The sequence below is a fragment of the Falco biarmicus genome, chromosome 16, assembly GCF_023638135.1.
Source record: "Falco biarmicus isolate bFalBia1 chromosome 16, bFalBia1.pri, whole genome shotgun sequence".
Taxonomy (NCBI): Eukaryota; Metazoa; Chordata; class Aves; order Falconiformes; family Falconidae; genus Falco; species Falco biarmicus.
The window spans coordinates 7239495-7521170 of record NC_079303.1 but is presented as its reverse complement, the minus strand read 5'-3'; the positions used below and the strand labels follow the sequence as shown (position 1 = coordinate 7521170).

Here is a 281676-nt window from a genome sequence, read left to right as displayed (position 1 = left end):
GGTTAAAATTTTAAGACCAGATTTGCCCATGCACAATTTTTTTTAATTACCTCTTGTCCAAATCAAGTCATATGTTGTCACATTATGTTGTCAGTAGGCTTTCTTTCTGCATGTTTTTCCACGTTCAAACAACTGAGCACTATTCTGCGACTGAATTGGAAAGCTGACAGTTCCAGACATCCTAAGGCTCCTACTCTACACAGTCAATCTCCTCCATGTTTGACCTCAGCAACTGGAGGGACTCATATTTTTATGAGGAGCTCAGGAAAGTACTGTTTATGTCTCTTACCTTCTACAGAAGTTTTTGCTCTAGTTCCTTCGTTCTGTCAATATCACCTCCTAGATGCACATGCAACCCAGCCATTTTGTTCAGTCTAATACTTATCATCCACTGTTCTGTTACTCTTCCTCACTTCTTTTTCTTTCCATATTCTATGCCTTCTCTGATGCCAATTTCAGCTGTTTTTCTAAGAAAGCTCATGTTGCTGACTGCAGACAGCAGCAGGCCACACACACACCACCACAGAAAGCCCAAAAGAAACTGTGGCATTAAGCAGCTGTTGTAGTTTAACCCCAGCTGGTAATTAGGTACCACGAAGCAGCTGCTCGCTCACTCCCCCTTCACCCAGAAGGATGGAGAGGAGAGTTGGAAAGGAGCATAAAACTCAAGGGTTGAGATAAGAACAATTTAATAGTTGAAGTAGAGTAGAAATGAAAGAACAATAATAACAATAACAGTTACAATGAAAAGGGCAAGGGAAAGAATAACATCCAGAGGGAAAGAAAGAAAGGAACACATGATGCACAATGCAGCTGCTCCCCACCCACTGACCCATGCCCAGCCACTCCCTCAGCAACAAACTGCCTGCCTCGGCCAACCCCCCAGGTATATATGCCAGGCATGACATCCCATAGTATGGAATCTCCTTGGCTGGTTCGGGTCAGCTGGCCTGGTTGTGTCCTCTCCCAATTCCTTGTGTCTCTCCAGCCTTTTTGCTAGTAAGGCCTGAGGAACTGAAAAGTCTCACATCAAAGCCAAAACACAGAACCATACTAGCTGCTAAGAAGATAATTAACTCCATCCCAGCTGAAACCAGGACAGCAGCTTAAGTACTAAACTAAAGGATTGTCTTGGAAACAATCTAATTTAAGCTAAAGGACAAAATCATTAGCCCAATTCAGTGCCCTAGAATTCCACTAAACTTTAATTTGTATTCTCTATTCCACCCAGAAACACTAAGGAAGGCGGAAATTCACCACAAACTCCAAGTCATGTTATTTGCTTTTTTAAAAAAAATTAATATATATATATTTGCAAAACCTCCATTCAGCAGAAGGAAGGGAATTTCTTCTTATTCCAGACATAGAAAGCTCCCCCTAGAGAGGTAAGCACTATTCGGTCTTAAAAGATAAGCTCCCTTTTCTACAGAGATGGAATGAGCTGTGCAGTAATATAATAATGCAAGAAAACAATACAATAATGCAAGAACATAGTGAGCATTAACCAGTACCTTACACATTGGGATGAGTTAGGGAACATACTTTTATCTTTGCCCATGGCAGGGGGGGTGGAACTTGACCTTTAAGGTCCCTTCCAACCCAAACTACTCTATAATTCCATATTCTATGATTCCTGACACCTGTGGCTGCATATTCTGTAATCAAGTTTGCCAAAGATACAGCCTACATATCTCTGATGGCTGGTTCCTAGCTGACTGTCATAATCATATTCAGCTCTACAGTTTAGAAATTAATCAGTTCAAGTGTGATACAAGTATGTTTGTCACAGACTTCTGGAATAAGAAATCTTATAGCTTAAATTTTACACAATTACAGAGCAAAATAGTTAAGGAAAAATATATAGTGAAGTGTCTTGTGAAGTTACAATAATTATTTTTCTGTCTGATGGCTCTGGTGGTTACATTAAATGTCTCATGGTAAAAATAAGTTGTTGGTTTTAAAAAGAGACAAAACTTTCCTCTTTGCTTACCCAATTCTCTGTCTGAAGGTTTATTAAGCCTTAGGACCATACCTATTTACAATTCCCATTCACATTAACATTTTTTTTTAAGCACTGCTTTTAATAAAGTGCAGGGATTCTTATGCCACAGACCAACCAAACTACAGCAGTGTGGGTCTACCCTGGCCTTACGGTAACTCCTAGCATCCAAAAAGTTAAGGAAGTAGACAGCCAGGTTCTCCTGTACATGGCACCATAACCCTTCATGAAGTTACTACAATTTGACACTTTTTATTACCTATAGGCTTGAAATTGTGATTACAACCAGAAACCAACCCTGCAAGGTGCTTCAAAGAGGAGCTTTATAAAAACTAATAAAAAATGGAGGATTCAGGTGCTCAGGGTTTCTACTGGTGTGCTCTTATGACATGGGTATACAGGATATACATGGAAAGCAACATGCCTGTAGTAAAAAGGAGGTATGTGTCCCTGTCCACACTATTCCACTCAGGTTTTTGCACTAACCTTATTAACAATTTCCAGGCATAACCCAACAGCACCTGCCACAAGACATTCTTCCTCTTTCCTTGTCCATGGGAAAATGATGGAGGTATTCTCATTTCACTCTGTGCCTAGCTTGCTACTGGAGTCAGATCAAAAGAGCACACCTTGCATTTGAATGGAATGCAAAAAGATCTGAGCTGGTTCACAAATCTTGTGAGGGCTTGTCCAACAGCCTTCAGCCAGCTATTATCAAAGCTTTGTCCTCTGCGCACAGTTTTTCCTTCCTATAAGAAATGTCATGCATGCATTGTCAGACACGTCCTACCTCAAGCCACTGTGAACAGGATAAAATCCCACTATGACTTGATATGCATAACGAAACAAGTACAAAAAGTGATAGGTCAGCAATACAACTGTTGTTTTTTAAAGTAGCTTTTCCCAACTTCAAATTATCTAACTTAATTAAGGTAAAACAGCAGCCAACTAATTAAAAGCTGCCATACAATTCATCTGGCTCCCAGTATGGCTCTTGCACCCCTCTCTGATCAGAAAGCTGCATTTTTGTACATTTGTATGATGCTCAGCTTATCTGGAAGCCCATGCAGCTGGGAACTGAAAAAATGAAACTGCAGTTTGCTTGGCTCTGAGTTCCTCTCCCTAAGGAGCACATCCTTCAGCCAGAGGAGTCAAGCTGAGCATGCATGAGTGGATGTGGAAACATTTAAGGAACTGGGTGCAAGAAAGCAACCAGGGCAAATGCAGCTGGAGACAGGAATTGGGACCAGAAGCAGATGTCTAAATGAGAGGAAAAATGGAATAACTAAGGGCAGGGAGAATCAGGAATTAAAATACTCCACACAAGAAAGATTTGTAGAGGCACAATGGGAGGGAGCAGGTCAGAAGGACTGAGGAGTGGCCGAAGCAGGAGCCAGCCCCGCAGGAGGGACAGTGGGCTGCAGCAGGAGGCAGCAGCTGCACAGTCGCACCGAGCTGGTGGCGAGCCCAGAACCTTCCAGGACTGGCCAGCAGCATGAGCCTGGCACACACTAGCAGCCCTTGCTACCCCCACCACGGCCACTAGCCCACGGGCCACCCACCACTGCTCACCTGCTGCCACGAGGGGACAAGGGGGACCAGGCCAGGCCAGGAACACGTGGCCCACCCGCTCCTACAGGCCAAGTCTGACCTGGCGCAGGGGCTGCCAGTGCACAGGGAGTTTCACAGCGTGGGGGCCTGCCCGCCCGTGGGGGCCTGCCTGCCCGTGGGGGCTGTAAGAGTCGGTCTAAAGAGAACAGTATTGTCTCAACATTGCCAACAGAGACCTGGAGATGGAATGTGGTCCTCGTGGGCACCAAGACACAAAGACCCTAGGAAGGAGAACTGCACGGTACGAGGAGTACTATGCCGTTCCCTGCCACCTGGGATTGAAAGGAACAACTACAATAAGGCCGTGTAACAGCTGTCCAGAAGATGGATCACAACCGTGGTCATAACAACAAACCAGAAAACATAAACTTTAGGTGAACTTTCTTCATTATAATATCATTATAATACAAAAACACACCTCCTGGTCTGAAGCTACCTGCCTCTAAGGCAAACCACGCCTTGGGCACTCCTCTTTGGACATGTGTGATAAACTGGCTCGAGAAGGCGGAGACTGGCGCAGTCCATGGACCAGAGGAGGAGCAAGGTGTGTTGCTTGGCATAAAAGATGCCTTCTTAGCAACTGAACTTTGGAGATCTTCCTCATCAAGGATCACGACGATCAGAAGGACCGGCAGGACGCCTTGGACCCATGGTGGTAGCTATAATCCTCTTTCCTTTTCTTTTTACTTTATCTTCTCTTCACTTTCTGTCTTTCTACCTATCGCAAGCTGCTTTATGGGCAAACAATAATATTGTGCTGTTTGATTGAAGCATAACCCCTTGGCGTGGTCGCCTTGATTTTTGTGCTTCGAGATCATAGTTAACGAATGATCATGAGTCCACTGAGTGGACCGTGACAGGGGCCCACCTGCTGCTGGCAGCTGCCTGTCTGAAAGCAGCCAACGGCTGCAGCTGCCTTCAGCATCACACACACAGGAGCTGAACAGAACCATCACCTAAAGCAACAAACCCTTCGGACTGCCCAAGAGCCGGGCTCGACTTGTGAGGGTGGTGTAGAGCTGCTGCAGCACTTCTGTTCTGGGGCTCCACCATACTGGTGGGGTGCAGAGCTTCCAGTGAGGGCCCCTGCAAAACCTGAAAGGAGCTGAGCAGTGTGTGGTGCTTGTGACAGCAGGGGACTGTCACCTGGTGGAGGAGGAGGATGAAGTAGTTCCAGCTCTGAAGAACAAATGAAATTACCTAGGGAGAAGTGTAAGGGAAAAAAAGGGGGTACAGGACTTGAAGAGTCACAAAAGACTGCTCCAGAGGATGCCAAAATGGTGGCGGCAGAAGCAGAACAATCCAGGTATTAAGATGTGAAAGAGGACAGGATATTGCAGCAGGGAAGGATGAGGACAAGAGGTTGCTTAAGAGACAGCAGACAGAGATGGAAGAAGGATCACTAGATTGGCCAGTATTTCCTCTACATCTGGGTGAGCGCAATTAGCAAAAAGTAGATGTTCCACAAAGGAGTCCATGTCCTTCATAGGAAATCTGACTCACTAGGAGGCCTGTAAATTGCCCAGAAACTCAATTGTAGCTTGTCGCTTCATTTCACCAACAACTGTGAGTGAAGGTGCAGTGAACTGGAGTTCCGTTGTGTCTGCTGTCAGGGCATAGGGAGAATTGTTTGAAACTTAGCCAGTCAAATACAGCCTGCTTTGGAGACAGCTGCCAATTCTCAAGCAAAGTTTGTTTTACACATAGATTACAATCATCTGCTGGAAATGAATTTTCAGTTGTACTGTGCAGCAACATCTGGAGTCAGCCGCCCGCTAACAATGGGTCCTACAAACAAGCTGAGAGAAAATAAATGCCCTGCCCTGGGGCCAAGCTCCAGAACTACAGCCTCAAAATGGTGGGGTGCAGATGCAAATGCTAGGGAGGCCTTAATCTCAGAGAGACGTAAATTTTCTTTCTATACCTCCTAGGTAAATAAAACTCCTTTTTATTAAAGCCCAATTCATGGAATTTTATTATAACATTTTTTTTGTTTTGGTGAACAAGGCAAACTTCGGGTTACAGAAAAAAACTAGAAAATTTGATCAGCATAAACACTAAATATTCAAAAGGTATTTTTAACAGGGCCACATGTATAAATCATGATCTGATTCATTAGTTCAGAACACTTCGGCCAGGGGTTGTCCCTCAATTAGACGGAGAGTTTCTAAGCTCAAATACCTTGTCTTTGTTGCATGTTTCCAAAGAACAACGACTATTTTGATCAATCAAAAGCTCAAAACCTTAGTCAAACTTCCAGGAGTGTTTTCCACAATGGGAACAGATCATTATTTTTAAATTTTTTTAACCAAACCTCTGAAATTCTGAAGTGTGTTACTAAGTATTGGGGTCTACTGGCAGGCCTGTACTACCTTTCTGGTCTTCAGGTTTTATTACGGATACTTTATAGAAAGGCTGTCAAATGCTGTTTGTTCCATTTCCACATAAGCAATCTTTTTAGGCCATCACACTATACTTGGGGAGGGGACAGAACTGGAGTGAGAGCAATCCAGTGGGAGCTGATTCCAAATTGCAGCTCAACTCTTTGGACATTAGCTCTATTTGAGACTAGATTTTCTTTTAAACTCCCAAAAGATCCCACAAGTCTGTGGTTGATCCATGCAGAAAGACAAAACACTACTGCAATCAATCAGCAATCTTTAGATTGTTTCCTCCTAATTACTCACATTACCCTTAAGTGAAATTTACACCTGGGAATTTGTACCTACTCCCCCACAGTAGGCTGTTGGGGAAAATCATCAATTATTCTACCAAACTGATACCAATAAATCCTACTAATTCCCATGTTCAATTCTGTCCACTGCTGCTCTTGAGTAAACATTCTACTATTCTGACCTTTACCTACTCTGGAAGAAACAGCTCAACTGCCCTCTAGTGTAGTTTCAGAATATCTAGTCCAAGCTTCTCCCACTCTCGTGGGACTAAATGAGATGGGTTTCATTTGGTTTGAAACACTGTTATAGAGGCATAGAATTTTACAACATAAACCACTGTGAAAAATACATTGACCGAAAATTTGATGGTGACTGCAGGGTTGGTTTTTTGGTAAAATTGCTGAATAATAGTTATAGCTAGCTTCACAGGCATATTACCTGTTGTATCCCCAAAATGTAAAATTCATTAAATGTGTCTGAATTTTTCACGACCATTATATCTGCTTATGAAGTGATGCTGTTGTTGGGTTCTTTTTCTTCATATAAGTGGGTTTAGAGCATCAACATTCTGGAAAAAAATGTATGGTCCTTCTACTTACTTTTCCAGTTTCTTGTATTTCCAATCTTCTAATATATATTTATCAAAGTAAATTTTATTTTTCTTTCTCCTACTTTGAGCAGCTTTTTGGCCAAAACATAAGTTTTCTTAAATGATCAAGTGATTCTTACTTTTCTATTTGAATTACTTTCCCAGCTGAAGCAAACCCAAGAAATTTGGCCCCTTTAAAGCTATTCACAGTCTGAATAATGAACATGTTTAGATCATCTCAGAGCATATGTTTCTGGAAGCTTTCCTGGCTGTGGTGCACAGTCTTTGAAAGAAGCTTCCTGTTTAAGCTAATAAATACACTTACTTAGCTTCAATAGTGTGCACACCATGAAAGCTAATAGACACAGGCACCAAACGGGCTTGTTTTTTCCAAACTGAAGGTAGAAATGGGAAGAGTACAGGTTGTGGACTAATATAGTTGTTTCAGACATCTTGCAGAGTAGTGCAATTCTCAGAACTGACTTGAAAGAAATGCCAGATATAGAAATATATGTTCTGGTCATACCAACGGTCCATCTACTTTTGTCAGTAGCTGCCAGTAAATGCTAAAGGAAACAGCTTGAGAATGTAAGTGTAAGAATAGGGGAAATACCTTCCCAATATTAGCTTTCTGGAATCCAGTAATGTTTGTTTAAAAAAGAAGAACAGGAAAAGAAAATTTAGAGTGAGAATAATGGAAATAAAGGGCAGCCCAAACTATCCAGCTGTGGAATGCTTTCAAAGGAAGGGTCCTGTCATTTGGCTCATCTTTTTACACAAACATATTTAAACACTAGAAATGGATCTCTCAAATTCTCCTCTACAGTTCACAGACAGTAATGAAACTCCAATACCTTTTTCCCCATTTTCCCTAACCACTTCATCCTATTCTATTCCTAATGGCCTTTTCTATTATTTCTAAGACCTGGGAAAATGTAGAAGTCTATTTAAAACACTGGCAACTTTCCATTAGCAGCAGCAGCTGTGGCCCCTGACAAAAACTTTCTCTTGTTGCACACATACAGTATCACAATATGATTGCATCAATCTATTTCCTTCAAATTCTGTTTCATGTCTTTTGATCCTTAGCCTTATGTACCTTCTTTCCCCTGAACTCCTGCATATGTGTCTGTATGGCCCTTACAGTAGTATTTTCCCCTCACATCATGGTGTATCTCTCTCTTTATGCACACAGTTTTACCCATGCTGTAGCATCTTTGAGCTCAGAAATAGGTGAATTCCCACACCATGGGAATTTTAGCCATCTTCAAAAGTCAGCTAGTAACTAGTTCTGAAGGAAACCAGGAGTCTTCTGAGGAACAGCCCAGCTACCCTACAGCTGTTGGTGAGATGCCAATATTACTGATAAATAATTTAGTACTTTCAATATAACAGGATGGATTTTTTCCCTTGCCTGTTTGGGTTTTCTTAAAGCATTTACTTCATCAAAATTCCCTTTTTTAAGAATTCTGAGTAAGTCAGGTATAAGACTAAAGTTACCCTTTGGTTTTCTAGCTTTATGCCTGCGAGCAGGAGTTCCCATGACATGCCTTGTTCTTGTCATTTTTGTAACTATTCAACTCTATTTTTTTCCTGTGTTCAGTGGTAAGCCCTTGCATCCGTTTGATTATATGACTGTTACACATAATGGCTTTCTCTTCACTCTTCTGACATGCCTGAAATTGGTGTGAATTGTGAAATTTTCAAGCCAGAAGCAGAAAAGCAGTGCTCAGGGAGCCATGTGAATGGAAGAGCAAATTGGATTCTATCGTGATTGGAATAAGGATCCATATGAAATAGAACCAACCTAGTAAAAGTATGTCATAGTACTTCTGTGATTTTCCTTTTCCACACTGCAAATATTTTAACAGTCCCAATGAGTGCTTCTCACAGGGGTTAGTAGGAATTGGGAAAGTGGAGGAGGGTTATAAAACTCAGTGAAGTTTTGTATACTTAAGTGTACAATAAATAGCTTTTATAGACATGGGCAAATTTGACTTAGCCTGAAAAAGGAAATTTTGGTCTTAGTGGCGTGTTCTTAAGAAAAACATCAGTCACTATTAGCACCTGATTTCAGTCTTAAAATCGAAAGTATTTGACTTCTCTACCCAGATACAGTTGAACACCTTTATGAGTTGTCAGGTATTTCTGAATTTGTATGAGTATGTATGAATTTGTATGAGTATTTGCTGTGGAAGGACACTTAGTACATCTCTAATGTGCTAGCAGTTGTAACACATGCAACAACTTTGTACAAACAGAATAAAAATAGCTTTGGAGACATCATTTTTAAGAGTCCCTTCTCTTCTTAATGCATCTGCTTCCCAGCAAATTTCCATGAAAGTTGCATGCAAAACTCAGCACCATTTAATTTTATTTGAGAAGCAAGCATTCACATGACAGAATGAAGCTCATATTGGACCTTTCCCTTCAATTTTGTCCTTGGAAAGGAGTAACTCAGGGTAAAATTCAGATAACCTATTTAGACTCCTTGGTCAGTGGCTGAGACTGTTCCTCAGCAACAGCTCATCCTGCAGGAATAATTAAATTTCATTGGTGCTTAAACCCTGGACTACAAAGTTCCACCAACATTCATAGTGCATGTAAAGAAGCTGCTAAGTCAGAGAATTGGCATCTTATCTCTGGTGCACTCCTGTTATCAGCCTTTCACATGACTTGAGTCACACTATGGGAAATGGAGCCATTACCATTGGGTAGCCTGTAGAACAGATTAAATAGCAGAGAAATCTTCCGAAAAATTAATAAAATAATTTACCGTAAACTTGCTGGATTGAGGATTCCTTGCAACAGAAACAAAAACTTCTCTTAGACAGCTGAATTCTCTGTCCAAATATTCTTCTGCTAAAACACAGGCAGTTTTCCTGTGCCAAGAGAAAAATCACATTTTGTAGTAAGGGTATAGCAGGCACCATGGTGGTCTCCCAGATAAAACACTAACCAAATGCTACTAGCGGTGTAGCTTTTGAACACCAAAATATTGCTTGTCTGTTTGCTCTAAAAGCTAGCTTTCTTGATTGAAAGTCATCAAGCACTCAGTGAAACAGGAGAAAAAGAAAGGAGTTACTAGAGTTTCCCTTATTTTCTTCTATGTAACCAACAAAAAGAACGTATTTACATTCTTTAAGACAATAAACAATACACGTTTATCAACATGTTTTAGTGAGTATTTCTGTGATGCTGAGCACCTGCAGTTCATACATTGTCTGCTGCTGCTGTCATTATATAGTGAACTCTGAAAAATGCCTAAACCTCCATCAATTCCTAGCTTAAAGTAGTTCTGTGGAAGCAGACACTTCTGTTTAAGGACTTTTAATGTCTGCTGGGCTGCCCTATCCACCATCATAATGACATGCAAACCCTGCAAGTGCTACTCAATCCCTGCTACTTATGGTCTTCGTCTTACACTGCTGGAATGATTATGCCAGCTAGAGGTAGATCTGAGCTGATGCCAGAATCTGTTGGTGGGAGCATGCCAGACAATACATTGCTCATTCATTCGCCATCTGACCCAGCTTAGAGCACTCACTGGTGAAACTGTTATTTCTCATCATGTTACAAATCACTACTGTCCTTCATGTCAATAAAGTGAAATGCAGAAAATATGTGGCAGTTTTCACCACGAGGTTCTCTTATTTCACATTCCAGCCTTGATGCATTTTTTAAGGACCACAGAAATGTGTAGTTTAAAACCCGTCTAGTAAACTTCCTTGATCCTGAGGCATACGCTTTGAATTTAAGTAACTTTCTTTTTTCCATTGCCCTTTGGAACAGTTTCCTTTTCTTACTTGGCTCAAAACAATTTTCAAATCAAGACAGCAGCAACAGCACATTCCATCCTGTGATGCAGATTGTGAGTCAGGGCCTTTGGGAACTCCATGCTGACTGGATGACATTACATGTACCCCTGGGCAATTGCCCCAGGGGTATTCCTGGAATGGCTGGCAACGCTTGCAGTACCGTACAGTACCCTGAATTTCTGCTGTTGAGACACAGTACATGACCTCTGTTACTTCCCAGGCAAAGAGCAGAACTGCACACACTCCCCTGTATGTCACGTCATACAGCACAGAGATTAGCAGAGCTTTTGATAGGCTTTCTTTAATAAACAGTCCCAGACCACTATGAAATAAATTGCTCAGATCCTTTTTTATGTATTAGGTTTTAATTCCCTAAAGAGAAGAACAGATTTACATGGGACTAAACCACAAGGCTGAGTAGGACAAGCTCTCAAGAACTTACAGTTCTGGGATCACTCCAGTAGCCTGGTCTCTGCAGAAAATCTCCACTTTCATGCTGGGCCTCATGACGGTTGTGATACATGCCTTGTAGACTGGTGAAAGCATCCTGAAGCCAGAATAAATGAATATACAAAAGGCACAAGCTCTGGAAAATCCACCTTTTCATGTGTCACTGGGCATTACAACCAGGGATCACCGGCAGTACCTCAAGGCATTCAAGCTGTAAGAGTGAAGATTATGTCAGTCCTTCATACTGATAAGTCTGTAAATATAGCAGAAAAGTACATGTGCAGGTATGCATCCACTTCTTGATATACGCAGTCCAAGAAGAATTTGCAAAGTCTGTAAAAGACACTGTTGATATATGCAGTCCAAGAAGAATTTGCGAAGTCTGTAAAAGACACTGTTGAATCCTGTGCTGTTCTTCCCTACTACACTCTTTTATTTTCACTTATGTCATGTTCTCCACCATGGCCAGGACACCATATTTGAAGTAAAAAATGAATTTTTAAGGCTTGATGCTTGGGCCATATTCTTTGCATTGCCTGAATATTATCTGACTTTGACATTACAAGAATGTATTTTAGGATGTTATAGTTTTCGAGCATTAAGATCTTACTCTATAAATGAGATGTACAGGTAAGGACCTTTATGCTTTTTCCAGCAATGCATACAGCAAGGTTTCTATGCTGTGGTGGTTTTAGTTTCAAAGTGAAAAGCAGCACACTGATTTTGGAGGGACGGGGTTCAGGTTGAACAGGACACTCTTATTAGTGGTGGCAGGAATGCTAAGGCACAATTCACGTATAGGTGAACATACCACAAAATCAAACAAAACATGTAGTTGGGCCCTCTCCTTCTAGGTCATGGAAAAGTGTTTACTACTTCAAACAAGCACGTTCTCTGTTGCAAGCAGTATGGTGAAGATGAAGATGCCTCCTCTTGGAATAATTACCATGAAGAAATCTGCCTCAGCTCCAGAACAGTTTCAGTTATGATGTGAAAGAGCACACAGTCTCAAAAGAAATCAGAGAGAGGGAGTCTAAGGATCGCATATCAAAGAGGAAGTAAAAGAACAGGTAGGCAGTGCCAGGATGTGTTCTACTTCATGGAGAGCATCTCATCTCTTTAAATTGAGGCCCATTAAAGACTCATTCTACTGATGTCCTTTTCAAAACATTTTTTATTTTGTGTTTAAAGCTTGTGTTGCAATATGGCATATGTCCTAGAAATTGTTAGTTTATAAGGCAGAAAGGCCACGTGAAGAAACAGTATCTCACACTCCATTATTGCAGGCATGTTTTTTAAGCTATATAAGGGGGGGGTGTTTTAAAGCATGGTAGGAAAGATATGTATATTCAATAACATGAAATCAGGCTGTGTATAGGCAAATGCCATTCACTTCTGTCGTCTAAGCACTCGTATTCAGTAGTTGGTCACACTGCAACCGACAGCGGAGACTCTTAGGCCTAGGCCAAGTAAGTTTATCCCTGTACAGCTGTTCTGGACCCACTATGACTCATCACAGAAGCAGTCCCGTACCTCATTTTCCATGCTGACCCAACAAGCTAGATTGGCTCAAAATTATCTTAGCCATCATACATAGCAGAAGAATTCCTTCTAATTAAATCTTGAGCAACAGTTTTGATAACCTGTTTTTCCTTAGTATTTTTCAGTGTGACAGATCATGTTATCACCCTCTAGCCCAGGTTTCCTGGGAAACAAAGCATCTCTTTACTCTTCTAATCCTTCCAGGGAAATGAAGCCAAATTACAACATTTCATGGGCATTTGTTACATTTTATCATAGATAGTTCATGGACCTATCAACGTCAACTGACCAGAACGGGCAGTTAGAAACTGCAGTAGTAGCAGAAACAACTAAACTTGCTTTTTGTAACAATCACTTCTTGTCCAGGGGCAACATTAACCAGGGACAAAGGGACAAAGCTTCCTTTCTGGGCAGTTTCATCCCAAATCAAGGAAACACTCCACCTCTAAAAACTGGATGTCGCTATGGCAAAAGTGAGCGAAAGGGGCTCTTCAACTCCAGCTTCTATTACATGTTTGTCTCCTTTGTTTTTCTTGAGGGGAACACGTTCTTCTAAGTTAGAGATGACAGCAGATTGTTGAGCTCTGATACAGAACCTTATTTCTTCCTTTGGCCAGGCAAAATTTAGTGGAAATGTTTCTTCCTAACACATGCAATCACATCTAAGAGGCTGTGCATGGTGTGACTGTTTACATAAGCCTGCAAACTAAGTCACCATCAGTCTTTCTGCAGATATGTCCTGTTCACTAAACTCACTCACAGGACGGACATTTGCCTAAGTATTTAGAACCGCTCATCTGCACCTTGTGGAGGTACTCACCTTAGTAAGAAGAGCTGCTGAATCAAAGTGGAAGTAACTCATGTAACTGGAAATCTACCTGAGTAGAGGGAAATTAGGCCCAAAGAGCAGAAGGAATCCACAAAGAGAAAAATTAACTGGTAATTGGATGAATGCCTGTCATTTGTTTAGCAGAGAGCTGGAAGAGGACTCAGAAAGACAAACTGGGACTGTGAGCTGCTTACTGGGAGAGAACAGAAAAGAAAATGAGATATTCTTCTATCCTCTTTTCTATTTTGGCCATTAAGGGGAGATAGTTGAAATAACATCTGGGTCATGCTTTGCTTGTTGTGGAAATTAAGTAGTTTAGAGGCTTCTGTGATTTTACAGACTTGCAATGCCTTTTCTGAAAAGCAGCTTTCAGAGATAGGCCAGGATTTGAAGCACAGCAAATTCTGGACACTCTTTAAAAGAGAAAATCAGGCCAGTGCAATTGTCAGGGGATCCAATCATAGTTCTCAACAGCTTCATATAAGCTTTGCAGACTGACCTGTAACGCAAGCTCCTGATGCAAAACAAGTAATTATATTTTAAAAAATTTAAAAAGTGTGGAAGGAAACAAAGGAGCAGACTATTTGCTCAGACAGTTGGAGAAGCACAGTCCCTTCTGACCTATTTTGTAGTCCAGGGAGCAATTCCTGAGCTGCATTCTGAGACAGAGGCAGTGTTGTCAGGCCTAGCATGCCAACAGTTACTCAGTGGAAATGGAAACAGCAATACAAATGCCAACAGTATGATGCAAGTTTCATTGTCCCTCTCAGAACAGGAGTCCATTATGGTTTCTGGGCTGTTTGCTTGGAATTCAAGGTCAGTTGTAGTTCCGTGTAAATAACACATTTAAAGCCAGGAAATCACATTATTTTTGTAAGGGAGCTCCTCCTCATTCCCTAGTCTGTGCTTCTCTGAAAGGCTATTTTGGACCTTAAACAGGGAATTTGAGCTCAGCATGCATAGAAAGATCTGAGAAATAGGAAACAGATAGCACAAGGGGGGAATGGCTTTAAACTGAAAGAGGGGAGATTTAGATTAGATATAGGGAAGAAATTCTTCACTGTGAGGGCGGCGAGGCACTGGCACAGGGTGCCCAGAGCAGCTGTGGGTGCCCCATCCCTGGAAGGGTTCAGGACCAGGCCGGATGGGGCTGAGAGTAACCTGATCTAGTGGAAGGTGTCCCTGCCCATGGCAGAGGGGTTGGAGCTAGATGGTCTTTAAGGTCCCTTCCAACCCAAACCACTCTGTGATTCTATTCTATGATTCTAGGAAACCAGAACAATACTCTGCAGAGCTAAGAAGAATGCATATGAAAGTTTTGCTGTTCATAAAGCATAAAACTGCAATAACTGTAGGTCCATGCTTGTAAAACATTTAGGAAACAGCTGAACACCAGAGAGAAATAACAATATCATGCCCTCCTAATCTCTCAAAGCTCAATCATTTAGCAAGAGAACAATTTGGAAGAACAGACAAAGAGTAGGTCAGACCTGGAAGGAGAATAGTATAATTCAGGCCTGTAGGGATACATTTTAAATGTTTTAATTCTGAAGTCAGCTTAGGGGTGATCTTTATAGGATTGAAACCTCAGGCTTTCTTGTAATAATTTAAATTAAACAGCACTTGCCCAGGCAAGGATGGTTTCTCATCCATCTGTCATTACAAATAAAAGTAACACCACATGTTCACCAGTATCTAAATATCTCATGCTACCATTGGATAACACTTCTTTCAAAAGTTTGCCAGCATGCTCTGCAATGAGAAAGTAACCAAAACCAAATGGTCTTTGTGCCAGGATCTGCATAACTGTAAATCTAACCACAAAGAAACATCCAGATTAGAAAGCTGTTACAAACATCTACATGCTTGTTTCATGCAAGATAGGCTATGCAAGGGCCTGTGAGGGACACTTTGACAATAGGAGGCTTTTTAAAACATAAAGCCATACGGTCCATGAAATTGGAAGCTAGATGTGTTCAAGATGGAAATGTCAGTCTTCAGAGCAAATCGGACTGAGCTAGCGTGGCTCAGGCAGTAACACTGCCTACCAACTGCTTACTTCAATCTGATAACCCTATTGACAAAATTACTATGTGTCCCTTCTTTCTTTAATTACATTGATTTGCTCCAAATAGCTTATAGACCTTAACGGACAGAAAACCTGGAAATCACAAACATCATGGTAACACGCCATGGCTGCGCAGCCACCAGCTACAGATGGCATACAGGGTGTGGAAGAACGGTTGGTACTTTGAGCACCGTAAATCCACTGGATTTGAGGCAGAAATTATGTATCTGAGGCGACGCAGCTGTCCAAGCCCACTGCCACCGAGCCCACTCCCACCAGAGGCACGGAGAGGCACAAGCGCTTCACACTGCGGGGCTTCCCCTCCCCTCCCCGTGCCCGGCCCGGCCCCGCGAGCAGAGCGGCGCCGGCCGCGGCCAGCAGAGGGCGCTGCCGCACGCGTAGCGCGGGGACGGGACTGGCGGCAGCGCCGCGGGGCTCAGCCAGCCGTCGGGCCGGGGAGCTAGCAAGCCAGGGGGTCACCGAGCCACTGGGCCACTAAGCAAGGGAGCTCACCAAGCCACCAACCCAATGAGCCACAAACAGGCCAGGCCAGCAATGCCACAGGAGCTCACTGAGCCAGCAAGCCACGAAGCCATGGCCAGGACAGGCTGGCAACACTGCAGGAGCTCACCGAGCCACTGATCCGGGAAGCCAGCGAGCCAGGGAGCAGGGCTGGAGTGTGGGGTGCTCCCGCCAAGCCAGGGCATTGACTCCTGCTTTGTCATCAGCATCAGCTCCAGCAAGGACGCTGATGAGGGGTCACAGGTTCCCAGCCGTCTGGGGACTGGGGACCAGTCACTGTGCCACATCCGAGGCTCAGACCCTGGGAGGACAGAGGGGGTCTGAGGCTGAGCTGGCAGCAATAAAGGGCGGGGGAAAGCTAGTCCTGTAACTTGGACTTTCGCAGAGATCTCCTGAGGTCCTGTGATACTGCTGGCTGTCAGCACTGCTTGACCTCAGTGGGTCATGGGGTCATTCATGGGGGCACAGCAGGAGGAAGCTGTGGAGCAGCAGGTAGGCAGTGACCTTCCTGAAGGCAGAAGGGTCAACACGGAAGGCTGGGGAAAAGTGCAAGATATGGACCCCACACATTCCCTGTCACTAACTCTAAATAATTTGTCTTGCCTTCATTTGTACCTTCTGTAGAGTAACTGTGCAATCACTTATTATATCTGCTCTCCTGCCTAAATCGGTTTTCTGTGGTGATTAAGGCAGCACCGATAGACTCTAGTCAGGAAACAGCTCTCCCCTCCAAAGTAAAGGGGTCCTGTCACGCAGCTCCTCCCCATATATTCACTCAGGTTCTCCCTTGGCCCTCCCGGATCTGTTTTACTATCTATCATCAGCCAACAATGAGCTCCAGTTAAAAAAATAAATAAATAAATAAAAGTACTTTTCTGAAAGAACGTATTTAATTCTAATCCTGGTTAGCTCTACCCAATTACCACCAATAAGAACCAAGACCTTCCTCCTCTTGGCTGCACATACATTAACTACTCCTGCCATGAAGAACATACACTCTGAGTAAGATGAAACAAATCAGAGCTCCCTGCTTAAGCCAGCTGCCCTGGATCATGCAGGGAGATACACGGCAGAGCTCAGCACAGATAGTGTGACCCTCCCACAACCTAGTTCATTATCCACCCAGGAAAGCTGAGGATACTAATTTAGGCATAGATGCCTCCTGTCTGTTGCTTACTTCTCTTGTCTCCTAGATTAAACATTTGGTTTTTATTGGGTTTTATTGACAGCTAAATTAAAACCCAAATGTAAATTTCATTTGGAACCTGGCTTGCAATTTGTAATCACAGAAATTTGCAAACACTGCTTATTCATATCCATTTTTTTGGTTTTAAATTGGAAAAAAAAAAGGGGGGGGGGGGGAGGGGGGATTTTCTTCATAGCTCCCCATTATTGAAAACTGTCTGTAACATCTAGGAACAGAGTTTGGTAGATCCAGATATGAAGGAGTCTAAAAATTCTGCCCAGAGCTCTGTGAGAAATTATGGAACTCTAAAGGACAGGTTTTGAAAGATGGTCTTTTGATTTGCTTTGAGGAAGAAGAGACATTCTGTGCTACAGAAGCTCTACAAGAACTTGTGCTCAAGAGGCTTAGTGACAGGGGTGGGACCCATAGTGAAGTTCGCCAGCTAACATTTTGTGCATGGATTTTTTGCTGGTCCCCTTGCCATAACCCTGGGAACACAGTTTAGAGAAAGAACAATGCAGAAGCAGCTAAATTACCATTTCTGAAATGCTTTTGAGAAAAAACAATCACAAAAAGATTGAATCAAGTCCACATTGAGTGATTCACACTTCCTGAGTACAGTCAAAGAGCCAGAGAAGAAAACATGCTTTTGTCACTGTAAATTATTTTCTTCCAGAAGCAATGGAGTATTAACACAAACGTATCTGCAACAACAACCAACCAGAAAAGCCCAGCCACACAGAGCAGAACAGCAAACAGATTCAGGACATCAGTTGAAACTGCTAGCTGGAAAGAGCAAAACCTTCCTGATAATTCTTGCAGTGAGTGAAATCCCCCTGAACTGCTGCTAAATTTATGTAGCAAGGAGACCTACTATTTCTCAAGGCAAAATGCTCCATTCCTAAACTTTTAGGGAAAATTAGCATGAAAACGCCTAGAGAAGTGGAGAAGCATGATAAAAGACTTTTTGAAAAACTTGTCATCATAAGCCAATGCAAAACTACTCCCTCTTTTAGATGTTTTATTGCTTCATATGTATTAGGAGATAACAAAGTATTTTCCTATTGTTTGGTACATCTCACTGGCATAAAGTTATTTTGTCTGTTCAAATGGATTTATGTTTTTGCTGTTTTAGAAGGAATACATTGACTGGTAGAGTGATACTGCTTAGCACAGCGTCGCTCGGAAGCAAAAAAGGGGAAATGCAGGGGTTTGCTTTAAGTCATAGGTAGGTTGAATGTTTCTTTTTAAAAAAAAAAAAACTAATAAAGTGTATTTCATTGCAAATGGAACAAGAGATTCTTAATAAAACTCTGCTATTGCAAGTCAAATAAACTATTTGGGATGATTTTCCTGAAATGCTGCCAGGCTGAAAACAAACCACTGAGTGACTGAAAAGAGAAACCACCTCCAACATCCTTCGGTACGGCCAGATCATTAGGTGAGTGTAACTGCATTTGAAATAAGACTCAAGCATCTTTTCTTATGTCTTTTTGCATGGTTTCCACATACACCTTGGGAAAAATTGATTCTAAACATGAAAACAATCCAGAGAGGTAAAACCGTACAGTTACTTTAATGCAGCACAGAACAGGAAATAACTTTTATTCGTTAAACACTGAGAGGAAGTGTCTTAACATAGAAACCCCATTTCTCAAGAGACTCTACCTTACCTTGTGCTCCCTTGTCAAAGCCCCACAGGCAGCTTCAGGCTCAGACTTTCTGAAGACTGAGAAACAAAACAGCAGCTGAAAAAAGTTGTAAGAGAAGAAAGATCTGAGACTTTGGCAACAGAGTCAGCATTTTTGGTAAAATCTTGAGAACAAAAGTGGAAATATTACTGGTTGGAAAATTAATTTTAGGGGCTCTTAGTTTATGAGTGTTAGCAAAAGCCGCTGTAAGGAAAACGGCCCTTTTCCTGCTACCCTCGAACTTCCCACATCCAGTCCTCGAACTTGCTCACGATTCCACGGGTGCACATCCTAGCCTCTGCAAATCTGTGTCTTGTTTAAAGCCCTGGCCCGAGGCTCAGCCACGCCCAGGGCCGCCGGGGGGGTTGACTGCGTCCACGCGGAAAAAAGGGTGACAGGGGCTGCCACGTGCCCCCGACGGCCGCTGCTGCGGCGCCGACGGCACCGGCAGAGCCGAGCCGAGCCGAGCTGCCGCTGCTGCTGCTGCTCACACGGCAGAGCCCAGGCCGCGCCCACCCTGCTCCCGCTGTCGCCCGAGCCCCGCCCGGGTGGGACGGCCAGGCCCCGCCGGAGGGCGGCCGCCTGCGGGCAGCGGGCCCGGCCCCCCGCGGGCGCCCTCCCCGCCGCGGAGCTGCCCCATACCCGCCGCCCGCCGGGGCGGGCCCAGGTCGTCGGGGCTGCCCCGGCCCGCCCCTCGCCGCGCCCAGCCCCGCACCTGCCCCCCGGCGCCGCCCCGCTGCTCGCCCCGCCGAGCCGCCGGCGCGTCGGGCCGAGGGTGGGGAGCTGCTGCCGGAGCCGGCGGCCGCCATGGGCACGGGGCGCGGGGGGATGCGCTGCATCAAGATCCTGCTATGCATCTTCAACCTGACCTTCTGGGTGAGCGCCGGGCCGGGGGGGGGACCGGGCGGGGCCGGGGGGCCGGGCCACCTGCGGGGGCCCCGGGGACGAGGGCGGGCGGCCGGGCGATCAGCGGCCCCGCAGCCCGCTGCCTCAGCCCCGGTGGCGAGTGCTCTCGGCGCTTCTCGCTTCTGTAAAGACGCGGCTCTCCCTGGGAGACGCCGTGCCTGCTGCGGCAGGCCACTGCTGGCGAAAGGCAGCTGCCGCAAGCGCCGGGCTGAAGCAGCGCCCACCTCGCCACCGCGCCTGGCATCGCAGCCGGGCGGGGAGGGGTTCCCCCGGCGGTGTCCTCTGACAGAGCCTTCTCAAACCGGGAGCCAACAGGTGCTGCTTTTGCAAATTCATCCTAAGAGAAAGTCCTCGCATCATACTGCACTTTGCTGAAGCTGCCCTAATGACCAGTGTCTCGTGCAGAACCCTCAGGAGATGTGAAGAATGCTGTGTCCATTCTCCCCTTGTTGCACCTTTCTAATAGTCTTACAGTTCCGTAGCACAAATTAATTCAAGCTTTCCTTTTTTCTTTCACTTTCCCTCATGCTGTGTTCTCCCTTCCAGTAGCTTCCCAGCTTTTCACACCAGAAAACAATTAGCAACGTCATCTCCTTAAATGTCTTTTTCTTTCTTTCTCATCTACTAGTGTTTTTTTTTGAAAAGAAGTCACAAAATAATCCTGTTCAGCCTCTCTGGAGCAAGCATGCCTGAAAACACAGTTAAACCAAATGCTTTTCCCTCTTGGTGACAGCACTGCAATCTCCGGGTACACAGTGCCGCTGTGCTCGAGCCCCAAGAGCAGAGTGATGATGCCCAGCTGCAGCTGCAAGGCTGCAGAAGGACAAAGCTTTGTGTTATGTTGTTTCACAAAAGTGACAGTTACTGTGTTCTGCCTTTTCGCTGAGATGGAAGAAACCATCTCCCCAGCTGGACTGGGGGGCATTCATTTCAAACACATCCCAACTACTCGAGGTGCTCAGGAGGCTGGGCTGATGGTGGGGTCTCCTCGTGCTCTGGTGGTCCAAAGGCTGAGCTCATGCCTGCAAGCAGGGAGGTTCAAATATTATGGCCAGAGTGGCAGGGGACCCTCTGTGCTGTGACCCTTCTGTGAGGAAAGCCGCGATCCCAAGCTCTTCTGCCATGTGCTTGCCTGCTTGCTTTGCTTGCTGTAGCTATGCCAGATGAATCAACTGCCAGGCAATGGAGGCCAGCTAAAAAAGCACCACACCAGGCTGCCAAGGATATGTTAAGCCGCAGGTGTTTTGTGAATCTCGTTCAGGTTGCGCAGTTGCTACAGGCCTAGGCTCTGGGCTGCCATCAGAACAGTAGCAGAGCATTGTGCCTGGTCCTGTAGGATGCTGAAGCTCTCTGCCAGGACACACACCGTTGTCTGGTAGGCTTATAAATATGTTAGGCATGCGGTGGGTCTGAGACCACTGTCTATAGATCTTTCCCCTCAAACAACATGCCATAACACTCCTAGTCTTGTTTGCATTAAAGAGATTTTTTCCTTGCATTTGACAGAACCCAACACTTGCTTGTTAGTCATTTCTCTAGTCCAAGATACTGTACACTGTAATAATACTTTTACCTCCTAGTTCTGATAGGGGATGCCATGATGATTTACAGAAAAATGCCCTGTCATAGCTGACCCAAGCAAAACTTCAGCACATCCCCAAGAACAATACAAACCTCTCATTCTGGCAGGCCTCCAAACGGAACGCTTCTTACGACCAAGCAGCACCAGGAGCAATTCCGAAATGGCAAATGGTCTCCTGCAGTTTGGTGTGATGATTCAGGGGTCCAGCTGGTCTCTCTACAGCATCATATATCCTGTGACACTGCAGCTGGACCTGTAATACATACCGGGGAAGGGGGCACCTCTCAGTCCAAAAAGCCCTAAAACAGCTAGGAGGGTTGGAAAAAAAGTCAATTAAGTTCCTCCTGTCCTAAAAGTTTGGTGTGTATCAAGCTAACGGGGCTTAATTCTGGATCACACAGCACTTCATCATAAGATGCTTTTCCTACAGTAACAGCACCCAGACCCAGGCTCTGAGTGGCCTCCTGCATTACCACACACAGTCCTGAGGGTTAAGGAAGGAGGGCAGAGTGTTCCTCATGGGTTTTGCAGCCTGTCCTCATTGGCACTCGCTTTTCCCCCACAACACCCCCCCCGCCCCGCTCCCATTCCCCATAGCAATTCAGGCCAAGTTTTGATAACTAAATGAGCTTATTTACAAGGTTTGAAAGTCACTAGTATGTTCAGAAGCACCGCTATGCTGAAGGGCTAAAAGACAGACAGAAGGACATTGCACTTCATTGTTACCAAACACTGGCAAGTGCATCCTGAATTTTCTGACAGTGCAATCCTGAGCTGTGGGATTTCAAGAAAGCATAAGGTGCCAATGACACCTCTTTGATGCTCTCCAGCCAGTTGTTACCAAAGTATTGACTGGTCTTGCTTATCTTCCAGCTGGCAGGATTGGCTGTCATTGCCTTTGGTCTATGGCTGCGGTTTGGTGGGGTTATGGCAGACTTTGCTTCAGAGAAAAAGTCTCCAGAGTATTTCTTCATGGGTAAGTTAAAGTGCCTGTGATAACAGTAGCCTTTTGCCTTGGTTTCATCCTGGGGCATGTGACATATGTTATGCATTGAATTACCTGAAGGCCAACAACTCCTGGGGCAAACTACACAAAACTGGATGTTCTGGTGCAGTGCGTCATGTGCATGATGGCTTTTGTCCTTTCTCTGCTTGGCATCAACTTCCTTAGGCCTAACTGAACTCTGCTCTCTGATTTGATCCAGTCCTCACATATCCTCAGTGAATTGTGCTAATACTGTCAGAACAGAAGCCGCGATGGGAACATGGGGCTCAGCAGTACATCCTCCCAGAGTTTTCTGTGCAGCTGCTAGCCAACAAAATAACAGTGTCATTTCTGAATGTTTCTAACACCAGTGCAGCAGTAACACTTTTGCTCACCAGTTCTCTCTGTGTCTCCACACAGAGACCCTCAGTGTGACTTCTGAGTAACATCAGAGCAAATCCTTCCAGGACTGAAAAGTAAAAGTACACCATGTTCAGTTATCTCAAGAACTGTTTGTCCAGCCTAGGCAAGAACCAACCAGTTCCCCAAGCCCACAGAACTGGTATTGGTTATATCTAATTTTAGGCATGTAACAATTTTTTTTTTTCTCCCTAGGACTTCCAGTTGGGTTTTCTGGAAACACCACCTGTGTTACATACCTATAGTCATCCTTAAATAGCTGCTGTCTAGGACTGCCAGCAATTGCATTTCTTTATCCATCGGCAACTGTAACATGTCTTTACACCAGAAAAGGCAGGGTTTTTTCTGTTTCAATATTTCACCTCTGGAGATCGACTCACTCAATAAATCCAGCTGGTGCAAAGATTTTTGCCATCTACAAATGCCAAGTGTGAATGAGTACCCAGTCCTGCCTTGTCCATCAAGCCACTCTGACAGGGTGGCCAGGAATGGAGGTTGACTCAGTATGTCCTGTAGCAGTCAGTTATCCATTACAGGAATAGGAATATTGCCTGGGCTGTGCAGTTACTCTTAATACCCCAAATCGCTTAGTGAAGACCTTGGCTCTGATACACCAAAGTCCTGACCCCAAGCTTGTTTAATATATGCAACCAGACTAGAGACACAGAGTTGACTATATTGTATTGTGGGAATAGATAGGCAGAATCTTATGTCCAGCAAAGTTTCTGTGGGAGTTTATGAGGCTGAATAAAACCATTCAGATGAAAATTTGATTGGGACCTGAGGGTTACTGTAAAATACCCTGTAGGACCTCCAGTGACACAGGAAGTAGGATTTACTTTTCCTCTTACATCTGAGCTGCTATGTCAGCAGCATATTAGACCACCAGCTTCATTTCCAGATCCAGTTTATACCTGCCGAATTTCCTGTGCTGTTTCTTGGGACTCTTCCCTGCCTTATCCGCTTATATTTGACCGAGGAGATTAAGCAAGACAGAAGGATGTTCTGGCCTTCAAAATCAAGTACTGTTGGTGTGTTAGAAACTAGAAAGTAATACATCCTGTGATGTGAATAGGCACCACAGTAATTTCACAGCTTTGCGGTACACACTGTAACACTGTGTAAACAAGATATTCTTTGGTGCCTGGGTATTTAAGTCTCAAAAAGATTTAATCTGCCTCAGTCCTGAACAGGAACTACAAAAGCTGTGGAATTGTTAATTTTGGGAAGTCCTGAGGAATGTTCTTGTAAGTTTTGTCATATACCATGACATTTAATTATTGAGCTGTGACATGTATTTATAGAGCTGTATGCTGTAATATGTAACTGCTAGCAGAGGAAGTGCTAAGGAATAGGACATAAATATGTCAGGAATTCTTTTAAACTTGCACTTTTGATTGAATTCAAAAGCAAAGTTTTGGCCCTTTTTTGTACTAAGCACTGTGCTCTGTACGAAGCATTCCTGTTAAAGAAGAAAAAAAAATTTCTGTGGCTATCCCTCATTACAAATCATGTTAAATGTTGTTGTGACTTGCGCAGCCATTCAGAAGTCTGAGGCCGTTAACAATCTGTGACTCAGGCGGTGGTAAAAGAATGGTGATAAGTTTAGCAAGGTTTGTTTTTTACAGCAGACAAGGCTGCCCTTGACAGTCACACTCTAGAGCTTTTACCTCACTAGGAGATTTCATTTCTGAGTCCCCCTTGACAGCTGTGTATTGGGCCCTTCTCCTGGAGAGTCTAGGAGTGATGTTTACTTGCCTTTGTGTGTTTGCTCTGTAACATGCATTCTGGGCGACAGCCAGAATTTTGCATAGGAATTCTTAATATGGAGCACTGTTCAACCCACAAGGAGCAGCTGCCCAGAGGGCTGAAAGAGAAAGCAGATCATCAGTATGACTTGGAGATATAAACATATGGCCATATATCTAAAAATAATTTCTTCAGCTCTGTTCCACTGACCACTTTTGTGGCTGCCTTGTGATAACCCAAGCCCCTGTGATCAGATCAGCTTTGTGTCAGTGCTTGGAACAACACTGCAGCTGCATTCAGAGTTTGTTTTGCATATGGAAGTACTGTCCAGAATCACCATCTTGTGGAAACCAGCTAATTTTCTTGCTTCTAAAGAGCAGCACATTCTGCTGTTTTTGTACCTGGATTGAACTGCCAGCTGAATCTAACCAGCTTCTCCCTTGTGCTTCCCTATGATGTTTTTTTTCCTGGATCTGAAATGTTGTTTTAGTTTAAAATAATTGATAATTATATCCTTACATTTTCCATTAGGCCAGGATGAGTCTCCTTAAATAGCCTTGTTCTTTACCAGCAGTCCAGCTGTCTTTTCTGCCCCCTGGAATAGTTTAGGCCATGACTTGGCAACCAGGCCTGTTCATCTTTTCCAGCCACTGAAATGTTTTTGTTGGTTTGAGAACTTACAGGCAGCAGTGCTGAGGTCAAGCACATATGTGTTCTTTGTTTTCTGTTGCTTCTGGTTTTGTATTCAGTGATCCATATTCCCCACTGCAGCTTGCAGTTTTTTAGCCTACAACAGAAAAGACTGGAACTCTTTGACCCATGCAGTTTTCATCTACTTTACCAGATGTATCATACACTGGAGTGGCCTCCTAAAATTGGACACCATCTCCGTACAGCTCCCCAACTTTTGGAGTTCCCAGTGTAGTGGCAGGCATGACAATATTTTTATGTTACTCCATCTCATAGTACATTTCTTGTGCCTGTGCTTCAAGTGGTGAGGCAAAACTGTAGCTTTCCTGCTCTATTGCAGTTCAGCTCTGGTAGATTGCATGTATTCCTCTCTTAGCTGTACTTCAGAGGAAAAAAAAAAAAGAAGAAAGAAAAAACCCCATAATTTCAGCAAAGGTCAATAGCTGGGCTCTTACCTTTTTTATCAAAGTTGTCTATTACACTGTACTGACCAAATGGAGAAAAGATCTGTTGAATAAAGGGAATACCCTCAGATTGCTCATCCTTCTCGAGACTCCTGTACCAAGACTCTGGAGAGTTTTTTACTGGACAGGAAAGTCTGCAACAATCGGAAGGAAAAGAGAGATGTGTGAACCCAAGATGTCAGTATTGCTGTCTCACAGTTAATTGGTCCTTATTTGATTCTTTGTAATAGTACTGTTCTTAAATTTAAAAATACCTAAAGCACAGAAGTGCAGACAAAGTGCCTGCTGAGCGCAAATTGAGCATTTGTGAAGTAAAAACTAACACAGGAACTTCTAAAGGGTCAGTTCAAGACATCTGTTCTCCCCCCTCTGCTTTTGGTGGATGAAGAGGAAAGTCTGTTCCGGTTCCTTGGGCAACACAGAGGAAAAACTCTCTGTATGCCTAATAAGAGAAGTGCAGAGGGTCATACCACTGCCAGTAGCAATAAAAATGAAGTGTACATACCCAACAAGCCTCATCAGGAATGGTAACAAAAACTGATGAATGTGAATGCATCAATTTGGATGACTTTCTCATAACTGGTAGCACTGAACCACTGCTTCTCCTGCACCGCCAGAGCTCACAAACTTTCTGCTATGTTACATTCTCTTTGTTCCAGTTCCGTGAGCCAATCCATGGTCCAGGCATTCATCAGGGCCAAACAGTTGTGGACAGAAGTTTCAGGGTGGCTCTGGTTTTTTCTTGGGGTCTGTGAGACCATGAGTGATGATGCTGGCTTTGAAAGGTACAGTTAGATGGCACATGCCTTAGGTATGAAGTCATGTCTGGAGTTGAAGGATATTAGTAGGTTTTCTCCATAGTAGTGGGTGCCCATACAAACAGGGGTTGGCCAGCAGTTAAATCCATGTAAACTGAAATTCTCTGCTGCTGTGCCTCATTTTGTTGTAGTTCTATTCATGTATTTTGGAGTCAAGCACTATACCCTTAGTCAACAGTATTTTCTCTCCAAATTCCATAGCCTCTCAAACTATCAGCCTTTCAAATGAGAGCTGTTGGCAAAGTAGTGTCTGTGTGGAGATGCAATACCACAAGAGAAGCATCAGATGGTCATACCATCAAGTGTATTGGAGAGGCTTTTAGTTGTACTTAAGAAATGAGCTTTTCTTTCTTCCTATCATCTTGTCTCTAGGTCTTCTCTTCTGCAGCTGAGGAAAAGTGGTTTAGAAAAGGCTGATAGTAGCCCTGAGTGGAAAATGAAAGTTGCTGCACTGGAAATCAGCTTAAAAAATAGGCCACCACCACTACTATCCCCAAAAAGAAAGCTTACTCAAAATGAGAGAGTTGTTCGAAAGTCCTCAGTCTCTGTGGTGGATCATAAAACCTAGCAATTAGTTCCTAAGAGTCAGTATCCCACCTAGCAGAGTAAAGCGACCACAGTTAGAATTCTGACAGAACAAGTTAATTAAGCCTAATGGAATAATGTATCCACCTGCCTCAGGCTGATTGTTTTATATTTGCAAAAGGCTGAGATCCAGGAGGCTTTTTTTCTTCTTTTTTTTTTTATTAATCATTTAAGCATAATAATGCACTTTATGCTTTTTGCCTGTTAAACTGTCCTCCTGAGTAAAGCTTTCTCCCACCCTACTCTATGTGTAGCTATTTAAAAGCTAGCCATTTCCACATAGAAACAACAGTTGAACTGACAGTTACGCCATTTCCTTCTTTGACGCACCCTCTTCTTCCTCTAGGCAGCTGCAAGTCACGCTGGTGCCTGCACACTGGTCACATTGCTGCGAACACTGAACTCTTGCGAATACTGCTCACTGCATATGTGGGGGCTCCCTCAGCCTGCTTCAGTGAGCAACCAAGCAGTTGTATCTGGTTCTGCTCAGCCCGCCCATGCTCAGGCCAGAGCCCAGCACCACAGCCTCAACACTTCTGCTTTTCCAGAAACAGCCACCTGCAGCAAGGGAGCTAGGTGACGGGGATAAACCTGTCACTGGTCTTGCATGAAGTAAAAAGACATCAAGATGTTTCTTGCTGTAGCAGCACACTAAACTCCAGGAACGCTCAGGCTTTTTTGGTTACATGCTTTGTCCTTCATGCATACTCTCTTTAAAAGGACTAACTGCTCTAGATGCCACTCTCTAACGTAGCCTCAAGAAAAAGAATCAATATAACCAGTTCTATCTGAAGTGAAACGTCCCGTGTTGTGGTTTCATTCTGACAGAGCTGGAAATACAGTGGGGCTGTCCACTATGAAGCCATTAAGAGGAAAGCATTTTGTCTGCTGGAAAAAGATAAAACAACAAAAAAGCCCTTAGCTCCTTTTTGGGGTGCGTCAGTTGAAAAGCATCTACAGAGAGGGTTTTGACTGAGTTGGCTTGTTTTGTTCCAGCACTGACTTCATCTGCACTTGGATGGGTAAAGACAGTTATCTGCTGGGTCCTGACTGCTGCTGCTGTGGGAGCTGCAGATCTCTGTGAATGCATTACAGCCAGACTCTGCCCTTTTGGGTGGCTTGGAGCCTCTGTGTTTAAGCATTAGAAGCGTATAATTGTTGTTGATACCTGCATGGAAATGTATGCATACACACAGGATTATCCAGGGTGTCTTAATCTAAAGAGGATTGCAGAGAATTGTGAGAGGATTTCAGAATATCGAAATACTTGAGTATTAGAAAGGCAGATTGAAATAGAGTATCAATAATGCAAAGTGACACAAATGGTAACAGATAATCTAAACAGCGTAAACACTGGCACACTTCAAATTAGCTGTAACCACACAGGAACGTGATCTTAAGAGTGTCAGTTGTTCTTGACAAAAGTGCCTTGCTCACCTGCAGTCAAAAAGGCATATAAATGTCAGGAATTGTTAGGAAAAGAGAATCCGACTGAAAAATTTCAATGTTGTGTAAATTTCCAGTGCTCTCAGTGTCTTGAATGCTGTATGTGGTTCTGGTCAAAAAGAATGCAATAAAACTAGAAAAAGTATGAAGAAGTTTGACAAGATTATTATACTATGCACTATGAACAACTTCCCTGTTGGGAAGTTTTTCACACTATTCATTAAATTGTAGAATCCATTGCCACAGGATTCTGTGAAGTGCAGCTGCCATAGCACAGACCCACCTAATACAGGTATGTTGATTACATCTGATTTTGGTGAAGTTTGGTATAGGGTGAAGTAGATATTGACAGAGCCACTGGAGACTACAGAGAAGGTAATAGCTGACGTACTTTGGCTTACGTGAATATGGGACATTAATTATTTAGGGTTGTGAGATGCATGGGAACAAGATACGTAACAAGTGCTGGTATTCTGCGGAAAATGGGGAGGGCTACATTATGGTGAGACTGCTTTTAAATTCAAATTTGTGCATTATCAGAAGCCTAGAAACTGGCTGGTATCTGTAATGCTTTTGTGGTTCCTGCATGATTAACCACAAAATACCTGTTGAATTCACACAAGATGTGATTATGTCTATGCATTATGCTCAAATTAAGGGTGTGTTCCAATCCTCCAGAAATTCATCTTCCTTCACAGTACTCTGCCTCTCCTCTCCAGTGCTGTAAATATATTTTATAGATAAATATACTAAAAATCTATTGACACGAACATGGTAATCTCTAGTAATAAGCCTGTTTCAGAAACTGACTTTGCTACTATGTGCAGCATACACGCGTCCCTGTCTGGCCTGTTATTTCCAACTCCTACATGCGTTTCTCATTTTTTCCAATAGTGCATTTAGACTGCAGGTTCCTTGGTGCTATAGTGAGGGCTTGAGAGCCTCACAGCACATCTGCCTCCCAGACAGTAATGCACATACAGCCTCAGGAAAATCTCTTCAAGTCTGTGTTCTAGGACCGCTCTCATCACTGCCTCTCTATCCCTTATACCAAGAACTGAGTGAGCTGCTTGTTTTCTCAGTGGAATATGAACAGTTTGTGGTTTGTTCAGTGGTAGTTGCCCAGCCCAAAAAAGAAAAAGTAGAATTATTTCAAATGGAAAGTGATCATAGCAGCCAGGTAAACAAGAAACCCATGTGAAATAAAGCCAGACAGAGGGCCAGTGTCTGTTCCTGCTCTTTGCAGTAGGCTCTAGATGGGGATTTGTATCTGAAAACTATCAGTAAGATTTTGGAAAAAAAAAAACCAACAACAACAACAAAAAATATCAAAAAACAACTCTGGGAGTGAGTTCTATTCCAGACTGTGAAATCAGATCTCTACCAGCCTAGGTGGCCAGCAGAGTGTATCCAGTGGCGGTGGTGATGGTTCATGCATTGTCTGAAATTAGAAAGGCTTTAACCTTCACATTAGTGGGTTGCTACCTGTCTGGTTTATGTTGTAATGTCTCCTTTCTGTTCATAAACATTAGTACACGCTTCTGCCTGTCACGTGATTCTTGGCAATGGGAGCACAGAAGGACTCCCGTTCTAAGGACAGTTGTTACTTTGTCCAAGTGCCATATGACAGACTAAAGAACTGGTGACATTTCCTTTCAGCTTCGTAACGCATAATTTGCATTTACCTTGACAGCAGTTTTTAATTGCTCTAAGGAACAAAGAACAGATGTCTTGCAGATTTCACTCGTGATTTTTCTAAAAATGGGGCTGATCCCTGATCCACATAAAAACATTTTGCAGTTAGCAGCTATAAAATTCCATCCTTCTCTTCTACCTAGTCTAAAATGATGAAATTCTGTATTCGCTGCAAATCACAAAGGTTTTGTTCATCCAGAAATGACACAGAATTCCCTTTATCCTTCCTGAGGGTCGCCTTCACACTTGCAAATCCAAGTGCAGCCCCAATACGGTGTATGTGCTCATACCCAGAGGAAACAGCATCTTAGGGAATACCTCTGTGCCGTGAACATAGGTGCCAGTCTAGAGCTCTTGACTGAGTTGTGGATTTGCCATTCTTCACTACTGGGAGCCACAGGCAGCTCTGAGATTGCCAGGTAACTTTTTCATCCCCCTTGTAATTGCAAAGCAAGAGTCTGCTAGAAAATAGGATCCCTCCTCTTTGCATTTTCTCAGGGAATACACCCCTTTGATATTTTCCTTTCAGGAAATAATGATTTTCCTCACGGGATGAATCAAAAATCAAGTACATAGAAAAGCTGCTGCTTTACTGCTTTCCAAATTTGTTTGTTCAAAATGAAACAATGGCTGAAGTATGGGCTTCCCCCACTCTTACACTCTCTATTTTTTAGTCAGAAGGGAAATCAATTTGTTATTAGGTGTTCTCTCACCTGACTTACTGCAAAAAGCAGAAGTGTTAAGTTTCTTTTCACAGCTTATAAAAATCTGCGTATTTGTATGGGGAGAGGATGTTTTAGCACAGCTAAAACAAAACAAGGAAAAAAAAAACCCAAAAAAACCACCACCCCAAACCCTATTTCCTTCAAAAAAGGTCAAAAGAACAGGCTTTCTCCAAAAAAAAACCCACTCCGATGACACTTCATTATTCATCCTCTTGGGTTTACAAAGAAACCTGTATTTACTTCAGCACACCTCAGTGATCGGTGTCCTGGCTGCATCTGCTCAGATCAGCCAGTTTTCTGTTGCATTTTGCACGTGGCTTTTAATTCTGTGGAACGTGCCTCTTCATCCCTTTGCATTCAGGGGCTAAGAGTGACTTGGTTTGTGGACCCTGCATGCAGGTGCAATTAATATTCCCAAGTTGTGGGCAGTCACATAGATGGCAGGTTTCTGCCGTTAGGTCCAGTATCTGTCCTTAATGCCACAGCAGTGTGCCTCTTCTTAGTAGTCTCTTCTGTTGTCTGCTCTTGTATAGGCTGTGTGCTGCCAGTGAACTCGGAGACTAGTTAGTTGTCAGCCCCTCTCTCCTCTTCATTAGCAGACATAGATCAAAGTAACAAAACTAGGAATCAGCAAATGCACAGAGGCAAAAAGAGGTAAAAGGAAACATTTCACACAGACTACAAACACTTGTTTCCTTTCTACCTTGTACTTTTTTACTTCTGCTTCACAAAAAGCTGCAGCTAGTCTTCTCAAAATTTTCCATTCACCGAAACAAGCTCTCTGCCTTGACCTGACTTGCAGACATCTTTTTGCCATGCTGAGCTTTGTGGTGAACTTTTTTGTGTCAGTTTCTAGGTATCAAATGTATTCCATTTTGTGACTATAAACTAAGTGTCTTTTTTGTTTCTCTGCTGTGCTGTAGATGCCAAATTGGAGGCCATGCCAAGGCTTTGTATTTTACAATGGAAGTGCTTATGAATAGAAGCTGATCAAGGCTGTGCTTTCCATCCTGCTTTTTTGAAAGGAACAGGCTTTAGTGAAGCTTAGTGTTGTGGTTTAACCCCAGCTGGCAACTGAGTACCACACAGCCACTCACCACACACCCCACAGCGTGATGGGGAGGAGAATTGGGAAAAAGGTAAAGCTCATGAGTTAAGATAAGAAAAATTTAATAATTGAAATAAAATAAATAACAAAAACAACAATTGCAATTAAAAGGAGAGAGAAGGAGAGAGGGATAAAACCCAAAGGGAAAAAAAACCCGAGTGATGCACAATACAGTTGGCCCAACCCTGCTAACCGATGCCCGGCCAGTCCCCCAGCAGCAATCAGCAGCCCCCAGCAAACCCCCCCAGTTTATACACTCAGTGTGACATTCTATGGTATGGACTATCCCTTTGGCTAGTTCAGGGCAGCTGTCCTGGCTGTGTTCCCTCCCAAGTTCTGGTGCTCCTTCAGCCTTCTCACTGGCAGGGCCTGAGAAACTGAAAAGTCCTTGATTTAGTGTAAACATAACTTAGCACTAAAACCACCAGTGTGTATCACCATTGTTCTCATAATAAATCCAAAACACAGCATCATACCAGCTACGGAGAAGAAAATTAACTCTATCCCAGCTGAAACCAGGACACTTAATTACTTCTGACACATGATACTAATGCATAGTGATGTATGACATTACCACCACCAAACTGCTGGATTTGTCTGCTTTGCTGACCCTAACTGGGCTAATTTTGATGGCTATCCGTGCATGATATTTCTAGGTAAGACTGTGATTCTAAGGGGTGACATACATTGTCACCCTTTTCTTTTTCTTTAGAGTGTCTTGCTTTTCAGTTTAGGTCTATTCCTATTAACGATTTGAAGTGATCACGCCTACACTGCTGCATATGGCCCACTAAGAAAAGAAATACTAGCTAAAATGCTTCTGGTTTTGTGGAGTATTTTTAAGTGTCATTATTTTCTGTCCAGAAATAGCTTTCTGAGTATCAGCAACTGCTAGTCCCAGGCTGAGAAAGGACAAAGTCTGGACTGAACTCTCCTGAGCAAAGATGGAAGAAGGTGGATTTAACCGCCCGGCTGTGGGGCCAGATGCACAGCAAGCCCAGCTCTGCAGCGAGTGGCATGAGTTCTTCCTGTAACTTGCCTTAAAAGGGAAGCTCTGACTGAGGTAGCGGTTCAGCTGTGAGTCATGGAAGTGAAATGTTAAGTCTGTTTCTCAGACAAAAGCAACTCCAAATTCCTGAAAGTGGTCTCACCCCTGAGCCTCAGAGAGCTTTGTCTTTGCTACCTGGAAACAACAAGAAGAAATGGGAAGACTTCTTTCCAGTCTTCTTAATCAAAAAGTGTCTCTGTTAAGTTCCCTAATAAGTAATAACAGAGACTGGAGTAGGGAATGACATGCAGAAAAGGGTCCAGAAAACATCTTAGTAATTACACTGTTACCACGGAGATCTCAGGAAATGGCAGGTTTGCTGTTTTGCAGTTGAACAGCAGGTTCTGCACCTGCAAGAATTTGTTTGTATTTTCCGATTCGTCTTCCACAAGGGGCTGACCTTTCTCTTCTGAGTCACATATGTCTTTTAAATCCCTCCCTCAGTAAAAAACACTGTGTTGTGAATATGTGTACAAGTATTAGCCTGAAGAATGCTCAGTCCTAGTAAGTCACAAGATGCCAAAACCTAAAAATCTAGCAAATACAGAGTATGAACAACCAGCACAGTCAGCAAGCAGCAAATCCCACGTATCTGGCTTCACAGACCTGACAAAGCTGTATTAATTATAATTGTTTTATTTCTGTTTAGCAGAATGTATTCCTCAGCAGTAGTCCCTGGCACAAGAAAGGTACCAGGGCAAGAAGGATGGAGGGGAGGAGAAGGATCACAATAGCTGGGATAGATATTGGGCTGATATATAGTGGTGGACAGGAATGTGCCAATGAATGGACAGCAGGCAAGAGTTCGCTTCCTCCAAGCAGCCTGCGTCTGTGTGGCAGAGTAGCTAGATGCTCTGCACTAATAGATTGATTAATTGTTTTTTCATTTTCCTAGGAAGCATTGCAAACTGTTATTTGTAGGGCTTTCTAGTCTAGGTTATACAAGGCCTGCTAACAGTAAATGCCAGTAGCCCTGATAACCCTAAAGATTTGGGTCAGATTTTAAAATAATGTTTAAATTGGTAATTAAGAATACTAAACATTCCCATTAAAAATTTGTGTAGTCAAAGCTGGGAGCAAGGCTCACTGTGCCCTCTAGCGTACAGTCTGCAGCTCATTTCCAGCCCCGAATGTCACAGAATAAGCCCTCTAGCAACACTGGATTTTTTTTGCCTTTTGTTCCTCGCTGAAGAGTTGTAAGGCAGTTCTGGATGGTGTGATACATGTTCTTCAAGGACTGAGCTGCCCTTGAGACAAAAACTTGGGAGGTGGAAGTTTTCTTATTCGTCTTCCTGAGATCCTCCAAGAACTCTGAAGAAATCATTGGTCTCCTTTTGTGGCAAGAGAAACTTTGCTGTGTAGTAGGTGTTCTTTGTGAGACCCAGAGACCATTGTTACTTATAAATGTGTGGTTTTGACAAAATAGGTAGCAGACTTTGGGAAGAGAAACCTTAAATTCTTGTCTGATTCTGATTTTTCACAGGACTCTATGTATTGGTGGGAGCAGGGGCTCTCATGACCACAGTTGGATTTTTTGGGTGCTGTGGAGCAGCGCGGGAGTCTCAGTGCTTACTTGGAGCAGTAAGTAAAAGGTTTCAAGGGCCTGGGATGCACAGGAAAATCATTCAAAAGCATATGCATTATGTCACTAACAGAAAGATCTTTATTGTCCAAGACCTGAAATGTCTTATGTCCTTTTACTGGCTAATCTAACAGCTCTAGCCACTGTGATACTGCAGAACTTCCATACATGAAGTTCCATTGCTTGTCTCATGTGATGTATTTCCTGGAATGACCTTCTGTCTTTTCTGAAGCTACCATCTGAGCCACATCTTTGCTGTTTCCACCTTTCTTTCCGTATTACAAGCAGTCTGACTTGACACCCTTGTTAAGGACCCTGCTTAGCAGCTTCCTTTCAGTTACTGTGTGGGCTGTTGAGGCCTGGGCAAGAATGAGGGGACTGACTGGCAGTCCATATGAAGCAGAATTGCGCAAGGTATATTAATATAAGATTCTCTTCTTCCTCTGCAGTTCTTTGCTTGCTTGTTGGTGATATTTGCAGCTGAGGTCACTGCTGGAGTATTTGCCTTTATAGGCAAGAAAGTGGTAAGTAGCATGAACTTCTAATGTAGTAACAGGGCAGTTACGGATTCCAAAGCCAACTGACCTACAGTCTGGCTCTTGCATAGGAAAACTTTCCGGGAGAGTTTTCCCAGGAATACTCTCTGACATGCTTATCTGGAGTCAATGAGAGCTTGTGTTATCACCAGTCCAGAATGGGGTGCAGTTTTTGCCCCCCTGTAGTAAAGAAAATCTGTAGGTGTGGTTCAACCTTACATCCATAAGGAACATCAAGTGGAACAGTATGATAAGAGGGTATTGCTTGGGAGAAGGGCAAACAAATTCAGGCACGGAACTTCTCCAACTAACAGTGTTTAACCAAACACAGAATACAGCATATGCACATTCTGACCCATGCAGAGTTCCTCTGAACGCCATTACGCCACAAAACCTTGTATATTTCCAGTCATGGTACTGCAGTTTACCAGGTGTCATTTTCTGCTCTGGAGGTTGATGACACAAGCTGGAAGTCTGCACTGGATTGGGAGTAAGACTTACTTGCCACTCACTTGGAAGGTCTGATTTCTACAGGCAATACAGGAAGCCCAGAAAATCTATGAAGACATTTATGATGACTATATGAAAAATCCAGGGGGGGAGGTCAACAGGACTATCTTTCGCTACCACTTGGCTGTGAGTAGTCCTCCTGAACTTTAGTACCTTGCACTAGTACTCTGCTGTCACATTACCTTTTAAAATTCAAAATGTCTCCCACTGAGGTATGAAAGTATAGAACTGAGTATTACTTAAAATGGAGCCAGAGGCTCACATCCCAGTTTCCCAATGGCTCTGTCAAAATTCTGGTTTCAGATCACAAGTGAACCCTACCTTTGAAAGTGAAAATGGTCAGGCTTTAATTAAATTTCAGGCTGATGCTTCTTGTCTTTGTTGTGCAGAAGATACAACTATTATGGCCTTTTTGAATATTAAAATCCAAATATAAATACTCACAAATGCAGAGAGGTAGAAAGGTCTGAATCTGTCTGCATTTGTCAGAGAAAAAACTGTGACCTGTGTCCCAGGACATACAATGTGGCAAATCCTGCCACTGAACTAAGTAGGTAAAGAACCAAAAGCACATGTGACTCAGTTCAGGCCACCCAAAAAGCATCTGAATCAGAATTAGAACCTGTGACTTCCTGAATCCTATTTGTGTCCATCCTGTATGTACACTGCCTCCCACAGAGATCAAGCCCAAGCTTTGTTGCTCCTTACAGCATTCCCACATTCTTTAGAACAAACATTTCACAACCTCAGACCCTTTTGTCCTGCTCCCATAGCTGTTATTTCTGACCCAAAGAGGAATTCCAAGCATTCTGTGGGAGACAGGCAAACAGGAAAAACAAACCCTCTGAAACACTCTGATTTATTACTGTCTCCAAACCCAGAACTACATTTTGTCAGAAATAAAGATGCTAGCATTCTCTGTTGTAGCTTTTGTGCATTGCCCTTAATTCTGTACGCACTATTTGACCTTTCTACTTTCTCCCTTTAACTCCCATTTCCTTGTATGCCAGGGATCTGCTTTTCCAAAACCCAATTGTTGGCTTTGTTATGAGATACTGTGATAAAAATCCTTTCTGGAAGTTGTTGTTAATACAAATTTGTCTGTTTGCTATGGCTTCAGACAAACTGATTTTTGAGAAATCTGACCCACACAGCTGGAACTCCACGAGAGGTAGCAGTTAACGTAGGGCATAAATTTATTACTTGATCTATATTGTTTCCTTTTTTTAGTTATTTGTTGTCTCACTTTCAGTATGAAACAAGCCTACAGTTTGCCCTTCTTTGATCCTTCATCTCTCTCCCACTCCCTCTCTCTCTCTCATTTAGCTCCAATGCTGTGGTAAAGATAATATGGAACAACAAATGGGATTACCCTGTCCAGAGAATATCCAGATGCCAAAGGCAAGTGTGCTCTGTTCTGGTTGTTCTAATCACCTTTTCATGTCAATTGTTTCGTAAAATTGGAAAGAATCTGTAAGAAAGGAAGAACTTCCTTTTTACCTCTGAAATTCCACATGAAATGGAACAGAGTGGAAGCAGAAATAAGTTGGACATCATATGGAACATGCCCACCCCTCAATTTCTGAAGCCTGCTTGTAGCATCCCATGGTAGCTGAGAAAATATTACATCATCTGAAAAGTGGGAAGGACATAGCAGAACAGGGGTTCTAAATTAAGAGCCCTATGAATGCTGAATTTTGGCAAGTGTCTGCCTTAATCACTCATGGAGACTCCTGACTAGAAACTCTGTTGGTGTTAAGGAGGACACTGTTGTTTCTGTCTTCTGTGGAATCTGCTTGTGAGTACAATGTCAATCTGAAGGGCCAAACTTCTTGATTTAGCACAGCCTATCTTATAAAGGGTTTTAAATCTAGGGAAGAATGATAGTAAGAAAACTATTTGTATGTGTCAGCCTGTACAGGCAAGCGGTACAGAAGTCTCACTAGAAAAGGGAATATGCTGTGAAAATCATCCAACAAAACACAAGGCATAGATGCAAGAAATAGGACAGTGATTGCAATAATATTCTTCACGTTCATCTGTTGTCTAGTGAGAACAGCTGATGGAGTTGGTTGGAATATATTTTTGTAGGAGTAAAACTCTTTCCATTTTGTTTTTAATAGAACTGCCTGATTGAAATCCAGAATGTAATTGATGCTAATCTGCATTTAATTGGAATTGTTGGAATTGCAATTGCTGGCATCACAGTGAGTAAATCCACGTTCTCACTCTCAAATCTATATTTGAGCTCAGTACCCTGTCCCTTACTCAAAGCTTTACAGAAGGTGTTTTGCAGCAGCTGATGAGATTCCTCCGAGGTGTAGCTGTTCTTGTCACTTTCAGTGTGTCCTCTCTCTGGAAACTGCCCACATGGGCGCAAGCAGACTTGTGTGACTTCATTTTATCAGTTTCTTTTGTGTCTTTAGACAGGATCTGAAGTACCTAATGGTAACCTTATTTTGTTTTAATAGCAGGAAAGCAGAATGCACATGAACCAAACTGAAAAGCAAAAGGCCATAGCAGCATTTCATCTATTCCAAAACAACTGCAGACTGATGCTTTAGGCCCTTTGAGGATCGATTCCTTAGATTGCAAAAGGAATAGAGAGTACCTACCGTTTGTATAGAAATAGCTTTCCAGGAAAATGCTGGCTGTAGCATTGGTTCGATATGAAGGATAGTTTAGAAACAGACTTTCTAGGCCACAGATCTTTTGTTAAAGGAACAGGATTTAAACTGCCGAGTTTTCCAAACAGCATTTCCTTCCTAAAGGCGCAGGACCTAGTTACAGGTAGCCGTTTCATCGATTTGTGTCATCAAAGCACTGACACCTTTCCTTACAGCCCACCTTCTCCCTCAAGTGTGTATGGTATTCCCGTGGTCTGCTCCTTCACGACAGAGCTGTGACCAATAGATGTCACCCTGCTGCCAGGATGTGCAGGAACGGGCAGTCTGTGTCCAGTGCAGGAAGCATTTCCCAGCAGGCGTCCACCACGACTTCCTTCAGACTCAGAAACCAACAGCAGTCTGAAGCAGCATGAGGAGCTAGAATATTATTAAAGCTGCCCCGAAGAGCAGGAGGTTTATGTGGACACTTTAAAGCAGATGAAGGTTTTATGGGTGTAATAGGAACCGTGGAATGGGTAAAGGGGATTAAACAATCCTGTGATTAGTATAAAACGTGAAGGTGTACTCAAAAATACAGCAAAGCAACATCGGTGGTAAAGAGTTCCAATAACCTCATTGCTCTACAAGGGTACACTAGAAATAGGAACATCTCTTCTATGGCTTCCCACCTCACCTATGGCAGAAGTTATGAAATGATAACCTCTTCAGCAGCAGAAACATGTCTGTACATTTTTCTGTGCTTATTTCTGACACTTCATGGAGTGTGACTGGTCAGCTGTCTCCTCCTTCCTTAGGGAGGTGTGTAGGGAAGGGATTTAGTGGTTTTAACTAATAGTTAACTCAGTGGTTTAACTGCCTGATAGTACCGCTCATCTCCCATCATTAGCAATGAAGCCTCAGGAGGTAGCTGCTACCTGCTTTGGAGAGTCAGCCTGTGGCAAAAAAAGAAATTTCTGGAGGCTCTGGCAACACCCACTGTTTTTGATTTAACATTCCCTCTAGTTAATTAGTTCCCTAACACAAACAGAGTTTTATATTTAACATATAGTCCTGGTCTTGAGTAGTAACTGTTAAGAGCTTGGCTTTCTCTGTAAAATCACAATCCTCAGCACCAGTTCCAGAGACCTGGGTCCTCTGGAATCGTCCTCTGTCTTACTCAAACATGTGTACAATATTCCATGTAGAAGCATTCTGAAACTCAGAACCTTTTGGTGCAATACTAAGCATAATACCAACACTCACAGTTATCAATGTCAGTGAAATTAATGTTAATACTACTAATGTTTGGGGCTGTTATGCTGGCCTTGACATTTAGAACAAAGAATAGCTAAACTACTCTGAGCAGATAAAATCTTGGCTTTAAATAACAGTGAAATTTCTATGTTAATTGTCTGATGTCTTGGGGTTTGTAGATGGAAGCAGCCACTTGCTACTCTGCCATAAAGAACCTTCAGATTGTTCTGATATGCAGACAATTTTATAACTGTTTTGTAAGTGGATCCCTAAATCGCATCCCTTCTCTTCTAGATCTTTGGCATGATATTCAGCATGGTTCTGTGCTGTGTGATCCGTAACACAAGAGACATGATCTAAAACTTTCACTGCACAACTATGTCCCAGGAGTTCCAGACTAAGCTTTACAAGAAGTGCTCTTCTACCCCATTTAATAATTGTAATGCATTTTAATTAGTGTTTTAACATACTGAGAGGAAAATATCCCAGTAGGTGAGCAGGTGAATTGTATTAGTTACAGTAAAACTGAAGTGAACAAAAAATTTAAAATGTCCTTTTTAATGGAAAAAAAGCAAAGGTGCATCTAAGACTAATACGATTTTTAATGTTTGTATATGTGCAATTAAGAGTTTACACATTTATAGACATTGTGTAAGCACATGCATATTTCTTCTTACAAATATATATGCACATGAGTAGGTACCTGTATATGCAGTACCTTGTTTAGGTAAGTATGTGCAAATGGAATATGTTGTGTGTGCACGTTTGCATGCATATTCTTCCAGAGTCTCACTGTGTAAGAGTGTGCACACACCCGTAGGTATACAGTGCTTGAAACCTTTTCACACTAAGCCCCTGGTTGCCAAGTATCAGCAGAGGAACAAACGCCATTTTAAAAAGTAAGACCTATGATCCATTTTGTAACTGTTCTTTCCAAAGCCTAAACAGAGTAGAATTAATAAAACTGGACTTTATTAAAAAAAAAATAATGGCTAAGGGCCTGTTCCCACAAACTAAATCATGTGAGTAGACCCACCGACTTCACTGTCATGCAGAGACTGGATTTATTTATTTTTTTTAGGACTGGACCCTTCATGCAAATACAGAAAGCTCTGGGGGAGGAAACATGTCCAACGAGATCCAGGCTAAAGGAAGAGAGGGAAAGAGGTGGGAAGCTGGCAAGATAATGCAGTCATTTGGGAGCAATTGCAGTGCAAAGTGTGCTTAAGCTTCCCAAGCTAGCCTGAGACACGCACACACACCGCTCTACACATCTTTGAGTTAAAGGGGCCACTAAAATCTTTATTTAGAAGTCCCTTTATCCTGCAAGACTCTATATGGTATATATGCTGGTGCAGGAGTGGAGCCTATATCCAGAAAAGCAGCAGTTTTGTCATACTCTGTAGAATCTGACCGGCCTGTGGAAGCCAACTGAAGTGTGCAAATGGACGGGGAAAGACTCACAGCACTTTAATATCCTCTGTTTCTGCTTCTGTGACTATCACAGCTTCCATGGGGCTCTTACCTCAACCTCTCACCATTTCTTGCGGGTGTAAGGCAGGAAAGAAAGATGGGACCTTTTTACAGAGCCATAAATACTGGTACCTTTAGATTGCATGTCAGGTATAAAAGTTACACTGTGTGCTTGAAATACCTCAGGGCTTGAGTTTACATAAGTTTGTTTCTATATTTTTATTTTTCTATTTGCAATATTTATTCATAAGAGAATGTTCCTTTTAAAAGAGCCTAGAAGGGAGAAAGGTTCTCCCCAGTAGGGGAAAATAAATTACATCAGAGGCTCAGAATCTATTAATTTTTGGCTTACTGGAGATAATTCATCATTGCAGAGAACAGCTTTTTGCTAACAATATCCATGTAGCAGCTCTGTCTCTCTGATGACAACTAGTTCAGATTTCTGATGCAGTTGTTCCATACGTGATGGGGAAAAGTTCAGATAAACTATGTATCTCATTGAAATGGTCCATGATGTCTAACAGGACTTGGCATTTACAAATTGTGGGGTCTTTATTCCACTGAAACACAATGGAAAGGAATGAGATTACAGAAAATGTGTCCATTCTACTGAGCATGTTTGTGTGGAATATATATCCCTGGTGATATTTCTCTCATTTTCCTAAGAAACTCAACCAACCATCACTTTTCTGTTACTTCACGATTGGAAACAGTATGGCTGTTCTATGTATCTGATTTAATTGACGCATCTTGCCGTGTTACACAGATCTCTCTTTTCAAATTGTTAAACCACAAACTGCCACCAAGACAGCTGCGCACGAAATGCTCGGTAATGCAGCAGGCCCTGCCAACGGAGCAGTCTGTGCCCAGCTTCAGGTACCCAGCTGACAGGGATACATACTGTACACCACAGAAGAGTTAGGCTTGTATCCCTCTGTTCACAGCTGACTAGCTATGGATGCCACGTAAGAGTAGAGCCTGGGACCTCATTCTACAAGCATCAGACCAGGAAACAGGGCCCCCAAACTGCTGTCTGCTCCTAAGAAAGGCTCAGTTGGGAGAATGACACTGGCAGTAAATGCATGAGGGTCTCAAGCTGAAACTACGAACGCTAAGTTTCTCACAGCAGGCAACTGACATAGCCAAAGCAACTTCCTGGATCCCAGGTACACTTGAAAGTGTCCCTACGACTGGTTCTGCTCCAAATAGCTAACGGAATAGTATACAGCTATTTTCTCCCAAGGTAATACTGACAGAAAGAAGAAACCTGTGTATAGTGTCATTTTTGCCATTCAGAGCAAGAGTTTTCCAGGAAAAACAGCACAAGGAAGCCACTGGTTCAGGTTCCAAGGGATTGCCCTACAGGGATAGAAATTAATTGCAAATAAAGCTATTTCCTTCTGTTACACTCCCCCTTGTAAAGACAGTATCTTATTTATTTTAAACACATCTACATATAATTGGATTTAGTTTCTCTGATTTGTAGCACCAGAATGTAATTTTAGAACCAGTTTACTTCTAGAGTATACTTCTTTGTTTACTGTTTCTTGAGTAAGTCGGAAGATGCCCACTCCTGCTTTAGAGATGCACTGAATAAAAAGGCAGCTTGCAGAAGCCTCTGTTGCTTCCCCAGCTCCCCCGCTTCCCCAGAAATACAAAAACATCCAAGTGCCTTATGAAAACAGGCAAGAGTGGTACAAAGAAACCTTCTACAAATTCAGACTTGAACAGCCTAACTTTCTGCTGAAGTGTTTTGGGTTTGTGGGCTGGTTGTGGGGTTTTTTTTCCTTGCTCTGAACAGTGCATTTGTTTTTCTGAGCATAATTACTGCTTATACTGTAGGGTTTGTTGCTATTTAGGTATATGGGATACTTGCACTGCATATCAAGAACAGAGTAATACCAATTACTGGTTTAATTCTGTAAGTTATTGGTATAATTTAAGCTGGAAATCAACATATTATCTATCTACTAGTGGCTTTAACAGAATCCAGAGATACAGCCCCTCTTGTTTCCTGCTGTTGTGAGGTGCATAATGTATTTGCAGTTTTCTCTGCATTTTAGTAACAAACTTTTTTTTTTTAACTCATTCAGGGACAGAAAATACAACTGTTCTTTCCCTGTCAAAGCTGTAAGAATCCTTTCCTGTCGCTTTTAGATCATAGTTAACAACTCCAATTTCCATTAACTAGCTTGAGCAGCCCTTCTTAAATGCTCAGATGTCACAGGCCGGGTTATGGCTATCAAAACTGGATACATAGTGCCCACAGTTTATTGTGCTGCTGCTCTTTCATTTCAGCTTTTGGAAGTGCAAAATCGTTGATCATTGGCAGTACAAAATAATTTCCAAGCAGCTACACCGAATGTCTTCAATAAGAAACCTTTTCAAAAGTAACTAAATCCAAACCAGTACCTAAACTTCCTCAACACAGTTCACGGTCCAGAGTTGCGTGCCAGGATTTCATTAACAGACTCCCAGTGCTGGTATGCGCCAGACCCATAGTAACTGCCATAAAAATCAGCAGGAGTACCTGTCGGGTCCTGTCCCTTGCACCCTTTTGGAGGAAAGTGACAAAAGATCAAATCCCTCCAGGTGATAACTCTGAAAACACATCACACATGTTTCTGTCTTCTTCTGCCAAACAGTTTGTTCTAAAGCATAAAGATGTAAATTGTCGATGCCATTATTGGTGATTGCCTCTCTAAACATCATTATTCACGTTTCCCTTGTCTAATTTTTCTAACTGACTTCAGTGGGAGCTTCACTTGTTACAGGAAAACCTCAGCCAGTTTTGATACCCTGCAGAGATTGCACAGAAGCTGACAAAGCACAGCCCTGTACAATCCCTATGCTGAACGTTCATACTTCACTTCTGTTCATACTGAAAGTGACAGATTTTATAGCAAAATATATTTCGTATGTATTGAAAAATAGATTGATTTATCTTAAACCTTCAAATGCTATATTTTACAGCCTTTGGAGGCTACTGATTAACAGTATCAGATACTGTTCACAGAAAATGTACATAAATAAAGCTTTTCAATCTTATTTTTTCCTCTCTATTGGTGCTCCAGCCGCTGGGTTCTCCAAAACACAAGCCCCTTCCAATGTAACATATAAGTTTCCATAGCACAAATTCTAATACTGGACAGAACTGGCGCATCAGCTGACGCTGCAAAGTCTGTAGCAGAATTACCTCGACGGCAGCTTTCTTTGAGGGAACCCACACACACACCTGACTCGCGGAAATCGGCTTCCGCTTCCTGTAGCGTCTCACGCGTTCTGAAGTGGCGTTTTATCCGCTGTTCTGTCTTGAATTTGAAACAACTTTCCAATAAAAATAACCTGAGATAAACGGCTACCAGAGAGAGTTCGCCTCTGTGCCCTCCGCGCGCTGCCACGGTCGGTCCCCGCGGAGCCCCGCGGTCGCGCAGGGAGGTCCCGGCGCAGAGCCGGCTCGGCTCGGCGCTCCGCCACCCCCCGCCGCAGCCCCCGCCTCACCTTCGCATCCCGGCGCTGGGGGCAGCCGGCGCGCCGTGGCCGGGCGGTCACTTGGCGGCAGCAGCGCGGAGCCGCGGGTCGCCGGGCGAAGAATTCCCCAGGCGGGGCCGCGAGCCAGGCCGCAGCTCGCCCGCCCCCCTCGGCGGCGCGATTACCTCGGCGCCGCGTTGCAAGCAACGGAGCGGGCCCGGGCCGGCGGGGAGCCGCGCTGCACCGCGCCGGCGAGCGAGACCAACCCCGACCCAGCGCAGCAGCCGCCGCACCGCCAGGGCCCGCCTCAGGAGCCCGCGCGGCCGAGCGGGACCGCCCACAGGGGCGGGGCCGCGGGCGGAACTGGCTCCGCATTGGCTGCCCGGTGCGGGTGCTCCCCCCGCCCTGCCGGGCCCCCGTCCGCGGGAGCCGCTGGGAGCGAGCGGCCAGCTGTTGGGCCCGGCGCCGTTAACGGTGCCCGGCGCCGACCAGGCGGGAGGCGGCTCCGCGCCCCGCCACACAGCGGGCGAGGCCCGGCGGGCGGCGGCGCCCCCTGGCGGCGGGGCGGCACGAGGTGGCCGGGGGCAGCATTCGCATCCCCCGGTTTCAGCCATATTAGTCCGTCTGGGATCGCACTTCCCAAAGGCAGCCCCGGCGCGGCTGTGCCCTGTGCCCAGCTCCCCGCCCGGGGCGGCCGCGCCAGGCCCGGGCGCTTGGCTCCGAGCTGGACAGCAGTGGAGGTGCCGCGTGGCCTGGCTTTGCAGCCTCTCCTGGGCGGGAGAGGCCTAACGCTTGTGATAGCAGCACCGAAGGGGAGGGCGAGGATGTTCAAAGGAGGAATTTGCCTCAGCGTGAATCAGGCCATCTGAGCCACCACGAGCACCCTGGGCATCGTGTGCCCGATGCCTTTCTGTGACCTTCACGCTGGGCGCAGGGTGCTAGGGGTGGAGGATATGTAAGGGTTGTCTGCAAACATGGCTTAGTTCTGTGAAAAGGCATCTTAAGAGAAATCAAATGAAGCAAACACCTGACCGTAAGGAACTGCCACCTCAAGAGGTTGTTGCCACTAGACCTGAGGGTTTTAAAAGTTGAACACAGGCACTGCTGTAAGGCCAGCGGGACAAACTGCTCCAACGGCCTGTAAATGCATATTAAAATAGATGTGTTCACACACCCGATACATGTTAAATTGTTTTTTTCTTAAGTGTAGAAGAAGTCTTGCTAGTTTTTTTCTTCTCGGTGATGTTGCGCAGGTGCTAACCACAAAAATAGGCTGTTGGGTTTTGCGTACATATGTTCATAGGGAAGGCAGGTCAGTCAGTCCCAGATGTAAGGGAGGATTGTGATAATTTTGCAGCATTGCTTATTACTGTAAGTAGGCCTAGTTCCCTTTTTTTTGTTTTGCTAAGTGCAAGTGCTGTTTAATAGTACGCTGACTTAAGTTCTGCAGTGCTAAATACCCTTTTTAAAGGCTCAAGCAGCTTGAGAATGCTCTGTCTGGTCTTAAAGCTGAAGATTTTGTTTCTTTGCCATTTACTAGGTAATAAATTGCTGCTTTGTTGGGTAAATAGCCACTTCCCAATTTTTCCCTGTCATTCTCTATACTCTTCATAAACCAGAGACCAGCAATTCATGTTGCAGCTATTGGCTGAGAACCTGGGAGCCCACAGCAGTTTTGCATGCTGTCACGATGGAGTTTTTACAGTTGTGTCAGGGGCTGGGGAATACCAGACTTTCTCACCACCAGAAAGCCTTTTTGTAACTTAATTGAAACTAATCTCTGTTAGGCTTGTAGTAGTCTTGTATATATCTAGCCGTGACTGGATTGTTTAAACCATAGGTGTGGGGGACACATCTTACAGCAGCAGGGATCCTACTGTTGCTGCAAAATGCTCTGGATTTTCAGTTAATTTTAAATGGTGCTTTGGGAGAACTTCAGTTTTCAAACCTTGCCTGCAAAGGCATTTCTTTATCACCAAATTACACATATGACAAATACAGTTCATGCCTTGTGTAGAATCCATGAGAAGCATACAAATGCTGTCAGCTTATTATTGCAGTTGCCCTGGCCAAAGCTTTTGCTATTATCATGGACTGGTTGAGGTTGGAAGGAACCTCACCTGGTCCAACCCCCCCCACTCAAGTTGGACCATCTAGCAGATTCCCTTAGTCTTTTCACGGAGGCTCTACTGCAGCTGCCATAAAATGAAGTATCAGATTCCAGGAACATTCATGAAAACTGCAAAATTGAAAGCAAGATTTTTCTAACATTACATTTCATATTTGTATCCTGTGAATTCTGGCCGGTTCCTTTATTTACTATTTCAAGCAAAGTGTGAAGGGACTACGTCATTTCTTGGGAGCCACAATTATATTTCTAAAAAATAAATTTGCATAAACAGAAAAAATCTACCTTGCATCTCTGCGGTATTTTTAGGTATTGCTGTTAATTTAACCCTGGTAACTCATGAGAATGCAGTCAGGCAGACAGGAGATTACTATTTCAGACCCAGCTTTGTCAAGGATGGGAACATTTCTAATATTCTAGGTAATTAATATTTTGTATATGTCAGAGGTTTGATTTTTCAGCTCTTTAAATTGTTTTAAGTACTTTAGATTCACCTTAATGGCCTTTCTGAATGTAACATTTAATTTTAAAATGGAAGTTAGTAGAATTTTATAAACATGAGCAGCAATGAGTTTACAGCAGAGTATGTAGTATTAATTAGGAATCTGATAGTTTGCCACATACTGACCATTTCTTTGTCTGTCAGTATATGCTTTGCATTTCAATTGGAGTAAACTTTGGTAATCAGGTTAAAAACTCATCTTGTTGGTCAGAAAATATGTTTCCAGACTGATTTGTTTCTCTCTCATGCTTTGAATACAGTTTGGATTAATTAACCTGTTTAATAGATGATAGTGGCACAAACAGGTGCTGCGAAGGTTGTAACTGATGCAATACAGTGTAGGATAAGAGCTGGGTAGTGAATATGTCAGTAGGCTGAAATTACTGTTTAGGCTTGGCTCCTGTACCTGGGAATAAGGTTACATGTGACAAGCACGGCAAACTAAAATATTTTGTCTTTATGATTCCTGCTGCAAAGAAGAATAATATTACTATTTCGTAATCTTTTCTCCCTCTGTGCTAGAAAAGGCATATCATATGTAAAGAGATGGTGGTAGGACATCGGTGCTGAAACGTGCCAGGTCGTTATCACCTTTCCCATGGAGATGCTGAAAATTCAGTTACAGGATGCTAGAAGAGTGGACAATTGAATCATCTTCACAGAGTGCTGTTTGGTTCAGGTATCTAGTTCTAAATATGAATTATTTGGTGTTTCTGTGTAGAGGAATGAAGCTGGGTTAATTAGCACTGATAATATACAACTGTGGGCTGGCTTGGGCGGGGGGCAGGTTGGCTGATGTAGACAAGGTGTAGATGTGGCTGGTTCTGTTAAGAGGTTGGGCAGCCAATGAAGAGAGAGGGAGAAAGGGAGAGAATTCTTGAGATGAGAAGGGGGCAGAGAGCTGGTCATTGATGTCTTCAGTGCTAGTACCCCATCTCTGTGAGGTATAGGTTAGTAACTGCTACTTTTCATAAGAGATTGCATAAGTGAATGGAGATACTGCTATGGCTGGTGGCGGAAACTTAAAATATTTCAGTTTCATCCTTAATAAGGGATGAGGAAGAGCAAGAACTGGATTTTCAGAAGAAAATGTAAGGAAATAAGTTACTTTCCGCTTTGTTTCAGCATCATAATGCCTTGTGAGTAAGATCTGCTGTGTAGTATTTGGTTGAAAGTTTGTAGATACTAACCCACTGCTGGCTAAAGTGTGTAATGTCAAACCTGCTGTGCTCAGAAGAGTGGTGCACTCAGCAACTGGGTTTGTGCACATTGAGGCCGTTAAAGTACTTTACAAGAGTCTTAGATCCATCTTGGAAAGATAGGACATTTCTTATTTTCTTTTTGATACTCCTCATCTACTAAGTATGGAATGCAGTGTAAACTTAGCATATGCTTCTCTTAGGACTGTTCCTTTTTCTGTCATGTACTTTCCCTTGTTTACACACTGAGTAGTATAGGAGACTAAAATTTTGGAGGAAGGAAGAAAAAAAAAAAAAACACATCCAAAAACCCCCACGGCCTGCCCTGTTGATTTTCCCTAACCTGTTATGTACTTGTCTATGGATGCTGTTAACAGTCAGCCCCTCAAATGAGCTCTTCAGTAGTTCCCTGCTTGACTCTGGGCTTAGCTATATGGAACAGCACCTTGTGCTGCTCCATGAAAAGCAATCAAGTGAAACTCTTAGGAAGGTCGATTAACAGTTTGAAGGTCTAACTGGTGCTTATCAGCACCATGAGGCTTTTCCCAAGAAGAAATACCAATGTTTACAGTAACACACAAGAGAATTTTAAAAAGTCAAAGAATGCATAGCAGATGTATGCAACTTCCCTCCCACACAAACAAAACTGAAGCTTTACGTTAATCCCAACAAAGCAGGAGTATGTTAGTAGGCGAGTCATTGGTTTTTGCCACCTTTTGGTTTTGCCAGAAGCAAAAATAAACAGAAAGACAGACGAATAAGAGAACTATGCTAACAGATGGATGTACAGTGGCTCTGAGGACTATCAGAAGGTTAATTCTCCGTGGGGCCATGGCAGTCTGAGCACAGCTGCCAGTTCAAGCTGGGCATAACAAGCCGGTGTTCATCTTCCTGGCTCTGGGGTTTGGTTGGGTCTGTTACTTGCCAAAAAAACCCAAATCCTCTGTCTGGATAATTCAAAAAGCATGAATGCTGTTTTCATGGTGTGAACCTTGGGATAAATCTGTTCCATTTAATACTCCACTTTAACAGTGAAAATTGTTTTTCATAAGGACACATTTGCAATCACTGAACAACCAAGAGAGCCACCACTGTGAAGTAACCCACTCTACAAGGCAAAACACATGGCTGGGAAGGGGTGAAAAAGCCTAAGCGTTTGGTGGTGAATTGACATGTTAGTGGCGTCTATTACCTGAAAATTGCACTTAATGCGGTTTTGAACCTTCAGTGCATCTGCACAGAGCTGCAAATTCTTAGCTCTGAAATAGGGGGTTTTTTTATAGTTACATCTTGTTAAAAATCCTTTTACTATCATTTAAGGTATTTATGCACTTAATTTTTTTTCTACCTACATTTGCAAAGACGTGCAGAATGGTAGTGCTGTTCCTTAGTCACAGAAGCATGGAGAATTTAACTTTTTGTCAGCCCTGTACTGTAGCCTTCACTGTAGCCTTGCTGTGCTGTCTACATTACTCCTGCATCATCAGAGAGGTTTACTCCACCACTGCAGAGACCTGAAAAGTATGCCTAATGCACACGGGTCTGGGCACACCGGTGATGACATAGATCTGTAGTGTAGATAAGCAAACTGTATGTGCTTAGTCCCAGTTGGCTACACTGAAGGGTCCTCAACAACCCTAATATTATGTATATGGAAAAATACCGTTGCTAATATGAAGGCTGTAAGCATATGTCAAAATCGAAATCTAATTAAAATGTTCAATACTAGAAGTATGCGTTGCCTTATTTTAACTCTGAAGTATACAAAATGTTTTGTCTCCCGGCATCTGTTCACAAAACACCTGGGATTTACAAGCAAAGGCTTATACAAACACATAGTCATCTCTCCTTCTTCCCCAAAGTAAATCACAGGTCAATTCTAAACACAAACCTTCAGTCCTGTGATTCTGTGTTTGTGCATGTCACAGAACATCCAGTTAATTGAAGTAACTAGTGATAAAACTTTAGAAAAAAACTTTGTGCACACCAGTTTGCAAACCTGTTATGAAATACACTTTTATTTATGATCAGCTGTGAGCAAAGAGGTACATTTCAACCACATTCTGTTGGAAGCTTACATGTTACGAAGCTTCTGTGGTTTAGTGCAATAGTTTGTCCTAACCTTCTCATGAACACAGTCACTATAATCAGTGTTACATTTACCACACTTGCAGCTCACAGCCACAGGGTAGGAATAATAAGGGATGGTGTGATGAGGACAGCCAGGAATCAGTGCTGTTTGATACAGCATCTCTTTATATGTGCACACGTTCTGGGACAGAGCACTTTTGAGTAGCAGCTTCTTGCCATTGCTGTCCTACAAAGAAAACAGAAATGCATTGTTTCACTGAAGCATACCTGAGTGCCAGAAGACTTCCTCTGATGTTTTCTCATACGCGTGGAAAGCAAACCTCTTTATGCTTAGACTAGCTCTGATATTTTCAGTGTACTTCTCTTCAGATCTGTAATTTTGCATGTGGTTGGGGCACTCTACCCCTGTGGATATGTTCCCCTCGCTTATATGTTTTTAACTACTCCGCTTGGCTCAGAGTGCGAACAGAGCTTTGTAACCTGTATTGGCAACCTGCTGACCAAGGTTGAACTTAAAATGCTACATTGAACAGTGAAGCTCAAGCCTAGTGTTTGGCGTGTCTACTGGCGAGATATTCTTCACAGATAGCTGCCATAACAATAGTAGAAGTTACCCAAGTCATTTACATTAAATAAGAGTGGCTAAGTACAATCTGCTTCTCACCTGTTCCATCCAGACCCCACAAACCGACTACAGAGGCCCTGCACTGGCAGCAGCAGTCGGTCCTATGCTATGCCACTGACGTTATAAACTTCACAGTTCCAGAGGCTTGGCATTTCTCATCCATACCTTTGCAAAAAGCTAACTTGAAAACATGATGATAGTGTGATTTTTCTGTCTGTGACAAACACTGTCAGAACTGGATCATTCACAAACAACTTTCCAGTGAGATTAGGCACTTGCAGTGATGTCCATTATAGAAACAACTGCCTAAAACAGAGTAATGCCTTGTACCCGAGTCATGCAAAATCCAGCGCAGATGGTGGTGTTGATGGCCAGGCAGTAAGCACATTCCCTTTTCTCCACATGGATTATATACTCAGAAGGAGCACAGAGTGACGCTGTTTGACCGACAGTCAGGCCAAAGAGGAGAGACATCACAAAGAAGGGACTCATGCTAGATGGGGGCGGGGGAGGAAACAAATAAAGCAAACCCTAAGTAAAATTAGATTTACCTTGCACTCCTTTTCTCAGAATTTGACAATAACAGTTATGATAGACACAGACTAGAAGTAATCTTAACTTTTTCAGCTCCAGCCTGACAAGTTCTTTCCCATTTCAGACCTTTAATTGAAATAATACTAACCACTAAACAGAAAAGAAGGGTAAACAGGCCATTAACAACATGTTACAAATTCACTTTTTCCCCACTAAAATATATTACATGGAACTTTTCACTACTGAGTGATAAAATGCTGACACAGAAAAATAACAGGAGCTAAAGGACTTGAAAATGTGACATATGTAAAGGAACATGAGCTCCAGAATTAACAGAGATGGTGAGGAAAAGAAAAATCTCACCGGTTTAAAAATAATCTTCTCAAGAAAACATCTTATAAAACGTTCGAGAAAAAGAATGCATATCAGGCATACCACTGTACTTTTTACTTTGCAGTTGGCTTAGAAGCATGATGAAATGGGAACACTGCCAAGAATTAAATAATAGATTCAAGCAAATTACAATAAAGAACATCAGCAAAGAGTTCAAATAAATGAATCCCCACTTTAGCTGCCTGTTGTGCTGACCTCATTTCTCAGACCTGCCGGGGGATCCCAAGAACAAAGCTCTGATTAGCTCCAAGACAATTCCAGGGTCTACTCTATAGCCTCTAAAGTACAAACTTTAAATGACAGTGTCTACAAACACATGGACATCACCCTATACTCTCCTTCCAGCTGCCAGTTTCCCCCAGCAAAAGCCATTCATTACAGTCTGGTTTACCCTGTAGCTGCAACAATGCAAGTCTGGAAAGACCAACCTCTTGTCAGCTGAATTCTTCCCTATCACAGGAACCTGATTCTGCCTTGAGCTGGGAGAGGCAGTGACCCAGCACAAGCTCTGTGTGTGCTTTATACTCTCCAGGCTAATTCCAGGCTGATCTTACTGTTTATATAATTGCATCTGAATTGCTGCTTTCTTATCACAAAGTCATCTATTGAAAATTCATACTGAACCACAAAGCAAATGTGATAGGAACAAACGTGTCCATAATATCCTAAACTGGAAACTGGAGCTGGAAATCTAATTATTTTAACAGTCATCCTCCCCTCAGGATTTTAAACTAACCACAGCTTTAAAAAAGTTATCATTGATTAATTTAATCGTTACATAGGACAGCAACATCACGACAGGAAGGCTAGCATAGAAATCACATATGACTAATTCTACACATATGTTTTGTGAAAGTTTAATGAATTCTGGTTCACTCCATTTGCTCATTACTAGGCAGGCACAGCCAGGAGATGCAGTGCTGCACACATGAAGTGAGAGATCTCAGATCAAAGCAGTTGCTCTGCAGTGTGGATAGGTACAGCCTGACTTACCTGCTCAAACAAAACACACGGAGAAATTATCTCGCCTTGAACCTACTCAGCAAATATTGAAGTAACAAGCAAATTCACTCTGAAATACTGTGATAGGGGGAAAACTTGAAAAACTTACGAAACCACTCCTTGTAGCACAATGAGAAGCAAAATACTGCACCAACACCAGTGAAACAGATGCCCACAGATGAGGGAAAACCACTCACATTTAAGGCTTTGTGGAACACCTGCAAGGAGCAAAAGCAAGAAAGGGTCAATAAAGCTGCTGTCCTTCACTGCTTCATCAGCATCCTCACTATGCTGATTCACTGAAGCTCTGTTAACACCTACCCTTTCGCTTAATCACGGAACTGCCTTTTGGACTTTGATCTATGTCTTTTGCAGGTCAACCACATTCTTGGTTTTAGTAGCCATAAGAAATATGATAAAGTTGAGTTTGAGCTGGTAAACATGGTCACTTTGTGCTGTTGGAGGAGTGTTCCAGTCATTCCAGACTGATGTTTAGCTAATTCCTGAATAATATTGTCTTCTTTTCCTGTGGTGGCAAGCTGCTGCACACAGCTTTGTGTCCTGGACTAATTCTCCAAGGGGTTTTTTTGATATCATGACAGAGTTCTTGTTCTGTTAAGACTAGCCAAATGCCTTCTGTTTTCATGGAGTCTTTTAATTCTGGGTTAATTTCCACCATATAACTTCTCAGGAATTATATATAACTCTTTCTGGCTTACAAACATGAGCAGAGTATTAATTGTACTCTCAGTAACATCTGTCCATCTACACTTAGCAACAGAAGTATAACACTGCTATTTTGCTACTACTGCAATACATTATTTAACTCTTTTTCTGACGTATTTTAAATGCAGTTGAACACACAGGCTATAAGAGTATACATATACATAGACCCATATGTAGATAATGTGTATATATATATATATACACACACATGATATATACACGTGTTTGGTTGTTTAAAACTTTAATCACAGAAAATAATGTTGTTCTTGGAAAATCTTAGGAGTTTTTTAAAGGAGACACTGATCCTGAAAGGAAAAGGAAGCAATTCATAAAACCAAATCATGGAGAGGACAAAAGTGCCCAAAATAAAAGTAAAAAACAGCATTCCTAAAGCAAGAATATCACATGCAACCCTTGCATGTACAGCTGATTCTTTTCTCTAAAGATTTCATAGTGAATTAAAAGCATAGCTGTAGGCAATTGGAGCCATATTTGTATACACTGGTCTGGACAGGAAGACCCCCACATCCAGGTTTGAGGTGTCCTCAACATATCCTACAAGAATATAGGCAGAGGACAGATCAGGGTATGAAGGCATATATCCTCTGCTGCTTCAAAGTGCTAATTTCACTGATTTGAGAAGAAAAAAAAAAGAGGGGAGGGGATTCAGATTAGGATAAAAAAGGCTTAAGAATTTGCTTTAACAAGATTTAGGGAAATGTCTGCAAACATCAACTGTGAAGAAAAAAATTATAACAATGCTTGAAATGCTATCATAATAAAAATTAAAAAGAATGCAACAATAAAAACAATAGCAACGGAAAAAAGGAAAACAACAATCACTGTTGGAAGTGAGAAAAGGTAGAAAAGTTGCATGGGGAGCTGGAGACTAGGAAATAAACTTCTGTCAGGACAGAGGCCAACAGTAATGTCAAGGGACATTACTAGATGAAGACAAGCTGTTGATGCAGTTAAGTGCAAAGTCTTCAGTAAGTACACACGCATTTGAAAATGCAGTGGCTGAACAACCAACATACACATTTGCAACAAAAATTATTAAATAAATTGTGTAAGGAATAAATGTTTTAAAATCACATCATTAGCTACCTAATGCTAATTTCAACAGTCTTGGAATACTGATGAATTTTCAAAACATTAAGAAAAGTGCTAATATTATGCCAACATTTAAAGAGAGAATGTTGAGCCAGCTAACTCTCAGCCAGCTAGCCTGACATCTATCCCTGATAAGCCAGGTAAAATAACAGAAAGTTGATACAGGATTTGAGCAATAAAGAATTAACGGATGAGAACATAATTAATGCTTGTCAAGATGGTGTTACATAAAGTAGGTCATGCCACCTGATTTCATTCTTTGAGGCAATACCAATTTGGTTGTTAAGGCAACTAGACAGATGCAATGTCCTTAGTTCCATCTGTCCAGAGCCCTACTGTCACCAAGATTTAGAGCTATTAGGTAGAATCCAGTCTGGTATACACTGAATGTCCAGAATTATTAATCACATGAGCAGGTAGTATAATTTCATCAGTGCATTTAATCACTGCAACTTTTTTACTCAGTCTCTGAATGCACTGCAGTGCATTACAGAAATACTTGCCCAAGTATTAATAATGAAAATTCTTTTATCTGGAAGCACAATAAATTAGTCTGAGTGGACCTTGAGGCCAATGTGACTCCTGCTCCTCATAGTCAGGTGAGCTCCACAGTGGTACAGACACAGAACCTCTTGGCTACTACCTCCTCTTTGCTGGCACCACGTTAGCCTGCCCATCTGTCAGAGATGCACTGAGCATCACCAGAGTGATACACACCCATTCACATCTCTTCTGTAATTTACACAAACTATTAAGACTCTTAAGCTGGTAGAAATACTTTTCCTTCAATTGTCCTTCTGGATATGACCACAGAGTTCATTCACTACTGACTTCTCTGGACACTTGATGGGAGTGAGGTCCCGCTACCTACTGGGAGCAGCAAGACAAAAGGTTGTGGCAGGACAATAAAGCCCGTTGTGGCAATCTGAGCACCCAAGGCTTCTTTCATAGAGTTTCCTAAAATCCATGGTTAAAAGTCTGACGCTTACCGATCCATTTCTTTGGTTGCCCCCCTGCTGACCTGCAGAATATTCAGCAATAGAAATTTTTAATGTGCTGGTATAGCCATTAACTTTGTAGCCCTGTTCTGGAACAGCCAGTTACACTGTTAATTATTTATCTTTAACCTTTCTGATAACTAAATCAATCCATTGCCTGACATCAGTTATTTTACACTTTCATTAAGTGAAAGGCAGTATGCTCATGTTCTACAAGAAGTGTTTTAAGTGATGTCTGTAAACGGAATTTAGTAAACATAAAATTCTTGGGTTCATGACCCAGGAATCTCTGTAATGAGCTAGAGAAACTTAGTGCATACCAGCCCTTTATATGTAAAAGTAATTTAATAGGATTGTCACTGACCAGCACCTAAGGTAAAAGTAGTAACAACGAGGAGAAGTTAGCACACATTGTTCCTACTCTTCCCCTATTAGTAGTACAACACAATGAAAACTTCGTGATCTTACAAGCAGGTTAAATTATAGAGCAGAGTAACTCTTGTTTCCACTGCATATAGTACTGTGAATGTTAAAATAAAAACATGTCCCTGCTTGCAAGCAACAGAGAATTAGCAGCTATGCTGATGAAAAACAGACAAAGCCAATCAGGTTTCTGAAAGATTAGTATTCTGGCAGAGGAATTATTTCCAACCCTATCCTGTTGCAGACCTCCACTGATAAAAGGAAATAAAATCCTAATATGCTGCCATAGAAACAAGTGTTTTTGCCAGGTTTTGCATTTAAACACACAGTGGCTGCTGAATTTTCAAGGCTAATGTGTATACTGCAAGCCTCTGTAACAGCCTGAAACATTGCTCTTATCTCTTAAAATTTATAGATTCACAGATGACCGCTGTTCTCCTTTCCTAGGATTAGCTGCAGCATTTCCTATCAACCATCGATGAAAGCAGCAATTCTCTTTGCTGCGTATCATATGCCAACGATCTCCATTTATGATCTGAAAATACTTCATAATCTGTTTGCTGTTTGGCTCATATGATAGACCACTTTGTGCTAGATATTTCTGTTATTCTGAGACACACAATCACTACATTGAGGATGAAACTGAAACAATAAAAACAAAGACAAGGCAGAAGCCTCCTGCAATACTCCTGAGGGTGAATCACTGACTACACCGACCCAGTATCACAGCAGTGCTAAGGGGTAAAGTCACAGGCACTCCCCAGTTTCGGAGGGTTGTAGTGTTTTGATCTGGCTGGCAGTCTGATAGGCAGTCAGAAGCAATCAGACAAGACCTTGACTGATGAAGATCTGGTACGGAGACTCGACACTATGCATGTACAATTGACTTTTTTAGATCAGATTTTAAACTAATTATATATGCTCAGTACATACTCGGGGGTACGTTTCTCTCGCCCAGCATGCCTGCCTCTCTCAGGCAATCTCACATCCCCACCTGAAAAAGAAGCGGCCACCAGAGCCATGGCAGCTGCGAAGCCTGCCAAAGCAAATGCCTCGCAGTGAGGAAGCCATTCTCAGATTCCAAGCAAAAAGCAAAATGGCTGTATGGAAGGAAAAGGGAAGACTGCTCTTCCTCATGAAGCCTCCCCACCAAGATACTTCTGGTAGAAGCAAGGGAAACTGAATTAAATACATGGGTATCTCGGGGCAGAACAGGTTGTACCAATAACACTGTTACTTGTACTGTTTGGGGTGGTGGGTTTTGTGTTTGCTTCTTTGTTTTTCTTTTCTTTTTAGAGACATCTAACTCCTGTGGCAATTTTTTAAAGAATCCTTTTAGTGTAGAAATTTAAAGGAATATTATTTTTACTGGTTCAGAAATACTTGTCCTTCATAATAACTATCAGGAATACTTGAGGATTTTTTTAATGTATCTTTTTAATTGCAATTTTAGTATCTTCCTTACACATGCTTGGGGAAAACTGTTTAAAGCAATTCTTCCAGTATGGAAAAAGCCACTTTTGAAAGACACTGTGAAGTAAGATCAGCAACTGCCAACACATAGCATTCCCCTTCCTCTCACATTACCCAGTCAGTTTGGATGAGGTGATGTCAGCATTGGCTAATCCCTAACCCCAGCGCAGTTTCCCTGGTTTCCAGAGAGATGTTCCACCCAGCCCCTCAGGGAGGGCACTGGCGTCCCAACCAACCGGCACATGCTGAGACACCAGATCACTTACTCGGTATAACCTGCAAGTCCATATACTCCTGCATTTGTTAGCTTGGGTGAGTCCTAAAAGTGTGATTTTCTTAAGATTTGTTCTTGGTTCCTGCATTCTGTTTTGCTCTCTCTGCTCTTGCAGCTTTTACACAAAATAAATTTTTAAGTACCATTTGGAAATAACTGTCAGCACTGTCGAGTGACAGTTACAGTGCACCTGTAAGTGCCTGCATATGCCCAGCCTGCACTGTAGTTTAAATTCAGGCAGTGGCTACCTGAATTCAGTATTCTGCAAACATGAAATATCTTTCCAGCAAGAAAAATGATTCTAACTTTTCAGAAAATTTGCTGGTGTAACAGATTCCACTTCCAAATATGGTGAAAAAAACCTAGTATATCCTTTCATATCTTTGGAGAATATTATTTGTCAGTTACCTGCAATAAAAAATCTTTATTAATATCACTGCTCAACAGATCAGGCATAAGGAACCTACACGACTAGCCTATACCTAAAATTGATACACAAAAAGAATGAAATACATATGTTTTGCCACCCACTTCAGATGAATCCAGGATTTTGATTTTTCATATTTTAAGATGTACCTGTAGTTTTCTTGTTATCACTAGGCTCTGAAGCAGGTTGTTCTTGTTGTGAAATTAAGAATAATCAAGAATTAATGCAGAAATATATGTTATTCTAAACTATTCTTATGCTTATGCAGCAGAAACTGTAAGTCCTTAGGAAGGCCTACCTGCTGATTTATATCTATGTTCTAATACATAAAGCCACAATTCATGTGTCAGACGAACAATTTAATGACATCTTAACATTGTTTTTACAGTCTCAAAATGTGTGCATATTTTATTCCCTGTGAAGCTGAAATATTTTTAAACTGAAGTAATTCTATTAAAAATTCAATTTTAAATTTTCAAAACTTTTAACATACTGAAATAGCATCAACTGAAAACAGTCTAAAAAGAAAGTTCTAACAACATTTAAAACATTTAACATTTGAAAAAACAAGATGACTTGAGATAAAAGTGCATGCATTTTAACAGCTTCAGTATTTCTTTCACTAAATAATACCCTTCCGTGAATTATGTATTAAGAGAGTACATTTATAAGAACAAAACTGAATTTCTTTAAAACCAGTATTTCTAATGACAGCCTTTTTTTGTTTTCAAACAGCTTTCTGAGTAGTTATACTTATTTCAAAATTCTAAATTGGGATCATTTGTCTCCCAACTTTTTATAGCATAGGGGATGAAATGTAGAAAATGTTCTGCAGGTGGACGTAGTTATGTATCTATAAAGTTTATGTGTACAAAGGAAATTAATGTAGTATTAAACGTATCTAGTATGAAAAAAAATGCAACAATGTACTAACCCTGAAAGAATAATACTGTGGTTATACTAATCAGATAATGTTAGGGCACTAGTCATTTTTTCATTTTAAGTGAAAAGCCTTTCAGCATCTTTAATTTTTCTTTTCCTGTCCATTTTAGAAACTGCAGTCCAACCAGCCTCACGCATTTTTCTCATGGTTGTAAGTTTCAGTACGGAGCCTGGAGTTTTCCCATTTGATGTAGCTGGTTTCTAAGAAGGAAAATAAAGCCATCCATTAATTTCTATAATCGATTTGATTAACTGTTTGTTTTGATCTGAAGAAAAGCTACAGTACCTTTTTTGGTGTCATGGCATATAATTGTGAAGCTTGAGGATAATCTTTGTACAATTTTTTAAACATTTCTTCCTCCGAGACTATGCTCTTAAATTAAAAATAAACAAGTTAATCACACTATATTAAAAGATGTATTTTCTTTCCCCCTAGGAATACTGAAGTATGAAAAAAAAAAAGTTAGTATGTTACTATGAAGCCTCAACAGTTCAATAAAAACAACATAAAAAATCAATGTAAAAGTTAATATATATACATATATTTTTATAGTGGTACTCTGTTTGTCATATAGTTACTAATTATGTACAATTCCAGAAAGAACCATAGAAATAAAAATAAACCCATTAATATTGTCTTGGATACAGAACCCCACATGCTTTATATACATTCTTGGATATAGCAGTGTGCATAAAAATCGGTTAAGTACACTGTTTGTTCTCTGATTTTTACCAGGAGGTCACTGTGTTCAGAGCTATCTGACTGAACATCCAGCTGTAGAAGCACTTTTTGCTTTTTCCTCATGCACTGTTCTGAAGGCAGATTTGTCCTTTCACTTTGCGGTTTATGTATTGGAGGAGTCTTTATCATATATGTCTGGGAAAGAAAAAGATGACATTTCAAACTGTATTTTCAGTAGCAATTACAGAATCTAAACCCAAACTCATAACCCAGTTTACAGATTGAGTATCCAGGAGGACACTAGAGAGATGCTGTGGAACAATTATCTTTCCATCCAAAATGTGAAGCAAAGACCCAAACAAAGGGGAGGGGGTAGAAAGGGGAAAAACCCAAAAAAACAAATCCTTTTTTTGTTGCCAAACAAGAGGAATGTACAGGAAGCTGTGGGAAAACTGAGTTTTATGGCACACTATATCTAACTTCTTCAGGCTTATCTGCAGAAATTCAGGTTATTCTGCACTGTAGTCACTACATGCAGACTATAATCAGCATTTAAAAATTGCAAACAAACAAAACTGCAGGAAAAAGCTTTCAGCAAGACACAGTGGTATCAAGAACATGACTGTTTTTACTTAACTAGTTATTTCACTAGAAGTTAAACTTCTCAGAAGCATTGCAATGGAACAAACAATGCAGTCCTTTTTTAGCAAGGATAACATAAAAATGGTAGTTGTTTCTGTTGTTAAGATATACATCCCATGTAAGCTTCTGACAGGGTAGAAGTGTAACGTTTTACAGTTATGATGAAGCAGTCAGGAATACTTTGATAATTTTTACAGCTACACAAGCTATTTTCTGTTCCATAGAGAAGAATGTGCCTTTACAAACAGACATCACTTTTCTTTTAAGACTACATAAAAGAATTCTAGAGTCTTTATTAAATTCACAGTCCCTCTAGGACAGGAATTATTACTGATCAATGATAACAGACAAATTAAATAACTGAGCAAGAAAATTACACCCAGTGGGAGCCCTTACACAAACTGCTTTCTGTTATCACTGTGGAATACTTTTGTGTGTGTGTGTGGCTATCACCTTTTAAATCCCTGCTTATCACAACAAAAAATAAACATGCACCTACAGAGAAGTAAGAAATACAGTCAGAAAAATAAAACAAGAAAAATTCACTCCCATGGGTTACAAACCTTTAATGATGGACTATCCAAGGGACTTTTAGCAGATACTGAAGGCAGTTTTTTCTTTTCCATCATGTTGACTTTTACAGGAATATCATTTGGAGACTTTTTATTTTTTAAATTAATAGATTCATAGTCCAGATCAAAGTGAGGTTTAGGAGTCTCAGAAAAATGAGTTTGTACTTTCTAAAATTAAAGAAGGTTTAAGTTAAATGCATTCCAATGTCTTTTGTTAAGTGTACGTACTTTGTCATGGAACTTCAATTCAAATGCATACATATAAATATTACCAAATTCTAAAATTAATTAATGATAAGGTTAAAGCTACCTTGTACTTTTCATTTTCAGGAACCATATTTTGGGGATGTTCTTTTGCAAGATTCTCCTAAAAAGAGTTATGTGATAGGAAGTAAATATTTTGTTTGAATTCAGTTGTTGAAAATCTTGGTATAATTACAGAACACAGTCCTCAATCATACTCTGTTACAAAATTCACACAAATATATTACCCAGATTTAGTCGAACTGCAGCATTCAAAAGATATTACTTTTCTATTCAGTTTCATTTCGTATACAACTTCTCCCATCTCTGCTAAGGAACCTACATAACATCTCTTTTAATACAATTTTTCTCACAGCTGTATTTAAAAAAAGAAAGAGCTCTATTTTCTAGTTATTGCCTCATGCAATGAACTGGAAGCATTCTTGTTTGTTCAAGCAAATGTCCCTTTGCTGTCTTTTTAATTCTATCTTGCATTTCTTTTGCCAACTGAAGAATACTATGTTGCAATCACAAAATCACAGAATTGTTAAGGCTGCAATGGACGTCTGGTGATCATCTACTCTTAACACCTCTGTTCACAGCAGAGTGAACTAGAGTAGGTTCATCATGACTGTGTATTAATACAGTGCATAAGACCAGGCCAAGCATGTCACCCATACTGCTACATTTAATAAAGTAAAATTTAAAACAAACCAGAAAAACAACCTTCTCTTCAATTGCTGCTTTAAGTTGTTCCTTAAGGGATGACAGTTCATTTCTCAAACATGACAGCTCACTTTCCTAAAAACAATTAGATAAAGGATAGGGTTAACTATGCTTAACCTGGAAAAACAAAAACAGTCCAAAATGAGACTGTAATTAATATGGGTATTCATTATAAACAAAAGAAAAATATGTTTGTTCCAATACAGCTAACTTATCCATAAAGTGAGCATGCTGAGAGGTATCTACAGTTCATTTTCAGAATTATTCAATCACTAGAATAACAGATGATCAAAGAAGCGGTTACCAAATTAAAAAAAACCAACATGTAGACTGAAGTCACACCTTCTATTAAAAAAATCTAACTCTTTTAAAAGCTCTGCAAAGAAATATTCTGTGAAGGGAAATGTCAGAAAAATACTGCATTTTAAGTATATGCTGTAGAAGTACATTTCTGTGAAAATCTTGAGGGGATGTTGTCTCTCAGAATACTTCTCAAAACTAACCTTCCCAGAAAGGGGGGTGGGGGAGAAGGCGACAGGGAGGCAGCCTAACTCTAGACTTGAAGTTTTGTTTTAGTTCATTTTAGAAAGAGCTGAAGTACTACTAAGAAACAGGTATTTGACCAAAATTGTTCAAGGTAAGAACTTCAAACACTTGCAAGAACAGAGGGCTGGGGGGCAGAAACCAACTATTTAATACAAAGGTCAGAGGTTAGAACATGACACACTATCAGGAAAAGTAGACAGAAAAACACAGCTATGCTAATTTATTTTTAGAAACATCTGGATTTTTTTAATGCACATAATAAAACCTGTAAGAAAATAACTGTAAACAGAAATGAATGCATCGATCCCATCAGGGTTCAGTCCTACTAAAGCAGCCACTTACACACACCCACCCCCTGCCAAGTGTGATACTTATAATCATATTACACTTTAAGGACAGCACCCCTTCCATTTAGTTATTTAATGCTGAAGAGTATGCCTTACCAATGATCTTTTTGATGATAACTGCTCTTGTTCTTTTATTTTATAAAGTTTTAACTCTGTATCTTTTTCTTCAACCATTTTATCGTATTCATGCTGTATTAAAAAAACACCAAAAAAACAGACTCAAAATATTTGACTAAATGTTACAAGTACATATCTACCCAGTCTTAAAACATTACTAATTTTTTCAAATAAGACACTTCTGAAGATTCAGAAGGTACTATGAACAAATATTGATGCTTCAGCAGAAACTGCAAAACAGAAAATGCACAAGCAGCATTATTTTGTGGGCTGACAGAGAATGCTTTATCTCTAGGCAGTGGTACGGGTTCCAGCACATGAAAACTAGCCATGTTATTTTTATTAACAGTACCTGCTAAATATACTGCAAACCAGAGTAATATGGAATGTTTAAAATATGTTAAGTTAAACTGCTGAAGGTCACTAAGTAATCTCCTCATAAACGAAGGCTCAAACTGACACTCAGAACACTGCATTAAAATGGTATCAAAGGAAACCTGAGAACAAAAAAATTCCTAAAAATTTAGATAAATGTAATTCATCTGCCAGTAGACCTGTTTTCAAAATCTGAAGATGGATTTATTTTTAGGTGATAAAAATTAAAGTATGTGTTCAACTTCATTTTCCTAGAAAGTGAATCTTCATAATAAAGACCTGAGTCTAATTTCTATTATTCTAGTTTTGAAAGGTGTTTACTTAACATAGTATCAACACATTACAATTACTGAAATCAGTAATATCTCTTACCTTGTGTTTTTCCATAAGTGCCATCATTTCAGTTATCTTGTGTTGACATTTTATATCAGTTTCTCTCTGTGTTATCGTTGCTTCATCAGCAAGCAACCTCATCTTTTCTACCTAAGTTTAGTAGAAAAACTTAAGCTTAATTTAATTCATGAACAACTGACATATTTAAAAAAAATAATCTTAATTTCATTTCTTCTTACCCCTGTGGGTACAATGTATATATAGTTTCATTTGGTGTAGTCTTCACTTCCTTTCAGGATGCTTTTCAAATCCTGTATCTTTTATACATATTGGTAAAATGGATGAATAAACCTAGATTAAAAGTACACCCATTCTTCCGTGGCAGATAAGTGTCATTTCAAACCACAAGCCACTTTAAGCACTCTACCCTAACATTTTTTTATATTACCATCAAAAAAACTGTGGGCAGGAAAATACTAACATGGGAAAAGTTGTAATCTAATTTGCTTACCCTGTATTTATACCAAGAATAGAATTTCTGTGAACAGTATCTTGAAACAAGAAATTTTAACTGGGTTCTTATTTTTAAAGGCATATACAAATACTTCAGCTTCAGGATCTAATGCACTAAAGCATTGGTCACATGCATACACATTCTATTTATGTTGATGAGACTGCTACATAAGAGCAAGGACTCTGGCTGATACAGCTTCAGAAAAAAATCATGCATCAAAAAATAATTAAAAGTTACAGTAAAAATTAACAACTCTCACCTCTTCAAGAAGTTTATTTTCATTTACTTTTTTTGTTTCAATGTCTTTTTGATAGATGTCAACTGCTTCCTTATGTTGCTTGTTCATATTTTCCACTTCTAACTGTAATTTATTCACCTTTTGAGAATGCAGAAGTAAAAAAAAAATAAATAAAACAACACCTTTGAACTTTGTCCTGAAGTGAGTTAGAAAAAACTGGTAGAAACAATGGCAACACCACAATGGGAAAGGCAGCCCATACCAGTTTTGTGCACCCCCGTCAATAAACCAGTCCTAAAGCTAGAGGCTAGTCAGTCATAAAGAATCATTCCAATGTATGGGAAACATCCATTAGCAATCTCACACTATTCTGCCTTTTGTACAAAAGACTCTTCAGTACTGCAGCTATGGAATGCAAAGTAGGAAAATTAAGCATAACTGATAGTCTCCTAAGACTTAGGAATACGACTCTATGACTGTATTATGTTTACAGTCAAATCTTTTTTATCAATTAAGAAGAAACAGTTTCTCTAGAAACAGTTTATTTTCATAATTACATTTAGTTCTGAAAAAGATTAATTCCTTTTAGCTGCTAATATTAATGAGAATTTGGTATGAAACAAATAGGAAGAGTCTATTCCTAAGCAATCACCCTAAATGCTGTGAATTCTTCTAAAAAAAGATACAGATGGAGATTTTATTCCCTCCCTTATAAATCTGTTTAAGATTTTAACTGTTTTTTGCTATGTTTTCCTCCCAAGTGTGCATTTTGATTGTATTTTTGCCTTTTAAGTTTCTCCTAAGAATACCCTCAAAACAGTCCACACTTTTCTTAAAGTGCCGTACCCAAAAACTGGACACAATATTCTAATCAGGGACTTATCATTGCAGAACACATGAAAAGAACTGCTTAAGGGGAATAATATTAATATATGCATTTCCTTTAATTGCTTCTCTGTTTCAATTGGTTGGCATATCTGAGTGATGACCAGCACCCTATTAAGCAAAAAAGAAAGGGACTGATCAAGAACATAATTCCTTGAGATGTGATGCCCATCTCTTACAAATGTCTGATTGCCCAGTCAGTGCCCAATGATTAAAAAAATGGAAGGATCTTCCAAAATGTATGAGCTCATCCCTGCAAAATCTGTATCCCAGATCCATGAAACAGTTCAGAATGTGCTTAACATGTATTATCTTACACTGGGACTTAACAATGTTTAGTCTTTGTGCTTTATCCTCATGTTGTACGTGAAGTTATTTAAACCTACCTTCCCTTCATAAATACTTGTTTTCTTGCTTTCTGCAGTAATTTTCTTTTTCAGCACCTTGTTCTGTTAAAATAAAGAAAAACAAACGCTGTATTTTAAGAAGTTAATAGAATTATGTAATGATTTAACTGCATCAAGCAGGTTGGAATCGTCAAAATTTCAGCTTTCAGCAAGTGAATAACTCTCTTTTTGTTGTGCAGTTCAGGTTCCAGATCAATTCTCGAAACAAGAGTGCTCAGCTACTTACTTTAATAATACTGTTACTTCATGACCTTATAACAGACTCCTCATGGGCAACATCAGAGAAAAGCAAATGAGGGTGCAGAATGGGAAGAAAAACTAAGATGCTGCTGACAGAAAATGTGCAGATATCATGATCAAAAATACATGTTATATATTTTTACAGTACAGTTATTAACTATTTTTCCTAATCACAACTTTTTTATACTATTGGTAACTGGGAGAGGTCATTATTTCAAGTATATCAATGATACCATGTACTAAATGAAAACAGTAAAAGTTTATTAAAGTTATTATTTCTGTAATTGTACTTTTCAAAAGTAAGAATAAATTTACAAATCAAGTAATTCCAAAGGTGACTCCTTAATTGCTCAGAGTTAGGATAAGAAAGGAAATGTTATAAATTACATAGGTATATCTAAGATACCACACCAGACAAACACTGTTGAAAAGTAAGGTACCACAAAATACCTTGGTTTAGGTATTAGTGACTTTTAAAAACTGTACATACCTCCTGTTGCAACTCTTCGATGCATTTGGTTTTATTTTCCACCTGTTTCTTCAAATTATTCAACTATAAGAAATATTCCAATTATTAATTATCAAACATAAAATCAACTCCTAAAAAATTACTCATTGTGTTAGAGATTACTGTCAACATACTTAAACATGCATTTGCACAAGTCTGATTACTTCCAATGGGACTGAAACATGCTAACGTGTTACAACGATTGGAGTTTTAACCATAAAGTACTACAAGAATTTTGCTAGCCCAGTATCATCAACATTAATAGCAGTGAACCAGTTCCTCAGTGGTTGTAGAGTTCAGAAAGAAGAAAATTTCAAAAAGTTACTTCACAATTTAAAAAGTAATCTTGTATGAAGTTCTCCACAGTCCTTGAAAAAAAAAATGCATACCTTATTTTCTAGAATCTTCAACTGCTTTTCCTTTCTTGAAATATCATTTTCAATACTCTTAGCCTGGAAATATAATTGTAAATCATTGACTTATACAATACAATTTTGAATCCATTATGATGTTAAAAAAAAAAAAAGAGGTATGCTTTGAAACTACAGTAAGAAAATAAAAATAACTGACCATATTTAAACTAAAACTCTTGTTACGTTTTGAAAGGTAATCCATACCTCATCCATCACTAAGTGGGTATGCAGAAATGAAAAAAAAGGGGGTTCTCTGTTTGCCTGAAAACTAACAAATCTGGACTTTTACACCTCCATGTAAGACTAAACATCCCAGTGAAGGTCCTTGCCTTTTAAAATAAAAGGGCTCAGCATGGTAGCAGCACTGAAAGAAGAAAGCCTTTTTAAGACATTATATCCCTAGGCAGAGCTTTGCAGGAAAAAAAGGTGTTACATTTAGATTTTGTCCTACAGGTTATGTTATACATTTTCATGATAAAGCACATGATATGGCATACATTTTCTTCTCTTTCATCCAGTTTACTTTTAAACTCTTCACCTTTCTTTGCCATCTGCTTCTTCAAAGACTCCAGTTCATTTCTAAATGCCAAATTAACATGCATTAGTAAATATTTACTTAATAAATTGTTTTCACTACTGCTAAATAAACCCATACTTTATTTTCTAAAAAGAACTGCTAATATTGATGAGAACTTCATAAGCTGTTCAATCAAAATGTTCTTAAAATTATGCAAAGTGACTGCAAGTTTATGTCTGACCTGTACATAATTTTTTTAAATATGGAAGGATGTTCCCCTTACCTAAGTAAATACATTCTAATCTGTAATATCATAATGTGTCTATGAAGCATGGAAGGCTGCCTGTCTATTGGGTTAGTGGTACAAATACTGCTTCAGAGAATAACATTTAACCAGTTTCACCTTTTCACATTTAGTCCATAACCTTTAACTTCTATTTTCATTTCCTTCACACCTAAGATGTTAATGCAGAATAGGATAGCTCTCTATATGCAATACAAAGTTATGGCAAAAAAATTCTTCCTGTAGCAGCAGTTATTATTAGTTTGTAGAAACTTCTACATGGCCTACATCAATACTAAAGTTTCTATTTAGCTATATAACCCAAAAAAAAGTATTAATCTAAAAATCACAGAAAGCAGTACATGAAAACAACATTTAGACTAACTGTGAAGGAATCAAGTCTCCTTCCTTCAATACTATTGTACATTAATATTTGTTTTTTACTTGCCTTAGCTGGCCATTTGCTTCTTCCAGGTTTTCAAGTAATTGCTTTGTATTTTCTTCTTTTTTTCTACTATCCTAAATAAAGACCCACATAAGTAAAATGAATAAAATTCAAAGTGACATTTTAAAAAATTCAGTGACATCTTAAGCAGTATCTTGATCTGCTCTATCCACAAGGGTAACTGCACTTCCTTTGCATTTTAAACATAAAAAATGGTTCAGATATTCTACAGAGCCATGTCAAGTTGCAGTTTACCACATTATCTGTATTTTGAATTGTACATCATCCTTTAAAAACAGCTGGATGTTTACAACTTGCCTCATTATTTTCTCCCAGTTTCTTGATTTCTGTAGCCATACCACTTTTCTCTTGTGCTAGTTGTTCTTTTTCTAATAAAAGCTTATTGATATACACTGTTAGTTGATCATTCTTTTGCCTAGTTTAAAACAAATGGTCAAGAGAAATAAGAACATGTATTTCAAATTTTCCTTTCAAGTTAAATTTATCTGTTACAGAATTGTTACTTCACACGGAAAAAAGTCCAGGCCTGTAGCTATGAATTTAAGCTTTGCAGCAAAGTTATAGTGATGCAAAAAGGCAGTGGAAGGAAGAAAATGAGAGTAAACTTTTATATAAATATAATGGTTGTTGAAGATGATGTAGTTCAATATCCAGCTTAAAGCAGGGTTAACAATGAATTCAGAAACTTTCTCTTCATGTTAACCCAACTAAATCACAGAGATATGGAACAATTGCATACATACAAATACAGAAAATGTAATTTATAAATGTAAGTATATAACAGATGTCATACTGTGTGCATAGGTTCAAATTTTTCATTAGAAAATCATAAATCATTGTATACTAAAGTAATTTTCATAACACAAAAAAATAATATTGTATTTTCAAAAATTATCATACGCCTCTTGTTCAAGATCTGTATTCAGTGTCATAAGTTGTTTTAAATAATTTTGTTCCTTTTCAGCTGTACTGGTCAGTTGTACTTTCAAATCGTGGATTTCTTTCTGCAGAATAAAAAGGAAGTGTTTTGAGTAAAAGTCATGAAATCTATCAGAAATGAACTGACAACACAAAGCTTTAAGATTAAACAAAACAGCATGCATGCCATAAATTAACCAGACTGTATCTTTACATCTCTCTGGTGTGATGTGGAAGTAGTGTGAGATATTGAACTCTGATATGAGTGCTAAATGTGTCCCATACTGTAACTAACTAGTCTGCAAAATTACTGACAACATTGGATTCCCTTGAACATTATTTTAAATGAAGACATTTGCTTCAGGTATCACAAGCTTTCGTATTCACCTAATTAAAAAAAATTAAAATACTTCAAAAAAACCCCAACCACAGAATTCCAGTACTATGTGATAGGATAGGCACATATTTTGGATGCATTCCAAGCCACAAAGCAAAACTCTTCTCTCAGGAATTTCCTGCCATTACAAGATAAGCAAGCCTTATAATGCACAAATGCTTTGAATACTGTTTTCTCCAAGTAACTGGTGATACACTGATACCACAGGCACAGGCACTTGCAGGCAGGTGGGGAGTCGAGGGCGACATGGAGGAAGAGAGAGTGTGATTCTTTAAGCACAGCATATAATGAACTTCTGGAATTTCTTACCACAGGCAGCTATGGAGCCAAACAGCACGAGGGGGTTCAAACCCAGATGAGACAAGTGAACATGAACAAGTCCATAAATGATAGCAAAGGCAGCTGACAGGCATGTACGTGTCCTCTAACATCCTTAATGCAGCTACTGCAGCATCATGAGGAAAATGGACCATAGCAAACAGCCAGGTTCCTCTATTACATAGTATCTTCTGCTGTCATTGTCAGGAGCAGAGCAGTGCATTGGGTAGAGCACTGGTATGACTATGACATTTCTTATGTTCTTATATACAAGTTATAACGTTTAACAATTATTTATAAAAGCATGTTACTATCACCCTTTATTCAGACCTCTCTGATCTGGAGAGTATTTTCCATTTCTTTTTCCCTTTCCTGCAAATTTTCTACAGTAGCCTCAAGATCCTTCTTCTTCACTAGAAGTCCTTCAACTTTTCCCTGTTTAAGAACATTGGTGAAACTCAGTTCAGAAAATTCAGTGCACAGTATATAAGGAACAAATGTTCCTTATATGGTACATGGTAAAATGCAAACTTGGTTTCACACTATCTTATTTTGGCTGATGCAGTTTCTTGCTAGACTTGTAAATACAAGATCATAACTAAAATAATCCTGTATTAAAAGTGTACTTCATATAGCTTAGACTTCTGTAACAGAAAATGGGCCTGTGTCACAGTTCCATAGGGTTCACAGAGACCATAGCTAATTCCCTCAGGAAGCATCTCTATAGGCAAGAAAAGAACAGCCAGTATAATAATGGGAGTGCATGGAACGGGGTGTTATAACCCAAAAGACCTTTCTTCAGGCTCTTAAGTGTTTTCTCTGAATAGGGACATGAATCAACACAATATACAATGCTTTCTGGATACTACAGTAGGGAGGACACCTCACCATAACTAACACACCACAAACAGCAAAATAATCAACAGATTTGTGAAGTAAGAAACCTATGAAATGGCTTATTTGTGTCCTTATTTTGTCATAATAACCTTTTCACAAATTTCACTGCCTTTTCTGAGTGGTGTCAGAAGCTTGGTTATCCTTTAAACACCAAAATTAGGTCAGCCTTCTTAAGGCTTAATTTTTAGAAGATTATTATGAAGAAAGCTAGTCACTCAAGGAATTTACTTTCAAAAACTGGTTGATCCTTCAGCCTTAAATTTCAGATGTGTGGTACTTACAAGGTTTGAGCTGATGTTCATCACCAAAAAATTAAAAAAAAAAAAGTATTTTTCAGAAAGGTTCAGAACAAGGAAAGAGTGAGTACTAGGCATAACTAAAAATGCAAAATCTTTATGTCCAGAGGAAGTGGCATTTAAATAGGTGTGAATGAAGAAGAAAATGACCAGAAATCTTGACAAGGAAAACCAAAGCAAAGCAGAACAAACCAACAAAAATCAGTGGAGAGTATCAATTCCTTCAAAGAAAGCACTGAAATTGTCTAAAAGACAGGTAAGAAAGTTTAGTAGCAACATTAAGGCAGATCAGACAGTGTTTATATATGGCATTTAAGATACGAAGGAAGAGAGACTTCATATGAAAAGTAAATGCTGGGAGACTAATAAAATGAACATTTACCAGTGTTTCTGACAGCTCTTCAAGTTTCATTTCTTTGTCACATTTTAGTTTAGTCATCTCTTCTACAGCACATGTAAAATTAATTGAACAGAAATAATTTTATATATTTAGCAGGCAGTATAAAACATTTATCCCTTTGCAGTGCCTAATTTTCAAAATTTGTGGGATTAAATTCAGAAGTTTTTAAAACTAAATTACGACTTAATCTAAATGTAGTTGAAAAAATTATTCAGAAAGACATTAGGAAATACACATCTGGACAGAAGCTAGTAATTAATCTTAAATAAAATTCAGTCTATTATGTTTTCCACAATCATGGCTTCAAAGAAACCACGGACTGTAAAAATGGAGTAATGTTCAAATATTGATGCATATGCATCTTTTCAGAAAAAAACCCTGAACTGCTGAAGATATTCACATGGATATGCTAAAAAAGGAAACCACTTGTTAGTAACTTCACAATGTTTCCTATGTGCACATTCACATTACTGATATTTTTTGCAAGTACTGGACACCAAACTCATTTTTGCTCTGGAATCCTCACAGGTCACATCTCACCTTGTTCTAGACAAGCATTAGAAGTTAACTTTTCAACACTTAATCTTTAGATGCCTTCAATACATACAAGGACATCACACTGTATTTCTCATCTATCATATCAGGACTGGAGGCATATGCTGCACACTGGGAAATCAGTGCTAAAGATAGACCTCTTACTCTGGGGGCTAAGAAGCATGTATCTAGAAATCACAGGATATCAAAGCAATATTTAAAGCTAACCACTGTCAGTGTGACTCTGCATCAGACATGGGGAGAGTGGTCTGCAGGAAGGCTTAATGCAAGTGTTTTGTCTCTGCTACAAGCTACAGAAATAATTCCTGGAATCTACTGTTCAGCAGTCTAATGCTACCTCTCAAAGAGGTCTTCAGTGCGATCAGTCTTAACTGGAAGAGTGTAGAGAAACCAAAATGACTTCCAGAAGAATCTATGCATGTATGGTCTTACTATTGGAGGTCTGCACAGCACTGCTGACTGACTGTTGCCAAAGGGAGTCAGATGAGTAAAAAGAAATGTAAGCATTCCTGACAGGTACAGGGTACTGTAAAACTATTTTTCCTAGCAACAGGGACAATCCATTTTCAGAAAACAGCATAAAGCATTTTTATTACTACTTAGCTCATTTTCTTTCTACAAACCTCACCCAGTTCAGCAGACTTATTTCTGAGCTCCAAGGTAAGTAGCTTTGACTCATCTTCATATTTCTCCAATCTAATAAAATGGTAATTAAAAAAAAAAGTATAGTACAAAGCACTGCATTTGAAACTCAAGGGACAATAAGAAGAGGTCTATCACAAGCATTTTAAGAACATTTGCCTTTCAACAGGCAGATGATATATCTGCCTGCAACATGTATTGAATTTCACTTTTACAACTTCAGAACAGCAGACATAAAAGTAAACAAATATACACATACATAGATCTGTATTTCTTAAAAATATCACTATGACAGTCAGGGGGAGAGGGAAGCAAAAATTTACTTTTTTATAGACCAGTATCAACCAGCAAAACTGAAAAAAAATGCATTAAATTATCTGCATTTAGACCACTGTGTCAGAAAAACTAATTTCATATCCCTTCTTTCTTCCTGGATTTGTCATAAACTGCAACTACTTAGGAGACACCTTAATGCCACAAACCCAAAATCACTGCTTTTTTAAAACTCATCTGTGATATTTTAAAATACATCTTTACTGCTCTGTTCTCACTTCTAGAAAGGTTGGCTTTAGTTGCTATGAGGTTTTTTGATGAATACAGTTTTTAAAACTAAAAAAACCCTGAAATACATTAATAATAGGCACTGGTATTAAGCATTACTATTATCACATACGGAAGAGCATCTTCCTCACTAAAGGTTCCATTAATAAGGAACTGTCAAGTACTAAATGAGATTACTACTTCCTTAGTTAACAGCTGCATCTACACAAAACCAAACAGTGTAACTGTCTTCAAGTGCTAATAATTTCAAATAACGAAATAGGTGAAGGACTTTAAAAATAGTTATTAGTGATTACAAAAAAAATGCAGTTACATTTAGGTTTTATTCCAAGCATCTTGGTAGTCTAGTATTTTACCTATAAAATTCTTTGAATTTAAACTGTTTAATTTACCTATTTTGCTCTTTTTGCAGCAAGCTTTTCATATTGGAAATAGAAGTCTCATATTCCTCTATCAGGGATGCATGCAAAGCCTTAGCTTTTTTACATTCTTCCACCTGTGCTTCTTTTTCTCCAGTGACCTGAATTAACGCATTCACTGCAGTCTGCAATTCGATTTCTAAGCTCTTTTGAGTAACCTTCAAAAAAATTGTATAGTTTCTAAACATTTTTTGCAACAAAGAACTACAATTGTTTCATATCTAAAGTATCAGTAATTATTTATGCAATGGCTCATCTAATCTATTTATACTGGAAAATTATAAGCAAGCTGTACCTCTGTTTTTTGCAATGAAACTTTGGCCTCTTCCAGTTCTGCCCTCAAATGTTCTTGATTCATCTGGGTTTCCCTTAACAGTTCTCCTTCATGTCCTAAGGAAAACAATACATGCTTACATTTAAGAAAAACAGGGTATTTACTAAAAAATACTTGCATTTCTATTTTACAGATAAATACATTCCTAGAACTTAACCAAGTTACATAATATATTCATGTCATTGTTAAGGAAGAAGCCTCCAAGATGATTATTCAACCTACTAAGTAACAGTATCCAAAAAGAAAATGACATGTATTTATAGAATTTAACAAAATGCAGCCACTTACATGTATCTGGCATAAAAACTATGCTAAAACCTTCCCCCCACACTCCCCAGGGAAGGGGAGACTGAAAATTGCCTCACTTCTAAAGTACTTGCACCCTATACTGTAAATATTTTGTAATATAAATGGCTTAAAAATACTGAAAATCAAGTTCTGAAAAGTAAGTTTCCTCAGTGGGACCTGAGTATAAGTTTTCAAACTCAAGCAATGTTTTTTCCCCTTGCAATCTTCAAACACTGTCACTGCTTGACTCACCCTTAAAAAAGAACCCTTCAAAAACAGTTAAAACTTCAAATGCCAGTCAATCATTTCCCTATTCGCAAATAAGATTCTGTTTAAAAGCTGTAATATTTTGGGGTGCTATTTAGCAAAGATGTCAAAATATGTGTTGTTGAACACAGAACAAGGCTACTATTTATGGACTTCTGAACAAATATTATACTTTGAAGACCCTTCACTAACTTGGTTTGAAACAGATCAACCCAGTAACCAGGAAAAACACTTTAATATTATTGTGCCATGTCTTCTGTACAAGTCCAACAGGAATGGAAAAACCTCTATAATACGGGCAGGGTTATAGTGTCCTGGTAAAACTTCTGTTACAGAAAAGGAATGACAGGGTACATGGCACCTTTGTAAGTAGTACAGCATGTTCACGCTAGAGTTTATTGAAGACCAAGAGAAAAATCCCTCACAATGAAGCTGTCATGTCAATAAAAAACCAGGGTGTAGTCTAAGCCTAAAGGGAAAACCTTGGTTATGAAATACAGGCATAGATTTTATACTTACATGGATTACACTACCCGTCCTGATCCCAAATCAGCAGCTTCTGTTCTAAATGAAAACATGGCCTGCAAGGCCCTAAAGTTCTGCTGCTGACTAGTAACAGGGTAAAATTACCATGATCCGGTTTCCTACACATCTATAACCAATTACATTTTAACATAGCAGAGAGAACTCTTACTTTTTGCTTCTACAAAGTCAGCAATCTTATTTTTTGCTTCCTGCAGCTGAGTCTTGATGTCTCTTATTATATCATCTTTTTCATCACTCTGTATGGTAAGAGCTGAAATCTAGCAAAATTAAAATAATACCATAATGAAGTCTAGAAAAAAGGACAGATTCTCATTTTCATTTGTGCACCCTGTATGATTAGCATATATACTGCTGTCATCCATGTTACATAAGATAGTCAGTCTTAGCCAAATATTGATCATGTCATATTACTCTGGATGAAAAAGCTCTTCAGTTCAAAACCAAAATATGAATTCCAGTAGACTAAAGATACTGGAACATCGCCAAGATAGCAGAATCTGACTTAAATGTAGCTCCTGATGATGCCCAGGAACACTCCTTCCCCTATTGCAATGTCACATCTATCCTCAGAAAAACAAACTTTTGACCTTCCCAGATACAGATGGATGCTCAGCTTCTCAGAGTCCTGCTTACAAACTAAAAACTATTATGACAACTAATTTCTTCAACTTAATCAGTCTTCCATCACAGCTACCTCATCACCACTACAAAAAAACTACTCTCATCTCAGATTCTTAAACTCTTTTACCAGCCTGTGGTCCAATACGCATTACAATCCTTTTTCCCACCTTCCTTATTACCAGATATGAACTATACCTTTCTTACCTATGACGAGTGATGACTGCTTTCCTAATTCTATGCATCTGCACAAGCCACTTTATAAAGGCATACGCACAGAAAACAGAAAGAGTACTCATTGTTTACATGGTCCTTTTAAATCTTATCACCAAGATCTCCCTTTGTCACAATACACTAGCCTAATTCACATTTTACTCCAAAGTAGTAACACGGAAGGAACACCCCATCAAAAGGTCATTTGCAATATCAATTTCCATCCTTCCAAAATACAAATATTTCACAAACAACCAAGTGTTTTTAAACTAATTATTTTCATTCATCAGTGAGCCATGACAGCAAAGTTCAAACATTAAAGAAACTAAAAGATTTGTTTCAAAAATAAAGGTGTACATAGTAGATTGTAAAACTGAGCAAACCTGCTTTTCCTTCATACTGACTTCCAGTTTGCATTCTTTTTCAAACTTAGCCACTTTTTCTGCTTCTTCTTTCACTTTGGAGATACAATAATATCCAAAGTTAATATACTAGCTAAAACATACTTCAGGTTAAATACAATGTCCAGTTCAAGATTGCTTATAATTATACAGCTGAACAATTTGTTTCCTAAAGAGTAATTTATGAGGTCACGTTAGAAACTATTTTCTAATCAGACAAAATAAAATTTTTTACATCAGCTTTCCACAGAATTAGTCCGCTATTCCATGTATCACTTAATAGTTTGTTATAAGAAACTAACAGAAATGCACATGTAAAAATTAAACAGGCACGTAGTAGTGTAAATAAAGCTGATAATTAAAATTTCTGTAGCTATACACTAGTGCATTACCATTTAAATAAACAAACTACATAAGTAGTGATCTCTAGACTGTACTTCACAGTCAAAACTTATTTGAGTGACTTTGAAAAATAAAGCTCCAAATCTGATCCAGTGGAAAACCAAAGGGCTCAGGCATTTAATAGCTGGCAGCATGAATAAAAGGGGGTCTAACAACTGTCACAGCGTTCACCACTCTAGCAATTTGTATCTTTCTGGCCTGAAACTGCATGCAATAAATCTATGATTAAGCCTGCAGCATAAACGCAACAGAATTCTCACATTTGAAACACATTTCCAATCTAGTGTTCTCTGCTTGTACACGAAGCTCTTCAAATGCCATTATCATTCTCTAAAAATAAAATTCAATACATATGTTCATACAAAACTAAGTACTTTCAGTAATGAACAATTATGTTTATGATTTGCAAACAAACAGTATTACAAGCTCATTTATATTTGTAGAAGAAATGTTGTTAAAAACAAAATTCAGAGCACAAACATATTTTGAGTTAATGTTATAATTATACAGAGCTGGTAGTTTAAGAATTTCTGTACTCAAGATCTAAACAATTTCAAGGATGAAATACTTTTACTGGTCCATGTTTCTACATCCCTAACACAATGGGGGAGTTGTTGTGCCTTTCTTAGTTGCTACAACAACGTATAGTTAATATTTAACCATTACACCTTGTACTCTCTGACTCTGCTTATCTGTTTTATCACTACCTAACAACAATGCCTTACATTTCTCTGTTATAAATATACCAAACTCTTATCTTCCACACTGGAATAATTAGTAACAAAAATATGATGAACTAATTTATTTGGCAAGACTGCACTTCTTTAACAAAAAAAATGCAAACCCCCTCTTTAAGTTAAGGCATATTCACACCTTATGCTTTCTATTCCACACAAAATCACCAGTTTCAGTACTGAGCTTTCTTGTTCTGTGTCACACTCAAAACTGAAATTAATTTTGTTTGTTCATCTTTATTTTATATTGCACTTTACATTAAATAAAGCTATCTAATAGAATAACCCTAATATACCTGACCCCAAAACCTGACTGAACACAGCCCTATGCAACCTGCTATAGTTGGTCCTGCTTTTAGCAGGGGAAGTTCACCAGATGTTCTCCAGAGGATGCTTCCAACATCAGCCGTTCTGTGAAATCACCAGATTGGTGAAACAGAGTACAAAAACAAGACAGAAGTTATGGCTGCCACCTGACACTAAGCAGGTCATACATATCACACAGATCCCATGGATCTACATCCCAAACACTGTTGCATTTTATCTAATTAATGCTCTATACAATACAAAAATAAAGGGACTGAAAACCTGACTTCCTGTGTCACACATGACGGTTCTAATTGTTTTATCAGAGAATGTTCTTCATACAACCAGTATCTCAACATATACACATAACTCAGATAGCTCAACATATCCATGTAACTGGGATCACATCTGAGCCTTTCACAAGCTACAGCACTTACTTCAATGTTGTTATTAAGTTCCACATATACTTGTCTTGTTTCTTCTCTTTCATGTTCATCTATCAAAGTAAGAATGTATCATAAAGTTTTCCTTTTGAAAAAGAATGTCAGTTGTCCAAGCCATTATGCTTAAACAGCATAATGAACTGAAAAAGGAATTATAGGCCTTTTCTTATTTAAAAAAAATCATTATGAAGCAGGATGCCAAAAGTTACATCATCTGAAGAAAATGTATATTCCATTGGAACATCAAGCAAGCTCAGCTTTTCAAATTTTCTCCCAAACCTTACTTTTTCTGTGAATAGTACGATTCTACATCAACTTATGTACCTATATTAATTTTGACATTATTAATATTGTTGAATACTATAGTACTTCAAAAACTGTAACAGGTTTAGCACCGAATTTCTTCCCATAATCAGAGATACCCAAGACCACAGAGCTGTCATTACAGAATTGTAACAATACTCTTATCTCATTCTTTTTCTTTTTTTTTTTTAATTGATATTATTTTCCCCTAAGAAAACAGTAAGAAACACAGCTATCAAATAAGTACAGTACATCTATACACAGGTGTTTGTAGAAGCAAGGTTAAAAAGAAACAGACATTCTTAAGTATCTGGGATCAATTCTGCAAAATTTTAAAGATTGTAATAACAACTCTGAATTTCATACAATAAAATCCAAAGGCAAAAACGCATTTTAAAATCTCAAGAATTTAAACTTTGTTAAGTTATGCAGCTATCTTGGCTTGGTCAATTTAGTGAGAAGAATGCTAGTTACTCATGGTGTCTTGGGATTTGGACCTTTTTCCTCCATGAATCCATAACTGCTCTAAATAGGATAACAACAACTCTGGAAATTTGTTATAGTGCTAGGAAAGGTCACTAGAGTAGATGCTACTGCCTAAACACAGACATGAACTGCCACCTTCTATGTCATAATATACTCAAGGTATCTGGATGGGACTGAAAAACATCAATGGACTGACAAGACTTCCTGAGACCTACACTCGCTCTGGAGTGGCTGCTAGTGGCTAATCGGGGTTGCTTACACTACCTTAAACTTCAATCAGTGTTTAGACATCTAAATAGCTCCCAAGGTTTGTAATTTTCCAGCAAACTATCCACTGACTTCAGAAACCCTCTAGATTTAGCTTTTCAAAACAGACAACTATTAGACTTATGGCTTCACATCTAATTTCACTCTGATGCAGAGACACATACAGTTTATCTCAACCAGAGAACATACTTGGAACACAATGATAGCTTTTCCTTCGTGAATTTAGAGAAATCTAGAAGTACATTTACTCTCATAAATCAATTTAAATAGCGTTTACATTTGGTGGACTTCTCTGTGAAGTGAGTACAGGTTTCCTTGAGCAGATTACACAGATGCCTTGAAGCGTTGTTTCTAAAAGAGGAAACAATACCGTAATAGGTGGTCACAGGAATGCATGGTACTTTGCATACCTAAGTAGTAACAATGTAAATGGCCTGATGACCTTTACAATTTAACAGCTGTATCTAACTTCCCATACTAATACAGTTCTCAGCACAAAACGTAATTATTTTCACAAAATATTTGACTGTATTACTTACTCTTTTAAGAGATCTTTATTTTCATTTATCTCATCTTCCAGTTTTAAACTTAGTTTTTCATTTTCAAACTAGTTTAATAGGGAACAAATACGAAAACACATTGTTATTGAAAAACACACTAGAAATACAGTTTCACTTCTCAAATCTCACTTGAGAAAGTAATTTTCTGCATCAGAAGACAGAAATCCATTTTACCTGCTATTATATGCCATCTTTTGTTACAGTTTGCACGAAAGACATAATAATAAACAATAATTATCAGCAACCAAAATGCTTACAGCACTTGTTGTACACACAGTGTTGTACACATAATCGCATACTACAGGTGTGCACCCCTTCTCAGAATAACCATCTTCTCAAGGCAAAAGTCAAAACATTCAAAGATGACTCAGGTTACAAAAGCCAACACAAACAACAAACAGCACCAAAAAAAGACCGATACATTTTTAAAAATATGTGTTTCAGCCACAAAGCTGTCCATCACTATCAGCGAGATAAGAAACTGGGAAAACAGAGTGCACTACTTCCACTATGTGTTGAATACAGAAATATGCATGAGCATACTTTACACATACCAGGAGGATGAAAACTTACTCAGTCTTAAACAGGTTTCTGCAAACCCACAGTATGATGTCACGTAAATAATGCAAAGATAGAAGTGCATTGTTAAAAAGAGGAAAACCATTCTTAGAAAACAAAATGTTACTTTTTCCTTTAAAAGCAGTAGAGCCATAGGTCATTGGTATCTAGCCAAATGGCTTCTTTGAAGTCATCACATTAATAGCTCAAAATTTCTTTAACCTCTGCAACATTCTTTAATATTTAGTTGTATGAATAATATTCTCATACTAAATCAGGAAGAACTTCCTCTTTACATATTCATTGTATATTGTACAATACTGGCCTGCAACTCCTGAATGGCTTTACGCTGTGCTTCAATAATCTTTCTGTTTTCTTGCAGTTTTCTTTCTTTCTGCTTCAGTTCTGATTCTACAGTTTGTTTCCACTGCTTGATCTTCTCAGCCTCTTTGTAGAGTTTTGAATACAATTCATTCATTGTTGCTATATTCTATTAAAACAGGTTCCACAATTTAATCTCAAATGCTATTTAATTAGTAGTGTTGTAGATACATATTTATCTCTTAGACGTATCACAAGAGTAATTTTTTTTCCACAGATGGTGACACAAGCTTATATACAATCAGGAATCAAAGTTTAAATCTTCATGCATTCGCTGTGTATGTATTACAGAACAAGTAAGAGACACAAACATGAGTGAAAAATACCCCACTACCTTCAGATATAGGGACATCACTAAACAGATAATCTTAAAGATATGGCTAACTGCACTCCACCAGAAGTCAATACAAGGTTCTTCACACCACTGCCCTCCTTACTCTGACAGATACTGCTGAGTTAAGTAAAACCAGCTTCAGAGATCTTGTCCAAGACTACCTGCGATAGTTCTTGCAGTTGTCTTACACAAAGGAGGAAGAAAAACCAACTAACCTTGTGCTCCTAGAAGACCTTTAAAGCACTGTACAAGCAGCGCTTGATCAGTGGTTTAGGCAAGTAAGAGTAGGACAGTAGGCCACAGGGCAGTTCTGCAGTTTGTTTTAGGTATGATGTCACCTAATGCTATCCTTGTTTTGGCTGCATCATATTATTACAATCCTGCCTGTACTTTAGTATCTGCCAGGCCTAAAAGAAGTTTAACCCTCAGGGATACGAAAATCAAGAAATATGTTCCATTTGTTGCAGCAAACAGCATTTCACATCTGGGAAGCACAGGAAGCTACCACAAAAAAAAAAAAAAATTAGCTTTACCGAGTTCTACTAAAGCAGAAAAATGTTGGTAAAAACACCATGAGAAGAATCAAATGCTTGAGGAAATCACTGTACCAAATTCATTGTTTTATAGATACAATAAAGCCAGACAAGGCAAAGAATGCTCTGACTTCAATCCTTCTGCCTTGCAACAGACTATTCAGAACCAATCCCACAAAGATATTTTAAGTTCCTAAATCTTATTCTGAGTAAAACTCCCAGACTTCCCAGGTACTTTAAAAAAATAAACAAAAAACAACACAACAAAACAACAGCTTGGAAATCGCCTTAATATTGAAAGGCATGTTCACTGAGTAACAAATACCTCTTCTAAATGATTCAGCTTTAAAACAGGACAGAAAATTATCATTCCCCTTTGACTACTTCCTTTGGCCCTGAAGTATCTACTGAGTAGTGCTTTAGGCACTGTTTTGGGAACAAATTAAGAGGCCCTAAAAAAATTAAGATATGCAGAGTTTATACTTAGCTGACCTCTTCATCTGCCTCAGAGCAAAGTTTGACTTGCTGTGAAATCGCATCTGAAATATGAAGAGATTTTGATCAATGCCTTTCTAAAAAATAACAGTGGAACTGTATTTAACAGTGTTACAACTACAAAACTGTTAAGCTACTCATGAAAAATGTCAACAACACTAAAAAAAATGTAAAGAATATGCAAGGTAAATGCTTATTTCAGTCTTACCTGAATTAGTGATCTCACCCCGGTTTGGTATGCTCGTTGTTACAAATGGCAAATTAAAATCATCATCTGGGCATTTGTTAAAACCCTGCACAAATTTAAAAATTAGTTTCCTATTTGTAAGTAAGGAATAGAAAACCCAGAAAAAAAATGTACATCTAATGTGAAAATAAATTTTTCCATTAATAAATCAACTACCTACAATTTTCAAAGCCCAGGGTATTGGTAATGGCTTTGGAATTTCCTTGCTTCTTACTTCACAGTGGCTTTGCAAACTGCTGGTCTTCTGTATTTTGATTTATAGACTACACTGTGGCCAAAGTGGAAGCTTTTGATGACAAGAACTTACTAGCTATTGCATGCCTGTACACAGCTGCATAGTTAAAGATTCATTAAGCAAAATGATTTCTTTCAAGTCCAGTACTTGATATTTATTTTTTGCTTTACTCCCAAGAGTACTTCTAAAACATATCTGATTATGTTTCAGTGTGAAAATTTCATTTTACAAGGTGTTTTAGAATTCACAGGGATTTGTCTTGTACAAGTGTACTTCCTCTCCTATCAGAATATCACATCTGAATCCAAACATATTTTGTAAGGAGCCTCAACATGAAAAATATCTTGTTGAATTCACATAACTCAGCGCATAGCGACACAGTATTTTCACTGCACACTTCATCTGGTGGGACCAACAAATCAATGCCAATGAGGTGTCCGAGTGGCATGTTTCCCACAGACAGTTCTGAGTTACCCATACCCAACATGTATTCATCATCGGTGGCGTACAGTTAAAATATATAGCAAATGCTCAAAAAGATGATTCTCTTCGGTTTTGACAGAAAAACAAGTAAAAGTCTTTGCAATTAAAGGCGTATGTGTGTTGTCCCCCCCACAACCCAGCACCAATCTGTACAGTTTGCCGCAGCCAGGAGCTCGGTGCACTGGCACGCAGGTGCTTTCCCGGACAGAGGCTGGGGACTTTGCCCGGGGAACCCCCGGGGTCGCTCCCCACCGGAACCCCCGGACGGGCCCTTGCGCTCTTCCAGCGCCCTCGCCAGCCGTGGTAACACTGCGCAAGGCGGGCAGCAGCACCGCTTTACCTGACAGAGCCCCGTCGCCCGAGTACTAGTCTGGGGTTTGACTGCAGACACCTGACCACCGCTCGGGCGCGGCGGCACGAACAATTTAAACGGTTTTTCTTTTTCCATGGCCTCGGAGCAAACGGCAAGCCTCCGACCCAGCACCTCACGACGGGCACGCTAACGCCCCGAGCCGGGCAGCTGCTGAGGGAGGACAAAAAGGCGGGAAGAGAAAGCGCGCGATCCGAGCGGGAGGGGCGGCGGAGCCGGGGCGGGGCGGGGCCCGGCGGTGTAGAGGGGAGCGCGGCGGCGGCGGCGGCGCCTAGTGCAGGTCCCACATCTCGCAGAGCAGCGAGGTGAGCCGGGGGTCTTTCGTCCGCCATGTCACCAGCACCTCCGCGTGCGTGTGGTTGAGGGTGCGCAGCTCCGTGAGGCGCCCGATAAGGCGGGCGAAGTGCTGGGGGTCCTCAGGGTGATGGATCTTCGAGTACTTGTAGAGGATGCCCAGGAGCGGCTCCTGCAGCTCCTCGACGTGCCGCTTGTTCCTCAGGAGCGGGCGGTCTGCGGGAGAGCGCGGTTAGCGGGGCGGGGGTGCGGCGGGCGCGGCCGCAGCGGACGGCTCGGTGGCGCGGGCGCGGGGCTGGCTGACGCGCCCCACGGCGGGTCGCCGCCCAGGTTACCTGAAAAAAACACGGTTGTTGCTACAAGCAGGGCGTATTCGGTCTCTGTCACTTTCAGTTCCCCCATGCTTCTGTAGAAGTAAAACAGTGCGGTAATAAACTCCTCGGTTATACCTTAAAAATGAAATAAAATAAGCAGAATGTTACTTCGCTGCAGAAACGGGTACCGCGGTTAGAAATAATCTTTGTACTAATCTTTTAAGGCTTCAGGCCATTCCAGTCCGTGAAATAGTTAGCAAACTTGTGTAATCTAATTTCTAAAGTAGTAACAACTGTTTTATTGCAGTTGTACCGTGGAGTTTTTGGTACATAAACTCAAGGCTTTGTGCTGGGGTGTCGGCAAACGAACAGCACCCCTTGCTTCCCTGGGGCTGTCACGGCGCCTAACAAAGCGGGAGGGGGAGAGAATGAGCAGCAGCCACGCCGGCAGTCTTGCTCAGTGTGATCAAGAACAGGGCCAGCAAAGCAAAAGATTCCCAACAGTTTTGGTTCTGAGACCTCCGTTACCTGTGGTGGTAGTGGAAGTTGGACTCTCTTCATTGTGAGACATTTCCATGGAATAAATGTTTTTATCAAGGTTTTGAACATGACAGCATGTCCTATGATCAGAAAGTCTTACATGACCTGGAACAATACAGATGACAGTTCTCAGCCAAGCTTAATGTGACTTAAAATATTTGTCTGCATCTGGTTTGCAGATACATACCTGAAAATCTGTGAATTTTCTATGTAGGTAGAAAAAATTGTTCTTTTTGATATCCAGCACCAAGTTGACTGGTTGCATGATTGTTGGTCAAAGTCTCTTGTGTTAAACTTGACACAGTATTTAATATGTCATTAATATAGCTGATACTATCCATCCACCCCACAATTTGTAGAAACACTTAAAAAGGTTGCTCTTTTTTTGGAAATAATGGGAGGAAAAGAGAGATCAAATTCTTTCTAATTTTGGTCTTTACTATTCTAAGTACCACTGTGGTTGGATAGGAAATTATTTGAGATTAAGTGAATTAAAATAAATGGAGGTCATTTCAAAATGTCAGAACCTGAGACTGGTGTTGATAGAAAGCTTGTTAGTCAAACTTACTTTCACTTGTTGATGGTTGGCATTCACTAATTCTTTGGTTATATATTTGGGCTGAATGCAAAAACATTGCCTCAACTGTTGATCCTTTTAGCAGCGCGATCTGATCTTCGCTAGCTAAACTTTCAAATCCTGCAGAGAAAGATACATGTTAAGAATCAAGGAAGGCTGTAGCTACATTTAAGCCCCTAACATGTGTTGATAAAATGAGTTTTTTAAGAAATGCCTTTACTGGAAAGGAGAAGCCATAGTTAATGGCTGTATGTACCAAAGGCTATTGGGATCTTTCTTGCTAGTTTGCAGGTTGTAGGGGACACGGGACAGACACAACAGTTGTCAGTGTCCAGTGTTAGAAGATTCACAGGAAGATACAAGTAAAAATTTTGGGACTAAGCAAGACTTTATTGAAAAATACTTCCTAATACTTGAATTATATCACATAGCCTAATACCTTATAAATTTGCTACATTGCTTAGTGACTGTGAGCATATTCCTTATTAATCGATACCTGATCTTTTTAAAAATTGTGTTCATCTTTTGACAAACTCATTATCTACACTTATAATTCAAGAGCAAAAGAACTTCATTAATTATTTTCTTAATCCTGATCAAAGCAGGATATGTAACATAATGGGAACAAACAGTTCATCCATTCTTTCAGATCTGTTCCACAGTAGTGCTCAATTACATCCCATATCAGCTTTAGACATGTTGATTGACTTTTGTCAATACATTTTACAATTTAATGAAAAAAATATCACCCTCTCTGTCAAATGTTATTTTATCAGCTTTACATTGAAATGCAGTGAATTTAATTGCATGTTCCTTTGTTTTTTATTAAAGGAAAATATGAATAGGAGCACCTGGTTAGTCCCTTCTGTGCTGCCTTTTCCTTTGAAGGAACATCTGGGTTTTTTTCTCTGACGATGACAATAAATCGCAAACTGAACTGGTTTTCAGAGAATGTGTTGAAATAGTAATCCACTCAAGATGGTATTTTGAAGTCCATGTACTTTCAGAAAAAGTCTCCACTCCATGTCAGAAATGGAAAAGAAATGTAATCATAGCAAGCTTTTGAAGTGAATGCTTCTAACTTGTCCTCATGGCAAGTAAATGGTAACCCTGATTGTTAGAGTTGGGAGAAAAAATAGTTGAATGGGAGTTTTCTTAAAGCCTGTATTTTTCTCGGACTCATGCCATCAGTATGGTTTCTGCCTTGGACGGAGGGGAGGTCACACTATTCTGTAATACTTCCCAAAGGAAGAAACTTACCTGGCAGTCTTTTTGTGAAATCCACTAACACTTGTACATGGACAACTGCTGTCTCAGAGAGACGGAGAAAACTTTCCTCAGGACTTACAGTTTCTTGTAGCTGCATGAAAGAGCGTTTAGACATCTGATATAACCAAGATACAGTACTTAGGACAATAATAACTTAGCAATGCAGGCTGGTTGTTCTGTATACGTACAAACTTCTTTGCTTCCTCAAGGGGAATGGTGTATTTTTGGTGTGCTGCTACAATGTGGTCAAGAAGCTGATGTTCCCCTGGAGTAAGTTCCATCTTCTCTGGGATCTATTAAAAAGATAAACCAATCAAGTGACAATGACTTGGGGCAAAATGAAATTATAAAAAGAGATATATTAAATAGAAAAATATCCCACTTTTCCAGATCTTGTTGTAGATGATACATGCTTACTATTCAGTCCCTCATCTTCCAGTTTTATGTCACAAAGAAAACTGCTCTTCTGTTTGAAATTCTTCCTGAGTCGCTTTGACTTGCACTGTACTTCAGTCAGCAAACCTGTGAGGCATGGAAGTGTGTATCAATATGTACATTTTCAAATAATTACAATTTAAAACCATAATTTTTACTGTTATTGATAACACGAGTCTTGCACCACAGGAGCTGTCACCTGTAAGGAACTATGCTTCCTTGAGGATATGGCAATGTGTTATTCATTAGCGAGTTAGGTTCAGTATCTGCCAAAGACCTGAGTGTTTGCGGTTCTCTTACGTTATCTCTTGCTTGTGGCTCTGTGACATACAAGCACGAGAATTTTTCATGAAAGACTATTGTGCAAAATCCACCCCCCACCTGCCCAACAAAAAAGCGTGTGATATGCTTGCTGCTGTCCTGTCAAGGTTCAAGATGTTTAGCAGTCTCATGATAGTACTTCCTTTTTTTTCTTGTGAAGTCTTTGAACAGCAGTCCTCTTAACTTCAGGAAATACTTCCCAAGCATTGGTCATTTCTGCAGATGAAGACGCTACAGGTGCTATGGACTCCAAAGCTAAATTTTCCTACAGCTAAATGAAGTTTAGACCAATACCATTTAGCTCTAATGAGGAGAAGGGATTGACTTTGGAAGAGGTTTTATCCAAGTTGATCAGCAAAGTAGCCAGCATGGAAGGAGCACTTACATTCTGCTAGCATTCCCACAGCTTTACACTTCTTCAGGCGACATTCCTGACACTTCCTCCGCATGTACATGTCCATTTCACAGTGACCACCATTCTTGCATCGATACACTGCATTTTTGGTTATGCTACGTCGGAAGAAGCCTGTAGACAAGGATCAGGTTATGACTGAAGAAATCTAAGGCACTGTATCTCATAACAATTTGAAGAATCAGAGTGTCTTTTGGGTTTTTTTGTTAGACTGGGGTTTTTTTTACAATGGAAATACTACCTTGATTTTAAATTTGATTATTAACAGCATAGTTACGGCTTGTCCTTTCTGACTAATATTAATCACTGTTTTCCTTACCTGACCAAGACAGCTGCCATATAGCAAGTCAAAATGTGAATAGAAATTATTACTTGTGTTTATTTAATTTTAATAAGTATAATTAAAAACACTGAAGTACATCTATAATAAATGTGCATGAGAAAATCAGCACCTGCTTAAACAGACACTATCCTAGTGGATAATCAACGCAGAAATGAGACGCATGAAATGCTCATATTAAATACACAATGTGAAAGTATTTCTTCAAAAAATGTTATAAAAATGTGAATCTGGAGTAAGCATGTTAGATAAAGGGTTCCAAAATCCTCTGTAGCAATGTCAGCTTAAAAAATCATGACATCTGCTTAAACCGCTGACATGGAACATTTTGTTGAGCACTGTGGGGCACTGTGGGTAAGACCCAGATCAGCCTGTTCTCTTACCTTTACAGCCTTCACAGGTAAGCGCGTTGTAGTGATAGCCTGACGCCTTGTCACCACACACAACACACAGCTCCTCCTGTCCCTTCAGTCTCAGAGAAGAGTGGTTTAATCTGGGCCGCTTTAACCCTTGGTATCCACCATCATCATTGTGGGGAGCCACAAAGGAGGGTTTGCTTAATTCACAGCTGCTGGTGGTGCACTGCCCGTCGCTGTAGGGAGAGTCCAGGCCGTACGTGCTGTACTGGGGCTGGGAGGGCTGTGGCTGTAACACTGGAGGAGGGATCTGAACAGCTGAGTACTGGCAGTAAGGCGCAGTCTGGTAATCGGTGTCTTGCAGCTGATAGTTGATGTGCTCCGGTAAAACATCTAGGTACAGAAGAAATTGAAATAACAACCTGAAGAATATCTCGACATCGGGTACTTGAAAGTTTTAACATGTTTTAGAGATTAAATATTTAATCACAAATATTAGAGGAATGCATTTTCAGAAGGGCAGCCTGACACATTCTTCTTACATGTAATGTAATGTTTTCAGGTTAAAAACCTGTAATGTTTTTAAGTAAAATCTTAGGTGTAAAAAAAAATGTCTTGTGACAGTTTGGGCAATGTCATGTGGGTGCCACTTGATTCTTGTTTGCATGTAATTGTCTGTCACTTGCCAACTGATGATGACACCTTTAGATTTTGCACTCAAAGGTAATTTTTATTAGTTGTCCACATAACAGAAGACTATTTTCCTGTAAGTGAATTTGTTGATGAGTGAGGTTTTTGTTATTGGTACATATTTCAGGCATAGTTTTGAAAATACTGCACAGCAAAAGTCTGAAAAAGATGGTGCAGAAATTATATATGGAGTGGTAAAATTACTGTGACAGTTATTCAGTAGAACAAAAAGCAGAGGCTTGCTTTATTTAGTATTTTTCCACATTGATCCTTTATGAAATTTTATTTTAGCAAAATGTAGGTACAGAATTAATGAAGAGAGCTTGTTCATGCCTTTCTGTCTGTAGAGTTTTAATTTTATCCAGCCCCCCTTATATGTACACACAGCTGTACTGAAGAAAGCTTGTGCAACATGCATCGTGTTTCATTCTTCCTTTGGGATTGTTCAAATCTCTGTAAAAACAAATTTTGGGTTTTTAAGCAGTTTGGAGGTCTTTTGCTCTTTAATGGAATTTGGGTCCTGCTTTTACTCTTCCAGAATCAGATTAGTTATTGCAATTACAGGTACATAAGATACAGAATAACCATTATCTATTTATAACATATCTGGAATACTGTAATAAAACCTGTGTCTTCTTCATGCAAGTCAAAGGGAGACAGCACCATTAATGTTTGTATGAAACGATCAGTCAGTGTAATCACATCGTTTACAAAATCTGCATGAGCACATTCTAATATATTTCAATACACTTTCCATATTGGCTTGATAGTCAAATGTGTAGCTTCTAAAAGCTTGTGAAGATAAGCTAAAATGAAGAAAATAATGGGAATTCCCACAGGTGTTCATTTTACTATACTGCTTTTTCATAATATGAAAAATTCACTTTACTCACCGTAATACTGTATGGGGTCAGGAAGACAATACCCATCAGGTACAGTGACAAATGTATTTGCCATGTTCTGCTCCCAATTGCACCGTTTCATGCAGTTTGCTCTGTGATAGACTTTCAAGAAGGCAACCTAGAGAAATGGAGCAGTATGAAAAGCATCATATGAGAAAGAATTGCTGGCTAGATTTAGCTACAGAGCTAAAACCAGAAGACTTCAGAATACGGAACAGTCTGCAGATCTGAATAAAATCAGAGGTATGTGCAAAGTCACATAGTACTCTCAGTGAGGTTGCAAAACATTTGATTGTCCTAGTAGTACAGATTCAGGATAGAGTTCATTCCTAAATTTTCAGCTTATATTTAAAACTGTTTTGCTCTGGATTTTACACAAAACCATGTGGGGGAATGAAACTAATTGTTGGTAAATTCTGTAATTCAGGAAGCAATTAAATGGAGCTTCACTGGATAGAAAAAAAACTTGCTTTCAGAATGAGTTAGGGCATTTGCACTAAGCTAGATGTGGCAGATGTTCTGTTTCAGCACAAAAATGGTCTTTTAGTGAATTTGCTTCATTCACTTTTTATGCAATTTTGAATCAAGTAAATATAGGAAAATAACCTGGAAAGGCCAGTATAGAATATTTCTTCTTCTCCATGTACTCTTTTATGCAGTAATAGTCAGCTTTGCCTCTCTTAAGTATAGCCCAATTTACATTTAAGAGCTTGCATTCCTTTAAGAGTACAAAGCATCCTGTGAAGACCAAAAAAATCAATCTCATATAGGATGTATTACCCTCTGGAGAGTTACCCTGTCCTTGATTATTGAAGGAACCTGGGCTTCTGGCTGGATGCTTTGATGTTCACCGTAATAAAGTGTACTGAGAGCTCACAGTGGCAGAGTAGGTGCAGAGTAGCTATTGTGCTTTGAGTTCAAAACTTGCCTTATTTTTCAGTAATTTGACTTTATGGAGAGGTTCTGGAAAAGTGTGTTCTAAAAATTCCTAAAAGAGTTTTATAAAAAAAAAAAAAGCATGTCTATATGGACACTAGCATGAGCCGGGTTTGAGTTTAGGTATGTGTATAGACAATCTCTGGTGTGGCTTAGCAATTGAGAGGTAATGGAGCAGCCATTAGAGAAGTAAGTAGGAAATACTTTCCTTGCCCCTTTGTCCCTCTGCATGCGTGGAATGCCACTGGTTAAAAGTATGTTGTATCTGATGCCCATTGAGTAAGGTCTTTACAAGACAATTCGCCAGTGAACAACTATTCATAGGCTTTCCTGAGCAGAAGGGAAGGACAGAAAAGATGAAAAAGGCAAGTAAGTATTTGGAAAGTATAGCAAATCAGCAATGTGTGTAACAGGATTCTCTGTATGTGCCTCTTGCAGAAATCACAGCAAATTAGATTTACAGATCTTCCTTGAAAGACCCTCATGTTGGGTTTTGTGCAATACCTATACCTAGCTACAGCTGAGAAAATGAATATATAATTTCAGGGAATCTGAACTAAAGTAATGTCTTGAAAGACATACATCCTTTCCTCGCTAACTGGACGTGTCTTTGAAACCAAACACTTTCTCTTCATGTTGTCAGCAGAAGGTGAAAAGATGCAGTGAGGCTGGAATGCTCGGGTTTTTTTGTTATCTCTGCTAGTAAATATTTGTTTGAGAGAGAAATGACTCATGAGGTCCTTATCAGCTAGATCAATTTGGCCTGGGCAAAGTCTACATTTTTCCTTAAAAATGTGGTTTTGCTGAAGAAATGTGTTTCTGGATTCCAGCAGTTTCTTCAAATAAAAATAATAAAAGAATAGTAGCTAAAATAAAATTGCACTGATCCAGTCTGATAAAAATATTATATTGGGAGTATGAAGCACGTATTACCAAATGCAAGGTGGTCGGTTGATTAAACATTCTACATCTTGGAAGCAGACTTTCATTTGGCAAAGTTTCCTCAACTTCGGTATTGTATGAGAATAGATTTGAGGATTTAGCCCTTCTTACTGATTTCTACGGCAAATAAAAGTTATCAGTTGCAACCACAGAATTCCCAGTTTAGAATGAGACTTTGCAAATTGAAACTCTTAAGTTAAGAGAATGTTATAACAGTATGAATAGTAAATCCAGTGTTTATTTGAGAAATGCTGTAGTGTCTTGAAATGAGACTTAACGGTCATACCTGTGCATGAATGTTAACAGTTTCATTTTCTAACAATTGAGAATTTAGCATTAACAAGCTTGTTCTGATATAAAATAGAACTGGGCTTTTAAAAAAAAATTACAAAGAACAGAATAAAATATGTAAGGAACTTAATTTTTCTAGGACAGGAAGGTTTTGGTTATTGATAAGATTGACTGCCTCACCCTTTAGATATGGGTCAGTCAGCAGCAGGGAAGCCTACTCCAGACTTTAGGAGTCATTGAAATTTCATGCTGGTCTCTCAAAAGTTCAGTAGCCATGCCTGATCTCTCACACCTCATGAGAGTGAACCATGACATTTCTTCAGCCCATACCTACATCCATTAACCCTTTGCCGTGCAGGCAAGTGCATTCTGCATGCACACAAAGTTTAGCTACACACTGTAAAGCTGTGGAATCCTTACAGAATGTAGCATTCACGCCCAATCATAATTTTCAAAACATTATAACTTGGACAAAGTTGAAATAAGATTGGAGTAAGAGCTTTGGGTGTTTGGGATAGTTGTAGTCATGCCATTTCCAAACCAAAATACTCTGTGCCTGTGTTTTTCTCTTCTCTGTGTACTAAAAATATACCCTTACATTTTGTGTATGTGTGCTTTAAAATGGAAGCAAAAGAAAGAAATACAGTCCCAGAGATGATGGATAAAGGTCTTTAGCCTAAAAAGTCAAAATAACTGAAAAGGAAAATCATTTTTTAGTAACTTGTTTCATAGAATCACAAACTGTAACACAGTTAGGATGAAAGTCTTCAGTCCTTAGACAGACAAACTGACCTGAAAGAAGATGTCATCTGCGCAAAGGCACATGCTGTTCCCTGCTTCTCCTTCTTGGTTACTTCAGAGGTGCTAATTCTGCTGGCTGTTTTCACGTGTGAAATCCTAATCATTGCAGGGGAGGGGAGTGTTTGTTGGTTTTTAATTTTAAAAGCCCCTACAAGCAGGAGGTTTTGATTTTATTTTTTTTTCCCCCCAGAAGAAGATGTGACCTAGACTGGAGGCTGCTTAAGCGCGTTGGAAAATGTTGCACTTTTACAGGCTTGGTTTTACAGTAATCAGTCTTTTGAACTAATAACGTTCAATATAAACTGAAATGTATGTTGATTCAAGGGGTTGGTTATCCATCTAATACAGAAATTCATCAATCTTAAGTTATTAGTCCTAACTGAAACACTTCCCAGTTTATCAAAGATGTAAGCTATTAACGGGGAAAAAAAGTGCCATTAACTGATAAAAGTAAAGTACAGTCACAAACCAGTCACTTAAGAGAATATATGTATTCAGACTAGAGCACTGTACATCTATTTATTGTTATTTATGGTGAAATATGTTGGTTTTATCATTTTTATTGCTATAAAAATATAAAGTAACATATCATCAACTTATCAAATTTATTAAGATGCAAAACATACTTCTTGTAGAAGAGGCTTCAGGGAGCTCTTTAAGAGGTATGTATTGGCAGTACTTTAACTGCTATCGTAAATATTTTGACAGTTGAGTCATAGGGAAATTTCTTGTTTACAGGGAATTTTAGGAACTCAATCTGAAGGTCTTCAAGTTTTTTTCACCTTGTGGCATATTAATGATCACGCAGTGGAACGAGATGGCACATTTCAATCTCAGCATTAATTGCTGTACTTCTTTTGCTTCTGGGAAACATAGCTTAATTTTTTAATTTGTGGCATTTAAACCAAAAACTGAAAAAAAAAATGTAACAGAACACAGTTGGTGGCAACTATGTGCAATGCTAGGTGATACATTGAGTTTCACTCAAGCAATTCAGTAACCACTGATACTGTAATTAAAGAATGATTTTGCAGGGGGAGTTGTAGGATTGCTTGATTGATCCTATGCACATTGTTAAGGTTTTACCTGTTTCTCAGTTTTAATGTGCCAAGAAGCTCCACCAAAGCTGCTGTTTGAAGAAATACCACTTTTGTTCTCATTACGTGCATTCCTTCCTTGTCATATAATAACCATAAAAAGAATTGGCTTATTTCACGAATGGACTGTGTTGCAATTATCTTGAATTGTTACCCCATAAATTATTAATTCAAAGGTATAATTTTTATACATTGTAAAATAAGGGGTTAGAGATTGCTCAAAACGTACAGGTTTCCAGGTACTTCGGGGAAGGGAAACAAATAATTGAATTTTAAAATCATTTTACTTCACTCTGTATGTCAAATGAAGTACTGTTGGAACAAATTCTTGGCAGTAGGATAGCAAATTTAAAAGTGCATGTTTTCTATTTTCATTTAGACAGCCATTTAAAGAGAAAGAAAAAAAAAAAGGAAAAAGAAGAAAAAAGCCCAATGCCTAAAATATTTTCACATGGCAAATTGATTTATGGCTAGAGCAACAATTTATAATTCCAGAGCATTAAGAGAAGTAAAACACTTACGGTAGTTCCAGAGAGTTTCTTGCTTCCAGAGTTGAGTCTGCTGGGCTGTAGCGCTGATCCTAGCTCTCAGTCCAGCTGGAGCAAACTGGGCCTTTTCCCTATTTATCAGTTTCTGTGCATACACTAGGCTCCAGACACTCAGCAGAGCAATGCTACAGCTCTGAGACACAAACTTCCCACACAGCCTTTTCTGGGGTCGAAGCAAGGGCAGCTGCAAGTCCACATAAATCAAATAATAACTGGGTCATCAGGGACAGAGGCCATGGGGACCCTCACGTCACTGTTTCCCAGAGTTCTCCCTGTCCGATTACTAAATATTCTGCTTTCTTGGTAGAATTTAAAATTCTCCTATTTTGGTTGCTTTACATTGACATGTCTGAGTGTTAATGGATAATGTTCATTTCCTGGGTGGAGAAAATATTGCAGTAGTATTATTTGGACACAAGAATTGAATTTGGAAGCACTTCATTAGGCCACTGTCTCCAAACACAAAACACTTACCTTGTTCTCCCCATTCTGACTTACCTGTGCTGATGCAGCGTATGTAGGGCCATGTGTGCCCCCAAAACAGACAATTATTGTTAGCCACTTTTGTTGCTGCTAATTTTGCAACATTTCATTGTTAAAACGCCAAGTATTTTCATTATTAATAATGTCATTAAAAATTGAAGTTTAAATAATTTCCTAGATAAAAGATGCAATGGTTTGGACAGGGCATTTTCTTGCTAGCTATCGTGTCATTACACTTGCTTCCTAACATGATGCGCAGCAGGTTGCAAACACACTACCTCCAGGAGGAGATCACTTTTCTTCTGTGTAAGAGCAATTTACTTCAGGAAAAAACTGGTTCTGTTGTGTACTTCGCGGAATTAGATTGCAAAAGGAAAAAACAATTTCCTGTTGCTTATCTTACTGCAAAGTCACTTAAAATAGTCTTTAGGGACAATAGGTTTTCAGGGATCTGTGGCACAATACGCAGCAAACTGACATGACCCTTCAAAGGAGAGTCATATTTGTGTTCCATAGACTCCAGACAAGAGCATGCTACTTATTTCCATGTAATCTGGCACCATTTAGGAATCTGTTAGTCTTTGGAGGTGGAATGGTTGAGTCTGGCTTTCAAGAACAAAAAAGATTAACTCAGATGTTTTTTGAGCATCTTATGGGACCTTTTGAGCTTTCAAATGTTCTGCATTGATAATGTGTGGTGACAGAGGGCTGAAATACATAGATTATGCAGTAGAGACAAAGGTAATGATCTTGTAAATTTAATTATGTTCAGCATTTGTTTTTCTGGTAAAGCAGCCTTATACAGCAACTTACTAAGATGTCAAAAAAACTTGAGTGGTAAAAATGAAGAATTTACAGTTCTTGGAACTAAGATTTGTTTTCATAGCAGTATCTCTTTCTCACATACCTTTGGCTTTTTCATCCGGCTTTGCAGCCTTTCTCATGAAAGATGGAAAAAACAGCAGAGGTTTGTGAAATACTGTCTTTAGCTTTTACATAGTACTGACTTTTTTTAGTACTCTTTCTGATAGAAGATACTGTACTGGTAAGCTGTTCAGACATACCTATGGGATGTGGGTATTTAAAGCCTATTTTCGGGAAACTTAAGTCTGAGGCCCAGGTTTTTAGAAGATATCTAATCCCCATTCTGTTAAGTGTTATAAAACTTACTGGTTTCAGAGCAAATTCAATTTCTAAAGTAAGTGTAGAAGAACCTAAAACTTAGTTGTAGAAATTAACTGCAGTGCCACGTTAAGTATTATTAGCCCATGGTCATTAACTTCAACCTACATGCTACTTTCATAGCTGTGGTAATAAAACTGTTTTACATAGTCATCCAGTGATTCAGACCAAGTGTCTAGTCCATGTTAAATATATGTATTTACATTATTTTAACAGATCACTTCTATTCAAAGCTTAAGGTGACAATAAAAATGGGAGACCTGAGAGCCCACTAAATCACAAGTGCTGCAAAGAAGAGGAAAATAAACCGTGCTTGTAAAGAACTCAGAAATAAAGAGCTTATTTAGGAGTAAGGAAGATTTAAATTAGGTACTAAAGAAAGCAATTACAGTGGTAAAAATAGCACTAGAATAAGTTGCCCATACAATCTTCATCACTGGATGTTTTGAAGATCAGTTGGGCAACCTATAGAACTTACAAATTGTTCTCTCTGAGTTATTTTCATGGTATGAAGGAGGAGAAAGGAATTTTGAGATCTCTTCCAGCTCTGTTTTCTGTTATTTTTCCTTACATATGTCAATTTTGTAGAACACTGTTAGTGTCTGATCAGTAACATGCCTAGTGCCATTTTAATGGGCAAAAGAAATAATCATATACTTCAAGCATGGTTTACTAGAGGTTAGTAAACACAGCATTACTCATAGACACAGCCTGAAAATATTAGCTGAACAAGCTCATGTCGTGAGCCAAAATCTAGAAGTGCCACTGAAGTGGACAATGAGGGGCATGCATGTTCTCTATAGAAAATGATCAGATCTGATGATGTCCGTCTGACCTGAACACCTTGTGTTGCAGAGGTTTTGCAGCCTCATTTTAATCATTCGTGTAAACTGTGAGCTTCCCTGCAATTTGAGCTACACAGAATGTCTGCCTTTACGCAGTTAGGTCTAAGAATCTGATGAGTGATGAAACTGCAGATAAAGAAAGCTTTCCTAGGTCGATACTGGTTAAGAGAATTCATTTTCGAGCTAGTAGAATTCTTTATTCATCTGAACTAGAAATTCTAGATCTCTGTAACTTGCTTGGTGTCTGAATAGTTAAAGGAAATCCTATATACTCCAGCTGGATCTTCTCTACATAACTGACCCTTTGGCTTGATCTGGTATTGGATTGTTTACGTAACTTTGGTAATTAACCACTATCAGCCTCATTAATGAAACATAAACCACCTCTTCTGCTCATTTATAAAGCATTTGTCAAACAAAACTTAAACAAAGGGCAGAATCTCAGTGAAGTAACAGTCCTTCAAAAGCTACTGAGACTCTGACTACAAGTCATTTGTTGTTGTTTTTCAGTAAAAACGAAGCAGAAGTGATGGCATTGTCTATTGCTTTTGGCTAACTTTTCACAACAACATCTGAGATCTGTCACATGAGGGCAATGATGCCTGGACAACTATTTCAGCCATTTCAGTACAAAATACTGATGTTCCAGCTCATTACTGTAAATCACTAAATGATGAAAGCAAGAGTCAAATACTAAACAACTGGGAACCTTTGGAAAACTAGTTGCTAATTACAGTAATCAGTGTTATATGTAAGTTAAAGGTTATACTGAAATACAGATTATTTCATTGTTGTATTAAGTCTCTCCTGTTAGTAAACTGTTCTGAACAACATTAAAGTTGAGTATTAACAATACAGTTTATGTATTAAAATTAATTAACTTACTCTTTACGTGTTTTTGGTTTAAAGAAATAAAATGTTTTATAGGCATAAAATGCACGGGCAGACAAATACATCCCAAAAATTTACCATTTGTTAAGGCACTAATGAAAAAAAGGCAATCTTTCTGTTCACCCTCTCTGGATTTATTAATCTTCAAAAAGTGCAGTGGTTCTGGCACTGTTTGGATTTTCTGCATGGCGTGGGTGAATCTAAGCCCCAGGTGAGAAATGGCACAAAGCCTCGTGACTAATATTTTTGTATGTTGGTGTTATCTTGCACTCGTGGCTGTCAACAGAGAAAGATTTAATTTGAATAGAATGCAAATCTGTTGCACAGGGTGGTTTCCATTGTTGGATCACAGGTTCCAAGACAGCATGGGGTCCAGAAGCTACAGCAGTATAGGGAGTTGTCTCTTGTTTTATTCAGCACATTCACCAATAATTTGGATGTAAAACTTGAGGACAGGCAAAGGAAGCTTGTGTGGGAATGGTACCAAACTGTCTGTAGGCATCAGTTAGAGGAGGGTTGCAATGAACAGAAGTGGCATGGGATTGCCTGTCAAAGGTAACTTGGCTTACTTTATGTTCACCTAAAAGGTAATTAATCTAGAATTTTGAGAAATGTGCTTGTTTTGATGTCATTGTTTGCCTATTTTGCCTGCAGCAGAGAGAGAAACTTGGCTGGTTCACTTGAAACTTAAGAATGTGAGTGTAGTAGGTCAGAGACTGTCTTCTTCTGTGTACATATATGGCCTCTGCTGAATAGGGCCCCTGCCAGACTGAGGTACTTAAAATCCGATGTAATACTACCACCAATAAAACAAAACATTAAAAAGATGCTATTTTGTACTACAAGTTCATGCAGTACTTCCCCCCTTCTGTAGGTTTTAAGCATGTTACTCAGTTTTGTAGCTTCAGGCCACAAGGTTTGTGTGTCATTTTCTTTGAGCACTGGTTTGCAAAACTTTTATCTTCCCTACATGTAGCTTTTTAGAGCAGTACAGTTATTTGCAGAAATTAAAGAGAAATAGTCTTTACAGAGCAAAACTGTACGTTTCAGCAGAGGAATGAGAGTGAGATGAGTCAGCGAAATTTCATTGGGCAGCACTTTTCAACCTGAATTTATGGAGTGTTCAAATATGAAATTATTCAACTCTTCCCCCAAAAGGGGTGACAGGGGATCTATACAGGGAACAGCCCCCATTTAGCATTGCAGAGCATCTGTTCATTCAGCTGGTTTAGTGTTAGAGCTAATGAATACTCTCCTGTTTTGCATCAGATCTATCAGACATCATCATAGTCAAATTAGAAGAGTAGTAACTCAGGAGAAGATGACAGTTCTCATTTAAGTTCTTAAATGCTTTCATGGGGTGAAATAATGGGAGATCGTATCAGACCAGAGAGGGAAACCCAATTTTGGTCTTTTAAAGACTTACTTTTTTTCTTAATCATGAAGTTGTTGGTTAGTTTCACTATGCATTTTCTTACAGGCTTTTCACAAATCTTGAAGAGCTAAACACTTATGTTCAATTTTAATGCAAGAGCCAAACTGCTTTAAGCTTACTTGAAAATCTCAAGACAGCCTACAAAATGTTCCCATTTCTTCCATGCATTCTCTTGAGGTTGGTATGCAGAGCAATCCCACTACCTTAAGGCAGAATAGGTATGAATAAGCCCATCCATTCAACCTTGACAAAATATATGGTATCCTTACATATCCATCCTTCAATAACCTGTGCCAAATGTATGTGTTTCTCCTTGGCAGGACGACCAAGATTTGTCGATAAAATGCTCCAGTGCATCAGAAGGCACAATGTGGAAGAAAGTAAAGACGCCAACAAAAATCTCCTGCAACGATCTCAGAATTGGTAATTCATAGAGATACTTGTAAATGTAACTTCAAGCATTGAGATTCTCAAATGACTTCTTGGTAGGTACAGCAAAGAGAAGCCAAGTCCTGGGTCTGATTTCCATAAAGCAGAATATCTGGACACTCTGAATTAAGTGTTACAAATTAATTATTGTGGAATCCCTTGGTCAGCATTTTATCGACAGTGAAGTCTTGCTGCTGAGAGACTGAAATCTGGATTTATCCATTTATCAGTGATAATGTTTTCCCTTTTTTCCAGCCTGGATTCCATCTTAAGGACATTTGTTTTAATAGTAAAAAGAATATTAGAGTCATAAATGTGAGTGCTGTGGTGCAGCGGGTGACTCTTCAAGATTTATCAAAGCAGGGTAATTAAGGTGAACAATAAGACTGAGTACCTTAGTAATAACTTTTGTCACAGAACAACTCTGTTTTATGCAATAGTAATCCACCTTGAAGTATAGGCTAGGAAACGCGGTAAGAGGATTCCCTTGGCCTCCTGGTCTGTGAGTCTCTGTGCTACAGATTTTGTTGAGGGCAATACCAGTAAAACTGTGACAGTAGCTGATGATTGTGTTAACACCATTACTTAACTCTAAAAGCAAGCAGTCAAAAAGTGTCAGTTGGGGGGTGTGAGAGAGGTCTGGTTTGTTTTTTAAGCAAGCTGTAGCTGCTGAAATATTTGGCTGTTAGACACCAGGTTTTTCAGTGAAGAACTGTAGTGGAAAAGAGAAATGGTCACATTCAGCTTTTGAAAAGCTGGTGTCTGCTGCATTACTATGTGGGGCTTGTGCTTTCAGAGATGAGACTGGGCCAAAATTTTTCAAACTGTGCTGACCACACTTAGGATTAACATTATTTTACTTGCAACCCAAGAACTACCCTAGAAACTTACCCTTTATTCTTTCATCTACTTCCAGCATTTAGATGCCACTCAGCCTGTCACAGATGTTGCCTTTTTCCACCGGTCAATTCCTCTGTGCATTATTACCTGTTCACTGCCAGTTTCTGGGTAAGTTACGGGCACTGCCTGGTGCACATTGTTTCAACATGCTCAGTACTGATACCTGAAGTCACCCCAGGTTTACAAGTACTGTGTTGTGGTCAGGATTCTGTGCTGTGTCTGTTACCAGTCTCTGCAATTACTTTTTCTGTGCTTTTGGTCTAAGTTTCTTTTCTTTTTGATTTTCCTACTATGAGCAAGAACCTCCTCAGCTATACTAGAAATGCTGTTTATTTATTTATTCCATCATATATGTATTATATATAAATTCCATTATTTATGTATTTATTCCATCACAGAAATACTATTTATGATTTTTCAAAGATGGCCAAGAAAAGGTTTTGGTTTCATAGCAGCTCTGCTGTTTTGGAGAGCCTCAGTATGCTTCTATCGTATACTTTTCCTGCTACAACAAATCTGTGTTCTGTTTGACAAAATACAGCCATGTGGTTAAGAGTTATTAAAAGCATTAAAGCATTAACCTCTTGTAACCTCATTTTTCACTTTGTACACATACATAAGTGTTTAATTGAATTGAAGTTAAACACTAAAAAGTTTGAGAGGCCGAATTTATACATTCTCTTTAGTTTATACAGAATTGATGTGATAAGCCAAAGGAATTATAAGACACCACTACTCAGAAAATGCTCATCCGTTGATTTGTTTAAGCTCTCTTGCTACACACTAGAAGTTTTGGTGACAAGCATTCCCGGCATTTAAATGGAGGAGCTTTGTCCTACTGAGATCCGATCTGTGTTCTGGTGCCACACTAGCTTATTCTACTGTCCTTTGGAAGCTGAACAAATGATTCTGTGTCAAAAGATCTGCTGGAGAGGGGGGACCCACATCCTTGAGTGAGAACACAAGGCTGAGCGCAGTGTGGTGGTGGTATCATAGACTCCCGTCATCTTCTCATTCTGCAATTTTATTTCAAGCAGCCAGCATCCCACAGAGGGACTGCACCGATCCTGAAAGTCTGATAGAGCAGTGTTGGCCCTCATCTCTCTTGCTTGTCTGTACTTGGCATGAAAGGCCAGGATGTCACCTCTGAAGCCAGGGAAAAGTGAATATAAATGCACGGAACAGAACAGGCCAGAGGTTCAGACAACAATCCAGGTGCAGCTTCTGATGAAGTGTAGTGGTCCTTCACGCCGCACAGACGGGTTGCTCCTTCAGCCAGCTTCCTGGTAGAGGTGAACTGGGAGCTTCCAGCGCTTCGTTTCTACATGGCTCATCGAGTGTCTCCCCGCTGTAAAGCTGAATCGAGTGGAGCCTTAGAGATTGCATGTTTCACCTCACAGAACTTGCTTATGTTGAATAAGGTGAAAAAGGGGAAGATACCTGTATCATTCTCTGTAGCTGCAGCAGGCCTGCTCCTGCGGGGCTGCTCAAAGGCTCTGTGGGAAGGTGCTGGCAGAAGCATTAAGGGCAGCTACGGAATTGGGAGCATGAGCAGAGAGAGGCGACAGTGGGTGCAGAATGCCACAGGTGGGGTCATTTGAGGATATAATAGTGGGGACAGAGTGTGACAGGGGAAACAAGCACAGGCTGCCACTTCAGGATGGCATGTCTATCTTATTACAGGGCAACCTTTTGCCAACTGGTTCCATAACCAGAATAGTAAACTTTGTCAGTTTTCCAGATGTTCATTTGGACATCATTCACCCGTTATAAAAAAGGAATTGTCATAACGAGTTGTCTTAACTTTTTGGTGTGCTCTAATAAGAAAAACAAGGAAGGACCGGAAGGTAAAATGTGCTATAGAGCATGAGCTAGATGTTTAGTGCCACACAAGTTACTATAAACCAGCATTACATTTCCCAAATGTGCAAAATGTATCTTACTCTACTAATTGATGTGATTCTGATTAAATAGTCTAGATGCAGCTGCTTACCCTATTCTCTTCCGGATCGTGTGAATGTTTTGAAATTGTTGCTTGTATAAAATCATCATATCGGCACTTATGCACTGTGATTGATTATCTCTGGGATCGTAAACTTTATCTGATAAGCATCCTCGGTTTTTCCTATGTGTCCTCTCTGAACAGGGAGTTAAACTGGAAAGATGAGTTAAGTCAAAGGGAGTCCTGTTAAAACATTATTGTTGGTAGTATGAACTGAGGAAGCTCCGGGGCACAATGTTAAGCAAAGCATCAAGGACGTGACAGAACACTGACAGTAGCTTCAGTGAGCAGATAAAAGTTTCAAGGCAGCGAGTGCGCGCTGCGGAGCGCCAGCAGGGGATGTTTGCTGCCCAGGGGCCACGCGGGAGCACCAGATAAGGCGGCAGCTCCACGGGTCGCAGCCCCGCGTTATCGCACACCGTGTGAGGGAGGGTCTGAAACGATAACCGGCCCCCGGGTCAGGGACGCGCCCGCCGCACACAGCCGCGCCGGGCCGGGCCGGGCCCCCCGGGCACTGCGGGCGGGAGCGCGGGCCCGCGGCTGGGGGCGGCGGGGGCCGGGGGCGGTGGCGCTCCCGCGCCGCCAGGGGGGCCCAGCCCACGACGCGGCGCTTGAGCCACGGACCGCGCCTGCGCGGCCGGAAGCGGCGGGGGCGCGCGGGGAGGGGCCGGCGAGCATGGCGCCGCTGCGGGGGTGAGGCGATGTGGGGGTGAGGCGGTACGCCGTCCGGCTCGGCGCCCGCCATGAGCTGCACCATCGAGAAGATCCTGACGGACGCGAAGACGCTGCTGGAGCGGCTGAAGGAGCACGACACCGCGGCCGACTCGCTCATCGACCAGTCCGCCGTGCTGCACCAGCGTGTGGCCGCCATGAGGGAGGCGGGCGCGGCGTGGGCCGAGAAGGTGGGAGCGGGCGGGGGGCAGCGGGACCCACAGCCGTGTCTCGGCAGGGCGCGGGCGGGGGCGGCGCGGCGGGACCCACAGCCGTGTCTCGGCAGGTCCCCGGCGGCGCGGCGGAGCGGCCCGACCCGGCCCGGCTGCGGCCTCACGTGCTGCTGTCCCAGGAGAACACGCAGATCCGCGACCTGCAGCAGGAGAACCGGGGTGAGCCGCCGCCCGGGGTTGCTGTGGGCAGCCGGGGGGGCGCGGGGCCGGGCGGGGGGGGGCGCGCCGCCGGAGGGGCCCAGGCGGGCGGGGGGCGCGCCCGCCCGGCCTCTGGCAGGGCCGCTGGAAGTGGCAGTCGGCGCCCGGAGGGCGGCCCGGGCCAGGGGAGGGGACCTTCGCCACCCCGCCCCCTGCCGGCCCCAGGCTGAGCTGCCCCGGTGCGAAGCGGGGCAGCCGCCGGCACCGAGCGCCTCTGGGCAGCCGCTGCGGACCGGAGGTTGTGGCAATGCCGCGCCGTGTCTTGCAGAGCTGTGGGTCTCGCTGGAGGAGCATCAGGATGCGTTAGAGCTTATCATGAGCAAATACAGAAAACAGATGTTGCAGCTTTTGCAAGGGAGAAAGGGCGAAGGTGCAGAACCAGTCTTGAAAGTTCATCGGTCAAATTCTCTGGTAAGGTGGGATGGGGATGCAGGAGGGCTCGAAACCCTTGTTCCCTGTCTTTTGCTTGCTTTCGTACAGCCTTTGTTTCCATTCATGGAACGTCTCTGCTTCAAAATGGATTTCCTGAAACCCTTGTCTCCCTTTGCTGGTATTTTTCTCTCTATTCCTTTCACAGCACACAGGTTGTAATAGCTATCACTGAGGACGCTGCAAAGCATAGCCCTTTGATGGCCCAGGTGAAGGCTTGTTCTTTATGCTAGTGCATAGTGGTGGTGAATTCCCTGGGTTAAGCTTAATGTGCATGATTCTCTGCAGTAAAATCAAAGGCATCACGGTTGTTGTTGTTGTTGCTCCTGTGTGGTAATTGTAAGAAAGGGAGAAGAACCTCCTAAATCTGTGTGCTGCAGTATTGTCTAATCCTTAAGAGATCATCGCTCCCAGAGGTTTTTAAATTTGGATACTCTGTGCAGTGGCTGAAGTGTGTCCCTTTGTCCATGTTGCGCGCAGTGACTTCAGAACACTTAAGTTATGGCTACTGATTATAATACAATAATATTAAATCTCTATTTAAGGCTTGTGAATTAAGTTAAGCATTTGTTAAAATGTGTTTTTATGGGATTGGAGCCAGCCTAGCTCTTTGCATATATATCTTTGTACTGTTATGTGGCAACTCGTTTGTTTTGGGTTGCTTAGGTCCTCTGAAGTTAAGTAGTGTAGCAATGTCTTGCTTCCAGTGCTTGCTTAAGTCTTGATAAACAGAGCAATTAATGCACTTAATATTATTCTCTGGCAGTGCTTTTGCTCTGCTTTGATGGCATGGAAACACAAAGCTGAAAAGCCTCTGGGGGAACCTTTGGTGGAATGTAACCAGCCTATCTCAGTATCTAGGCAAAATCTTCTGTACTCCAGATTAAGTCTATGAGTTTTTTCCTACGAACTACCTGGAGAATAGTAACAACCTGATAATATCTTTTAAAAAGCTATATTCTTACTATAAGCATCTTTCTGTTTAGAAAAAAAAAATATTTATTTGCAGTTGAAGTTATCTAAGTCTTACATGGTCTAGCTCTCTTCTAGATGCTCTGATTTTTGCCCATATTTTCTGAATAATGGAATTCAAAGCTGAATTCCCTGCTCAGGTGACACATTTATCTTCCAGAGGCAGTGAAATAACTAGTGATACTTAAGAGAAAAGAAACTTCACCCTATAATGTTATCTGATATTCCTCAAAGTGCTTTGTGATAACCTTGTGGTTTTATGTTATGTTAAAAGACTTCAAAAGCTTCCAAATTCTTATCTTTCCACTACTTGCCAGTTAGTGACATTTCTGTGTTTGCACGTTTGAGTTCCTCTCCAAATACTGTATCTTGAAACGGAATGCTCTTCAAACAGGAAGTGTTGCTACATTACATGTTGGAATTTTTCAGCATTGATTATATGTGCATTTGTGAGCTTCAGCAAAATGCATCTTCCAAAGGATTAGAGCGGTATCCAGACAGACTCTGTAATAACTGCTTCACAGGGTTCTGGTTTTACTTATTTTAGTTTTCTTGCTTGGCGTCCTTCTGAGGTGAGGCTGTTCACTTTGCACTGTTACTTACTCTTGAAATCTCATTTGCTTTTATGTTTGTCATTCTTAGAAATTCAGTCAGGCCTTTCTAATAAAGCAATATAAAATTTGCTGCACACTAATCATACTCACATGAACTCTGTTGTCTCAGTCCTCATCACACTGGAAATTACTTCTGTCTTGGTAAGTAAGGGTGCCTTATCTTGATGATCGATGTAATTCTACACACTGTTTTATTTGATGACTCATGATAATGGACAGTAAGGCACATGTTTTCATCTTTACATATACAAGGTAGAAAGGATTGCAAGTGCTTGGGAGAAAAGGATTAAAATTCAAAACAGGAAAATAATCTGAAATCAAGAAAATTAAAGCAATTTATTTAGAAGGGATAAATTACTACTGCTTTTGCCTGAATGTATTGAAATTATTGCTTTTATATCTTTCAGGAAATTGAAAGCCAAATAGACAGAATACGTGAGATGGGAGAGGTGATGAGAAAAGCTATTCAAGTCGATGATGATCAGTTCTTTAAAGTTCAGGAGAAACTAGCTCAGTTGGAGGTAAGAACAGATAAAATTGCTGAGGATAGAGCAAGCTTTGGGAGTCTCGAGACTGGACTTTCTCTGTATATGTCAACGATTTATAATGATCAAAAGTTTGAAGGGGGCCAGGAAATGAAGAACATGATCTGTTATTTTCAAGTTCTTAATGTTTGTATTTTATGTATTTTTATAGATATATATGTATACACGAAGCCAGAAGCAAAAGATAATCTTTAAAGGATGTGGTTCCCCTCTTGCTAGCACTGTATTAATGCTTATGTTACAAAATCGGTGTTTTATTTAGCTGTGAAGGAGTGGGGCTAAAGATTATTGTCCTTTAATTGTGAATTAGCTCATTTCTATTTCAGCAAAAATATTGATTTTGCAGCTTGAAAACAAAGAGCTGCGTGAACTATTGTCAATCAGCAAAGAATCTTTTGAGGTGGGGAGAGAAGATCTGCCTGACTGTGAAGCTTAGGTCACAAAATAACCTTATCTCCAAATCTTGACTTCAGAGACTATTATGAAACTACCCTACAGGGATGGGTTTTGATTTGTTCTTTCAGGTGTTTCCTTGTATGTTTGTTTTATCTTTCAAAATGTGAGCTGTTACCACTGCATTTTTCTGAAATTATGTGTTGTTGATGGCAAAGGCTTGTGTTGCTGCGCTGTCTTAGTAATTGCAGCATAGAAATGCTTAACAATGAAGTATGTTTGATGTGTACTCCCTTGTGATAGCTTATTTTCTCTCTTGTGTGTTATTTTTTATGAGCTTTAGTTAATAATTCCAGCTGTGCAGATGGCATCTAAATCCACCTTGTCAGTAGCTAGAGAAGATAATACAGGTTGGGATTATTTTATTTGAAAGAAGGAATAGGAGATTATTGCAAAACTACACTGTAAATGGCAGGTAACCATTGCGCTCTGCCTGCACAAAGCAGGCACTGCAGACCTTTTGTTTCGCTTTGAGGAGCTAACACTGGGTACTTGGCTGGGTTACCTTTGTTACAGGGACAGCTGCTTAGAAGCAGGTCAAGAGAACAGCAAATAGCCAGTAGAGCACTTATAAGTAGTAACTCCTATAAGGAGCACAGTTTACCTTGTTTTAGGGGTGAAAATCAGAGCAGGTGACCCTTTCTGACACCTATGTGTTTTTGAAGGACATTGAGGGTTTTTTTACAGGTAGACCTGTTCAGGATTTATCAGTGCTCCAAGGTATGTGGATGCTGGCTAGCTCTGGTCTGAAGGCGGTGCACTCAAACCCTGCCTGGAACGCAGCACTTTCAGATCAAAGCTCTTTGGCCTCCCAGCACTATGGACTTCAGGAAGAGTGAGTGGAGGTCTGCCTCAAACCTAAACCAAAAGCAACCATGTAAGACAGGTTTTTAATGTTGCATCAGAGGTAAGTCTGGTGACAGATGTTATGTAGTTACAGCAGAGTCCTATATTAAGTGAAATTAAGAGTTGCAGTGTAGAGGAATTTATCAATATTGGGATATTTTTAATGACAGTTTTATAGAAAAGATTTCTGTTTTACCTGTGATCAAAGAATAATCCTCAGAGAACGGTAAACATCTCACTTCCAATGTTATTTTGAATTTTTATGCTACTATTTCCCCAAGTGAAAATTTTGATAGATTTAAAAGGTGATTTATGTTCCGGTGCTTATTAAGAGACATCTTCTTGCAGCCATTTGGAATATCCAGCAAGATTGTTCAGTACATATAAGTGATTTCTGTACAGGAGTATTCTTGTATGCAATCCTTTTCTATTAGAAATTGTTTGAGAGAATAAAAACACCCAATGAACAGTTACTTTCTCAAGTGTGTTCTGTTTTGTGCATCCTGGGGGTAATTCCATTGGTTCTACATGTACCTGAGCCTTTTGCACCCCATTTAGTTTTTACCCTACCTGAATGAAACAATACAATGACCATAAATCTTGCATTTTATCTCTTTTAACATCATCTGAAAGGCCTGTGATGACGCATTTTTTTCCATCATTATTGTAGTGAGGGTTAACGTCCCCTAATTGGCTCATTGCTGTGCAGCCTGGAAAAAATGGGAAACCAAATAGCTGTTGCTTTGACTGAGTTCATTATTAATTAGTGGTGGGCCCTAATTAGCAGGGGAAGTTTAAACATGTGCTATTTGCTGCTGTCCTATTCTGGATCTGTAAGTATGGAATCTGTGACTAAACGTATGATTGTATCCGATCCGGGGCATTCGCAGAACTTGGTCTGCTCACGCTGAAAAATCGATTCGGGCCTCAGGACTGGTGATTTCCTCCGCTTGTATCTGAATCTAGACACAAAGCGTCTCCCTCGGTGACAAACTGAGTCAGCGGGGCGCTGCCCGCCGCTCCCCCCGCCTGGCGTGGCTAAAGAGCGGGTCTGCCCGCGCTCCCCGGGGCGGCCGAGGGACGGGGCTGCCCGCGCTCTCGCCCCGACTGCAGGGCGGCGGCGGAGCGGGGCGCGCCGCCGCGCACGCGCAGTGAACAGGCGCTGGCTCCGCCCAGCGCAGGCGCGGCTCCGCCCGGCGCTCTCGCGAGAGGCCGGGATTTATTCCTACGTGCTGTGCCGTGCTGCTCATGGCGGCGCTGGAGCGGGGGCGCTGAGCTGTTGGGGTAAGTACGACTCGCGGCGGGCGCTGGCGACTCCCGCCGCTGCCCAGGCGGCGCCCGCGCAAGCGAAGGGATACCGGGGCCGCCCAGAGCTGGCGGGGGAGGCCGAGGGCACCTCTGTGTCCGTAAACCGTTTATCGCCTATCTTAGCGGCGCGGAGGCGCCCGGGACCTCCCCGCGGCCGCGTGGGGGGCGGCCGCCCGCCTGGTGGGCCGCGGCGCCCGGGGATGGAGTTGCGGCGGGCGCGGGCTGCTGGGCCGCAGCGGCGGGCGCACTACGCCTCCCGGCGTGCCGCGGGCAGCCGCCCTGCCGCCGGGGCTCTTGGGGGCCGCAGTGCCGCCCGGCCGCGGGGGCGGGGCTATCGCGGCGCCGGGACTCGCTCTCCCGACGTGCCGCGCGGCGCAGCCGGCTGCGGGGCCTGTCGGGGCCTGCATGCCGAGAGGCGCAGAGCAGACAGGGGCGGTGCCGGGGGGGGGACTACGGGCCCCGGCAGGCCCCGGGCGGGGCCGGGCCGCTGGGGCCGCTGGGGCCGGGCCTGCACGGCCGCCGGGAAAGAGCGGTGGCGGACCGCGGCTCCCGGCATGCCGCGCGCGCAGCCCCGCCCGACGCAGGGCCTGGGCCCCCAGCCCTTTGTGTGTGGGGGAGCGGCCGCCATCGCCCCCCTTTGTGTGCGGGGAGGGCGGCGCGGCGGCCACTCCCTCCGCCGGGCCTGCCTTTCGCTTGGGACGGGCGGCAGCGGCGCCTGGCGCGCCCCCTTTCCGGCCTTTGCGCTGTCATAGCGTAGGCCGCGGCCCAGCGTGCTGGCCGCCTCCCGCGCGCGGCAGCCCCCGCTCGGCGCGCTGCGGGCTGGGGCTCCTGGCACCGCCCCTCGGCGGGGCTCGCGACTGGTTTCCGCGGCCTCCATCTTGCAGCAGCGCAGTGAACAGGGCCGCGGCAGTGCCGCGCTCGGGGCCGGCCGTGCTGCAGGAGCCTCCCGCTGGCCTGCGGTGGGTCCCTGCCCGTCGGGAGCCGCTTTTCCGCTGCTCGCGTTAGTGACGGGCGCAGGGCGGCCCCCCAGCGCCAGGCCCCTTGAAAGAAAACAGATTTCTCTGCTTACGTTTATTTTTTTGATTGATTCTGTGTCTGTACATGCCTTTACAGATGTCCTTGGGAGTTCTTTAACTTTTTTTTGCCCCCAGATACATATTTTTTAACTTACAAGTGCCCCAGGGAACGTTGGCAGCTGATATTGTAGCTGTGGCAGATCGGTCAGGTCAGGGTGCGTGAGCGCTGATGTTCGGTGCTGCCTTCCCGATGAGTCTGAAAAGACCCAGAGTAGCTTTACCTCGAGTATTTAAAACCGTGTTGTGCATGCGTACTGAAAATAACAAGTTGTATCTTTATTAAATTTAGTCTTAGCCATGTGAGAAATGGCTATTCCTAGAAGCACATTTTCTGATCAAGTGAAATGCGTGTTCTTGCACTTGGCTCTTTTTGTGGAGAAAATGGGAATCAAAACAGCATTTGTAACCTGGCAGGTTCTGCTGCTGGGCTGTACGGGTGGTTCCTAGCTGTGGACAGCTTGCTGTCATTGGGCAAAACCTGCACCTGAGGGACTTCAAGAGCAGGACTTGCACAGCTCTCCCCTGTCTTTGCATTAATCCTTTCAGCTGTAAACACACAAATGCAGAACCCAGTGTGACTTGGAGGCTGGGCAGCTGCTTAGGGTGTTTACTGTTTGGAGGAGTATTTATAGTAGCTGAATTAAAAGTAAAGAATTTGAGGCAGACACACAGTGTGAGATTTTCTTTTTAACTTGACTTCTGCTTATTTGACAACCCCATTGTTTTAATAAGTGTAGTAAGCCAATCTTCTTATCAAATGGAGCTAATTTTTAAGGGAAAAGCTAATGCCTTATTTCTTTAGCTGACAAAATTAGCTTTAGTCACGGTTGGGTAGAAGAGGTGTTTTGATTATTTTATGAAAATTTAATATATTGCGTGCCCAGAAAAACATGAAATGTGATATGATAGAAGTTACAGCTGCGGTAGTGCTCTAATAATACTGGTCTAATTAGATGAGAAGTACACAAATAAGAAGATATTGAGTGTCTCTGTGCAGTTCCTGTGATACAGTATATGTTTGCTTCATTTCTCCTGCACTTGGTTTGGGGAATGCTCATTTGAGATCTGAAATGCCATCCAAAAAATAACACTACCGTGAAAGAGACTGTGGTAATGATGCCCTGAATCTAATATGGAGGTTATCTGAAAAGTCTAGTGATCCTGTTATTTTTGCAGTAGCTTTGTGTCTTCTGAAATTTTTTTAATTTTATTTTTTGTAATTGAATCTTTCACTGCAAACCTTTCATAGCAGATTACTGGTTTGTACTGTCCCTCATCCAGTTTCATCTTTAGTCTCATTCATGTGTGTGTAAGGGTCTCACAAGAAAATTTATTTCAGCTGAAAGTTTTTTTCAAAGTGGTGACTAAAGTAAGATGCTTCATCTGGACGAGAGGTCATTGCAGTACAAACTTCTGTGAAAACTGGGTGATGAGTTTGCATACAGCCATTGTGTGCTCTTGGAGTTTAGAATTCTTACTTGTAATAGCTGACTGCAGTCAACATTTTCACTATGATGAGAGTTAAATGTCTTTGCACTTTTGTTTCAGTCACTTAGGTTGACTCTTTCAAGTTCGCTAAAGGGAATTCAAAGCTCAATGTAAATTGAGAAATTAATTTTCCTGCTACAGTGTAGAAACAGGCTTGGTCCATATTTTTTCTCATCTGGTGTGGGACTTGTGGAACAACTTGGGGAAGAGTTGTGCTCTGATGCATTATAGCTTTAGATTACTGCATAATGTGCTAGTTTATCTGTAGATTCATAGCTGTGTTACTACTTAGCAGCTTCTGTCCACGAAAATCTGTTGTCCCCCCCCTTCTTCTCTATATCTACTGAGTAAGCAACAAACTCAATTCAAAACTTAATTTTATTTATTTTTGAAAAAAGCTCTTGTTTCTGTAAGGTTTTAGTTTTATGTAGTTGGTGGCAGTTTGTCTAAACCACTTTCTCAGGAAAGTGCCAAGTGGTACTGTTAAACTTTAGGAGGGGATTACTATCTAGTTACTGTTGCAGAGAGACTTCTCTGTTATGTTATCTACACAAATATTACCTATATGTAAGCAGCATTTTGCAAACACTGTTTTAAGTCTGGAGAATGGCTCTGCAGTTGTTTACATGCAATGCCAGAGTGCATATGGTCTGTGTAGAACAGGCATACAGCATCTGTACATATAATTAATAAGTTTATTTTAATCCAAAGTTAAAGCTGCTTCAAGTACTGACTTTTGAAACAAAAATCATCAGGAAATTCTAATTTCGCTACACACATACACCCTATTGCCACTGTGAAGGCCTGTGCAAGCACTTGGTAATTAAATTATGAGATGACAGCCATATAAAGTTAGTGATAGGAGGACTAAGACTTGGTTAAATGATGCTGCTATTCATCAAAACGAAGTTGCTGTTTTAATCGTACAGACTGGGATGTTTCCTGAAATGCCTTTACTGTCTGAAGAGTTTAAAATTGGGAGCACTGTATCACTGACTGGAGGTAATGTTTCTTGGAAAACAAAACTGAAAATGGGCATGCCAAATAATCGGTAAAGTCTTTCCTAGCATGGATCAAACCTACAGTATTAAGGTAGAGGAAATTCACCTGTTGGTAGGAATACCTAAGACTGATGTATAATTTCTTTTAAAGTGATATTTAGTGTGCTATTTTTTCCTTTCTCCAGTATGAAGTGGAACAGAACAGAATTTACCACCTGAAACTGCTGCTTCAAGTTCAGATCAGGAAAAGAATATATCACATCGTAACAACAACTCAAGACCAAAGAAGAGGAAACGTACACTGAAGATACAAGGCTTGATCTGAAACAAGAAGTTTGTGCCTACTCAACAGCTTCAAAAGAGCACGTCCCAACGCTGCTAGTAGTCTTTGTTTTCTCCAGTGCTGTATTGAAACTGCCCAGGGCAGCAGCACTTGTATTCTCTATTAGCTTGATAGATCACATTTTCGTGCTGTCTTTTTTCTTTTTCTCTCTTTTTTTCTCTCTCTCTTTTTTTTTTTTTTTAATAATAGCAGTCTTCATTCTTAGTAACTTGTGCTGAAACAGAAGAATCGGCTAATACTACTGAAAGTGCAATATTTGAATATCACTGCGAGGTTGGTGTATGTGTTTATATAAAAAGTTATATATGTATTTCTAAACTTAATAGGAGACAAATTGCCAACAGAAGTGTGTGGGTTTTGTTAAGTTGTTGGAATTTTTTTTGCAGTTTTTTCTGTTATGTTGGTTTAGTAGCAGTATGATGAATTAACAGTACATGCAAGATGTTCTGTTTAACAATACTGAATAACCCTAGGGAGCTGATTGTTAATGTTTCACTCTTCTACTAACAGTAATGTTGTGGTTTCACCCTTTTTTAATTTTAAAATAACCTCTTTAGTCTTCTTTAAATCTGACTGCACAGTTTGGGGGTTTTTTTGCTTCCTCTGAGTACATGTATTGGTGGGGCTTATAGTTCTTATTCTTGTAAACTGACAGGTTAGCTGTGTTAATTCAGCTGTTGAGAGTGAACCATTGGTAGTGGACACTACTGCCAGGTAGTCATCATGGGCCAGTATATAACTGCTATATTGCAAGTATGAGCAAGTCTTGTTTGTGCATTAATAGGTTATAGCCTATTAGTAGAAGATTCTTAAAGAACAGTTTTATGATAGTACTCCGGGTGATATGTATAAACGGGCATTATGTTTGATTTTTGTTACGCTCTGTTACAACATTATGTTTGAACAGGTGTAGGAGTATGGCAAATATCTGGAAAGACTGCATATACTATAATGTATCTTTCTCCCTACAGCAAATTTTAGTGCCACCCTGAGGAGTCTTATCTGTGAACTGAAGTCAGGCTTTAGACGATTGATGATGAGTCCTTTGTGCTGTACTAGTAATACTCCTTTTAAAATCAAACTGTCCAAAAGTTATGCAATGGTAGTCTCTGAGCAAGGGGTGACAGTTGTATTGTTTTCTAACCCTGAGATAGGCTATTCCGAACTTGATTTTTAGGTAGACTTTTGTCATTTTCTGTATCTGATACACCTTTAGTCTATTACTTAACATCTGTGGCAGGGGTGCGTATGTGTGTTTGTGTACTTGTATCAGAGATGTGAAGTGGCCATTTTGTAAATGACTCACAGAAAGCATTTGTCACACTCACTTGAGCTTTCACAGTGGGTTAATAGTCTTGCCTATTATTCTCCTGGGAAAAGGTATAATAATGTATCATTTTCCCTTCCCCCAGCCTGTCTACTTGCAGGACCAATTTGTTTCTGAAAACTATTTCCAGCTCTAGGATGGCTTAAAATCAAACACTTCAGTGTTGCCATCCCACAAGAGTATCTTCTTGTGTATGGAATGCCCCAGGGGTTGCCTTCCTCAAAAGATGAGGGTTCATATATTGGAGCGATGCTGGCAGGAACTAGTCTGTAACTCTTAACAGCTTTGTATGGCGCTTTTTTGTCAGATGCTCTGAAAAAATGTGCCCTTTAGAGATAATCCACTGCATAAAAAAGATGCAACTGCTGTGGCTTTTGTCCCTTGAGCAGTTTAGGCTGGGCATGAGGGGAAGACATCTTTCCTAGGAGAGTAGCACAGCACTGCAGCAGTTAACCCAGGAAGGTGGTGGAACTTCTGCCATTGGAGGTTTTCAAGACTCACCTAGACAAAGACATGGCTGCCTTTGTCTGTCCTTGGCAAGCCTTTCAGGAGGAGGAGGATGGACTAGGGTTTTCTAGGGATTTCTGGCAGGGGTCATGCTCTCTGAATCAGTGTTTTCTACTATGTTAGTATTTTATGACTTGCTTGAACATGTAAGAGTATTGATTTATGCCAGCTACTCTACAAACCTGTGATATCCTGATAACTTGAGGGTTTGTAATGTGGAATAAGAGGGCAGTATTGATTGAAATCAAGGGATTGAGTAACTGCTTGTCTGTTATACTGTGGGTTATCATGCCACAGTACAGACAGTACTGCATTTTTCTGTTTATTTCTCTTGTTCTATAAGACCTTATACAATGAAGTTTATTACTTAATTCTGGGACAGTAGGGAGGCTATCAATCTGAATATGGCAGCAATAAAATTCTTACCTAACTTGGCTGTGAACAGCTATTCACGTAGTAGTTACTTGATATTTGTAAACTGCCACATTGTAATGTTTTCTTGCACTGGTATTATGGTTTTCTGTGAAAATAGAATATTTTTATTCTCCCCAAGTTTTTGACAGCATCAGACATGCCTGAACAGACACATTTCTTAAGCTGTAGCAAAATTGTTGTATATTGCATTAGGTAAACTAGAAAAGGAATAAAGGTTTAAAACAATTACAGATTAAGTTGGTTGTAGGTTGCAGGTCCTCTGAAAGTTGCCTGCAGGGTGCAGTGCAGGGAGATAGTTGTCATCTGTAACTTCTATTTATTGTAAATGGGGATCTTCAGGTGAGTTTGCTCTCACCTTTAGTTTGCTCTTGACAAAGGAAAACTCGTAAGTTGTGGAGAATTACTAGTGAATACAATGAGTGAGGCAGCTCAGATGTTCCTAGAGAGTTAGGTTTTCCCATTCTCTTCAGCTTAATCTGCTCACACACAAGAACTGCTGTATAGCATCGTACATAACCAGACTTGGGACTCACAGGTTTGGACAAATGCTAATTTGATGGAGCTAAGATTAAATCCAAATCAATATCCTAATTAAATATTTGTACTCTGATAATTATACTGAGACCTCTGTCAAGTTATGTGAATTTACTAATAACATAATCTAACAAACTTAAAAACTAACTCCTTGGTTCAACTTCTTTAGCCCTCCCTTTAAAGTATGAGAGGGGAAGCTGGGTAGTAAGGTAGTCCCTTCCTTGCAAGAGTTTTTAGTGTGTGGGAAGAAGCACAGCACTGAAAGAGACTCTAAATTAGGCTTTTAGTAGTTCTCTTAATATAGCGTAACAGAACATCGAGCTTTTGTAGCTGTTTCTGCATCAGGGGTGTATATGTGCACACCTTTGCCTCTGGTGCGTTTTCCCATTGAGGCTTGGAGATTTTGTGCAATAGTTGGCCATACTACAGTTACTCATTTTAAAAATGGAAAATGAAGAGGTGTAAACCAAGAAAATAAGCAGTGCATATTAGAGAAACTGTGTCATTCCTTTTTTTAATTGTATCAATCATATCACATGCGGGTCTTAAACAAAAGGGTACTCCCCTGTACCAGAGATCCTTAGGTCAGGGCAGCAATGTCAACATGTTTCAGTAGCACAGGATGCCATAGGTTTGGTTACCTAGTGAATGTCCTCTTCACTACTTAACCTTCTTAGTATCAACAGTTTTTTGCAAATATGAAGCATCTGGTCTTTTCCCAAGCAATTATGAAGTATCAGTTTTGGGGTTTTTTTCTTGAAACTTTTAGAAATTCTTACATCAAAACATTGCTTCTTCCTGCAAAATGAAACCAGTGAAAATACCCCTTAGGTTCTGGTACAACATCCTTTTTGCATTAAAGTCTAAATATGTAAGCCATAACATGAAGGTGGAAATGTTCCAGGAAAAATACACCAGCATGGGTTATGCTTATAAGTTTCACCATTAACCAGTACCAGCATCTTTTTTTGGAACCATTTGGGATTAATGGTTGAAGGCTAACTAGCATTGAGAAGTTGCAGAGTACAATGATGTGAGGACTGATGTTTTCCTTTTTCTCTTGGAGGTCAGAACTCTTTGTCAGTCCTTACTTCTTGCAGTTCTTACCAATTTATTTTTTTAATGTTGGTCTCACTTGAAATAAAGATTTCTGCCCAGAAACTTCATGGCAGGTGATTTTCAGTGCCCTCTGATCACTTTTAAACTGATTTCCAGACAGCATAGTAAGACGTGTTGTAACTATACCTTTTTAATACGTTCAGTAACTCAATCTCTGTACTAGAGTAAGAAGCATGAACATTTTACAGGTTGCTCGGCTGTCTTTTATCTCCACTAAACATATTGCTGACTAATTTTGAATTCCTTCTGCTTGATGCAAGAAGAAAGCAGAGAACAGATAGTCTCATTGTGTTTCAAAAATAAATACTCTGGAAACTACAGCAAATAAAACCCTCCTAATACTGTGTTTTAAGATGCATGTTGACTGTTTGGGGAGGGGGAAGGGTTGCTTCAGTAACCTTTCTTGAATTACAGTGTTTAGTGAGGTTTAAATCAGTTTCAACTGATTTAATTGCTAACCTGTAAATGGAAGAGACTTGAGTATTTCAAGGTTGAGTCTGTGCCCTGGAAAGAGAAAGACTGCTGCTCCCCCCCCCCAGATATTCATGGCTATAAGTTAACAGTTCATTACAGCTTTAACTTTTTTAGTTTAATGCTGTTTTCAAATTTTTTCAGTCTGTCTAGCACTTGGGCTCCTATGCCACAGAAGCGTTAGTTTAAGTTATAATTCTGGGTATAAATTCCATAACCGTAAAAATGTTTAAATACTTTAAACTGGGTTTTTTTTAGTATGAAAATCTGAACAGACAAACTGGGGGCAAACTTTGCAGGGATGTGAACCTGCTTCTGTTGGTTCATAATAGTTGTGTTTTCTGAATTACCTGTTTAATTTGGAAGAGCAGGTACTTTCAGGCCCTGGTGTGAAATAGTGAATGTGAGAGTACTTTGAGGTATAATACATAAGAAAGTCAGAAGTTAGTTTTGGTCTGTGCAAGCTTTATTTCTGGCCTGTGTTATAAGTGTGTTGCCTGTCTAAATTTTAAGCATTATTGGTTTACAAAAGCTTTGTATATTTTGACGTTCCTTCTCTATTTTAAAAATGGTTAAATTTGCTTGTCACAATACCTTCCACAAGCTCTCCTTTCTGTTATGCTGTTACGTGGGTATGGAAAAACAGAACTTACTTTAATTAGTGTTTTTGTCTTTCCCCCACTTCTTTTAAACAGATGAGCTTTGATCCAAACCTGCTCCACAACAATGGACACAACGGGTACCCCAATGGTACTTCGGCAGCGCTGCGTGAGACTGGGGTTATAGAAAAACTGCTGACCTCTTACGGATTCATTCAGTGTTCAGAACGGCAAGCTAGACTGTTCTTCCACTGTTCACAGTATAATGGCAACTTACAGGAGCTTAAAGTAGGAGGTAATTAGGCAACTTTCAGAGCTTCTAGGGTGAGTGAAGACCAGTTTCTTTCACTTGCCATAGAACATGCTTTTATCATATGGCATGAACAGATGCATGGTGTTCTGGTGGGCTACAAGAGACACCTGAATAATCTGCCACTCCTAATGAGAGACTTTTACAGCACTTAAACTTTGTGCAGCTTTATCAATACAGTTGTGGCCATTCTGGAATAGGTCTGGTGTTAGGTCAAACTTATATAACTGAGGTGGAAGCAAGTGCTTAAACTGTGGAAGAATTTACCTCACATGCCTAGTATTTCTTTTTTTAGAATTAGTTTGAAGATGGCCAGGGCTTTTTTTAAGAATGGGGAGGCAGCTACTTCACGCTGCTAATTAATATGGCAGTGAAGTTTCTAAACTGTTTTAATGGCATGTGTTGTGTTGTCTGAATTTCAGTGTGAAGTTCGCTGTATAGTGAGAGGGGCAGGTGGAGGGAACTATTGAGGGACAAACCATTACAATAGAATAGTTCATTAGCAACGGGAGTGAGTAAGTAGAATAACCAGAGAAATACTTTCAAATAGAGTGTCCTTCCTTGGTAACAAAAGCACCTGAGTTTTACTTCGTTGTGTTTGGTGACAAGCCGTGAATTATCAAATGTAACCATGTAGTGATTGTAAAAAACCAAAACATAAAAACCCAGACAAAACTCTGTGATGCCATTATCATGTTTGATTGTCTTATAGACGATGTGGAGTTCGAAGTGTCTTCTGATCGCCGAACTGGAAAACCCATTGCTATTAAATTGGTGAAGATAAAACCAGAAATACTACCTGAAGAACGAATAAATGGACAAGTTAGTGCCCATTTTCCATAAGGCATAGTTTCCATTCTTTACTGCAGTACAGAAGCCTAGATTGATTTAGCATGCATATTAACTACATACAATATACAGTTACACTGAAATGTATTTCTGTTGTTCTGGTAAAAATTCAAAGGTTCAGTTTGAGCTCTAGCTTGGCTCTAGGCAGTTCTTAAAGAGTCAACAGGTATTCTGTAAGACTGAAATTTTGCAGCATGACATTCCGGGTTGAGTTACACTAGATGAGTGTGTGGTAGAGGATACTGAAATTCATTTTGTATTGAACAATGCTGCTCCTGAAATTACTAGCAATGGAATTTTTATTTTTTTTTTGACTGGTAGGTTGTGTGCGCTGTTCCTCACAATTTAGAGAGTAAATCTCCAGCTGCCCCGGGTCAGAGTCCTACAGGGAGCGTATGCTACGAACGTAATGGGGTAAAGCTTATGTGTTTTACTTGAACTCTTCACTAATCCATCATTGTGGTCCATGAGCAAAAACAAAAAAATTGATGCAACTTAATGTAAACAGTTGACACTACCAAGTTCATGGCACAAAAAAAGCATGCTTTGGTAATTACTACAAACAGAAATATTAATTTGACAGCTTGCTTGCTTATATGCATGGAGAACTTTATATAGAGGGAAATAGTTGTTCTTTTCTAAAACTTAATGGAGCTGGGTTTTGTAATGTTCATGTATCCTTGACTTGAACTTTTAATGTTTAGAAATTGACATTTAAAGATGGCCACATATAAAACCTTTCAACTTAAGTTGCTTGTTACAGACTCATCAAAACAGCACAGTGGAAAAAAGAATGCATGTCATGTTTGACCATTCTCAGTTTTCACACTAAATTTTTTTGGTAGAAGATAACTGTTCTTAAACAAAATGGTGTTAATGTTTCTTTGAAGCAACTATTCTGCAAATAGAGTAATATTAGTCAATGTTAATTTACAGGAAGTATTTTACCTGACTTACACCCCAGAGGATGTTGAAGGAAATGTACAGCTGGAAACAGGAGATAAAATAAACTTTGTAATTGATACAAATAAACAGTAAGTTGGTGTTGCTTTTCTGACTTCATACTTTGTTTTTGTAGTCAGGCAGAATTCATGCCTGTTCCAAGAACTGAGATGATGCTGTGAAAATCAATCTTAAGTTTTGCTGCAGTTTTGAGTTGTTTCAAGTTTGCTGTTTTCTTTTTTCCCCTCTAGTACTGGTGCTGTAAGTGCTCGTAACATTATGCTATTAAAAAAGAAACAAGCCCGCTGTCAAGGAGTAGTCTGTGCCATGAAAGTAAGTGATAATTTAGTTTTAAAGTTTCATTTGAAAATGAAATGCTGTTCTGAGAAGTTATAAATAATATATTTAGGTCTTTAAGAGGTATTAATAGTTTGTAGCTGTGGGTGTAAACAGGGTGAAACTGTTTAAACAGCTGATCTTTGATACTACTTCTTTCCTTAACAAAGGAAATCCCATTTTTTTCTGTTTGTATGTTTCTTCTGGTAGTCTGTTAAACTGTGCACTCATAAGTCTGCTATACTGGTATGTCAGTGTCTTTTGTTGTGTTTGATAGAACCTGTAAAATTTTGTCTTGGTATGTTAAGAGAATGGGCAATTTATTAAACACTTTATTCTGTTCTTAGGAAGCCTTTGGATTTATTGAGAGGGGTGATGTCGTGAAGGAAATATTCTTTCACTATAGTGAATTTAAAGGTGACCTAGAAGCCTTACAGCCTGGTGATGATGTGGAGTTTACAATCAAAGACAGAAACGTAAGACGAAATTCATTAAAAACTGAAGACAAGATCCTAGGGCATAACTGGACAGCTGTCTGTTTTCTCAGATAACTTGTAAAAAGAAGGGGGGAGGAGGTTCATTGGAAAATGTCTGTTACTTCACCTCTTCTCTATGGGTGTTTGACTAATGTTGTACCTTTAGGGTAAAGAAGTTGCAACAGATGTTAGACTGCTGCCTCAAGGAACTGTCATTTTTGAAGATATCAGCATTGAACATTTTGAAGGAACCGTAACCAAAGTAATTCCAAAAGTACCCAGCAAAAACCAGGTAAATTTCAGTATTTACTGAAGTTTATGTGAAATGTTGTATTGATTGTATTGAATTCCAGTCAAGCAGTACGAAGGTTGCCCTTTCCCTATTACAGTCCGCCACATAAGCATCCTGTCAGAGTAAAAGGAATAAGCTTGGACTTAACCTGTAACAACCATTGATAGCAGTCACAGTATGCAATTTTTCTAAAGGTTGTAAAGAGCAAGAATTAGGGTACTGGTACGTTGGGGAGTATGTGTTTTCTTTAGTGTTTCAAATACTTCCTATTGAATTTTGTGGGTTTAGGATTTATCTTTAAAGCAAAAGCATAGGGAAAAGGGGAGAAGGTATTTGCTGGAATAGGCCTGATTACGGATTGCTCTGAGCATTGACAGTTAATGAGGCTGACAGAGAGGTAACTTGACATTCAGTGTTTGGCTTTGAGGAAAGAGTGTACATGAGCACTTCCCTTAAGGTTTTAGGTGAACCTGTGTTGTTTCAGGAAGATTTGGGGGGGGGGGGTGTTTCTGTGTGTTTTGGACACTTAATAGGGAAGATGCTGACTTTCAGATGTGGTGCTGTAAATATGGTTATAAACTTAGTTCTTAGTGCTTAAAAAAAACCCTTCAACCAACCAACAACAACAAAAACCACCTTGGATTTGGCTGTAATATTATTTGGGCAATAAATTGCAGATTAGGAGTGGTAGAAGTGAAGCATAGTGGTCTGAGTCCAGCAGGCATCTGGTGTCATCCACACTTCTGTTAGCAGTAGTAGTTCTGCCAACTATTCTGTCTGGTTACGCGGAGTCTTGTAGGTGAACTAACATTTTTCTGTTGGGGTTTCTGTCTACTAGAGTGATCCATTACCTGGCCGCATCAAAGTTGACTTTGTGATTCCGAAAGAACTTCCATTTGGAGACAAAGATACAAAATCCAAGGTGACCTTGCTGGAAAGTGACCACGTTCGATTCAATATTTCAACAGACAGACGTGACAAACTGGAACGAGCCACCAATATTGAGGTTCTGCCCAATACTTTCCAGTTTACTAATGAAACTAGGGAAATGGCAAGTATCAATCTTCTGAAGTTTTTAATTCCTTAGGGGAAATTGAAAGTAAAACATGGGGGGTTTGTCTTAAACAATAACTTAATGTGAAAGTCCCTAGTGTCTTCCATTGCCTCTTCCAAAATCCAGTCCTCAGCTGTACACTTTTAACAAAGTGCTTAAATGATATAAAAATCAGAGTTAATGCTGTGCATCTTTCCTTTAAAAGAATTAAGAACTGAATTACTGAGTAAATTAAATCATATTAGAAAACTAGACCTTAGCTGGCCCTCTTGGAGGGGATTGCTAGCTGCTTACAGCAGGCAGAGAAGTAATGCAGCCTCGAACTATTGGTTTAAAAATTCACATTTGAGTCTAAACGGGTAACTACTCATGTTTCTTGGGAAAACTGGAAGAGCCTGGGGCTACTCTGGGTCAGGTAATGAAAAGTCTTAAGAATCAGAGGAGGTGCTGTGTGCAGCTTTTGGGTCTCATGCTTTCTGGCCTGTCTCTGAGGGTCCAGCAGAAAGATGGTAAAGAGCTGCATTCTATCACATACAGAAAACTCTTTGTGGATTACAGGGACTTTAAGATGGACGTGCTAATCAGTATTACAGAGTATCTTTCACTCCTGTAATTTGGAATATTGGTTCTGTTCCAGCTAGGCTGTAAGTGCCTTATTTTTCAATTGGAATCCAGTTACAGTGCTATCACATCTCAGTATGCTGTGAATTACTAGGGACCCTGTGCTTTGAGAAAACCACAGAAATTTGACTTTAGCCTCTCAATTTTTGGCATTCTATCCTATAGACTTCTTGTATTTCTACTCTGGCTAAATATATTTGCCTGCCTGAACTGAGCTGTCATTGACGTGACAAGTGCTGGCTGCTTCTAGAAAGGTTAGCTGATTTTCCTGAGCTTGTGAAAGCTATATTAGAGAGGAATGGTCGTAAAGGTGGAAAGTATCTTTGCATTGTCATTCAAATCCTATAAACCTTCCCTGAGACTTGCCAAAGGCTCTGTAGTAACTGGGCTGAAATGAGTATGTTAATGAATTCTATCTTCCTCAATGCCTCTGGCATGATCTAGTACTAGTTCTTCCTAAATTGTGATGAACTCTTTCAGCAACTTTATGGAGCCTCTTTCCCCCTGCCCCCTCCATTTTTCTTAACAGAAGTCAGGGTGAGAAATGGATTTATTTTTTTCCCCCTTTATTTAATTTTACACTTGATAGGGCACAGTGTATTCTGTTCATCATTCAGTATTCCGTTTCTAGTGGTTACCAGGAAGGCCACTAAAATACCATGTAACATGCTTAATGTTACTATGCTTAATACCATAGTATACACCCATGGGTATGATAGTCTTGTTTTAACAAACTTGTTTGTAAGAAAGCTTTTTAATTCCCTCATTTGTGTCTGGAAATCTTACGGTTTTTCTCTTAAAATTCCCTCCAACCACTGCTTTTATTTCCTGTTTATATAGGTTCTTGTATGTTTATGTGTGTTTATGTACATGTTACGTACTTATATAGATGATGCATGTATCTGTAGAGTTACCCCCTTCAAGAATGGGTGTAGTAGTAATGTCAGGTTCTTGAACTGTAGTCCTCCTTGTTAATGGCTTAAGTTCTTATGAAGAGTAAAGTGGGAAAGATTAATTTATATTGAGAAACTAGGTAAGTACAACTTGTTTGCATGTCATGTTGACCGTAGCCGTTAGCACTACAGTTTGCAAGGAAGCATATTGCATTAATCAGGAAGTGTTTTCGTAGCATTCAGGCCTTGTGTTCAGATTATTACATACCCCACAGACAGATGTTGCATACTAGTAGTAAAACTGTACTTGTCCATTTAACTCTTCTCAGGGTGTGATTGCAGCAATGAGAGATGGCTTTGGCTTCATTAAATGTGTAGACCGGGATGCCCGCATGTTCTTTCACTTCAGTGAAATTATGGATGGAAATCAACTCCACATTTCTGATGAAGTAGAGTTTACTGTCGTTCCTGTGAGTGAGATTAACATTTTTACAAAATCTTTGTTTTAAAAGAAATTATGTGCAGACTGTCTAAAATCTGATTGATCTTATTTTTCAGGATATGTTATCTGCCCAAAGAAATCATGCTATAAGGATTAAAAAGCTTCCAAAGGGCACAGTTTCTTTCCATACCCAATCAGATCACCGTTTTGTGGGCACTATAGACAAAGAAGCCACTCCAGCCAAAGCCACTAGCCCAAATAAAGGGAAAGAGAAGGTAACGCTGCTCTTCTACTTGTGAAGTTCCTGTTCTGTGTTCCTGGCTTTGGAGACTGAGGCTGCTTCCTTAAAATCAGTAATTCAACTTTTTGGAGCACTGTTCATCCTGTATAAATGTGTACTACATTGAATAGCTAATGGCAGCAGTCAGCAAAAACTAACTTGTGTGAAACAGGATAATACAAGCATTGTTTGTGATCATGTTGAGGATAATGCCTACTACTGCTTAAGGTGTAGATAGCATTGGTTAAAATTAAGTTTCTAGGGCTATAGGAGAACCTCTGTTGTTTAAAATGGCATGACAAATCAATGCCAGAATACTTAAACTTCCAATAAATACCAGTAGGAAATGGTGGTAATACTTTCTTTCCTTTAAAAGAAAGTATTTTAGTGTCATTCAAAGCTTCTTACTCAAGAGGTGATTGCTTTGTTGTGTGTTTCACCAGATAGTGAGCAGTTACTGTGAGACCACTGTGGCTTAAATGAGCAGTGCTTGAATTATACGCAGTAAACTCACTTGCTTACACTGATTGCTGTATTCTGATGTCTTGTTCTTTAGGAAGCTGAGGATGGAATAATTGTTTATGATGACTGTGGAGTAAAACTGACCATTCCTTACCAGGCCAAGGATGTGGAAGGATCTGCTAATCCCCAGATAGGAGATAAGGCAATATACCTTAGTGTACCTTTAGGAAATATTTCTCTGTGTGTTGTGAGATGTGAGCTTCTTTTTGCCTTGTTACTGGATTTGTTCTCCCTGTCGAACAAGTGAAGGACAAGGCATCTGTGTAATGTTACCCACTTCTTTTCTTCTGTCCTAGGTTTGAGCGGCTTAATCTTCTGTATAACAAAGAGAAATATCCTAAAACCTAGCGATACGTAAAGGAAAATAGTGTCATACTGTCTAAATGATGCTTTTTAAACAAGGAATTTTTATCATTAAAACAGTGGTCTCCACTTGTGAATAATCAAGAGGAAATCAGCACAGAGACTTTGAGATGGATGTTGAATCGGGATAACATAACCGTACAAGCAGATTAGCCCGAGAGACAGTGGGAAAAGAGAAAGAATTTGGAGATCTGGGGGAGCAGCCTAAAACCTGTCTGTGTTCAGGAGCCATGCTAGGACGGCACTGATTAATGTTTATTAAATATCTGAAACAAATGAGTTCACTGTGGGCCACTGGTGATTAAGTGTAGTGAAAGGAGGGGAATCACATAAAGTTTCTCATCTTAATGGATAAAAGCAGCTAAGTGCTAGGGGCTGTCTTGCCTTGCAGATACCACTGGTGTGACTGCTACTCTTTGGAATGTACTAAATGTCATAACAGATGTTTTTAGGGAAGTAGTGGCTAGAAAATTACTTCCATGGTGAGCTTAGATGTTGATTACAGTGACACAGGTTTGAAATCAGTTGTTTTGAGGTGGTTTTGTTGGTGGTCGTGGTTTTGGTGGATGTGGTTTTGGTTTTTTCTACCTAGTATTGATACACACTTCTTCAACAGGTTGAGTTCTGTGTTTGTGAAGTGAAGAGAACTGGTCTGCAAACAGCTGTTTCTGTCAGAATGCTAGGACGCAATTACAGCTCTAAGAGGCTTTTGGGATACGTGGCAGCCCTGAAAGATAACTTTGGATTTATTGAAACAGCCAATCATGATAAGGAGATATTTTTCCACTACAGGTGCATGACAGTTTTATTATTTGTGTGTTGGTGGGAGGTGGGGTGGCAAGTGTTCTGTTCAAGGAGAGGATTTCTTGCCATTGACTGTTAAACCCATGTGGACTTCATGTGCACACGTATATACATGCTTGGGTGTCTCGAGTTATATTTATCTCTGTTGGACTGATTCAAGCTTTTCTGTTAGTCAGAAGTCTTGGTGTTCTATGCCTCTGAACCCCAGGCCAAGAACTACAGCTGTATATTTGAAACACTTTGCTTCCTTGAATAAGGATTTATTGAAAATGTGAAGGGCTGAGCGGGTTAAATAGTTTCTGATCTACTTACATGAATGTTGGATGACCATCACTGTTACGTAACTGAAGGCAAATTTTACATAATTCTATTCCTGTAGTGAATACTGTGGTGATATTGATAGCCTGGAACTTGGAGACACTGTTGAATACAGCTTGTCAAAAGGCAAAGGAAACAAAGTTAGTGCAGAAAAGGTGAACAAAACACATGCAGGTAAGACTGTACCTGGTACTTTCTGCTTACGGTGCTCTTAGCACATGCTGGCGGATAAAGGTTGTTAATAATGTGTTTACAGTTGGAGCTCAGACCAAGAAGACGGTGCTTAATCTGGTGATCATTGGTTTCCTAAAAGCTGTTGTCTGTGTTTCCAGAGAACAGACAACTGCAGACCAACAGTCCTGTAGACAGTAGCAACTCTTGGACCTTTACTGTACTCTGTCCTCTTCAGGTGTAGTGTTTTAAGGAGAGGCCTAGTGGCAGAAGTAGCCACACAAGTGCGTGTTGTGCTGTACCTCACAGAAGGAAAATTGCAGGAGGAATGCAGATAGATGCAGGGGCTATTAAGGACTTGGGGGCAAAAAAAAATGCATACTTAAAGGTTATTGAATGGTTCAAGTGAGCAGGGAATGGGAATGCAGTGGAAGAGACATGAAATACTTTGATTTGCTTTTCAAGTTCCATGGACTCTAGTTGCAAGAGAAAGTAGTATTCTTCTACTTCTGTGTTTGAAATGTTAGTTTGGCCTTGGTTAGAAAAACTGTCATGACTTACTGTGTTAAAGCTGTTGCAGTTCTACTGAGTGATAGAGTGCGCTGCCTTAGGTGTCTTGCAGTGCAAACTGTTGACTCCTGGTCAATCTGCATCACTAACTCTATTTAAAATAAAGTATGACTAGAACATCCTGGTTTTTTTTCAGTGAATGGTATCACTGAAGAAGCTGATCCAGCTGTTTACTCTGGTAAAGTAATTCGTCCTTTGAGGAGCGTAGATCCCACACAAACGGAATACCAGGGCATGATTGAAGTCATGGAGGATGGTAAGATTTGTTTCTTTTAAATTATAGGTATTCCTTTCACAAGTGCATGAGAAGCGTAAAAGTTCAGTAATCTGTAAGTAGGTATTGAGTATTATAGTCACACTACAGACTATATTTGTACTACTCAGCTGACAGTAATGCTGCAAATAGATTTTGAACGCCCTCAGGTAGGAAAGGAATCCTCTCAGTTCTGTCTTGCACTTTTTCCTCCACTAGGTGAGATGAAAGGAGAGGTCTATCCGTTTGGAATTGTTGGAATGGCAAACAAAGGTGACTGTCTGCAAAAGGGAGAGACAGTAAAGTTTCAGCTCTGTGTTCTTGGTCAAAATGGGCAGACAATGGCTGTTAACATCACACCGTTCCGCAGAGCCACAGTGGAATGCGTGAAAGATCAGGTGAGCGGCTGCTGCTGTGAAGATGAGATGCATATTAATAGAAAATCACTGCTTGTCTTGGCGTAGAGCAGATGAGAATCTACCTCGGCACTTGAATCCAGGAAGGTTGCTGGGCACAAATGGTTCGCTTTGTACTCTGGTTCTAGGGAAGTAGCTTTGTGTGACCCAAATACTGGTTTATGAAAGCCTGTGTAACATGACTTTACTAAACGTGAACTCGGTACTTGGTTTGGTGCTGAAACATTGGTAGTGCTGGGCAGCAGTTCCTGCTGTGGTTGATTCTGAAGATATTTTTCTGAGATGTCCTAGAAACAGATCTGACTGGTTTCTGCTGAACAGGACGTTTAAGTGTTTAAAAAAAGAAACAAAACTGTGCATACTTCGCTTCTAAAAGAAGCTTCTTCACAGCGTTAAGCAGTCAATAATTGTAGTCCTCCTGAAATGTGAAGGCAGGTCATTGCCCTAGTTAGTTGCTCTCAGAATGATTAGAAAATTAAGTGTTGTGAATGCTTTCTGATTTTATATTTACTCTGCAGCACTACACTGTAATAATTTAGGGAGAGGTTTAGATGAGGTTTGCCAGCTTATACATGAGTAAAGGGTAATGGAAATAACCAACTTCTTACACTGGCGACAGACCGAAAAAATTGAGTGGTTTCTGCTGTGTAACTTTTTAAGGTGGGGTCTTAAGAACATGCGACAGCGCTCTTCTCAGTGTAATGCAACTGCAAGGGCTTTGGCAGCTTTCAGAACTTTTCTATAGACGCTGGGCCCAGGAGGAGTGCCTAGGCACCCAGAAGCATTGCTCCCAGACAGAATGTTCTGTTCAGTGTAGAAATTGTATTTCGACTTCTGTTAGGCACTTCAGAGTTTTTTCCTAGAAGTAGTTAAACTGCAGTAATGAGTAAGTCATTGCATTGTTTGGATCAAGAAGAAAGAAATAACCTTGTGGTGTGTTGGTTTTCAGTTTGGTTTCATTAACTATGAAGTGGGTGACAGCAAAAAGCTATTCTTCCATGTCAAAGAAGTTCAGGATGGTGTGGAACTACAGGCTGGGGATGAAGTGGAGTTCTCCGTAATCCTGAACCAGCGCACAGGAAAATGCAGTGCCTGTAATGTGTGGCGTGTCTGGTGAGGATTCAGAATTTCAAGTGATTTGATCTGGCACGCTGTCTGCATCACAGCAGCAGAGTGCGCGCTGCTTCTAAATGGAGCTGGCTTTTCCTAGAATGGCAGCTCTGAATTACAGCTGGCTTCAGTGAGAGCCTCTCACCTGTGAGCTGCCAGCACTTGTAGCGTCCTGTACAGTGCAGCAGCAGCACTCTTAGTTTTTCTTAATTACAGATAGCTTGTTCTTTTATTAATTTGTTCTGAAGAAGCTCCCCCCCCACCCCTGTAGCAGGAACTTGGATACAGCCTTCTAAGTAGAAATTAATGAACGATAAGAAAACTGATGGTATTCCTATGTAGTTGCTGGCCTCTCTGGGTGTAGTCTGTAGTACTTCCAGCTGTTCCTGAAGAGCAACTTCAGTTTTTAAATACAAAACCAATGTTGTTAAAGCACCTTTATTCTTTTTGGCACACCATTTCTTACAGGTGGCGGGGATGGGGGGGGGGGTTTGCTTTTGAACTACTTAGATGTTTTGAAGAAGACGGCACAATTTGGATTTTGCTTAAGCTTGAGATAGCACTTCAACCAGAAGCTAAAATTTAATTCTTTTTTCTCAAAATTCTCTATTCTCATCATCTTCAGAGATGTTAATGCTATACTGTGTACTGCCAGCTTTAAGTCTTTTATTGTTGCAGTTAAAGGGAACAGAAATGTGGGAAATACTACTTAGGTGTGCATGAAAGCAAATGCAACACCTCTGCTTGCTACAGAATACCCTTCTGAGAGCTCTGTTTTCAGCTACTGCCGTTTCAGAGTCCTGCGTTTAAAGTCCTGGGTTTGAGGCAGATGTAAGTGGTATCATCCAGAAGGCCCACTATCACACGAGACAGATTATGTTAATGGATTAATGGGGAAAGTGACTGTAAATGAGGTAGCTCACACCATCTCTGGGAAGTCATTAGTGCTCTTTGGTTGGCTGTTACAGTGAAGGTGCTAAGGCTGTTGCTGCTCCGCGTCCTGATAGACTTGTTAATCGTTTGAAGAGCATTAATCTGGATGATGCCAGTGCTCCTCGTCTAACAGTTCTTCGTCAGCCTAGGGGACCGGATAACTCAAAGGTATGTAAAATACGAGGCGAGCTTGCAGAGTAACTGCAGTTTGTGTTTTAACTTGGATAACATAATATTGCTTCCTGCTTTCTCTGTTGGGAGCCTGAACAGTTTGAAACATGGTGTCCACCCTCGTTCCATAGTGACTGTGTGAGATGAGATGATTTTTGTGCAAAGTCGGGGTGCTGCACTCTGGGTCAGTATTGTGTGCTGTGGTTTCAGAGGAGCACGTGGTACAGAAGCAACCAATTGCTGCTTGTGTTCTAGCCTGTAATGCCTACCTGGGTTTGTTTTTTCTTTTACAAACCTCCTTACTGTCAGAGGCAGCAAATGAAATCACTTTACCTAAACTTGGCTTTTGCATAATGTTCTTCCACTGCTTGATAAGCAGGAGTAAAGCATCTGGAATATGTGATGTAGCTAGGACTACAAAGAGCAATCCACAGAACCTGTTTTGTTACTGACTTGGAGGACAGACGGGGGGGGGGGGTGTTCATTAGGAATGTTAACTCCATGTTGGTGGGAAGAGGACGGACGGGTTCCCTTTGAAGTGTGATGCTGGAGCTAAAGGTTTGTTTTGTTTTCCTTGCAGGGATTTGGTGCAGAGAGAAAGATCCGTCAAGCTGGTGTTATAGACTGATCTGCAAAACCCATACTTGATGTACAACAGCGGTGGGGGCTGGTGAAGGGTACTGAATATCTCCCTATTCATCCCTTCCTCCAAATTCTAAGAAGCTATTACACCGGTTTTAACACCTTCTCATGTTATGTTTAAAATAAATTTATGAAACCATTTTAAAGTTATGCACAGTTGCATTCTGGAGAACTTAAAGGTGGCGCCTTATAGTATCACATTTTAGAAGCTTGTTTTGAATGGTGCATTTAACGCAACTGGTAACTGCAAATCTACATTGCCTATGTGAGTAAACATTATAGACAGCTCTGTGCTGGTAGACCTTACGGAATTCTGCACTACAGTTCTTTCTGCTTTATCTGTGTTATTTTGGCCAAGGTATTACTATGCCTTAGTGCTCCGTTGCGTTGTGTCTTTCCTTCCAAGTGGAGGCGGAAGGCTTACTTCAGCTCGCTCTGCTCGAATTCTGAGGACCATTTGAGAGTGGAGTAAGTTCAACTTTATGTAAAATCTTTGCGAACATTCAGATCACTTCAGCTGATGGCCAAACGTTATGGTGTTTTCCTATTTCATTTAATTCAAGTCCTAGCCAGCAAAGTTGTTAGAGCTCGGTGAAAGTCTCTTTCCAGGGTAGAGTTATTTTTGTAGTGTTCTGAAACATGCAGTGCAGAATTTCATAAGGCTGAGGTGTGCCATCAGTGTGGTAATTTAAATATATTTAAAACAATGCACAAATCTGCTGCTGCTTAGAACACTGCAGCTTCTAAACCCAGTTTCTTTTACTGATTTAAATTTAAAAAGAAAGAAGTTGTGCCTGAAGTGAGTACTACTTTTTTTTTCTCTTTTCTTTTTTGCAGCCAGCACCCAGTGTACTGTAAAAGAATAAATACTTAGGCTTTCCATAGCTGTATTGAGACTTTCATCAAGGTGAAATAGTTGATGTCTGTGTGCTTTTTTTTTTTGCCCCCTCCCCCCTCCCCTTGCCCCCTCCCCCCTCCCCCCATTTCCCCAGTCACACTTTATCAAGCAAGAAAACGGAATGATTGGTCTAAGTATTACTTTAACCAAAAAGATCAGGAGTTACTTTCTTTGAATAGAGGGCAGTACTGTGTTTGGGGTTTTTTTTTTTTTGTTGGTTTTTTTTTTTTCTCATGTTACCTCTATTCTCAATTTAGGGTTTTCTTCTCTGGGAGATGCATTATCTTTGTAAAAGAAACATTGCTTTCTCCAATTTTTTCTGTTAATGGCAAAGAATGGAAATAGAATAAAGTTTTACTGATTTTGAAAAAAGCTTCCCTCCTGGCCGAGTCGTCCTTCCGGGGCGCCGCGCGCACGGGCCCGGAAGTCGCGGCGTCGCGGGTTTCCGGCGGCGGGTGATGACACGGTGCCGGGACCGGAAGCCGGAAGCGGCCGGGCCGGGCGTGCCGCGTTCGCGGGAGCGGCGGGGCGGGGGCTGGCGGCGGCGGGAGGGCGATGACCGAGTACAAGCTGGTGGTGGTGGGAGCCGGCGGTGTCGGCAAGAGCGCGTTGACCATCCAGCTCATCCAGAACCACTTCGTGGACGAGTACGACCCCACCATCGAGGTGAGCGGGGCCCGCGGCGCCGGGCGCGGGGTCAGGGGAGTCCCGGGGGGCCGCGCCGGGGCCCCGCAGCCCTCGGGCAGCGGCCGCGAGAGGCGCCGCCGCCGCCCCCGCGGGCTGCAGCTCCCGGTCATGCCGGGGCGACGGTGCCGCGGCCGTTCTGCTCTGCCCGCCGGCCGGGGGTTGTGCCGAGGAGCCGGGTCGCGGCCTTTCCTGAGCGAGGGGCCTGGCAGCGGCTGCAGACAGCAGCGTTCTTCCCGGGGGGGCTCGCAAAGCTCCTGCGAATCTGCGAATCGTGCTCTTGGTCTTGTTTTTCCTTAATAATGCTTGAGGTGGAAAGAAGTAGCGCAATGTTTTCCTCATCTGAGACTCGCTGGTGCGTTCTGCAGGACTCGTACAGAAAGCAGGTTGTCATCGATGGGGAGACCTGCTTGTTGGACATCCTGGACACGGCAGGGCAGGAGGAGTACAGTGCCATGCGTGATCAGTACATGAGAACCGGGGAAGGATTCCTCTGCGTTTTTGCCATTAACAACAGTAAATCGTTTGCTGATATTAACCTCTACAGGTACTATCAGGGTCTTTACCGCACAGAGGGAAGGTGGGAAGAGGCATCAGACCCATTTGCTGTTAGACCCAGTGAAGACTAAATAATAGGCAAATACTAAATCTTCCATTTCTTGCAGAAAGTTTTTCTCGCTTATCTATGCTCTGTGTCAATGCATTGTTAGTCAACTGAGTGGGACAGTTACCTGGGTTGTTGTGTTAATCGGATGATATTTTGAGCATACAGAATGTAATCGCTTAAGAAAGTGGGTAAGAAGGCAAATAGGGCAGAGTTATACACGGACTAGAAGATGGAGTTTATGACGTTATTAGGCATACTGCTGTAGGTTAGAACCCCTGAGGTCCTGTCTGGCTTTAATATGTATTTTTGTAGGACACGGTTGTTTGGATACTGAACTAAAACAGTTTTTATATTTAGCAAATAGTTCTTAAGTTTTTAATTATTATTTTTCTTTTTAAAGAGAACAGATCAAGAGAGTGAAAGATTCAGATGATGTGCCAATGGTGCTAGTTGGGAATAAGTGTGATTTGCCCACAAGAACAGTAGACACAAAACAGGCTCAAGAATTAGCAAAAAGCTATGGAATCCCTTTCATAGAGACATCTGCTAAAACAAGACAGGTAAGATGCTTCCCCTCATGCTCTGACATCTTCCTGTATGCTGAATGCAGAATGGTCTAACATTTTCCCATGTACTTTCTCTCTTACCTACAGGAGTAAGCATTTTTTAAATCTATTTGAAATGTTTAGCTTTTGATTTCCCCACTCACTCTTAGCTTGAAAGAGTTCTGGGTTTATCGCTGGGCTAGGCCAGCCCACAGATCATTCCAAACTTTTACTGACTTTCTTTCAAGTGAGTCATGTTTGTAAGAAGAAGAGAACTTTATCTGCTTTTGCTGAGAAGTGGTCAGACTGTGTGGTTAGTCATCCCAGATCTATTCCGTTTTCTTGGCTTCTTAATGAAGGCTAATTATAAGATTGTGTTTACAGAAAGAATTCCCCAGACTGGACTAATAGACTTCTTCAGAGCTGCATTGAATATGCGACTCTGTCTGGTCAGCGTGTGTTCTGCCTACGTCAGTGTGGAGTGAAGCAGAAAAGGTGCAATTACTAAGCAGTAGCCGGAAAATTCTAAGAATTCTAAAGCAGAGGTGATTAGTAAAGAAGTAGCTTGTTTCCTGCATGGGGCCTCTCCACAGTTACATTTTGCCTTGTTTCTTTTAATAGCTCTTGCCCTGGCTGTTTGTCTCAGAGAAAGAGGAGTGTAAGTGGAAAGTTTTGGACATAAGTGCTAGTTTCTTCCTCTTAGGAGCTATGGGATAAGCTGGCTGCTCTCCTTCCTGTAGATGCATGTCTTTCAAATCATGTTAAGGGATTCTAAGGCTAGTGATCTCAAAAGCTTCAGGAAAGAAAATAATTTACCTGGATCATTTGCATTCAGGGTGTGGAAGATGCTTTTTACACGCTGGTGAGAGAGATCCGGCAGTATCGGATGAAAAAACTCAACAGCAACGAAGATGGCAATCAAGGCTGTATGGGATTGTCTTGCGTTGTGATGTGACAAGGTAAGCTGTAATGTAAGTTTTTCACTGACAACTTCTCCGTACATCTCTCAGTTGTTGATAAGCATGGCTTAGAAATACTAGCTGCTCTAGGTGGTTTTCTTCTCTATTATACGACCCATTGACACCCAGAAGTTTAGAATCTACAATTGTTGGGTTTTTTTCAAAAAAAGGGGGTTTTTCCTCTCTAAGTAGTTAGCAAGGCTTAAGAAAGGAAATTATATTCACAGCAGTGTTTTGACTGTGGCCACCCGAACTAGAATGAGGAGTGCGCATAGTTCTACAGTTGCCATTTGCTGATGATTTGACTTCTGCGCAGCTTCTCTTGTGCTGTGTTCCGTTGGAATACGCACTGTTTGAAGATTAACCAAATAAAATAATTTAACAAAATGTATGAGTTCCCCGAGTGAAATTCTTTTCAACAGTTACTTAAAAGAGATTGCTCATCACTGTAAAAACAGGTAGACCAGTTCAGGACTTGTACTACCCTGTTGCACTGCCCGTCCATCACAGAGTTGGACAGCAGCTAATTAGAGATGCCTTTCTGTTCCAGATGCCAAGAATATGCGGTTCAGATGTAGCTGCTGGACGAGTCTCAATGCTACTGTATTGCATCTCATGCTGATGCCCTGCAGTATGTTGGTGCCAGTGACCAGAATCTTCGTACCAGTTAATTAGCACAAGGTCTTTTTCTGTGCGCCATCTGAAGAGGACATCTGTGGCATCTACCTCCTTGCTCAGCTAACAGAGCAGTTGCATCTCTTGATGTACTGGGATTTTTTTCTCACTGTGTTATCTGGGTTTGTTCAAGAAGAAAACCAGTCACAAGTGAACTACAGAGACTAAATGCTGTGAAAAAGATGACACTTTACCTCTAGAGTAAAAGCTAGAAGTGATGTTTGTCCCCTCTCTATTGGATTCTGATTTGCAGTGTTGTCAGAGGAGTGGCACTAATTGCTTGACAGGTAATGTCAGAAATGGTTTTGCACCGTGAATGCTCCTGTCACGTATCATACTGGTATCCGCTCTCTGTGCACCTCTGCAGCATATTTTGAACATCTCCTTTGTGCTAGGAGTACCACTTAACTGATCATTCGTTTTCTGTAATAAAAAGGAGGTATCTTTCCTCACTTAAGTGCCTGTTTGCTAAGAAGATTTGAAGTTGTCTCTTGTTCCCTTGGGTTGAGGAAAACCCCGATGACTGGAATTTCTTGGGAGCTAATTCTCTTAAGCAGGCAAGTCTTGTGTGGGTGATCTCTTTGCCTGGCAGGATACTAAAACAGGAATTAATTAGCTGGAAGATCCAGCAGGCACTTGTAAGACTCTTGAACTAGGGAGGGGGACGTACTGCATCTGTTTTTTACTTTCTTTGTTTCTAGAAAAATAGGTGGAACTGTTCCTATTCTATATTGGTTTTCTGCAGCATTCAGATCTCTTCCTTTTCCAAGTCGGACCAAATTAGTCAGCTGTTCATTTTTAACATTAACTGCCGACATTTATGGGCAGCTTCTCGATAGTTAATCTAGTAACTGGAGGTTAGTTAGTTTGGTCAGCTGTTATTCAGCTCTGTGACTTGCAAATTATTTTATTCTGAAATATTTTTCTTACTACCAGATTGTATACACAGTCTCTTCAAAATTTCTCTATAAAGTGTAGGTGGAGAGTCTCCTTGTCAGGGGAGGAGTGTGGGATTTCGAGTTGACTGTGTTTGGTGCAGTGGTTGTCATGGCTTAGTCTGTCCAGACAGAGGGGAGAAGGTGATGAGCTCTAACAGAAACCTGAGCTACCTTCTGATTGCAGCATCCTTGCAAAATGAGGGAGAGAGTTCAGTGCTGACCACACAGAAGGCATATGATGTACTGATGGGAATTCTGGGCTTGTTCTACAGGCCTCAAAGTATGAGAGAATTGCTACTACATAAGCTGTGCGAATACTTCCTAGAACAACATTGTCACCCCGTTTAATTGGGACGTACAAGTGTGGTCACTGTTGCAAAGCCTACTGGTGTTCCTTGTAATACTGTGTCCTTCCCTAGCTCCTGCGCTGCTGATGCTGGGTTCTGCTCTGTGTGGTCAGACAGTGTATCCCACAGCAAAGCTGAATTCCCAGTTGCTCTCTGATAGGAGAGTAACGGGCCTTCGGCCAACAGAGGGAGCGTTCCGTCAGTCTGCCAAACCAGCGTGAGCAGAGGAATTGCAAGAGGCTTGATTTCAGTTTGTTCATGTCAGTCATAGGTCTTAATTTGGAGTTCTCAATTTCAAATGGAAATTAAAAGTCAGTAAATACTGAGAGAAGAAATTGTTTCTGTTAATAATGCTTCCTTCACTACTTACATTCTTAATTCTCTTCTTGGAATGAAGAGGATTGATCTGCATCACATTTTATCTGTGATAATCCTACTAATACCTTTCTGCAATTTATTTTACCCTTGACTGATGAAACACTGATAAGAATTAAAACCATAATATTTTTACATAAAACAACATTTTCTAGCAACATACACAATGGTGGGCAGCATTATGGATAGCATTGGCCGTGACTCGAGTCAGGTTTGTTTGAAGATGATCTGATGCCTGCAGATTAAACGTGGCAGAATTACTGCCACTGCAAGCTGACATGTCATGAGCAAGCAGTGCTTTTCTTTGGTGCAAAAGAGAAATTATTTGTGAAAGTACTCTTTGAGCACTATGGCGGGAGATGACTGTCTGCTTCTAGATGTGTGACACATTATTGTTCACTTGATAAAAATAGAAGTGGAAAATGATAGCTTTTGGGATATGCATCTGGTCACATAGGCTCAGCATTTTGGAAAGACAGCAACGTGGAATTTGCAGTGTGTTGGAATGGTGAGATCTTGTCATCTGGGTGCATGTATGTTTTTTAATTATTTGGGAAACTTAGGAATTTCTTTCCTGGCAAGCTGTATCGCAGAGCGTGACTGCCTGCTGCCTGTGGCCATCGGACACCTTTTGCAGCTGGCATTTGATGTTTGAGGGTTGTGTGGTCAAGTATGGAAAATTATTTCTTTTGGATAGAGGTTCATCATATCAGTTCTCTACATTGCATAGCATGTTCCAGTTGTCATTAAAAATGTACTAGCTGTAACCTCAAAAGTTGTGAATTCTCAGAATTGTATGGGAACTGGCAAATGCATCTACTTTGTCTTTGGCATTCCCTTTCTCGTGGGCTATATAAAAATCTCAAAAGGGAAGAAGACCTGGTAAGGGTAGGTGAGTATGTATCTCACCTTTGGAACCTTAGAGGGGACTGCATCGGCTTTCAGGGTGCTCAGAGCTGACCTGCACAGGTGGCACTCCCATCTGCATTATTATAGTTTCACATCTAGCAAGTGATACAGAATCGGTATTGTGCCGATCATGAGTATGAAGTAAAGGGTCATACTTTGTTTCCAGCTGTCTATGTAAGAGAACCCTGATCTTGGTGGCAACTGAGAGAGAACTGTGGAAGGACAAAACCCCAAGAACGTTTGGCAGAATTACCTAGAAGATAAGCACATAAGTTTTTGCACAAGACAGATCCCTAGGAAGGGTGGTTTTGTAGATTTACTCCAAATGTTATTTAGAACTAACAGCACAACACCATGTTAGTGCCAAGCTAACTTTACTATCGTGACTGCGAAGAACAGGCATAAACAACTTAGATGTAAAATATAAAAAAAAGAGTAAAGCTCTTGTTCAAAAATTACCAGTGCCAATAACTGAAATATTTATGTTGTCGCAGACTGCGAACAGCTGTGTAACGAGCTAGTGTGACTCTATGGCTTGTTACTGTTGATGTCCCTCCTCCATGGTCTTGTTCAAACAGCAATGCTCAAATTTTGTTCTTATTGTCATCAGTAGGACTTTGGATAGTAACCATGGTAATTTTTAGTACAGTTCAATGACTTAGAACTGCATTTCAAGCAACTTCAGGCCTATGGGGGGAAGGAAAGTAGTGGGAGTTTGAACTGCACACTGATCCTGTATGTGGTCCTTTACTCCCCAGGCCTTTTTGTGTAACTTCCAGGATGGTAGGGAACTGTTGGGATCTGGACTTTTTATCCAAGGGCTAATTTTTGTTGTTACTTTGTATAATTATTTGCTTTCAATAATGCATCTCTTTTCATTTGAAGTAAATTATTTTGCTTCTTAATAAATTTTTTTAAGGAATAAACTCTGAATTCTTTGGTCATTCCTTTTGTGGTAGTGATCTGGGCAGGGGATCCACAACTGGCTTACAGAAAGCTTGTCAATGCTACGTGCTTTCTCTGTGGGATCTAGGTTCACTCAGATTGTCACATGTAACATGGCATGAACAGCTGTATCATATGTGTCCACTATAGCATGAATAAGCAGTGAGAGTGGCTTTGAGACATACCATAGGTTTGTTCCAGAGTCCATTTTTAATACTCCACCAATCTGTGCCATGTCGTGCATCTTGCCTTTGTGTTCAGTCCCTGTATTTGCAGTGGGGTCCCTCATCATATTTGTGCTGACTTTGCCCTTGGAAAGGATGCTTGCTAAGTCAAAAAAAAGGGGGAGAGGAAATTTCTTTACTTGATATTCCAAGAGTGGAATCAGCTATGAAGTTATTACTGTGTCCAAATCATGCTCTCTGTTAGACTTTTAAGTTGCTTAATTTGGTCTTCTAAAATACTTCTCTGTTGCAATAAGGCACTGTGTTGAGCAGTGCAGTAAGTGTGCTCTAAGTGCCTTTCTCCTAAGACATTGTGTCAGGCCTGTGGAACCCAGAGTCCGACCTGTTAACTGTGCAAGTAACTTTAAGGACAGACACCTAGCAACAGGGCTCTGAAGCTCCTTGCACTGTGCAGCTGCAGCAGTTGCTGCCTGTTCCAAAAGGAGAGATCCAGAATGTGAGTACAGATGGGTGCTTAAAAGCAAGTGTTTTCTTGGCTTATTAGGAAAGCTTTCCACCAGCCTGATTGTTACCTGTAACCATCTGTTCCTAGAAACTACTTCACACCTGAGGGACTTACTGGCTTTTGTTGCATACTGGAACAGAGACTGATCTAAACAGCCCCAGAGGAATCTGTGTAGGGAATTACTAAGAGCAATGTGGGAGAGAAGAGCTTGCCGAGGCTCTTAATGCAAGGTGCTTTTGTTCAAAAGGCACAACACAAGGAGTGCCCTTCTGAGCTTACCCATTACCTTCTCTCTATTAATACTTTTCTTCTTCAGGAATTGAAACCATTTTCTAGCAAAACTTGCCCCTAGGCTTATATTTGGACAGCTACCCCTGTGGCATGACTGCTCTGCTAGGTGACTGAGAGGAAGATCCTGCTAAATACCTGAAACTGTCAACTTTCTGGCATGTTTGGGTATTTTGCTTTGACTAGACCCAGGTGGAATGAAGGCAGCCTAGAGATAAAAGTGTGGTGGGGTTTTAGAGCCACTTTGAAGCCTCTGGGTGTGAATCACTCACTTTCTGGCTGAAAAAGTGTGGGAAGATGACTTGTTTGTAGTCGGCACTTCAGTTTGTAGAGGCTGTAGATCTAACTTTAGCACAGCATACCCAAGCTTTACTCATATTTCTATCGTGAACCCACATGAATTGATCCTGTGATTTAAAAAGCTAGGGGATCAAGAGACCTCTAGAGGAAGATGACCTCTGCACCCTAAAGGTTAATTTTGGTTTCAGATGTGAATCCTAAGATACTGATATATCCAGAAAGGTTAGGGGCAGATATAGTCCTTGTGGGAGTGCAAACAAGCAGGAGCCCGGTTTCATTGACCTTAAATTAAACAGTAACAGTGACATGGTGTTGGGGACTCACAAACTGGGGAATGAGTAAGAACAATTCAGAAACTGAAGACTGCTATCAACATGAGAGAGGGGACCAGGTTTTAGAGATCAAGACTGTAACGGCATCCCAGCTTTGCCCTGTTGTCCGCACCTTTGCAATTTGCAGGGGTGGGGGGGGTGGACCAATTTATATTCTTGGGGAATATCTGGGAAGTGGGGCTAAAACTCCCTGAGTTCTGGAAAATTTCTTAACTGTTACCCAATGTGTTTTGAAGTTGTGCACATCAAGCAGTGATGTTTCAGAGAGAGTTTCTGGATGCTCTGGAAGTTATCTGAGCTGGACATGCTGCACCAGGTCTCAGCTCACCTGACTTCTCTGACTGGTAGTGCCACAAGCCTCCCATGTACCTATGGACAAATTCTATGACTTGTTATTTCTAACTCTCTATCTTGTCCAAGCAACTCTTTCACTTACTCTAGCCTTCTTTTGGGACAAGGCCTTTTCATAACTGTTCCTACAAAAGATAGCACAGGAAGCCCTTAGGTGCACATGTCATGCCAAACAATGTTGTCTTTCCTGGGGTGCTAGTTTTTCTGTTCCCTTCAATCTTCTCACCAAAGTCACCTTTTAAACTAGCAGCAAGGCTGCTGACGATAGCCTGAATGCTTAGCTTGACTTGTGCTGATGGCAGTGCAATTTTTCATCTCCATCAATAAGTGAAGTATAAATAAACAGGAAAAGACTCTGCTTCAAATCAAAACTATTGTATCCTGCTGACCCATTTAGGCTTCCCACTTCCCACCAGGAAGCTGAGTCAGAAGCTCAGGGTTACCCTGGCAACACAAAGGGCCTACAGGTTCTGGGCATTTTCTTCAGGCAGGAGCTCTTTTCTAGCTTCATGTGAGAGATCTGAAGTAGGTTTGAGGAAACCCTAAAGGACTGGGTACAGCCCTCAATGCCTGTATGCTAGAAAGAATCTACTTAAAAGGTACTTCCCAAACTGATACCCTGCTCTACCAGATCCAGGCCAGGGTGTGGAGCTTAAGGGAGGAGTTTCTTGCCACACCTGGGATTGGACTAAGGGCTGGTCTCTGTAGTATGTGCTTTGGTTATGGCTCACCACACGCAGAACTGAACATCACTTTACATTATGATACTAAGTTTTATAAAGGCAGTTCCTGAAAAGCTCAGGAATTAAATATAGCTCCTTGCATTTTCCTTCTGTTTGTTTGTTTGATTCAGCTGGGAAGATGTGAGGACATCTGTGCAACTCCTGTTGCTAAAATCCAGTCTGTTAAGCAGACCCCTCTCTCAGGAAAAATCTTCTCTGAATAGCACACTGATTGGTGAGAGCACGTAATTGTTACCTATCCACAGCTCCTGTTCTGACGAAAACATCAGCCTTGTGCCTTAGGGATTTCCTTTATACCACTGGTTCAACACAGAAGACATCAGTTTTAGTCTCTCTTAAAAGACTGATTTCCACAGTCCACTTTAGAAAGGTGCAACTGTCCTGGGAAGTAGCAATCTGACCAGACAACAAATGAAACTCTACTAAATGTAAAATGAAAGCCTAACTGAAAAGGGAAAAAAAAAAAAAAAAAAAAAAAAGAAGAAAGTTAAATTTGAGCCCTGCTTTCATTGGTTTCAGTGCAAGTGCTTGTGGTTGCACTTTAAATAGTCTTACAGATGACCTCTGTTCTCCTTTTAGAGTAGGAGAGTCTAATTACAGGGAAGGGAAAGCAGCAAAAGTAGTGTTAGGCTGTTGTGCAGTCAGTCAGCTACTTGTGCTCTGTTACAGTAGGGTGTTACTTGAGGGTCTCCAAACTTGCTGCAAAGATGTCACGGGTGAAAATTCCAGGTAGGTCTGAAAGACAAGGCTCGTTAGCCTGTAGCCTCTGAGATTTTGATAGTGTGGTACCTTTGCAGTCCAGGGGACCTCACTGGGGGCTTTGAGTATTTTTATTCCTGCTTGGAGACATTTTTGGGTAGTGCAGCAAAGAAATAGCATTGTTATTTAAATCTTGCTCTACTTGTACTGAAGAAAAATATTGTACCTCGGGCAGTGTAATGTGTCCTGTAAATGTATCCTGTAGTGATACCATGAAATCACTGTGAAAGGGGTCAGAGAGATTTCAGGAGTTTCTGGTCGACCTGGCTAAGCTCAGAAGATGTGGGTGCTGCAGGTCTGAGGGGGTGGGGAACACAAGCTAGGCAGCAGGAGTAGGGCCAGCCAGGCCTTGCAGAACAGTACAGAGGGGCTTATGACGGCCATTACAGAGCCCTGAAGAATATCGGCACCAAACAGTTCTGGAAAGAGCGTGTTCACAATTGCAGTGCTGTGTGGTGTGATAGACACTGTCCTAGTACATGAGGCTAGTATTAAAGCCCAGCCCTGCAACATCAGTGGGAGTTTGTTGACCTTCATGAGTGTAATTTTCATCCACTAAAGAGATGAAAGGTCAAACTAGGCATTTCTGGGATGCTTAGTTTGCAAATGAATATGTGGAGTTCAAATGCCAGGAGAGTATTGCGGCCGGATTTTGGGAAGTCAGCAGCTGGTGACTTGTGATGCCAGAGCTCCAGTCTGAATTTTCTGGGTCAGATGGAAAGGGCATGAGTTGCACCCCCGAAATGCTGATGCCACATCGTATGACCAGGAGTGAAGGTCTGTGGAACTGCAGCGTCTCAGCTGTCTGATCCTGTTGGTGAATAAGTGGAGATGTGACCAAAGGCAGCGGGAGGATGAAACTTAGAATCTTTGAAACAACAACCCATCCTGATCTTCACAAAGGGTGGCGAGTCACAGATAAAAAATAGCAAAGCAATCCAGTGTTGGCTGAGGTCATCTAGGGTAGAAAATGCTGTTCCCTTTGGGCAGCTGCAGAGAAACCCAGAGACTGTTGTAAAGCAGGAGCTCTGCCAAAGGGCCTCAGGGTGAATGGTATCTGCAGTGTGGCTCATTTATGTGCAGGCCACTCGTGCACAATCAACACTGAACTTATATCTTTGTATTGTACACTGTGATAAGTACTGTTCTTTGGTAAGTAGAAGGCTTTGGCTAAACTTGTACCTTACTAATCCCTTTTTAATCACTGGTGTGATGATTAGGCAAAAAGGCTTAGATTTTGAAGGGCTGATCTGTTGGGTTTATTTTGTTTCTGTTTTATTTCAAACAGCAGAAGACAAAGGGGAATATTGGTAGGCTTTTTGTATGCTGTGATACTGGCCAGACATGATCACTGGAAACAAACAGCAGTTACATGGTCACAGCGATCTTTCAGCAGTTTGAGAAGATGCTATTTCTCAGCGGTGCTAGCTGTGCCCCTCGCTGTTTCATGGAATGGTTCCAGCTTTTTGGTCCTTTGATACGTGAACCTGCCATTTGTAAACTCTTGTCCTAGCACCCCTAAGCTCCTGCTTAGCGGATAAACTTTTCTTAGTGGCGTTCTTTTCTCTGTGGCAGGAAATGAAACATTTCGCAGTTTCCCTTGCACTTATTCACACCTTTATTGGTTTTTAGGGTTTAGATTTTTTCCCTTTTTTTTTTTTTTTTTTTTTTTTTTAACCAGAGATCCAGCCTAAAGTAACGGCTTTTGAATGCATCCTGCTCCCAATGGATTTGATCCATGAGGGGACAGATCCAATACTTCATCTCCTTTATTCATGTTGAAGTCCACAGTAACGGTGCCCCCTGCCCTCGTCTTCCTACTTCATGTTTGCTGAGGCCTTACATGTCAGCAGAAAACTTTTCTTGCTGAGACACCTGTCATCCCAGAGTCCCTAACACTGGGAAATAATGGGATAGTGCAAAAAAACCTGCATTTTGTGTTCTAAGAAGCAGGTTGGGGCCTGTTGATGATACAGCAGCTTTACAACAGCAAACAACTTTTGTTACTGAAATCCTCTTGTTGTGACATTGCACTGCTAAGAAATAGACCTAGGGCCAGAATTTTCCCATATATTTGTAACTCAGCACAAGCCCTTTTGCATTACCACATAACAGCAGGGAAAGGAAGCCCATGTTACGCACTCCCACTAACCCACAGCTAGGACCTTGGAACTGCAAATTCAGGGCTACAGGGATAAACTGGTTTGACCCCACCAACACTGTGTGGGGAAAAAAATGGCTAGGGTCATTACTGAAAATCTCTTTTAGGTCTGGCACACTTCTGCCATGCATGTCAGTCCTTTCCACTTTGCCCCTCATCTGCTGACTGCATCCTCCTCCTGTCTGACATGTCAGTGGTGTGGTCCAACTTTCAGCACTGATCCTCACTATGCTTCATGCTGAGCTGCCAACTGCTGGTGAAACCTGCTCGATTAGTGTCCATATACTGCTGTGCAAATGTGTGCTTCTGGGAGATGTCACCAGAAAAGCCCTTGAGTTCTTGTTCTGCGGTATTTTGTTGGCAGTGGAAGAGCTTTTAACATTCTTTCTCCTAGTTCATAAAGCTCCAGCCAACTTGTGTCAATGGTGACTTCCACAGGGCCATATTAGCTGGCACATCTGCAGCATGCTGCACACAATGGATGCCTAGCTAGGAGCTCCTCAGCTGCGCTGTGGTGGCAGGAACTAAGTGCTTGGGCTGCTAGCTCTGTTCACCTCCATCTATGCCTCTGTGTTCATCCTGACTGGATGCTTTGTGGAGTAAGGGTGTCTTAGACTTCCTAGAGCTGGTCATCTTCCCCTCTTCCCCCCACTGCATGTTCTCATAAGTGCCCTTCCCAAAGACTTGCTTCTTTCTGGGCCTTTTTGTCTTGGACTGTGGGTTTCAGTTACCTTTTCTGGTGTACTGGGGGTGTTTAGGTATGTCTCCACCCACTATGTGTGGCCCAGGCTCTGTGAACTCGTTGCAGATTTCAGAGTTTGCTTAAAAACTTCCAGGCAGTATGGAGGTGGAGGTGTCATAAGGAAATGACAGCTGAGCGTGAAGCTGACCACAAGGGGCACCTGCCTGTTAGGGTGGCTGGGAACCAGATGCCTGTCTGACCCTGCATTCTGCTTCTTCTCCTTGCAGAGATGAATGAGGCAATGCGCTCCTTTGCAGAGAAGGTGTTTGCCTCTGAGGTGAAAGATGAGGAGATCAGGCAAGAGATCTCTCCTTTTGATGTGGAAGAGGTATGCCCCATCTCACGCGAGGAAATGAGAGTGCACATGATGCTTCAGGAGAGCTCTGCCACAACAGAAAAGCGGTGAGCAACAACCAGAGCAGTTGGGGAAAGGAGAGGAGCATTGCCTGCACAGCCCCAGCCAGAGCTGGAGGAAAGCAGGGGGAACATAAGTTAAGGCCTGTGAAAACAGTTTACCACACCCACGGGATAGACCCTTGGTAATCCCAGGGCATCTGCCAGGTACTTCAGGGTTTCCTCTCCAACGGTTCCCACTGTTGGACAGAAAGGCACCCATGGCCTGTTCCCTGGGTGTCAGCATGGCAATGGCCACAGAGCTGTTGGAGATGGAGGCCTGGAGACCTTTCTCTAGAAAGGTGCGACTGGCAAAGACTGTACTTGAAAGTCCATGTACTTTGTGTGCTGTGGCCGCTACTCTTGGTAGTATCAGAAAGCACCAGTGAGATGACTCATGTTGTGCACAGTTGGAACACAGCTGTGGTAAGTGCCCCTGACCGTGCACCTACATGTGGCCATGGAGTTGGGGCTGTTTGCCTGAGGCTTTCCTTCCTGGCAGGAGGAAGCGCCTACTCCGCCTGAAGACAATTGCATTGGCAGTCCCGGTGGCTCAGAAGTCTATAACCAGCCTGTCTGCTCTTGATGAAGTCATCTCTACCTCCCCTGTGTACCAGACTGTGCCTGACTTCCAGCGGGTACAGATCACAGGGGATTATGCCTCTGGTGTACGTACTTGCATGGCTGTACCCTTCCCCTTGCTGAATACCACTTCATCTAGTCCCTGCCTGTCCCTCAGTAGTGACCAGTGTCACAGGAGCCTGTACCAGCTGCAGTGGGGATAGACGGTGTCTTCCAGCTCAGTCCATGTCTCATGAGCATCTGATGGTGCCCTGCTGCATCCCTGGAGGATCCAGAGCTGAATGCCTTAGAAGAGTCTGTGTGGTGCTGCATGCTTCCCATGGGATTCTCCGGACAGGGCAGAAGGGAGGGCAGGGTGGGGTAGCCTATGCTTATTCTGTCACAGCCTGCTCCTGCTTGCGCACAGCTATATCTGTCTGAGGTTTGTGCAAGTCACAGAATCCCAGAATAGTTGAGGTTGGCAGAGACCTGCAGAGGTCATCTGGTCCAGCCCCCCCTGCTCGGGCAGGGTCACCTAAAGCCAGTTGACCAGGACTGCTATCACATCCTGTGCTAATTCCTCCTTTTACATCTGTGCTGCTTCTGAGATACTGTTGGCAGGTTGCACCCTCCTGGGCTGGAGGCGGTTGCTCAGCTTGGAGTTGCATAGCGGAGGAGCAGTTAGGGGAAGCTGAAAATCCCTCCATGCACAGGCACATTCCTTCTGCCATGACTGTAATGAGCTGCAAGTACTTCATGGTATTCTCCCATGCTGCTCCAATGTGACCTCTCTTCACTGCCCAAAACACTTGTCTGTGCAGTAAATCAAAAATTCTTGACACATTGGGTCACTGTATGTTGTTGATCCTGCTTCAGTTTCAGTCTGGGCTCCAAAAATAGCTTTTAGTGTTTTGCGCAAACCTGGCTTCCATTTCAGTGGCAACTACAGTCTACAGTGAGGAATGTAAGAGGGGATGACAGCTGGAATTCATTGGTTCTGGTGTGAGGAACTTCCCTTTGCCATGTCTAGGACTTTGCCTATCATCCCTTATTTGCCCTGCTCAGGCAGAGCAGCAGGAGGGAGGGAACGACAAGATACATACCTTGCCATGAACAAAATTGTCCTTTTTACATCTTCGTGCACGGGGGTGTCTCTCGGGCAGCTAGGTTCCAGTTGTGTGGCTGTGTTCAGCAACAGCCCTCTTGCAGGTGACAGTTGAAGATTTTGAAATTGTCTGCAAAGGCCTGTACCGTGCCCTGTGCATCCGGGAGAAATACATGCAGCAGTCTCTACAGAGGTTCCCCAGGACCCCATCTCAGTACCTGCGTGCTATCGAAGGCGAGGTCTGGAGGGCGAGCAGCACTGGCCCAGGTACACTGAGGCACCTGGAGGGTTTTCCTCTCTGGCTTCAGCATGGGGTGAGCAGGGGTGAGAAAAGGGTTGTGGAAGTGCCCCACAGGGGAGTCGCTTGCTCAGGCCTCCTCTCTAGTGTCACAGTGGCAGTGCTGTCCCTGCCCTCTGCCTGGGGTGGAGGAGCATGGCAGGCTTGCGGAGTTTTGGTTGGCAGCCTGTGCCTCATGGTGTTCTCATTTTGGTCCAGTGTTCACCCCACCAGTGAAGGATGGAGAGGATCCCTTTGAAACTGGGAATCTTGCCGAGGACCTGGGATACCATGTCCAGATGAAGGATGGGGTAGCCTACATCTATGGAGACAAGGCAGCGGCTGGCAGAAATGAGCCAAAGGACCTGCCCTACCCCAGCCTTGAGGACTTTGTTGATGACATGAACTTCCTCTTGGCCCTGATTGCACAGGGGCCTGTGTAAGTGCACAACCCAGCACTGCTGGGTGCAGCTGAACAGATTCTGCCGCAGCAGGCAGAGGGAGGTCAGAGCAGAGCCAGAGTTGCCCCCTCCTTTTCCTGGGAAGAGGGAGGAACCTACTGATGACATACCTGCAGCCTGCTGGCTACCAAAATGTCCTTAGCCCTTGTCAGCCACCTTGATTGGGGTCTTAAGTGAAGTAACCATTCAGGGATTGGAGACAAACCCTGAAGGTATGCTCACACCTGGCCAGGCCTTCCTTTGAAGCTCTGTAATAGAGCCAGGAGAAGCACCTTAGGGAAGCAGCCCAGGCCAGCATGAGCTCCTCCACCTCAGGTGAAAGCTGCATCCCTGTTTGAAGGGCCATGCCCCTGTGTTGAAGGATAAGGAGCCCAGTCACTGTTCTGTCCTTTGCTTTCACTAGTAAGACCTACGCTCATCGGCGCCTGAAGTTCCTCTCATCAAAGTTCCAAGTACACCAAATGCTAAATGAGATGGAGGAGATGAAAGAGCTGAAGAACAACCCCCACCGGGACTTCTACAACTGCCGCAAGGTAAATGGCAAGGCTTACAGCCACTGTGACTCTGAGGACATCTTGATGCCTTCCCTTCCCAAAGAACTAGATATTACAGTCAAGGTCTGTGGCTCCTCCATTGTTCCTGCTAATGGGGTGGTGCTGACTGGGCTGCTCTTGGCCCAGGCCTGTTGTGCTCATCTGCTGGGCTGAGCCATGCTCCCCACACAACTTGGGCTTGCCTAAGGTGTTAGTTAGCCTCCCTGTGAAGGTACCTGAGCACCCCAACTTGAAGCTAGATAGCTGTCCCTCTGGTTTCTCAGGTGGACACACACATCCATGCTGCAGCCTGCATGAACCAGAAGCATCTTCTGCGTTTCATCAAGAAATCGTACTGTGTGGATGCTGACCGTGTAGTTTATGATGCCAAGGGCAAACAGCTCACCCTGAAACAGCTTTTCCAGCAGCTCAATCTGCACCCCTATGACCTGACAGTGGATTCCCTGGATGTCCATGCTGTAAGTGGTAGGGAATTTAGGGTAAGACCACCCTTGGGTACTCTCACCCACCCCTGTAGGCATGGCTTTTCTCCTCCCTGTGTACCCCTGATGTGCATGTTAGTGTTTCTGGCAGGGTGCAGCAGCTCCTAGCTTTCCCATTGTGGGTTGTCTGGATCAGTCCCTGCTCAGCTGGTACGCTTGGGCCCAGTGTCTGTGTGTGTGTCTGTCTGTGTGTGTGTGTAGTATTTGCCCCTGACCCTCTCTGATCCTCCCTTCTCCAGGGGCGGCAGACATTTCAGCGCTTTGACAAGTTCAATGACAAGTACAATCCTGTGGGTGCCAGTGAGCTACGTGACCTCTATCTGAAGACGGAGAACCCTATCAATGGCGAGTACTTTGCTACCATCATCAAGGTGAGAATATAGGGGAGGAGAGCTGTTAAGCTGTGGTGCTGCTGTGCCCAGTGGCTGCAGGGTCCCCATGCCACCATCTGTTCTGGTTTGCAGGAGGTTGGCTCTGATCTGGAGGATGCCAAGTACCAGCACGCAGAGCCTCGCCTCTCAATCTATGGGCGATCAGCTGAGGAGTGGCACAAGCTAGCCAGCTGGTTCAACAAACATCGGGTCTATTCCCCCAACATGAAGTGGATGATCCAAGTACCCAGGATTTAGTACGTGCTGTGGGTCTGAGAAGGCACTGTGCCTTACAGTGCACTATACCTCATCTTGTATCCTGAAGGGATTGTGGGGACAGTGGGTCATGTTGTTCCTCTGCTAGCAGCTAATCCTTGTCTCTGTCCACAGTGATGTCTTCAGGTCTAAGAATTTCCTCCCACACTTTGGGAAGATGCTGGAAAATATCTTTGTTCCTGTGTTTGAGGCAACCATCAATCCTCGAGCCCACAAAGAGCTGAGTGTCTTTCTACGCCATGTGAGTGTCACCTGATGATGTTGTCAGGATGTGGTGAGCACTGACATCCCTGTTTGTGCACAAGAAATGGCATATTTGCCCTGATATGGAAAATGTCATCAGTGGGCTTGTGGCCCTACTGCCGCATTCTGGGAGAGGGGGTATGTGTCCAGAACTGCTGGGAGGGGTCAGACTCCCTGAGCTGGCTGCTGTGGGGCTGTGAGAAATGCTGCCCACTCACCTCCTGGAGAAGTGGTTTGGGGTGAGCTTTATTTCTAGCCCTTGATAAAGCTTGGGGGGTTGTGAGGAGCAAGATCTGCAGCCTTGCCCCTGTCTCTGCTCTGGGGTGGGTCAGGGGTACAGGCTACAGCTGGACTGTGGCAAGCTGCAGTGGGGCAGGGTGAGCCAGCCTACCTGGGCATGACAAGGTCGGGGAGCTTTGAGATGCAGCTTTTTTTTACCTTGCCAAGCAGATCACTGGCTTTGACAGTGTGGATGATGAATCCAAGCATAGTGGACACATGTTCTGCACTAAAAGCCCAAAGCCAGAGCAGTGGACTTCTGAGAAGAACCCATCCTACACCTACTATATATACTATATGTATGCCAACATCTTGGTGCTTAACAACCTACGCAGGTAAGGCCCAGGATCTGCTAAGGGACCTGCAATGGGCTGGCAGAAGCGGGGCTGACTCGTGAGTTGTCTCAGCAGTTTGATTGTTAGTGGCAGAAATGGGGCCCTCCTTGCTCTGCCACCAGCATAGTTTGGAGCTTCATGTCCCACAGCAATCCAAACGCTCCTTGGTAGGAAGTGTGATGGACTGGGGTGAAAACTGCAGAGATGCATCTATTGTGTGCACAGAGGAGAAAAGAGAACAAGTAACGCGTTCCTAGGTCAAGCTGGATTCTTGGGGACCCACTGGCAGGGGCAGAGCTGGAACTGAAGTCAGGGAATCTTGCATCATATGCCACATAACCCTGCTGCTTGCCTGCTCTGAGTCCTTCTTCCATGTGCCTAGGCAGCGTGGTATGAACACATTCCTCTTCCGCCCACACTGTGGGGAAGCTGGGGCCATCACACATCTGCTCACAGCCTTCATGACAGCAGATAATATCTCCCATGGTCTCAACCTCAAGAAGGTAAGTGGAGTAGTCTGCCACAGAGCAGCCCAGGCATGGAAGAGGAAAAAAGCGTGTTCACAGCTGGCCTTCACTGAGCTGACAGTTAATTGTGCCTCTGCTGCAGGCTGACACAGCCTGGCTTCAAGCAGATGTTACAAACTCTCTTGAGTTTCTCCAGGCATGTTTGGGAATGTAGCTGAGAAACCTATTCAGACTTCAGGGGTTCAGCCTCACAGGCCTATCATTGGATAAGTCTGTTATCACGAGCCAGCTAAGTTCTGAAATCAGACAGGTCTGAACTCACTTGGCCTCTCACTCTCCAGTGGGCCCTGGAGGATTGCTGCCTTGGCTGTCTCCTTTTCTTGCACACACGTGCTCTGAGGCACTGAGATCTCTGAGGAGTGACCCTGGAGAGGTAGAGGGCGCAGCAACTTTTTCCCTAACCTGGCAACTCTGCTCACCTTTGCAGAGCCCGGTGCTGCAGTATCTGTACTTCCTTGCCCAAATTCCCATTGCTATGTCCCCACTCAGCAACAACAGCCTCTTCCTGGAGTATGCAAAGAATCCATTGCCTGACTTCCACCAGAAGGGCCTCATGGTGTCCCTTTCTACAGATGACCCCATGCAGTTCCATTTCACCAAGGTACAGTGGAAGCTGATCACCTCCCGCTCTGAACATGGGGCTGGGATGGTGTGGGCCTCATTGCTCAGGGAAGCCAGCAGCATTTGCAGCCGATCCAGCATGCTGGGCCATCATGGGCTGTGCTGGCAGAAGCCAGTGGCCTCTAACACAGCCTGTGGCTGCAGGAGCCCCTGATGGAGGAGTATGCCATTGCTGCCCAGGTTTTCAAGCTCAACACCTGTGACATGTGTGAAATTGCCAGGAACAGCGTTTTGCAGTGCGGCCTGTCCCATGAGGTAGGTGCCCCTCTGGGCAGGCGGAGCGGGCCTGCGCCTGAAAGGGGCCAGGCCAGGCCAGCAGCCCCCTCCCCGCACTCGGGGCTGCCTCCCAGGGCCTGAGGGAGCTCGGCCGAAGCCAGCGCCTCCCCCGGGTGCCGCCAGCCGGGGCTTCTGAGGCCGGCACCGCCGCCCTTGTCTCCGGCAGGAGAAGGCCAAGTTCCTGGGTGAAAACTACCAGGAAGAAGGACTCCAGGGCAACGATATCCGGAAGACAAACGTGGCCCAGATCCGTGTGGCCTACCGCTATGAGACCTGGTGCTACGAGCTCAACCTCATCGCCGAGGGCGTGAAGGCCGACTAGGAGCGGGCGGCGCTGCGGGGCTGGGGCGGGCGGCGGGGCCGCGCAGTAAAGGCCGCTCTGTCAGCAGCTGCGTTGCACCCTGCGCCGGGGGCGGGGCTGCCGCCTGAGTGACGGCCGCGCGAGCCAGTGGGCGGCAGGGCGGGGCGCGGCGGGAGCGTCCGGCGAGCGCGGGGCCGGGACCGAGCCGGGGCTCAGCGGGTGAGAGGGTGCGGGGTCGGTTGCCGCCGCGGGGGCAGAGCGGGACCGGGGGGCGGGGCCGCGCGGCGCGGCGGGGCTCCTCACCCGCGCCCCGTCACCAGCGGCTCCGGAGGGGCAGCTCGGCCCGGGGAGGGCGGGGGCTGCACGCGGAGCGGCGGCCGAGCTTGGGGCCGCCAGCGGTGCTGGTGGCGGCGCGGTCCATCGCTGCCGGCCCCGGCGGGAGCCCGGCGCAGCGGGGAGGCGGGAGGTGCTGCAGCCGGGCGGCGACCCCGCCGGTGCCTGCGGGGTCGCCGGTACCCGCCAGCCTCCGGGGAGAGCCGGTGACCGGGCCGGCTGCGTTCTGCCCCGGGGGTCCTGGTGAGCCGCCCCGGGCGGGCAGGGCCGGGCGCGGGCCCCACGCGGGGAGTAGGCGGCTGCCCGAGCCCGGCGGCAGCCCCGCGGGTCACCAGCCCCGTGTTTCGTCGCGGTTCCTCGCCCCGCGCAGCCGCGGGGAGCGGGCGGGGGGACGCACCTTAACGCGTACGCACGCCTGAAGGGGGGCTGCGGGGCGGGCCCTGCCGCGCCGCTCCCCGGGGCGCCCGGAGACGGTCTAGGCGGGCGCACGGGAGAGTCCCCCGAACATCAGGAGACTCTTTTCCACCCTGAGGGCGCCCGAGCACCAGCTCGGGCAGTCCCGGGGGTGCCGAGACACCCGGCAGCCGCCCGCGGTCCTGGGCAGCTCCCTTCCCACCTCAGCCCCTCAGGAGTTCGTACAGGCTTTCTATGGAACAGCTTGTCTCCTGGCAGGCTGCGATGTTTTCGGTAGCGCTAGTTACTTGTGTTGACTTGCACTGAGGAGTTACAGAGGTCTGCGATGGCGATGCTGTCAGAGGGCATGAGCTGCAAGCCAGCATTACGCTGCGCCACTCACCCCTTGCCTTTTCTGGTTCGTGGCGCGGACCCCTCCGTTCCAGTGACCGTGGCCAAACGCAGCCTGTCCAACTGGGCACCTGGCTACCACGACCCTCATAGAGCCCTAGTAGTTTTGGGAGCTCTGTTTGACAGCTGCGATGTGCATCGACCCTAATGACAGAAGAAGAGTAGGAGTCACAGGAAAAACAGCCCCTGGAAATGTGTTTGTGCAGTGGGGGATGTGGTCTCTTCTGTCCCTGGCTGCTGGGGTCATGGAAGGGGGGGATGAGTGCGTGGTGACCTTGCTGCATGAGAAGGAGAGCGGAGCTGGGAGCAGCGAAGCTGCTGAAGGAGCCTGTGTGCTGCCCTGCCGGGGCTCTGTTGGCTGGAGGGGATGTGTGAGCGTTTGGTCCAGCGACCCGCTCCGTCGCAGGCAGGCAGGGCCCTAAGCAGGTGTTTGCTAGTGTCCAGAGCAGGGTCAGGAGCCGGGTGGCTCCCCGGGGGGGTGATGTGTCTCAGTCCCTCCTCAGACTGGGTTGTCCCTTCAGGGGCTTGCAGGCAGGACTGGGTGAACTGCTTACTATCTGAGCATTCAGAAGTTAAACTGCTGCAGAGATAGGTGAGTGACAAAATGGACCCTGAAAGACTTTGGGCACCCTGTCCCAAAAAGCATGTCTCTTGGGCAGTGTGCTCCAGTTTGCCCTTGACAGGAAGGTACGTGCAGAGAATGTCTGAGGGTGTCAGGTATGGGGGGAAAAAATGTTGGTGGTGGTCTTGTGAAACATTCCCGCTTGAAACAGCTGGCTGGAAGTATCTGTCCTGGAGTGCCAAGTCCTAGTACTGTGCATTGCTGCTTGGCAGAATTCTTACATCAGTCTTCCAGGACGGATATGGCTCATTCCCTGTGGCTCTTGGAACTTTTGATCTGGATGTATGTTGTTTTCTGGTGCTACCTTGGTCTGCGCCCTCTGAACCTCTTGGGGCAGCTGCCTCCATGCTGCTGAGACTTCCAAAGGAAAGTGTGGCTGGTGGTTGTGGCCTACACAACCTGCCTGCGGTGGCCACCGTCACATAAAGGTGGTCCTAGCTTTATGGTGATGTCAGCCCTGGGGGAAGCCTGGAATCTCATCTCAGACAGTTGCACCAGGAATTGGCTCCAAGATAACGGCTGTTTGAGTTTAACTTTTTTTTCCATCTCCACCTTGGGTTTGATTTCTTGTGCGAAGCCTGCAGCATTCCTGGGGCATGCAGCCAGCCTTTGGTGTAGCGCCTGTTTCAACTGCTGCTTTCAGTATTGGTAACCTGAACATCACATACTGTGAGTCAGGTTAAAACCCCACAACTTTAAAAACAGTATATTGTGGGTTCTGTCTGTGTCCTCTGCTATAAAAGCCTTCAGGGCTTATGTGTTTAAAGTGGTGGGGGGGTTTAGCACGAGGAAAAACTTACTTTTAAGAAGTTGAATTCCATCACTTCTGACTGAAAGTTGAAAGACCCAGATTCATCTTTCTCATCAGTATAAAAGTCTTAGCAACCGTGGCAGTGGTCAGACTTAACTTCCTTTTGCCATGTAATTAAGATTAGCATCACATTTACTGTATCCAGGGGCTGCACACTACATGGCCATGTATCTGATGAGGTGGAACTCCATTCCTCAGCGTGATATGCAGAAGCTTCGAATGAGTTAATGACTACCATTGCTTTGTATCGAGATGGAAATGAGTAAGCATACCGCATTCCTGAAGTGTTACTTATTTTGCTATAAAATCTGCTTGTGTGGTACTGCCCATGTCTTTCAGGCGTCACATGGCAGAGTTTTGCTTAGAAAAGCTGCAGGTTTGCTCTAGAGCCAAACAGAATGGCAATAGCTGAGAACTCTGGAAGGGGTGCTTGCTGCTGTGCTGTCTCCTCATCCCCCCAGGACTGAGCTGCCAGCATCCCTAGACTTCAGAAGACCAGTAACTGTCTTTCACTTGGCTACCAACAGAGGAGAATGGGTGACAAGGAGGTCTCTTGGGTGGTTTAGAACTGCACAACTCTCATAAAAGGAGTGAAAGATTGCTTCAGAACTGCAAGGGCTTGCCAAGTCTGTGATATGTGTGTTGTCATGCCTGTTGTGCAGCAGAATAAGGTAAGGTCGTGTGTTAGTGCCTTTCTTTAGCACCTGTTGGCATGGGTGTGGTATGGGGGTTGTGGGGTACCAGCCATGCCTGCAGTGGGTGGGCTTGACCTCAGCATTGAAGAGTATCTTATTCTTGAACAGCACTGGCAGCATTCTCTCCTTGAGCCGTTTGGAAAGCGGAATTTTCTTGAGACTTTGCATAGAAAATGCTTAGCATGCTCTCTGGCTTTCAGAATTGGAAAAAGAGTCAGGGCTACCTGTCATGTGTGGTGAATGTGCCTAATTCTTGTGTTTGGGATAAAGATACGGAAGCTGTCTTCCAACAGTGTGGGTTGGAGAGGCTGTCTCTTTTGGGAGAAATATGTGATACTTTGTCTAGAAATTATTTAATTTCTCTTCTCCCAAAACTACTGCTTTCAATGAACTAATTCAGTATTCTTGACTACACCAAACTTGAGCACACTACACTACTAATGCGGTAGGGATGACAACTTTGGCTTCTGTGGAAATACTGGGAAGCATATCAGAGTCGCTGGGGGAGTTTGGAAGGAGGGGTCAAGAGAGAAACAGTCATGTTAAGTCTGGTTAGTTTGTGAAAGGTATGGTGCATGTGGTCCCTGAGACGGCAGTGCTGGCTGCCTGGCTCAGGTGGTCTCTAGCAGTTCTGTGTCTCTAAGCTGTGCTTTGGCCTATCTCAGACTTGTCTGACGGTTACTTAGCTTGGATCAGGCCACCCCAGTCTGCTCTTTCTTCATCGAAGATCAGTCTCTACTCTCGCCCTGGCTCACATGATGAGCTTGGATTAAATACCTGGTTCTTGGTAGCAGCCACCTGCCTTGCAAGCCTGGACAGGTGAAGAGCTGCATTCTTCTCCTCCTCAGATGATTATTTTGGAAGACACAGTTCAGGGCTGTGGCTGGCAGAGCAGCACTGAGCAGGAGAGATTGTTGGGTGCTTTCTCTGCTATCTATGTTTAAGGTGAGCCAGGAGCCATGTGTTTCTAGTTGTATCTGATAGTTCAAAGATCAGTGACATGCCTTGGGAAGACCATTGCTATTGCACTCAAACCTGTATGACTTCTTAGGTGAGTGAAGCTTATTGCTTAACCTTCAAAGTAATACTGCTTCTCAGCCAGTGCATGGAGCTTCACTGGCTGGAGAAGTAATACTATTTGTTAGGTTTATGCTGAAGGAAAGGAAATAAGACTCGGTGTGGATCCAGTTTCTGCATATGGGTCTGTGTAGCTCTGGATGCCAGAGTCAGGTAGTTGCTTGAGCGCTGAGTGAACTGCTTGAATCTGGGCATTCATTGGTGAGCGGGACCAGAGGCAGCGCTGCAGAGACCGTATCACCAGTATCTGTATGCTGGCTGGGACTGTGCTTGTCCACCATGTTTCTCAGTTGCTGGTTGTGCTTCATCATGGAAGCACAACTGTGGACAGTAGGAGAGGTCAGGGGCATGGGGCTGACTTGGGCCATGGCTGTATATCAGGAAGCAGAAGTATGGCAGGCTGGCTGGGGAAGGTCCAGCAAAGCACTCTTTGTTGCACCCTTACCAGCGTGAGTCATAGGAGGAAGGATATGGGGCAGGCTGGCAGCCAGCAGACCTGACCTTGAGCGCAGGCAGCTCTGCACGCTTTGAGGATGAACCCAACTAGAAAGCTGAGCAGGGCTCCTCAGTCTGCTGCATGCAGTAATTTGCCCTCACGGATGCTGCATGCAGATGTTTTGCCAGACTGCTGGTCTGAGCCTAGGGGCCGCTGGCAGCTGGTGTATTCAGGGAAGGAAGCTGCCAGTGCTGTTGGGAAGCAAGGGAGCCTTTAGCGTCACGCGTGGGCTTGCTGTCAGCGTGGAGCTGCATGTGCTCTGTGAATGCATATGCTGCTGGCCTTGAAGTGCTTAGTCCTGTGAATAAGCCCACAGTGCTGCACCACAGGGTCCTCTGGGGGCCCGTCCCTGTACGAGTTCTACATCCAGTGGTCCCACACTTGAAGACCTGGCAGGGAGTAAAGGTGCCGGCTGTACTGGCTGAGAGGAGGTTCTTTCACCCCTCTCCTGGCCTGGCTTGGCTTTCCCCATAAGAGCCTTTGCTGCTTTGCTAGCTTGTCCTTCAGGTCCTCAGGAGCATCCCTGGGTGCTGTTGCTGTGGAGTAGTTGCAGTGGCATAGAAAAGAGGAAAATTGCTTTCCTGTTTGCTAATCAGGGCTGTGCAGACAAGGATTGAGGAAGGATGGCTCTGCTCTGGCTCAGGATGTTTTGGAAACAATGCCTATTTATAGGAGAGGGTAGGGCCCCTTGCTGCCTGGAGCAGGCTGGCCATGCGGGAAGAGGGCCTCATGGTGGGAAGAAGGTCTTGCGGTGGGGTGTGGTGGCACTGCAGTGCCCTGGTCAAGGGAGTCCAGCAGAGTGGGGTTGCCCGTTTGTGTGTGTGCTCTGTCACTCTCAGGCTTGTTCTGCTCTCTCTCTGCCCCTCTGTGAGGGGGTCAGCACCCTCTTCTGTTTGCTTGTCCCCTGCCTGCACCTTGCCACTGGCAGGAGTGGGGAGGGGGTGCTGTGCTGTGCTGGAGCTGGTGCTGGAGCTGTAGTGCCACCTGCATGGTAGTAGCTTCACCTCACAACTTTGGAGACTGTGCTGGGTGGTGGTCAGGTGGGGCTATGAAAGCGCTGAGGACAGGGTGGAATGCTGATGATGGAGCATATATCCCCAGTTCAGTTGCTAACTCAGATAATCCAAGTTTAGCCCATTTACTGCGGAGTGGGAGAGTTGCTGGCAGCTGTCTGGGGCAATGCACTGAGCAATGCCAGACTGCAAGAACCGACGCTGCTCCCCCTGGAGACAGGCAGCAGTGAGCTTCTTGCCACAGCGAGCAGTGCTGCTTTGGTAGAGTGTGAAAGTGCAGCAGAGAACCAAGGCTTGGTGCCACGTGTGCCCAAGCCATCACCAAATTGCTTGGGGATCCCTGGGCTGTCCAACGACAATGCACTTTGTCACTAACGTATCAGGGAGGTCTGCCAAGGCTGCTGCTTTTTTTTTAATTGCACCGCAAATGTCTCTGCTGAGCAGATCAGCAATGCCAAGAATAGAGCCAGTAGCGCTGCAGCCCTGGCATTTGCAGTGCCAGGTGGGAAGGATGAGAGGCTCTGCTGCGGTGGGGGCTCTGCATGCCCAGCCTGGTGTGCGGGGCATGAACCTGTGCCGGGCAGGCTTAAGCTCCTCTGTCTTCCAATGTGGTTTGCTTCCTCTCCTTGGTTCTGCAAATTGCTGGCGAGTCAATGAAGCCTGGGCTTTGCCATAGCAGCTTTGGAGGGTATGTACCCACATTTTTGCCGTGAGAGCAGGCTGGATCGGTCGGGTGGAGCCTGAGTACGGGCTTTGTTTGACTATGGCCTGTGTTCCCACCTGAAGCAAGTCTGGCTTGCTTTCTGCAGGGTCCTCTGATTTTGTCACATGTGTGGGATGGGGACTGCTTGCTGCTCTTGTTCTGCCTTTTGCAGGGAGACTTCTTAGTGCCGGGGGGATGTTACTGAAGCCAGTGTGGCTTGCTTCTTGGCAACCAGGCCAGAGTCCAAGCTGTCCTGAGTGATTGTCTTCTAATGCAAATGAAGAACATTAAGCAGACTCAGAGGGCTGGAACTTCTGAAAGGGGGTAACTGCCTGGAGAAAGGGAGGAGCAGTGCATGTTAGAGCTTATGGGCTGTTGTCTTCTGTCCAAAATGAGTTTTCAACCACGCTGGCATATCTGAGAATATTGGGTATGCCTTGTGAGCTACAGGTAAAGCCGAAGGGCTCGGAGACTGCACATACAAAATGTCTGTACTGAGGTCACACCAGACCTGTAGGTGCTGGGTCTTACAGCCACCCATGTTCTCCCTGGCAGCTTCACCTGCCTGTCTTGCTGCAGCACTGTCTGGAGGATTGTTTGCTGTATCCTCAGGATTATGTGTTGGGAGTAGTCTCAGCTAGCATGGCTCCTGTTTGTGCAGGCTCTGCTAGGGTAGAAGTCATAGTGTTTCTTTAGCATTATTTCTCCTCCGCTGGTCTAAACACTGGGCTATTTTCTTCTTGAGAATGAGAGATCACCAGTTTCCTCTGCCTTTTGGCCTCTGTTGTATGCCTTTTAAAACTTTTCTGGGCTGCAAGCCACAGGCTGGGCACCACTGCCCTCCAGTTTCTCTGATGACAAATTTAAGTCAGGTATTGACAAGCAGAACATCAGAGAGGTTTTTACTTGTATTGTGCAGCAGGAGACCGCTTCTGGGAGGAGGAGTGCAGCTGGGCTCTTCTCTAGTCATCACAACTGTCCTAGTCCTCCTGTGTGAAGCAGCAGCTGTCCTGCTGTTGCTGACTGCTGGGAGAATTAGATGTGATTCCCTTTCTATACCTGGTGCAGTATCTTGTATCTTGCTGTGTCTCTGCTTTGCTGAGAGCTCTGGTAGAGGTATGGTGCTGCTGTGGTTTGGCTGTGTGCTGCCTGAGGTGCTCTGAGCAGTGCATAGAGCATCAGGAGGAAGTCGTTACCCCTGCCTGGCCCACACTGGTACAGGCAAGCAGCAGAGGGGCTGGCTGAGAGCGCTGCTGGCAGACAGGCCATGCTGCTGTGTTCCTGTGCCATTAAACAGTTTCCTTGAGTCTGGACCCTTGGGATCCCTGGCTGTGTTTTGTTCCTGTTGTAGTGTTTTGTTTGGTTTTGAGGCCAGTGTGAACTTTACTTCCTTTTGTTAGCCCTCCCAGATGTGTGCTATAGAAACAGGCTTTGTGGAGAGCGTGCTCTGGAAGCCAGTCTTGAACATGTGATTTGGGGAGGAATGTTCTTCAGCAGTTGCCAGAGAGCAGCTGGCAGTTCCTGGTGGTGTGTATGACTGGAGTGCAGCTGATGATTCTTTTCTTGTTTTCGTCCGCAGGTTGTGCTAGCAGGCAGTCCTTGCAGAACTGACGCCCAGGGGCTCTTGGACACCACTGGCTGCTTTGGAGCCTCATGCTAGCTTGATGCGTGCAGGACACGCGTGGACCTGGACAAGGGTGGAGATGGGGTGTTTGTAAGCACATTGGCACTTACCATGCACCCAACAGGGTCAGTGGACAGTAGCTTCTCCCGCTCTGCTGTGCAGACCCTCTCCCGAAGCCACTGCCGCAACATCAAACAGAAGATCTCCCAGTGGGAGGGGAGGACACGAGGGTGCTCCAACAAGGAGAAACAGCAGCTGAAGGACTTTGGAGTAAAGTATGATCCCAGCTACAATGCTCTACCCAAAGTGAAGCCAGAACATGCAGAGAAGGGCAGGAAGACTGGGTCCAAAGATCCAAAGAGCCTGGGTTTGGACTTCAGGGAATATGCACAGGGCTGCTTGCAGACTGGGGTCTCTGGTGACCTCAAGCCCTGTGCGTGCAGCCTAGCTTCCCAAGCCAACCAGAAAGGAGAATGGCAAGGAGGCTTCCTGGACCGAGGGGCAACACTGCCCCCAGGGAACTTCTATACCTCACAAGCTCTGTGGAGGAGAGTAGATCCCCTTCTGCCTGGCAAAGCCCCATCATTTCCCTTAGACTTTCAGAGGAGGCAAGGGATCTGTGGCTCCACAGAAAGAGAACCTGAAATCAAGGGAATGGACTCTCTCTGCAGGGCAGAGAGGAGCTTAAAAAACATTTACTCTGAGGCAGAGGAGCAAGAGAAGGAGCTAGCTGCTGTCCCACCACCCAAGCCCCGTAGGACTTTCCGCTATTTTGCAGAAAAGGGTGCTAGTAGCTGTAGTGATGCCAATGCTACCAGGGAAGTTTTCCTGCAAAAGCAGCGTGGAGGAGACTTGGTGTCATCCTCCAGCAGTCCTGAGAAGAAAACAGCCAGCAGGAGGATCAGAGGGAGAACGCAGAGGTACATTGCTTCGTCTCTTGTGTCTGAAACACGTTTCCTTAAATCAGTTTCTAGATGAGTTTGAACAGCTTGCTTGCCATGATACCCTTGTGGAGGTGCTAGTACTGATGATGCCTCTGCTGATGTGGAGAGGATATTTCTGGATGAAAGTATCCTCTTTCCAGCATTGCATATGCACTGCTTTTGCTGCTGATAATCTCACGAAGAAGGTTAAAAGCTCCGAACAGGTGTCAGTCCCATACCATAAAACAGAGTTGAGTGACAATATGCTGGCCCCAGGGAGAGTGCTGCCTGCTTCTTGCCCTGAGCTTGTCCTCAGCTGCAATGGGTGGATTACAGAACAGCTTTCTCTTGGGGCAGTGTGACTGCTAAATGTTCCAGCTTTCCTGTGAGTGAAAGATTCTCTTGTTGCTTAAAGTTGTCTGTGGCTACCACTGTTGCAGTAGGTTTGGGTTTGGCTGTTATTACCTCTTTCCTGTACGTAGGTCCCTGTTACAGAGTAAAAAACCTCTGAGCTAGCTTGCTGCTAGTTCTGCTTACAGATGAGCTGCCTAGGGCAGCCATGCCAGAGTGCTGTGTATGTCATAGGTGATGTGGCTAGGACTCCTGAAACCTTTCACTGTGGCAAAATGTGCAGCAACAAACCAAATTTTATCGTGACAGGCTAAATCCCTTCCAGCTCCTTTGTGGCCTCTGTGCCATAATTTTGAAATGAGGCCAAGTGTATGAAAATGCAAACTTGCAAATGTGGTAACACCCTTAATGTGAGCAGTGGGAAAGGTGCGATAGAAAGCAGTGCTCGAATTCTGAGTACTGCTGCCAGTGCTTAGTCTGCAAAACGTGTTTTGGGTTCTGCCTCAGTGACAGGATGGGACTTGCCATACCTGCTTGAAGTGTGCTTGGCTGTGGAGCCTCCAACTTGATTTTTAATTTAAAAATCTCCAAGAGTGAGTAGGACTCACTTGGTGTGCTGGTTTTGGCTGGGATAGAGTTAATTTTCTTGATGGTAACTTGTGTGGTGCTATGTTTTGGATTTGTGATGAAAACAGTATTGATAACACACCAGTGTTTTAGTTATTGCTGAGCAGCGCTTACACAGAGGCAAGGGCTTTTCTGCTCCTCACCCCACCCCACCAGGGAGCCGGCTGGGGTGGGCAAGGAGCTGGGGAGGATACGGCCAGCACAGCTGACTCCAACTGACCAAAGGGATGTCCCAGACCATACAATGTGCTCAGCAGTAAAAATTGGGGGAAGAAGGAGGAAGGTGGGGGACATTTGGTGTGATGGCATTTGTCTTGCCATGTCACCATTACGTGTGATGGAGCCCTGCTGTCCTGGAGATGGCTGACCACCTGCCTGCCCATGGGAAGTAGTGAATCAATCCTTTATTTTGCCTTGCTTGCATGTGCAGCTTTTGCTTTACCTATTAAACTGTCTTTATCTTGATGCACACATTTTCTCACTTTTACCTTTCTGATTCTGTCCCCATCCCACTGGGTGGGAGCAAGCGAGTGGCTGCATGGGGCTGCACTGCCAGCTGGGGTTAAACCCCAACACTTGGAAATCAGAGAGTCCAGAGTGGAGCATCCACATGCTTGATGGCCCCAAGGAGGACCATACTCTCTGTGGACTGGAGACAGCAACTCACTGGTACATGCAGGTGCCTTTAGAAGAAGTTACACTGGTTTTCTTCTAGGAAATCTTTTGAGTTTGAGGACATCCAGGGCTTCTGCAACCAGAGAGCAACCACCAACTCCCACAAGCTTCGAGAAGAGACAAATGGCACTACAAGATCCAGGCTTGTCTACACACAGTCAGAAGACAACATCTACGAGGACATTATCTGTATGTGCCTGTGCTTCTGGGGGGGGTGCACTCCATTTAAGGGTAGCAGGTTTTCTGGGGAGGGAGGAATGAAGATGAGAATGCATTGAGGCTCTTTCCAGCTCTGACTTTTAAGGTCTTTGCCATCTGGGGTTCTTTGATGTCAGTAACTATCTGCATGTGAACAGCCTGCTTTCAGATGTCATGGAAGGTTGCTAGAACTGGTGTGCACTAAGCTGATTTCTTTACTAGCTTTTCAAGTGCTTTGCTCAAGTGCTGCACAGAGATCAGCGTGAACACTGACAAAATCCACTGCTTTGCAGGAGAGCTACTTTCCTCTGCAGTGGTAGAAGTGTTTTGTTTTGATGAGTCCATTACAGTTTGCCAAGTGGATGGTAGTGGGTTAGAAGGATCTTTGGGTGGTGGGAACCTAATCCATCTTAAAACAGTTCTCTCTCAGACCCCATTAAGGCTTGACAGACAACTGCATGCTCTCCCTGCTTACATCACTTGCAAGAATGCAGGACTTTCTCTCCTTTCATAAATGCCCCGTTCAATGCTTTTTCCAGGTCCTGCAAAAGAGAACCCATATGAAGGTATCAGAGCACTGCCCTTACCCCTGTGGAAGGTCCCATCTGTCTGGAAGCTACCACCCCCCTGGAGCACCAGTAAGGCTCCCAAGGTAGGGTGAGGGGATTAAATTATCTTGTGTTTACACGGAGTCATCCTCACAAGGGCCCTACTTGTGCTCCCCATATTCTCCACTGCTACATCATTGGCTTTCCTTAATTTTTATTGTTTTTTATTAATGTAAATGATAATGAACAGCCACAGCAGTGGCAGTTGATTAAGCAGCTAAGGAGCAAAAGAATAGGAACAAGAGAGTGTTGATGAGATGTTTGAGCATGTGGGGTGGGGGTGGGATGGGGAGCTTGGCAGAGCAGGAGGCTGCAGCAAGTTTATCTTTTATAACCTGACTCCTTTGACTCTGAGCCTGGACCAAAGCTGAATCCCAGGCTTAACCATCTCTTTTGATTCTGTTTTCTAGCCTCTCCCAAAACCTCCCTTCCTCAGTGGCAAGGCTCTTGAGCTGAAGACCTCCCAGACAAGTTTCCAAGGGAAAATGGTGAAGGACATAACCCTGCCTGTCACACCGACTGAGTGGAATCTGTTCCGAGCAGTAGAGGCTGCTAGCAAGAGAAAGAACTTGCCCTGGGTGAGATTTAAGCATAAAACTACTTCTTGCATGGTGTTTCAAACTCTTGCTGCTTTGTCTAGCACCTTCTAAGTGCTTTGTAAGTGGTCATGGAGCTGTGTGCCTGGCAGGTGAATGCTGGTTAGCACTGCTGTATGTGCTTGACCCGTTTCCCCTCCAAGTAGCAGGGCAGGTATTCAGGGATCAAAAACCAGAGTGCTAGTTCTAGCTGGGGCGGCAGTGGTTTTGTTGGCCAAGAATCCGCAAATGGATTATTAGGTGTTGACGTGGGTACCAGTCCTGTGTGTGAATACTCGTGCTTTGTCGTTTAAGCCTTGTTCCCAATGCTTCCATGAAGTATGATGATGCTGGGTTTGTGCAGGAATGCAAGGAAGCTCTCTGTGAGCTAAAGGGCCAGCTCTGTACAATTGTGTGTACGTGTCCCTTGCTCCTGATGACTTCTTAGACTGACCCCAATATTCTTGCTGCAGACGCTGTGTTGTTAGACAACCAACAGTGTGGGGCTGCTGTGGGGAGCTGGCTGGGCCTGTGGTTACTTGACATGTTGGCTTGGAGTTCTTGATGCCACCAGGAACATACCCTTGCAGCTGTTCTGTAGTGTAAAGGCGAAGTGCAGCTTGCAGTGATAAGCACGTTTCACAAAGCCTTCATACAGTTCCCTCTGCTGCCGCTGGCTGCCCCGTCCTGCCTGTGTGCAAAGGCAGATATATGTCTGAGGCCAGAGTAGCAAGAAAGGCTTTTAATCCACCGTCATGGTAGAGGACTCTGTTGTAATTCTCATTTGGTATGTTGGGGAATCTTTCTAGATACTAGTATTGGTTACCAGCTCATGTCCCTCAGTAATAAAATGCAGCACGTGCTCTGGAAGGACAGCAGCAGCTACCGCTATAGTGGTCCTTTGTGTGTAGGACTCAAATTCCAGTTATGGTAGCGGCAACAACTTACTTTTGCTTTGGTAAAATCATTTAACTTTTTTATTTATGGTGAAAATTGGGTGTATTTGCTCAAGTTGCACGAGACTGTGAGGTAGAGTTGGACAGCTGCAGAACACTTCTAGGAATGTTAAGTATGTTAGGATAGCAAGCAACTTCTGTGTGTGTTTTTAAACAAACTGTAGGCCTCAAAAAGCAGGAGGGAGGTGGCAAGTTTATAAAAATGCTGTGATGGAGAGTATCTTTCATTTGGAAGGGGAAAATAAAACATTCTGCAAAAGCAAACCTATTCAAAAAATCTGGTAACAATTTATGTGCAGGAAGCACACTATTCTTTTTTGCTCACAAGGAATTGAGCCAAGATTGCTTGAGAGATTGAGAAAAGGATCGGAGTCTAGAAAGAAGGAACTTAACTCATTGCTTAAGAAACACATAGCTGCCTTAAACACAGCCAGTATCTCTCACTCTTTGGTGACTAAACCGCACAAAAATCAGAACAGAAATGGAAATCCTCTAGGTAAAGCTGGATGGTAGAGGGGAATGAAGGCAGGTTTTGCAAGAGAAGCACTACTTTCTGCTGTGGGCTGTTTTCTACCTCGCGTCACCTCGTACTGGGAGGGCTGGCTAATGTAGGAAATGGGGAGAAATAGATCCGAAAAGGAGAAGAGTGTAAGCCTAGTTTGCTGAGCTGGGGATAAAGCCTTGAGCTGAAAAACAGGTTCTCTTGCTGAATATCTTTCTTTTTATGCAGTATTTGTGGTGAGAAATGGCTGGGCCCCACCCTCCTATATCCAGTAGGAGCATTTAATGAATTCTTGAGACAAGAATGAACTTGACCTGCTCGCTGCACTTGGCGTAAATCCTTCTTCACAATGAAGTGATAGCCGTCTTTGATGTGCAGAATCAAGGAGCCATGGGCAGCATCCTGTACCTGGCAGCTGGGTGGGGGGAAGCAGTCCAGAGACACCTGTGGCAGGAGTAACAGAAGGCAGTAGGACTTCGGTTTTAAGGCCGTTGTGACCAGTGGAAGGAAGGTTAACAGCACTGAATGTCTAAATGGTGACCCTTCTTTCATGTCTGTAGCTTAGTCTGCATTGCACTATGGTTTTTTTCCAATTTTTTTCTTCCAGTGGACCAGTCTGTGGTGTCCCTGCAGCACAGACCCATTATTCTGTCCTGCTGTCTTTCTGCACCTATGCAAAATGAAATACATAATCCTTTCTTTTTAGTGAACTACCCTGGGACAAGGACTGTGCTTAGAGCAGCCTTGTTCTGTGCCTGACTTGGTGCTTTGGAGAACTTACTGTAGCTGTCTGACATCCAACTACAGCAGCAAACTTCAAAAACAAACAAAAACCAAACCCCAAGCTACACTGAGAGAGCTCTGCTTAATCTGGGCTTGGAAAGAATTGGGATGCTTGAGAGCATGTGGAGTTCAGAGTCCTTTGTGATGGAGGGTTTGTAAGATATTCTTGCAAGTGCCTTTGCAGTTAGCCTCTCTAACAGAAAATGGAGATCTGATACCAGAGAGTTTGCCACTTCTGCTCTCTGTTAAGCAAAGTATGGTAACTCCTAACATGCTTGTACAGCTTGGTGTCAGCTCTGAACTGCGCTAACAGTAGTGTCTCTCTTGTAGTTGGAATTCTGTGCTTATTCATGATCCAGTGAGCTGTGCTGGAAGTACTCTAGCAAGCAGTGTCTGTGCCAGTGCCCCTGGCAGGACTCGAGCAGCCTTTCACAAGTCTTGTGGTGCTAGAAGATAGCTGTTGGGCTGCAGCCCTCCTGGCACCTGGATCCTTTTCTGGACTCCTACATTAACCTCAGCTTCTGCTTTGGATTTCAGCTGGTACTAAAAATACAGAAGATCTTTGATTCTAAGCGTGGGAAGAAGAGGCTGAAGTTGCTCAGTCCTGCGGGGAGAGAAGCGCCTCCAGTGAAAGGTACAGAGCTCTCCAGTACTGTTTGCTTCGCTATAAACCTCTTGAGCAGCACAGTTCCCATATGTCCTTAGGCACTGTTATTGAGTCCTGCACCATCGGCCCCTGCAGCTTGTGCTGTGCTGACTTGACAGTTCTAAACCCTGTGTCTTGCAGCTGGAACTGTTGAGCTTTCAGCACTGCTAGGACTGGGAACACTTGCCAAGTTTAACACTATCACAAATGGAAGATGCTGCTGCGATCTGAGCCTGAAGAGCTGGGCTACTCATTAAAAGTGCTTTTCCAAAAAAGCAGAACAAACCCAAAAATTTCCCGCAAAACCACTTGGCATGCAAACTTCCTCTGACTACTCCACTCATTGCTTTTGTGCCTCTGAAGGGCATGATGTTCTTGTGTTCTTCTGATTTTTGTAGCCATGGTATGGCTTTTATTTATAGTATATTCTGTTCAGCAACTTTGTTAATTTTTACAGCAGTATCAAGTAGCCACCGGGTTTCTGTTCTTTGCCTGTGTTAGCTAACCTTCAGGTGGTTTACTGGAAACAGTGACTTGATATCAACTCTACTTTTTGAAATTTACTGTTGTAGCACATTTGCCAGTACCAGCTGTTCTTTGCTGATTCTTTGAGCAGGATAGGTGGGCAGCCCTGAGTGATGCTGGTCTGATGAGTCTAACCTTCTCTCTCTCTCGCCCAACTTTGGGCGTTGCCCATCTTCCTTCTGCATGGCTAATAAGTGAAAACTATGTGTGTTTCAGGTGAAACCAGTGGGAATGAAAGTGATACAGAAGGTCAGCCAAAAAGTGAGTGAATCACAGGGGCTGGTACTGTCCTCATAGCACTACACCAGGGGTCCTCAAACTACGGCCCGTGGGCTGGATACGGCCCCCCAGGGTCCTCAATCCGGCCCCTGGTATTTACAGACCCCCCCGCCCCCACCCCCGCCAGGGGTTGTGGGGGGGAAACCAAGCAGCCGCAGATGGCTGCCTGCCACTTCATCCGCGCGCCGGCCCCCTGTTTAAAAAGTTTGAGGACCCCTGGACTACACATATGACTAAGGCTCTAATGGGATAAGCATACCGACTAGCTGCAGCTTCTGCTGAGACAGAGAAAGGGAACATCTAAGAGGCAGCATGGCCAAGGCTGGGAGCTGTTGCTGTGACAAATCAACCTGTACTTCTGCCGCTTCTCCTGAGCCATTGAGGTTTAACGCTGTTAATCTGCCAGTTGTAAGAAGTAGATTCATTTTTGGGTTGGTAGATTCACACTTAAATATGTCTTGCAGGAGATTGTCCCTGGATCACCTTTGCTTCTAACACTTGAGGTTATTTTCCCCCACTTCCTTTCCTTCTGTTTTACATGTATGATGCTGTGAAATGCCCTTTCCTCTGGGGAGAAATCACTTGGCTATTTGTCTGGTTCCACAGTCCCGAGTTTGATCATAGGCCCAGACTACAGACTTGAAATACTTGGTTTTAGCTGGTGTGGGAGGGACCAAAGGGGTCTTAGTTTCTGTGCTGATAAGGTTTGAATGTGGAATGGTAATGGTTGGCCAGCAGCCCTGATGACTGTCATGTCTCTAAGCCAGCATTTAGTGAAAAGGACCAACGGAATTGTTTTAGACCTTGGAGGTTGGAGGGAAGCATACAGAAGGCCTTAGCCTGGAGCAAATAGTCAAGTGCCACCTTTTGATGTTAAGGAGAGTAATAGAGAGTGAAGAGTCTTTGCAGAAATACAGTGATAGAGTCACTGCCTGATTTAAGGGTTTTTTCCAAAGTGTCCAGACTGTGTCATGGTGACTGGGCCACAGGAATTTCTTACATCAGAGTGCTGTGCTTGTCCTTGTGAGTCTATGCTGCCTGTCAAGATGTCCCAGCCTGAGGTTTCTTGGCCAGGAGACTGGCTCTGCCTCTCGTGAATGCCCATGCTGCTTTACTGGGTAGCTGCCTGAGGCCAGGCAATTGCTGAACTGCTGGAGCTGGGCTTCTTCTCACAGCCGAGCTTCCCTCATTGTTACCACGGCGTGTTGCTCTGAGATGTGTGGAAAGAATGTCAGGACAGCAGGAAAACGCTAGCTCTTGGTTAAGAGGGATTTGCAGAGCTGCTGCAAGGCCATCGCTCACCTATCTGGAACAGCCCTGTGCTTGAGGGGCTGATGCAGGAGTCCCAAGTCCTGTGGAGTGCAGCACTGATGTTAGGCACATGCACCCATCTCTTTTCCTCCTTCTGAAGTTGGTGACGAGTCCTATTTTGTGACCTGTAGGGGTGTGACAGTATAGCCACAGGCTGGTTTGGGGTTTTTTCCTTTCCTCAGGTCAACACAGGTGCCTGCTGCAGTCGGCCTCCAAGAGGAACCCACGCTACCAGACTTTGGAGAGGGATTTGATAGAGCTTCAGGAGCAGCGGCTATTTGAGCTGTTTGTGGTGGTGTCCCTGCACAAGAAGTCACCTGAGATGACCTACACACCGCAGATCATACAGCAGTTTCCCAGCAAGGTAGGAGCTGCATGGAAACCTGCCCACAAAACACACTCAGCAGCTGTTTTATTTCCCCTCGCAGTGTGTATCCTTCCTAAACTCTGTTCTGGTAAAGCTGCCCCGCTGGTTAGGGTACAGGCTTGGAATATAAAGCACCTTGCTTTGTACAGACCTAATGTATAGTGTTGGGCAGTTGTGGAATATCTTTCCTGATAATGAGCTTAGCGTCTTTTTTCTGGAACTAGGAAGGCTTCTACTCTAATTGCCTGGATATATCATAAAGCCATACTGTACTGAGCACCACTGCTGAGACAGCCTGCAGGAGGGGAAAGGGAGTGCAGTGCTCTGTTCCCAAAGCTGTCATGACCTCATCCTGGTAGTCTGTGATTTATAAACAAGGGGTGAAGCAGTGTAAATGATGGTGCACAGGAACGCAAATCCCAGGGCTTTTATGCTTATCTATGCTGTCCTGGGAAAAAAACCACCCTAAAATGGCAGTGCCATGTGTACTAGCCCCCAAAAAGCTGAGAACTGTGGAAATTAAAGTACTGTTTAATTTTACTTGTAGAACAAACCATTTGGGATAAGATTTATTTCTGTCTGTTCAGCCCAAATGGATGATGAGATGTCCCAGCCTGAGGTTTCTTGGCCTCACATAAGTGTACACCATGTCATAATTCAGTCACAGTAGTTACTGTGAAGCTGAGAGGATGGAGCCTTAATGCTTGCTTCTGTGGTTCCAGATTGAAATGAATATTCAGTTGTCACCATCGAGGCTTGTACCTGTTGCCTTCTTCTAAAAAAACAGAACAAACCTAGTAATTCTAGCCGTGCAATCAGGAGTAAGCCAGAGATGATTGAGGAATATGCATGTCATCCAAATGGAGAAGGAGTTGTCAGACTCAATAAAGGGAGGTTACGTGGGACTCCAGCAGGACCCATAGTGTCCAGCTGCATAAGGCTTTTGTGTGCAAATAACTAATGTCTTAAATATGTAAATGTTTGAGATTCACAAAATGAATAAGGGACTACAGCCGGAAAGAGTGCAGAGTCTTAATTTAGCGGGTAAAGCTGAACATATGTACATAATATCTACTAAAAGCGCAAACTTCATGGTGTTAGGAGGAAGAAAAGAATGTAACCAGATTTAGTTTTTCCCTGGTGCACCCTCTCAGTCTGCTCATTGCCTTTGGGAAGGGCAGCACATTGTTCTTTTCCTGCTGCCCTAGCAGGCAATCAGACCCAACTGTACCATGTGTCTCTTTACTGGCTTTTATAAATGCATTAAGAAAACAAATTGTTTTCTTAGTGTTTATTTATCCTCTGCTCAAATCAAAGTGTTTTGGTGAGTGACTTTATATGGGAACGTCTATCATGTTGGGATTTTGCAAGAAACATTGCCCAGTAATTATGGAGGTGTTCTGATTACAGATTTGTCTCCCTTCTAAAGATAGCCTTGTTTCCAAGTAATCTGCTTGTCATCCTCTTTTTTGGGCTGCATGCCCAAGGACATCAAAGCTTTTGTGCAACTGTTACTCTGTGAAAATGCTGTACTGTTTTCCTAACCGCTCCTTCCATGCTTTTGCAGCTTGGGACACTGGACTAGCCTAGATGTGCTGATTGAGAGTACAGTGTCTAAAATCAGCTTTATGCAATAAACTCTCCTCTTCTCAGAGGCATATCCTACTTAAATATGAACTCTCTTATTTGAAAACCTTCCTTTTGCCCCTTCTGGGCAGTTCTGAGCATGGGACATTGTCCTGTAGCCTTTGAGGGATTTGACTTGAGCCCACACATGGGAACTGGGACATGTGATTCAGATACACTGTTTTCGCAATTGAATTATGAGTGATCTGCACATCACAAGCTGAACACTCTTGTGTTCCCAATTCCCATTTCTCTTAGGGCCTTCAAATTTCCTAGGAATAGAACTGAGGTGAGCTGATGCAACCATTGTTTGGGGGGTCAATTCTAGCTTCATTCCCCAATAAACTTGGCCATGCTTGTAAATTCTTACTCAGTTCTTACCAAGATGAGCTGGGTAATTTTACAAAGGTCAAATCAGCCAGAAGGGTACAAGAGGGAACTGGCAATCTGTTACAGTCAGAATCTATGTTATTCTATACTTGTGCATTAGCTATCTGATGGTTCAGCGGGAAGATACTGTCTCCCATTGTTTTAAATGCTGCAGCTGGCAGCTGTGCACCACACTTCAGTGACTTCAGATGCAAATTGTGTTACCCCTCCAGCCTGAACATCCCTTCAGACAGTCCAAGGATACTGAAGAGAGGCTAAAGGTCATTCCCAAATTCTGCTTTCCAGATCCCAAAGACTGGTTTCCTACATCAGACCTTAAAAGGTAAAGACTTGTGCTGAAAGCTTAGGTATGTGCCTGTTTCCTGGACCAGGGGAACTGCAGCCAGAGCAAGGGAAAATGGGAAAGGCTGAATCCTTAAACCCTGTGATACAGAAAGATGAGACATGGAGGTGGACTCAGAAGTGTTGCTTCTGCTCGAGCACCGTCTTTCCTATAAGAAGGAAGTTTGTAACATCTGTTCAAGGCCAGATCGCAGGGCTGCAAGTGCTTCTGTTGCTCCTTGGCAGAGTGGAGAAGCAACTGGGAAGGAAGAGCTGCAGTAGCTCAACGGGCTGCAGGTTTTTACACTGGGTAGAGCCTAAAGTAGCTTGCTAATCACAGCAGGGGGTCTTCAGCATGACCAGAAAGAGAATGGCTTGTAGTCTGTAGCTTTGTTTGTCAGTCTCTTCTCTGAACTGTGTGGTTAATTTAACCCTGACTGTTCTTTGGCTCCCCAGTGAAACGTTTTCTTTTGTGTTGACGGGTGAGGATGGCAGCCGCTGGTTTGGGTACTGCAAGAAGCTCCTGGTAAGCATCTGTGTATTGGATGGAGTGTAAAGTGTGTATTGGGTGGAGTGTAAAGTATGTATTGATAAATGCACAGTCAAGTGCAGGATGTGAATCAGCAGCAATTTCCCATGTGGGTTACGTAGTGCCTGTGCTGCTGCCAAGGTTACCAGCCCTTTGTATGCATAAGGGAGGGAGCACAGTGATGACCAGAGAGACATTGAAATGGGCTCTGGGCATGAAAGACAGCTGCTGGAACTGGCCATTCCTCAGGAGTCTTCTAAGTCAGAAGAGTAGAGGGAGCTACAGCAGGAGGAATTCTGTGTATTAGCTATAGCATAGGTGCTAGGTTGTTTGTTGCATCCCTGCTCTCAGCATAACTGTTCCTGTTGCCTTTCAGCCAGAGGGGAAAGGGAAGCGCCTTCCTGAGGTATACTGCATCGTTAGCCGCCTGGGCTGCTTCAACCTCTTCTCCAAGGTGAAGTGGGGAAAGCCTGTTACTTCTTACCAGACTTGAGTCTCTGACAACCTGCCAGCTCCAGAAAGTAACTGGATGCTTCTGTCCAGTCTAGAATTGCTTAGCATTTGTAACTCATCCCAGGAGAGTGGTGCTTCCTTGCTGCCTTTGCTTTGACAGGGCAAATAAAATGATACTATTGCTGAGACTTCTCAGCCGATACATAGACAACTATTCTTTCAGGAAATTATTGTTGGGAAGTGGCTTCTAATAACCTGGTATTACTGATGGTGCCCCTTCACCCTCTTCTTCCGTGACTTGGAAATCGAAAATTAGTTTGGAGCTGGGGGGCAGATCTCGGCGTGTTTCTCTTAGCACCATGAGGAAAGTAGATAAAGAGGTAAAGACTAGGAAAAACTACTGCAGGTAAAGGGCAGCTATTGCAGAAGAATACAGGGACAAGCTTATGATGAAAGCTGATTCCTAATCATTGAGCACAGAGGTTCTAGAACAGTGTTTCAGATTTCCTGGGGAAGAAGATGGGATGTTACTTTTCTTCTCTTAACTAGTTGTGAGAATTTGATTACACTATACAAGAAATTTCTTTGCAGTAGCAGGAGACTGGATTTGAGAATGGAGGGTTGTACTCTCATGTATCTGTTCCCATTTGATTGTTCAGACATTTGAGAGGAGCTTCAGGGGTTCCAAGTGAGGGGGAAGTGGGCTGTAAGTGTGCTAGAGCCTTCAGATGTAGCTATGGCACAGGATACTCTGAGGCTCGTACCTCCTCTCGTTCGCCAGCAGGCATTGAACCGATGCCCTGTGTATTTTCTTGCAGATCTTGGATGAAGTGGAGAAGAGGAGAGAAATGTCCCCAGCCCTAGTGCACCCATTCATGCGCAGTGTGATGGAGGCACCCTTCCCGGCTCCTGGGCGCACCATCGCTGTGCGGAGTTTCCTGCCAGGAGCGGGAAATGAGGTAATGGGAACTGGGAATGGCTGCGCGGTGGAGTGATGCCGCCTGTAAATAATTAGTCTGAAGATAATGTCTGAAGGAAGGCTGTTGCAGAAACTGGCTTCCTGTTGAATCGCCCACTGTGGAAGTGATTCCCTGCTTTTTAAGGAAACGCTGCTTGGGGGTCCTCTGCGATGCCCTGCACCAGCTGCCCAGGCCACAGGGCTCCGCTTGTGAGGAGCCGCCAGCACTGCTCTCCTCGGCCCGGTCCCATGCTGTGGCGTTCTCCTGCAGCACCCTGTGTCTCTGCTTGCCTCTCAGGTGATGGAACTCTGCCGTCCGCTGGATTCTCGACTTGAACATGTTGACTTTGAATGCCTGTTTAAGTGTCTGAGTGTCTCTCACACGATTCGGGTCTTTGCCTCTCTCCTGCTGGAAAGGAGGGTGATCTTTGTTGCTGACAACTTAAGGTAAAAAATGAGTCTGAGTGACTAGTCCTTTGTGAGGGATCCTGTTTTTTCTTCTGCATTTGGGCTTGTTTCATGTGCAAGCTTCTCTAACTTGTAAATAGTTACATTTGAAAGCTTTCTGCAGACATTCCACACATGTGCATGCTTAGAATTTTGAGTATGCTCTTTTCCCAGGAGGACATAAAGGAATGCTTCCTTTACCTCTTTAGCCTGGGTTGTTGCTGCTCCTAGCTCCCCATAACTGACTTTAAAAGTGGACACATGGGGCTTCTGGTGATGCACAAACAACATACATGAATTACATTTTCCCTGAGCATTTCTAACCTGTCTCTGTAGCCGAACACTGAACGAGACATTGACAATCCACTCTGTGCTTCTTACCTTTCTAGCACTCTATCTAAATGTGGCCACGCTGCAGTTGCAATGCTTTATCCCTTCACTTGGCAACACACCTACATACCAGTCCTGCCAGCTTCTATGATTGATATTGTGTGCTCTCCGACCCCATTCTTAATTGGCATTCTCTCCTGCTCGTTACCACAGCTCCAGGACCTGCCCATAGAAGAGGTGAGAACTGGGTGAAGCTTAGTGGAGGGACAATGTCAGTGGTATGAGGCTGACCTCTCTGGAATAATCTCTGTGGATTCTGCCTTCATTCTGTCTTAATACAGACTCTTAAACTATTCTGGGACAGTTGGTAAACTTGCCAGATATATGTCATGGGTGTTCCATTGTAATCAAAGATAAATAATATTCACTGTTCTTATAGACGGGCTGCAGCTATGCAAAACTTATGTTTTGTGTGTGACATCCCCTGCCACTGAGGATATTTGGGCAGGGGGTGGGGTGGGGGGGTGTCTGTGTCTGTGTGTGTGTGTGGGGGGGAAGTTGTTTTTTTTTTCTGTACAGCAGCATACCTGGTTATAAGTGAGTGTGTTTTGTACATCTTTCCCCAGGTTCTGATTGTTGATCTTTGCGCTGACAAGTTCTTGCAAGAGGTGAGTGAAATAACAGTACCAGTCACTCATAGTTATATGCCCAGAAAAGACATCAATGAAAGAAAATGAACATAAGAAATTGGCAAAAGCTAGTGTTTGTATGTAGACTCCAGTGGCTGAAGAAGTGTTTTGATTCCTTTTTGACCAGTGGAAAAGGGAACAGCCTTACAAATCCTTGTTGCAAGACTGAGGTTGCATGAGGTACAGAGCTCTGCAAAACCAAAGATGCTGCTCATCTGAGCTGAATTTTAAACCAGGTGCTTAGTTGGTTCATTACGTGAAGTGGACCACTAAGATTCTTTGCTGCTTTCTGTGTACTTGTTCTCTGCAGGGTGTTCTCCTCTCTTGTCTAGCTGGGGTGTTGGTTTTAGTTTGGCTGTTTTTTTTCCAGGAGTGATATTCTAGCAGACAAATTATCATGGTTTACTTGTGGTTTGCTGCTGAACTTCACCTAATGTGCTTCTACATCACCAGAGAAGTAGCTGTAAACATACTGTAGTATTACTAGCTCAGGAGGATATTTGCATCTCTTTTTCCTTGCCTTACTGTTCTATTTTGCATTGCAGTCTGCAATTGGAGAAAGGTATTAAAGGATGGGGGTTTTTAACCATAATGTTGAGGCTTCTCATATTTTCTCAACAGGCATTTGTTCTTGTGTGTTTCGTCACTGGTGTAATAAGCCTGAGTTTGTGTCATGGATATAGTGTACGTTGTTCTGTGTTGGCCAGTTGCATGTGTGACTCTTAATAGTACGTAGTCAGAGGGTGCTGTGCATGTGTTTTCTGTGTCTACAAGGCATATGTATTGTCTCCACCAAGATATGCCATATCACGGAGTAACTTCCCTGTTTAGGCATGTTATGAGTATTTCTCATGTGTTCACAATGAGAAGGTTCAACTGATGATAGAAATAACACAGAAATGCTTTCATGGCCATTTTTCTCTTTAGGCATCAGATGAAGATGCAATCCTGCCTGATAAACTCCAGGCTGCACTTGTGCAAATCTTGGAAGAACGAAGTGAAATCCTGTCACATGTGCAGAGTGATACACAAGGTACTTCTATGGAAAAGTGTTTTCACATTAGCAAGTTTCTACAGCTTCCATTAGTTGGTATGAAAATGAGCAAATGGAAATAAACACTAGGAAGTGACATTTTAGAAAGCTATTTTCCTGTGATCATCTTTCTTGTGAATGTGTTAAGAAAGAACTTTGGTGTCCCAACAATTGTTCCTTTTTTCACAAGCAGTACATGGAGAACTCTAGTTTTCCTTGACCAAGTGCGTCAGTTCCCATGCTTTGAGTTTTTTCAAGTGGCAGAGAGAATATTTTTTCTTAAACAGAGAATGCAGCACGTTTCTGTGCTTTAGAGAGTAGTCTGACAGATCATTTTCAATTGAGCTGATTTATGCATAATCCATCAGATAAATGTGAGAATTTTAAAAAGCATTGAGCAGCTTGAGAGAATGGTGTTGGCAAATTACATAATTCCACACACATCAGAAGCAACAGTTAGTTTTCCAGTGCGTTTCTGTTCTGTAGTTTGCCTAATTCTTTAAGAGAATTAAACTTAAGAGTGCTATGAGCTTACAGCTTATTAGACATTGGATGTTTTGACAGTGAAAAGAAATTATGAATGCTTTTAACTACTGGAAGAGCTTTAGAATGGAACTTGTCTCAGCTGCAGCAGGAAGTTGACATGGGAGAGAAATCTTAATAGTTGGGCTATGGCTTCTTTGATATCAAACACTCCTCTGAAATGTCGTCCTAGTCTGAGACACCCAGCTGAAAAAGTAACTGCTGCTCCTTTTTTAGAAGAAGAGTGACCAAAGTGATGAATGTAGGTGGAAACTTCTCCTCTGTCGTCCTCTTCACAGGTGACATACCTCTTAACTCCCTGGTTTCTGAAGCTTTTGTGCAGTTCTTTGTGGAGATTGTTGGACACTACTCCCTGCACATGAATGTCACAGAAAAAGGAGAGCGGGTGTTTCAGCGGGAGCGATTCCGTAAATCCCACGTGTCACGCAATGTGCGTCACTTCTTGCACTTCTTCATGGAAACACAGATGTTTGCAGGATTTATACAGGATCGAGAGCTGAGTAAGAATGTGGTCAAAGGTGAGGTCTGATATTATTGTCTTGTTTTACAAAGTCACTTTTCAAAGTAACTGTCGTGTGACTTTGACTCTTAAGAAGCCTTTTGTCCTGATGAGTTATCCTGTTGGCATTTTGGCATATGTCATAGTTCCATGCCTTTCTAATTACTCAACAGAATTCATGTTACGAAGCAGAGAATTTCTGTATCTCTCCTTTGTGGGCTTGATCCTGCAGCTTCCATTACATGCCTGATTTCCTTTTCGTAATGTCCTTGTTAATGATGTAAGATGCCGCCTGCTAAAAGATGGAATAGCTCATCTAGGTGAGGGGATTTTTTAATTTTTATTTTTCTTTTTAGGCCTCTTTGAGGTCCGTGCCTTGGAGTATTTGGAGAGTGTTTCAGAGACAGAACCAACTGGAATGAACAAAATCCTTCGCAACCTTGGTAAAATGACACTGTTCCTTTCAGTTGATTACTTTTTTTAACAAGTTTGGCTGTTGAACAGCTAATTGCATGCAAAAGGAGAGCAGGGCCCGTTCATGCCTTGTGCACTTGCGTTCCTTTTGCTTAACATCTGTCCCTTCAAGGGACGCTGAACGCTTTGTACGATTTTTCTGTTTTTTAAGCTTTTGCATGTTTAGATAGAGGGAGCTGCCCCTCGGAGGGCTGTCTGAGCTGGTTTCCTGGCTTTGGCCGGGCTGAGGGGCAGCGGTGGCCACAGTGAATCCCGCCGCACCGCAGCCCCTGATGAGGTTTTTTTCTCCGCAGGAAGCAAAATGAAATTTCTTCAGAAGAGATGAAGGAGCGCGGCCGGCGCAGGCTCCGCCTCCCCGGAGCCGGGCTGCGCTCTGCCAGGGGCCAGGCTGTGGCCGCGGGGCCCCGCCGCTGTCGCTGCCGCCGCCGCCAATACGGACCGCTCGGCTCAGCCCGCTCCCGTGTCTGCGTTCCTGAGGGCGTCGGGGGGGGGGGGCGGGGCGGGCGCACGTCACCGCGTGGCCTGTGGGGTCCCGCCGGCGGGCGGGGCGCGCAGGCGCTGTGCAGGAGGGCGGGGCGAGCGCACCATGGCGGGCCCGGGGCTGGTGGCCGGGGACGTGGTGGTGGACGCGCTGCCCTACTTCGACCAGGGCTACGAGGCGCCGGGCGTCCGTGAGGCGGTGAGGGCGCGGCCGGGCGGTGAGGGCGGGCCGGGTGGTGAGGCCGGGCCAGGGCGGCGTTCCCGCCTGACGCCCCGTGTGCGCTAGGCCGCGGCGCTGGTGGAGGAGGAGACGCGGCGGTACCGGCCGACGAAGAACTACCTCAGCTACCTGCCGGCGCACGACTACAGCGCCTTCGAGGTGAGGCGGCCCGGCCCGGCCTGGCTCCCGGCCCGGCCCACACCCCAGTCGGCTCCAGGCCCGGCCCGGCCCCCACCCCAGCCGGCTCTAGGCCCGGCCCCTGCCCCCACTCCGGCCGGCTCCAGGCCCGGCTTCCCGCGCCGCCTCACCGCTGCCTTCCCCGCAGACCGAGATCATGCGCAACGAGTTCGAACGCCTGGCGGCCCGGCAGCCCTTGGAGCTGCTTAGCATGAAGAGGTGAGGCGCGGCGGCCGAGAGCTGCCCGCCCCCGTGGCTGGGCTTCGGGGACCGGTGCCCGCCGCACCTTCTGAGCTGGGCGAGCGGCCTGTTGCAGGTACGAGCTGCCGGCCCCCTCCTCTGGCCAGAAGAACGATATCACGGCGTGGCAGGAGTGCGTGAACAACTCCATGGCGCAGCTGGAGCACCAGGCCGTCCGCATCGAGAACCTGGAGTTAATGTCGCAGCACGGTTGTAACGCTTGGAAGGTGTACAACGAGTAAGGCCCTTCGTCTGCTTTGCTCAACCTGGTTGAAGTTCTGACTTAAGTTTCTGCGTATTTCTCGTGTTTTCCTGTGTGAGTCCGATGGGGATCTTTAGAACTTACTGAGAAATAACTGAGCCCCTTTGAGAGAGTTATATGTGGAAGAAAAGGAAACCGATCTGAACAATAAGGACTTGTCTCAGTGGCCAAGAAATAGCCTATGTTTCAATACGTCTCAGCCATGAATTTTGTGTTATTTTTTGGGTAGCAGTTGGTGATAAGGTGCTTTAATTGAGAATAATAAAGGGGCTATCGACAGCCTGCAAAATGATAATTCAGTAGTGGAAATAAAGATGACTTACTACTAATCTTGCTCAACCTGGAGCCATTATTAATAAAGTTGTTGCAAAAGCCAAAAAAATTTGCAGACAGTATGGTTGCAGGAAGCACCAGGGCTATTTCAGTCGGAGAATATTAATTACTTTCGAGAAGGGTTAGTTTAGCCTTAGGTAAAAGTGTAGGCAAAGGGAATGTGATACTTATTTTTGAGCAAAGGTGAAGGGTTGCTTAGCTTACAAGAAGGGAAGCATATAGAGGAACTTTTAGCTCGCACATATGTCAGGAATCAAAGAGAACTGTGCTCTGACAAGGTTATATCATGGAAACAATAAAAATACGTTACAGGTAATTTTAGAGTTAAAACTAGAAGATGGGTGATAAGGTAGGGTGATGTTACAGTGGCATTCTAGTCAGAAAAGCACAAGCGTACAGTAACAAACTTGAAGATAGAACATCAGCTAATGGATGTGTTTTTATGATACTGTCGGATGGCTGATCATTGTGTCTTAAAACAGTATATGTTACAATTGGAGTGTTTTGGAGTGAAGGGCACAGACTGCACTGAGAACAAGCTGTCTGGTGTTTGCATTGAAGTGGCTTGTTGTGTTTCTAACTCTGAAGAGTTAAACATCAGATTAAACGCGTCTGAACAAGCAATTCAATGTTTTCCTAATGTTTTGCTTCTGTTCTGCTATTAGACATCTGGTTCATATGATAGAACAAGCCCAGAAAGAGCTTCAGAAATTGAGGTGAGTCGTTCTTTTTGATATTTTCGTACTGAAATTAGAAGGAAAGTGAACACCTCCACCCTGCTATATAAAGGCTTGCATATATGTTGCTGCCATGGTCATAGGAGAAAAGACTCAGTAATAATAATGAAGAAAGCTGACCCTGCCCTGCCCCCCCCCTCCCCCCGGCAGTTACATTCATAATGCCTATTCCACTCAAATTCGATGTTTGGTTTGGTTTTGTCTGAACCTCTGCTTTGAACAGAGTGGATTGTTGTGGAATCCGCTCTGAAATGCAGTCATATTTTCTTTCGCTGACCATAGGCTTCTATTTGATGTGCAGTTGTCTCCACAGAGACGTGTTCCCTGATGTTAGGTTTGGCCTGTCATTTTAAGGTGGATGCTTTAATCATGGGTGGATAACTCAGGGATGGAGGTTAAAGTATATTGAAGTGAAGTGCCTTCTTAATTCACTCCATTTAGATGGCATGCTGTGGACTTAGCAAGTAAAGCTTTTCAGCTTTCAGATTTAGGTGAACTACTGTCATTTTCAGCCTGCAGATGGGACTGTGTACTGGGATTTGGGTAGAAGGCAAGTTGCATGTTTAGATTAGCTGGAATTGCAGAACTGAAGTCCGGAAGGCTGAAGGAGCACTATGACGTATGGCATGCAGGCATTAGCAGTGTGAAACAAGAACTACTTAAGAGACCAAAGTATTTTAAATATTCTGCATTTCTTGGGTGCTTCATGGAATTACTGAATTTTGTGAAAGATCAGTAGTTTATTTTTTCAGAGAGAACAAAACACTTCCTATGTGCTGCACTCATCCAGGAGCAGTAGGCTTGAATGTTTGAAATTTTGCTTGTAGTAGAGTGGGAGGTTTTTTTGTTGGTGCTGGTTTTAATATTTTTTTTTTTATTTTATTTATCTCAGAGTTCTGTTTGCAGCCCTGTACTGGGATTTGTCCATCTATATGTCATAGATAACAGTCCTGGCTACATAAGTGTTTTCTGGTAGTACTTCTAGGGATTAGGTGTATTTCGAAATTATCAGCAGATACTAAAATTTTAAAGAAAGGAGACAAAATTACATAGATCTTTTTTCTTCCTAGAAAAAACATTCAAGATCTGAACTGGCAACGAAAGAACATGCAACTCACAGCTGGGGCTAAACTACGAGAAATGGAATCTACGTGAGTATCTAGAATTCCTCTGCTAAATCTTCCACAAGTATATCTTTTGCTTGAAATTCTTCCATGCAAAGCACAAGTGATCTTTCAGTACTGTTGTAAAATGCTATTGCCTGAATACTGTTGCTTTGTGTCATGAGCCAACAGCCTTCTCACTCCTGTCATGACCCAGCAGACTTCACGCCTGCTGCGCAGAGCAGGGAATCTGCTTCACTGGTTATGGGCCCAGGCCAGTACGTACAAACACTGGGACTCACAGTGTGATTAATATGATCGCTTTAATAAGCGCCATAAATCAATGCCCACAAGTAAACCGCTTTTCCTATTAATGTGATGGAAGCCGTGATCATATGTTGATCACCCTCAATAGCGTTATAATAAGCAACACGCAGAAAGGTAGGAAAAATAGACCACAGAGTTGATTACAACAGTGTAGTAAGCTACCAGGGAAAGAAAGTAAACAGACATAGGACCTGCTGGGGGGGAAAGCATGGCGTGATGATGGTCGGGAATCTCAGGCTGGCTGAGAGGGAGCTCCATCGAGCACTCTTGAGTTTATATTTTATACCCTTGCATAGGCTTTTTGTATGGATCATTTTGATAAGCAAGCCTTTTCTATCAGTTTTGACACAACATGAGGTGTGACAGCACTGGGTATGTGCTCCCCCTGAGCAGGCAGAGTTTTTATCTTTTGGGCTTTGTTCCCTTTGAGGTGGCGGGTGTGAGCGAGGCAGTGTTATCGTATATGCATGGTAGGGATGAGAGCCTCAGAAAGGAGGAACTACCCGGGCTACGCCCGGTCCTGCTCCTCTCTTATGGCTTCAACGGCAGTTTCCCTTCTTCAGCACAGCACTTCTTTGTTTTTCCCAAACTGCCTGAACCTCACACTTTGCGCAAATTGTTTTAAAGGATTTGTAATTCAGGTCTACATAACAGTTACTATGGTTGAGGGAATCAATGAGCAAACTTTGTGGAAGGATGTGAAAAGGAGGGCATATTATCGGCTTAAAATTGCCTAAATTGTTTCTTAAACTCTTTATCTAAATGCTGGCAGTAAGTGGGTTTCAGTCTAGTAAATTAAGTTTCGTATGTTAAGGTTTAACAGGGTTAAAAACTACTCTTTGTCACTTTGGTTGTTCAAATTACCATTGATATCAACTGAGGTTTATCACGTACTTAGAAAAATAGTGCTTTATTTAGTGTCTTCAAGCTTTATTGGTAGCAATAACCATCTCTGATTTTAAAACAGAGACTGTTAAATAACACTTGAAAGCTTTATTTTTCTTTTCCCTTCCAGATGGGTTTCTCTTGTCAGTAAAAACTATGAGATTGAACGAACTATTGTGCAGCTAGAAAATGAAATTTCACAAATCAAACAGCAGCATGGGGAAGCAAACAAGGAGAATATCCAGCAAGACTTCCAGTGACTTAATCTTTACTGTCTTAACACAGCATATGTTAAAAAATCAAAAGTAAAAATCTGGAGATGCTCTGTGTTTGTGGACACCTCTAGTTGCAGTTGAGTAAGGCCATAAAAGGGTGTTTTCATTGTTCCTTTTCCTTGTTTTAAATTCTAGGAGTAGGTAGGGTGGACTCAAAATGGCCAATTTGAATGTATTAATGGGTGTGGTTAAATGTACTGTTAATTGTTTCACTTTTTATATACCTAAGGTAGGAGCTCCTAAAAAAAAAAAAAAGTTTCATGCTTTTGTGTTTTCCCCTATGCCTTTAATAAATATTGTTTTGCTACCTGTATGGCTTCATCTTCACATTCAGAAACCGGCCGGTGTGCTGTCAGGGAGGGAGGCTTTGCTGTGGGAGCCCACCTAAGTGTGCTGTATGGTTGTTGTGTGTTAAGCTTGAATCCAGTGTGGGAGGCTGTGTCTGAGGAAGAGGCTGCCTCAGCGTCATGGGGTTTGTAACACGCCCGTGCCAGCCCAGGAGGGAGGCTAGGGCACAGTGTGCAGCCTTGCAAAGGGAAATACTTGCTTATGGGTGTCGTGACCTGACAGACTTCCCACCTGCTGCACCGAGCGGGGAATCCTCCTCACTGGTTATAGGCCCGAGCAGTGCAAACAATGATCGCTTTAATAAGCGCCATAAATCAATGCCCACAAGTAAACCACTTTTCCTATTAATGTGATGGAAGCCGTGATCATATGTTGATCACCCTCAATAGCGTTATAATAAGCAACACGCAGAAAGGTGGGAAAAATAGACCACAGAGTTGATTAAAACAGTGTAGTAAGCTACCAGGGAAAGAAAGTAAACAGACATAGGACCTGCTGGGGGGGAAAGCATGGCGTGATGATGGTCGGGAATCTCAGGCTGGCTGAGAGGGAGCTCCATCGAGCACTCTTGAGTTTATATTTTATACCCTTGCATAGGCTTTTTGTATGGATCATTTTGATAAGCAAGCCTTTTCTATCAGTTTTGACACAACATGAGGTGTGACAGCACTGGATATGTGCTCCCCCTGAGCAGGCAGAGTTTTTATCTTTTGGGCTTTGTTCCCTTTGAGGTGGCGGGTGTGAGCGAGGCAGTGTTATCGTATATGCATGGTAGGGATGAGAGCCTCAGAAAGGAGGAACTACCCGGGCTACGCCCGGTCCTGCTCCTCTCTTATGGCTCCAAGGGCAGTTTCCCTCCTCCAGCACTCTGTTTTCTCCAAACAGCCTGAGCCTCCCACCGTGCCAAGGGGACTTTGTGTGGCGGTGACACGAGCTGTCTGATCACCTTCTGTGGCGTATTGCAAATGACAGGCTGTCAGCGCGGTGACTTGGGCTGTGCAGCCCGGTAAGACCCCAGTACCCTCGCAGTGCCCCTGCTGACCCTGCCATCCCTGTCGCCAGCTTCTGCTGCGGGCCTGGTGCAGTGCCCGGCCGAGGCTCCCGCAGTCCTCCCGGGATTTCGGGGCTTCTTGCCACGGCCGGTGGCTTGTTCTGCGGGAGGAGCGGGGGACGGCCCCTGGGTCGTGAGGGAGCTGGCGGCTCCCCTCGCTCGTGGTGTCTCCACGGTGGACAGCGCCGCGGAGCCGGCTCCGTGGCCATCAGCGGTCTCCCGCGTCGGCGCGGCGCTGGCGGGGCGGGGTGGGACGTTCGCGGGCACGGGCAGGGTTCTCCGCCCCGGCGGGGCCGGGGCCCGGTGCGGTGCTGCTGCCAGAGCCGGGTCGTGGCCGCTGCGCTGCCCCGGGGGCGTGGCCCGCCCCATCGCTCGCTCCGCCCTGCGGCGATTGGTTGAGAAGGCGCCGATGCCGGCCAATGGACAGTCACCGCGGGGGGCCGTGACGGTGTTGCGCCACGCCCCGCCCCGGCCGCCGCTGCGTGACGTCACGACTCGCCTCTCCGGCCGCCCCGTCAGGGGGGAGCACGCGCCTCTGCGCCAGGCCGCGTGGGCTGGCGGGAGCGCGCCTGCGCCGGCCTTGGGCCTGCCTCTCTGCCGGGCGCGCGCACGGCGCGTGGTGACGCGCTGCGTGCGCGGAGCGGGGAGCTGGGTTCAAAGGAGGAAACATGGCGGAAAACAAAGGAGGCGGTGGTGGCGGGGAGGGGGCTGCCGAGGCTGGACCGGGCGGCGGCGGCGGCCTGGAGCCCGCGGCCGCGTCCCCCTCCGCCGCCGCGCCGCCCGAGGAGCGGGAGAGTCCAGGGCCGGTGGCGGCGGAGCGCGGCCTCGGGGAGGCCGAGGCCGAGGCGGCGGCGGCGGGGCCCGGTGTCGTTCTGGGGCCCGGCCCCAGCCCGGTGCCCCCGCTGACACCGGCGGCGCCGGGGCCCTTCTCGCTCCTGGACACCTGCGCCGTGTGTGCGCAGAGCCTGCAGAGCCGGCGGGAGGCCGAGCCCAAGCTGCTGCCTTGCCTGCACTCCTTCTGCCGGCGCTGCCTGCCCGAGCCTGAGCGGCAGCTCAGCGTGCCCGTGCCCGGCGGCGCCAACGGCGACATCCAGCAAGGTGAGCGCGGAGGCCGCGGCTGCCTGGTGCTGCCCCTGCCGCCTCCCCGCGGGCCAAACCCCCGCAGCGAGTAGCGGCCCCGCTGCCCGCGTTTGGACCCGGCCCCTCCTCGGCCTCGCCTGAGCGCGGCACCGGGCTGAGCGCGCCCGCGGGCCGCCGGTGCTGCCTGGGCCCGGCCCCAGCTCGCGTCGTATTTTCAAGCGACGGCCGAGGCTCGGGAGGTGTTGGACGCGGAGTGGAGCCGCAGCGCCCTGCGCTTGGTGTTTCGCCTCGGCCTTCGGGGGTGCTGCGGCAGAGACGTGCCCGCGGAGCGGTGCTCCTTCTGCCGCGCTCGCAGGCACGGCTGCAGCGCGGAGTGCAGGGCCGCGGCGTCCGCCCGGGGCCGGTGCGCGCCTCCCGCTTGTCCCCGCGGCCGGTTTCCGCGGGCCGGGCTGGGCATCGCCGTGCTGCCGGTCCTCGGCTTGCCGCGCCCGCACTTCGCTTTCGTGGCACGAGGTGGGCGCAGGCGGCTCCTTCCCGGTGTTTTTATTGAGATCACAGCTTGGGTTTCATTTTTTCATGTTCAGTGTCCGGGGTGGAATTGAAAAGCTTCTGGAGCTTTTAATGGGGTGTCTCACACGTTGTGGTCCGTCGACCAAACCAGAGCCCTGGCAAGTGGTTTTGCAGGTCTTAATCAGGCCTTGTGGTCAGAGACCTTGTTTGGTGGCACCTTTCTGGTTTTAGCAAGGACCAGAGCCTTTCCTGTGTTGCATAGCGAAGGAATTAACCTAGCTCAGCAGTGGTCCTTTCATCCAGACTGTTCAGGAGCGGTTCATCTAGGATGTGATCTTAGAAAGCCCATCAGTTTTAAAAAGATGATGCGTTAAGTATAGTCCATAAACGCCCTAACTGAAGCACTCAGTTGGTCTTGTAATCCTTTTTGTTAAATTTCAGATTCTACACTTTGCATTATGTATACAGAACTTGGAAAGCCGGGTTTCTTCTACTAGCAATTAGCAGGATTATCTTGAATCTTGCTATGTCTGTTAAGATACAAGTATGGCAACAACATGGAGTGTAGCTTCTGAAGCATATGAAAACCGGAATATCAATTCTTGTTCTGCGTGTTTTGAAGAGTGCTTGATGGTGTGCTTTGGTGAAATAAGAATTAGTCTTTGGATTGCTGCATCAAAAACTTCTGGGTGATGTGAGCAAGGTGTGCATGTGGGGTCCAGGGGAGTAAACTGGTAAAGGTGTGTGTGATCTATCTGTAGTGGCAGGTAATTCTGCCTGACCAAAGGCGTTACCCATCAGGTCAGTTAAGAATGAGACCCTGACCAACCAGAAGGTGCAGTTCTGTGGATGGCGTGCTCTGCATGTTGTAAATGGGATAGGTTGAATGGCATATGAAATACCAGTAAATCGGGTACAAAATGGACATTCTCAACGCACGGAGAAGTACCACGTTGCTTAGTCATGCAGGTTCCTTCCCCGTTGGCATGGGTTTTGATAGTTGTGAAGTGTTACTTCCACTTCTGCTGCTTCTCTAGTCTCTTTAACAATGAGCAGGTGTTTTTTCGTGAAGGAAGAATTAATGGGAAGTGGTACCCATAGCTTTGCCTGGAAACAGGTTGCACTTAACTGCAGGCTCTCACTGTTGGATTATATGCTCTACTATTTTATAAGCATTTAAATTTGCCTGCTATTTTTCAGTGTCTCTGCGCCTAGAGAAGATAATTACAAGTGCTGTGGAAAAGAGCTGAGTTTTTCTTTTGATATTTTCCTGGTTGCTTTCTTAATAAGTTTCAGATTTTGCTCTCTAAGTGTTGTTTGTATTTAAAATAGTAAATATGTGTATTTATTGGGTAATACCTGTGGAAGCTACTTACCAGGAGTTGAGTGCGAGGTTGGTACCTACAGGGCAGTTCTCTGAGTGACAGTACCCTTCCTTTCCTGATGAAAGCACGCTGCTGCTCTGGTGGGGAAAATAGCAAGGATGCTTGGGGTGTGTGTCAGCATCTCTTCTGCCCTGTTGCCACTCCCTAGAGAAACACAGCTAATGAAGACAGCAGAATGGTCTCAATTCATAAAGTTTAAAACAATTATCTAAAGTTTTGGTTTGCTGTATTGTGAAGTAGCACTGGTGAAAGATTTTTTTGTTGTTTGCATTTCTGTTGGAGAAGGTTTTTGTTATATGTATTTAAAACATACATATTTTTATGTCATTGATTTAATGTAAAGAAATAGTATCAGTTTAATAGCATCGTTCAGTTTAATGACTTATTAGGTCATTGGAATGTGCGTTTTATTTGGTGGATAGATGACTTCTTAAGACCTGGTGTTCCAGCTGTCCAACTGGACCCTTCCTTGCAGATTTGAACAGGTTGTGAGAAAACACCTTCTTGTATTTGTATGACAGTATTCTGGAAACTGTTTATTTCAGAGTTAGACATTTCAGATGGTTACAGATACTTTTTATGTGCCAACTGCAGCTTCTGCTCCTGGGAAGGTAGGTTGTTTTGAGGTTTCACTGCCTCACAGAGATACTTACAATCCCTCTTAAGAAGATTATCTCAATGGAGAGAATGTGTGGCTTTCCCAGCTCCTTGTGAATGTCTCAGTCTTCATTAGGCTGAAAAACTAAAAAAAAAAAAAAAAAAAAAAGCTGCAAGATACTTTCAGAGAGCTCAAGGGAAACACATACAATTGGTTAATGTGCACGTATGTATAACTTGAGAGGCAATAAGTTTACTAGTGAGTGCTATACTATATAGTACCATAAATTATATTGATACACTGAATTCAACTCCCGTACCCAGTGTTTGTGTATTTAGAAACCGTGTATTAATCATACCTTAAATTGTGCAGTAACTATTTTTAATTTACTTTGGAAGGGGGACATAAAAATGGTAGGATGCCTGGGAGAATGTGACATATCACTTACATTGAGTTCAGTAGTAGTTACTGTATTTTCAATCTAGAAAGCTGAAAATTCTTGCATCAACTAGGTTGCTTAAGCTATGTAAATGCAGGCGGTGTGAATTTCAGTGAATGTTAGTACATGTCATCTGAATTCTCTTGATTCTTTAGCTTTCTCCTGTGTTGATGAATGAGGGTCATGAATAATATATGCTGGAGCCCAGCAGAGGCTGGGTTCTGGAAGGTGTTCAGTTCATACTCGTATCACTGAAAATCTTGGTCTGAAACTTCAGTCTAAATTAGTAGAGTATTTTAAAATAATGTTTTTAAAGTCTGAGAACGTTCTAGGCATGTGTTATTTTTATAAGAATTGTTGTCTCACATCAAATGATGTGAAATTTATGTTTGTGACTGTTAGAAATGGGTTTTCCTTGTTAAATATGATCTGTTGTCCATTCAGTGCATGACAGTTGTGATATAAGCAAGGATGGTTTGTCAAAAAAAACCTCCCACAAACAAAAGCAAACAACTGAGTTAGGAATGGACCTTGAAAGCAGTTAATTAAAAAAACCCAACCTATTTATATTCTTACAAATTTCAGTCTGATTGTGTCACTCACTTGATCTGTGAGGGTTTATTTTGCGGTCTAATCACTGAAACAGGAACAGGGGGTTTGATGGTATGGCCATGCTGAAATATACTTGGACCTTTACACTTCCGAGAGAAGTAAATATTATGCACATGCAGTAACTACTATTGGTATTCTCAACTGATAAATGAAACCTGGCAGAGATTCATTCCTTAGAGGGCTGCACACATGCCAAGTTTGAGCTTAAAACGGAAGTTTGAATTACAAGATTGCATGAGTACTTGCAAATATTTCCTGGACTGTGCAGCTTTATCATTATTATAACAATGTAAACATCTGAGACTATTTTGAATTTTCTTATATTCACTTAGTACTTTTGTGTTGGGAATCATCCTGGCGCATTTTAACCCAAATCGAACATACGTGTTTAAAACCAGATGTCTAAAAGTATGCTGTTCGCGCAACAGTAATTACGATTGTACAGGGTTGATGACTTGATTGTCAGTGGATGATGCAGAGTTTTAGGCTGGTGCTAATTGATGCCACATAAGTATCAACAGAAAATCTAAGCCGCTTCTTTAAAACTGACATTCTGGAAGCAGCGTGCGTGACACAGGTTGGCGGGGACTGGCAGGTGTCTGGCTTACTCTCTCGCTCTCAGAGGAGCTTCTTGTTTTTGCCCGGTGACTGTATGCTGGGATAGCAACTTCACAGCTTCTCAGAGCCTCCGTTGCAGCGTTGGACCATCCTGGCCATAGACGTGAAATACATGCAGCCTCGCAGCAAGTTTTGCCTTGTTCCTGCTTGGGTGTGGTGATTCCTGTCCTCTTACTGTGCGTCTCCGGGAGGAGTCTGCTCGGCCCTGTGCCCTGGCAGGGGCTGCAGCCTCTCCTTGCGCTGAGTGTCTGGCCCTGGACACCTGGGTCACCACCCCAGGCTTTGTCCTGTCCTGGGGAGGCCCGGTCCGGGCCCAGTATTCTGCAGCGCTGGACAGGGTGAGGATCCTGCCCGGGACCTGCTGGTTGTGCCTGCTGGCACAGCTGCTGTTTGCTGGAGGGGCTACTCTTGGCTTCTGTTCAACTTCTTGTCTGTAAGGTACTTTAATACCCTAAAATCAATGTTTCAAGTGAGGTCAAAGTTACTTTTTTTGTGTGTTCTTAGGGTTTTATTACTCTTGAATGTCATGAAGCAACTAAAGAATTGATAAAGATTTTCATATTACAGACCAGAGCTTATGTTAAAGGAGTTGAATCTTATGGAAATATGAATTTTAGGATGTAAGTAGGGATAATTAGAAGTGCAAGTGTTTTGGTTCAGTATTTGAATAGACTTTGAGAGATACTTTGAATTTCTAATTTTGAACTGCAGGCAGGACCCCCTGTGCCAGTGCAGTGCTGGAGGGGCACCAGTGTTGAATGTTGAATGCTGCTGAAGTGAATGTGTAGCATCTTGTCCCTTGATCACGTAAATTGTGTGCGTGCCATGCCCTCCCCCATTCAGATCGATTACCCCTCACCCTGTACTAGGTTTTGCGTAGCCATTTTGCCTGGCTGGCTGTGACTGCTCCCCTTCCCTCCCTCCCCACTTGCCCCTCTCTAAGGCCAGGGCCACGGCCACGGTGCTGGCGGCTCCCAGCCAGCTCCTCCAGTGTCGGTAAACAAAAAAAAACCAGATTGAGAGGATGGTAGTGTGTGCGTTTGGCTAGGAAGTAGGCTAATTCTCACTGGCTCAGGAAGCCTTGCTCTTACAGGGGTGGCCTCTGAAACATCTGATGAAATTCCAGAAGGGAATTTCTAGAAGTGTGGGGTAGGGAGCAGAGAAAAAGATTCAGAAAATTCCAGGGTTTTTTCTTCTTTTGCAAAAGTAGGTATGAGTTGAACACGTGCCCTTGTGTCTTGCCTAGCAAAGATGTACCAGAGGCAGATAAGTCTACTTCATCTTGTGTTAAAAGTGCCAAGAGTCTGAATTCCTTAATATCAAGCTGGAGTGGGGATGATGTAGGCTTGACATAAACTTTCCCTGGAGGCGATTTTTCTGGTTTGATCCCACAGGACTGGAAGTAGAGAGAATCAAGCCTTTGCGCCTCAATCTCTGTAGCTCTCAAGCATTTTTAAAGTTTGGAATAGTATTTTAGTGTTGTCAGGATTAAGATGTCAGACTGGGGAAGTGAATTCTGAGCAGATTTTTGAATAAATTTGCTGTTGAAACTAGTTCAAGATGAAGGTTTTCATAGTTATATTAACCTGTTGAAAAAATTGCCTGTTTTGAGATGCATGCAAAATAGCAGTCAGAGAAATGTTACCCTTGGGAAACTCTAAACATAAATATATACAAAGTATTCTCATAGTTCAGAGTTACAATGAAGAAGAGTGGTAGTGTTGCAGCTTTAGATGTTAGCTGGCAACGCTAGATTAAAATCACCTTCTATTTGAAATCTTAACTTCAAAATGTTGCATTGTGGTTTGCTGCTGTATTATATTGCAGGTTTTTTAGCAGCCGTTCTGTTCTTATGAAAACTAAATTACTTTTTCTCCTCAGTTTACCTCAGTGTTGTGTTTTTCGACATTCTGTGATGTATCTGTGGTCTAGTTTAGTGCGCTTTATCCAAATCATAAGGAGTTAAAAGGATTACATAGATGCCACTCTCATTAGTGTTCCTAATAAAGGCTTTGTCTGACAAATAAGAACATCGAGCGTGCAACTAAGGAAGGTGTGACTCCTAGCAGTTGTATAACTAATGGTTCAACATGTGTTGCCTAGTTAAACTTGTGCTGCGTGCCTCTGACAAAACTCCTCACCTGAGGAGTCGCGTGTGCCCTTAGGAGAGCGGGGACAGCCCCCGCAGGAGCTGCCGGGGGAGCTGGAGCCGCACGGCACATCCGTGGCTTTGCGGTGCGATGTTCGGGGCAGGAGCAGCGACCGCCCTCGGGCTGTGGCCGGGGCTCCCGTCCCGTGCGCACACCGTGGGCCGTGCCTGGAGCCCCGTGTCCCGGGCTCGGTCCCTTGCGGGGATGCGGCTCTCCCTTATGGTCCTCAGCTCAGAGCAGTGTCTCGGGCGAATGGCTCTTTTGGCTGTGTCACGAGACTCCTTAGGAGTCTGTCACAAGGAATCTGGGAGTCTCTTTTCTCCCTCTGTTGCAGGCTGTGGAAACTCTGGTAGGGAGGAATGGCTCATGGTGTGAGAAGATGGCAAGTGAAACCTACCTCCCTTTGAGTGGGGTTGGCAATGCAAGGCAGGCTTTTCCTACCTGCTGGATTGGTGACTCTCAAACCAAATTTCCAGGTAAGAAATTATTCCTGCTTCTCACTTAAATCAGCCTTAGGTAGGGTAAAAGGAGAGAGAGAAACCTCAGTTTAGGCTATGTGCTGTGTGTAGTGGTGGATGGGGGACAGTAAACATGGATGAGTGAAAATGTTTTTGCTGCTCTGGATAACATGGGGAGAAGTGTGTGTCAAAAAGTAGAATCTGATCTGAACTGCACAATAAATTGGAAATGGATTGTAATTTATTTTGGCACAGTGCTGATGGAAACGACAGGGAAGGGAAAATTAGGCACATACGTATAGCTGTGTATATCGAGTAGAAGAGAGGTAGTAAGTATTTGTGCTCGTGGTTGTTACAGGTCTTATACACTGTGGGGTTTGTGATGCAAGTATCAAAACTGGTGATGTCGGTGCTCCTAAACGCAATGTGAGAAGCTTGCAAGCTTGCTCCTGTTATCTGGTGCTCTTGTAAAACAGTTCATTGTTTTCCATGGCCTTTTAGGTCCACGGGCTAATTGTTCTTGGATTTCTTTATGGAAGTATTTGCAGGAGCATCTGTGGATGGCTAGTGAAGTCTGGGGGGGCGTGTGGTTGTTTGGTTTTTTTTTTTGGCACCTAAGGTATGCCTGTGTTCCTGCAGTCAGTGCTGTTGGCAGTGTTTTGATGATACTGTACTGTAAGTCAGAAAGGAATGGCCATTCAAAACGTTTTAGACCCTCAGTGCAGAGTCTGTTGTGACGCAGTCAGTATTACTATTTCTTCTAATATTTTTGCCAGGAAAGAGGCATTTGCGTTTTATGGTTAGGTGAAACCAAGCTATATGGGATTTGAAATGTGAAGTCTGAAAGAAGCTTCTTGATTCTCAACTCTTTGCTTCGGTGCTGCTGTTAACTTCTGGAGTACTGAGTTGTGGCTTCAAAATAAACTGAAGCCATCTTTGAGAATGTAGGAAGTCTTTATGGTAATAATTAGGACTGGGGGGAGATCATAAACTAGTCTGACATTCATCATTTCTATAAATGTATCTAATTCTAATTCAGCTGTGGTTTAGAAAATAATTTGATCTTTTAACGATATTTTTTGCTGTGTGCTGTTCCTTGGAAGTAGTTATGTGCCTTTTCTAAAAGCAGTTACAGTGGCAATGTGTGTACTCTGTGTACTAGGGCTAACATGTTTGTTTTGTTGGAGGGTTTTTTTTCGGAGGAGGGGTTGCTTTTTTTTTTTTTAACAGTATTAAGCTTCTAATTTTAATTGCAGGAAAACAATGTAGGTAAGTTCTGCTGGAGTATAAGTAGGATGATATTTTTACTTTTAATTTTTTTAAATAATTTTTTTGGACTGAAACTGGCAGTGCAACCTTGTTCTAGTAAATTATATAAACACCTGAGCCTTAGTTTGTCCTAAAATATATTTCATTAAACTTTTACCATAAACTTCATTAGCTTGCAAATTATCTCAAGTTTTGACAAATAAGGATATCCTTGGTTTTCTTCTGAGTAAATGCTATTTCAGTGTGACTTTACTTTTCCCTCTCTCTTCACAAAATCAGCCACATCCGTATCTTTTCAGTAATGCAGTCAGGTTTCTAGTACAAGTGATGCTGCATTAAGTTGTTTTATATTAGATTGAAAGACTGGGACACGAGTGAGTATGATATGTATCGTATATATACGCCATCTAATATTGAAAAGCTACTGTTGGAAATAGTGGGTATACACACAGCCAAGTGTAACGTGCTGAATGAGAATTGCAAGACTTGGGATTGTGATCTGTTGAGATGTGTGCAGAACACTGGTGGTTCCTTGTGTGCAAAATGTATTTGAATATGGAGGTGGCAGAAGTGGATGTTTGACTGTCAGAGCAGCGTTTGTGGACTCCTCATTCCCTGTGTCCTGTCAGACAGAAGCAGCAGACAAGATGGAATTACCTGCGGTCAGAATCCAGCCCATGGGCTGCCAGTTGTATTGCTCTTTTGACATCAAAAGGCTTAATTTTATTCAAGCCTTCGGTGATTTGTCTAATTTAAAACCAGAACAAAACCTGCCTTACAGGAAGCAGTTTGCATCTGTGGAATTTGACTTTGTGCTGTGTAAAGATTATAGATCTTGGGCTGCTTGTTTTCTTTTTTTTGGTGCATGTTATTTTGTGTGATTAACCCAAGAGAGCCCTAAAATTTGGGCTTGGCTGTGGCTGGTTTAAATGCAATAGTTTTAATGGTAAACATTTGAAATTTTTGTTCTGTGAGAATATAGATGTCAGCTGCTAGGTGGCTTTTGTATAGTATCCCCTAAATAATTTTGTGTCAGTAGGAAGAAAATCTCGAGGTTCAGCCTATGGGGGAGGCTTCATTCTTTGTATGAAAGCTGTTGTACGTGTAGGTACTGAAATATTGGTATTTTTTCACATCCTGCCTTTGAAGTGTGTCTGCTTTGTTGAGACAGGAAACTTTTAGTTGGATTATTGCTGCTCTGCAGTGAGTCTTCTGTGTTCTGAAGCCACTGTTAATTTTAGCACTTGAAAAAATTAATGCTAATTTACTACTAATGTAATTAATCTCCCTGATACAAGTCCTACTGTTCTAACTGAATATCCACAAAGGAGTTGAGCATCATTTAATTATACTTACTTTTCAAAGTAGTTTCAGGTGTCCCAGTGTATAAAAACCCCTCAATTTCTTTGAAAGCTTCTTGAAAATGACATTCACAATAAAACTGTATAGGAACTTGCTTTAGGACTAGATGACACTTCGGGGGAAAAAAAGTGTTAACCACTGCCTTAGTGGTGAATACCTTTTCAAACCTTTAATGTAGGTTGTTCATGGAACATCTTTGAATGTCAGTTTGGTTCATGTAGCAACTTCTTTGCAGCTCCACTGAGGATGTGAAACTCTAGTTTAGCAATTACAGAGAGTAACAAAGCAGGATACTGGAAGGGAAGTCTAATTGATATCCAGTGTTAAAGCTATGCGTGTACATTTACATCTACATATGCCAAGTGCTGTGTGTGCTGCAGGAAAAGCAGTTGTAGTTGGCACAAGACCATTTTCTGCTACTGACTCTTGGGTTTTTGGTATTAGCCTTCCCTGCAGAACACTATTTAAAAAAACCCTGAAACCTTCAGATCATTCACATTACTGCATCTGCCTCCCTGACCTCCTGGAAGAAGGTTATGTTAGAAAATATCCTCTGTTGTATCTGGGAGAATATTGTGACACACTACTGCTTTGGTATTCTAAGGAACATCACTAAAGTCACACCTGGTTCTCGCGCACCTCTCTTAATGCTTGTCTTGAGACAGACTGGATAACAGGTGGTTATAAGAAGTAATTAGCAGACTCCTTGAGTTTAACAAACTAAAATTAGAAGAAAAAAATTACTATATTTGCTTGGGGAGAGAAAATGGCTTGGCTAAAAACATATGTTATTTTGGGAAGAAATCAGTAGGAAAAACTGAGTATGATGTAGAAATTATCATGACTTCGTTCTAGGCAAAGGATCTTTTCCTGAAGAGGTGTGTGTGTGGTTTTGGGGTGTTTTTGTTTGTGGTGGTATTGCTGGGGTGGGTTTTTTGGGAAACCTGTTTTACATGGGTAATGGCTGGTTTTTAAGGGTGATGTCAGCTGTGGAATCTGTTCGTTTACCCAAGTGAAATGAGCAGGCTGAGGATTTTGTGTTCATTCTTGTCATCTTTTGATTCTGGGTATGTTGATTTTCACCCTCTTTTTCTTAAAACTGGGAAACTTTTTCTGTTTTGCAGTTGGTGTAATCAGATGTCCAATATGCCGCCAAGAATGCAGACAGATAGATCTGGTGGATAACTACTTTGTAAAAGACACATCAGAAACACCAAGCAGCTCCGATGAGAAGTCAGAACAAGTATGGCGCTTTCCTGCTTGCTGGGATTCATGTGCTGTTTTTGGTTTTGTACATGTTAGTGCTTTCCAGGAAAATAATGGTAACTGACTGTTTCCCTTTGCAAGGTGTGTACAAGCTGTGAAGATAATGCTAGTGCTGTTGGATTTTGTGTAGAGTGTGGGGAATGGTTGTGCAAGACTTGCATAGAAGCTCATCAGCGAGTAAAATTTACTAAAGATCATATGATCAGAAAAAAAGAGGATGTATCTTCAGGTGAGTGTTTGGATATCACTTATTCCTACCTGTAGTAAAAATATTTTCTCTTTGAGACATGTAAGAAGAGAGGGAGGATTATTTAGGTAACAACTAGCTGTATGGCTTTCCCCAAAGATGTGGGGAAAGTTTAGTAAAAAGTTACCAGTGCAAAATCAGTAGCTCTAAAAATAGAGACAAAAATAATTTTAAAACTAAAATGGGTTATTTGCTAATATTTTGTACAGTTTGATGTCCAGTGTAAAACAAACAAACAAACAAAACCCTTAAGTACAGAAGAAAGAGAATGAGGCTGCAGTCTTTGGGAAGGATTTAGATCCATTCTTGGTAATCCTTTTATTTAGTAGAGTAACTAATTAAATGGAGGGGTTCAAATCTGGAAAGCACTGACATATTGGTAATCATCTCTACTGGCCACGGAAATTAAATAGTGCATTTTGCAGTACTTGATTATAAGGAGCAATTAAGTTCTCCCAGGAGAGAAGTACGTACAGATACGCTTATAGTCATACTCAGTATGATGCTGCTGTTGCATTGACATTGCTGATTAAATGTGGAATTTGAATTTATTTATTTTAGGTTTAACATCTGTCAGTTAGCAAAATTTAATGTGTGAAGTGTGCGTACAGTTTGTTTAGCTTTATTAGAACTTAATTCTTAAACTATCATTTGACTATATGTTGTTTGTAACCTACTGAGGTAATGTGGAAAACAAAACAGGTAGAAAGTAACTGGATTTTAGCTTAGGAGGTTTTATTTGTAAATGGGGTAAAAGTTCTGATTTAAAGTCCCATAGGTTCTAGACAGTCTGGATGTATATGAAGACTGATCATATCGAGGAGGGAAGATTTTGACGTGTTGCTCTCTTTACATTTTAAATAAATTAAGATCTTCGTGATTGTGTCATCATGCTGTTTCAAAGGAGTAATGCTTTGCTTTCTGCCAGCTGTTGTCAGAATCGTATTAATAGTTGAAAAGTTTGCTATTGAGTTTAGTTCGTTTAGACAACAACCTTAATTCACTTGCTCTATGAAATTAACTTTGTTTTTGGAGAGGTTTCTCTGTATGTCTTAATGGGTGTTTTTTAATAAGAAATATTACCAATGTAAGTTAAAACGTATTAATCCCAGTAGATGAGAAACCCTTAAGGTGAAATCAAATTACAGGGCGCTACAAAGAGTTACTAATATCTGCCTTAGGAGTGCTGTATTGTGTTTGTCAAGGTGAAGCTCCGCTTCCTCCTCAATAACCTGAGTGGGGAGGTGCTGAAAAATGGCTCTTCCAATAAAGTAAGCTTTCTGTCAGGTTTAGGATGGTGTTCATGAAGATGGAAGCCCATGTGTAGTCAGTATGCTAGCGTATGGTGAGAATGTCACCTGCCTTCGACCTGCTGTACAGTGATCCTTAGTAACTCTCTTGACTGTGGGGAATGGCTATTAATTATTTTCTTAGAGGAGCTTGTGCCCTTCTTTCTTGTTAGACTTTAAGATATGTCCTGGAGACTTTAAAGTTCTATTAAGGAGTGTAGATCAGCTGTAGATTCATGAGCTCTCTTTCTTTACAATAACTTGCATGGTATAACAAACTTCAGAAACGTTGGAGACTGAGGAAGACATTCATGTTTTAAACCTTACCTGCTGTATCTTCCAAAGGCTGCTTTCCTCTGTGCTAAGCTCGAAATATCTTTAGAAGACTGTGCAGCACTTCTTAGTAAACTTGGAACTATTTTTTGACATTGTCTGTTATTTGCTTAAGTGGAAAAGTTAAGCACTTTAGCTGGGGTTTAAGGAACTCTTAATGCAGGCAATGTTTGCTTTGCGTTTACCACTTCAGTTGCATATGACTTAATGAGGTTTATAAAGACCTTGAAGTGATAATTTAGAAAACCTCTGGGCGTCTGACAGTATAAAGGTTTGCAAGGTTTGATCTATCCTTCAGTGTGTCAGAGATGAAATTGCATATCATTCAGTTTTTAAACTTGTGCACGCTGTCCTGATGTTCGTGAACAGTTTCAATGTTTCTACAGGTGCCAGTGCCTTTTGAGGGTTTGTGACAGGAGAGGAGTTCCTCCTCCTCCTTGAATACAGTAAAGTGGAAACAGCTATAAACCACTGGCACTGTAAATATTGCAATGAGACCATATTCGTGGTAACTTTAGGGTGAGAACAGGCCTGTAGTTTGTCCAAATTCTTGGTTATTACTTAGCTTGGAAGTTAGTCGTTTTGCTCTTCAGATTGTCTAAATTTTATTTTAAAATGCAAAAATGGTTTATTTTTAAAAACAGAGGCCGTGGGAGCATCTGGTCAACGTCCTGTTTTCTGTCCTGTCCACAAACAAGAGCAGTTAAAACTTTTCTGTGAAACATGTGACAGGCTGACATGCAGAGACTGTCAGTTACTGGAACACAAAGAACACAGGTACAAATATTACCATGTCTTAATTCCTGTGGTGCACTTTCTTAGAGAATGAAATGACATTGATTTAAAACAGTTATGTCACCAATACTGTTGCATTTACTCTGTTGGACTGAAATGATCCTTTGCAAAGGAGAACCTGTGTGGAGTGCTGAAAACTTTAAGGGATCAGTTAGTTGAGCTTTGTCAAGTATCTTAAGAGCAGATTCAAAACAACGTGGTCTGAGGCGATTTGGTGTGATTAAGGTGCTAACTTGCCTAGCATTTACCAGTGCTGTCACTCTGTTCAGGACTTGAATAGAAATTGCTACAGCCCTGAACACCTGGTACTGTAAAGAAGCAAAAGTGATAGTGAGTCATGGATGAGGTAATTTTTTGAAAGGACATATTTTATTATGCAACAGTCTCTTAAATGAGGGTGATTTTGTAAAGGAAGGTATAAATTTTGCCTTGTAGATTAGTATATTTTTCTAGCACAGAGGGAAAAGTTGTTTGGGTTTAGTTGATTGAAAGTTGCCTCATGCCAAGTAAAAAGAGATGATGGGTTTTGTCTCTGGAGCTTGCTTTTCTTTTAGCTGCTGGGAAAAAATTGGAACCTGTTAAGATACATTAAAACTTCCTGCTTTAGCAGCTCTGTCAGACCATTGTTTGACAAAGTATTTTGCAGTGTTATAATAGAAAATCTGGGAATAAATATGTATTAATCGGCCACTGCAGCACTGCTTTTCCTAGTCAGTCTACAAGTAGCACTTGCCTTGTAAAGGTGCTTGACAGTACATTGCAATATTGATTTTAGTGGGTTTTGGTTTTATTTTTTCCCCAGAGTAGTGATTACTTTCATTGACTGCTACGGCAGCCTAATGGAGAACATTTACTTTTGAAATTAGTGCTATTAAAATATTAACAGCCTTGAATATTCCTGCTCTGTTCTTTCATAGGCTTGATCATAAGTATCCTGAAAGACACACTTGTCCAGAAAGCGTGGTCTCCTAGGATATGTTAACTAATTTTTTCTAGTTCGTTTCTTTGCATCTGTTTTGTGCATGATGTGAACTGATTAACAGATATATCTTGTTCTACTTACCTGTTCTCTTCCAGTAAGAGAAGACTTTGCTATTAACATGCTTTATTGCAGAGTATTGTTTTAAAATTGTTCTGTGTGCAGATGTGAATTACAGTAGTACAGAAAAGCAGTAGGGCAACTGCTTCATCTGCCATGAAGTACAACTGAGAGTTTTATGAAGGTCACTAAGTCATTGAAGGGAGATCATGCCAAGTGGAAACAACAATTGAGTTTAATCTCCTCTTTACTTCTACCTGAAGTCCTAATAGTTTGCATCAAAGGAGGATGAATCACCATTTCAGTAGCAACAGGGTCCAGTCTTCAGTTTAGAATTCCAAGGGAAAGAATTGCAGGAGATTCTGTAGAAAGCTGACATTCTTTTAGCAGCCTAGCATTGTGCAATCCCTCTAAGTTTTCAGTCCATGCACTTTGGAAACCAGAGGTACAATACAATATTAAAAAAAAAAATAATTGGCTGTAGCAGGAGCTACAGCAAAATTTTAGCAGTATTTAGGTAAGTGTAGATTTTTTTTCTTTTCCTCCTTAAAGTGGAAATCTGATTTTTAACTTAAAATAGTTTTAGAAGATCTGCAGATCTCTAAACATTTCACGTTTTGTGGCCTTTGGGCTTTAGTAATGCTAAGCTTTGAGTTATAGTACTTAAAACCTTGTGATGTTGGCTGTCTCCAAGAACTTTAGACTGTTCTTGAAAAAGCAACTTTTAACATTGAGACTGAGGAGTCTAAACTCTTGTAGTTGAAACTTGTCTATTGCTCATACAAACAGAATGAACAGGAGCAGAGCAGTTTCTGTTGAGAGTAGTGTCCTCCTTGCCGAAGTCTCTGTTGCTGTAACTGAAAGTACTTTGAATCAATAAACAGTGTTACTGTAAATTTCATCATGTATCCAAACAATCTTCTCCTGTTAGATTGTAATGTTCTCTTAGGTTTTACAAAAGATGATGCTACTTTATTTTTCAGTTGTGGTTGGGAGGTAGTATAGGTTACTTCTAATGCAGCTTATAAGACGCTTCACTTTAATTGTAGGAGTTTTCTGCCAATTTGAATGTTGAGATTTAGTGTAGTGAAGAAGGGAAGGCATTCTGGGAACTGACGTTTTGTCTGTTGTTAACAAATCGTGTTTCAGAAGCATGGAGTTTACTTACTGCAGAGCCAAGGGGTGGCAAGTGACTGACAGGAATCTTGGGATTTCGGGTAATATTTTGATAGTTGATCAGAAAAGATGAAAACTCTTGGAGCTGCTTAATTCCTCTTGCCATTTTCAACTTAGGCATTTTGCTTCAGTTGATTGTTAATTCCTCTTGTGATGCATAGTATGTTAGGAAAATGCAACTGATTTCATTATTTTCCTTCAGTTGTAGCTACTTGCACTCTTTACAGATGAAATAATGGCAGGTAGCTGTTTGGTCAAAGGACTTGGAAGGGAATTATACGCTCTTCACTTGGAAGTACTGGGGGGGAGCTTTTTTAACAGCAGTATTTTCTTTTGAATTGAAATAATTCAGTCAAATATGAGCTGTATATTCTCAGCTGAAAAAACTTTTTCTGGAATAGTTTCTTTTTTGTGTCATTTAATGTGTGTTTAAGCTATTAGTGCATTTCCCTCATCTAACGTTAACAAAATGATTTGTCAAACTGAAGTTTCTGGTATCTCCTTTAGCTGGTGTTCTGTAGCTTGCTGCTTTGTGAAATGATGCACTGCATTGTCTCCCTGTGTAGTTAGAATTCATAAGTGACCCATAGAGGTTCAGTCTTCTGGACGCTTACAAAAATTTTATCAGTAATGAAACATTTTGCACACTGATTGGCATATGTGTAGTTCAAATTTTCTGTGTGCTTTGTCATATTTTTTTTTTTTATAACTTTACATCTAAATTGGGAACCCTTAGTTTTGGCCCATTGCCCCTTGGTAATTGGTATCTATTTTGCATGTTGAAAAGGTATCAGTTTCTGGAAGAAGCTTTTCAGAACCAGAAGGGTGCAATTGAGAACCTATTGGCCAAACTTCTTGAGAAGAAGAACTATGTAAATTTTGCAGCTACCCAAGTTCAGAATAGGTAAGTTACCCCCAAATGATTAACTGTTACTATTACATTGCCTTTTTAATGAATGACAATAAGATGAATGATGGGATGGGACTAGAATAATACTTAAGTTCTAGTTGATTTTGTAACTTTAGTTGTATTGGACTCTATTTTTTGAAATGTTTTCTTCCCTACGATATTGTGCCTTTTCTGGAAGAGAAATGCCAGAGATGATGTTTTTTATGGCAACTTTGAGTAGAACCAAAGATGTGACACTTCTATTACATTTGAGGGAGGGGAGAGTAAAAAAAAAAAAAAAAAGCAAGGCAAACCCATCTTACGGTTTCTGATAAGTTCAGCTCTAGATGACAGAAGTATTGGCTGTACAGGAACAATTTTTTTCCTGAAATGTTTTTGTTTCATATGAATGCTTCTTTGATAATTGTATAACAAAAGCTTGTTTTGAAATTGAATAGGATATTGTTTTTTTCTTTGGTTTTGTTTTGTTTTTAATTAGGCAAGCAAAACTTAGTGTAATTACCTGAAAGGAAGCTTCTCCTTAGATAGTTTAAGAATTCCAGGGTTAGCTTAAATTCAACGTCATGTAGAATATTGAACGTAGACGCAGAGAGAGGACCTGACTGCTGCTGGCTTTTCACCCACTTGTGGTGGTGTGGTGTGCTGGAGGTCAGGGAAATCTACTATGATTCTTGGTGGTTTTGTGAGCCTTCTGCAACTTCAAGTCACTTGCAAAATGACAGATCATCTGGAGATGAGAACTACAAGGGTACAAGGAAGTGTACTAAAGATAAAAGAAGAAGTTCTGATGCAAATTTTTAACTCCTAGTGGTACCATGTACATTAAAAAAAAAAATTGTAGGGGAGGGAGAACATGTGATGTGACAGAGGCAGATGTGCAAAGATGGAAGCAATGGAAATTTTTGTGTGCTGATTTGGCATGGAATTCTTTGAAGGGACCCAAAAGACAATACCATCGTGGAGCAGGACAAGCTGTAGAATTGTTAGATGTTTGAAGAAGAGACAGAAACCCAGTTACATGGGAAATAATTAAATGGAAAGCTCAAGAATTGTCACAAAGCATTCTCTGATAAGAGTTCATGGCCAATAATGGGTGGTGCATACAGAAGTAACACATTGTAATGTTTTTTTTGCCTAAGACTGTCTGGCTTCACTGAAAATCTAAGGAATTTCTGCAGCATGTTTCTGGGTAGTGTGGAGATCGTGATTATTTGCTGAGCCAAATGGGTAGTGCAAGTGAGACGATAGTTTACTTTGACATGCCATTCAGTTCCTTTGTTGAAGTGTAAGGTGCAAAATTCATTATCATAAAAACTTCAGGAAATGAAAAAAGTGTATTACAATAATGTTGTCAGTGTTAGCAGATGGTATGAAATTGCTATCGTATGTGATCGTGAAGCGTAAAACAGCATTGAAGGAGTAGCTGCCTACTGGAATAATTGTCAGGTGCCAAAGCCAAGGATGGATGCCTGCTGACTTAATGAAGGGTTGGTTGAATGTGTGTTGGAGTAGAAGGCCAGGTTGTGCTGTCACAAAAAAAGCACGTGTCCCACATGTGTCCAAGGTGCCTTAAAGGGCATTTGACACCAACACTGAAGGCAGTCAGACAAATGAGTATTGGTCTTGTGATCATGTCAGGATGGAGGACATCACGAGTTCAGATGCCTGATCTAGTAGTGAAGAAGCCCTTTAGAAAAGGACAGTTTAAGTCTTTACACTGACTAGCCCATGGCAAGGTATTGTGCTCTGGCTCCTATGAGCGAAGGAAAGAATCCTGCTGCAATGCGATGTTGCCATTAGATTAAGGCAGCACAGGATCAAATACATCCAGAATTTGTAACAGAGTTTAAGAAACGCTGTATTTCACATTCTGTGGACAAAGCTCAGGATGATTTGCTTGAGTCTGAAGAAGGTAAGAATGGTGAAGACAGTAAAACTGAGGAAGGATGACAGTGATGGAGACAAAGTGTGAGGTATTAAAAAGCCCAACCAAATGGCAGTAGTAGTGAAGCACAAGAGAATAAAGGAAACTAATGTCTGGCAAAACATAAGTGAAACTTTTATATCCTTATTGTGTATTGATTACAGGTATGTAATAACCTTTTTGTTACAGGATTGCGGGGAGGAGTTGGAGGGGTCCATCTGAAATTCAGGATTGACTTCCTTTCTGGTTAATATACAGTAGCATAAAAATTTAAGGCATTGTATATAAATTCTTCATAGCGAAAGAGACGTGATATGGAGATAAATGTATATGTGTACATACACACACCTGTGGTCTTGGCTGGGTATGTCTCTGTGTGTGTAAACATCTATTTAAAGTGTATAAACCACAAGGACTGTTTCATACTATTTTAAATAAAACACAAGTTGTTAAATGAGATACCATCTTGATATGAGACTGTAAGATTTTAATTTCCAAAATGAAATTTTAGATTACTTTTTCAAAAAAGTTAATTAATGAAGATTTCTTTGTTAGAAATGAAACAAGCTATAAATTTTGCTTGTCTCGGAACTTCTTCAGTACAGAAATTGCTCCTTTGCTGTTCAAGGCTGGGCAGATGCCTGTGGTGTTTGGTGTTTGGCAGCATAGTATAAAGTGATTGCCTGACAATACATGTCTTTTGTTTGTTTTTTAGGATAAAAGAAGTAAATGAAACTAACAAACGAGTAGAACAGGAAATCAAAGTGGCTATATTCACCCTCATCAATGAAATCAATAAAAAGGGAAAATCTCTCTTACAGCACCTTGAGGTACAGTTATAGAGATACAGTAGTGTTGTTCGCTGTTTCTGGTCTCCTATTGAGAGCTCACGTTCCATGTCTGAAGACGATTTGTTTGGTGTGACTACAGGTGTTGCAATACTGCTCTTGCCTATGAATAGTGTGTTGGAGTTAAATCTCGTTTCTCCTTTCAGTAACTAGAGCCTGTGGCTCCTTTGGTTTTATGTGTATGCCTCGGATTCATTCAGAATCAGGCTTATCATAAAGGAGTGTCTGAAAATCTAATTTCTGTGTTCTGTTTGCCATATTTCTTTATTATGACATAATTCAAAGGTGTGTATAATCTAGTCTTTTCCTCAAATAGCTTTTTAAGGCTCATGTAACTGTGTTAGCACTGTTAGAATTGAGTTGCTTCTTTTTGTCTTCTCCTGATAACTCATCTAGAAGTTTTTTCTTCAGAGTGTAAACTCCTAGAGCCAGGTCTGCACTTTGTCTTGAGCCCATAACGAAATGATGCAATGTGTTTGATGCAACTTTGTTATGCTTTGCTCTCTTGGTTGTGCCAGGTCATTCAAATCGGTTTCCCTTATTTTGCTTGTGTAAGGTGGTGGCAGCAGGGAAGCAGACAGGCTGGTATTAATTTTCACCTCCAGTGTAATGCTGACTGCTTTGCCTCTAAGACAGCGGTGGTCCTAATGGCAGTTGTTTGTATTTATTTCCTTGGTAATTTTCACAGCTGGTGTTGCTGTCTAATAAATCCTGACCCTTTAAGTACACCTAGGTTTTCAAAGACATGGTTGTCTTACATATTTGAACATGAAGGTGTAAAGCTGGTATTTTAAGTTGTATGGATTGGCATCCTAAAGGAGGCAATGACTTTAAACATACTTTCCAGCTAGTGCATTCTGAATAGTAATTATATTCTGACCTTTATCAGATGTGTGAAAATTTAATTTACATTTACTTTTCTAATCTGAAGAAAGGAATTCCATCATATGAAGTTCATAGCATATTGTCAGTCTGCCATAATGTAACTGAAAAATTTAAGATCAAGTTAATTACATTAGATTTCTTCTGGTTAAGGAACAGTTATTTGGCAATGAAATGGAGTATCCCTGGAAGAAAAGAGTATTTGATCAGGAGTGAAATAAGTTTTTAAATTTAAAATTACATGAGTAACTGAACTCTGGCTTTTTTTGTTCACCTAGCATTTCTTACAAGCTAGAAGTATTCCATTGCAAACTTCCCTTTTTTGTGAGGTTGTAACAGTTGCCCAGTCATGTATTGTTAAATTTGAATCCTGAAGATTCAGTACCACAACCCAGATTTTTAGCACAAGGTTTGCAGCTGGCAGGGTGTCAGGGGCTGAAGACTTCTCAGAGATTGGGCTGCTGAGTTTACCTGCCGTACCTGGGAGGTGTTTTGAGGCAGTTTCTGGTTGACACGGTATTCTGAGTACCTAGGCCACTGCTGTTGCTGCTCTGCAGCTCCGGTGGTGGCAGTTGCGGGAATGCCAGAGCACAAGGATGGACCTGGCAGTTCCATTGCGCCCCAGTCTGGGTTGCTCCCCAGTTGTCATGCTGCTAGGCCTTTGGCAATGTGAGAAGGAGAATTGGTCTTGTTTTAATAGTTAATATTTTCCTGGGATAAAGCAGAGGCTCTTTGCTGAGCTCGCTATTTTCCCTGCACTTTGATACATTTGGGGAGAATGGTAGAGTGGAATAATAGAGAATTACTCCTTGATGGTTCTAGCCACATTGAATGTGAGCATTAGGATAAGCTGCTTTGCCTATGACGTTTTTCTTTTGCTCTAAGAACTGTGATTAGCTGTTTACATTTTCCCATAAATCTGAAGCCCCCTTTGTAATAAAGTTTTTGGTTTTTTGTAGAACGTAACAAAGGAGAGACAGATGAAGTTAATACAACAACAAAATGACATCACTGGTCTTTCGCGACAAGTGAAGCATGTGATGAACTTTACTAATTGGGCTATTGCAAGTGGCAGCAGTACTGCTTTGCTGTACAGTAAACGGCTGGTAAGGAAGCATCCTCTAACTTGTCTGTGCAGTGCAGAGAATGTTTAGTCAAAATAATTCTCTAAGTTTTGTGTGGCTTCACTAGATTATATCCAAGGAAGAGACAATGAGTTTTTCATGCTCCGTTTAAAAAACAAACCAAAATACACTTTCTGTAATAATGGGATAAATTTCCCAACTGTACACCATTTTTCATTCCTAAATTAAGGACTTAACAGCATTATTGTAGAAGGAATGGGGTCAAGCTCTGTACAGGCACCTCAGTGTCTTACTTGAGTTATTGCAGAAGTAGTATTATTGTGTTACAGTACTACTCTGTAGTCCTTTTTGTTGAGTAAAATATTAGTTGTACAATGGATGATTTTCCTGGTGATTTGAGTACTTTCCAGGCTACTAACCAAACTTGCTATTGACAGTCCTTGTTGGTGACCCAGCAGTCTAAACTTGCTGGGCAAATGCACACTACTTGATGTTCTTATTTTTTATTTCATTGTCATCAACAGTCTTGTTTTTGCTTTCCGTTAGATAACATTCCAGTTACGTCATATTTTAAAGGCACGTTGTGATCCTGTCCCAGCTGCCAATGGAGCAATACGCTTCCATTGTGACCCTACGTTCTGGGCAAAGAACGTCGTTAATTTAGGTGAGACAATTGTGTGTGTGTGTGTTCACTTGAAAAACTGCATTGAATTAAGTGTTGCTCATCCAACATGAGTGAGTTGCAGCACAATAAATCTGTTAATGCAGAAGATCAAAACTCTCTTGACTTAAACCATGTAGTCCCGATTACCTTCCTTATCTGCTCTGTCTTTTCTATTAGTGAAGCTTTCTCTACAGGTTTTGGTTTCCAATGGGAATGGTTCTAGCAATGGCCCTTTTTTTTTTTCCTTCCTCTTAATGTGGTTCTGATGGTTATAGTATAACACGCTAGTGCTAAATGGGAGCATCAGTTTCTGGAACAAGCTTTTTGGGCAAGTAAATAGAATCAGTTTTGTCTATCTGAGCTTATTTAGCTGTATATGAGTTAATACTAGATGTCTTAATGTGTTGGAAGTTGCATGAATAAGCACAATTAGGACGGTTGATACGAGCTAAGTTCATGACTAAGTACCAAGCTAGTCCATGTGATTGCTGGGAAGTTAAGTGAATTAAGAAGCAATGTTTAACTAGTTTTGTATTCTGAGTATGTCTGATGTGTTTATAAAGGTGAAGAAAACCAAAGCCTCATAATGGGAGATACACTGCCCTTCCTCTGTGTGCGATGCTAGCAACTGCCACAGGGTGGGTTATGGCACTGTAGCTGTAACCTTTTATATCTGAAGTAGTTTTTTCAGTGCAGCTCTTTATTCCTCTTTTAATTTACAAATACTACATGTTGTTGGCTGTTATCAGATGTGGTAATAATGTGCTCTTTTAAGGACATGAGGTATTTAATTTCTTTGCCTCTTTACTCTTGTCTTATCCTACAGCAGTGTAGTGTGACAGTTTTTCTTCCATATTAATCCCCTAATCACACTTTCCAAAGAACAGGTTTTGAATGAGAGAAGAGGAGGTGAGCTAGAGTGGGGAGAGCACAGTGGGACTGTACACACAGAATGTCTGTTAGCACCTGCTTGTGAACTTTTTCTATTGGATAAAAGCCTAATAGAAAATCTCATAAAAGTACTAGCTTTTCCTGATGCTATTGTGTGTAGTCACTTCTTGCTGTTAAGTCCACTAGCCAGGTTTTGGTGTTCTTGTCTTTAGTCAAGGTGGTTTATGTGCACAGTAAATAAACTTTCCATGTTGGTTTCAAATAATGGTTTAAAATTGACGCTATTCCTTCATCAGCAGTTCTTCAAGCAATTTTTGAGTACTGTTACTTTTGGAGATTATTCAAGAAGGAAAAAAGCGAGGCTTTCCAGAACGGAGCTTCAAATGTTGTTTGGCTAGGAACCCAGGGCAGCTGGGGGAGGCATATATAGGAAACAGAACAGAAACAGAGGTCAACCTCAACAGAAAGTGAGATGCAGATTCAAATGAGTACATGTGCAAAGTACTTTCTGTCTTTACCTAAGGAAGCAAAGCCCAGGAATAGAAACTTTCTGCTCAGTGTGTCTTTTTGCTGTTGTCAATTTGTTGTGAACACAGAGAAGTCACCTGTGTCTGTCTTGTCTTTTATGCTGTGCTGTTCCAGTTCTTTCAGTCTTTCCTCACAGGTCATGTTTTTAGTTTTGCAATTTCTTCTTCTTGTAGTCTGAGTATTCTTTTTGCTTCTCTCATGTGTGGTTATGGAGACTTAAAAAAGAAAATTTCAAACTTAAATTGCTCTGTTACTACCCCTGAGGAAACTGAATTAGAAACATCTGAGTATACTGTATTTATCAACCTTTGGATGATGATGGAGACTTAACTGTTCACTAGGGGTTTTTTTTGTCTTGTTTAGGTAACCTCGTCATTGAAAATAAACCAACTCCTAGTTACACTCCTAACGTAGTGGTTGGACAAGCTCCTCCAGGAACAAACCACATCAACAAAGCTCCAGGACAAATTAATCTAGCGCAGCTTCGACTTCAGCACATGCAGCAGCAAGTGTATGCCCAAAAGCATCAGCAGCTGCAGCAGATGAGGATGGGACAGCCAGCTGGGTCAGTTCCCAGGCAGACAAGTCCACAAGTCTTACAGCAGCAGGTAAGTCTCTCGTATGTGATGATTTCACCTTTTACCATAACACCAAGACTTAAAATTGCCCTATCAAATAATGAACTTACGAAGCAGTTAAATGCGAAAATCTTTTGAAATTTGACATACTTTATATGTGACAGGTATTGGCTTTTCTTGATGTTATGTAACTAGTAAACCTACTACTGTGGAAACAGATTGGCTTCTTTTTTCCATGTTAAAAGCAAAAATTTTAAAAAACAAAAACCCTTGCAGCCTCCCAGGTTGATCAGCATGCAGACCATGCAGAGGGGTAACATGAACTGTGGGGCTTTCCAAGCACATCAGATGAGAATGGCTCAGAATGCTGCTCGTATACCAGGAATACCACGCCACAATGGACCACAGTACTCCATGATGCAACCTCACCTTCAAAGACAAGTATATCCTGTGTACACGCTTCATTTGTGCCATTGTGCCAAACTTTCATTACAATAGATATACCTCCAGCTGTAAATGTGTTATTCTGTAACACTTGTAACAGCAGCTACACACATTTATATGCTTTTTCATGTTGCGTACTGTACTGTGACATTTTTGCTGAACATAAGAGAACTCAAACCTTAACAATGAAAATTAATTCTGATGTTTGTATTGCATTTTAGTACTGGGAAACAAAACATTTCCCTTTTCACTGACATTCAGCTTTTGGGTTTCTTAGAGAATAGTCAGGAATAGTCAAGTTCAGAGTGAAGTTGTGAGGGTTTTTAATGAAACCAAATTCTAAAGTGTTTTTGATTTCAAACCTGAAGCGTGATGCAGAGCCCTGCATAGTATTAAGAATAAAAATCCTTGACAATGATTGTTAATGTGACTGGAAAACCAAAAATGACTTTGTAATACTTGAAACAGTTACTCTTTAAGACAAAAAAAAAAGATTGTAGACAGACATGTGGACTCTAAAGCTGTCTTTGGCGGAAATAATTGCTTTAAGAAAATATAACTATGTATGAAAATAATTTGGTGGAAGATGTGCTGCATATTTAAATATCTAGCCACATAAAGTGTTTTTTCCTTTCAAGTAAATAAAAATAGCAGTTGCTTTGCATTCAGTGCTATCAGGTTATGTTGATAGAAATGTGAGTTTGTATGTTCTTTGCCCCCCCCAATTTTTTGTTGAGGACTGTCACATAAGGCACACATTGCAATCTTACCTGCAGTCTGATTTGTCTGTAATGCAATCATGGTCTCTTCTCTTTTGCTTACAGCATTCTAACCCAGGGCACGCGGGGCCTTTTCCAGTTGTTTCTGTGCACAACACCACTATTAATCCAACTAGTCCTACTACAGCGACGATGGCGAGTGCAAACCGTGGTCCAACGAGTCCATCCGTTACAGCGATCGAACTCATTCCTTCTGTAACAAATCCAGAGAATTTGCCTTCCCTGCCGGATATCCCACCCATCCAGGTCAGTGGAGAAGATCAGGTACTTAGGCTGTGGGTGAAGTAATGACCTGCTTTCCTTTCTGTATCTTTTTACTTAAGATGCCAGTACTTGTCTCTGGAATGGTATAGTTAGTTATTGTTTAAAGCTGAAGAATTATAATCTTCAGCCCTTGACTTGGACTTGCAACTATTTTTATTGTGTAGGGCTGACCTGCTCAACCTGTGTTAACCTTCACATTAATCAGTATTTAATAGCTATCCTATAATAAACCTGACACTTAGATCAGTTAATTGCAAGTACTGTGTTCACTTCCTTTCTTCCATAAGACTATCATATGGGAAGATATCACTAGAATAGTTTAATAGTTGTGTATGTAGAATGCCCTGAATGGTGATCCATTCAGAGTTAAGGTTGCCTGGGACTTCTCTGTGATGTTCCTAAATGTTAACAGTCAGATGCAGGGAGTACAGAAAAAGGTGTCCCACTGCCCTACTTCTCTCTGTCCTCACGTTTCCCCTGCGCCCCAGCAGTGTGGCTGTCGTCATTCCCATGTAATTGCAAGCTCCTGTCGCATACATCAGAGCCGGAGCCTGTAAGGTGCTGCAGAACACCTCAGCTGACCTCTGTGATTAATCTTGAGCTGTGGTGGTGTCTGCCTGGAGATTCTTGCTTGCGTGAGTGTGACTGTTGCTGCTTCCATTTTTTTCACTTCATCTGCACACTGCTGGTACTCACCAGCTTGGTGTGCGGTGTGCCTTGTATTCTTTGCAGTGGATAGTACTGCACACAGGCGGAGGTAGATTTTGGTGAAGTCAAGCTCATTGGGAGAGGTCAGAAGCATAATTTAATGTATGAGTCGAGGCAAAGAAAGTAAAAGCAGGATGTTTTCTGCAGGAGTGCCTGGGAGGCCAGGGACGGGAGGATGTGTACATTGAAATGCCTGTATAAAGCATGGGAGATTTGGTCATGATGCAGGAAACAATTGCCTTTAAAAACAAAACCTAAATTTCATCCAAGCAGATGGTCTGCTGTAAGACCAGCAGCACCTTTTAAACTCATCTATAGAGTCATGTTCAAGGGTTGTTTTTTCATGAGGCTGCAGGTAATTTGCTAACATAAGAATGGGGGGGGGGGGGGGGTGAAGGACCACATCTCTGAATGTGATCAACCTGCAGTGCTGAAGCTTTTTGAGTCGTTAAAACACAAGTATAATTAGTTATGACTGATTCAGCTGTACATGTCTGAGGTTCATGATAGACTGGGTTGATAATAGTTGTTAGTGGTACAGCCTGAAACGTAAACATGCAACTTCTAGGTGCACTGAAAATGCAGAATTCTGTTAAGATGCTCTTTTTTATACCTGTTCATCCAACAGCTGTTAGGGGTTTTAGCTGATGAAAGTTAGATGGGAAGCTATCAGTCTTTCAAATTGCTTGCACAGCCATAAAACCGCGCTTTGAATACAGTGCATTTCAAACATGTTATTTGCAGTTAGAGTGTCTTGCAGTTAATAGCTTTAAGCAATTAAAGTAATAGGGTACCTGTTTCCTTATTTTTAGTAGGTACTAAAATCTGTTTAAAAAGTGAATAGGAGGGAGGGAGATTTCATGTGCTAAGCAAAAACAAGTTCATGGTTTCCCTTAATATCTTAATTGTGGAATAATGTGACTAACACAGTTTGTGTGACTTACACACTGAACATGCGGGAACCAGAAAGTTTGGAATGACCTAGAGTAAGTGCAGCCTATGACCATACTATTTAGGAACTCTTGAAAAATCTTACTTTAAGTTTCTGACTGTGGGTTTCTGTTTTGAAAGACTGATCTCTGTATGAAACTGATAAAAATGTTTGCTCATGCCCTGAATCCTTCAAGGGGTAGTGAACAAATCCAGTAAACATACTGATCGCAGTTTAAAGATGTGGAACTATTAAGAAACTTTAATTAGACCTCTCTGATTCAGACTTTTTTTTTGCTTCTTAGCTTGAAGATGCTGGTTCAAGTAATTTAGATAACCTTCTGAGTAGATACATTACAGGCAGCCACCTACCCCCACAACCTACAAGCACCATGAATCCCTCCCCGGGACCTTCAGCTCTGTCTCCAGGCTCATCAGGTAAATGTGATGGGTATTTAAGTTGAAAATAATTACCTACCATTTCCTGCCAAAAGGGAAGTGATATTTTATTAGTTTAAAACTTATTTTGCTCAGAAATAAATTCTTCTGGAAATTTAAATTTTACCCTCCTTCAGAAATACCTTTATAGTAACAAATGGCTGGCACATGAATGCAGTACTCCAGGTACGTGTATAGACTATATTTTTGTCCTGCGTTACCACAGTCGTTTTTTCTGGGTTTTGTGCATCAGAGGAGGTAGTTCAGTTATTGCCCACAAATGATGACTGGCTAGACCATCCTGAGGTTTGGGAAATAGGTTTATAGACTAGCTTAGTTACAGAAAAAGTTATACCCAACAGTCATTTGAGCAAGGCCACACTAAGTATAGCCAGTTGATGATAAAGCTTTTTATACGCATATGAACAACTAGAGTTCCTAAACCCTAATGTTAAGTTATTTAAACACTGAAAATGTCCCATTTCAGTTAGTAAGAAGCTGATTTCAGTCATTTAATAGTGTTTCTCTTTCTCTTCTCTCTAAGATTATTGTAGGATTCTGTGAACGAATTGTTGCAGCAGTGGAACTGACTATGTTTCTCAACACCTGCATGTGAAACATACAGGGTCTGCTTTTCTGTATTGGTGGATGTCAGTGGATAGATTTTTGAGGATTTAATAGGCTGAGGATTATAGCACTGTTTGGGTTAGATGAAATAATTATTGGGTCACTAACAGTGTGTTGTCCATGTTTTTTTAATGTGGTGTGCTTGACCTTTGTTCTGATCAAATGACTGAGAGGGCAGCTGACTTATGTGAATTATCAAATTAGGATATTCTAGCAGCACTTCTGGTGTTACTCAACACTAGTCATATATTTTACTACAGAATGTAAATTTGTACCAAGTCAACTTCTACACTTCTTCACAGGTTTATCCAACTCCCACACTCCTGTGAGGCCACCTAGTACCTCCAGCACAGGTAGCAGAGGAAGGTGAGTACGTTACGTTAACACTGCCAGGCTGAAAAGTCAGACATGAAAAACTAAAAAAAAAAAAAAAAAAAAAATAAAAATTTGCAGTGGGTCAATAGGGCTTTGATAAAACTGTGACCCAATAGTGGAAGAATGCTTACATGAAGAAGATTCCTGCCCCCCTCCCTTCACTATGATTCTCTGCTCTCTTGTAAACTTGAGCTTCTTGTAAACATTCTGACATGCTTTGCCTTTGAAATCGTTCATGAAACGGTCACTTAAATTTCTTTGCTCTGATGAGTTGTCCTCTTATTTATATGCTGGTGTTTTTCTAGCTGTGGCTCCTCGGGCAGAACTGCTGAGAAAACTGGCATTAACTTCAAGTCTGACCAAGTGAAAGTCAAGCAAGAGCCAGGGACAGAGGAAGAGATATGCAGTTTCTCAGGAACAGTAAAACAGGAAAAAACAGAGGATGGCAGAAGGAGTGCTTGCATGGTAAAGTTAGTTTGTGCAACAGTATGTTATGGTTTTCCTAGCAGCATGTTTAAGAATTTGGAAATAATAAAACAATTTTACTCTTAAGCCTTATATTCTGTTAACAGCCCTGAAGATTGAGAAGTATTTCGCTCCCTTGCAGTACATCCGAACTTTTAAGTGTGGGCCAGCTCGAGTGTTGAGCTGTCTGTAGTACTGCTAAGATTGCTAATTACTGGGAGTTGTGACATAGGTACTAATAAGCTGGCAGTGTGACTTAGACATTAGCTCACTGGCTTATGTTGAACAATTAAACATTAAATGGTGGCAGATGCTTCCCTTCCTGGTTTGGACAGGAGTTGACCTACTGATGTGGATGCAAAGCACAGACAGTCCTTGTCAGTTTTATGTTATTACACGTAGTTGCACACTGAAAGTAGTCGGATCGAAAACAGAACTTAATCCGTTTGGTCCATGTTGAGGACTTATATATATCCTTTAATACTGTGCTCAGACAGGAGAGTCTGTCATGTAGATTTGATCTTTAGCTATTTAAATGAAATAATCTCCAGCAGTGTAGTGTTTGCTGCTTTTAATCCCTAACAAAAGCTGTAAAGTCACCCATTAGTAGCTCCTGAACATTCATACGTATGTTGAGAAATCTTCCAATCAGTCAAAAATCCTTATGCCAGAGCATAAATAAAATATTTATGCAAGTAAATATTTTTCAGTGTTTCCCAGTTATGCTTGATTTAATAGGATTGTGTACTGGGAGCAGGGTGATGAATTTGAGGATTTTTCCTAATGACAGTGAAGGTATATTTGTAACAGTCTATCAGTGTGTTTGGCTTGAAAGTTTGTTTATTGTATTGTACGTCAGTAGAAGTGAGACTGTTCTTGAAAGGATGGTCTTGTGAAAAAGTAGTTTTCAGTACTGTTTGCAACTCAGGTAATTGTAATGATTTGCCACATATTTTGGGAAATGAGTAGAGTACCTTTAAATGGTAGATGGCTTTTGACTTCCAACATATGAAGAAAGTTGCCAGTGTAAAACTGACTCTGATTTTCATGTTCTACTTTCATTTCAGCTTAGCAGTCCTGAGAGCAGCCTGACACCACCACTGTCCACTAACTTGCATCTGGAAAGTGAATTAGAAGCATTAGGAAGCCTTGAAAATCACGTAAAAACAGAACCAGCAGATTTAAGTGAAAGTTGCAAACAGTCTGGACATAGCCTTGTCAATGGCAAATCCCCAGTGCGGAGTCTGATGCACCGATCGGCTAGAATTGGAGGAGAAGGCAATAACAAAGATGATGATCCGAATGAAGACTGGTGTGCCGTATGCCAAAATGGAGGGGATCTGCTATGTTGTGAAAAGTGCCCAAAGGTGTTTCACCTGACTTGTCATGTACCAACACTCCTCAGCTTTCCAAGGTACCAGAAACAGTGTAATGGTTCCTGAGAACAGCTCTGTGGCCTCATTCATATGGCAGATTTCAACACAGTACCAAAACTGGTGTTTCGTCCTTAACATCAGCTAGTTCTGGATGATTTCCTGTCAGTAAAAAAATCTGACATTTCAAAGGCCTGCCTGATGTAATTGGTCAATGTTTATCTGATAAACGTGGTCTTTCAAAAGTCATGGTGATAAAGCTGTTGTAAAATATTAAAACATAGTTGGAAGAAGAATATGAGAGCGGGAAAAATGGTTGTGATCGGCAGAATTACCTTGAGCATTAAGGGTTATTCGTTATTTTTGGATATCCAGGTCTTTACTGTGGTACAGTGTAAGTCTGTAAGAGCAAATAGAAAAATCTTTATAGTCATCACTGATGAGACTTTGTCCCTGGATATCTGAATAATTCTGTTTATTTCTGTTTAGTGGAGAGTGGATATGTACGTTCTGCAGAGATCTGAGCAAACCAGAAGTAGAATATGATTGCGACAATTCACAACACAGCAAGAAAGGGAAAACAGCACAAGGCTTGAGTCCTGTGGACCAAAGGGTACGTGTCAGATCTGTAGGAATCAGTTTCCTAGAAAAAACTGCTTTCTGACATTAGCTGTCCCCCACTGTTTATTGAAGATGGCTTTGCTGTGGCTGTAGCAAATTAAATATAGCTGTGGCTTTTGCAAAAAAATCAGAAATGAGACTTTTCTTGCTGTGACCACATATCCAGGTGTTGGTGACTCTGTGGGAGTGAGTACTTCATTACATTGGGACTGTGTCACCTAGTAGCTAAAACTTCATGTAAACACATATTCTATATTTAAATGCATCCTTTATCATGCATTAATCACTTCAGTGTTCTTAATTAAAAGTTCTTTGCATTTAACATTGATATAACCTTCATAAAATAGTTATGTAAGTTTGGTGTGTTAAGTTCATGCTGTGAGAGGTGCTAGAAGTATTTAGGTGCACTCTTGTGGAAGGTGTAATGACCTTGACAGTCAGAATTATTTTTTAGCTTTATCGATCAGCCTGTGCATAAAGTGTTAGAGCACTATCAAATCAAATTCCTCCAAAGGAATTACAAGGAAAGGAAAGAAAAATATTTCTACAGGGAATTCATAGAAACACTGGTTTCGGTTTCAGATTGTTTAGTTTTGTCTTGTGGGGAAGAGAATAAAAGTCTGCAACTTGGTCCTTTCCTGTTACATGTAGTTACGGTTGGACAAAAGTGGTTGTAGCTTGTGGTTTTGTTTTTGGGGTTTTTTTGTGATGTGACTGTATATTGGGTTCCTTCTTCATGTGTGACTGTAGCCCCAGACTTTTGTTTAGAAAGAAGAAAGCAAAAAGGGAGTATATTTCTGCTAAGTGAATAGTAAGGTGGTGGTCTACCCTCTCAACAATGTCCTCCTAAGAATTTTCGATTTTATAATTAATCTTGTGGGGATTACATTTAAATTTTTTAGTACTAAGCTGCTAAAGTACAAACCTGTTTAAAATAGGGAGATATGAACTTTTGGGCTGAGTATAAATTAAGGATATTGACATGCAGCTGTTTATTTCTTTGTAAGAAATGTGAACGTCTCCTGCTTTACCTGTATTGTCATGAGCTGAGCATTGAATTTCAAGAGCCAGTCCCAGCCTCGGTGAGTCTCCTGAAAAATAGTTTGTGATTTATTTTTTGTATAACATCTCTGAAAGTCTAGAGTTGAATTTGGGAAGGAACTGACTGCTTTTACTTGAAGCATGTTCCCCTCGGTCAGAGAGAGACAGAAGCTGATTCTGTAGCTTCTCCCTGCAGAGGGTCTGCTCCCAGTCTCAAACCCAGATTTTAAAAAATAATTTCAATTAACAGTTGTTGAATTGGAAGAGGATGTCTCAGGATACCTGTGACGTTCCAAGTGCTTTAGGAGAGCTTTTATTTTTCCTTTGGACAACTTCTTAAATGAGAGAAACTGTTTTGGCTTTTTCCCCCCGCTGTAAAAGACATAACTATAATGAAAAGCACTGTGGTGCTTGATGGCCACTGAAGGTTAGAAAAAATTTCTAAAATAGTTTGAGGAGAGGAAGTTGTTCTCACTTGATGAACATGCATACACTGCTTGATGAGATTAGCTGATTGGTGTTTCGATAAGTGAGGAAATTAAACTGCTTCTGTGAACTATGTAGTCATTGTAGTGATCGATCACTGCTTGTTTTTACAGATACCAAACTACTATAAAATTATAAAAAAACCAATGGATTTATCTACAGTGAAAAAGAAACTGCAAAAGAAGCATTCCCAACACTACCAGACTCCTGAGGATTTTGTGGCAGATGTCCGGTTGATCTTCAAGAACTGTGAAAGATTTAATGAAGTATGTTAACTTCCAATCTGTATACATTTTTTTAGATGAAGATTTATTTCAACATGTTTGTGCAGCTTCTGCAATTAAAGGCTCTGCTTCCAGTTGTAACTTCTGCTTATGGAGCAGATGCTGAATCAGACACTTGAAACCAAAATGAATGCAATTACAGAACTACCTCTGTTTTAGTGAAAGGGGAGGAGGCTGGCCTTTGACAGAGGGAACTTAAAGTGCATCCACTGGTATGGATATATGACTGAGGAACAGGGTGACCTTGTTACTGTACATTGCATAGATTGTGGAAGTGCTCAGGAAGCGTGGTAATAAAGACAATCAAGCAGTCCTCAAAACTGTCTCAAGCTATACAGGTTCTTACACTCACGAAACGTGGTAGACCTCTATTTGAGGAATCTTCTACTGAGGAAAAGTGCCTTTCTGAAGAATGCTGGTTTAGTACCTCATGCAGGCTGAATCCAGAAAAGCACTGTGTTCATTGTGGCTAAAACTAAGCTTAGTGCTTTAGCTCCTAGGTAGTTGGGCGCTCTCAAAAATCAGTTTTCAGTAGGTAATTTTTTATCGAGTCATACTTTTGATGAATGTGGAAAGTTGACTTGTTTAGCAATGAACCCATCTGATAATGAAATATTTGCAAGCTTACATGTGAAATGTGACTTGGGGAGATAAATTACTTAAGTGTTATTACTAGGTGGAGCCATGAAAAAAATATTCTGAATGTAAAAAAAACCCCAGTGTGGTATTGTGCTGAAACAGAGTAGGAGCTGAGATACGAGGGTATCGTCATTTCTGAGATGCCTTTTAAAGCAAGGATGGCGGAAAGCCCTGGGGAGAAGGCATTGCAGGGAGTGGCTTTCTTCTGACCTTAGAAATGCATAAAACAGCCGGTATTTTTCTGTAAAATGTAATCTGAGTTTTGCAGTGTTTGGGCTGCATTTCTGGCTCTGTGAAGAGGTAAATTGAAGGAAGTACACAAACCTACAATTAAAATCTCAACTGTTTCACAAGTACACTAGTAAAAATCAAGGTTAATGATGTAATGCTGTAAATGCCTACAAGCATTTGGGACTTTGACACCCCCGACTCCCTTATGTCTCTGTATTAGGTGGAGGTTAATGAGCACTGTGGAAGAAGGTGCAATTATGTGAACTTCTCAATCAAGGGAATTAATGAAGCATCTACTATAGAGGAAAACATGCTGCAGCTCTTAGGGACGAGTAAAACAAGGGAGCAAGGACTGATGGATGTGGCGGCTTTTTGCTGGGTTTTGGTCTTTTTTTTAAAAAGGTGTTTCAGACTTGCCTCACTGTTTGAAATGCTGGCTCATGACAAAAGATGAGTCACCCTGACCTCTCGTAATAGCATCATGCCTTTAGCCTCTAAGCCACATGCTTTTAAAAAATAGACATCAAAGTGGAGTAAGACCCCCAAGACTGTAGTCTCATGGAGTGCTTGTTTCTAAAGTGAGACTTTTCCACAATAATGTCAGGGCAACTAAAATTTATGAAGAAAGCAGTCATGAGTAGAGTACAGTTTTGAAAATGACTGAGACACGCTTATTTGTACAAAAGTTGTGTGCTTTGTTGAAGGTTTATTTACCTCATGTCACCCTCCTAAGACTGTTTTAAATTTGCTTCCACTAAGTTTGAGAACTAAAGAGGTGTAGTCCATAACAAACTGTTTTGTTGTTATGGCTGACTTTAGTCATCCAATCCTGTGCAATCTCATAACTTTAGAAAGGATTATAATTTCATTTTTTTTGACTCTGGTATCCTTTTTAGATGATGAAAGTTGTTCAAGTTTATGCAGAAACACAAGAGATTAATTTGAAGGTAAGCGTTTCAGACCATGCACACTTGGTGAAGGGATGTGCATTTCCAACAGGTGAATATTCCTGTCTTCTTTTATTTACAGGCTGATTCAGAAGTAGCGCAGGCAGGGAAGGCAGTTGCATTATACTTTGAAGATAAACTTACAGAGATCTACCCAGACAGGACCTTCCAGCCTTTGCCTGAATTTGAGCAGGAAGAGGATGATGGTGAAATAACTGAGGACTCCGATGAAGATTTTATACAACCACGTAGAAAACGCCTAAAATCAGATGAGAGACCAGTGCATATAAAGTAATCTAACGATATGGACCTAAAATTTATTGTAAAAACTGTTATTTAAGTGTTCCTGGAATATTATCATGCCTACAGTGGCCATCTTGAAGAAGCTGATAGCTTTTTAAACAGTATTAGATTACAAAAAACACTTGTACAGAAAAGCATTCTCATCAAAAGGGGAAAAAAACTGTATTGTAAATTTTTAGTGTTTGTTTGGGTTTTTTCCTTGATTCTTTGCTATATTCTTTCTTTTCCTGATGGAGGGGACACACTCATCCTGGTCTCACAGATAGAGGTGGATGAATGTTGGAGAGCAGCAGCTTTGGTAAGAGATGTTCCATGTACAGATGAGACTGCTTAGTAAAAAGTTCTGCAGGACTGGACCAGTACAGTTACTGTATCTCGCATTCATGCTGGACTGCAGTGCAAACTGTAAGCAATGTTCCTGAAATCCCCTCTTTGTGTGAACTTCAGTGCGTGTTTGTCATTGCTTTTATCATCTCATTTAAGCGGTATCGTGAATAACTGATTTTCAGTGTTGATTGAATTATCAAAATTTGACTTTCTTTACTACATTTTATGTATAGCAAAAGGAAAAACAAAAATCATTAAACTGTTCTGAATTGGCAAGTGCAGGAGTGTGAGTTCTTGACAGATGAAAAGAGTAAACTGGTGGCAACGATCTCTCTTCGGTAGAGCTAGGTATATTTCTATCATGAATCCTGTACACAGAACATTTTAATGGCATTCATGGCAGAAGTCAGCATTGTGTCATCTGTCCCTGATCCCCCTAATGAGGTAGAATGTTAATCTCTAGTATTCATTGTCTAATTTTCTGTACTCAATACATAGACTGAAGAGGTAATAACTGGTTGAGGTGTTTTTCCAGTCTTCCTAAATATCAGTTTCTAATAGACCACTTGGCAAACAATAACCTAGTAACTACCAAATGTGTAAAATTTCCTGTATTCACTTTGTCTTATTTGTAAATACTGAATTGAGATTTCTTGCAGATCAGCAATATTTGCTGAACTGTTTTTAAGCTAATATGTATTCTTATTGATTGTTCGTATCAAGAAAAGATTTGTAATATATGCTATTTCTAACATTGCATTCATTTTGAGGTTCTGTCTTATTTTTGAGTACTACTCAGAACTTCCTTCAGAAGCAGCTTATGAGCGAAATGTCTAGAAAGATTGGAATAAATCTGTTGATATTGGATTACTTGTCCATCCATTGAACAAAGCACTTGCACAGACCAGGATTTGGCTTTGAGTGGTTTCTGGTCAAATACTGAAAACAGAACAATTTCCCTGTTCCCCTAAACCCTCTGGCAGGCATCTCTGCAGTGCTTTCCTGTTGCATGCTGCCTTCGTTCCAGCATTTCTGGCTAGAAATAAGGTCATCACAAAGTAGTTATACTTTTCCTTTATTGACAGAAATCAGTACTAGAAATGATAAATTTAATTTCTGGCCTTCATGTAGATCTTATTTTAACAAGATGAAGAAATCACTCAATTGGATGTGGTCAAGTTGATAGACTAGAAATTTGCCATAAGACCTTGTGTGAATACAGCAATTCTGTGGTAGATCACTGGATTTTTGGTATACTCGGCATGAGCAATTCCTGTGACATTGTATACACTTTACCATAATGGTAAAGATAAATATTTTAGCACAATGTATCAAATTGAGATATGCTCTTAACAATTTTTATGCAAATCACTTAAGATTTGATTTCTTTTTATAAGAACAAAGTATATGTACATTGTGACTATACCTCTCACAATAAATGAGGGGACTGAAGGTATTAGTAACTTCAAGCTCACTTCTTTAGATTATGCAAACATTACACTTAAAACTCAAGCTGGTTTTTTACCCCATTTCTCAGATATTAACATAGTGCCAGTTTAAATTTATTTTTTACCAGGTTGTATGTGAAAGGAAAAGTAATTATACTTAAACATTAAATTGACAAATAGCAAAACTTTGCCCCTAGAAAGGATGATGTGTGTGAATAGGACACTCATAGTAACAAAGGATCGTTTAATGGCTCTGTGTATTGCCTATTTATGCATTTCTAGTTTCTCAGCTTCATTTTGCAAAGGAACATTATTAAAATTATCATGAAAATAAGATTTTTGTGAATTCTCTTCAATTGGGGTTACTCTTTTTATGGCGCTTAAGCACTCCAGGTTCTGTCCCTTCGGGCTGCAGCTTTGTAACCGTTTGCTTTGTAAGGCACCAGTCATGGATTCGAGTACTGCAGATACCCCCTGCCCCAACTGGAGCACAGGACGAGCATGACGGCACCCTAGACTGGGTCCCAGCATGGGGAAGGACCCTGCTGCACCCTGCTGCAGAGCTGCGGTTCGGGGCACTGCTGCAAGGGCTGTACCGGCTGTTTGCACCCAGCCCCAGAGCGGGTCTCTGCGCGCTTTAGAAGAGTCTTTCTGGTGAGTTTGCTTCTGTGGCAAGGTAGAAGAATTGTCAGATGTTGTAGGCTAGTGACTTGGCCTGTATTCACCGTTTCACCTGCAAACTACAAGCGATGCTAAGCTTTGACCCTCATAAGAGCTCAAGCTTTACTCTTGCACACAACCCACTGAACTTCTGGAACTGGTCCTTCTGTTCAGCTCATCAGTGCTCAGTAGTATTATGTGGAGTTTTGACTTGTGTGCAAGAAATATTAAGTGGTTTTTATATAAAAGAAACAAAACAACATTATCCTCCCCACCCCCGCCCCTTCATTTTGGAACTACCGGTACAGTTCAATGATTGGAAATCAGTTTTGAATAGAACTTCGCTATTTGAAGGGATTAGATAAGCTCTGCTAATACGTTTCCTGATCCTGTAGTCTGTATTTGGTTGGCATAGGGCAGGTAAAGGTTTGCTCACTCAAGGCAATTTTTTGGTGCCACACTATGTAACTTGTTCAAGAGCAAATTCATGGGGTTTGTATTAAGAGGCCTTTGTGTTACTCCGAGCATCTGCTCTGTGCCAGACGATGTGTGTGCGCTATGTGCAAGTGGTGGTGTGTTTTACCCTGGCAATTAATGCGTAGCTTATATCAGTAAAACCTGCAGCAGGTAAAATGTGATGGGTGTGCTCAGTCCGCCAGCTCCTCTGGCTGTGTGATTGCAGCGTTCCAATGTGATAGTGAGAAGACAGTCTGGTGCTTGATGTAGCTGTGCTCTCATTTAAGACTCTTGTTAAAAAGACCATTCATGTCCTGATTTTTGTTCTAAATGACCCTGAAGTTTAAGTTAATCCAAAGAAGTAAAAGGCAACTTGCTTTTGAAATGAGTGAAAAGTGTACAGTATGCTACTTGTGGACTTCTCAATTACCTCAGCAGGTATCCTGCCATGTAATTACTAGTGATTAGTGATAATTTAGTCAGCTGAATAGGTTCAGGTCTTTTATTTAACTGTGCCCTGGAATTAAGTGGCCTATAGCATAATAAGGCAGAGTTACTATCCAAAAAGGATGTTCCCCAAACTTTTGAAAAGGTAAAATACTCTGTCAAAGTGTAGAGAGGTTGGTTGGTTGGTGGGTTGTTTGTGGTTGGTTTTTTGTTTTGGTTTTTTTTTTTTTTTTAATGTGGAATGTCACCATTGCTATTACTTGTGACATTTGGCTGTGTTGGCATGCTGAACACTGGATCGTTGAAATGTTTTATAAACATTTCTGCAAGCCACTGGAACAGAAGTCCTTGAAATTTGCCCAAATTTATCACTGTTGTATAACCTAGTTTATTGGCTGACCTCTAAAAGGTTAGGCAATGGCAACAGTATTTTAAAGCTATGTGTATGATGTACTGGAAGTTGGCTTTTTCTTGTTTTTCTTATTCTCTTCCTTGGAAAAAGCAATAAAACTGCTTTGTCTGTTGCCTATCAGCATGACAGGAATCCTTTCCTTTGGATAGTGATTTTATAGGAAAGTTTGTATGCATATCACCAAGTCTAGCTTTTAAAAACAAAGTGTGCAGGAGTTATTGACAATATAGTGTGGCATTTTATTTTAAAAATTGGGGAAAGTTACATATTTTTTTAAAAAGTAGGTGTTTGAGTAAATAATGAAGGTACTTTTTTAAAAAAAAATTTATATGCCACAGTTTACATAGACATATTTCAGATAGAACATATGCATTGTATCTTCGGATATGGCAATTCCTTTTATTTTCTCAAAGTGCGTGTACAGTAACTCTTCCATCTAGTTCCTGTGTTGCTTATGGGGATCCCTACTTTATATGCTTTCTAATGTAACTGAATTGAATTAATTTTCCAAATCGCAGTTCATTGGGTATCTTTATTATAAGTGAACTATTAAATGTATGAAATGCAGTTTTGGCCTTTTCTATTGAGTGATCTTACAGCTCAAGGCTGCTTTCTTTAGAATTCATTGAATTTCTACAAGGAGAGGTACTAAAATATTTTATAAGTTTGACTTGTTGCAGTATTCGCTCTAGAGAGTGAGCTACATTTAAAAAAAAAAAAGTGCGTGTCTGCTAATGCCCTGCAAATGGAGGTATTTCTTAGGTTCAGAACACCATGAAACATGTATATAAGCCTATAAAGATTTGTGTGGTTGAAAGCCTGTTTTACATGTAAACGTACTCATGGAAGGGTTCAGTTCATGGCATTCTTTGATTCTTCGATTATTTCTTGCTTCCAGTAATGGAATTGGTTCTTTTTTGCACATAGTGAACTTTGCTCATCTTTTAATATGATTCTTCAAAAAAGTGCTGTTTCTGTGGTATTGTATTATCTGAATAATCATATTTAACTTTTTTTAAACAAGGTCACAATTTCTGATTGTTCTGTTCCTGTGTTTTTTGCTGGTGTGTAATAAAAAAAAAAAAAGTTTTTCTTTACATGGTTATTTAATACATTAGCTGCCTGTAAATATTTCTTGTTAAGTGCTCTGGAATGTGCTGTAGAAGTTGTATTGGATCGGTTTAAATAATTGTTTGAAAGCCATTTTGTTTTGGTTATTTCTATTAAATTAGAAAAATTACTCAATTCGAGTTTCTTCTTTGCACATCTGCATTAGGGCATAAGATGCTGGTTCACATCTGGCAAAAGATTTTTCTGGTAGTGTGGAAGTCCCGCAGTGACAGGTTACTGCAGCAGCCAGAGCGTGACCACCCGAGGCTGCAGCACCTGCAGCCGCCACGCTCAGGGCAGCACGTGCCAAAGCCTGAACCCGACTCAGGCTGGGAGGGAGGTGCTGGGGTGGCAGCACCCTGCGCTTCCCCACGGGATGACCTTACATGCTTACCCACACCCGGTAGGTGAACCACAGCTGTGCTGAGGTTTGCTCTGGGGCCCTTTGTGCCACTGTCGGCCGAAGCTCGGCAGTGGGAGGTGTGAGCGGGGGCACGGGCCGTGGTGGGGCCAGGGTGCCCCGGTGCAGGCAGGATGGGGATGGCTCTGAGGCGCGGTGCCCGGTGGGCCCTGCCCCAGCAAGCGCTGGAAAAATGAAAAGGAAGCTGAACTCTGTTGCTCTGTAACTCGTTACCGCTCCAGCCACAGCTGTATGATGCTCCTCATCTGCCGTCTGTCTGTCACGCTCTGCTCTGCACGGTGGTCCCTGCGTTCTGCCTGTTGGAAGTGAGTCTGTAGTGAATGCAGAGCTCCCACCGGCGTATGCCTTTGCTCGGTGTGTATTTCACTGTATCGGCAACCAGATCCACATAGGAACGTGGTGTGTGGCCCTGTGCTCGGGTGCCAGGCATGGCTTGAAGCCCCGGGGAGCGACGGCAGTGGTCGTGATGCTGCGGTGTGGGAAGTGAGGTTGCTCATCTGTGAGGGGAGAGGAGGAGGAGGAGGCTCCTGCATCATCAGCATTTTCTGCTTGCAGTGAAAAAGCTGTGCACATGTAGTGCTGTTGTGTTCACTCACCTTTCAGCTGCAGGTTAGTGTATATGCTTTGAGCTGCTCCCTCCGACCAATAAATCCATTCTTTGTGCTGATGTTGCTATTGGAGCGGTCTCATGACTTGCCATATCAGAAGTAAAGGCAGAACCGAGTTTACATGTCTTGGGATATGGCCCAGTTCAACTACAGATTTGCAGCAGGAACTAACTAGTCTGGTTTGTTTTAACAGGAGTCAGATTAAGTGCTTGTGGGTCCTTCCAGGCCCCAGTATCAATTGTACTCCAGCTGACCTTGTAGACCTGCAAGAAGAAAGTAAAGTGAGCATGCACATAAACTAGAATCACCTCTGAGTAATTCTTCTGCAAGCAATGGGAGACAGGTCTAGTAACCTTGAATGCCAACCATCTCGAAGATGTAACCCTTGCAGCTGGTGAAGGCTCTGATGCAAGCGTGTCTGTTGTGATGAGAGAACTAACTTCAGGCTGTAGTTTGTAAACTGGATTTTTCTTGTTCGCTTATTCTTTAAGTGCTTGTCTTGGCTTAGTATCACAGAAGCTTCCTGGTAAGAGAGCTGTCTTCTATGAAAAGGTTTAGTTAACTTCACCAAAGTACACGTTTGTTCTTGCTAAATTGAGAGCACTTGTATTTACGAGCACTTGAACGCACTTGCTTGTCTTTTGCAATCTGCAGCAAAGGAATAGATGGTTTGAACCTAAACCATTGCACTTCAGATGGATTTTACTGCCGGTCTGAGGCGATGCTTGCTCTGCGTATGCTTAGCACAAACGGCTGGCTAGGTGCCCTGCTGACCCTTCTGATTCCTCTAGAGCTGGAGTTCGGTGCATTGCTGGCAGAGGAACGATGAGGAGTTCTCTGGGTGGAGGTTTCATCTCTCTTTGCCAGGCACTGTAACACAGCCGTACTGTGTCCAGAGCAATCCCAGTCCTGCCTTGTCCATCTGCTCCAGCTTCTGACAGCCCATCTGCTCTATCCCTTTCTGAGACACTGGTGCTGGCTACTGGAGTGGCTGGACTGCCATCTGTCATTTTCAGCACCTCTATTTAAATTTGCTCGATCCCCTGGGTTTCCTCACTAGGCATGCTTGGTTTCTCTCCCTTTGTTTCCTAGCTAAACTTCTGGCTTGCTCCAGTGACACCAGGATATTCACCACATCACAAAGTGCCACAGTTCAGTTGCCAACTTTTTATTCCCCACCCCAGGGGCATATCTGAATCTCCTCTCTCCGTCCTGAAACTCCAGCAAGAGTCAGAAACTATGCTGCTAGTATTTCACCATTTGCTGCCATTGTAGAATTTGCACCTATATCTATAGACGAGTATGTGATTTTGACATTTTTGCCACCTTCCTCTTGAGATTATAAGCCTGTATCTGCAGAGCACTAGCCTTTCCCCTTTTTGTTAATCCACTGTGTGAGCAATTTGGATCACTTCACCTGAACATGCATACCAGGGCCGAACGGCATTTCATATGATATTTTGCACCATTCTGTGTCCTTTGCTCTGTGTTAGCGGGGCAAGGCATGCCGAACAGAGTGCTTCACGCAGAGCAGAACTGCTCTTTGTGAAATTACCTTCCACTGCGTTCCAGGGGCAGCCATTGCAGCCAAGTGCTTGGTGATCTTCATGTGATTTAACACTTAGGAACTAGGATAATGTTTGCTAAATTAGTGGGGATTAAAACTGGGGATATAAATTCCTGCTACTTTCATTAACGCGTGCTAGGCGCATAACTTTACTTAACAGATGACACAGGACTCACAAAACATGGTGCTGGGTCCCATCCGCTGAGGCTGGTGGTGAAGGCTCCCCCCCAAGAAACAAGCAAGGTGTTTTATGGTGTGTAGCGGTGTACCTGGTGGTCCGTGGTGTATCTATTGCTTCACCCTGACAGTGATGTTCTTCACCTGCTGACAGCCCTTTTTGCATGGCGTGTGGCTTCAACAAGACCCACAGCATGGCTCACAGGATGAGCTTGCTGCTGTCAGAAGCAGCTCGGCGCCTGCCCTCCCTGGGGGGAAGCGGGTCTCTGCAGGGTCAGAGGCCGGCCAGCTACAGAGCGCATGGAGGCTTGTTTGGGTGCACTTACTTCCTTAGCTAGACCTGTGGGGCAACTGGCTTGTTTGGAGTATCTTTGTTTTTTCATTTTGTACGTCATGTCGGAGAGAAACATAAAAGCCTTTCATGGTAGTGGAGTTCCTCAGCAAATGTTATGTAGCTGGTGGGTCACAAGTGATCTGGTGTGTCATAACTCTGGCAGCTGGAAGTGTTTGGAAATCACATCTTTTGAAGCTTTCCACCACTGCAGGGAGTGTGGTGCTGGAATACAGCATGCAGGCTGCTGAAGCTGTGAATTTGGTGCTGAGATCCACGTGGCAGTGTGTATCTGTTTCAGACCACTTTCCTATGAGGAAAGAGTTGGCTGTGAAAGTGGCCGAAAACACCATTCCTTTGAAATTGTGTTTGGAGACATGCTTGGTGCCGTCCTGCGACTGCAACCAGGCGCAGCTACGGGGTCTGTGCCATGGATCTGAACGGTGGTTTTGCAGCTGACTGCGGACAAGATGCAAAATGCCAAACTGAGGTCTGTTTTCCTCTTGGAAGTCATCTGTGTCTCCAGGCAATCCCAAATGTAAGTAGTTTATCTGCTCTATTGGCCCTAGCCTGTTTTCAAAGGAAGGAGATGTTGCAGCGACAAGTCCTTCTGACAGCACATGACAGGGACCATGCTCAAAGGTGAATCCTGCTTTCTAAATGAAGGCAGATTATCTGCTGATCTGAGGTTTAATCAGCTCAACACATCAGGGAAGTTGCATGTAACTCAGAGAACTGCAGCAACTGTGTTTGGAAGCACGGGGCGGGCTGGGAATAATCGGCCGTCGGTCGCCGGACACGCACCCTGCGTCAAGGCAGAGGTCACGGCCTGTACGTTCTTGCATCATTCTGCTACGAATTTGTGAATTAACTGTTCATTCTTTAAAATTTCTAGTACAGAACATGTCACCAGGTGGTGCTCTCAACACGGCCAGTCTACGTGCTGGTGTCAGAGAGCAAGTAGTTCTGCCTCGGGTAGCGATCCTCGGGCAAGGGGCTTCGGCTCCTGCAGGCCGAGGTACCCAGCTGCTGTGGGCGAGGCACGGGCAGGGTGCCGAGCCTTGTACCCTAGGGTCAGCGCTGGCGTTTAATGTGGTCACCTGTGGACTTCAGTCTCATTCATTTCTCTCTCCACCTTAGCCTTAACAGAGCGCTGTGCTTACTGCCTGGACGTGCGCGCAGAGAGCTGAAGGTGACGCGGTCACGTCGCGCAGGGAAAGCTGGAAATGACTGCACTGGGCACCGCTCCTGCTGGGGGGACACTGTGAACCTGCCTGCTGGGAAGGGGGCATGTAGGAGCAGCCTCAGCTGGTGACCTGCCTCATCTGCCCCCTCTTCGTCTCTGTGACTGCAAGGCACGCAGGGGTCAGGGAAGCTTTCAGCAATTAGGAGCTACTACGATGGTGATCAGGTTTGTTCCCCTGTCTCTGGTCATTGCTTCGAGCACTGTTGGTGCCAACCACAAAGAGCAGTGGGGCTTGTTGTTTAACCAGGTGTGTAGCATAGGCTCTGCCCTGCTGAAACCTATTAGGAAGGAGGTGCTCCTCAGTCATTTTTGTTGCTAGAAGTTGTGCCTCAGGGTGCTTTTCATGAGCAGAGCAAGTAACCAAGCTGGTAACCACAGCTGCAGCCACAGCTTCCTGGGAGGTACTGAGAGGAGCGAGGGCTGAGCGTCACCTGTAGACAGGAGCCCTGTGCTCTGGTCCTACATCTGATGCCATCCCTTGACGCCGAGCAAAGAGTTGAGACTAGGTGAGATCCGAGCCTGCCACTGATCCTAGCCCTGGATTTTTGTGCCAAATCAGGCCCTGTAGCACGTGCTGGGTACGTTCAGCCTGCCTGGGGCTTGGGCACAGCTGTATGGGAATGCCAAGTGTTAATAATGTCCATGACGTGGGCTGGATTTTCACCGTTGTCATCTCTTCTCCTGCTGCCCTGCATCAAATGAAAAGGAAGGGTTATAACTGCCCAGAATGAGTTAAGGAACAGTATTTACTGCTGGAAAGACGGGCAGTGCTGAAGTGGGTAATACCAAGGCATTTGGTAGGCAACCGGGAGAGCTGAGTGGGGCTGTGGAAAAACTGTGTGTGGTCTGTCTCCTGCTGAAGCTGCAGTATGTTCTTGGGTTTTACCACCCTTGTGCAATGCCCTCCTTCCCTGTGGAAAACATGATTAATTATAATGTGTTGTCAGCATTCAGTGCTCCGCTTGATTATTTGGAAGTTTTCTTTCCCTAGTTTGGTGTCCAGCACTACAGCATGATCTTTTTTAACTCTACAGTTTCTCAGTTGCCTTTCGCAGCAAGTGATCTGGCAGCTTGCTGCTGGCTCATGGGGTGACTGCTGACATGTCAAAGAAATTTAATCTGCTGCCCAATTATAATCAATCTAATTCTCCTCCAGATAGACACAGACGCAGTACCCTTTTAGTGTCTGAGCAGAACATAAATGTGTCAGGCCATCTTATTTGCTGCTCGCTGTTGAAAACTAAATTCTGTAGAAAGTGATTCAGTAATGCTGTTGTTGGGCCTGGAGACTCTTTCCTGCTCTGTACAAGCAAGGAGCCCTCTCTCTTTCTTACCTTTACTGTATGATGAGCGTGGTGACTGGCTTCACAGAGAAGGCTTTCTGGACATGTGTGTCTGAGGCATGATGTATGGGGCCACAGTTGTAGGTGATATAAGTTGACAGAGCTTCATCAAAGTCAGCAGAAAACCTATACCCTTGTTCACATGGTGGGTTAAACTAAACAATGTTCTTTCCTGTTTGTTTCAGAGCTCTAGTGCTCATGTGTAGAGATGATTTTTGCAGCATGACCCTCGCCAGGGCTCTGGCCAAGCAGTCGTGAGGGACTGGACAATGTCTGGGGCTGGGACTGGGGGCAGCCTGGGGGCCCATACCTCCCAGGGACAGGGTGCTGCAGGCGGTGGGTCCGTCACCCCCTCTGCACTTCTGGGCTGCCCGTGACTGGGGTTATTGCCTTTGGCAGCACTCTGCTACAGTGATGGAGGGCGCTTCACTGGCTGAGAGAAGTGGTGGGGAGGATGTTTGACTATTATCAAAGCAGACCAACTAAGTAAACAACTTTTTGACAGCGCTAATGGCTCTGTGTCCTTGCCTCTTGTCATTTAGAGCTTTGGGAAATAATGTTATCAGTAAGTAAACAGATTTTAAAAAAAAAAACCAAAACAAAAAAAAAACCAAAAACCCCCCCACAACCCAGTGAAATCTCTTGGCCCTGATATTTGGTGCTGGCAGGAGCAGCAAACACCCTGCGATGAGGCAGACGTGATCCTCTTATCCCTGCTGCCCCCAGGCAAGCCCTCGGGTGCCAGCGGTGCGCTCTGAACCCTCCTGCCTGATGAGAACAGCCTGTTGCTTTCCTTCTGCTGCACTGCTCTCCTGCTCTTTCCATGAGCAGCTGGCAAGGACAGGCCTTATTCCAAACTGCAGGACCTGATGCGCCTCCTTTCCCACAGCTTCATATCCCCCAGAAAGAGGAGCACAGCTAATAGAGGAAGCTGGTTACGTTTCTGTATGAGGATCCTTGGGAACGGAGACGATTGCCAACACATGTGTCATTTAGGATTAACTCTTCTGTCCACTGTCACCTGTGGAAGGAGTTTATTAAGTTGTGAAGTGATCAGCAAGGGTTTTCTTTGTTCTGTTATTACTGATAGGAGTATTGCAAATGCTGCTTTGGGCTCCCAGGAGAGATCCTTGCAGAGGATGCTCTGAGGGTAAGCTGTGCATGTAACACAGATCTTCCATGCAGAGTTGTGTGTTTCTAGCCATAAAATCGCTTGGGTTGCTGGCTCTGGATCTTGTGAAAGAGGTTTGCCACCATCATCCAGGATGCGCTGGGACTGTCCAGGCAGCAGCAGGCAGGCCTGGCAGCAGGACCTCCCCCCCGCCTGGTGTCCATGAGGGCAGGGAAGTGCCTGGGGGAGTAGGAGAGAGGCACAGACTCAGTGGCCAAAGATGCGGTGCCAGGCTCAGTTCAGATGGGCTGGGTACTGCAGAGCTCAGCAGGCGAAGAGCCGTCAGTCCCTGCGGGGCTGAGTGGTGCAGAGTGACGGGGGTGATGCCATGTGGTGTGGGGCCATGCAGGGCAATGGGGGCGATGGGGGTGATGCGGGGCAATGCGGGGTGATGCAAGTAATGAGGGTGGTGCGGGGAGATGCAGGGTGATGCAGGATGATTGGGGTGATGTGGGGTGGTACGGGGTGATGCAGGGCAGCAGCACTCGGGAGCGGGGGCTGCGCCTGTCTGGAAAGCACCGTTTGAGAGAACACTCACATCCTTCGGAGTGTTGGATGGAAAGCATCGGGGTGGGGGAGCAGATCCTGCAGATCTGTGGTGCTGCTGGAGGCTGATAGAGCAGGTTAATCAAAGAGCTCTCAGGTTTCTTTTCACATGTTAATTTTCTCCTGAAATAAAATCACTACAGCATTTACTCTCAGAGGCACAATTGTGCACCATTGTTTTTGTTTTCTCTGTTTTAGAAATACTGCTATTTTTATTACTTGTATTTCCACCGAGAGGGATAAAAATAACTAGAATATGGCAAATACTTTGTAAGCACACTGAGGGGTAAAAAACCAGCTTATACCTCCTTATTTTCCATTACAGATATCAACTTAGTTTGTTTCTTCCAGAAGGTTGAGGTTAAATATATTCTACTTTGCTTTTCTATTTCCATGAAAAAAATGGTTGTTAAAGCCTGTGTTAGTTCCGTGGAGAGCTGGGCTGGCAACCTGCACTCTGCCAGGTGTTACGGCCTAAAGCGCAGCAGAAAGGTGACTGCAGATGGATGTGTTCCATCTCTTACTGTGCTGTACAGATGTGGGATTTTTTCCAGATTTTTTTATCCAGCTCTCTCAGTGTCTAACTCTTCTTTCCTGAGAAGAAGCCACATGTGGTGCAGTCTGGGGCTGTTTCAAATCTAAACACTACCCACCTGATGGCTGCTAGAGCGGTGTGCCTAGGTGGGCTTCAAAGTGCCAGGTGAACTGTCAGTGGAAATCACCAACCAAGCCCTTGTTCTGCTCTGGAAACACTTCATGCCATCAGGGAAGTCCTGGATGCTATCGTAGTTACGCTGCAAAGGGGCTCCACCGGCTTCCTGGACTTGCGGTGGCTTAGGACTGTGCGAGAGCAAAGGCTTTTCAGGAATCTTTAGCGCTTTATTACTAAAGACAAATTTTAATCTGCCTTCTGAGTTCTGACACCAGCATTTCATTGGCCTTCAAGGAAAGTGCAGTCTTTTTAAAGGAAATGATGCAGTGATACCGGTAATAGTGTCCACAGCACAGAGGGCTGAAATGAGACCCTAAAAGCAAGTTTGTATCTCTTAGAAAAAGAGTGTGTTAACATCTGTTGTTAACATTTATGCTAGCTCAATCCTTCCAGTAGCTATGTATCAGACAACAGCCACACCTGAGGTTCCCGCAGCATTGCAGAAACACGCTTGTGGCCTGGGGGGACACAGTAACTAACTTCATAAATCAGGTTGAGGAACTGAAATGGGTCTAATCCCAGCCTAACCTCACTCCTGTGAGGCCATACCATGTTCGGGTAACAGGATTTGCTGCCATAATCTTCCTGAAATTTAGGTCCTAAGTAACTCTTGCCTGTCAAACGGCTGGGGGGGCTGACGGGTCGTTGTGGCACCGTGTGTCAGCGGGACCCTGCACACAAGGCTGGGCGCAGCCAGGGTGCCAAGCCCACCGGCAGGGACCCCCGTGTGGGGCCCAGGCTCTCACTTCAGTAAGTTTATTGAGATTGTGCCTTGTGTTAAATGCAGATGTTTGGTGCATGGAAGGTCGGAGGTCCCCCAGCTATTTAGCTAATGGCTTTTGAGCGTGGCTGATGGCTGCAGTACTCACTCGCAACCACATCTCTCTGATACAATCTCATCTGATGTCTCTCAGCCACGTGATGCTATTGGAGCAGGAATGGCTTTTTAGAGCTTCCAGCCCTGCGAAATCACTCTGTGACTGTTCACCTTGAGGACATACAAAGATTCCAGATCAAGAAAATATATTTCAGAAGTCCCATCACCAGAAAACAATTTTTGATGACAGTCCTGCCCCCCTAGAAAGCTTCTTGTCTGGATGCACTTGGCTTCAAGGAGGTCTGTCTTCAGTGTCCATTTTGTTGTGCAATAAGCTGCAATGCGTCTTGGAATCAGGATTTTCAGGACACCAAGGCACCTTTTCTTGCCATGAAACTGACAAAGCCAGTGCTACCCAGCAACACCCCGCTGACACTTGAGGGCAGGAGCCTGCGGCAGGGACTGCTCGCCCCTTGCCGCCCTTTTGCTGCGCAGGGGCATCATGTGCTGTGGAGTGAGCGAGTTCATCCTTAAACTTCCATCTCAGAGTTTGCTTGCAGTGCAGTCCAGGGGCTGTCACTCTAGGCTACAAATTCAGGGTTAATTTTCTTTCCCTCTTCCTTGTGTCACCAGGATATTCAAGGAGAGGTGTGTCTAAGACTAACAGCTCTCAGGAAAGCTCAGCTGGGGAATGAGCAGCCACCGTGCAGCTGGGAGAGCCTCGGTGCACACAAGTGGGGACCCAGCATTTCCTTCACGTTTCTAGTCTTATTTTGTGCAATAAATGGAGCCTGGACAAGTTCTGTTGCTAAGCAGTATGAGGGACCAGGGTCCTGGAGACCTTGGTGTCAGTGAATGTTTCTGCTGGAGGTGAAGAGAGGAGCAAACAGCGGTGCCGTTTGTGTGAAAAAAGTGTAAATCTTTGGGGAAAACACGGCCCTGCCTGCCTGCCCTCTCCACCATGGGAGGCGCTTTTTTTGCAGCAGCTGCCAGCAGCGATGCAGAGCCCTGGCTGCTCCCCAGGGCAGGGGCAGGAGGCTGCTGCTGCCTGGCAGCTCTGCCCTGCACACAGGCACCAGTACAGATCTAATAGGTGGCACAGAGCTTGTTTAAATATTTTTTCCTGAAGTTAGTTTGAGCTCAATTCTTGCGACTAGTGTTGGATTTAAGCTCATTCTTAAAGCTCTGTCTCCGTTAGGACAGGCAGGGTCACCTCCTCCCTCTGCACCTGCCGGTGGGAACAGGATGCTGGTTTCATTTGCCGCTTGCACCCCATCAGCCACCACAGAAGATCTGCAGATCAAAGCCGTGCGTGAAGGTGCACAGCAACACATATTACATTTATACACAGATGGCACATTGCCGTTGCCAAAGGACCCAGATCAGCGTCTTTTTTCCTGGCAAGCAGCTCTGAACAATTTTTGAGTTATTTCCAATTATATTAACTGGAAGAGTAAATAATATAACACTGTTAGTCACACTAATAGTTAGGACTGACACAAATAAATGCTGCTGCTCTGTCTATAGACTTGATTATTATTAAAAAAATAAAAATCACCTTCAAACACATCCTAATCCAAATTAAATGAATAGCATATTCTGTCTCAGCTGGACAAGTGTGTTTGTGATTCTACCTTAGTGGCACACATTCCCATAGGTGTGATCAGATACATTGCATAGAAAAAAAATTGTACATATAGTTAGCCATGTTAGGACTCCAGACGTGAACAGCCTACAATTAGATACGTATTGAACACACTCTCGTTAATCCAATTGCAGTATGCCCAGTTCCTCAAATGTTTATGGTGAATTGTCTTTGGTGATTGTCTTCTGCTTTAGCGAAGGGAAAATTGCCATCCTTTCTCAAGCTGCTCATTCTCGGATTATGGCGTGTTTTACTGCTTTCGGTCCCGGTCACCAGGCAGTAGGCAGCCCCTAACTGATGCAAGTGACCGCAGCGCTTCCACTCGCTTTGTGGTCTTGGTTGAAGTGATGATTTCAAAGGTAACGCCAGGGCTGGGGTGTTGCATGTAATGCATTTCTGTGTGTGATCCAAGTCCATTGAGCCATTTCCCCCTAACGTTTATTCAACTCTCAGTCCTTCTGGGCTATCTACAGATGCAGCCTTTTCTGCCTAACAGTTTGTTCTGCCTCTCGATGTGACATCAGGCCACTGGACAGGAAGAAGATAAATGCTGCCATGGGAGAGGAAGGCATGCCGTGCTTGCCTAAATGCCATGTGAACGCAGCTGCAGGGAAAAGCTTGCCAGGCACGGGAGTCTGAAATGCCAGCGTGGGTGTGGGTGAGACAAAGCCGCTGAACCCCTCAGAGACCATCAGCTCTGCCCGGGGGGTGGGGGTGGGCTTGCCTCTGCTGTTCGTGCTGGAAGGTGGAAACAGGACTGAGGGAGTGATGTGCCCTCCGAGTACAGGTCAGTGCCGAGGCAGGCTGTGCAGGACGCGCTGCAGCAGCGCAGGAGCTGCGTCTGGCACTGGTGCCCACCCTGTGTGCAGCGCAGCTGCAGTGGGGCCGGGGGCACCAGCAGCCCGGACATGGCAGTGCCTGGGGACAGGGGTCCGGCCCCTCTGGGGCTTTCTCTGGGCAGCTCCAGGGACAAAACTGGAGCTTCCCAGTAGGATGCGGGTGGCATCATCTCCCATCTGGGTGGCCGTGTGTAGGGGTACGGGAGGAGAGAAGGAGGTGCGAGAGTCCTTGCCTGGGAAAAGCAGCGGTGGGATCATCAGGTGTGGCAGCTGCTACCTGGCTGTTTTCCAGCTAGGAAATGTAGGACAGCAGACGGTGCATATGACATAAATTCAAAGTTACAAGGTGCAAAAAAAAATCTGGCTTTCCATTCCAAAGAAATATTTGTTGGGAGTATGGACACTAATACCAGGGTCTCCTGTTAGTGTTACCCAGCAAGCCTGGAGTCCTCTGATATGGAAATGAAGGTGAATAATTGACCCAAGGTGACTTTAGGTTTAAAAGTAAAAAGTTCTTGGTATTACATTTGAAATAAAATTAGCCTTTTTTCCAAATAATTGAATTTTATTATTGATTTCTGTGTTATAAGCTCTCAATTGGACATTAACCTTTTTCTAAGGGTTTGGTTCATGGAGTTTTTGTCTGTTGAAATCTCTTTAAGGTAAATTACAATTTCAAATGCAATACTTGACTGATGTGTTCCAGAATGTTGTGGTTTAACCTGGCAGGCAGTTAAACACCACACAGCCTCTCACTCACTCACCCCTGCCAGTGACATGGGGGAGAGAATTGGGGGAAAAAAGTAAAATTTGTGGGTTGTGATAAAGGCAGTTTAATAGGGCAGAAGAGGAAGGGAAATAATAATAATAACAACAACGCTACTACTATACAAAACAAGTAGCGCACAATGCAGTTGCTCAGCACCTGCTGACGCATGCCCAGCCGGTTCCCAAGCAGCGGCCCCTGGCCAGCCCCCCTCCCAGTTTGTATACCGAGCATGACATCATATGGCACGGAACATCGCTTTGGCAGGTTGGGGTCAGCTGTCCTGGCCGTGCCCCCTCCCAGCTCCTTGTGCCCCCTGCCTGCTTGCTGCCTAGGGTGGTATGAGAACCTGCAAAGTCCTTGACTTCGTGTAAGCTCGGCTTGGCAGCAACTGAAATGCCGGTGCGTCACCAACATTCCTCTCAGCCTCAAGCCTAACCTTAGCACTGCACCAGCTACCAGGAAGAACACGAACCATCCCAGCCAAACCAGGACCAAGGAATTCTTCTCTTGGTGCCAGTTTTGGTGGCTCAGGCAAGAACTGTTGCTGTGCTGGGGAGACATGGTGATGGGACCATTAGCCAGGGGCACACTTGCATCCCCTTTGGGTTGGGGACTCTGGGCCACAGGTGCCTGGAGAAGGTGATGAAGGGAGGAGCAGAGCAGCGGTGCTGTGCCCTCACCAGGTCCTGGTCAGCTCCTCTCTTGCCTGGCTGTGAGCATGAGCACCCACCGCTGCAGCACTGCTGGCAGGCACGAGCTGATTGCCAGCAGCTCTTGCGAAGCATCATCTGAGATGCCGGTGCAGGTGGCAAGGCCAGCCATGTGTCTAACACATGGATTTCAGTGGTGCAGGGGGAGAAACTGCTCCATTTAGAAAAACCTTAGGAGGCTGAGATGAGCGCTGGTGTACTTACTCCTTGCTTCTTGCTGGTATTATCTTGTATTTTGAAGCTGGCTCACAAGCCTGGCACTCTTCGTTGCTTGTGAGCTGTAGGTGGTCACTCGGCACAGGAGTTCGTCTCTAAATCCCCATGTACATGACTTCCACTGATTACCAGGACATGGATTGCGCAAACCATAGCTACTTGTTCCACTGTTTTGTCAAAGTAAATTGGGTGAAATCTCTTTTTTTTGGGGGGGGTGGTGGTGTGTGTATCACAGTGACAAATGTAAACTTGAGCCTACTTCAGTCCCCTACTAGAAGCTATGTGAGCCTGGTTCGGGATGGTATGATGCTCTGTATGCATTTCCCACCCCTGTTTATTAGAGTACCAATGGCTTCTAGGATATATGGTGTTTCATGAGGCCACAGAAGCTATAAGAAGGCTGGATTTGCAGTGCTCTCAAATTTAGCATGGCTTCCATCCTGACCCACAGAACAGCCTTCCCCAGCACTGGGGAATCAGGTGCTGGTGTTTGTTCCCTGCCCTGCCGTGGCCTCCCGGACACTGCATGCACCTGAGTTTCCCCGAGGAGGGTAACATCATCCTGAAAGGTGGGGGTTGTTTTGCTAACCTGTCTCTAATGACTTCTGCATACCCCAATGGGGTTCCGGGCCTGCTGCCATCAGCAGAGCTTTCAGGCAGTGGGCAGCAGGCCACTGACAGAGGCAGAGCAGCTCTGTGGGTCCAGTCACCCAGGGGAAGACTAACAGGGAAGCAGCAGCACTGGCACAAGGTGATGTAACCTAACCTATGTAGTGTCTTGTTTGGTTTTTTTCCTTTGTATGCTGACTGATGTGTTATTAATTTGCTCAGGTGAGCAGCACACTCATTGCAGTAAACCAGTTAAGTTTTGTCACAGTTGCCGAGTAACATCATCTCTGATCCTTCCAGCCTCACCACAGAGGTCTTGGGGCCCCAGCTACGGCTTTGCCCTGCGTGGGCTCTGGCAGCATGCTCTGGGGACTGCAAACCCCCATGCTCAGCAAAACTGTATCTGCAGGGTGGACTCAGCTCAGCCCGTGTTCTCTTTCTCGTGCATCTTCTCAGTCACAGGTGGAAAAAATATTCTGCAGGACCTTCTGCAGTGGCCCTAAGGTTCTTTGCATACCTGAATTGTGCATGTACAAGTTTTTGCTCTGGAGCAGGAGGCAGAAATAAACCAAATGTTCAGCTTTGGAAAAGGCTGAATGCCTGTTGAAGCAAAACCATTGTTAACTCCTTTATACTGCAGTGCAGCTAAAAGGCTGCAGCAGGGGAAGGCACAGCCCCTGGCAGGTGTTACATGGACCCAAATCAGGCAAGGAAGGGCTCTACAACCTCCGGAAAAATACCGTGAAATTAATAAGGAAAGATGAAGGCTGGGCGTGTGTGTCAGTGATGAGAACAATTTGGGCATAATTTCAGTTTCAGTTTTCTTAAAAAGATAAATAGGTGGGTGGTTTTCATGAGTTTGCTGTAGAAATGTGATGCAAACCATACCTGAGCTTGAGCTCCTGGCAAATTACTGGTTTGGCTTCCAGCCTTGCACAGTCTGGAATCTCTGCTCAGTAAACACAGAGCTTTGCAAGCCATGGTGCTGCCAGCAGGCAGCTGGTGGTGTTGATGTTTGCTTGCATGTGGTAAACACTTCCAGTAATACTTCCTCATCTGCAGGTGTGCCTCAGACTGTTTGCAGCAGAAGGTTGTGTAGCACTGACCGGAAGGTGGTAGTATCTATTTAAAAGTGTCTCTTTGCGACCAGCTGTAGGATATTGCTGTGTTAATAAAGATTTCACTCATGTTGTCCTGGCAACAGAAGTTTTTGGGAGGAGAAGTGCTTAGTAGGAAGTTGCTCCTGCCCAGAGGGGGGTTGCCATGCTGGCTAAAGCACCGTGGCAGAAGCCCAGCAAGCCACGGTGAGGTGTCCCAAGCGCCTGGCGCGGGGCAAGGAGGCAGCAAGGAGCGGCGTGACCCAGAGGGCGCCGGGCGCGGCCCGGTGCTGGAGCGGTGCCGTTGTGTGGCGGCCACACGCCGCCGCTGCCGGCCGCCCCGCCGCGCTGGCAGCGAGTCGCTGACCCAGCAGCTGGAGGAGACGCAGCACGTTTGCTGCGGGCAGCGAGGGAGCGGCCAGTGCCCAGGGGGCTGTGGCGTGGTGGAAGGGCAGCTCGGTCCCGCGGAGCACCGGGAGAGGTGTGGGCAGCGCTGCGTGCCCCGTCCTGGTGGCGCTCAGGCTGCTCCCAGGCAGCAGGAGCAGGCAGGAGCAGGCAGGAGCAGGCAGCGCGACGGGCACCCGGGTAGGCGCTGCAGCTCCCAGGTCTCAGACACAGAGCTTTGGGGAGGGTCGCTGCCCTACACAGCCAGGGGGCTGGGCGGCGGGGCGTGCTAGAGGACCCACGTTCCAGGGGAGCCTGGTGCTGCGTCGGGTGCTTGGGCAACTCCTGGGACTCACGTGGCGTGATGGCTCAAAGTGCTTCAGCAACTAATTAACAAAGAAAATAAATACAGTGGCATGAATCTAAGCATCCTCTATGGCAATGTGGGGCTGAGGGACCTGTGTAGCTTCAGCCCTGGCTCTCTGGTATGCTCATTATATCTGCACTTCTCTGCTCCAGAAGCTGCAAGAAACCATTCTGCTGTATGTAATTTTAATTGCCTGTTACACAATTGCTTCTTTTCCCATGACTGTCAACTATATACTCTGTTCAAAAGTGTAGCGCTACCATGAGGCACGACCTGTCTGCTGAATTAAAATAAGAATAAAAAAACACTGCAGAAAATAATAATAAAAAATATCTTATTATAAAATACAGGGGTATTCTCAATCTCTATTGCTATTTGCAGCCTGTTGTGTTAGGACCAGTGCAAACAAATAACAGAACCTGCTGCTTTTCTTACGTTGCCTTTAGCCATTGTAAGTAGTTTGTGCAGTGTTCATGGCAGCAGTCCTGTTTCTCTTGTCTGATGATGTGCCGTCCTCAGCCAGAAGATTTCAGCATTCACTTTATTTGCAAAATTGTGCTGGGGCTGGGATTTGAAACTCTGCACCTGGAGAATGGTGAAGGGGCAGCAATGAAATGGTTAAAAAATTATCTAGGCTGCAGCACGAAACTGAATTGGGTAGGAGGTTCTTCGCCTGGAACCCGCCTTGGCAGTAAACAGCTCTCTGATCTCAGAGGCAATAAGGCATCAGGAGCACTGGCAGGACTGCAGGAGGCTGGTTTCTGGAGGCTGACCGGAGACTCCCTGCTCTGGATGCCGAGGAGGGTTTGTAGAGCTGGACCACTGCCTGGCACAGGGTGTCCCTTAGGGTGCTGCCATGCCAGAGGGTGGAACCGGTGTGGATCTGTTAGTGTGACTGAAAAAACCCAAACCCTCTTTTCCTAGTTTGACTTTCTTAGACAGCAGAGGGGGATAGCGGAGAATGCAGTGTGGGAGATGAGTGGTACCAAGGATGACAGCCGTTGTCAGAAGGCAGTCCGCATTGTCACCGAGCTGTGCCAGAAGAAAAGCCTGCCTAGCTTGGACCTGGACACTTGCAGGGAATTCCTCCTGCTGCCTTCCGACCAGAGCCTGATTATCTCCGAGCCAGGTACAGTACTCTGGTCCTGCCTGCTCGAGTGGTGCTTGTGAGTGCCAGCAGCCAGAGGAAGGCAGGAGGACTCTCACAAGGGGAGGGCGATGTTTGCAACCCCCGTGCTAGACTTGGGGAGACTGGTCTCAGCACGCATCGCTGCGTGGCTGTTTTCCATTACACGTTCCACTGTCAAGTTTTGGGTGCAAGTACTGCCTCACCTGTTGAGGCGAAACGGTGTAGCCTGATGGGGGTCGCTGCACGGAGGGGACAGGGAGACTGTTACGTGATGGTGAGGACGTGGTTAATGAGATAAAGTCTCTGTGAAAGTTCCTTATTTAAAAAAAAAAAATGGACCCTTTGTCCTGTAGAAAAAAAGCAGTAAAATGCCTGTTTAAGTAACTGAGATGACAGGAACTGATCACCATTATCCCAGTTTGAGAAAAGGAGGGACTCGCATGGATTTTTGTCCATCAGTCAGGGATCTAAATGTACTTTCATGTATTGGTTTTACTTTCCCTAAGACCTGCCTGAAGCTGTTCCTTGCCAGCTTACAGAGCTAGGGAGACACGCTGGCATGGCAGTGATGAATCAAGAGCGAGCATACTGCTCTTGGAGCGAAGGAGCATTTCTTTGTTGCAAAGAGGTTGGTTTTCTGTGCACTTCTGCTCACGGCTTCATGTTCCAGAGAGGTTCTCTTCTGCTGTAACTTCAGAAGACATTGGCAGGGGGAGCTTACATCCCGGGCTCATACACCAAGGAGCAAAAACCAAAATCCTGAGCTTTTTAGCATTATTGATAACGTGCTGTAAGTTGTTTGCATATTAGAACATTTGCACAGAGTGCTTCTTTTAAGGTTTCTGTAGATAATGATCTACCAGCCCAGCCTGATTTTGCAGCATACATTTTCAGAAACTTTCCTCCTCTTCTTCCAAGGACGCCTGTGCATAGCCCAGGTAGAGGCAGTAGCCTGTCAATCCCTGTCCAAGTCTTTCTGTGCCATCATCCTTCAGTTTCTTCTGCCTCTCTCTGCTAGCATCTTGCACCGGGATGCGACTGGCACCCGGGGCATGCTGGCAGCTCTCTGGTTTCGCTGGTCTTCTGCCATCTGTCTGCTTCCACCACTGTTTTGCCAGTACGTCCAGCCTGACACCTTCCTTTCACATCCCACTCTACTTGTAACTTAGTTGTCATCTTAAAATGACTTATCCTTATACCTGCTTGTTCTGAAGGCCTCTTACCACCGCTGCTGGTACTGTCCCTATGTGGTGCATCCAGTGCAGCTCTTTCCTCTATAGCAAATAACTTGCTGCATTGCTTCGTAATTTTTTACCTTGGTACCAAAATCAATGTTTTCCTGACTGTGCAGCAGAAGTATCTGTACTGGCCTTGTTCTCTCCACCCTGATATGACTGATTCCCATTTGCTTGTGCAGCCTGTTCAGGACCTCATTTTCAGGTCACCATATGCCTTTAGCATCTCAAGTGTTTGTCTGCTCTGATCGCTGCTCTAAGTGTCAGCCTCTACCCCAGTGCCCCGAGCAAGTCACGCTGGGCTGGCTGGCTGCACCGGCTGCGTTAGCAGCTATCGCCGCTGTCTCTGCTCTGCACGGCTGGGCCCATTTTTATGTCTAGACAGCACAGACGACACGGCTGAGCCCAATGGATAGTAGTATTTCTCAAATGCGTGGCTGTAAAATTGCTCCAGCAAAGGAGAGAAATCTATTTGCATTAAGTGTTAATGAATCTAACAGCTACAGTGGTGAGATACCTTTCCTGTTAGTGTCTGGATGTTTATTTAGTTATCTGCACTTGTGCTTTGTCTGTTTCACACTGAAGACTTACGTTAAGCATATTTGCTGTCGGCTACCTGGGGTCCTATGAGCTGGCAAGTCCTTCCTCATAAGGATACACAAATAAAATGTGAGGCTGTGCACAGAGGAGCAGTGATACAGCCTCGAGACAGGCTGCTGTGCCAGTGCGGGCAGGAGGGTCAGCGGAGCCATGCAGCACCAGGACTGGGTCTTGCTGAGGTGGACCTGTGCTGGGCAGCACAGCCCTGGCCACTGGGCTACCAAGTTTGCTGGACTAAGATGGGGTCTATTTGGCACCATCATGTGAAAGCAATGGCTTCTCTGCTGGTTTGTCACCTCCTGGGTAAACCCATTAGCAAATGGCTGGATCAGCTTGGTTTGTCAAGTATCGCGATGAAGTCTGTGTCGTCCATGAGCAGGCAGATGAAAGCACTCCCAGGCCTGCTTCTGCACAGCTCTGCTTGCCGTTAAACCCTCAGGGGTGGTTTGTTTTTTACTGATGTTCCATATATTAATGGAGATCAGTATCTTCTGAGGAGCTGTGGGGTTGCAAAGGAATTAGCCAGGTATTAGTAGCCCTCTTGACCTGCATCTGACAGTGGAAAAAAACTGTGACTATAGAAATATTAATGGATAGTTTATGTAAGAACATGCCAGAGTATGATTTTATGCAGTGATGATGGAGTTTTAACATTTTGGACTGAATGTGGAAGGTGCTACTGTGTGTGAAGCGGATGCTCCCCTACTCTCTGTAGCCCGGGTTATGTAACAGCTGATTCTCCTGCTTAAAGCAGTGAGAGAAATGGAGCTGCAGCATTTCCCCAGGATGCTGTACATTACTGTACATCCAACAAAGGAGCGTCGCAGGCTGCTGCTGCTGGATGGCTGCTGGCTAGTAATCCAGCAGCTAAGTATGTCAGAAAAATAAGGTATTTGGATGAAGAAGGTTTTGGTATCGATGCGTCAGTGGATATGCGAGCATGAGCTTTGCCTGCAGTTTGGCCTGTGGTGGTGCCAGGAACAGAACTGATCTCTTGGCTGTGGGCCCTGAGATCGAGCAAGATGCAGCATCTTTTTGTTGTGCCTCTCTAAAATCCTCCCCCGTAGCTCCCTCCATCTGATAGCTCTCTTCCCTGCCAGTCCTCAGCCATTGTGCAGCAATGCTGTGAGTGTGACTGTGTATGTGGGCATAAGCTCTAGACAGTGGAAATGCCTGTGATACAGGGACATTTACCACTGCGGTGATGTGCCTTAAATAAATGGATAAATCTTTCCTCTGCTCTGGAGGTGCAGTGAGTGCTCTAGGATATAGCTGAGAGAATTTGTGGACAAGCCTTACTGAAGTGCTAAGTACTCGGCTGGCGATGCAGGGGGTGCCAGACCCCACAGGATGGCTGCAAGCCACCCCACGTCACCCGGTCCCGCCCCTGGGAGCAGAGCCGCTTGCTGGAAAGTAACAGGCGTCAGGGTCTTTGGGAAACAGGGTGCCAAATCCTGCTCCCCAGGGCTCGCTACAAGCTACTGCGGTGCAGTGAGCTCTTGCCTGACTGCTCCTGCCCAGGGTGCTCCCAGGGGCATGAAGCCTGTGGTCCTTGCTGCAGGCAGCTCAGCTCCAGCCTGCCAGCATCCCTGGGTACCAGGCATTGTGCCATGCCCTGGGCAGCTCTTGCCACCATGAAGTGTGCTGCACGCTTGTCTGCATGGGCAGGTTGTTGCTCAGTTTGGGCTGAATTGTGTTACTGACTCACTCCCAGCATTTGCCTGAACGAGGTCCCATCCCATGGGGCTGCGGTGCCAGGTCTGGCCCTGGACAGAGGCTGCCAGCCCATCCTGGGAGGTTGTGCCAAGCAGGGGATGGTACAGATGGTGGGAGCCTGACTCCACAGAGAGATTTAAAAACAAAATGATCATTCTGAAATGAGTGTGCAGAACTGCTGGGGTGTGACTGGAACCTGTGGCTTGTGATGCTTGCTGACCTTAAAGGACAGTACATGGATACAGGAGAAATTTTCACTAGGATCAGAGCACATCCAGGAGCAAACCCCCAGGTTTGATTCCTAGCTCCAGCACTACTCTGTCGGAACTTTCTTTAGATAACATAAGTGGGGGGGAGGGGTTTGCCTCAGTGTATTTTTTGTAAAAAGCTTCACTGCCCTGCAGAGTATGTACAGGATAGAATGGATGATGTGCAGAGGTGTTGCAGGCTTTACCCAGAGAGTTGCTATAGGATTGCATGCACAGCAGTCCCTGTTGGTCCCGGCACAGTTTGTGTCCCCTCCTCAAACCCTTCCTTATGCACTGATTCATCCCAGGAAAATGCTCTAGTGCTTTCCTAGTGCAGGGTGTGAAAGCTGAAGTAAGAGACAGAGAAAGGATAGCTGGGGAAGATGCAAAACCAGGAGAGACTTCACGGTATTTTCTGTTCCCTAGCACACTGTCAGCTGTCCTTCTGTGCTCTAATCCCACAATAATTCAGAGCACATGTAGAGTTTTGCCCTTTGTATGAACTGTTCTTTTTAAACTTCATGATACAGGCAGTACATCCTGTACAGCACTGAACACTCTCCTGGCACTTCGCAAATACTGTTAAAATGTTAAACCCCCAAGTGTTCTTGCTGCAGGCAGAAAAAGGAGTGAATTTTTGTGCAATAGAAGTTCTTTTCATTGCAGGAATGTTGATGCGGAAAGATCACTTTTATATGGAGAAATTGCACCTGGAGTATTTTTCTTGGAAAACAATTATTCCTCGATAGGATCATTTGACTAATGGGAAAATTAGTGACATGCCCATTCACTGATATGGCATGCCTACAGCCACTGCCTATGAAATATGGGCAAGTCTTGAATTTACTTACCAGCTGTAATAAGACACTTTTCTGAATCACTGGTCAAGTGCATTTTAAGTCAATACAACAGTAAATATGTTTAAAACCACCCAGGCAAAGCTAATATTAATCACTGAAGCTTATGCTTCCTGAGGCCAGGCATGTGAGGAGCAGCGCCTTGGGGCAAAGATCTTTCTTATCACGGAGTAATGCACTTGCAAAATGGATCTTGCCTTCCTCTGTGAGTCTCTGGTCCACCAGCAGGAAAAGAGCCAGCTAGAGCTGCATGCAGCAGATCTGCTCTTTAGCTCAAGTAAAACAGGTTTGTGCTCTGATGCTGTAGGTGTCGGGTTCAAACCTTGCTACCAGAGGAAGGTTTGCAAAACTGAATTAAAATAAGGTTAAAACCAGCAATGTACATCCAGGAAAAATGGATTATATAGCCATGTCTAGGGATATGTGTCTCTGCTCATGTATTGCGCGTGGATCTATGACTCTACAGCTGTCTCTGGCTATGCACTGTGATGGTCCCAGTAAATAAAATGCACCTATGGAGCTGTGTGTGTGGGGTGTGTTCAGGAGCTTTGCAAGTACCTCTCTGCATAGATGCAGGTTTGCATCTGCCTAATTGCTGTTGGTTGATTCATTCCTGAAGCAGTACAGGGAGGCTGATCATGTTTTAGGTTTTTTTGTGGACCTCGGAGCCTATTCCATTGCAGCTGCAGTAGCCTCATGCATAGTCAGGGATCAGCATCTGAAACTCCATAGAAACAGGCAGCCAGATTGCTGCTGGTGTTAATTGAGTGTGTGAGCAGGCTGAGGACAGTGACCAGGGGCTGAGCTGACGAGCAGTCACCTCTTGGGTAAGTCCACATTTCTGAAGTTACTTTGTTCGGGTTTTTGCCTTTTTTTTTTGTAATACGAAGCCTCTTTTCCTTAACTAACGTTTTGCTTCAGCCGTTTGTTGTTTGCTGTTGAAACATTTTCTTCTGCTTTCAGGATTGTCCCTACCTTTCACTGAAACCAAGCATGTGCTTTTAGCTGGTTCAAATCAGGGCATAGCCTGACTCTTATCTTCTCCATTGTTTTGTGGGATCCCTCAGAGAAGCTGGTGGATTTGTGTTTGCAGGTGTTTGTTGCTTGACATCTTTGCTTTGCTGAAGTCATACTAGTGTGATGTGCACAGACTGCTGCACATACCATGAATTCACTGATAGTCGTATAGCTCCCATGTGTGCATCCATTGTTCAGAGAGGAAAACAGAACCATAACTGGATCTCACGTCTGATACAATTTTCCATTTCATTATTGTTTCAACTACCCTTGTTTTTCTTAACGGTTTCTTCTTCTTACTGTTCATTTCCCAGATACAATTGCATATTCTTCCTTAGGACCCCAGGTTTCCATGCCACGTTGGTCAGGCAGCTTTTTCTAGCTTTAAGATTTGTTATTTCTTTTTCAGAGATGAAAATGTGTTTTTTTTCTTCTTATCCTTATATTGTAAAATCAGGAAGCTTGTCTGTAACAGCCCTTATTGTTTCAATCCAGTGGGCTCACTAATGTAACAGTCACTTAGGCTGACAGTTGTTTGGGAGATGTGATTTGTCTCTCTGCTATGTATTGTCTTTAATTACACTTGTACATTGCAAAATGGCATCCTAGAGGGACAGAGAAGGGATATTAGGTGTGACTGTATGTTAACTGTATATTTTCCATGTCTGTGGAAAAAAGAAAGTTATCCTGCAGGGTGTCATGTATATAGTGAAACTGCAGATGCTAATTGAGGCTGCCTTTATATTTAGTTCAGTTTGTTATGCTGTAGCAGGTTAGTGTTTGACAACATCACAGAAACTGTGCAGCGAAGGCTAAAGGCAGGATGCCAGAAGCTCACAAGCCCTTTCAAAACCATCATTAAGACATACAGTCCCAGAGTATTTGGTTCCATGGAATAATAATTGCCCAGAAATTCTAGCACACCAGTGTTTCTGTTAATGCATTACTCTGATTTTCTATGCACGTTTGTAACTGCTGCACAGAAACACATGTGCTCATGTAACAGCACAGTGTGAGATGAGTAGGGCGAGCACCCCCGTAAATGCATGCTTTCCATACGCAATACTTCATCTCTCGGATAGCTGCGAGCATTGGCTCAGAGTTATTTGCTCAGTTCCAAATCTGGTCTCTGGTCAAAATGTTCATGCTAAAAGGGTTCTGAGCTGCATGGTTTGGAGTGATACAAGTCATTGACACGGGGGAAAAGGAATCCCAGAATCCATTTAATAAATCTGTAGGATCAGGCATTCCAGCCTACCCAGGGGGGTGCTGTGCAGTACATTTTAGGGGTTAAAGATCTCTGTCTGTTACAAGCTAATGGAAACAGCAGCAGCAGCTAATGACAAGAGCAGAGAGCCATTCAGGGAGGAAATTTCCTGATCATTCAGCAAAGCTTGAACAAAGAAATGCTCTTTTCATAACCACTGCATTTTAGTGCAGGGTCTCCACCGTACTGAGCAGCCAGTCCCATGCAGGTGGGCGGCTGGTGGATCCCCCCTAGCTGCTCTGCATCCCGCACAGAGCCCGCTTCAAACAACCACTGCCGTTTTGCCAGGCAGGTCAGACTGGTTTTTGTGTGCCAGGGGTTATCAGCGTGACAAGTTGAGAGAGAGAGAGAAAGAGGGCATGTCATGGGTTTATATGGTCATACTGGGTCTAGATGTCTTTAATGGGTGACCTGACCTCCCGAGGACATGGACCTGTACACCACCCAGTCTTTGCAGCAGCTGGAGCTGGGGGAGCTCTGGATGAATCCCGCATCTCTTGTGTTGCCTTTCCTGTGGGGCAGGTCCGGGCAATAAGGCTCTCCCAGCATGCTTTCATGTAATCAAGGGGGTCCCTTGCACTGGGGGGCCTTCTGCCCCTGGGACGGAGGGCACTCTGCCAAAGGGAAGCCTTTGTCCCCCACATGGGGCCTTCTGCCCTGTCTTGGCTGAGCTCTGCTTTTTCGGGCTCACAGGCTGTCCCCCCGCATGCCCCTGGATGGTGAGCTGGAGGCTGCCTGCACCCATGTGGGGGTGAGGACCAGCACTGGCGGCAGCGCCCATCCCTGCAGGGGTGCGTGCTGGGATGGGGAGAGACCCTGCTTCTGCTTCTAGCCATGCTTTAGCTTCAGGTCTTTTCAAGGTGGCCTGAATCTAGGTCTTTTTCAACAAAAATGGAGTCAGAGCGAGCCACAGGGAAGCATTTCCCCAAAACTGAATCTCACTTTCGAAAGTGAAGGGCAGGGGGATGGCAGCAGTGTGGCAAGCCTGGACACCGACGTGCTGCTGACCCTGGCCTCTGATGTCTCACAACAGTTGCGGCTTTAACCACATTTTTGCAGCAAAATTTTAAGATCCAGGTCTTTGGTCACCTAAGGGAGATAGCGTGACAGTGAAAAGCTTTTGCTTGTTTCATTTGCATTGCATCTTGAAACACAATTGTATTTCTGCGTCCGTCCCAGAAGTGTCCATATTATAGGGTTTTGCACTCTACCCAGCTCTGCTCAGCTTCAGCAGGTCTGGATGAAGACCTCCCGTCCTGTGTGGAACAGCCTCAGAAAGGCCAAGCCCTGGTGCGTCTTCAGGGCTTGGCCCAGGACCTGCGTGTACGGGGTCACATCATGGGAGGAAGGTGATGCTCAGTGTCAGTTATCTAACCTCAGCCCAGGGACACCGCGTGTGTTCAGCGCTGCCGAGTTGTTTACAGATGTTGCTACAGCATATTGTGGTAAAGTATCGTGGGATTAGCACACAGCTATGCACTATAATTATATGCAGTATGGCTTACAACAGTTCGTTAGATTGTCATCAGTTAGGCATAGAGCAATGACAACTCTTACTGTCTCATTTATAATACTCTAGAGAACAGCTGTTTAAGATGCAAAGCAACCTAAATCACTGGGGAATGTTTCCTTCAGTTTGGAACAATTGGGGTTTTTTGTTATTTTTTGTCACTTTTGAGAACAGAAATGCTGCGTTCCCCTTCTGGTTGCACACGCCAGCAAAAATTTGAGTACCAAATGTGCCTCTGATGCAGCCTGGAGGGAAAGTGCAAATTGGCAGGCGGGTCAGTAACCATTGGACACCAACATACCTGGTCTTGAAGCCTTTGATCAGTCTTCTCCGGTCCAGCTGTTCTGCTGGGGCATGGCCATTTTAATGTGCATTAGTTATATTCTCTGGGTATTGGTATGGGCTTCTCTGCACTGTGTATGAAGCCCGTTGTCACTAATGGGCCAGGCAATGGTGGAAGGAGGGACTTTCATGGCCAGGTCCCAGCTGGGAGCCCAGGCTGAGGACAGGTTAGGGATTGTCGTTGGCAGAGCTAATTCCGAGGGGGGCGACACTGCCGGGGATGTCCCTGTGCTGATCTGGCCACCTGCTCCGCTCTGCCCAGCATGAGCTCTGCTGCCACGTCGGCTCTGCAGTGTGACCGACCCTTGCTCAGGGCCCCTGATTGCTTCTGCACGGTGTCCCCTGCAGCGTGCCGGAGCTGCGCCTGCCTCTGCATGGCTGGCCAGGGAGGAGAGAGCTGCAGCAGCTCCCGGCCCTGGGGACCACCCGCCATCAGAGACCTCCTCTGCCAAAGCTGTCTGTCCCTGGGCATCCTCTGCAGCTGCCCCGGGCTTGGCTCCCTTCCCACATGGGGGAGCATAAAGAGGAGGGAGGGGGGCTCCCCAGCTGTGCCGGGACCCTTTCGCAAAGAGCTGCTCCAGATGTTGCAGGGGCTTGTGCCACATGGGCAGTGTCACTGCTCTGCCTGTCACTTTTCTAAAAGCCCTGCAGCCAAGGTGATAGGCAGCACGTTAGTCCTGGCTCCAATACTGACCTTGGTGGTTTAATACATTTTGGCTGGATCTTCCCACATGGATTTGAGATTTTCCCGTTTCTAATCCATTTCCACGATCTGATCTGGGGTTTTAAAGACGTTCAGCTTATGTGGGCTTTCACTGAGCGACCCGTCACCTTCGATCTGAAGGATGGTGAGTAAGGGAAAGGAATGGGCTTTTTCTAAGCTCGAAACTCTGATTTTCTTTCCCCTGTAGAAGGTGGCGCTGGATCCACAAGTCCTGTGGCTGGAAATAACTTTTTGTTTTGGCCTGTTGCCTCGAATATGTAAGCCAGGAAAAGGCTGTAGGCAGGAGGAGTGCCTGACCTGTGGTGGGTAGTAGGCAAAGCCCCTGGCCACAGTGGTGTGGCATTCCTGGTGTTCCCGGCACGCCCAGCTGTTCCTGGCGATGAACACCGGATTGCAGGCACCTGAGACTCCTTCAACCTGCTTGGTATTGTGGTTGCCACAGTCTAAATGAACAAAGAACCAGGTATATCGTGCCACGGCAATTCAGCAATTCCCGTGGCAATCCCTCTCACCCATAGTTGGCATTGCTGCTCAGCAGAGATTTCGCTGAGCTCTTGTTGTGGGGGCACGGTGTTTCATAGCTGTGTTTTGGCTGTCCAGAGCCTGATACGGTGGAGCCTTCTCCTGTATGTAGCAGGCATGCAGACATCTTTTGCTTGTCAGCTGTTCATGATCTTTCGCCTTTTTTGGGGGGCAATTAAATCTTTCTTCGTTCTGTTTCAGTGAGCAAAGCAGAAGCTCCAGGCTACCAAGGTCTTCTCCTACGTAGCATTCTTTTGCCTGGTGTATTACATATTTTCATATGTATATGGGTTTTTTCTTTTTTTTAATATATACATACATGTGTGTAAAGTACCTCATTGTTGACTCTGCACTTGAAAATCACCTTTGGGTGTTTCCCTCTGAATTACTGTTCAGATTTTCTTCTGCTCTTTTAAGCTCTGCCTGGGGGACTGGTGCACCTCCCTCTCCTGCATCTGAGTGCATTTACCGCCTGCTCCCTTGCTGATAAATGTTCCAACCCATAAACTGAAAAATGCCAGGTAGTAAAGGGTATGATAGCCTCTATTTCCCCCACCTTTCCCCTGTTTAATGCACTTGTGTGATCAGCTCTCCCAGACCATCAAGTGTGAAGGACCCTGGCAAGGGATGGGGTGCCCAGGTGCAGCAAAGATAAGGACAGCAAGCATTGCCCTCCCTGAGGGAGCGAGCAGCTCGCAGCCCTCCCACCGGCGCACCACCTTCCTCCAAGCCATCGCTGGAGCTTCAGCTGAAGCCTGGGTATGTAAGCAAAAATAAGAACAACTCTCTTTTCTTCTTGCAGGCAGTGCACAAGGCAGTTAACTGCTCAGGGGGTGTCTCAGGACCCTGTCTTCTTGCAGCGATGGGCTGCCACAGTCTCCATCACGGCATGGGAAGGGTGGGTCACGTTTGCCTGCTGCACCCACGGCCGGGCTGCTCCTTGCTCCTGTGGCTGGAGTTGCTGGAATAGTTCTTTATTCCATGTGCAAATTTATTGTTTAAATGTTTTCTCCTTAATTATAATTTGAACCGGAGTTTATAAAATTTGTGAATTTGCAGGTACTGTCACTAACAAGCTGATAGCTGGTTTCCAGGACAACAAATTACTCAACTGTTAAAGGAACAAAACTTTGCCTGAAGTTGTCCGTGTCTCATGTTCTAGTTATCCTCCCAGCTACAGAGCCGCGTCCCCTGAAAAATTACAGTAAACGGTGAAAAATCCCTGGCTTTGCTTAACCGAGGAAGTTTTGTCTGGACAGGAGTTATGAGGTTGCTGTTGGCACTTGGACCATAGATCATAGTTGCTTTAAACACTGGATCCCTGCAAGGTCTCCTTATGAAGCAAGTTTCTTCATACTTAACATGCAATAATGAGATGGTTTGAATTTTATACTCTTATATAATTACTCTCAAAATAGCTTCTGATTCATCCTTCCCTTTGAAGCTTATAGTTTGCATTCCAATAAGCTCTTCCATGGCAGGAACCCTGTGGTAGTGGCAAATTAATTTTTAAGAAGTTTTCTTTCTATCTAGCTGATAGAAATGCCACTTTGGGCATTCATGTCTCTGTCTTCTTGTAATCCGCTACATAGCTGGGTGCGCACAGCAGACGAGGAGCCTCTGTCTGGGTTCCTGTGGAGCCCGTGCTTGCAGGAGGCTGGTGGGAGCTGACAGCACAAGATGCAGTGTCCAAGGGCTGAGGAAGCATGTGAGCAGGGTAAACCTCCTTTGAGCTTCATGCGGGAGGAAGGCTGAGTTTGCAGAGCTTCCAAGAGGGCAGTTCAGAGACTCTGTGACTGTCTCAGAACATCTGCAGCGTTCGTCTCATGAGGATTTCCACCCCTCTGCTGAGTTGTGAGAGGAGTTTGCCATTGAGCTACGTATGACGAACAGTGTGTGAAAGCGCTGTTCGTCTATGAAAACTCTTCCTGCTTTCACAGCGTTTTCAGTTTGCTTTCATTGCACTGTCTTCTGTGGGATTGCTTGTGGCTGACATAGCGTAACAAAACAAGATACGGGCATGCTTCACAGCAAAAACCAGCTGGAGCCACTGCTTGCCTTCACCTAGAGAAACTGTAAAGCATGCCAGGGTCAAGGGAGTGTGCACAGTGCAGGGATCTCTCATGGTCTCTGCAGATGTTTTGTACCATTGTGGTGCACTGGGCAGTTGAGAGGAATCATCAGTGAATTTTTACTTACATTACGAAGAGGCAAAACCACCCCGCTATCTTTCTTTCTGGATAGGTCGTGGTATCAAATATTTCTGTGACTTCGTTTTCCTCTCCCATCCTCTAAGGATGTGGCACTCTCCTTGACTGGGAAACACTGCTGTCCCCCTGCAAGGAAACCTGACAAGCAGCCAGGGTCTGGGCAGGGAGTCAGTAGGAGCAGGCAGAGCCAGAAGTGACAGCTAAGACTTGCTTCTGTTGCTTGGGTCACTCCCTGGATAGGAGCGATTTGGAGGCTCTAAGAACATGGGCTTATAACCCGTGGACCTGCGGGTGACAGATACCCTGGTGCTCCCTGGTCTTGCTGCCTGACTCGCTGCTGTGCGAGGGCTGCTCTGCAATCCATATCGCCGCCTGCAGCATGAAATAACGTCTGAGGGACAATGGAAGCTCTGCTCAATCCGTAATTGTTTTCTGACCTGGTCCTTTAACATCTGCTGAGAACTTGATGAAATACTTCCACCTCACTAACGACCCACACCTCCCTGATCTTGTTTGAGCAGCAGTCCCTGCTGCAGTGCTTCACAACGCATCCAGCTCCTGTGCTGCTGCTTGTGAAAAGCAATTTGACTGCAGTTAGACTTCGAAGTGACAGCTGCTAATGACTTGTCTAGCTCAAGAATATTTCACGATATACTCCTCCTAGCTGCACAGAGAGCACCACCAGCAAATCAAGAAGAGAGGTGTTGCTGAAGTTTCAAATGACAACCAAATGGCAGCGAGTTGGCCTGGAGGTGTGACACTGGAGACACCAGCAGAGGACTGGCACGCTGGGCATAATCCCAGCAAACAGAGGCAATTAGTAAGCAGGCTTGCAATGCTTCCCTCTTGCAGCCATGTTCTCTGCAGCCCTTAGCTGCAGGCTTGGTGAGATATTGCTGCTTGCTGAAGCTGCACTGGGTGACATGGACAATCTGATCTTTATCATTTGCTCTGTTCCCATTCCCAGCTGTGGCATGTGTGAGGAGGGGATGAGGAGCTGGCTGAGAACCACACGCTGCTGCACTGCAGCTCACCTCTCATCCAACACAGCATTTCACAATTTAGAAGACATCCAGTTTCCTTTTCAAAATTCCTGTTGCAAAGTGCTCTGCCTGCTGCTGCAGCCCTGGCATCTCGCAGAGTTTGCTCGGAGCTATATTCCCATAGGGGCAGTTCCCGCGATCTGCCAGGTTTGGGTTTGGGTTGTGGTGCTGCTGGATGCTGTGCTGCTGTGTTGGTTTAGCATTCGGTTTCTGTTCCATCCAGTCCCTGCTCCTTCCTCTGTGAAGCTTCAGAGCTGAATAGCACGGCTAAATAAACGTGACTACAGCTAGGATTTAATGGAAACCTCTTCCTCTTCCCCTGATGTTGTCCTGTGCTCTCCCCTGCCCCCACCTCGGGCATCTGAGATTCACCAGTTTCTCATGCCCAATTTCCAGCTCTCAGCTAATCAGACTTATGTTGCTGATGCTTCTTAACTGACAGAAAATTAAATCAGTAGTTGGTGGGTGCCTCATGTGGCTCTTTGTAGCCCCAGAGCTGCCTGTCTTCTCCTCCAGCAATAACTCTCGTAGTAATCCATCATTTGAATGTGTGATCTCTACAAAGCCCTACAGAAACAGAACAATATATTCTCACAGGCACTGTTGCAACAGAAAAACATAGCAAAAATGGACAGAGAAGCCTGGAAATATCTCCTGGCGTGGTATGAGCAATGGTTGATACATTACACTGGAAAACCAGTCCCGCAGCCAGTATCAGCAAGGTTAAGGTATGTCACCATCACCCCGTGCCTCTGGGCTCTGCCATCTCCTCTAACTGCTCTTCCAGGAACATTAGCTCTGGCAAGACGTTACATGCTCTGAGTCATGGCTCAGAATAGCTGGGGGCTGAAGGAAGCCTAGTGGGGAACAAACCAGCCAGAGCTCTCCCTGGAGCTAAGTTTTTCCAGTGACCACTGGGAAGCTTCCCAGTAAAAGCCCCTCGCAGGGAAGATGTCCATCTGCTCTTGGCAGGATCAGGTTCAAGGCTTTGTCCGGCTCTGCGTGTGATGGCGGAGCTGTGGGACCCAACGTGCCGTGGTGGTGGTGCTGCCAGCACCCCACCTCAGCACCAAGTCAGGGCAAGGTGCCCGCACTGCTTTGGTGCTTCGGGTGCTCTAGGGTCTGCAGAAACGCATCTGCCCTCTTGCAGGAGCCGAGGGGCTTAGGAAGGGGACCACCAGGTGGTCCTGGTGGCTGGTGTCCACTGCAGCCCAGGCCCCCCAGCATAAGCCTGGCCCACACTGGGCCGCAGCCTATAGTATTTAATTTTTTCAACCCCCTTGAACTTCCACTTCTGGTATTCAAGGTTTAAATCCAACAGGTAGCAGGAATGACTAATAGGTGCTGGAAGCACTGAGAGAGCAATGAAACATATTTTGTTTTCTCTATGGGCAGTGGGTGGAAGGAAAGCTAAATTATGTCTTCAAGATATTAAATATAACTCTTCACATTAAACTCAGAGTTATCCATGAATCTTTTTAATGATAGTGTGAGCTACTTAACAGTAATAAAAGTCAATGTTGCCATAATTAGACCAGTATTGTCTTGCAGTTAACAGACTGTTGTAATCATGGCTTTGTCATATCATTAATCCTTTTCTGTTTGGACTTTGCTAATTATCCCCTTTGGTAACTCAGTTTGGGTATTATGAAGTCATCAGGGACATAAAGCTGAAAGGTAGTTCCACCGTATTCTCTTAATTACTTCCCATCCAAGATGAAACAAAATGGGTAGTTGTGCTGATGAGCTGCTTTCTGAGGGCTGGGCACCAGAGCAGGGGAGGGGCTGGATAAACTAAGAAATGACCCCCCTTTCCCAAATTTGCTTTCAGCTTTGCAGTTTTAAATCACTCCACTGTCCCTTTGTCCTGCCCTGGGCCATCTCATCTTTTATTTGAAAGGCAGTAGAAAGTAGTGACCTTCTCAGAATTTGTATTGCTTTGAGCCATTCTGTGAGTTTTTTGTAAGACTCAATAGCAAGGTTTCTAGAAGTTACAAAAACACTAAAAACACAAACCAAGAAGTCAAATCAAAAGAGAAACAAGATAATTTGCTGGTAAAGTTGATGGGTTTCAGATCATCTCCTTTGTGCTCTTGGCGTCACCATTGCTTGCTGTCGACTTCAGGTCTTTTCTGCAGTGAGATTGTTCTGTCAAAGAGCATTTTGCTCCTTGGGTCCTCCACCAAACATTCACAGTCCTGAAATGTGTTTCTGTTTAAATTCTTGAATATGATCTGGTGTCTCAGATTGCCACTGACTTGGGGTGTCCCTGCATGTCCACGTTGTCTTGCTGGGCTTGCCACTGCTCCTGATGGCTCCGGGAGACCGGTGCTGCCCTTTGCCATGGCAAAGGGGCAACCCTGGGCCCCACAGCTCCTAAGCATCGCCCAGCCAGCTTCTCGCCGCCCTCAGCCCCAATTCCTTCGTCCATACCTAACTGCTCCTGCTGCAAGAAAACCAAAGCACCGTGTTGGTTTTGTAACAACTCGGCCAAAGCTGTTGATGCAGTCTCTGAAGTCTCCGATTCATTTTTTTCCCTTATGCCAGACTGCAGGTGTGGGAGATCAGTGTCTCCGTTGACTCAGTTTTGACATTTAATGGTACCTCCTATCGCATAAGTGATGATAAATGATCATTTATCATGAGCATTTCAGGTATGGCTTGCTTTCTCCTGTTTGCCAAAGGAAAGCACAGCAAAGACCATGGTCTGTGGGCCTTCCTGTGCGTATGTTTGTGTCTCTCCTGGTGGCAAGTGGCTCTCTGGTTTAGAAAGCTCTGTTTCTCTCTCCATCGGCTGCTGTGATGGGGAATCTGTGGCACAACTCATCAAAAGTTCATTCCTGGCTGAGAGGAGCCTATTGCTGGTTCTCCCGGCAGGGAAAAGCTTTTGGTGAAGGTCTCTGCTTTGCAGCGAAGGGCCAGGGCTGCTAGTGGTGGCTGTCAGTGGTCATTGTTGGGGCGCTGCTGGGGGATGTGATGGTGCTCTGTGTCTGCCTCAGTTCAGGTGCAGATGGAAACATAGGAGGTCACAAATTCACAATTTCTCTTTTGTTTTACATACCGTGCTAAACCTCTTCCTCAGAAAGACCTTCTGAAGTGAGGCAGACCATCCCTGAAGGAGCTGTCTGCATTCCACTCGGTAAATGACTTATGCTAAGTGTATCAGCTTGTGCAGGTAAATGTTGATGTCCGGTCCATGTCTTTGCTGTTGCTTGTTCTCCCCTCCCTCCTTGTTAGTCATGCGAGAGCTTTGTCATTGCTGCTTTGTAGCAGTTTCCAGCTGAGGGTTCCTTCGGGAAACAGCTCAGTGCTCCCAGGGGGGTGCAAGACTGGAAAATAGCCATATTAATTTGTATTCCACCTCCTCCTTTTAAGCTTTATCCTTCCAAATTACAAGTTGCAACAAAATCCGTTTTCCAGCATGGCAGTTTCTCCCGAGTCTCTCGTGGGACCTGGGCTAGGATGAGGTCCCAGCACCGAGTCAGAGAGGAGCAGGGTGGGGAATGGCTGAAGCTGCTCTGCACTCCTATGGCCTCGCTCCCCTGGTGACAGGGCAACAAACAACTCGCTGTTATTTTCTTAGAGAACGGAACAGAAAGAGAGTCCTTGTACTTTTCCTCAGACGGGCTGTTTCCCAGCCTGCCGGGGCCGGTGGCACCGTGCGCGGGGGGGCGGCCGGCGGGCTGGCTGGGCACGAGTGCTGGTGAAGCCAGAGTCAGCTGCGGCCCTGCGGTACTGCCGCCTGCGCTGCCCTCCTCACTCTCCACCCGGGCAGCCTCGGCTCCAGGCGTTGCGTGTGGTGGGACAATATAAACCCACAAGTTGAGGTGCCCTTTGGGTTTGTTCTGCCTCTGGCGAAGCCTTTGGGGACGGGGCCTTACCTCCGTCCGTGCCAGCAATATCCAAGCAACCTTGGCCCTGGGGTATCTTCTGTTAGACGAGGAGTTACCTTGGTTTTACAGTTTCTTTTAAGTTGAAGGACATTTAAAGCGTAACATTTCGAATGCTAGGAATGTTTTTAAAAAGTAACTGGTATTTTCAAATTCATAAGAGAAAACTCATTAAATCAATTAAGGTCAGCTCTGTCCAACTGATATTTAAATTTAATAAGTCACGAAAATTCTTGGGGAATTCAATGTCATCTTCAGAGAAACCAATATCCTTCTCAGGCAGATGCTTAAAAAATGTCTGTAAAATCCTGATCCTTTCTACTTGTACTTTATGTGAGCTGTCAGAGGAAAGAGTAGGAGGTCATGCATAAAAGTATCTGTGAATCCTGTCAAATACATTACGAATGCCAGCTCAGCAAGAAGTGACATGAACTAAGATCTTTCTCAACCTGGCAATAGGTTTTCGGGGGGATAACCGATTATTTCTGATCTTTTCTGTTAATGAGTCTGGTGTGCTGGCAGTCATGCATGCTACATCACTTCTCAGAACAGGCAGAAGTAGCTTAACAGAAACTTCTGCCACAGAACAGCTCCCAGCAGCGATGGGTTCTGCATTGCCACTGTTTCCTTTGCAACAACACAGACATATGTGCCAAAAGTCCGGGTTCTTGTTTCCTTGTGAAACCGTTTGACGGAGTTTCCTGGGCACAATTCCAACACTTAACTGAAGGTATGGGAAAGTGGTACCTCTGTGCGCTCCACTGCAGTGAGGATACATTTAGCCAAATCTCTGAGGAAGCTCCACCACTGACTTGTACAAAGCAATCCCATTTATTATTGAGTAAGATGGGGCCTATTTATTCACCCCAGTAGTGATTTGTAGTTCCACCTTGGAGCTGCAGCAGAAAATAAATGGTGCAGTCTGACCTGTACAGGGGGCTGGAGAGGGAGAGGAAAAGCTGCAAAAACCTGTGGATGGCTTCTCTTCTTCCCTTCTGTACCTGTGGGCAGCCTCCAGCCCTTCCTTTCGAGTTGGAGAAACTGAGGGCAGTCAGGAAGCTTTTACCTCAAGCTCTTAGTGAATTTGCTAAGCTAGGTAATTTTGTGGAAAAACACTGCTTTTCCTCTGGGATATCCAAAACAACATATGGTTTCCCAGGTGTTCAGCAGAACTGTTCTGGTGTAGATGTGGCAATTTGCATCTGGTGCTTCCTTGAGATTTCACTTATAAGAACTGATGTGAAAATCCTAAATATATAGTTACTGTTGTATTCCCAGCTAGCATGTTAGCAAAGTTTGACGGTATAAATGGGTTCCTGAATACTTTGCTGTTACGATTCATCAATGGTGGTTGGGGTTTTGTTAAGTTTCTCAAGAATTTTTTAATTCAGCTGTTTTGTCAAGGTAAAAATTTAATCTTTCCTCTCACATTTCCTCACACAGATTTTTCTCAGCCTCAAATATTAAATGTCTTATTACAGCTGTACAAAAGTAAACTATATCAACCAAAGGAAACAGAAGGTATTCTGGCTTCTGTTTAAGGTAAAGCATATGTGGGGGATCACACTGACAGCAGCTATGAGGACGCACAGGTGCGAGTTTCCCAGTTTATCTCCTAAGAGCTAAACTTCCTGGTAAAGGTGGATTTTGTGGGAGATGGTTGTTTTAAATGCAGTTTTTGAGTGAGTCTAGCATTTCTTAGCACTCATGGAGGCGAGGAGGTGTTTTCTGTAAGTACATTTACACACAATCTAGAGAGGTGCTGTCAGCTCATGTGGACAAAATCCATACCCGCAGCCATGAACTTCACTTTGAAGCAGCTTTGCCAAAGGGCGGGCTGGCGTGGCCGTGCGGAGGGAGGCCGTGCAGGCGCCAGGAGCAGGAGCAGACCTGGCTGCGGGGATGCTATCCCACGCCTCCCAGCCGGCATGGGCTGCGTGCTGAGGAGCGGGGCTCAGCCCCGTTTAGGAGCCAGCCCTGTGCTGCAGGTGTCCTGCGAGTCCCCAGCCACACATGAAGCACTTGCTTTCCAGCAGCTACACCTGGTCCTGCCTCCCTTTGGTTAATTTTACAAGAGGCTTACTCACTGGGAGTCACTTTAGCTGTGACTCCTTACACAAGTCTGAAATACGCAAGGCACGAGCCCTGATCCTCTGCTCTCGGGTAGGGGATTAAGGAGCTGCTGCCTGTTTCATGTGACAACACAACATGTTTATGGTCCAAGCATACACGTAAACGCAGGCAAGTGAGCGGCGATGGTTATCCTGCATAAACTTTTGGAGTGTTGGATAGTTTTTTGCCTGTCATTCTGTCCTGGCTTGCACTTAGGTAATTTAAGGAGTATGGCTTTACAGGGCACTGCAAGGAAAACAGCAGGCAATCAAAGAATTGCCTGTGAACTTAGCAATCTGTGATGGCAGGCTTAACTCCAGAGCAAAACCTGCCTTCATCTTCTGGGACAGGATTTCTTTGTGATTCTGAACTCTTGGTATTTTAGTTTGGGTGGGAATCTGGGAATTAATACACTGTAAGAAAGGAACTAAAAAGAGCTAATGTTTTTTCTTTTTGAAGTGCTGTGAATCATTTCACAGTCTAGATCGTGTGTGTGTATATATATAAATATACACGCATCTATATATATGTCTCTATATCTATATATATCTCTCTTCCTTTTTTCCTGATCCTTCAGCCGTAGGTATGGGAGCTCTTTCCTCTCCAGAAAAAGATTGAAATATGCTGAAATACATAGCTTATGAGGCAAAAGTGACTCAGAGAACCAGAGAACATACACAGCTTCTGTGCTATTCAGAATAACGAATAATGTGTAGTACTTTCTGTACAGCCTTTTTCTATATTTAGTTTCACTGCATCATCAGCTTGTGATATTTTATTTTTTTTTGTATTGGTGTTTACTTTTTGTTCCCTATGGGCACATCTGGACAAGATGTGAGCTTGGGTAGCACAACAACAATCTGCTTCCAGGATCATGGTAGATAGATTATTTATTTTTTTAATATACAGTGTCTGAACACCTGTGGTATGAAGCAAAAAAGTAGTTTCTGTCAGTACTGGAGCTTGTTTCTATCATATAGTTCTGCAATTCTTCTCAATTTCAGACTCAGCAGCTTGCCAATGCCACAAAACAAATCAAGGATGATATTTTATAGCCAGTCTAAGCATCACAGTGTAAAACTTCATAGCTCTGGCCATCTGGAGACATGCATTTCTACCCAGATGTGTCTGGGGCAGGAAGTGGTCCTGAATCTGTCAGGGGATGCTCACTCAAGTTTGACTCTTGCTTGCAGAACTTGCTAGGAGTTCTCCTTTAGTCATGATTTAAGTCAGTTTGGACCATTTCTTCCCTTTACTTATGGTTTTCTCTATCTTTCTTTTCTTTTCTCCTTTTCTGTTCCCACCCCCTCCCTATCGCTGTCACCTTCTCTGCCCCTGTAGAGCTCTCCGTCAGCCTCCTTGCAGTGATAGTTATTGTGTGTGGACTGGCCCTGGTGGCACTTTTTCTGTTTCTCTTTTGGAAGCTGTGCTGGGTTCCCTGGAGGAACAAGGCCATTCCTTCTAACCTGGCCGTCTTGCAGAGCGAGGCAGGCTGCAATAAGGAGAACATGGCAGACAAGCTCAAGGACACGGGTGCCCTAAGTTTCCTGGAGGCAGCAGTGAAGATCAGCCACACATCACCAGACATCCCGGCGGAGGTCCAGATGTCCATGAAAGATCACATCATGCGCCGCACGCGGATCCAGAGGCAGACAACGGAGCCTGCATCTTCTACCAGGTGAGCAGGAGCGAGGCCATGCTCCGCCAGGATGCTGTGCCCTGCACTGGCTGGCAGGGTGGGAGCAGCGCTTAACGCAGCCTCAGGTTCAGATACCCTTGCTGTCTGTATTCGGTGTCTTTGCTAAAGAAAGCACTCCCACCTCCGTGCTGGGTTACTTTCCAGAGACTGGTCATTAACCAATTAATGTGTTAAGACTGGCTTACTGTGGGCGCTTTTAAAAAAATTAAGGATTCAAGGCCTATTACTGTGACTTGACCTCATTGTGTCAAGGCATCAGTATGCTTTGGCCACTTTATTTTTGTACCAACATGAAAGGCAGGCTGAAGTATCAATGATGGTATGCTGTCAGCCAGAATTAGACCTTTCTGCCCTCTCTTGTTGTTGTGGCTCCTAGCAGAAACAATTAGATAAGCAGAATTGACGTCTCGCTCACTGCACAAGCTTAGAACCAGCTGCGCTCCGCACTGGTGCTTCGTGCGTGTCTCTGTCTCAGCCAGGGACAGAGATGTCAACATCATACTCAGTAAATTGGGGAAAGGCTGTACGAACCCCGGGACACCTTCTCTGCAAGAATACTGAGAAATATGGTACCTCTTCCTTGACACAGAATGCCGTGAAACTGGGACGGGAAAGGGTGATGGCAGGGGCCTGGCTGCACCCCAGCACTTCTGCTTGCTTTGCTGGCCCTGCCCATGATGTGCACGAGAGTGCAACTGTGAAAACAGACATTGGTAGGAAAACTGGCTGCAGCATTCCAGAATTAATAAGGCACCGATCACAGCCTTCTGTTGGAAGAAGCCAGAGTTAAAAGCAGCATGGTGCCACCCACAATTGTGCCATATACTCTGATTTAACTGCAGTGCTTTGTGGAGAGCTGATTGCCTCTTGGCCACGCACAAGCTCATTCTGCTTTTATTACACCTTTCTGATGGAGGAGAGAACAAAAGCTCAGCCTGTCTGAATTAGGAGAAATAAAGGGGGATTTGGTTGCATGTGGGAAAGTTTCAAACTCACTTTCTCAAGCAAAAGAGCCCAGCATGAACCACGTTCAGGCAGCCAGGTCCAGGGACACGAGGGAACAGCCTCAGCGGTTTGGGACCTCTGACTCATAGCCCAGGCCAAAATGCCTTTGAGGAGTGAGGTCTCTGAGCACCACACGTCACCTAAAGCTAATGCTCTGGCTGTACAAGTTCATAGTACGGTTAAATAACTCCATATACTGCTCTTGGAAACGCCAGATAATCTGAAATAATGCCCCGAGCCTGCAGAAGGGTTTTATGCTTTGCTGAGGTAAAGCTTTGCTTACAGTTTCCCTTGTGCCAAAGGGGAGCCCAAGGCAGGAGGCGGCTTCCTGATGAGGCTGTGTGGTCCCCCTGCCAAGAATTATTTATCAGTTTCTGAAGAGAGTCTGCTGGAGACATTTGGAGGCAGCAATACCCAGAATAAAACCTAACTCTGTGATCTGGTTGTGGTTCTCTCACTTTAAAAGGGTTTCCCCCCCCCCCCCTTTTTTTTTTTTTTTTTTGAGGGAAACTTAGTCCCAGTATCTTGGAAGTGTAAGGACTGAGGGTGGAGAAGAGTCTCCGCACTGGGTTGTCTGTGGCTTGGCTAAGGAGTTGTTTGGTCTTGTATATTTAGGTGTGGACTGTTACTTGTGCAACAGGTGAAAAAATGCAGCTTGCTGCAAACACTCCAGAAGTTAGGAAATTTGCTGGATCGGTTCCTTTTGACCACTGGAGGTGTTCCCTTGAGTGTTCATTTCCATCACATACCCAGTTTCTATACAGAGATCAGGAGCGCCTATTGCACTCATTCTTGTGCTCTCCCTGCTTTCCTAGCATTAGTAGTCCAGGGGAGAAAAAGGATAGAAATGTCCTTGGAAAACCATACAGCTGCTGTTTTTCCTCCTGCAGGCACATCTCCTTCAAAAGGCACCTTCCTCGGCAAATGCACGTATCCAGCATGGACTACGGCATGGACCCGCCAGCTGTGGCTGAGCAGCCGACCAGCATCGGTCGCATTAAGCCCGAACTCTATAAGCAAAAATCTTTTGACTCTGAGGACCCCAAAAAAGAAGTAGCAAAAACTTGTGGGAAAATTAACTTCACTCTCAAGTATGACTATGAGAACGAGACGCTGACTGTCCGAATTCTCAGGGCTTTTGACTTGCCAGCCAAAGACTTCTGCGGCAGCTCAGATCCCTATGTGAAGATCTACCTCCTGCCTGACAGAAAGCGCAAGTTCCAGACACGAGTCCACAGGAAGACTCTGAATCCCACCTTCGATGAGTCCTTCCACTTCCCTGTGCCCCATGAGGAGCTGGCAAGCAGGAAGCTCCACCTGAGCGTCTTTGACTTTGACAGGTTCTCCAGACACGACATGATAGGAGAAGTTATCTTGGAGAACCTGTTTGAGACCTCAGACCTTTCCCGGGAGACTTCCATCTGGAAGGACATTCAGTATGCAACGACGGTGAGTATCTGCTTCGGAGGGCCATCCCTGCCCTGGGAGTGCCGGCAGCGTGGTGCCGTGGCGTGGCCATAGTACCGTGCGTGCAGAGGACGGGTACTGAGAGTGTGGTGAGCGGTGCCAGGACAGGTTGGTATTCTTTTTTTGGCTGGACTGCCTAAAGGGGTAAGTCCCGCACAACAGGCATCCGACAGGTTTATTGCCTCTGGGCAGATGGTACCATTAGCCCTGGGGACCTATGGCCATCGTGAAGGCTGCTGTACTCAGAAGCCTGTCAGCTTCACCTGAATCCCCATTTACTGGAATTTCTTCTCCTTACTCAGTGAGGGAATTTCATCCCCTTGCTGTTATCTCACCCACAGCGAGTCTCACTGGTAACAGGTTTGCTAAAAAACAACTGAGGGGTCCAGTATGTTCCCTGGCTGGCCTCCCACTGGCACATGAAGGGTCTCAGGTTCTGGCTCCCTGCCACGTGCACATGATAACAGTAAGAAATAGCTCAGGGGGCCACTACCAACCCCTCGGTGGTACTGGGCTTTGATGTACTTGAGAGTGTTGTCCGGTTCGTGGCTGGCAACTCTTCCAGAGCTTGATGTGGGTCTTTTAGTAGTTCTGTTGAAATCCCTCTGAAAGCGAAGCCAAGTGTCAGAGAAGGAAAAGTCCCAGCCACCTTCAGAGTGGCAGGGAGTTGGCAGGAGAAGCCACCTCCTCACATTGATCGCTGAGAAGCAATGACATTAACCTGTACATAATAGCTCTCCGCTCTTCCACTGTCCTCCCAGGAGGGCCTGGCTGGTTCTAAGGGCAAATAAATGATTGAACTGCTTTGCAGTTGAACCCAAACTTAGTTGTTTTCTTTGTCATTTCATATTGTTATTTCTGAAACTGGGATGTGAAGTGTCCTTCACCTCTGTGGCTGAAAGCACAGGCCCTGTCAAATCCTTCCTAGTGATTGGCATAAGCCCATGACTTGCAAAAATCTGTTCTGCAGTGTAGCTCATCTCATCCTTTTGCTCTCCTGCTTTCTGTATGGGGGAATGAACTGTCAAACATAAATATTTATTGCATTGTGGTCAGCAGTATCAGAAGACATTCGCTTTGTAACTCTCCGCAGCTTTCTTCTCAGTACCACGTTCCTTAGCAGTTATATACTTTGGTCATTACTATTAGTGCTTGTTCTTTCATTGTAGCGTGTTTGTAACAGTCTAAAAGAACTGTGAGGTCTGATACACGTGCCACAGCTGGGACTGGGTGCGGGAGCTCAGCGCCTGGGCACGGTGGGGAACATGGTGCGCGCGCAGCGTTTGGCCCTGGTAGGCAGCTCTCAGTCTAGCAGCTGCCCTGGCAGGGTGCAGAGAGTGGCTGTCATGCTTCTGCGGCTGTGCAGGTTTTACTGTGCTGGTCTAAGGACACCGAGGTGTGTGTGGTGCCTGCCAAGTGCCCCAGGGCACTGCTGGGAGCACGCTGCGAGCTGCACCTGTGTTGCCTTTTGAGCATCTTGCCTGCAAGTGAGGTGGGAGGGAGGCACAGGATCAATCACAAGGAAAGTCAATGGTATTAGTTAGCAGGGTGTTTACAGTTCTTGGCTTTCCGTCCACAAATAGCCACATCTGTTATGATTAATGGATAGTAATGAAAGGAAAAATGCTGGCGAAGAGGCAAGCAGGCATCAGGCACATCCATTTGCCTGGCAAAGGTTTACTAGGAGAAAAACAAGGTGCATCACACATGCAGATGCCTCTTGGAGGCATCTACCTGTTTGTATCTGCTCTGGCTCTGAGACTCAGCTTGCTGTCAGCTCTGCCAGGTGGGCTGTGATGTGCCGTGGTGCTGAATCCTGCTGTGGAGCCACTTGTGCGGTGGCAGGGAGTTACCATTTTCCTTGCTATAATGTCAGCACACAGTGTGGTGAACCTCAAGAGTTCAGAGGGAAAAGACCTGTGGGTGGAAGTGGGCCCGGGAAGGGTAGCACTTGGTCTCACTAGAGGAAAAGCACATAAAACATGAAGCTGTAGGAGAACGTTGTGGAGTTTTTAAGCTGTGTATGTTCTGTGTTTTGCTGGGATGGTTCTGCAAGAAACGGTGAATGTTTTCCTAGCTAAGTAAACTAATTTAATGGGACTTCCCCCCCCCCCCAAAAAAATACCCCAAACCCAAAACAGGTGAAGAGACACCAACAGAAGGGTTGTTGAGGGAAAAGCCTACAAAGAAGGTGTGAGAGGAGCAGAGCCAACATCATCCCCAAGACACTTTGTGTAGCAGTCCCGTAGAGCTCCTGCAGAAACATTGAGTGCTGCATTTGGCTCCATCCCCTCCTTCTCTCTGTGCCATTCTTTGGGAATGGGCCAATATTGGTACATCTCAGCTGGTTGTAACACACCCAAGGACATTTCTGTTTAATCAAAAATGAGAAGGGTAAATACAGTTTTCATAATACCCCCAGAAAGCTCCTGGTGACTAATAATACATTAGATCAATTGTGTGGATAAGAAGATCGGAACACACTTAAGCAATGATATAAGCTATTAAAATAGCTAGCACTCAATTATTCAATTAATGATTGTACAGCTTGTGAATCAGTGAAACATTTTTGGTTTCAACTCTGCAAAGGTTATGGATTCAGAGCTTCCATTATTTCCTAAGAGGTACTGATAGGAATTTTGGAAATGTCCCAACGTCTATAATCTGCAAGAAAATAATGTACCCACAGGACACGTTTTACTCTCTTGTATTTATGGTTGCAAAGAAAAATCTCTTGACCCAATACAATGAGGTCAAAGAACAATTTGTGTTAGTTTTATACCCTGAACAGATCTTGTCAGTGCAAGGAGAGGAATAGAAGATGAGATGATGCCCAGAGGGTGGCCCCATGATCTCATATAGGGCTGCTCTCTTCTGACACTTGTGTCCAAGGTTTCCTGCTCTCGTCCCTCCCAAACCAACATGAACCAAAGCCCCCGGGAGGACAGACCCAGCCCAGTGTGCTGTCTGGATGCCAGGCACCCTTGCACCATGCAGCGGACACAGCCTCCAGTATAGCCGGTCAGATTTGGGTGCTCATTTCTTTGGGAATAGAACAACCATTTCTAATCATAATTTCAGAATATTTATTTAAAATTATTTTCTATTGTCAGTAAGGTCTATAGGTGACACTGGTAGATGCAGTGTCTGATTGGAGCTGGAGGCACCAAAGTGAAAGTTACACTCGCAGTCCTCAGGCTTAGCTCTAATGCAGGGCAGTGTTTGTGGCAGGTTCCAGACTCTCCTTACAAAGCACTGCCTCCTCAGTGCAGAGTTCTTTATTCAGGCTCTTCGTTATGTAAAACAATTCATCTTAAAAGAGGAAGAATAAGTCTAGAGGTAACAAGTGCCATGTTTTAAAAAGGAAATTATAATTTCAGGTACATGGGTTTTGAGCAGTCATTTAAAGACACTGTAAATGAATGAGGCTCCATAAAAGGCTGAGCCCCCTGGCCTCCGAAAACTGGCTGTGCTGGGGCAGGCCCAAGTCAGCTCAGTTCTCAGGGTGCTGGTAACACCAGCGGTAAAAGTGCCAAACGTTTTGGAGCGCTCAGAGGTCTTGCTCATCGCTGCTGTGCCCCCGGAACAGCAGCCCGGCACGGGGGCACACGTGATGTTCAAGGTGCCACAGCTGAAACGCAGTCAAGGGTTGGAAGCTGACGGGGGCTCTAAAGGCGCTTTCATGTGTGATGAAACTGATCCTGGTACCTTAATATGGTACCTTTAGTACAATATTTTGTGAGGCAAGAGATTTAGCTCCCAGTAGAGACATCGAGAGGCACTAAAGGTAGAGGAATAACAACTCAGTAAATGTTTCCACATCTTCCATTATTGCTTAGTGATGATGAGGCTGTGACTCGACATCATTTTGTCACACTGGAAAGGAAGCTGTTTGGGATGCTGTTGGCTTATTAAGGTGAGCCAGAGATCGGAGCAGGAGCTCTGAGTGGGTGAGGGTATGAAACTGTTATCTACCAGCAAATAGCAGCTTCTGAGGCAACGTTTATTTAGGTACTTACAAGTCCAGTCATACATTGCTGTGTCCAGGAAACATTTGGCTGCCACTGTTTCTTTCATACACTCTGTGCTTGAGATTTTCAATTTATTTGCTAGGCAAGTGAACTCTTGTCAAGAATCAAGACTTTCATATAACGTTCATTAGTATTCGGCATGTCTAGGTGGAATATCTATCCTTTGCCTTACCAGAGAACAAGAAGGAAATAATTTGGCAAAAATCTCATCTATCAACAAGATCTATTCTTCTAACACTTAGCAAAGCTTTAAGTGCATTTACTTGTCTTTATAGTTCCATCGCTCTACTACTAGCAGCTACAATTTCTTTTCAGCAGATCAGTGTATCATACTGAAATGAAGCAAACACTATGTTTCCAAAAATGAATGGGTTGTTTGCTCTACAGATGTGGGATCTGTATGTACAAAATAAATTTTATTTCTTTTTATTCCACTTTTGGAAGTTGCTTGGAAAATTTCTGCTGACTTCAGATGATAATGTTTTCTAGTTTAAATAATACTTTTGGATTCTTTAATTTTTTTTTCATGAATTCCCGTGAGCAAGGCAATGATGCTTATCAGGAGATAAGGCTGCATGTACAAGAGGGCTGAGTGACGTGTGGAAGTTGTTTCATGGGACACTAGGAGAGTAAACTGTATTGGCCTCTGTGTAATCCAGAAACTACCAAATGTTGCTGAGTGCCATCTGCTGGTTAATTCACTATTTATATACATACATATATGTGCCTCACGCTGTGTTAGCTCTCTGAAGGCATCTCGGAGGGGTCGGTTGTCAAAACAACAGCAAGCCTGTCACTCAGTTGCCACTAAATGGGTCCCTTCATGGTTCTCTTCTGTTTTAAAGCTATGACCCCCGGGTCTGTAACTTATCTTGTAATTCGTGCTCAGCTTCAAAGAAAATCACCATGTTACTCTGAGCCATCTGCACTCTCTGCAAAATGCTAGGCACCGACAAAGTCCCTGAACCTCTATTACTGAACCAGTGGCGCCGAGCGCACTAGAAAGCCATGAGTGGGCTTGTCGCCGTGTCCGGGCAGAGAACACGGCATGGCTGCGTTCTGCCGTGGTCTTGTGCTGGGTTCGTACTACATTCCTTCATTTGAGGAGATAGATGTTTGTGTCACACCCTTGGCACATACGTATTGTACATTCAAGCAAAACTTGATACTAATATAATTTCCTTAATGGCCTTCATTTGATGTTAGATATCACTTCACTTCTGCGTAAGAAATGGAGCTGAAAAAGAGGCATGCATTAGCTGTGATGTTGCAGTAGGACTGTGCTGTGGCAGTGCAAGGTGGTCCTTCACTATGATTTGAAGCTGTAACATGTGGACACATGTTTTTTTTTCCTGTTCTCTGTATTCATTTTTAGCCAAACAATGGCTGGGATACACTAGAAGCGCTGCCATATAGCAACGTGTCATTCGCTTGAAAATGTCAGGAAGGAGAAATAGTGTGAGTGCTGCCTGAATCCTGCCTGAAATATCATGGTGGAGCGTGGAGGCAGCCTTGCTGGTTCTTGCATCTTTCCAATATAATGTGTTCTCTGTTTTATTGAAGGAAAGCGTGGACCTGGGAGAGATCATGTTTTCCCTTTGTTATTTGCCAACTGCAGGTCGCCTTACCTTAACAGTCATTAAATGCAGGAATCTCAAAGCTATGGATATCACTGGTTACTCAGGTAGGTGCTGGATGGCTGAGGACCCCACTGCATCCACACTTCTTCCTCCTCCCTCAAGGTAGTCTCAATGAACAGCAGGCATATGACTCTTGATGCCAAGGATGTATCATCATGGAAACACCTGACAAGCTTTTGTCAAGTATGAAAAAAGTGTTAAAAGTAAAATTATATTTTAAAACCATTCCCAAGGGCATGAATCCAGGGAAGGGGATTATACATGAATACGCTATTCAAGGAGATGGCCAGTGGCTTCCCATCCCTATTGAAGGGTTTGCAGGGCCAAAGCTCTGCTCCATCTCTTGGTTTGGAAGCTTCAGACCTGTTGCAGGTTCTGACCCCAGTAGTTTTACGTTAGTAGGGAGTTTTCCATCAGATAACCCCCTATAGCCAGAATCCATCATTTCACCCCAAGATTAGGAAAGGATCATGGTCCACCTGGGCAAATCCCATGTGAATGTACAGTGGCCAGTACTTAAAACTTTAGAATCAAAGTCACCTGAAGACTGTATGCATTCACAGTCTCAGAGAGTTGGCTTGCAAATTCAGCATGCACAAATTCTGGATTTCAACATAAAAAGCAGTTTCTTTTCCAGAAATCAACATCGTAGTATTTGAATTTCATCGGCGACTTGTGTAAAAGGCAGTAGCAATACAGTAAAAGATCTTTGCAGAAAAAATTTCTGCTCAGCTGGAGCTTGATGCCATATGGAATGTCTCAGAACTGAGACTTCAGATTAAGCCAGCTCAGTGTTTCTGTAATAATACATTGCACGTTTACTGTTACTTGAAAATGCATTGAACTTGCCTGGGCAGCCGTTTGTAACTTCAGGGCATTCTGCCATGACCAGCCAGTGGAAAGCATGTGAAGCAGAGCTGCCCTAATACCTTTTCTTTCTGCTGCTCTCTGACATTGGGGAAATGGGGTTTAAAATTCCTCTGCTTGCTGTCACTCTGCTATGTCTGACATTGGGGAAATGGGGTTTAAAATTCCTCTGCTTGCTGTCACTCTGCTATGTCCTGTTAGCAACTGGATAGTTTTGGTAGCAGTGCAGGAAAGGATCCCTGTAAAATAACCACCTCTGCCTGTTTGGACTGCCAAAATGCAGCATTGCATTTTGCTCTCTTAGGCGCATTTTGAAAAAGTTGCAGTTGCTCGCTCTGCGAGCACAAGTTGCTGCCTGTGGCCATGCAATTAGCACAAGCTAGGGTGCCTGAGTCCCCATTACCATCTTTGGAGGAATATTGGCTTATGGTTCGATGTTGGTTCTTCTTACACTTGCAAAACCCTTACCACAGCAAAACTGATGGAAGCGGCTGATTTTTCCTTGCAAGAAGTCTGCAGTACTGGTTCCTCAGTGCTGGAACCTCATGTAGCACTCACACCAGTTCAAGAAATGGTGGATTCAACTGGTACACAGACATGTACTTTTTTCTAAAAGTACATTTGAGGAGTGCCTTTGGCTCATGGTAGCTCACAGTCTGTGAGCTACTATTTCGATAGTGCTGTTTCTGTATTGTGATGGTACCAAAATAACCTTCCATAAGCAGAAGGCCTTTTCCTATCTCTTCCTCTCCAGATCCATATGTCAAAGTGTCATTGCTCTGTGATGGGCGAAGACTGAAAAAGAAGAAAACCACCATAAAGAAAAACACACTTAATCCTACTTACAATGAAGCAATAATCTTTGACATTCCCCCAGAGAACATGGATCAAGTCAGTCTGCTTATCTCCGTCATGGATTACGATCGGTAGGTGGGAGGCTCTGGAGAGCAGGAGGGGAAAACATCCCACTGGTTGCAGGTTTTCCAGCTCAACAGCCGTTTTCCTTAGTATCAGGGACTCGATTGCACAACTCTGTGGCATCAATCTGTCTCTAGCGATTTATTGTTGAAGTGTCATTGGTATTTATGGTTATGGAAAGTTACCTGCTGGAATAGTATGGTAAAGCTGATCCTTTGCTTTATGACATTTTCTTGAATGAGTACTGTGTTCCCCTTTGCTATTTGCTTGTCCTGCAAACCATCGTCCTATTTTAGAAAGCAAATAGTCTCATGCTAAGCAGCAATTGGTGTAGGAATTATCCATTACTGAACTTGTACTTATTCTTGCTGTACACCACTACACCACACAACCTCCAGATTCTGTATCTGGACTGATCTGCAGTTCAAATAATTTTAAGGCTGTTATAATTATCTCTGGCAATAGCAGCCCCTCACGGCGCTGAAGGCTGCATGCACTGGCAGTGGCAGACAAGATCTGGGTGTCGTCGCGCAGCTGCGACAGCCCGTGTTCACCAGCACCATGCCTTGGGGCACTCCGACAACATGGGGTCAGAAGCCTCGGTTAGCCAGCACACGGACAGTCTGAGCGAGGGATAATCATGTTTCTTTCCTGTTGTTCTTCAGGGTGGGTCACAATGAGATTATTGGGGTTTGCCGCGTGGGAGTCAGTGCTGAAGGACTGGGCAGAGACCACTGGAATGAGATGCTGGCGTACCCACGCAAGCCCATCGCACACTGGCATCCGTTAGTGGAAGTAAAGAAGTCTTTCAAAGAGGTGCGTGGAGTTATTTTTCCTTTTAATGCATGTGTTGAGTATGAGTGAGCTGGTTCAAGGCTTTCAGAGAGCTTCTACTTCAACTTGGGATTTTCTGACAAGAGCTGAAGGAATTTTCTCACTAGAAATAAACTCCAGAAAACAAGCATCTCTGTATTGTCTTGAAATAGCTCCTTGAGCTTGCAAGCAAGAATGAAAGGGACTGTATTTACAGATGTGACTGCTACCGTATTGGTTTTTCTCTTTTTCTTTTTTTCTTTTGTTTTTGCTTTTGCTTTTGCTTTTTAAATTAGAGACCAAGAGCAGTAAGGAAAGAGAATGCTGTTCTGATGGCAGAACAAATTGTCCAGGGATATCACCTATTTCAAGTTTAAATTTTTTCTTCCTAAAAGATTTTTCTGTTGACTCATCTTCAAGCTTTTGATGGAAGAATAAATAGAACAAATGTAATTGCTCTAAGCATCTCCAGAGAAAGAGATTCACTTGATGCAGCCCCAGATGATAAAATGGGGCTTGAATGCCTGGGTACCATTTTGACCGTCTCTAGCATTTTCTTTGTCTTGGCACTCCATTTTGTCACCCTTCTGTAGAACTCTTTGGTTTTTGCTGATTTAGGTCGTAAATTCTGCAGGAGAGAGATGTGGGAAATGGAATGCATGCTGTTGACACTTCAGGTATGAAAGGAAAGCCAGCATTTGCAGCCAGTGATAGCATCATAAAGGCAATAAAACCTTCCACTCTATCTGGGGCTAAGGAAGCATTTTCCCTCAAAGCCGCAGACTAAGTGCAGAAAACGCATCTTATTTTCCCCTTCAAGCTCAGATACTAAGCTCTACTGGAAGGCAGATACAGAGCTTGGTGATCTTCCACAGCACTCTGAATTAGTATGCATCAAGCCCTATGTTTCTTTGAAATCTGCTCTTTAACAAGAATGCAGTTTGTGCTCAGCGTGCTCTGTCCCATCTCATATTCATCAGGCTGGTTTCTGAAATTCAGACGTGCCCATCCCAGAGGCAGGTCTGCTGCTTCTGTGGGTTTCTTTCTTTCTCCAAGCATTTGTAAGCAGCAGCTGTGTGAGGTGATACCAGCCACCCGGGCACAGCTCTGCAGCAGTTTTCATTACTGCTGCATCCCTCGGTGGGCATTTCTCTATCGCAGATGAAGCGCGGCTGTGGGGCCCTGTGCAGAGCCAGGGTTTATCAGAGAGATGTACTCACTTCCCAGACCCAGGCCGATTACACTCAGTGGGAAAACCTGGCAATTAATATTTTAGTTTAAGACACAACAGAGGTGCATAGATCAGACAATGGAAATCTGAAAATTCACAGTTACTTGTATGAGGCTTGTGTTGTATGAGGCATGTATGTTACATATCATGATCTCATATTGCACCAATGTAAATTGGGAGTAACCACCTAGGTCAGCTATGCAGAACAGGTATAGATCAAAACAGAATTAAACCGACGTGCAAATTGTGTATGTGTGTATATTTATATATATATAAAATGGTAAATACTGCCTTTGGGTGGTGAGCAGTACCAGGTTTTCATTAGCCTTTGCATGCTAAAACACTGGCATCGTACACATGAGCCGTAGCTGTTTGGGCAGGCAACACATGCCATCTCACACCACCACTGAGAGCTGGGGATCAGCGGCCGCTGAGCTTCAGCATAAATGCTTAGTGATCTACCATTTCATGGGTTAGCTCAGTGTCTGTATCATCCGAAGCACCTCACAGCATGATACCAGCTGCCACACCTGACCCAGGGGCAGGAGTTCCTTCTCCAGTCTGTAATTTATGACTTCATTACACTATTTTTCAGATGCAGGTAGGAGTTTGAAAGAAAGACTCCTGTAAAGTTTTTGATAATCAATAGGGAAAAAAAAAAGCCATAATTATTGTGGTGAAACTCAGAGAAACAAAGGAAGGCATGTAAGATGACTCACCTTCTAAAATATACTTTGAAAACTACTGCTGAGCACGCAAGACTTTGGAAAAAAACCTGAATGAATCATTTCACCCCCCAGTGTACAGGTCAGGAGCTCTGCTTAAAAGAAAAGAAGAAAAAAAAAAAGGCAAAAAAAAGCGCCTCTGATCATCTGTTCTGGTATTTCTGCCACAAGCTGGTGCACAGAGCCAGCGAGCAAATGGTCCCTGTATTTATTTGCCCTTTTAAGTTTTAGCACTGCTGTCTGCAAATCCCTAGTGAAGCTTAAAAAAAAAGAACAAACAGAAAAGGCACAGGCTCCTGGAGAGAAATCCATGGGAAATGGTGTTTGTTGGTTACAAGCAATTGCATCATCTTTTCCATATGTGTTTGTGCATTTTTTAAAAGCAATCTGGGCTTTGTATCCTGTGTCATCAGCTCCAGGTCCCCGCACAGACGGAGGCCGGGCAGCAGGGGCCGATGGCTGTGGCCGAGTTGCCTGCCAGCTCCGCGGTCCAGCCCCGGGGCTGCCAGCCCCCTGCTCCATCTGCCCTTGACTGCAAGTGCTGGGGTTAAGCTGCTCACCCTCCATCCCTTTTTCACCCTCGAGTATTCTTGGAGGTGAGCTCAGGTTGTGCTGGCAACCTGAGCGGTCATCTTCATCTTCACCTTCAAAAGCATTTGCTGCTGGGTGCCAGCAAATGGAGTGTTTGCTTTCTGGCTGATCCTTGTGATTGTCCTCCATTTGCTCCAGTGGTTAGTGATGGCCTCTGCTGTACATCAGTGTCTTTCCTGATGGAGGGCTTGATCTTAAGCTGAAAGCAAGAGAACTGGGATTTAATTGTCTTTCTGAACGTATAAATTGAGCAGTGGATGACTGGAGCTGTTAACCTAGGAGCTGCTCTGTGCCTGCTGCCGCCTGCCCACGCTGCTCCTGGCTGGCCATGCAGCTCAGGGCCACAGGAGGGTGAAGAAAAGAGGCAACCTGGAATTTCTGTGCTAGCCTATACGCCTACTGCCCTGCCTGCTATGCCTTGGAAAAACCCTGGCCAAAAAAGGGGGCTTCCACCACATTGTGGCTGAGGGAAGCTCAGAGTTGCAGGTTCTGGTGGAGTCCCCAGGAAAACCATCATGTGTTGCACCAGGAGGACCAGCCGCGGCCCTGGCGCCAGGACAGGCAGATGGGTGCTGGACCACCGCAGCACAGCTCCCGAGCTGTCCCATGCGGGGGCCTGGGCCGAGCCGAGCCGGTTCCCCTGGCCACAGTGCGCTGATGCGCCCCCAGACCCTCGTCCCTGGGGGGGCAGCTTGACCCGTGTCCTGCCAGCCTGCACCCCTGTTGCGCTTTTGTCTCTTCCATTGCCAGAGCCTTGAGGGGAACTTGCTTCTGTTACATTTGATGTCTTTGGTTGCTCCACTTTTATCAACAGTGAGTAGCAAACAGTAATGACTGCACTTCTTTAATGACCATCGCCATTAGAAAGAGAGCACGTGCAAATGAATCATTAATTACAGACTTCTAAGTACTATCCTCCTCACACAGTTGTTTAGAAGAAGAGCTTGTAAGCAAAGACAAGAATCTCACTTAGTGTTGCATTTTGAAGTTATTCTGGCAATGAACTCTTGTCCTCAGCACAAAGCTGTCCCTGTTTTTCAGCCCCGAGGTTCCGCTTGCACCCGCTGCTGTGGCCTCGGCCGCCCAGGTGTGCCTTGGCCACCCCCCATCGCCCATTCTTCTACATTGCTCAGAACACCCATCAGCCAGGTTAAGTGATGTGTCTCTAAAAAGAAATACAAAATTTCTTTCTGGAAAGACTTTGAAGGGGACTTCTGGAAACTGGAAATTTCTCTGTTATCTATGAAAGACAAACTCTTGTCTGATATCACGGAGTAGCATCGTCAGTGCAGTGCAGAATGGGTCTTTGATGTTGCCGAGTATGTCTGATATTCAGCATAGGAGCATTTATTTGTTTTAAACATTTCTCCAGATAAAAACTGGTAACTTGGCTGAGAGCTAAGTCATGCCCATAATGAAGAGCAATCATTTATCTTTAAAGACATGCAAAACCAGCCTCTTCCAGATTTGTGGGCATGTTTGACTTTCATTGAACTGTTTGTAGCTTCTGACTTCTAATTACTAGTTACTAGTTGGTTTACCTTTTCTAATTAAATAAGGGAAAATATCATCCTCATGGCACACTGGTGTCTTGAACCTACTCTCAGAAGAGTTTTCATCATTATTTTTGGAGTAGCAAACATTGTCACTGTAACTGCAGGCAGATCAATGCGAGGAGCATGCGGCGGACTCTGCCAAAATCCCGTATCTATTGCAACTGCTGCTTATCTGCTCATTTATTGGTAGTTCGCATGGGAAGGCTGTATCCATATTATCAGTTCCTCAGGGATTTCAGCAAATATGTTTGACATGAGAAACAGAATAAACTGTTTTCTTACCTTAAGGTAGCTTGTTTGGATGGACAAATTTTCCAGCTTCTTCATTCATTAATTTCTGCTCAGCTCTGATGAAGTATGGCCCATATAATGCAAACCTGTGCAGTACTTTACAGACTGGTCTTTTTGGGAAATTGGCCGAATTCTTGACCCTATCTCTGCCCCTGCTTTGTAGCTGGCCTTGAACGAACATGAAGGTGCTTTGTGCACTGCACAGGCAGGGCAGACCCAGAAAGGGCTGGCGCCCATGAGCAGCCATGCCGTGGACAGCAGACTCCATAGCACGTCACCCACCATCATCAAGGGCTGCCTGCAGGGTTGCAGCCTGTGGCACACAGCAGCCAGGGAAGCACTGGGATGCAGTGGGGTGCACCCCCAAAGCAAGAAGAGGGCCCTTGGATGCAGTGGGATGCATCCCTGGAGCACGGAGGGGGCCCTGGGATGCAGGGGGATGCACCCCTGGAGCAGGGAGGGGGCATGGCCACCCCAGCCCCAGGCCCTTTGTTATTGCTGACACCGAGAACATCTGCAGACGGCTACTTGGCTTGCTCAGCCTTCCCGCAAGCACCATGCTGCCTGCCTGTTCTGTCATCTTCAGTTGCATTTCATCTGGAATGCCTTTGCCGAGCAAGGGTGAAGTTCAATTTGCTGAATGAGTTTTCACCCACAGAAGTGAAATTCATGCACGCTAGAGCATTAATATTAGCCAGCAAAGAGTTTCAGCTTACGTAGGAGAGGAAGGAATTGTTCCCGAGGGAGGATGGAGCAGTGGAAATACTCTGCCTCCTGTTGTCTCTAGGAGATGTATATCATTTGTCATTTGAATTTAATAAAATAACATAGTGAGATGGGCAAGGGTTCAAAAGCTTAAGGAATAATGGGTTTGAATTATAATAACAGACCCCAAGGCAGATGGCTAGTAATTTATGATCCCATAAGTATAGCAAAAAAAATGTTTGCTACATCCACTGACTCTCTGATCTGGTTTTCACTTTGAGAAATATCTCTGGCACTGTGGACATAGTTTCTGTGGAGTAAAATTACCAGACTGGAAAGACTTGAGTAATTTGCAATTAGGCAGTATTTCTAAAACAAAAAGGCAACAGCATGAAACCAGGAAACAGCAGAAAGCTGAACTGAGAGCAAACTTTGTCTTCATAGCACACCCAGACACCGATTATTTTTCCTTTTTTGTGAGCACTCTTCATGATTGTGAATTGATTTACAAAGCAATAAAGTAAATTGTTCAGTAATTCTTCCTGAGTGGTTAAACGCAGGCGTTCAATAAGTTGAAACAAGCTGTAAGGCAGATGAGAAAACTGTGGAACAGGAGACAGGCAATGCCGTAAGGGGACATGAATTTCAAATAATCTCTCCCATTTGCTGAGACGTTCTTTCTTTTTTCTCCCACCAGTGGCAAGGCCGGGCAGCGAGCTTTGACAGCCAGGGCTCCTGTCCCTCACCTAAACCACCACCCACACCGTGATCCCAAGCGCGGCCAGCGAGGTGGGACTAAACCAAGTTATTTTTGCACTTGGCCTACAGTCTCAGTAATTTGTTGCTGAGTGGCAGTGGCAGCAGAGAGACTTTCCAGTCTAGTTGTTCCCGCGTAAGTAAAGGCAGAAACCCGTTTTGTGGTCAAATATGTCTTTGTCTAATACGTCTCCCAAGGTGATTTTTTTTGTGGCTTTTACCGTATGGATCTGTTTCCAGAGGAAGAAGGTGGCCTGAGACATGAGCTGGAAGTTAGGTCTGTAAACTAACATGTAAAATAGTTTTTAGTGTGTACAGAGGCTGGAAAAGTGCAAAGATGCTCTGAATGTCTACAGACAGCCTAGGTGGCCAGGAGAGGGGACATGCGGACCGGCCCTGCTGCCCGGGCTGTGCCTGCTTGGAAAAGCAGCAGCAACAGGCATGAGAGACTTCTGATCTGCCAGCAGCTCTTTACTCTTGTGGTCAGCCCAAACCCAGCAGCGTGTTCACGGGATTCCTGTTCTTGTAGAGGTGTTCATGAGCTGTTAGCAGTTTGTGCAGTGTGTATCCCAAATTCCTTTTGTCATATATAAAAAATGCCGTTGATTCCTCAGGGGGGGGGAACTGGGTTTTTTTCCCTGTATTTGAAGTCTCCCTAGAGCTACTTGCATGAACGGTTTCTTGAAGACCCCTTTGTACCTGCTGCTTACCCCCCTGTACATCACCACGTCGCCTGGAGTGCAGTGGAGAGAACTGCGCTGCCACGAATGGGGCCCAGATGTACAGAGGGAAAGACGTTACAGAAACAGGTGACCTCCTTGCATGAACACTAGATCTTTATTTCTTATATCACCTTAGTAATAAAGATGGAACAAAAGGGTAAAGGGGAATATAGAAACACAACCAATACTAAAAAAAACTTCAAAAGTTTTTCCTTGAACTATCAGCACATCCTTACTGAAAAAAGTTTCTAAGGCCCAAACCCTGGAGGAGGATCAAGTTTTGGAAAAAAAAAAAAAAAAAAAAAAAAAAGAAACTTTGCTGGTCTCTTGGCTGCAGAGGCCAAAAATGAAGTTATAACATCCCAAGTACTAGCTTTGCAAATGCAGCTAAATCAGCTGATCTTTATCAGACAGCTGCAGATTTTGGACACTTTCTCATTGTGGATTTTTCTCTGAGTTAATAAGTACATTAGTGTTGTTTGTTCCACTGTAATTAAATTAAGTAAATGCAAATATTTTGGTTTTGAGTTAAAACGAGACTTGCTAGCAAGGCAGCCATTTCTCCTCACATCAGGTTAGTGGAACTGCACGCATAGGCCATGATCTTCAGGTCAACTTCAGTTTCCACGTTCCTAAATGTCACAGCATCAGCCTTCACTGAACATCATGACTAGCAGAGAAGGGTATTTGTTTGCGTTGTTTTTCTGGGTAAGACGAATCCTTTGTTCAGTGAAGGATAAATACATGTTTTCTCATCACACCTTATGTCTTAATTCTCTTTATGTGCCACATGCTGTAGAAGCAGAAACTCAATAAAATTATTTTATTTGTAAGACTTGCCTCGCGTGGTGAAATATTTCCTCTTGTAGTTATGTGATTTTGGACAGTTACAGTAACCACAGCAGATGCTATAAAACGTGGCCACACCAGCCCCCCACGTGGTGTGAGGCACTGCAGGGGCCGGCTGCAAGACACGGAGCAGAGGCTCCTTCAGCCATAGACTCTGCAGGTCTTGGTTGCCCTGGGACAGCAACACACACACCCCACCCCACCCACCCCCGGGAACTGCTGAGCACTAGTCACAGCAGAAAAATATATATATCAAGCACGTACACTTCACTGAAATAAAAAGGTAGTAAAACTGCATTAGCTTTGCATGATAAAGAGCACTGTAGACTTTTACTAAGGGACATGGTTGAGGGCACCCCTTTTTGGGACACCCGTCCTTTCTGGGAATGTTCCAGGTCTTACTATAGGAAAGAGTTCTAACTGTTCAAAATCATTGACTTACAGGGGTGGATGGTTCAAAAACTGACTGCAAGCCCCCTGAACCTTGACCTGGGCTGCACTGAGCCGCAGGTCTTCAATGCCAGAAGCTGGAAGGGCCCCTTGCAGGTCTGCAAATCAAAGTACC

The 281676-nt window shown here is 43.5% G+C and overlaps 12 protein-coding genes and 1 long non-coding RNA gene across 30 annotated transcripts; 10 read left to right on the top strand and 3 right to left on the bottom strand.

Annotated features, from left to right (window-relative positions):
• The first annotated feature begins 19638 nt into the window (after positions 1–19638).
• On the top strand, positions 19639–44521 carry TSPAN2 (tetraspanin 2). Of its 6 annotated transcripts, XM_056361370.1 has the most exons (9): positions 19820–19856; positions 22342–22444; positions 31969–32184; positions 34685–34782; positions 35233–35307; positions 35854–35955; positions 37156–37230; positions 37953–38036; positions 38672–39825. In XM_056361370.1, exons 4-9 carry the CDS (start codon positions 34717–34719, stop codon positions 38867–38869), a joined length of 600 nt encoding a protein of 199 aa, XP_056217345.1. In that variant the 5' UTR covers positions 19820–19856; positions 22342–22444; positions 31969–32184; positions 34685–34716; the 3' UTR covers positions 38870–39825. The 6 variants fall into 6 exon arrangements, with proteins under 6 accessions (XP_056217340.1, XP_056217341.1, XP_056217344.1 ...); XM_056361365.1 differs by lacking the exon at positions 31969–32184 and having other exon boundaries at positions 19639–19856; XM_056361366.1 differs by lacking the exons at positions 31969–32184; positions 38672–39825 and adding an exon at positions 40771–44521 and having other exon boundaries at positions 19646–19856.
• A 5931-nt stretch (positions 44522–50452) lies between these two features.
• On the bottom strand, positions 50453–58739 carry TSHB (thyroid stimulating hormone subunit beta). 2 transcript variants are annotated; one of them, XM_056361630.1, is made up of 3 exons: positions 53217–58739; positions 51509–51671; positions 50453–50779 (listed from the first exon to the last, which is right to left on the bottom strand). In XM_056361630.1, the coding sequence occupies exons 2-3, from the start codon at positions 51668–51670 to the stop codon at positions 50537–50539; spliced, it is 405 nt and encodes a 134-aa protein (XP_056217605.1). In that variant the 5' UTR covers position 51671; positions 53217–58739; the 3' UTR covers positions 50453–50536. The 2 variants fall into 2 exon arrangements, with proteins under 2 accessions (XP_056217605.1, XP_056217604.1); XM_056361629.1 differs by having other exon boundaries at positions 51509–58739.
• A 146-nt stretch (positions 58740–58885) lies between these two features.
• Positions 58886–83822, bottom strand: SYCP1 (synaptonemal complex protein 1). Its single transcript, XM_056361631.1, has 31 exons — positions 83715–83822; positions 82618–82702; positions 82407–82453; positions 80992–81156; positions 80088–80155; positions 79826–79899; positions 78487–78545; positions 77270–77339; positions 76590–76663; positions 75524–75632; positions 74236–74330; positions 73914–74098; positions 72947–73014; positions 71746–71807; positions 70501–70605; positions 69438–69541; positions 68835–68952; positions 68520–68590; positions 67769–67850; positions 67248–67310; positions 66841–66903; positions 66090–66152; positions 64840–64956; positions 64106–64216; positions 63338–63430; positions 62349–62423; positions 61690–61746; positions 61371–61547; positions 60217–60360; positions 59770–59856; positions 58886–59684 (listed from the first exon to the last, which is right to left on the bottom strand). Exons 1-31 carry the CDS (start codon positions 83820–83822, stop codon positions 59541–59543), a joined length of 2943 nt encoding a protein of 980 aa, XP_056217606.1. The 3' UTR covers positions 58886–59540.
• LOC130159727 (bile acid receptor-like) lies at positions 83020–95050 on the bottom strand. Of its 3 annotated transcripts, none has more exons than XM_056361627.1 (12): positions 94783–95050; positions 93156–93260; positions 90186–90312; positions 88630–88995; positions 87880–88020; positions 87121–87260; positions 86927–87031; positions 86730–86829; positions 85461–85589; positions 84881–84997; positions 84374–84487; positions 83020–84254 (listed from the first exon to the last, which is right to left on the bottom strand). In XM_056361627.1, exons 2-12 carry the CDS (start codon positions 93186–93188, stop codon positions 84016–84018), a joined length of 1611 nt encoding a protein of 536 aa, XP_056217602.1. In that variant the 5' UTR covers positions 93189–93260; positions 94783–95050; the 3' UTR covers positions 83020–84015. The 3 variants fall into 3 exon arrangements, 2 of the variants coding, with proteins under 2 accessions (XP_056217602.1, XP_056217603.1); XR_008825825.1 differs by having other exon boundaries at positions 84118–84254; positions 84374–84444; positions 94783–95049; XM_056361628.1 differs by lacking the exon at positions 93156–93260 and having other exon boundaries at positions 94783–95048.
• On the top strand, positions 83990–103397 carry LOC130159730 (uncharacterized). 3 transcript variants are annotated; one of them, XR_008825827.1, is made up of 4 exons: positions 83990–84049; positions 99966–100068; positions 100991–101082; positions 102012–103397. It is a non-coding gene; the product is annotated as an uncharacterized LOC130159730 (long non-coding RNA). The 3 variants fall into 3 exon arrangements; XR_008825828.1 differs by having other exon boundaries at positions 102009–103397; XR_008825826.1 differs by lacking the exon at positions 102012–103397 and having other exon boundaries at positions 100991–101554.
• A 245-nt stretch (positions 103398–103642) lies between these two features.
• SIKE1 (suppressor of IKBKE 1) lies at positions 103643–108444 on the top strand. 4 transcript variants are annotated; one of them, XM_056361623.1, is made up of 5 exons: positions 103644–103878; positions 103974–104079; positions 104387–104529; positions 106541–106654; positions 106830–108444. In XM_056361623.1, the coding sequence occupies exons 1-5, from the start codon at positions 103720–103722 to the stop codon at positions 106938–106940; spliced, it is 633 nt and encodes a 210-aa protein (XP_056217598.1). In that variant the 5' UTR covers positions 103644–103719; the 3' UTR covers positions 106941–108444. The 4 variants fall into 4 exon arrangements, with proteins under 4 accessions (XP_056217597.1, XP_056217598.1, XP_056217601.1 ...); XM_056361626.1 differs by having other exon boundaries at positions 103646–103878; positions 107005–108444; XM_056361624.1 differs by having other exon boundaries at positions 103647–103878; positions 107025–108444.
• A 672-nt stretch (positions 108445–109116) lies between these two features.
• CSDE1 (cold shock domain containing E1) lies at positions 109117–131103 on the top strand. Its single transcript, XM_056361620.1, has 20 exons — positions 109117–109261; positions 113036–113466; positions 118282–118480; positions 119208–119317; positions 119666–119758; positions 120281–120378; positions 120538–120619; positions 120970–121098; positions 121265–121390; positions 122229–122441; positions 124288–124428; positions 124517–124675; positions 125237–125344; positions 126182–126357; positions 126749–126861; positions 127565–127684; positions 127901–128079; positions 129047–129210; positions 130176–130308; positions 130892–131103. The coding sequence occupies exons 3-20, from the start codon at positions 118282–118284 to the stop codon at positions 130937–130939; spliced, it is 2391 nt and encodes a 796-aa protein (XP_056217595.1). The 5' UTR covers positions 109117–109261; positions 113036–113466; the 3' UTR covers positions 130940–131103.
• Positions 131104–132328: 1225 nt separating this feature from the next.
• Positions 132329–138816, top strand: NRAS (NRAS proto-oncogene, GTPase). The gene is made up of 5 exons (XM_056361621.1): positions 132329–132517; positions 132904–133082; positions 133543–133702; positions 134523–134646; positions 135197–138816. The coding sequence occupies exons 1-4, from the start codon at positions 132407–132409 to the stop codon at positions 134640–134642; spliced, it is 570 nt and encodes a 189-aa protein (XP_056217596.1). The 5' UTR covers positions 132329–132406; the 3' UTR covers positions 134643–134646; positions 135197–138816.
• Positions 138817–145430: 6614 nt separating this feature from the next.
• AMPD1 (adenosine monophosphate deaminase 1) lies at positions 145431–152298 on the top strand. Its single transcript, XM_056361565.1, has 14 exons — positions 145431–145603; positions 146097–146262; positions 147365–147527; positions 147757–147976; positions 148402–148531; positions 148816–149010; positions 149274–149405; positions 149499–149662; positions 149796–149922; positions 150375–150538; positions 150921–151041; positions 151493–151666; positions 151831–151941; positions 152129–152298. Exons 1-14 carry the CDS (start codon positions 145431–145433, stop codon positions 152282–152284), a joined length of 2196 nt encoding a protein of 731 aa, XP_056217540.1. The 3' UTR covers positions 152285–152298.
• Positions 152299–160552: 8254 nt separating this feature from the next.
• Positions 160553–178537, top strand: DENND2C (DENN domain containing 2C). The gene is made up of 18 exons (XM_056361563.1): positions 160553–161361; positions 163058–163206; positions 163755–163867; positions 164234–164401; positions 167177–167273; positions 168027–168071; positions 169583–169764; positions 171996–172105; positions 172561–172630; positions 173010–173087; positions 173905–174045; positions 174343–174491; positions 174881–175058; positions 175448–175489; positions 176438–176543; positions 177365–177604; positions 177942–178028; positions 178353–178537. Exons 1-18 carry the CDS (start codon positions 160553–160555, stop codon positions 178382–178384), a joined length of 2796 nt encoding a protein of 931 aa, XP_056217538.1. The 3' UTR covers positions 178385–178537.
• Positions 178538–178586: 49 nt separating this feature from the next.
• On the top strand, positions 178587–183411 carry BCAS2 (BCAS2 pre-mRNA processing factor). The gene is made up of 7 exons (XM_056361564.1): positions 178587–178738; positions 178826–178918; positions 179085–179155; positions 179253–179414; positions 180437–180487; positions 181579–181659; positions 182954–183411. The coding sequence occupies exons 1-7, from the start codon at positions 178646–178648 to the stop codon at positions 183081–183083; spliced, it is 681 nt and encodes a 226-aa protein (XP_056217539.1). The 5' UTR covers positions 178587–178645; the 3' UTR covers positions 183084–183411.
• Positions 183412–185124: 1713 nt separating this feature from the next.
• TRIM33 (tripartite motif containing 33) lies at positions 185125–222497 on the top strand. 5 transcript variants are annotated; one of them, XM_056361492.1, is made up of 20 exons: positions 185126–185595; positions 196103–196221; positions 196326–196473; positions 198758–198890; positions 201911–202027; positions 204673–204787; positions 206647–206793; positions 207319–207436; positions 209219–209463; positions 209710–209874; positions 210702–210902; positions 212864–212996; positions 213926–213989; positions 214304–214463; positions 215531–215877; positions 216326–216449; positions 217465–217539; positions 218098–218250; positions 220035–220085; positions 220168–222497. In XM_056361492.1, exons 1-20 carry the CDS (start codon positions 185166–185168, stop codon positions 220378–220380), a joined length of 3258 nt encoding a protein of 1085 aa, XP_056217467.1. In that variant the 5' UTR covers positions 185126–185165; the 3' UTR covers positions 220381–222497. The 5 variants fall into 5 exon arrangements, with proteins under 5 accessions (XP_056217469.1, XP_056217467.1, XP_056217471.1 ...); XM_056361497.1 differs by lacking the exon at positions 185126–185595 and adding an exon at positions 192218–192365; XM_056361494.1 differs by lacking the exons at positions 220035–220085; positions 220168–222497 and adding an exon at positions 219359–220027 and having other exon boundaries at positions 185125–185595.
• A 19052-nt stretch (positions 222498–241549) lies between these two features.
• On the top strand, positions 241550–281095 carry SYT6 (synaptotagmin 6). Its single transcript, XM_056362058.1, has 7 exons — positions 241550–241952; positions 262587–262923; positions 264840–265398; positions 271011–271131; positions 272709–272880; positions 273538–273688; positions 279482–281095. The coding sequence occupies exons 1-7, from the start codon at positions 241799–241801 to the stop codon at positions 279551–279553; spliced, it is 1566 nt and encodes a 521-aa protein (XP_056218033.1). The 5' UTR covers positions 241550–241798; the 3' UTR covers positions 279554–281095.
• Positions 281096–281676: the final 581 nt, after the last annotated feature.

Excerpts from the sequence above, each read along its gene's own strand:
- NRAS (XM_056361621.1), top strand. The coding sequence starts at position 132,407 with ATGACCGAGTACAAGCTGGTGGTGGTGGGAGCCGGCGGTGTCGGCAAG. Across the intron at positions 133,083-133,542 it reads GCTGATATTAACCTCTACAG|AGAACAGATCAAGAGAGTGA; the intron begins GTACTATCAGGG and ends TTCTTTTTAAAG. Across the intron at positions 133,703-134,522 it reads CATCTGCTAAAACAAGACAG|GGTGTGGAAGATGCTTTTTA; the intron begins GTAAGATGCTTC and ends ATTTGCATTCAG.
- TSPAN2 (XM_056361365.1), top strand. The coding sequence starts at position 19,788 with ATGGGCACGGGGCGCGGGGGGATGCGCTGCATCAAGATCCTGCTATGC. Across the intron at positions 35,308-35,853 it reads CCTTTATAGGCAAGAAAGTG|GCAATACAGGAAGCCCAGAA; the intron begins GTAAGTAGCATG and ends TGATTTCTACAG. Across the intron at positions 37,231-37,952 it reads AGAATATCCAGATGCCAAAG|AACTGCCTGATTGAAATCCA; the intron begins GCAAGTGTGCTC and ends TGTTTTTAATAG.
- SYCP1 (XM_056361631.1), bottom strand. The coding sequence starts at position 83,822 with ATGGAAAAAGAAAAACCGTTTAAATTGTTCGTGCCGCCGCGCCCGAGC. Across the intron at positions 77,340-78,486 it reads AACTTAATAACAACATTGAA|AGAATGATAATGGCATTTGA; the intron begins GTAAGTGCTGTA and ends TTTTATTTTTAG. Across the intron at positions 63,431-64,105 it reads CACTTATGGAAAAACACAAG|CATGAATACGATAAAATGGT; the intron begins GTAAGAGATATT and ends TTTTTAATACAG.
- CSDE1 (XM_056361620.1), top strand. The coding sequence starts at position 118,282 with ATGAGCTTTGATCCAAACCTGCTCCACAACAATGGACACAACGGGTAC. Across the intron at positions 120,620-120,969 it reads GAGTAGTCTGTGCCATGAAA|GAAGCCTTTGGATTTATTGA; the intron begins GTAAGTGATAAT and ends TTCTGTTCTTAG. Across the intron at positions 130,309-130,891 it reads GGGGACCGGATAACTCAAAG|GGATTTGGTGCAGAGAGAAA; the intron begins GTATGTAAAATA and ends TTTTCCTTGCAG.
- SIKE1 (XM_056361622.1), top strand. The coding sequence starts at position 103,720 with ATGAGCTGCACCATCGAGAAGATCCTGACGGACGCGAAGACGCTGCTG. Across the intron at positions 103,879-103,973 it reads GCGCGGCGTGGGCCGAGAAG|GTCCCCGGCGGCGCGGCGGA; the intron begins GTGGGAGCGGGC and ends GTGTCTCGGCAG. Across the intron at positions 104,080-104,386 it reads CCTGCAGCAGGAGAACCGGG|AGCTGTGGGTCTCGCTGGAG; the intron begins GTGAGCCGCCGC and ends CGTGTCTTGCAG.
- TRIM33 (XM_056361492.1), top strand. The coding sequence starts at position 185,166 with ATGGCGGAAAACAAAGGAGGCGGTGGTGGCGGGGAGGGGGCTGCCGAG. Across the intron at positions 198,891-201,910 it reads CTGGAACACAAAGAACACAG|GTATCAGTTTCTGGAAGAAG; the intron begins GTACAAATATTA and ends CATGTTGAAAAG. Across the intron at positions 209,464-209,709 it reads CACAAGTCTTACAGCAGCAG|CCTCCCAGGTTGATCAGCAT; the intron begins GTAAGTCTCTCG and ends AAACCCTTGCAG.
- AMPD1 (XM_056361565.1), top strand. The coding sequence starts at position 145,431 with ATGAATGAGGCAATGCGCTCCTTTGCAGAGAAGGTGTTTGCCTCTGAG. Across the intron at positions 147,528-147,756 it reads GGCGAGCAGCACTGGCCCAG|TGTTCACCCCACCAGTGAAG; the intron begins GTACACTGAGGC and ends ATTTTGGTCCAG. Across the intron at positions 149,923-150,374 it reads TGAGTGTCTTTCTACGCCAT|ATCACTGGCTTTGACAGTGT; the intron begins GTGAGTGTCACC and ends CTTGCCAAGCAG.
- SYT6 (XM_056362058.1), top strand. The coding sequence starts at position 241,799 with ATGAGTGGTACCAAGGATGACAGCCGTTGTCAGAAGGCAGTCCGCATT. Across the intron at positions 241,953-262,586 it reads CCTGATTATCTCCGAGCCAG|AGCTCTCCGTCAGCCTCCTT; the intron begins GTACAGTACTCT and ends CTGCCCCTGTAG. Across the intron at positions 272,881-273,537 it reads TCCGTCATGGATTACGATCG|GGTGGGTCACAATGAGATTA; the intron begins GTAGGTGGGAGG and ends GTTGTTCTTCAG.
- TSHB (XM_056361629.1), bottom strand. The coding sequence starts at position 51,670 with ATGAGTCCCTTCTTTGTGATGTCTCTCCTCTTTGGCCTGACTGTCGGT. Across the intron at positions 50,780-51,508 it reads CTGGATTTTGCATGACTCGG|GACAGCAATGGCAAGAAGCT; the intron begins GTACAAGGCATT and ends TTTTCTTTGTAG.
- LOC130159727 (XM_056361627.1), bottom strand. The coding sequence starts at position 93,188 with ATGTGCCTTTGCGCAGATGACATCTTCTTTCAG. Across the intron at positions 85,590-86,729 it reads TTTCACAAAAAGACTGCCAG|GATTTGAAAGTTTAGCTAGC; the intron begins GTAAGTTTCTTC and ends CTTTCTCTGCAG. Across the intron at positions 84,488-84,880 it reads AACTTCCACTACCACCACAG|GTATAACCGAGGAGTTTATT; the intron begins GTAACGGAGGTC and ends TTCATTTTTAAG.
- DENND2C (XM_056361563.1), top strand. The coding sequence starts at position 160,553 with ATGCACCCAACAGGGTCAGTGGACAGTAGCTTCTCCCGCTCTGCTGTG. Across the intron at positions 172,106-172,560 it reads CCTACATCAGACCTTAAAAG|TGAAACGTTTTCTTTTGTGT; the intron begins GTAAAGACTTGT and ends TTGGCTCCCCAG. Across the intron at positions 178,029-178,352 it reads CAAAATCCTTCGCAACCTTG|GAAGCAAAATGAAATTTCTT; the intron begins GTAAAATGACAC and ends TTTTCTCCGCAG.
- BCAS2 (XM_056361564.1), top strand. The coding sequence starts at position 178,646 with ATGGCGGGCCCGGGGCTGGTGGCCGGGGACGTGGTGGTGGACGCGCTG. Across the intron at positions 179,415-180,436 it reads GCTTGGAAGGTGTACAACGA|ACATCTGGTTCATATGATAG; the intron begins GTAAGGCCCTTC and ends TTCTGCTATTAG. Across the intron at positions 180,488-181,578 it reads AAAGAGCTTCAGAAATTGAG|AAAAAACATTCAAGATCTGA; the intron begins GTGAGTCGTTCT and ends TTTTCTTCCTAG.